We start from the raw sequence: 202,727 nt of genomic DNA on the forward strand, positions 1-202,727 counted from the left end.
AGAAGAGGTGGGGGGGAGAGGAGGAAGGGGGAGAGGGGAGAGAGGAGGTTGGGGGGGGGGGAGAGAGGAGGTAGGGAGAGAGGGAGGGGGGAGAAGAGGAGGAAGGGGGAGAGGGGAGAGAGGAGGTTTGGGGGGGGAGAGAGGAGGTAGGGGAGAGAGAGAGGGGGAGCGGGGGAGAGAGGGGGTGAGGAGGAGGTGGGGGGGAGGGGGGGAGAGAGGAGGGGGGAGAGGGGGGGGAGGGGGGAGAGAGGAGAGGGGGAGGGGGGAGAGAGGGGAGGGGGGAGAGAGAGGGGAGGGGGAGAGAGAGGGGAGGGGGAGAGAGAGGGGAGGGGGGAGAGAGGGTAGGGGGGGAGAGGAGGTGGGGGAGAGAGAGGAGGGGGGGAGAGAGGTGGGGGAGAGAGAGGAGGGGGGGAGAGAGGAGGGGGGGGAGAGAGGGGGGGAGGAGGGGGGAGAGAGGAGGGGGGGGAGGGGGGGAGAGAGAGGAGGGGGGGAGGCGGGGGTGGAGAGAGGAGTTGGGGAGAGAGGAGTTGGGGGAGAGAGAGGAGGGGGAGAGAGGAGGGGAGAGAGGAGGGGGGGGAGAGGAGGTGAGGGGGAAAGAGAGGGAGGGGGGAGAGAGAAGGGAGGTGGGGAGAGAGGGAGAGAGGAGGGGGGAGGGGAGAGGAGAGAGGAGGTGGGGGAGAGATGGAAGAAGAGGTGGGGAGGGGGGAGAAGAGGAGGTGGGGGAGGGGGGAGAAGAGGAGGTGGGGGGGAGAGAGGAGGTGGGGGAGAGAGAGGAGGTGGGGGAGAGAGGGGAGGCGGGGGAGAGGAGGTGGGGGGGAGAGAGGAGGTGGGGGGGAGAGAGGAGGTGGGGGGGAGAGAGGAGGTGGGGGGGAGAGAGGAGGTGGGGAGAGAGAGGGGGGAGAGAGGAGGGGGGAGAGAGGAGGGGGGGAGGGAGGGGGGGGGAGAGAGGAGGGGGTGGGGAGGGGAGGGGGGGAGAGAGGAGGGGGTGGGGAGGGGAGGGGAGGGGGGGAGAGAGGAGGGGGGGAGAGAGGAGGGGGTGAGGGGGGGAGAGGAGGTGGGGGAGAGAGTGGAGGTGGGTGAGAGAGAGGAGGGGGGGAGAGGAGGTGGGGGAGAGAGAGGGGAGGGTGAGAGAGGAGTGGGGGGAGAGAAGATGGGGGAGAGAGAGGGGAGGGGGGGAGAGAGGAGGGGGAGGGGGGGAGAGAGGAGGGGGAGGGGGGGAGAGAGGAGGGGGGGAGGGGGAGAGAGGAGGGGGGGAGTGGGAGAGGAGGTGGAGGAGGTGGGGGAAGAGGAGGTGGGGGAGGAGGAGGTGGGGGGGTGGGGGAGGAGGAGGGGGAGAGGAGGTGGGGGAGAGAGAGGGGAGGGTGAGAGAGGAGTGGGGGGAGAGGAGATGGGGGAGAGAGGAGGGGGAGGGGGGGGAGAGAGGAGGGGGAGGGGGGGAGAGAGGAGGGGGAGGGGGGGAGAGAGGAGGGGGAGGGGGGGAGAGAGGAGGGGGAGGGGGGGAGAGAGGAGGGGGGGAGAGAGGAGGGGGGGAGAGAGGAGGGGGGGGAGGGGGAGAGAGGAGGGGGGGAGTGGAGAGGAGGGGGGAGAGGAGGTGGAGGAGAGGGGGGAAGAGGAGGTGGGGGAGGGGGAGGAGGAGGGGGAGAAGAGGAGGTGGGAGAAGAGGAGGAGGGAGGAGGAGAGAGGAGGGGGGGAGGAGGGGAGAAGAGGAGGTGGGGGAGAGGAGGGAGGAGAGGAGGGGGGAGGAGGGAAGAAGAGGAGGTGGGGAGGGGGGAGAGGAGGTGGGGGTGGGGGGAGAAGAGGAGGTGGGGGTGGGGGGAGAAGAGGAGGTGGGGGTGGGGGGAGAAGAGGAGGTGGGAGAAGAGGAGGTGGGGAGGGGGGAGAAGAGGATGTGGGAGAAGAGGATGTGGGAGAAGAGGAGGTGGGGGAGAGGAGGGAGGAGAGGAGGGGAGAAGGGGAGGGGGGAGAAGAGGAGGTGGGGGAGAGGAGGGAGGAGGGGGGGGAGAAGAGGAGGTGGGGGAGTGGGGAGGAGGAGGTGGGGGAGAGGAGGGGGGGGAGGAGGGGGGAAGGGGGGGATGAGAGGAGGGGGGGAGGAGGAGGTGGGGGGGAGGAGAGGAGGGGGGGAGGCGGAGGGGAGGGGGTGAGGGGGGGGAGGAGGAGGCAGGGGGGAGGGGGAGGTGGGGGGGGAAGGGGAGGTGGGGGGGGAAGAGGAAGTGAGGGGGGGGAATAGGAGGTGGGGAGGAGGGAGGAAGGGAGGGAGGAGGAGGGGGAGAGAGGGGAGGGGGAGGGAGGATGGAGGAGGGGGGAGTGGAGAGAGGAGAGGAGAGGGGATTGGGAGGGGAGGGATGGGGGAGGAGGAGGGGAGGTGGGGGAGGGGAGGAGGGTGGACGGGGGACGAGGAGGAGGGGGGAGGGAGCGGGAGGATGGGGTGGAAGGGGGGCGGAGGGGGGAGCGGATGAAGGGGGAGGGGAGGTGGGGGTAGGAGAAGAGGAGCAGGGGGAGGAGGAGAGGGGAGAGGAGGAGAGATGGGAGGAGGAGGGGAGGAGAGGGAGGGGGAGGAGGAGGAGGGGAGGAGGGACAGGGGGGAGAGGAGAGGGGGAGGAGGAGGGAGAGGGGGTGGAGGACGGGGAGGGGATGTGAAGGGTGGAGGAGAGGGGAGGAGAAGGGGAGGAGAAGGGTGGAGGAGAGAGGGAGGTGAGGGGGGAGTGGACAGGGAGGAGGAGGAGGGGAGGAGTGGGGGGGGAAGGAGTAGAGGAAGGGGGAGGAGGAGAGGCGGGGAGAGGAGGGAGGAGGAGGAGGAGGAGGAGGGGGGTAGAGGCAGGAGGAGGGGGAGGGAGGAGGGGAGGGGTGGGGGGAGAGGAGGAGGGGGGGCAAGAGAGGGATGGTGGGGAGCGGAGAGGGGGGGTGGGGGGAGGAGGGGGGGAGGAGGATGGGGCGAGGGGGAGGAGGAGAAGGGGAGGAGAGGAGAGGGGGGGGAGTTGGAGGAGGGAGGGGGAGGAGGTGGAGGAGAGGGGGAGGAGTGAGAAGAGAGGAGGGGGGAAGGGGAAGGTGGGGAGGAGGGGGAGGAGGTGGGGGGAGGAAGAGGGGGGGAAAGGGGGGAGGAGGGGTGGGGGGGGAGGAGGAGGGGAGAGGAAGGAGGAGGGTGAGGAGGAGGAGTGCGGGAGCAGGTGTGGGAGGAAGGGAGGAGGAGGAAGGAGGGAGGGAGCGGGAGGAAGGGGAGGGGGAGGAGGGAGAGGAGAGGGGAAGATGTGGAGGAGGTGGGGGAGGAGAGGAGGTGGGGGAGGAGAGGAGGGGGCAAGGAGAGGGGGGGAGGAGGGGGAACAAAGAACAAAGAAAATTACAGCACAGGAACAGGCCCTTCGGCCCTCCAAGCTTGCGCCGATCCAGATCCTCTATCTAAACATGTCGCCTATTTTCTAAGGGTCTGTATCTCTTTGCTTCCTGCCCATTCATGTATCTGTCTAGATACATCTTAAAAGACTCCATCGTGCCCGCGTCTACCGCCTCCGCTGGCAACGCGTTCCAGGCACCCACACCCTCTGCGTAAAGAACTTTCCACGCATATCCCCCCCTAAACTTTTCCCCTCTCACTTTGAACTCGTGACACCACCCTAGTATTTGAATCCCCCACTCTGGGAAAAAGCTTCTTGCTATCCACCCTGTCTATACCTCTCATGATTTTGTACACCTCAATCAGGTCCCCCCCTCAACCCTCCGTCTTTCTAATGAAAATAATCCTAATCTACTCAACTTCTCTTCATAGCTAGCGCCCTCCATACCAGGCAACATCCTGGTGAACCTCCTCTGCACCCTCTCCAAAGCATCCACATCCTTTTGGTAATGTGGCGACCAGAACTGCACGCAGTATTCCAAATGTGGCTGAACCAAAAGTCCTATACAACTGTAACATGACCTGCCAACTCTTGTACTCAATACCCCGTCCGATGAAGGAAAGCATGCCGTATGCCTTCTTGACCACTCTATTGACCTGCGTTGCCACCTTCAGGGAACAATGGACCTGAACACCCAAATCTCTCTGTACATCAATTTTCCCCAGGACTTTTCCATTTACTGTACACTCTTGAATGGCTCTTCCAAAATGCATCACCTCGCATTTGCCTGATTGAACTCCATCTGCCATTTCTCTGCCCAACTCTCTAATCTATCTATATTCTGCTGTATTCTCTGACAGTCCCCTTCACTATTTGCTACTCCACCAATCTTAGTGTCGTCTGCAAACTTGCTAATCAGACCACCTATACTTTCCTCCAAATCATTTATGTATATCACAAACAACAGTGGTCCCAGCACGGATCCCTGTGGAACACCACTGGTCACACGTCTCCATTTTTGAGAAACTCCCTTCCACTGCTACTCTCTGTCTCCTGTTGCCCAGCCAGTTCTTTATCCATCTAGCTAGTACACCCTGGACCCCATGCGACTTCACTTTCTCCATCAGCCTACCATGGGAACCTTATCAAACGCCTTACTGAAGTCCATGTATATGACATCTACAGCCCTTCCCTCATCAATCAACTTTTTCACTTCCTCAAAGAATTCTATTAAGTTGGTAAGACATGACCTTCCCTGCACAAAACCATGTTGCCTATCACTGATGAGCCCATTTTCTTCAAATGGGAATAGATCCTATCCCTCAGTATCTTCTCCAGCAGCTTCCCTACCACTGATATCAGGCTCACCGGTCTATAATTACCTGGATTTTCCCTGCTACCCTTCTTAAACAAGGGGACAACATTAGCAATTCTCCAGTCCTCCGGGACCCTCACCGTGTTTAAGGATGCTGCAAAGATATCTGTTAAGGCCCCAACTATTTCCTCTCTCGCTTCCCACAGTAATCTGGGATAGATCCCATCCGGACCTGGGGACTTATCCACCTTAATGCCTTTTAGAATACCCAACACTTCCTCCCTCCTTATGCCGACTTGACCTAGAGTAATCAAACATCTGTCCCTAACCTCAACATCCGTCATGTCCCTCTCCTCGGTGAATACCGATGCAAAGTACTCGTTTAGAATCTCACCCATTTCTCTGACTCCACGCATAACTTTCCTCCTTTGTCCTTTAGTGGGCCAATCCTTTCTCTAGTTACCCTCTTGCTCCTTATATATGAATAAAAGGCTTTGGGATTTTCCTTAACCCTGTTTGCTAAAGATATTTCATGACCCCTTTTAGCCCTCTTAATTCCTCGTTTCAGATTGCGCCTACAATCCCGATATTCTTTCAAAGCTTCGTCTTTCTTCAACCTCCTAGATCTTAGCTAGTCTCACAATTTCACCTGTCATCCACGGTTCCATAATCTTGCCATTTCTATCCCTCATTTTCACAGGAACATGTCTCTCCTGCACGCTAATCAACCTCTCTTTAAAAGCCTCTCACATATCAAATGTGGATTTACCTTCAAACAGCTGCTCCCAATCTACATTCCCCAGCTCCTGCCGAATTTTGGTATAGTTGGCCTTCCCCCAATTTCGCACTCTTCCTTTAGGACCACTCTCGTCTTTGTCCATGAGTATTCTAAAACTTACGGAATTGTGATCACTATTCCCAAAGTAGTCCCCTACTGAAACTTCAACCACCTGGCCCGGCTCATTCCCCAACACCAGGTCCAGTATGGCCCCCTTCCCGAGTTGGACTATTTACATACTGCTCTAGAAAACCCTCCTGGATGCTCCTTACAAATTCTGCTCCATCTGGACCTCTAACACAAAGTGAATCCCAGTCAATGTTGGGAAAATTAAAATCTCCTATCACCACCACCCTGTTGCTCCTACATCTTTCCATAATCTGTTTACATATTTGTACCTCTATCTCACGCTCGCTGTTAGGAGGCCTGTAGTACAGCCCCAACATTGTTACCGCACCCTTCCTATTTCTGAGTTCTGCCCATATTGCCTCACTGCTCGAGTCCTCCATAGTGCCCTCCTTCAGCACAGCTGTGATATCCTCTTTGACCAGTAATGCAACTCCTCCACCCCTTTTACCTCCCTCTCTATCCCGCCGGAAGCATCGATATCCTGGGATATTTAGTTGCCAATCATGCCCTTCCCTCAACCAAGTCTCAGTAATAGCAATAACATCATACTCCCAGGTACTAATCCAGGCCCTAAGTTCATCTGCCTTACCTACTACACTTCTTGCATTAGAACAAATGCACCTCAGACCACCAGTCCCTTTGCATTCATCATCTGCTCCCTGTCTACTCTTTTCCTTAGTCACACTGACTTCATTATCTAGTTCCTTACAGGCTTTAGTTACTACCTCCTTACTGGCCACTGACCTGCTCATTTGGTTCCCACCCCCCTGCCACATTAGTTTAAACCCTCCCCAACTACGTTAGCAAAAGCACCCCCAAGGACATTGGTTCCAGTCCGGCCCAGGTGTAGACCGTCCAATTTGTAATAGTCCCACCTCCCCCAGAACCGGTCCCAATGTCCCAAAAATCTGAACCCCTCCTTCCTGCACCATCTCTCAAGCCACGCATTCATCCTGACTATTCTTTCATTTCTACTCTGACTATCACGTGGCACTGGTAGCAATCCTGAGATTACTACCTCTGAGGTCCTACTTTTTAACGGCTCCTAACTCCCTAAATTCTGCTTGGAGGACCTCATCCCGTTTTTTACCTATATCATTGGTGCCTATGTGCACAACGACAACTGGCTGTTCACCCTCCCCCTTCAGAATGTTCTGCAGCTGATCTGAGACATCCCTGACCCGTGCACCTGGGAGGCAACATACCATTCGGGAGTCTCGTTTTTGACCACAGAACCGCCTATCTACTCACCTTACAATCGAATCGCCTATGACTATAGCCCTTCCACTCTTTTTCCCGCCCTTCCGAACAGCAGAGCCAGCCACGGTGCCATGAACCTGGCTACTGCTGCCTTCCCCTGGTGAGCCATCTCCCTCAACAGTATCCAAAACGGAATACCTGTTTTGGAGGGAGATGACCGCAGGGGACACCTGCACTGCCTTCCTGCTCTTTCTCTGCCTTTTGGTCACCCATTCCCTTTCTCCCTCGGCAATCCTAATCTGCGGTGTGACCAATTCGCTAAACGTGCTATCCATGACCTCCTCAGCATCGCGGATGCTCCAAAGTGAGTCCATCCGCAGCTCCAGAGCCGTCATGTGGTCTAACAAGAGCTGCAGCTGGACACACTTCCAGCACGTGAAGGAGTCAGGGACATCAGCCGTGTCCCTGAGCTCCCACATTGAGCAAGAGGAGCATAACACGGGTCTGAGATCTCCTGCCATTTTCAATCTTAAGCTTAACTTAGTCTGAAACTTAGAAAAAATGAAAAAGGAACAAAAAGTTTTTACCAATCACACGAAAAAAAAAGAAATAGAAAAAGCCTTACCTTATCTACACACCACCGAGTCCTTTTTTTTTTGGTTAGAGGAGGAGGGCGGGTGGGAGACACTACAGGTGTAGTGTCTCGGGTTCAGCCGCTGCCCAAATATATAGGACTTACTTACCCAGCTGCCACCTCGCTCTCCCTGTCGCCGCTGCAAAAAGCAGCGGGAAGTGGGGGGGAGGGGACGGGAGGGGGTAGGAAGGGGGAGGGGAGGGGGTAGGAAGGGAGGATGGAGGAATGGGGGGAGGGGATGAAGGAGGGAGAGGGGGGGAAGGAGGGAGGGAGGGCATGGGATGGGGGAGGAGGGAGGGGGAGGGGCAGGCGGGGGATGGAGGAGGGGGGAGGAGGAGGGGAAGGGGGGGAGGAGGAGGAAGGGGGAGAGGAGGAAAGGAGGGAGGAGGAGGGTGAGAGGGGGAGGAGGAGGGGTAAGGTGGTGGAGGGGGAACGAGAAGGGGAGGGAGCAGGATGGGGGAGGTGGTGGAGGGGGTGGATGGGGAGGGGGGAGGGGGAGGATGGGGGGGTGGAGGAGGGGATGTGGAGGGAGGGGAGGATGGGGGGTAGAGGAGGGGGAGGATGGGGGGTGGAGGCGGGGGAGGATGGTGGGGAGAGGTGTGGGGAGGGGAGGAGAAGGTGGGAGGGGGAGGGAGGGGGGAGGAAGGGAGGGGAGGGGGAGACGGGGGGCGGAAGGGAGGGGAGGGGAGGGAGGAGGAGGAGGGAGAGGGGAGGATGGGGGGGTGGAGGAGGGGGGGTGGGGGAGAGGACGGGAGAGGGAGGAGGAGGGGTGAAGGAGGAGGGGGGAGGAGGAGGTGTCGGAGGAATGGAGGGGGGGAGGAGCAGGAGGAGGGAGGGAGGGAGCGGGAAAAAGGGGAGGGGGAGGAGGATGGGGGGTGGAGGAGGGGAGGAAGGAGGAGGTGGAGGGGTGGCGGAGGAGGGAGGGGAGGGGAGAGAGGGAGGGGAGGGAGGGAGAGGGGGGAGGGGAAGGGAGGGCGGGGGAGGAACGGGATGAGGGTGAGGGGAAGGGGGAGGGGGGGTGGAAGGGGAGAGGGGAGGGGAGGGGGGAAGGGGAGAGGGTGGGGGAGTAAGGGGGGAGGGGGGAGACAAGAGGGGGGAGTAAGGGGGAGGGGAGGGGGCAGGAAGTGGGGGTGGGGAGGAAGGGGGGAGGTGTGGGGAGGGGGCAGGGGTTAGGAAGAGGGGAGGGTAGGGGGGAGTAAGGGGGGAAGGGAGGGGGGAGGAGGAGTGGGGGAGGGGGGATTACCCAGACTCACTTTCTATAGGACAAACACTCCCTTTGTTAACTCTTTTCCTTTTTAAATATCCATAGAAACTCTATCTGTCTTTATATTTCTCACCAGCTTTCTCTCGTACTCTAATTTTCCCTTCCTTATCGATCTTTTAGTCATTCTTTGCTGCTTTTTATATTCTGTCCAATCTTCTGACCTGCCTCCATCTTTGCACATTTACATGGTTTTTCTTTAAGTTTGATACTATCTTTGACTTTTTTAGTTAACCACGGCTGGTGGGTCCTCCCCTCGGAATTTTTCCTTCTCGTTGGAATATATCTGTTCTGTGTATTCTGAAATATCCCATTAAATGTCTGTCACTGCATCTGTATTGACCTATCCCTTAACCTACTTTGTCAGTTCACATTTGCTAGCTCTGCTTTCACGCCCTTATAATTGCCCTTATTTAAGTTTAAAATACTAGTCTTAGCTACAGCTAGTCAATCCCCCTCAGCATACTGTCCCCTACTACCACTACTTTCCTTTTTGCTTCCCCTACTTGAATGGCTTCCTGTACCATTTGCTATTTTCCAATCTGTTGGGATCCTTCCAGAATCTAAGGAACTTTGGAAGATTATGACCAATACCTCTACTATCTCTGCAACCACTTCTTTGAAGACCCTAGGATGCAGGCCATATCTGGTCCTGGGGACTTGTCAGCCTTTCGGTGTAGAAGGTTTTCCAGCATCTTTTCCTGGTGATGGTGATTGTTTTAAGTTCCTCCCTCCCTTTCACCTGTTGATTTTCAAGTATCTTTCAAAAGTTTTCTAAGTCTTCTTCAGTGAAGACAGGCATAAAATACCTGTTCAATGCTTCTGACACTTCCTTGTTTTCCATTGTTAGTTCCCCAGACTCACTCTCTAGAGGACCGACACTAGCTTTACTCTTTTTGTACTTAAATACTTGTAGAAACTCGTGCTATCTGTTTTTATATTTCTAGCTAGCTTTCTCTCATACTCTAATTTCTCCATTATTTTTATCGTCATTCTTAGCTGGTACTTAAAATCTGCCCTACCTTCTGACCTACTACTAATCTTTACAGATTTGTAGTGTTTCTTTCAATTGATACTATCCTTAACTTCCTTATTTAGCCAAAGATGATGCATCCTTTTCAGAGTCTCTCTTTCTCACTGGGATAAATTATTGCTCAGTTATTAAATAGCTCCTGAAAAGTCTACCACCGCAGCTCTACTGTCCTACCTTTTAACCTAGTTTCCCAGTTCACTTTAGCTATATCTGCCTTCATACCCTTATGATTACCTTTATTTAGGTTTTAAACACTAGTCTTAGATCCACACTGCTCCCCTTCAAACTGAATGTCAAATTCTATCATGCTATGATCGCTGTCGTCTCGAGGCTGCTTTACCATGATGTTATTGATTAATTCTGTCTCACTGCATATTACCAAGCCTGCTCCCTGGTTGGCTCTAGAATGCACTGCTCTAAGAAATCATCCCAAATACAATATGAACTCATTTTCCAGGCTACCTTTGCCAATCTGGGTCACTCAATCTACATGTAGATTAAAGTCATCCATGCTTATTGTGGTACATTTCTTACATGCCCCCTTTATTTCTTCTTGTACACTCTGTATACCAATATCAATGTGAAGTAGTGGATGTTTTTGCTTTGTTTAAAAAAGTTTTATACCTTGACCGTTAAATATTTGTTAGTTTTCCTGTTTCAATATATAATCTATTAGTTTGCAATTATTAGCTTCTTGAAATAATGTAATCATTTTAATTAAAATAAGATAACTGGTCCTGTGATTTCCCCCCATCCCACACCATTTTAGTGAGAAGTCCTTGAAGGTGATAATACTTAAGTTGGTTTGGGGATATAGATTTTGAAAGATGTCAAGGATGTCACGGAGAGGCTGCAGGACATTTTTCTGAGGGAGGGTGAACCGCCAGAGGTCGTAGTCCACATTGATACCAATGACATAAGGTAAGAAGGGGGATGAGGTCCTGAAAGCAGATTTTAGGGAGTTAGGAAGGAGTTTAAAAATTAGGACCTCAAAAGCAGTAATCTCAGGATTACGCCCAGTCCCACGTGCAAGAGAGCATAGGAATAGGAGAATTGAGCTATTGAACAGGTGGCTGGAGAACTGGTGTAGGATGGAGGGCATCAGAATTCTGAGACATTGGGACCGGTTCTGGGGCAGGTGGGACCTGTATAAGATGGATGGGTTGCCTCTTACCAGGACTGGGACGAATATCCTCACAGGGAGATTTGCTAGTGCTGTTGGGGAGGATTTAAACTAAATTGTGAGGGGGATGGGAACCTGAGAGAGAGCTCAGATTGGAGGAAGCAAAACCAGGAACTTGTCTGAGGTATGGGAACCAGGAGCAAGCATTAGAGAGCGATACCAAGGTGCACAGAATACTGGGGGAGATAGATAGCACGAGAGTTGGGAATAATATGTTATTAGGTGGGGTCAAAGTAAGGGAGAAAATAATAAAGTCTGAACCAGGGTTAATGTGCATGTTTGTGAATGCATGGAGTGTGGTTAATAAGACTAGTGAGGTACAGGCGCAGATTGCCACGTGGAAATATGATGTTGCGGCTATAACAGAGACCTGGCTCAAAGAAGGGCAGGACTGGGTGTTAAATATTCCTGGATACAAGGTGTTCAAGAAAGATAGGAAAGGGAAAAAGGGGAGAGGGGTGGCAGTATTAAAGAGAGCATTGCAGTGCTGGAAAAAAAGGATGTCCCAGAGGAGTCAAGGACAGAATCCATTTAGCTAGAACTAAGGAACAAAAAGGGTGCAGTTACATTGCTTGGTGTTGTTGATAGGCCACCAGTTAGTGAGAAGGATGTGGAGGAACAAATTTACAAGGAAATTAGAGAGGTGCAAAAATTATAGGGTAGTTTATAATGGACTTTCCATACTTTGGTCTTCGCTCTTAGACGGGCAAGGTTGAACAATCTGCCACCTGATCTTGTGTGGAGGAAAATTCCCTCTTCTGAAGACTTGAATGCATGTGAGAGCAGCAGGGAGAAGAAGATCCCAAACAGTGTGGGTGCGAGAACACAGCCCTGTTTCACGGCACTCAGGATAGGAAAGGGGTCTGATGAGGCGCCGCTATGCTGAATTGTGCCTTTCATATTGTCATGGAATGAGGTGATGATACTTAGTAGCTTTGGTGGACATCCGAACTCACACTGAAGAGTGTCTGCAGAGTCTCATCGACAGGTTTGCAGCTGCCTGCAACGAATTTGGCCTAACCATCAGCCTCAAGAAAACGAACATCATGGGACAGGACATCAGAAATGCTCCATCCATCAATATCGGCGACCACGCTCTGGAAGTGGTTCAAGAGTTCACCTACCTAGGCTCAACTATCACCAGTAACCTGTCTCTTGATGCTGAAATCAACAAGCGCATGGGAAAGGCTTCCACTGCTATGTCCAGACTGGCCAAGAGAGTGTGGGAAAATGGCTCACTGACACGGAACACAAAAGTCCGATTGTATCAAGTCTGTGTCCTCAGTACCTTGCTCTACGGCAGCGAGGCCTGGACAACGTATGTCAGCCAAGAGCAACGTCTCAATTCATTCCATCTTCGCTGCCTCCGGAGAAGCCTCGGCATCAGGTGGCAGGACCATATCTCCAACACAGAAGTCCTCAAGGCAGCCAACATCCCCAGCTTATACACCCTACTCAGCCAGCGGCGCTTGAGATGGCTTGGCCATGTGAGCCGCATGGAAGATGGCAGGATCCCCGAGGACACATTGTACAGTGAGCTCGCCACTGGTATCAGACCCACCGGCCGTCCATGTCTCCGCTTTAAAGACATCTGCAAATGCGACATGAAGTCCTGTGACATTGATCACAAGTTGTGGGAGTCAGTTGCCAGCGATCGCCAGAGCTCGTGGGCAGCCATAAAGGCGGGGCTGATGTGTGGCGAGTCGAAGGACTTAGCAGTTGGCAGGAAAAAAGACAGATGTGCAAGGGAGAGCCAACTGCGTATCAGTAGGACAGCATTTAAGGGATAGTGATCATTGTATCATAAGGATTAGGCTGACTTTAGAAAAGGACAAAGAGCAATCCATGGTAAGAATAATTAACTGGGGGAAGGCCAACTTCAATGGGCTAAGAATGGAGCTGGGGCGAATAAATTGGAGTCAAAAGCTGGCAGGAAAACTGGTAGATAAACAATGGGCTACTTTCAAAGAAGAGATAGTTCGGGCGCAGTTGTGGTATGTTCTCTCAAAGGGGAAAAGTGGGGCAAACAAATCCAGAGAACCCTGGATGACAAAAGAGGTAGAGATTAAGATAAAGAAAAAGTGTGCTTATCACAGATGCCAGGTAGAAAATACTATTGAGAACCAGGCTGAATACAGAAGGTCCAGAGGGGAAGTGAAAAAGCAAAGAAAGAGAGCATGAGAAGAGACTGGCACCTAGCATTAAAGGAAATCCCAATGTTTTCTATAGGCATATAAATAGTAAAAGGCTGGTAAAAGGAGTGGGACCGATTAGGGACCAGAAAGGGGTTTTACATATGGAGGCAGAGGGCATAGCTGAGGTATTAAATGAATACTTTTTACCTGTCTTTACCAAGGAAGATGATGCAACCCAGGCAATGTTGAAAGAGGAGGTAAGTCAGACATTAGAGGGGTTTAAAATTGATAAAGAGGATTAGATAGGCTGTCTGTACTTAAAGTGGATAATGCACCAGGGCCAGATGGGATGCATCTAAGGATACTGAGGGAAGTGAGGATGGAAATCACAGAGTCACTGGCCATAATTTTTCAGTCTTCCCTAGACTCGGGGGTGATGCCAGAGGACCGGAGAATTGCAAACGTTACACCCTTGTTCAAAAAAGAGTGTTAAGATAAGCCCAGCAACTACAGGCCAGTCAGTTTAACTTCGGTGGTGGGAAAACTTCCAGAAAAAATAATTCAGGACAAAATCAATAGTCACATGGACAAATGCAAGTTAATTAAGGAAGGCCAGCATGGATTTCTTAAGAAAAAAAATCATGTTTAACTAACTTGCTGGAGTTTTTTGAGGAGGTAACAGAGAGGGTTGATGAGGGCAATGTTGTTGATGTGGTGTACATGGACTTTCAAAAGGCATTTCATACAGTGCCACACAACAGACTTGAGAGCAAACTTGTAGCTCATGGAATAAAAGGGACAGTAGCAACATGGATATGAAATTGGCTGAGTGACAGGAAACAAAGAGTAGTGGTTAATGGATGTTTTTCAGGCTGGAGGAAGGTTTCTAGTGGAGTTCCCCAGGGATCAGTGTTGGGACCCTTGCTTTCCTGATATATATTAATGACCTATACTTCGGTGTACAGGGCACAATTTTAATGTTTGCAGATGATACAAAACTTGGAAGCAGAGAAATGTGAAGTGATTCATTTTGGTAGGAAGAACATGGAGAAACAATATAGAATAAAGTGTACAATTCTAAAGGGGTTGCAGAAGCAGAGGCAGTTGGGTGTATATGTGCATAAGTCATTGAAGGTGACAGGACAGGTTGAGAAAGCAGTTAATAAAGCATACAGTATCCTGGGATTTATTAATAGGGGCATAGAGTACAAGAGCAAGGAAGTTATTTTGAACTTGTTCAAGACATTAGTTCGGCCTCAGCTGGAGTATTGTGCCCTGTTCTGGGCGCCGCACTTCAGGAAAGACGTGAGGGCACTGGAGTAGAGAAAAGATTCACGAGAATGGTGCCAGTGATTAGGAATTTCAGGTATGAAGATAGATTGGAGAAGTTAGGACTGTTTTCCTTGGAGAGGAGAAGGCCGAGAGGTAAATCATGAGGGGTCTGGATAGAGTAGATGGAGAGAAACTGTTCCCACTCGTGAAAGGATCAAGAACGAGAGGGCACAGATTTAAAGTATTTGGTAAGAGAAGCAAAAGTGACACGAGGAAAAACTTTTTCATGCAGCGAATGGTCTGGAATGCACTGCCTGAGAATGTTGTAGAGGCAGGTTCAATTGAAGTATTCATAAGGGAATTAGAGAGTTCGATGAAAAGGAAGAATGTGCTGGGTTATGGGGAGAAGGCAGGGGAATGGAACGGAGGGAGTTGCTCTTTCAGAGAGCCGAATGGCCTCCTTCTGCGCTGTAACAATTCTGAGATTCTGTCATTCAGCAAAGAGGGTAAAAAAAAAAATTATACATTTCCACATAAGCAATTCAACTTGTATTACAACAGTCTACTACTCTTAATCCAACGTCACAATTAAAATCTAATCATTCAAATTTTTGGTGCTGAATTCCTAATCTCCATTATTTATGTTGCTTCATTCAAATGACTGGATAATTCAAAAACTGTTTCTGCAAAAAATGATTGATTTAGCACTAGACTGCATATACATATATATTTAGTAAGGATTTAATAAGTATTTATTTATTTTATATCAATTAACTAATTAGTGATAGAAATGTCAGTTGGAGGGGTGAAGTGCTTCACCTGTGAGATGTGGGAAGTCCGTGACGCTTCCAGCATTCCGGGCGACTACATCTGCAGGAAGTGTACCCAGTTGCAGCTCCTCACAGACCGCATGGATCGGCACTTAGGAGCATGCAGGTGGCGGAAAGCGTCATAGACAGGAGTTTTAGAGAAGTGGTTACACCCAAGGTGCAGGCAGATAGATGGGTGACCGCTAGAAGGGGCAGGCAGTCAGTGCAGGAATCCCCTGTGGCTATCCCCCTCTCTAACAAGTGTACCGTTTTGGATACTGTTGGGGCGGATGGCCTATCAGGGGAAAACAGCAGCAGCCAGAGCAGTGGCACCACGGTTGGCACCGTTGTTCAGCAGGGAGGGACAAAGCGCCGAAGAGCAATAGTTATAGGGGACTCTATAGTCAGGGGCACAGATAGGCGCTTCTGTGGACGTGAAAGAGACTCCAGGATGGTATGTTGCCTCCCTGGTGCCAGGGTCAAGGATGTCTCTGAACGGACAGAGGTCATTCTGAAGGGGGAGGGTGAACAGCCAGAGGTTGTGGTACACATCGGTACCAACGACATAGGCAGGAAGAGTGACGAGGTCCTGCAGGGGGAGTTTAAGGAGTTAGGTAGTAAGTTAAAAAAACAGGACCTCTAGGGTTGTAATCTCGGGATTACTCCCTGTGCCACGTGCCAGTGAGGCTAGAAATAGGAAGATAGTGCATCTAAACACGTGGCTGAGCAGCTGGTGTAGAAGGGAGGGTTTCAGATATCTGGACCATTGGGCTCTCTTCAGGGACAGATGGGACCTGTACAAGAAGGACAGGTTGCTAAACTGGAAGGGCACTGATATCCTGGCTGCAAGGTTTGCTAGCGTCACTCAGGAGGGTTTAAACTAGTGTGGCAGGGGGGTGGGAACCAGAGCAGTAGGACAGCTAGTGAAGTAAATGAGGAGGGCATAGTAAATAAGGCCAGTAGGACTAAGAGGAAGAGCAGGCAGGGAGATGTTGCTGAGCACAGCGGGACTGGTGGTCTGAAGTGCATTTGTTTCAATGCAAGAAGTATAACAGGTAAGGCAGATGAACTTAAGAGCTTGGATTAGTACTTGGAAATATGATGTTGTTGCTATTACAGAGACTTGGTTGAGGGAAGGGCAGGATTGGCAGCTAAATGTTCCAGGCTTTAGAAGCTTCAGGCGGGATAGTGGTGGATGTAAAAGGGGTGGGGGAGTTGCATTACTGGTTAAGGAGAATATCACAGCTGTACTGCGGGAGGACACCTCAGAGGGGTCATTCAGCGAGGCAATATGGATGAGCTCAGGAATAGGAAGGGTGCAGTCACTATGTTGGGGGTTTACTACAGGCCTCCCAACAGCCAGCGGGCGGTAGAGGAGCAGATACGTAGACAGATTTTGGAAAGATGTAAAGGTAACAGGGTTGTAGTGGTGGGTGATTTTAACTTCCCCAATATTGACTGGGACTCACTTAGTGCTAGGGGCTTGGATGGGGCAGAATTTGTGAGGAGCATCCAGGAGGGCTTCTTGAAACAATATGTAGATAGTCCAACGAGGGATGGGGCCGTACTGGACCTGGTATTGGGGAATGAGCTTGGCCAGGTGGTCGAAGTTTCAGTCGGGGAGCATTTCGGGAACAGTGACCATAATTCCATAAGCTTTAAGGTACTTGTGGATAAGGATAAGAGTAGTCCTCGGGTGAAGGTGCTAAATTGGGGGAAGGCTAATTATAACAATATTAGGCAGGCACTGAAGAATTTAGATTGGGGGCAGCTGGTTGAGGGTAAGTCAACATCTGACATGTGGGAGTCTTTCTAACGTCAGCTGATCAGAATCCAGGACCAGCATGTTCCTGTGAGGAAGAAAGACAAGTTTGGCAAGCTTCGGGAAGCTTGGATAACAAGGGATATTGTGAGCCTAGTCAAAAAGAAAAAGGAAGCATTTGTAAGGGATGGAAGGCTAGGACCAGATGAAGCACTTGAGGAATATAAATACAGTAGGAAGGAACTTAAGCAAGGAGTTAGGAGGGCTAAAAGGGGTCATGCAAAGTCATTGGCAAACAGGATTAAGGAAAATCCCAAGGCTTTTTATACATATCTAAAGAGCAAGAGGGTAACCAGGGAAAGGGTTGGCCCACTCAAGGACAGAGATGGGAATCTATGCGTGGAGCCAGAGGAAATGGGCGAGATGCTAAATGAGTACTTTGCATCAGTATTCACCAAGGAGACGGACTTGGTGGATGATGAGCCTAGGGAAGGGAGTGCGGATAGTCTCAGTCATCTCATTATCGAAAAGGAGGAGGTGTTGGGTGTCTTGCAAAGCATTAAGGTAGATAAGTCCCCAGGGCCTGATGGGATCTACCCTAGAATACTGAGGGAGGCAAGGGAAGAAATTGCTGGGGCCTTGACAGAAACCTTTGCTTCCTCATTGGCTACAGGTGAGGTCCCAGAGGACTGGAGAATAGCCAATGTTGTTCCTTTGTTTAAGAAGGGTGGCAAGGATAATCCAGGAAATTATAGGCCGGTGAGCCTTACGTCAGTGGTAGGGAAACTATTAGAGAGTTACACAGAGAGTAGTAGGGGCGTGGAACGCCCTGCCTGCAACAGTAGTAGACTCGCCAACTTTAAGGGCATTTAAGTGGTCATTGGATAGACATATGGATGAAAATGGAATAGTGTAGGTCAGATGGTTTCACAGGTCGGCGCAACATCGAGGGCTGAAGGGCCTGTACTGCGCTGTAATGTTCTATGTTCACATTTGTCTGCATTAAATTCCATTTGCCACTCCCTTGCCCACTTTCCCAGTTGATCTATATCCTGTTGTAACCTGAGACAACCTTCTTCACTGTCCACTATACCACCAATTTTGGTGTCATCTGCAAACTTACTAATCATGCCTCTTGCATTCATATCCAAGTCATTAATATATATGACAAACAACAGAGGGCCCAGCACCGATCCCTGCAGCACACCACTGGTCACCAGCCTCCAATCTGAAAAACAACCCTCCACTATCACCCTCTGCCTCCTATCACCAAGCCAATTTTGTATCCAGAATATCAGCTGGCTAAATTCCATTTCCCTTCCTTACACTTGAAGTATCAAAACAGTCAAATTGTAAATGGCCCAAATGATGTCATTAGAAAACACCTTTTGTGGATTTTATATGTGCCATAATTACATTGCCAGAACATGTGAGAATTACAATTCAGTGTTACAAGTACAGAAAGTTTACGAACAGTCATAGCACTGGCTCACGCCAGGTGCTTTCATATCTACTACAGTAAATTCATTAACATTCACGTGTTGGAATGACAATTTAGTTTAACAAATACAGAAAATTTAACAGCGATTAAATTTGGATCAGGTCAATTTCTTTATTAAAAGTTGACTGATACTCAGTAGCCTATGAATTTTATCTGTATATGATAATAGATACATGCGCCCTCTGGGTGTTCCAATACTCCAAGTTTAATTTTCACATCAACCACAATGTACATTTGCATCTGAAATTAAATAAGTTACTTCCAATGTTACACTAAATATTTATAGAAAAGCTAATATTTTTGCTAATATTGCATTTTTACCAAAAAAACAGAAGCTTAAAGTAATACAAGGTCAAACTAAATGTTTCTTCTGAATGGACAGTGCTTTCTCTCAACTCATTTTGATTTTTCACCAACTGACTGCATTTTTCAAAATTATACGTACCAAAGCCAATTTAACATACAATTGCTGATATAATTTAACATTACCTGCAGCTATAAATTAATAGCACACACAGAGTAAAGGACCATTCTTTATAGGCAACAAACTGTAGAAAACATACAGCTTCAGCTGCTGTAGATGTACCTGTTATGAGAATCACTGGTTTATTGTATTGCACTGAAAACCCATGTTGGATTTGAATTTTGAACCCAGACATCAAATACGTTCAACATTAATCACTAATTTTGATCTGCTCTAATTATTAAAACAATTTGCTTTTGCTTTGTGTTCAACACTTCCTGCAATTAATTCAGGTCACCTAGAACTTTGGCTGGTACAAGTAAACTTGTCCACTAAGGCACCCAGAGGCAAGCTGACAATGAGTGGGTGAAAACTTGGTTGTAAGCACAACATCACTGTGTGAGTAAATAGTTCTGATTTCCTGCAGTGCAGTGGCTTCTCTGGGTAAGCAATCACACAGTTCATTGCACTGGTTGTCAAAACCCAACAAGCGGACTCCATAGCCAAAAGGAGAGCAAATCAGTCGCCCATCCGGACTGAAGCAAAGTTCTTTAATGTAACCACGACCCACATTAGCTTCTTCAATGTAGTGCGTGAGGGAAAGAGAGCAGCGAGGAGAGGATGCCCGAACTGGAGGCCCATCTTGGAATTCGTAGATGCAAGTCCACTAGTGAAAACAAAAACATAATAGAGATTACTGACCTGCTTCACGGCCTTACAACCTCCTTAGGAGAAAAAACAAACAACTGTAGGGTCGTTTATAAAGTATTTGTCCAATAGTAAACTACTAAATGATACCTGTTATTTGACTAATTTTCAATTAATAGTTACACACTTTTAAAGCAGCAGACATTAGCAAAGCTGAAGAACATTTTTCCATACATTTACACATTTTGCAATCCATGGGAATAAGGAAAATTCATTGAGAAACTCAAATAGGATGTCGGAGATTTGACAAAATATATGTACTTTCATAGATAGCATAAATAACCTAACAAGTGAATAACATTACCACAAAGAAATCTGTCACTCAGCAGGAAACCAAAAGTTCTTTCATGCATTCATGGTCTTTTCTTCTAACGTGGTATATTAGGATATTGAAGCAAAGATGATTGTCCCAGTGCTGGTTCACCAAGTCATTATATTAGGCCATCTGCTGTCCCAACTTTTTTTTAATGAAGTTACCATTTTTTAGTTCCAAATATGTCAAAATTTTACACAAAGAACAGATACAGTTTAGTTTACTAATGCAGTTTTTAAAAGCAATTACTTTTTATAATTTGAATAGTCCTTTCCCAGTTTCTAAAATATATAAAACTGATAGGAGCGCCAGCAGTGATCTGAAGACCATGGCTCAGATTTGCTTCAATATTCCTCCCAGACTGAATCAATGCTTAGACTCAACACGTACAGATAACCAAAGCATCACCTATCCACCTGAACCAACACCCACATATGTGCAGGATAAGAGCTTTTAATCTACTTGCATGGAAAGATGCAAGTTTTATGGAAGTTTTCAACGTCTACTCTCATATTTCATCCACTATAACACTGTAGTCAGTCACTTCACTCAGTTTTTTAAAAATTAATAGTCGCTTCATTCTGGACATAACCTATTGTTATAACCAGGAGAGAAAGACGTCTAGGGGCCTTTTACTGTCTTCACCTGGTCTTATTGTAACAGGGTTTAATTTTTTTTTTTTTTAAACACACTGTTTTGAGCTTCCCCTTGGTGAATCCTTGTTCACTGCTTTCCAATTACAAGGCAAAGAAATGAGCACAACCAGGTTTTCTCAAATTTAAAGAAAAGTGAAATTTATTAAACCTTAAACTTAAGTTCTAATACGGATACACACCACAGCCTATGCTAGCATGCATACGCGATACGCACATGCAAATGGAGACAGAAAAGAGAAGCAAAAATAAAAAGGTTTGAGGCAATCTCTGAAGAGGGGTTTTTACTGTGCTTCGAGCTTGCTGCAGTCCTTGATTGTAGGTAGTCTTGCTTCTCGTTGGGGCCCAGTATTCTTCTTAAACCTTGTTCACTGTAGGAGACTTTTCTCTCTTGGGGTTCACGCGTCTTCAATGGGTCTTCTGTTCCGCAAGAAAGAGATGGGAGCAGACAGGAGAGAGACCAGGAAAAACCAGCTTTCTGAGTTTTTTCTCCAGCAAGTCCAAATTCAAAAAACTCCAACAGTCAGTCATGTAACTAAATTGGTTTGACCACTTTGTTTGTGTATTGGGGAAGCAAGGACTGGGTCCCTTGTTCCAACATTGTCTGCTAGCATGCAAATGTCTTTACAGTCAGGGGCTTGGCAAGTCCTTGTGATAGGCCCTCTTTTCTTTCCAGCCACACTTTTAAGTCTTAATGTTCATGTGGTGAAATAATGTGTGCCTCAGTCTTGGCAGTTGGAGGCCTGCATTACACCTCCACACCCAGGGGAATGAAATGCAATTTGAAAACAAAACGGCACATTTCATTACAAGGTTTGAGAGAAATATAAGATACAGAAAAAAAACCATGCATTTCTCTCATTCATTCATCAATCTTAGAGCTTATTAAAATGGTCTTTTCTGGGTGCCAGTGCTGCTTTAATTTGCCCTTTTTTTCCAGGAGAGTTAGTAGTGGTGGGTCTATCCTGAACTCCGAGTCATGCAAAGAGATGGGTGGTTCCCTTTTCCTCTGACTGTAGGGGAGGATTCTTCGTTAATCTCCCCTTTGTTCTCTGGGACATTCCTAACTGCAGGTATTTGTGCAGATTCGACTGCATGCTCCTGTGGCACTTCGACTAGGTGAGGCATCACCCTCACTGTTTCTCTGCCCCGTAGAGGTCTCTATTTGTCTCTGCAGATTCCTGTAAATGCTGTTAGCAACTCTGGTGGGGTGCTTCTAGAGTCTGCATTTACATAGGAGAATGTGGGGTCCAGCTTTTCACAATTTTCGGGGTTGGCTTACCAGACAGTAGGGATTTTCATCCTGTATTGCTCCCGGACTTCCTTTAACCTGCCCTCTTGGTCACTTCTTCCCCTTCCCTTTCTAAACTTTTGCCAGCCATGTGCCTGCCTGTCCCCTTTTATTCTCAGCAGGGGTCCCTTACAGTTCAGCAGCCCTCAGCTGGAGGGTGTTCCCAACACCGGTACAGGACTTAGGGGTGCAGGTTTCACTGTAGGTTGGGGTTTCCCTTCAACCTGGCACATGTGACACATCCTGCAGTACTCCACCACATCTTTGTGGAGTTTTGGCCAGTCAAACTACTGTCTTATACAGGCTTTGGTCTTTCGTATCCCAGCATGTACAGCCACTGTAGTCTCGTGGGCCCTTCTTAATATTTCTCCCGGTACCTCTGTGGCACCACTAACTGGTGAACTACTGTCCACTCCTTGCTCTCAGGTCTGTGAGGAGAACTCCATTTCCTCATCAGTACCTCATTTTTTAAATAGTAGAAGTCAGGGACTCCCTCTGCTTCACTTTCAGATTGGGCAGCCTGTGCTAACCCTTGCAACACCAGGTCAGCTCGCTGAGCCTCAGCTAGGGAAAATCCATTTAATTCATTCCCTGGGTCTCCTAACTTTCCAAAGAAAGTCTTGAACAGGCAGACGTCATGGTCATCTGTCTGCAGTGTCAATGCAATCTCCTCTGGGGGAGCTGGTTTGATCATGGCCTGACCCACAACACGTTCAGGGACACTACAGGGGGACCATCTCCTGCACTACCTCTTAAGACTGAACTCACCATTTGATGATGAAAAGATGCGGATGGTCATTAAAGACCCACAGTTAGTATCACTGTGTTCACTGCAACACTCTGGTTATTTAAAATATGTACTAAGTGGAGACAAACTTTACGCAAAAGGAAGAGAAATTCTGTAGCCAATACAACCTAGTTTGTTCTTTTGCATCTCCTGTGGTTAGTACAACACAGAAAAGGCAACGGCAATGTACTTTTGGTCTGTCCTCTATCTGTATTTATTTTATTCATATTTAGATCTCACATGTACATTTTGGACGTCTTCCTATTTTTGAGATAATTTTATTCTCCTAAGCTAGAACCAGTGCTAGGGCCTACCTTTAAAGGTCTCAAACGTTTCCTCTCTGTATCTCCTTATAATAGTAAATGAAGTGGACACTTGATAAATGTTACAAAATGCACACTCCCAGCATGGAGCCTTCCTCACTGGCAGCATATCAGAAATTTGCACACGTAGGAAGGTGTGGTTTAGATTAGTGGAAATCTTTTCGTGAATGGCCCTGACAGCTCAAACTTCTCAGTGGTTTCAGAGATGGCCCCTGGGTGCCTCCATATCACAGCTTAAACTGTCTCTCAGATTTCCCTCATAGAATCATAGAAAGGTTAAGGCACAGAAAGAGGCCACTTGGCCCATCATGTCTGTGCTGGCCGAAAAACGATCCACCTATTCCAATCCCACTTTACAGCATTTGGTCCGTAGCCCTGCAGATTACGGCACTTGAAGTGCACATCCAGACTCCTTTTGAATGAGTTGAGGGTTTCTGCCTCAACTACCTTTTCAGGCAGAGAGTTGCAGACCTCCACCATCCTCTGGGTGAAAATGTTTTTCCTCATCTCCCCTCTAATTTTTTTACCAATCATTTTAAATCTATACCCCCTAGTCACTGACCTCTCTGCTAAGGCGAATAGGCCCTTCACCTCCACTCTATCAAGGCTCCTCAAAATTTTGTACATTTCACTCAGATCTCCCCTCAGCCTTCTCTGTTCCAAGGAGAACAACCCCAGCCTATCCAATCTTTCCTCATAGCTGCATTTTGAGTGTCCTGGCAACATCCTCGTAAATCTCCTCTGTACCCTCTCAAAGCCTGGCTACCCGAACCCAACCAAACCCGACTACATGAGTCGGGTTGGGTCTGTATTCTGTGTCCAGCATTCGGGCTTGTGTCGGGTCGGGCTGGACTGTACAGTTTTGTTTTGTATTGTTTTAGTTTTAATCTACATTTAATCTAATATGTTTGTTATTTTCGGGTCAGGTCGGGCATTTAAAAAAAATTAAAGGACTCAGGCATGGATCGGGTTCAGTTTGGCTGTTGTCGGGTTGGGCCCGGGTAGGGTTTTAATTTTATACTTGAGCCAGGCTTTACCCTCTCTAGTGCAATTACATCCTTTCTGTAATGAGGTGACCAGAACTGCACACAATACTCAAGTTATGGCCTAACCAATGTGTTATACAGTTCCAACATAACCTCCCTACACTTATATTCTATACCTCAGCTAATAAAGGAAAGGATTCCATATGCCTTCTTCACCACATTATTGACCTGTCCTGCTACCTTCAAGGATCTATGGATATTTACTTCCAGGTCTCTCACATCCTCTACACATCTCTGTATTTTCCCATTAATCGTGTATTCCTTTGCCTTGTTTGACCTCCCCAAATGCATCAACTCACACTTCTCCAAGTTGAATTCCATTTACTACTTTTCTGCCCATCTGACCAGATGATCAATATCTTCCTGCAGCCTACAGTTATCCTCCTCGTTATCTACCACACGGCCAATCTTTGTGTCGTCTGCAGACTTCTTGATCACGCCCCCTCCATTTATGTCCAAATTGTTAATATATACCACAAAAGGCAGAGGATCCAGTACTGAGCCCTGTGGAACGCCAATGGAAACAGCCCTCCAGTCACAAAAACACCATGAACAATTACCCTTTGTTTCCTGCCACTGAATCCAATTTTTATCCACCTTGCTGCATTTCCCTGGATCCCAGGGGATTTTTTTTTTATAAACCAGTCTGCCATGTGGGCCCTTGTCAAAAGCCTTGCTAAAATCCATGTAGACAACATCAACTGCACTACCCTCATCTATCTTGTTCCTCAAAAAATTCGATCAAGTTGGTCAAACAAGAGCACTGCAGCCTCACAGCTCCAGCGACCCGGGTTCAATTCTGTGTACTGCCTGTGTGGAGTTTGCAAGTTCTCCCTGTGTCTGCGTGGGTTTCCTCCGGGTGCTCCGGTTTCCTCCCACAGCCAAAAGACTTGCAGGTTGATAGATAAATTGGCCATTATAAAATTGCCCCTCTTATAGGTAAGTGGTAGGGGAATATAGGGACAGGTGAGGATGTGGTAGGAATATGGGATTAGTGTAGGATTAGTATAAATGGGTGGTTAATGGTCGGCACAGACTCGGTGGGCCGAAGGGCCTGTTTCAGTGCTGCATCTCTAAATAAAAAAAAATAAAAAAAGATCTTCCCTTAACAAATCTATGCTGATGATCCTTGATTAACCTGTGCCTTTCTAAGTGACAGTTTATCCTGTCTCTCAGGATAGATTCCAATAACTTGCCCACTACTGAGGTTAGACTGACCGGCTTGTAATTATTCAGTCTATCCCTCGCTCCCTTTTTAAATAGAAGTATAATGTTAGCAGTTCTCCATGCCATTCTATTCAGCAAATAGAAAGTCTCTGAATTATCTGCTGTTGCATGCTCCAAATTCCTTCAGAATCACAGAATAATACAGTGCAAAAGAGGCCCTTCAGCCATCGAGTCTGCACCGATGCATTAAAGACACCTGACCTGTCTACCTAATCCCATTTGCCAGTACTTGGCCCATAGCCTTGAATGTTATGACGTGCCAAGTGCTCATCCAGGTACTTTTTAAAGCATGTGAGGCAACCCGCCTCTACCACCCTCCCAGATAGGGCATTCCAGGCCGTCACCACCCTCTGGGTAAAAAAGTTCTTCCTCAAATCCCCCTTAAACCTCCTGCCCCTCACCTTAAATTTGTGTCCCCTCATAACTGACCCTTCAACTAAGGGGAACAGCTGCTCCCTATCCACCCTGTCCATGCCCCTCATCATCTTGTACACCTCGATCAGGTCACCCCTCAGTCTTCTCTGCTCCAGCGAATACAACCCAAGCGTATCCAACCTCTCTTCATAGCTTAAATGTTCCATCCCAGGTAACATCCTGGTGAATCGACTCTGCACCCCCTCCAATGCAATCAGATCCTTCCTATATTGTGGCGACCAGAACTGCACACAGTACTCCAGTCCAGCTGTGGCCTTACTAAAGTTCTAAACAACTCCAACATGACCTCCCTGCTTTTGTAATCTATGCCTCGATTGATAAAGGCAAGTGTCCCATTTGCCTTTTTCACGACCCTATTAATCTGCCCTTCTGCCTTCAGAGATCTATGGACAAACACGCCAAGGTCCCTTTGTTCCTCGGAACTTCCCAGTGTCAGGCCATTCATTGAATACTTTCGTGTCACATTACTTCTTCCGAAATGTATCACTTCACACTTTTCAGGGTTAAATTCCATCTGCCACCTTTCTGCCCATTTGACCATCCCGTCTATATCTTCCTGTAACCCAAGACAATCAACCTCACTGTTAACCACTCGGCCAATCTTTGTGTCATCTGCGAACTTACTGATCCTACCCCCCCCACATAGTCATCAATGTCGTTTATATAAATGACAAACGATAGGGGACCCAGCACAGATCCCTGTGGTACGCCACTGGACACTGGCTTCCAGTCACTAAAACAGCCGTCTGTCATCACTCTCTGTCTCCTACAGCTAAGCCAATTTTGAATCCACCTTATCAAGTTACCCTGTATCCCATGTGCATTTGCTTTCTTGATAAGTCTCCCATGTGGGACCTTGTCAAAGGCTTTGCTGAAATCCATGTAAACTACATCAACTGCACTACCTTCATCTACACACCTGGTCACATGCTCAAAAAATTCAATCAAATTTGTTAGGCATGACCTCCCTCTGACAAAGCCATGCTGACTAATCCTAATCAAATTTTGCCTCTCCAAGTGGAGATAGATTCTCTCCTTCAGAATTTTCTCCAATAGTTTCCCTACCACTGACGTGAGACTCACTGGTCTCTAGTTCCCTGGCTTATCTCTACAACCTTTCTTAAATAGTGGGACCACATTAGCTGTTCTCCAGTCCTCTGGCACCTCCCCCGAGGCCAGAGAGGAATTAAAAATTAGGGTCAGAGCTCCTGCAATCTCCTCCCTCTCCTCCCACAGCATCTTGGGACACAAATCGTCTGGACCTGGAGATTTGTCCACTTTTAAGCCTGCCAAAACTTCCAATACCTTGTCACTGCCTATGACAATTTGCTCAAGAACCTCACAGTCTCTCTCCGAGTTCCATATCTACATCCTCATTCTCTTGGGTGAAGACAGATGTGAAGTATTCATTCAACACCCTACCAATGTCCTTTGGCTCCACCCACAGATTTCCCCCTTGGTCCCTAATGGGTCCTACTCTTTCCCTGGTTATCCTCTTCCCATTGATATACTTATAGAATATCTTGGGATTTTCCCTACTTTTACCAGCCAGAGCTTTCTCATATCCCCTCTTCGCTCTCCTGATTGCTTTCTTAAACTTCATCCTACACTTTCTGTACTCCACTAATGCTTCCGTTGATTTGGTCTCCTTGTATTTGCTAAAAGCCTCTCTTTTCCTTCTCATCGTACCCTGAATGTTTCTGGTCATCCATGGTTCTCTGGGTTTGTTGGTCCTACCTGTTACCCTGGAGAGAACATGTTGGGCCTGTACCGTCCCCATTTCCTTTTTGAATGCCCCCCACTGCTCTTCTGTAGATTTCCCGACAAGTAACTCTTTCCAGTCTACCTTGGCCAGACCCTGCCTTATTTTACTAAAATTCGTTCTCCCCAATCCAAAACCTTTTTTTAGCAACTTGTCTATTTCTTTCTCCATAACAAGCTTAAATTGTACCATGTTGTGGTCGCTATCACCAAAATGCTCCCCCACCAACACATCAACCACCTGTTCGGCTTCATTCCCCAGAATTAGGTCCAGCACTGCACCCTCCCTTGTTGGATCCTCTACATATTGAGTTAAAAAGTTCTCCTGTATACATTTTAAAAAACTCCACCTAAGCCTTTAACACGATGACTATCCCAATTAATGTTGGGAAAGTTGAAATCACCTAATATAATTACCCTATTAGTATTTTTACACACCTCTGCGAATTGCGCACATATTTGCTCCTCAATTTCCCACTGACTATCTGGGGATCTATAATAAACACCTAGCAATGTGGCTGTCTCTTTTTTTACTCCTAAGCTCGACCCACAAAGCTTCACAAAGATATCATCTATCCTTACCGCAGTGACTGACTCCTTGCCTTCGTATTTGGTCAGGATACATTCTGGCAGAATATTCTGACACCCACTGTGGGTGATCATCTCCAGTGAAAGGCTCTTTTATGAATCCTTCCCACTTCACAGCATAATGGCTTCAAACCACAAGGCACCTCACCAATGTCCTGGTGATGCAACAACTCTGCAGCCTAGACTAAACAAGATTATACTACTTATTTATTACAGTGTCCAAGGCTGCAGCCATTTTATTTTTTAAATAATTAAGAGAACTGTTCCTCAATTTTCAGTTGCAATTTTTTCCACCGCAATGCTTAACCTAGCCAGGAATGTGGCCACAGATGGGAAGTGAAATTTATGTACAACCATGTTTAGACCACATGAGTTGTGTGTGTAGTTCTGGTCCTCATACTATAAAAAGGATATTGAAGCACTCAAGAATGTGCAGGAAATATGTTACCATGATTGAGAGAATATAACTATTTTGAAAAATTAAGTAGGCTGGGGCTCTTTTCTCTGGAAAGGTGTCACAGGAGACCTGACAGTGGTTAAAATTATGAAGGAGTTAGAGAAGGTGGATGTGGAGAAACTGTTTCTACTTAGAGGGGGGTTCAGAACGAGGCTTAGATATAGGATAGCCACTAACAGAACATTATGTTCCCTTTAATTAGGAGATTATTGAAAATAAAATGAAGCTCCAGTAAATTTCTGAACTTAAAAATTGGAAGGTTGTCCCTTAAGAATGAAGCTATTTAAGGTCCTTCAATTTATTTAAGCCGATCTCTCTCTGCCATCATACATTATCTCAATGTTCAACTAAGTATAAAAATAGGCAAGTCATGCTGCAGCTGTACAGAACTTTAGTTAGGCCACACTTAGAATATTGCGTGAAATTCTGGTCGCCACACTAGCAGAAGGAGGTGGAGGCTTTGGAGAGGGTGCAGAAGAGGTTTACCAGGATGTTGCCTGGTCTGGAGGGCATTAGCTATGAGGAGAGGTTGGATAAACTCGGATTGTTTTCACTGGAACGACGGAGGTGGAGGGGTGACATGATAGAGGTTTACAAAGTTATGAGTGACATGGACAGAGTGGATAGTCAGAAGCTTTTTCCCAGGGTGGAAGAGTCAGTTACTAGGGGACATAGGTTTAAGGTGAGAGGGGCAAAGTTTAGAGGGGATGTGCGAGGCAAGTTCTTTACACAGAGGGTGGTGAGTGCCTGGAACTTGCTGCCGGGGGAGGTGGTGGAAGCAGGTACCATAGAGACGTTTAAGAGGCATCTTGACAAATACATGAATAGGATGGGAATAAAGGGATACGGACCCCGGAAGTGCAGAAGGTTTTAGTTTGGGCAGGCATCAAGTTCGGCGCAGGCTTGGAGGGCCGAATGGCCTGTTCCTGTGCTGTACTGTTCTTTGTTCTAATCAAACCAATTCTTAGAGTCATAGTTATACAGTATAGAAACAGGCCCTTCGACCCATCAATTCTGTGCCAGCCATCAAGCACCGAACTATTCCAATACCATTTTCCAGCACTTAGCCCGTAGTCTTGTATGCTATGGCATTTCAAGTGCTCATCTAAATACTTCTTAAATGTTGTGCGGGTTCCTGCCTCTACCACCTCTTCAGGCAGTGTGTTCCAGATTCCAACCACTCTCTGGGTGAAAAAATGTTTCCTCAAATCCCCTCTAAACCTGCTGCCCCTTACCATAAATCTATGCCCCCTGTTTATTGACCCCTCCATTAAGGGAAAAAGTTTCTTCCTATCTAACCTATCTATGCCCCTCATAATTTTGTATACCTCAATCATATCTCCCCTCAGCCTTCTCTGCTCTAAGGAAAACAACCCCAGCCTTTTTGGTCTCTCTTCATAGCTGAAATGCTCCAGCCCAGGCAACATCCTGGTGAATCTCCTCTGCACCCTCTCTAGTGCAATCACATCATCCTTATAGTGTGGTGTCCAGAACTGTACACAGAACACCAGCTGCAGCCTAACTAGCATTTTTTTTTTATATACAAGCTCCGCCATAACCTCGCTGCTCTTATATTCTATGCCTCGGCTAATAAAGGCAAATATCCTATATGCTTTCCTAACCACCTTACCTACCTGTGCTGCTGCCTTCAGTGATCTATGGACAAGTACACCAAGGTCCCTCTGATCCTCTGTTATACCGAGGGTCCTACCATCCATTGTTTATTCCCTTGCCTTGTTAGTCCTCCCAAAATGCATCACCTCACACTTCTCAGGATTAAATTCCATTTGCCACAGCTCCGCCCATCTTACCAGCCCGTCTATATCGTCCTGTAATCTAAGGCTTTCCCCCTCACTATTTACAACACCACCAATTTTCGTGTCATCTGTGAACTTACGGATCATACTGCCTATATTCACGTCTAAATCATTAATGTACACTACAAACAGCAAGGGCCCCAGCACCAATCCCTGCGGTACACCACTGGTCACAGGATTCCACTCGCAAAAACCACCCTGGACCATTACCCTCTGCCTCCTGCCACGAAGCCAATTTTGGATCCACTTTGCCAAATTGCCCTGGATCCCATGGGCTCTTACCTTCTTAACCAATCTCCCATGCGGGACCTTATCAAAAGCCTTACTGAAGTCCATATAGATCACATCAACTGCTTTACCCTCATCTAAACACTTCGTCACCGCCTCAAAAAATTCAATCAAGTTAGTCAGACACTATCTCCTCCTGACAAAGCCATGCTGACTATCCCTGATTAATCCCTGCCTCTCCAAGTGGAGATTAATCCTGTCCCTCAGAATGTTTTCCAATATTTTCCCTACCACTGATATTAGACTCACCGGCCTGTCATTAGCTGGTTTATCACTCCTACCCTTCTTAAATAATGGTACCACATTTGCTGTCCTCCAATCCTCTGGTACCTCTCCTGTGGCCAGAGTGGATTTGAATTTGTGTCAGAGGCCCTACAATCTCCTCCCTTGCCTCACATAGCAGCCTGGGATATATCTTATCTGGGCCTGGGGATTTATCCACTTTTAAGCCCGCTAAAACAGCTAATACTTCCTCACTTTCAATGCTAATATGTTCAAGTATATCACAATCCCCCTCCCTGATCTCTACACCTACATCGTCCTTCTCCATAGTGAACACAGATGAAAAGTAATTTGAAACCTCACTTATGTCCTCTGGCTCCGCACAGATTGCCACTTTGGTCCCTAATGGGCCCTACTCTTTCCCTGGTTATCCTCTTGCCCTTAATATACTTATAAAACACCTTCGGATTTTCCTTTATCTTGCCCGCCAGTGTTTTTTCATAGCCCCTCTTCGCTCTCCTAATTACTTTAAGTACCCCCCTACACTTTCTATACTCCTCCAGTGCCTCCAGTTTTCAGCACTCTCAGCTGCCATAAGCCTCCTTTTTTTTTTAAACTGATCCAATCCTCTATATCCCTTGACATCCAGGGTTCCCTGGAATTGTTGATCCGAACCTTCACCTTAAATGGGTACATGTTGGCTCTGAACTCTCACTATTTTCTCTTTGAATGACTCCCATGGATCTGATGTCGACTTTCCTACTTCCATAATAATATAAAAGCAAAATACTGCAGATGCTGGAAATCTGAAATAAAAACAAGAAATGCTGGAATCACTCAGCAGGTCTGGCAGCATCTGTGGAAAGAGAAGCAGAGTTAACGTTTCGGGTCAGTGACCCTTCATCGGAACTCCAGCTACTTCCAGTCTACTTTGGCCAGATCCTATTTTATCATCTTAAAATTCATGAATAGGATGGGAATAGAGGGATACGGTCCCCGGAAGTGCAGAAGGTTTTAGTTTAGGCAGGCATCAAGATCAGCGCAGGCTTGGAGGGCCGAATGGCCTGTTCCTGTGCTGTACTGTTCTTTGTTCTTTATTTTTGGTCCATCTTTGTCCTTTTCCATAACTACCTTAAGACTCAGAGTTATGGTCACTATCCCCGAAATGTTCCCCTACTGACACTTGTCCGGCTTCTTTCCCGAGGATTAGTTCCAGTACTGCCCCTTCTCTTTTGGACTATCCACGTCCTGGCTCAAAAAGCTCTCCCGTATGCATTTTAAGAATTCCGCCCCCTTTAAGCCTTTTGCACTATGACTATCCCAGTTGATATTGGGGAACTTGAAATCCCCTATTATTTTTACACGTCTGAGATTTGCCTACATATCTGCTCCTCTATCTCTTCCTGACTGTTTGGCGGCCTGTAGTACACTCCCAGCCAAGTGATTGCCCCCTTTTTGTTTTTAAGTTCTACCCATATGGCCTCATTTGAGGAACCTTCCAAGTTATCATCCCTCCTTACTGCAGTAATTGACTCCTTGATCAACAGTGCAATGCCACCGCCTCTTTCACCCCCCTCCCCTGTCTTGCCTGAAGATTCTATACCCTGGAATATTGAGCTGCCAGTCCTGCCCCTCCCTCAACCATGTCTCTGTGATAACAATAATATCATAATGCCATGTGCTAATCAATGCCCTCAATTCATCTGCCTTACTAGTAAGACTCCTTGCATTAAAATAGATGCAATCCAGCATTACATTTTTCACTTGCGCCTTAACAGGTCTATACTTTCTCTGCCTTCCAGACTGACTCATTTTCTCTTCTATATTTGACTGTGCATTACCCCCTACTGTAACTCCACTCTGTATCCCATTCCCCTGCCAAATTAGTTTAAACCCCCACCAACAGCACTAGCAAACCTCCCAGCAAGGATGTTGGTCCCGTTCCGGTTCAGGTGCAACCCATCCAACTTGTACAGGTCCCACCTTTGCCAGAAACAGACCCAATGATCCAGGAAACTAAAACCTTCCCTCCTGCAACACCTCAGCTATGCATTCATCTGCTCTATCTTCCTATTCCTATACTCACTAGCAGATGGCACTGGGAGTAATCCAGAGATTACAACCTTTGAGGTCCTGCTTTTTAATCTGCTGCCTAGCTCCCCAAATTCTTGTTGCAGGACCTCATCCTTCTTTCTACCTATGTCATTGGTACCAATGTGTACCACGACCTCTGACTGTTCATCCTGTCCCTTCAGAATGTCCTGCAGCCGCTCCATGACACGAGCACCAGGTAGGCAACATACCATCCTGCAGTCTCGTTTGCGGCCACAGAAACCCCTGTCTGTTTCCCTTACGATTGAATCCCGTCAGTATGGCTCTCCCACTCTTTTTCACCCATCTCCTGAGGAAGAGCCATACGTGGTGCCACGAACTTGGCTGTTGCTGCTTTCCCCTGGGAGGCCATTCCCCCCCTGCACCACCCCCCCCCCCCAAACAGTATCAAAGTGATATATCTGTTTGAGAGAGGCATGGCCACAGGGGACTGCTGCACTACCTACATGTGCCTACTACTCCTCCTGGTGGTCACCCATCCCTTTTCTGCCTGTGCAGCCCTTACCTGCAGTGTGACCACCTCGCTAAACATGCAATCCATGACGTCCTCAGCATCGCGGATGCTCCACAGTGAATCCACCAGCAGCTCCAGCTGTGCAATGCGGTCAGCTAGTAGCTGCAGCTGGACACACTTCCTACACACATGGTCGCCAGGGACACTGGAAGTGTCCCTGATTTCCCACATAGTGCAGGAGCAGCATGCCACGGAGCTGAGCTCTTCTGCCACGACTTCGCCTTAGATAAAGCTCCTTAGTTATTCCCTTTAATTTAGAGTACTAATTACGATCTGTTGTTCACGGCATTTCTCCTGTAGCTGGCGAAGGGAGAACAGCAGGTCAATGGTGGATCTCTCTGCTCGAAAGCCACACTGTGCCTCAGGGTAGACACGCTCAGCCAACTCCTGTTTAAAAAGGCCTTGAGTGAAGACTTTCCCCACTATGCTGAGCAGGGAGATTCCACAGTAGTTGTTGCAGTCACCACGATCACCCTTGTTCTTATAGAGGATGATGATATTGGCATCGCGCATGTCCTGTGGTACTGCTCCCTCATCCCAGCACAGGCAAAGCAGTTCATGTAGTGCTGAGAGTATAGTAGGCTTGGCAATCTTGATTATTTCAGGGGTAATGCCATCCTTTCCAGGGGCTTTTCCACTGGCTAGAGAATCAATGGCATCACTGAGTTCCGATTTTGTTGGTTCGTCCAGCTCATCCATGACTGGCAGAGACTGGGCTGCATAGAGGGCAGTCTCAGTGACATTTTCCCTGGAGTACAGTTCTAGGTCGTGCTCCACCCAGCGGTCCATTTGTTTGTGTTGGTCAGTGATCGTGTCCCCTGATTTAGACTCGAGGGGGGCGATCTTCCTGATAGTGAGATCAATGAAAGCAATGTAGAAGACCAACCAAGGCCTTTGACCTCGTCAGCAGACATGGTCTCTTCAGACTACTAGCAAAGATCAGATCTCCACCAAAGCTAAGTATCATCACCACATTCCATGACAATATGAAAGGCACAATTCAGCATAGCCATGCCTCATCAGACCCCTTTCCTATCCTGAGTGGCGTGAAACAGGGCTGTGTTCTCGCACCTAAACTGTTTGGGATCTTCTTCTCCCTGCTGCTCTCACATGCGTTCAAGTCTTCAGAAGAAGGAATTTTCCTCCACACAAGATCAGATGGCAGGCTGTTCAACCTTGCCTGTCTAAAAGCAAAGACCACAGTACGGAGGGGGGGGGGGGGGGGGGGTGGGGGGGAGGAGGAGGAATTACGATATGGACCTTATTCTACTCCAAACACTACCTACTACAATCTAAAATCCCTACCTTTACCTTTTACTTCAGCTATTGAAAGTAGTAAAAAAAAGGGTAGAAATACTCACTTATTCCTACTTACCAATCAACTGCCTCCCCTTGCAACGCGTCACTTTCTGAACTGTGACGTCAGTCCTGAAACTTGCTGTCCCTATGAGAGTCTGTGAGAGTATGCCTCTTAAGCTGCTGGAACTCCCGCTCGCCGGTGCCTGTCTCCTCGCAGGTCCACTCGGTTTATACCAAATCACATTCTCAGAGATTGTAGGTCTTTTGCAATTCAACGAGCATGGCAATGAGTTCACCATCACCACTCGTTATTGGGTAAATAAACAATTCAGGAGGAATTTCTTCACACTGACAGGCGACAATATGGAACTTGGTGCCACATGGACTGTTTGAAGCTCATAATCCTATTAAATATTAGCCATGGCTTAGTGATAATACTCTTACCTATGAGCTAGAAGGCTGTGGGATCAAGTCCCACTCCAGACACTGAAGTACAAAATCTCAGCCAGCACTTCAACAACAATGTTAAACCATTCAGGTAGATGTAAAACAGTCTCATGCCACTATTTTCAAGAGCAGCAGGGGAGTTCTCCCCAGTGACTGGGCCAGTATTTATCCCTTAACCAATATCACTAAAACAAATTATTTGGTTATCACATTGCTATTCATGGGACCTTACAGTGCAAAATAAAATGAAAAAAATCACTGCCACACTTCTTCCATTACTGCACTTCAAAACTACTGCACTGGCTGTAAAACACTTTGGAATGTCCTGAGATTGTGAAAGGTGCTACAAGAATACAAGTCTTACTTTACCTTCATAGCATTGACACATTTAAGAGGAGCTTCGATGCATAGATGTGGAAGATCAAGTCCTCCTTATTAACACCTGGGGGCTTGTGCCAAAGTTGGGAGAGCTGTCCCACAGACTAGTCAAGCAACAGTCTGACTATCATACTCACAGACTCATACCTTACAGACAATGTCCCAGACACTGCCATCACCATCCCACCAGCAGGACAGACCCAGCAGAGGTGGCGGCACAGTGGTATACAGTCAGGAGGGAGTTACCCTGGGAGTTCTCAACATCGACTCCGGACACCATGAAGTCTCATGGCATCAGGTCAAACATAGGCAAGGAAACTTCCTGCTGATTACCATCTACCGCCCACCCCCCTCAGCTGATGAATCCGTACTCCTCCATCTTGAATACCATTTGGAGGAAGCACTGAGGGTGGCAAAGGTGCAGAATGTACTCTGGGTGGGGACTTCAACATCCATCGTCAAGAGTGGCTTGGTAGCACAATTACGAAAGGACATAGCTGCCAGACTGGGTGTGCGGCAGTTGGTGAGGGAACCAACAAGAGGGAAAAACATACTTGACCGTGTCCTCATCAGTCTGCCTGTTGCAGATGCATCTGTCCGTGATTGATTCTTGATTGAAGTATATAAAGATCCTCAAAAGTCTTGACAAGGTGGATGTGGAAAGGATGTTTCCTCTTTGGGGGAGTTCAAAACTAGGGGGCACTTGTTTTAAAATTAGGTGTTGCCCTTGTAGGACAGAGATGAGGAAAGGAACACACTGCCTCAGAACAAAGAAGAAAATTACAGCATAGGAACAGGCCCTTCGGCCCTCCAAGCCTGCGCCGATCCAAATCCTCTATCTAAACACGTCTCCTATTTTCTAAGGGTCTGTATCTCTTTGCTTCCTGCCCATTCATGTATCTGTCTAGATACATCTTAAAAGATGCTATCGTGCCCGCGTCTACCACCTCCGCTGGCAACGCGTTCCAGGCACCCACCACCCTCTGCGTAAAGAACTTTCCACGCATATCCCCCCTAAACTTTTCCCCTTTCACTTTGAACTCATGACCCCTAGAAGGGGGTGGAGGCGGGGTCATTGAATATTTTTAAGGCGGAGGTTGATAGATTCTTGTTGGGCAAGGGAATCAAAGGTTATTGGAGGTAGATGGGAGTGTGCATGATCTTATTGAATGGCGGAGTAGGCTCGAGGAGCCAAATGGCCTACTTCTGCTCCTAATTTGTATGTTTGTACTGGTAGGAGTGATCACCGCACAGTCCTTGTGGAGACAAAGTGCTGACTTCACATTGAGGCTACCCTCGATCCTGTTGTGTGGCACTACCACCGTGCTAAACGAGATAGATTTCAAACAGATCAAGCAACGCAAAACCGGGCATCCATGAGGCGCTGTGGGCCATCAGCAGCAGAATTGTGCTCAACCACAATCTGTAACCTCTTGGCCCAGCATATCCCCCACTCTACCTTTCCCATCAAGCCGGGATTCAACCCTGGTTCAAAGAAGAGTGCAGGAGGGCATGCCAGGAGCAGCACCAGGCATGTCTCAAAATGAGGTGTCAAGCTGGTGAAGCTACAACCCAGGACTACTTGCGTACCAAACAGCATAAGCAGCATGCGATAGAGCTAAGCGATCCAACACCCAATGGATCAGATCTAAGCTCTGCAGTCCTGCCATATCCCGTCGTGAATGGTGGTGGACACTTAAACAACCAACTGGAGGAGGTGGCTCCACTAATATCCCCATACTCAATGATGGGGGAGCCCAGCATATCAGTGCAAAAAATGAAGATGAAGCATTTGCAATAATCTTCAGCCAGAAGAGCTGAGTGGATGATCCATCTCGGCCTCTTTCTGAAGTCCCCAGCATCACAGCTGCCAGTCTTCAGCCACTTAGATTCACTCCACGTGATATCAAGAAACGACTGAAGACACTGGATCCTGCAAAGGCTAAGGGCCCTGACAACATTCAAGCAATAGTACTGAAGACCTGTGCTCCAGAACTTGCCATACCCCAAGCCAAGCAGTTCCAGTACAGCTACAACACTGGCAACTACCCAACAGTGTGGAAAATTTCCCAGATATGTCCTGTACACAAAAAGCAGGACAAATCCAACCCAATCAATTCTCACCCCATCAGTCAAGTGATGGAAGACGTCGTCAACAGTGCTATCAAGCAGGACTTGCTTAGCAATAACCTGCTCACTGATGCGCAGTTGATTTCTGCTAGGCCACTCAGCTCCTGACCTCATTACAGCCTTGGTTCAAACATGGACAAAAGAGCTGAACTCCAGAGGTGAGGGGAGAATGACTGCCCTTGACATCAAGGCAGCATTTGACTGAATATGGCATCAAGGAACCCTAGAAAAACTGGAGTTAATGGGAATCAAGGGGAAAACTCTCTGCTGGTTGGAGTCATACCTAGCACAAAGGAAGATGGCTGTGGCTGCTGGAGGTCAACCATCTCAGCTCCAGGACATCACTGCAGGAGTTCCTCAGGATAGTGTCCGAGGTCCAACCATCTTCAGCTGCTTCATCAATAACCTTCCTTCAATCATAAGGTCAGAAGTGGGGATAGTCGTTGATGACTGCACAACGTTCCGCATCATTCGCAATTCCTCAAATACTGAAGTAGTCGTGTAGAAATGCAGCAAGACCTGGACAATATCCAGGCTTGGGCTGATAAGTGGCAAGTAACATTCGCGCCACACAAGTGCCGAGCAATGAATATCTTCAACAAGAGAGAATCTAACCATCTCCCCTTTGACATTCAATGGCATTACCATCACTGAATCCCCCACTATCAACATCCTGCGGATTACCATCGACCAAAAAATGAACTGGAGTAGCCATATAAACACCGTGGCTACAAGAGCAGGTCAGGGACTAGGGATCCTGTGGCAAGTAACTCACCTCCTGACTCCCCAAAGCCTGTCCACCATTGACAAGGCACAAGTCAGGAGTGTGACGGAATACTCTCCACTTGCCTGGATGCAGCCGGGTGCAGCTCCAAATAAAGGCCTGTTTGGGTCTGGAAAAAAAACCCCGATCCGAACCCGACACGGCCCAAGTCCTTCCATTTTTTCCCCGTGCCCGACCACCGGAATGTTCACTTTCTTCAGTTGACAGCATTCGTTTTACATCCATAGTGCACTCACTGTTCTTACCACTTTTGGATGGATGGAATGGAAGGAAGCTGAAGCAAGAGCGTGATTACGTCATTGAGATGCTCACTGCGCAGACTCAGTCTGTGGAGTCCGGATGCACGTTTCCCTCCTTGACGTCCCGGACTCCCAGCTCAGGCAGGCTTTTCAAATTTTGATGCTTACTTACTCAACTTCCCTTTTCCTCCCAGCAGAGCAAAAGATAGTAGTGTGTGTGTCCGATCCGGACCCGGCCTGACCTGAGCCGAGCCCCAAAGCCAGCCCCGGAAAAGCAACCCGACCCGAACCTGACACGTCGTCGGGTCCCATCAGGTTCCGGTCAGGTAGCAGGCCTTTAGCTCCAACAACACTCAAGAAGCTCAACACCATCCAGGACAAAGCAGCCCGTTTGACTGGCACCCCATCCACCACTTTCATCATTCACTCCCTCTACCATTGACGCACAGTGGCAGCAATGTGTACCATCTACAAGATGCACTGCAGCAACACACCAAGGCTCCTTAAACAGCACCTTCCAAACCCACGACCTCTACTACCTAGAAGGACAAGGGCAGCAGATGCATGGGAACACCACCACCTGCAAGTTCCCTTCTAAGCCACACACCATCCTGACTTGGAACTATATCGCTGTTCCTTCACTGTCGCTGGGTCAAAATCCTGGAACTCCCTTCCTAACAGCACTGTGGGTGTACCTACCCCACATGGACTGCAGCGGTTTAAGGCGGCGGCTCACCACCACCTTCTCAAGGGCAATTAGGGATGGGCAACAAATGCTGTCCTACCCAGCAACGCCCACATCCCATGAACGAATAAAAAAGAAAGATGGAAATAGAGGGATATTGGGGCAGGGTTGGAACAAGTAATTAGAGTGGGAGGAGGCTCGTGTAGATTATAAAGGCCAGTATAATCAAGTTGGGCTGAATGATAAGTGTCTCTGCTGTAGATTCGATGCAAACTTTGATCACTACATGTAGAGGGATAAGACCACCTCTATTCAAGAAAGAAGGGAGACAGAAAGCAGGAAACCAAAGGCCAGTTAGCCTAACATGTCATTGGGAAATGCTAGAATCCATTATTAGAGTGGTTGTAGCAGGGTATTTAGAAAATCATAATACCATCAGGTAGAGTCAACATGGTTTTCTGAAAGGGAAATTGTATTTGACAACTTTATTAGAGTTCCTTGAGGATGTAACATACAGGGTGGATAAAGGGAAAGCAGTTGATGTGGTGTATTTAAATTTCCAAAAATGTTTTTGATAAAGGTGCTACATAAAAAGGTACAAGAAGATAAAAGCTCATTGTGTTGGGGTAATATATTAGCATGGATAGAGGAATTGGATAACTAACAGGAAACAGAATCGGGATAAAGGTTGGCAAACTCTAACTAGTGGAGTGCCACAGGGGTCAGTGCTGGGGCTTCAAATAATTACGATCTATATTACTGACTTGGATGAAGGGACTGAGTGTATTGTAGCCAAATTTGCTGATGATACAAAGATAGGCAAGAATGCAAGTTGTGGGGAAAAGCAATTTGTGAGAAGGACACAAAGTGTCTGCAACGAGATAAGATCGGTTAAGTGAGTGATCAAAAATTTGGCAGATGGGAAAATGTGAGGTTGTCCACTTTGGTAGAAAGAATACAAGAGCTGATTATTTAAATGCAGAGACACTGTAAAATGCTGCAGTACAGAGGGACCTGGGTGTCCTTGTACATGAATCACAAAAATGTTAGCATGTAGGTAGAGCAAGTAATTAGGAAGGCAAATGGAATGTCGGCCTTTATTGCAAAGGGGACTAAGTATAAAAAGTAGGGAAGTGTTGCTACAACTGTTCAGGGCATTGGCGAGACCGCACCTAGAGTACTGTGCACAGTACTGGTCTCCTTAGTCACGGGGGGGATATACTTGCATTGGAAGCAGTTCATAGAAGGTTCACTAGGCTGATTCCTGGCATGAGGGATTTGTCTTGCAAGGAAAGGTTGAGCAGGTTGGGCCTATATTTCGAAGAATGAGAGGTGATCTTATTGAAACATAAAGATTCTGAGGGGGCTTGACAGGGTAGGAACATAGGAAACAGGAGCAGGAGTAGACCCTTCAAGCCTGCTCTGCCATTCAACTAGATCATGGTTGATCTTCCACCTCAACATAAATTTTCCCACACTATCCCCATATCCCTTGATACCATTAATATCTAGAAATCTATCGATCTCTGTCTTGAACATACTCAATGAATGAGCCCCCACAGCCCTCTGGGGTAGAGAATTCCACAAATTCACCACCCTGAGTGAATAAATTCCTCCTCATCTCAGTCTGAAATAGTCTTAGAATAAGTGGTAGGCCATGTCCCCTGGTTCTAGATCCCTCAGCCAGAAGGAACATCCTTCCTGCATCAAAATATTAAAAGCAAATTATTGCAGATGATGGACATGCTTCCTGCATCAACCTTGTTGATCCCTGTAAGAATTTTGTATCCTTCAATGAGATCATCTCTGATTCTTCAAAACTCTCGAGAATACAGGCCCAGTCTCCACAATCTCTCCTCATTGGACAATCCCACCATCCAAGGGATCAGTCTGATGAATCTCCCTCTATGGCAAGTATATGGTTCCTTAGCTAAGGAGACCAAAACTGTATACAATACTCCAGGTGCAGTCTCACCAAGGCTCTATACTGCTTTACTCAAATCCTCTTGCAACAAAGGTCAACATACCATATGCCTTCCTAAACGCTTGCTGCATCTGCATGTGATCTTTGTGACTTATGAACGAGTACACCGAGGTTCCTTTGGACATCAACACTTCCCAATCTTTCATTATTCAAGAAATACTCTGCATTTCTGTTTTTCCTGTCAAATAACTTGACATTATATTCCATCTGCAATGTTCTTGCCCACTCACTTAGCCTGTCTAAATCCCCCTGCAACCTCTTTGCATCCTCCTCACAACTCACGTTCCCACCTAGCTTTGTGTCATCAGTAAAATTAGCATTACATTTGGTCCCCGCGTCCAAATCATTTATACAGATTGTGAAGAGCTGGGGCCCCAAGATCCTTGTGGGACCCCACTAGTCACAGCCTGTCAACCTCAGAATGACCCATTTATTCCTACTCTTTGTTTTCTGTCCTGTGCTAGTGAGTATAGGAATAGGAGGATAGAGCAGATGAATGCATGGCTGAGGAGATGGTGCAGGAGGGAGGGCTTTAGTTTCCTGGATCACTGGGTCGGTTTTTGGGTGGGACCTGGACAAGTTGGAAGGGTTGCACCTGAACCGGAACGGGACCAACATCCTTGCTGGGAGGTTTAAACTAATTTGGCAGAGGAATGGGATACAGAGTGGAGTTACAGTAGGGGGTGATGCACAATCAAACATAGAAGAGAAACTGAGTCAGTCTGGAAGGCAGAGCAAATATAGACCTGTTATGGCACAAGTGAAAAATGCAATGCTGGATTGCATCTATTTAATGTAAGGAGTCATACTAATAAGGCAGATGAATTGAGGGCATTGATTAGCACATGGCATTATGATATTATTGCTATCACAGAGATATGGTTGAGGGAGGGGCAGGACTGGCAGCTCAATATTCCAGGGTACAGAATCTTCAGGGGAGGGGGTGAAAGAGGAGGTGGCATTGCACTGTTGATCAAGGAGTCAATTACTGCAGTAAGGAGGGATGATATCTTAGAAGGTTCCTCAAATGAGGCCATATGGGTAGAACTTAAAAACAAAAAGGGGGCAATCACTTGGCTGGGAGTGCACTACAGGCCGCCAAACGGTCAGGGAGAGACAGAGGAGCAGATATGTAGGCAAATCTCAGAGACGTGTAAAAATAATAGGGTATTAATAGTAGGGGATTTCAACTTCCCCAATATCAACTGGGATAATCTTAGTGCAAAAGGCTTAAAGGGGGCGGAATTCTTAAAATGCATACAGGAGAGCTTGGAGCCAGGACGTAGATAGTCCTACAAGAGAAGGGGCAGTACTGGACCTAATCCTAGGGAAAGAAGCCGGACAAGTGGTAGAAGTGTCAGTGGGGTAACATTTCGGGAATAGTGACCATAACTCTAAGATTTAAGGTAGTTATGGAAAAAGACAAAGATGGACTGAAAATAAAGGTACTGAATTGGGGGAAGGCTGATTTTATGATAAAACAGGATCTGGCCACAGGAGAGATACCAGAGGTTTGGAGGACAGCAAATGTGGTACCATTATTTAAGAAAGGTAGCAGGGATAAACCAGCTAATTACAGGCCGGTGAGTCTAACATCAGTGGTAGGGAAAATATTGGAACAGGATTAATCTCCACTTGGAGAGGCAGGGATTAATCTGGGATAGTCAGCATGGCTTTGTCAGGGGGAGATCGTGTCTGACTAACTTGATTGAATTTTTTGAGGCGGTGACGAAATGTGTAGATGAGGGTAAAGCAGCTGATGTAGTCTACATAGACTTCAGTAAGGCTTTTGATAAGGTCCTGCATGGGAGATTGGTTAAGAAAGTAAGAGCCCATGGGATCCAGGGCAATTTGGCAAATTGGATCCAGGAGGCAGAGGGTAATGGTCCAGGGTTGTTTTTGTGAGTGGAAGCCTGTGACCAGTGGTGCACCACAGGGATCAGTGTTGGGACCTTTGCTGTTTGTAGTGTACATTAATGATTTAGACGTGAATATAGATGGTATGATCAGTAAGTTTGCAGATGACACGTAAATTGGTGGTGTCGTAAATAGTGAGGAGGGAATTAGAACATTACAGCGCAGTACAGGCCCTTCGGCCCTCGATGTTGCGCCGACCTGTGAAACCATCTGACCTACACTATTCCATTTTCATCCATGTGTCTATCCAATGTCCACTTAAATGCCCTTAAAGTTGGCGAATCTACTACTGCTGCAGGCAGGGCATTCCACACCCTTACTACTCTCTGAGTAAAGAAACTACCTCTCACATCTGTCCTATATCTATCACCCCTCAACTTGAAGCTATGTCCCCTCGTGTTTGCCATCACCATCCGAGGAAAAAGACGCTCACTATCCACCCTATCTAACCCTCTGATTATCTTATATGTCTCTATTAAGTCACCTCTCCTCCTCCTTCTCTCCAACGAAAACAACCTCAAGTCCCTCAGCCTTTCCTCGTAAGACCTTCCCTCCATACCAGGCAACATCCTAGTAAATCTCCTCTGCACCCTTTCCATAGCTTCCACATCCTTTCTATAATGCGGTGACCAGAACTGCACGCAATACTCCAGGTGCGGTCTCACCAGAGTTTTGTACAGCTGCAGCATGACCTCGTGGCTCCGAAACTCGACCCCCCTACTAATAAAAGCTAACACACCATATGCCTTAACAGCCCTATTAACCTGGTTAGCAACCTTCAGGGATTTATGCACCTGGACACCAAGATCTCTCTGTTCATCTACACTACCAAGAATCTTCCCATTAGCCCAGTACTCTGCATTCCTGTTACTCCTTCCAAAGTGAATCACCTCACACTTTTCCGCATTAAACTCCATTTGCCATCTCTCAGCCCAGCTCTGCAGCCTATCTATGTCTCTCTGTACCCTACAACATCCTTCGGCACTATCCACAACTCCACCGACCTTAGTGTCATCTGCAAATTTACTAACCCACCCTTCTACACCCTCTTCCAAGTCATTTATAAAAATGACAAACAGCAGTGGCCCCAAAACAGATCCTTGCGGTACACCACTAGTAACTAAACTCCAGGATGAACATTTGCCATCAACCACCACCCTCTGTCTTCTTTCAGCTAGACAATTTCTGATCCAAAGCTCTAAATCACCTTCAACCCCATACTTCCGTATTTTCTGCAATAGCCTACCGTGGGGAACCTTATCAAACGCCTTACTGAAATCCATATACACCACATCCACTGCTTTACCCTCATCCACCTGTTTGGTCACCTTCTCGAAAAACTCAATAAGGTTTGTGAGGCACGACCTACCCGTCACAAAACCGTGCTGACTATCTCTAATGTACTTATTCTTTTCAAGATGATTATAAATCCTGTCTCTTATAACCTTTTCCAACATTTTACCCACAACCGAAGTAAGGCTCACAGGTCTATAATTACCAGGGCTGTCTCTACTCCCCTTCTTGAACAAGGGGACAACATTTGCAATCCTCCAGTCTTCCGGCACTATTCCTGTCGACAATGACGACATAAAGATCAAGGACAAAGGCTCTGCAATCTCCTCCCTGGCTTCCCAGAGAATCCTAGGATAAATCCCATCTGGCCCAGGGGACTTATCTATTTTCACACTTTCCAAAATTGCTAACACCTCCTCCTTGTGAACCTCAATCCCATCTAGCCTAGTAGCCTGAATCTCAGTATTCTCAACAACATTTTCTTTCTCTACTGTAAATACTGACGCAAAATATTCATTTAACACTTCCCCTATCTCCTCTGATTCCACACACAACTTCCCACTACTATCCTTGATTGGCCCTAATCTAACTCTAAGGAAAGCCTTAATTTACAGGACGATATAGACGGGCTGTGCCAAATGGAATTTAATCCTGAAAAGTGAGGTGATGCATTTTGGGAGGACTAAGAAGGCAAGGGAATATGCAATGGGTGGTAGGACCCGAGGAAGTACAATGAATATACAATGGATGTTAGGACCTTAGGAAGTACAGAGGGACCTTGGTGTACTTGTCCATAGATCACTGAAGGCAGCAGCACAGGTAGATAAGGTGGTTAGGAAAACATGTGGGATACTTGCCTTTATTAGCCGAGGCATAGAATATAAGAGCAGGGAGGTTATGATAGAGCTGTATGAAACGCTAGTTAGGCCACAGCTGGAGTACTGTGTACAGTTCTGGGCACCACACTATTGGAAGGATGTGATTGTGCCTATAGAAGCTTTTACAGTCTGTTTTTATGTTTCTCGCTAGTTTACATTCATATTTTATTTTTATCAATTTCTTGGTCCTCCTTTGCTGAATTCCAAAATGCTCCCAATCCTCAGGCTTACTACTTTTTTGACAACTTTGTAAGCCTCTTCCTTTGGTCTAATACAATCTTTAACTTAGAGTCAGAGTCAGAGAGAGATACAGCACCAAAACAGGTCCTTCAGCCCACCACGTCCATGCCGACCATCAACCACCCATTTATATAATCAGAGGGTTAGATAGGGTGGATAGTGAGAGTCTTTTTCCTCGGATGGTGATGGCAAACACGAGGGGACATCGCTTTAAGTTGAGGGGTGATAGATATAGGACAGATGTTAGAGGTAGTTTCTTTACTCAGAGAGTAGTAGGGGCGTGGAACGCCCTGCCTGCAACAGTAGTAGACTCGTCAACTTTAAGGGCATTTAAGTGGTCATTGGATAGACATATGGATGAAAATGGAATAGTGTAGGTCAGATGGTTTCACAGGTCGGCGCAACATCGAGGGCCGAAGGGCCTGTACTGCGCTGTAATGTTCTAATTCTATACTAATCCTATACATTAATCCCATTTTTCCCTCACTTCCCCACCTTCGCTCAATTCTCCTACCACCTACCTACACTAGGGACAATTTTTTTTTTTATTACCTATCAACCCGCAAGTCTTTGGCATTTGGGAGGAAACCGGAGCACCCGGAGGAAACCCAGGCGCTCACAGGGAGAACTTGCAAACTCCACACTTCACTTGTCTACAGAAAAAAAAAACCCTGTGCAAATTCAGTGCTCCTGAAATCAAAGACCCTTAGTGCCGGATAACTGCATATCTTAGATTTCACACATTTTAAATATCAGATACAGTCGAATGGATGTAAAACTCCCTCGACACGGTCCCCGTAACTTGTCTCTCTCACCCCCCAACACCACTAACATACATGAGGGTAGTTAGAATTTCAAACTGGAACTTCTTGTTAGCTTAGGTTGGATCACCTTTCCTGTTGGGTTTTTGTGCCTCGAAGGAATGTACGTTTGTTGTAAACCATGTATTAATTCTTTAATTATTGGTCTACCGTCATAGCTTTTAGTTTATTTCTGAATCTACCACAGCCAACTTGCCCCTCATACTTTTGTAGTTTCCGTTGTTTAGATTTGAGACCCTAGTTTTGGATTGAACTACATCACTTTCAAACTCAAGGTAAAATTCTATCATTATTGTCTCTCGTCCCTCGAGGCTCCTTTACAATGCGATTAATTAGCCCTTTTCTCATTGCACAATACCAGATCTAAAATAGCCCGTTCTCTAGTTGGTTCCTCAACATACTGTTCTAGAAAAGCATCTCATATACATTCCAGGAATTCATCCTCCACAGCATTAGTGCTCATTAGGTTTAGTCTATATGTAGATTGAAGTTGCTCATAATTACTGTATTACCCTTGTTACATGCACCTTTAATGTCCTGATTTACAGCATGTCTACATTACCGCTACTCTTGGGTGACCTATAAACAACTCCTACTTTGCTGTCTCTTGCTGTTTCTTAGCTCTACCCAAGCTGATTCAACATCTTGATCCTTCAATCCAAGATCCTTTCTCACTAATGTATTAATCTCATCCTTGACGGACAGCGTTATCTCGTCTCCTTTTGCTTTTTGCCTATCCTTCCTAATGTCAAATACTCTTGAACATTCAGTTCCCAGCCTTGGTCACCCTGCAGCCACGTCTCTGTAATGGCAATTAGATCACTTCTATTTGTGCTGTCAGTTCATCTACCTTGTTGCAAATGCGGCGTGCATTCAGAGTGCCTTTAATTCGGTCTTACCATTTTCACAACCTCCAGCCTTATCTTGTGCACTCTTAGGTTTGTACGTTGTCCCTTCCTGCCACACTCGATTATAAATTCTCTTATTGCTATCTTGCTCTCTTACCTTCTCCTTTCTCTTTAAATTATCACACATTCCCTCACTTAATCCCTTGCCCTCAGTATTTAGTTTAAAGCCCTCTCTACCTCCCTAGTTATACGACTCGCCAGAACACTGGTCCCATCACGGTTCAGGTGAAGACCATCCCAACAGTAAAGCTCCCACTTTCCCCAATACTGGTGCCAGTGCCCCATGAATTGAAAACCATTTCTCCCACACCAATCTTTCAGCCACACATTTAACTCTAATATTATTTACCCTACTCCAGTTTGCTCGTGGTTCAGTTAATAATCCAGAGATTATGACCTTTGAGGTTCTGCTTTTTAATTTAGCCCCTAGCTGCTCATACTCCCTATGCAGGTAGATGCCGAGAGGATGCCTGATGAGGGGAACCAATCTAGTACTAGGGGGCACTGTTTAAAAATAGGGGGTCACCCATTTAGGGCAGAGATGAGGAGAAATTTCTTCTTCAGAGGGTCATTAATCTTTGGAATTCACTTCCCCAGGGAGCAGTGGAGGCTGGGTCATTGAATATATTTAAGGTTGAATTAGACAGATTTCTGATTGACAAGGGAGTCAAGGATTATTCGGTGGGGGGGGGTGGGGGGGGGAGCAGCAGGAAAAGGGAGTTACGGCCAAAATCAGAGCATCCATGATCTTACTGAATGGCAGAGCAGCCTTGAGGGGCTGAATGGCCTACTGTTCCCTAGGGAGCAGTGGAGGTTGGGTCATTGAATATATTCAAGCCTGAATTAGACAAACTTTTGATCAACAAGGGAGTCAAGGATTATGGGGGTGCTGGAGCCAAGATGAAGGACGTCCAACAACCATCTTCCTTTGTGCTAGGTATGACTCCAACCAGCGGAGAGTTTTTCCCCCGATTCCCATTGACTCCAGCATTGTTAGGGCTCCTTGATGCCATGCTCGGTCAAATGCTGTCTTGATGTCACTCTCACCTCACCGGAGTTCAGCTCTTTTGTCCATGTTTGAACCAGAGGTCAGGAGCTGACTGGCCCAGGCAGAACCCAAACTGAGCGTCACTGAGCAGGTTATTGCGAAGCAAGTGCTGCTTGATAGCACTGTTGACGACACCTTCCATCACTTTACTGATGATTGAATGTAGACTCATGGAGCAGTAAGTGGCCGGGTTGGACTTGTCCTCCTTTGTGTGTACAGGACATACCTGGGCAATTTTTCACATTGCCGGATATATGCCATTGTTGTAGCTGTACTGGGGGAACAGCTTGGCCAGGGGCACGACAAGTTCTGGAGCACAAGTCTTCAGTATTATTGCCTGAATGTTGTCAGGGCCCATAGCCTTTGCAGTATCCAGTGCCTTCAGTCCTTTTTTGATATCACGCGAAGTGAATCGAATTGGCTGAAGACTGGCATCTGTGATGTTGGGGACTTCAGGAGGAGGCCGAAATGGATCATCCACTCAGCACTTCTGGCTGAAGATTGTTGCAAATGCTTCAGCCTTATCTTTTGCACTGATGTGCTGGGCTCCCCCATCATTGAAGATGGACATATTGTGGAGCCACCTCCTCCAGTTAGTTGTTTAATTGTCCAACATTCATGACTGGATGTGGCAGGATTGCAGAGCTTAGATCTGATCCATTGGATGTTGGATCGCTTAGCTCTATCGTATGCTGCTTACGCTGTTTGGACTGCAAGTTGTCATTTTGAGGTATGCCTGGTGCTGCTTCTGGCATGCCCTTCTGCACTCTTCATTGAATCGGGTTGGTTCCCCGACTTGATGGTAATGGTAGAGTGGGGGATATGCTGAGCCATGAGGTTACAAATTATGATTGAGTACAATTCTGCTGATGGTCCACAGCGCCTCATGGATGCCTAGTTTTGCATTGCTAGATCTGTTCGAAATCTATCCCATTTAGCACGGTGTTAGTGCCTGCCACACAACACGACGGAGGGTATCCTCAATGTGAAGACAGGACTTTGTCTCCACAAGGAGCGGCGGTCACTCCTACCAATAATGTCATGGTTAGATGCATCTGCAGCATCCAGATTGGTGAGGATGAGGTCAAGTATATTTTTCCCTCACCACCTGCAGCAGACCCACTCTAGCAGCTATGTCCTTTAGGACTCAGCCTGCTCAGTCAGCAGTGGTGCTACTGAGCCACTCTTGGTGACGGACATTGAAGTCTCCCACCCAGAGTACATTCTGCACTCTCAGTGCTTCCTCCAAGCCGCTGTTCAACATGGAGGAGTACGGATTCATCAGATGAGGGGCGGCAGTAGGTGGTAATCAGCAGGAGGCTTCCTCGCCCATGTTTGACCTGATGCCATGAGGCTTTATGGGGTCTGGAGTCGATGTTGAGGACTCCAAGGGCAACTCAATCCCGACTGTATACCACTCTGCTGCCACCTCTGCTGGGTAAGAGCTGTCCATGGGACAGGACATACACGGGGTTGGTGATTGCAACGTCTGGGACATTGTCTGTAAGGTATGATTCAGTGAATATGACTATATCAGGCTGTTGCTTGACTAGTCTGTGAGACAGCTCTCCCAACTTTGGCACAAGCCCCCAGATGTTAGCAAGGAGGATTTTGCAGGGTCAACAGGGTTAGACTTTCAGAAGGCTTTCAATAAAGTCTCACATAAGAGATTAGTGTACAAAATTAAAGCACACGGGATTGGGGGTAAGGTACTCACATGGATAGAGAACTGGTTGGCAGACAGGAAATAAAGAATAGGGATAAACAGGTCTTTTTCTGAGTGGCAGACAGTGACTAGTGAAGTACCACAGGGATCAGTGCTAGGACCCCAGTCAGTGCTAGGACCCCAGCTATTCACAATATATATTAATGATATAGATGAAGGAATTAAATGTAATATATCCAAGTTTGCAGATATCACAAAGCTGGGTGGGAGTGTGAGCTGTGAGGAGAATGCAGAGAAGCTCCAGTGTGATTTGGACCGGTTGAGTGAGTGGGCAAATACATGGCAGATGCAGTATCATGTGGATAAATGAGAGATTATCCACTTTGGTGGCAAAAACAGAAAGGCAGATTATCATCTTAACAGCGATAGATTGGGAAAGTGGGAGGTGCAGCGAGACCTGGGTGTCCTTGTGCACCAGTCGCTGAAAGTAAGCATGCAGGTGCAGCAGGCAGTTAAGGCGGCAAATGGTATGTTGGCCTTCATAGCGAGAGGATTCGAGTACAGGAGCAGGGATGTCATGCTGCAATTATACAAGGCCTTGGTGAGACCACATCTGGAGTATTGTGTGCAGTTTTGGTCTCCTTATCTGAGGAAGGATGTTCTTCCTATGGAGGGAGTGCAGCGAAGGTTCACCAGACTGATTCCTGGGATGGCAGGAGTGACGTATGAAGAGAGATTGGGTCGATTAGGCTTGTATTCACTAGAGTTTAGAAGAATGAGAGGGGATCTCATAGAAACCTACAAAATTCTAACAGGACTGGACAGACTAGATGCAGGAAGGATGTTCCCGATGGCGGGGGAGTCCAGGACCAGGGGTCATTCTAAGGATAAGGGGTAAGCCATTTAGGACTGAGATCAGGAGGGATTTCTTCACCCAGAGTGTGGTGAACCTGTGGAATTCTCTACAACAGAAAGCAGTTGAGGCCAAATCATTAAATATATTGAAGAAAGAGTTAGATATAGTTCTTAGGGCTAAAGGAATCAAGGGATACAGAGAGAATGCAGGAACAGGGTACTGAGTTTGGATGATCAGCCATGATCGTGTTGAATGGCGGTGCAGGCTCGAAGGAACGAATGGCCTACTCCTGCTCCTATTTTCTATGTTTCTATGACAGGGCTGGGTTTGCCGTTGTCATTTCTGGTGCCTATGTCGATGCCGCATGGTCTGTCCGGTTTCATTCTTTATTGACTTCATAGCGGTTAGATACAACTGAGTGGCTTGCTAGGCCATTTCAGAGGGCATTTTAAGAGTCAACCACATTGATGTGGGTCTGGAGTCACATGAAGGTAAGGACAGCAAATTTCCTTCCCTAAAGGACATTAGTGAACCAGATGGGTTTTTACAACAATTGACAATGGCTTTATGGAACATCATGGGTAGAAATAAGAAATAGCAAGGGAAAGACAACCCTGGTGAGAGTAATCTATAGATCCCCAACAGTAGTTCCGCAGTGGGGCATAGTATAAACCAGGAAAGGAAATACTGGGGGCTTGCAAGAAAGGTATGGCAATAATCATGGGTGATAATAAATGCATACAGACTGGATTAATCAAATTGGCAAAGGTAGCCTCGAGGGAGAGTAATGTATTAGAGATTGTTTTTTGGAGCAATAGGTTGTGGAACCAACCGGGGAGCAGGCTATTCTAGATTTGGTATTGTGTAATGAGGTGGGATTAATTAATGATCCCATAGTTAAGGATCCTCTAGGGAAGAGTGATCATAGCATGCTAGAATTTCAAATTCAGTTTGAGGGCGAGAAACTGGAGTCCCACACTAGCGTTCTGGAGTTAAACAAAGGTAATTACATAGGCATGAGGACAGATTTGGCCCTAGTGGACTGGGCAGGAAGACTAAAAGGTAGAACAGTTGATGAGCAGTGGCAGATGTTTAAAGGATATCTTCAATTCCTCCCAACTAAAATATATTCCAGAGAGGAAGAAAGATTCTAAGAGGGGGGAAAACATCCATGTTAAGGATAACAAAGACAAAAACTAAGGCATACCATATTGCAAAGGCCAGTGGCAGGCTGGAAGATTGGAAAACTTTTAAAGATTAGCAAAGGGTTACTAAAAAGTAATAAAAAAAGAGCAAAGGTAAATTCTGAAAAAACTAGCGCAAAATATAAACATGGATAGAAAAAGCTTCTATAAGTATATAAAAAAGGGAAGAGAGTAGCTAAAGTGAATGTTGGTCCCTTGGAGGATGAGACTGGGGAGTTAATAGAGGGGAATGCAGAAATGGCAGAGACATTAAATCAGTATTTTTCCTCAGTTTTCACAGTGGAGGACACTAGTACCATCCCAATAGTAACAGGTAATGCAGAGGTTATAGAAAGAGAGTAACTTAGAAAAATCATCACTAGGGAAAAAAGTACTAAGCAAACTATTGGGATTGAAGGCAGACAAGTCCCCAGGATCTGATGGCCTACATCCAAGGGTCTTAAAGGAAGTAGCAGCGGAAATAGTGGATCCATTGGTTATAATATTCCAAAATTCCCTGGATGTGGGAAAGGTTCCAGTGGATTGGAAAAAAGCTAATATAATGCCCTTATTCAAAGAGAGGGAAGCCAAAAATAGGAAACTATAGACCAGTTAGTTTAGCATCTGTCATTGAGAAATTGTTAGAATCCATTATTAAGGAAGTAATAACAGGACATTTAGAAAGTCAAAACGCAATCCATCAGAGTCAGCAAGGTTTTATGAAGGACAAATCATGTTTGACTAATTTGCTACAGTCCTTCGAAGCTGTGACAAGCAAAGTGGATAACGGGGTTCCTGTAGATGTAGTATATCTGTACTTTCAGAAGGCATTTGATAAGGTGCTGCACAAAAGGTTAATACACAAGGTAAGATCACATGGGGTTAGGGATAATTTATTAGCTTGGATAGAGGATTGGCTAACCAACAGAAAACAGAGAGTCGGGATCAATGGGTCTTTTTCTGGTTGGCAAGATGTAACTAGTGGGGTGCCACAGGGTGCAGTCCTTGGGCCCCAACTATTTACAATCTATATTAATGACTTGGATGCAGGGATAGAAGACACTACAGCCAAATTTGCAGATGACACTAAAATAGGTGGGTTAGTAAGTTGCAATAAAGCAATAAGAAATTTACAAATGGATATGGATAGGTTAGAGGAAAGGGCCAAAATTTGGCAGATGGAGTTTAATGTGGACAAGTGTGAGGTTATCCATTTTGGTCGGAAGAACAGAAAGGCAAATTATCTAAATGGAGAAAAACTTCAGAATGCTTCGGTGCAGGGGGATCTGGCTGTCCTCATGCATGAATCGCAGAAAGCTAGTATGCAGGTAATAAGGAAGGCAAATGGAATTTTGGCATTTATTGCTAAAGGAATAGAATATAAAAGTAGGGAAGTGTTGCTGCAACTGTATAAGGCATTATTGAGACAGCACCTGGAGTAATGCATACAGTTTTGGTCCCCTTGAGGGGGGATGTAGTTGCATTGGAGGCAGTTCAGAGGAGGTTCACAGGATTGATTCCAGGGATGAGGGGTTTGTCTTATGAAGAGGGATTGAGCAGTTTAGGTCTTTACTCTCTAGAGTTTAGAAGAATGAGAGGAGATCTAATTGAGGTATACAAGATGATTAAGGGGATTGACAAAAGTAGACGTAGAGATGATGTTTCCTCTTGTGGAGCAATCTAGAACGAGAGGTCATAGTTTTAGGATAAGGGGTAGCAGATTTAAAACAGAGATGAGGAGAAATTACTTCTCTCAAAGGGTTGTGAGTCTGTGGAATTCACTTCCCCAGAGTGTGGTGGATGCTGCGACATTTGAGTAAATTTGAGGAGACAGATAGATTTTTAATTACTAATGGGTTGAAGGGTTATGGAGAACGGGCAGGAAAGTGGAGTGGAGGCCGAGATGAGATCAGCCACGATCATATTGAATGACGGGGCAGGCTCGAGGGGCCGAATTGCCTACTCCTGCTTCTAGTTCTTATGTTCAATGTTCTTACATTAGACTAGCTTTTAATTCCAGAATTATTAATTGAATTCAAATTCCACCTTCTGCCTTGGTGCGATTTGACCCCATGTCCCCAGAGCAATACCCTGGGTCTCTGGGTTACTAGTCCAGTGGCAATACCACTACACCACCGCCTCCAGGTAATGACCTGGAACTTGCTGCCTCAGGGTGGTGGAGTGGAGACAATAAGTGATTTCAAAAGGAAATTTGATTGGCACTTGAGGGGAATAAATTTGCAGGGCTACAAGTATAGAGTGAGGGAATGGGACCAACTGGATTGCTCTAGAGAGAGCCAGCATGAACCCGATGGACTAAATAGCCTCCATCTATGCCATAATACTATGACCTGACTTCCTGGTGAGTCTGCTCCTTTGGCTGGCAAATGTTGCTTTAGACAGATCCAGCAAATATAAAGTCATCTGAAGCAATCTCTCAACCTGTTTGACCACGATCAGAGCAGCCGAATATGAGCACGTGGTGTCCACCAGTTCAATTGAAACGTTTTGTGGCTCGTGGGTACTATGAGATAGTTACTGCATAATAGACTTTACCTGGCAGTTAGATGTGTAACTGGGGAATATAGTTTCAGTCCAGATAGGCCTCCCTAAAGGGGTATACTCGAAAAATGTTCAGTGGCATCTAATGTAAGATGGTGTCACCTCCACTAGCCCCTCTAAAATACAGCTTATGGAGTATTAGGAACTAACCATAATCTCAACAGCTGATTTCTTGTTATTGAAATTAAACATCTTCCACTTAGAAGTGGCACTAGTTGGTACCAGATGCAATACTGATCAAGAAAGGAAGTAGCCAGTCGACATCAATTCATCTCAGCTCAAATGCTGAAGCTTCTGCCTGTGAGAAAGTGGCCATTTCTCCATTGCTATTTGTGGGATCCCATTATATGTTTAATGCCAGATGTGTTGAGCCTACATAAGAGCAAATGTGATGTGCTTTGAAATGTTTGAGATAATAAAGTGCTGTATCTTTATGTTAGAAACAGTCACAAAAATGCCGCTACTTTTGCACTACTTGATCCTGTGGCAAAAGTGAAAGAGGAAGGTAGTACTGCAAAACTAGGCCTACTGAAACAAAGTCTCCTACTATCAGAACACTTTCGCTGAGGGAATTCACTAATACTATCTAATGTGAGGTTTGAGGGGCTGTATGGCTAGCTCCTGTTCCTATTTCTTAGGTTATGTTTTTTAATGTTTGGCAACAGGTAGATCTGAAAGTGCCTCATGAAGAGAAGCATGCTGGATGCTGCTTAGATGGCAAATGTTAATCTTGCCTGATTCTTGGGCAGTTCTTGCCATCTAGGGATAGCAAGAAGGCAGAAGAGCACCTACTCTGAACTGCTAATACCTGCTCATCACTTGAAATGTTTACATGTCTATGGTTACACAAAATTAAAATAAATGGCTACAAGTCAGTTTCTTGGGTCTTTGCTATGAAGCTTGTAGGGAGGATAGAATCTCATTCTTCAGAGATTATTCTTGCAGGAGATACAGGATAAGAAGCTCGATTGTGGTGCATCATGGAGTTCCACTGTCAAACTTTTCAAGTTTTACACTAGATATGCTCTCAGTCCAGCATCACTACAAACAGACCTTGGACCTACAATCCAGAATACACCTTTTACTGCATCATATCGAGTTAAATGATAGCAGAACCCAGAGATCACATCAGAAAACCTTTGTTTATCGGTTACTGAAATATCACATTTGCTGCAACAAAATGTGCCGATACCAAACTTGGAGAAGTGGCAAACAGTGGAGATGATACAAACCGCCTTCAACAGGACATAGATAGGCTAGCAGAATGGGAAGACAAGTGGCAGATGAAATTGAATACAGACAAGTGTGGGGTGATGCATTTTGACAGAAGGGATAGGGTGAGGCAATATATACCTAATGGCGCAGTTCTAAAGAGTGTGCAAGAACAAAGGGACCTGGGAGTGCATGTGTATCAATTTCTGAAGGTGGCTGGACCAAGAGAGTGGTTAGTAAAGCATATGGGATCTTGGGATCATAAATAGAGGCATTGTGTACAAAAGCAGGGAAGTTATGCTGAACATTTATAAAGCTCTGATTAGGCCACAACTGGAGTATTGCGTCCAGTTCTGATCACCATACTTTAGGAAGGCCGTGAAGGTTCTCGAGAGGGTGCAGAGGAGATTTACCAGAATGGTTCCAGGGTTGGGGGTTTTAGTTACAAGGTTAGGTTGTAAAAGCTGGGATTGTTCTCCCTGGAGCTAAGGAGATTAAGGGGAGATTTGACAGAGGTGTACAAGATTATGACAGCCTTAGATAAGTTAGACAAGGAAAAACTGTTCCCATTAACTAATGCTACAAGGTCTAGGGGACACATATTTAGGTTTTGGGCAAGAAATGCAGGAGGAATGTGATGTTTTACGCAGCGAGTGGTAATGACCTGGAACTCGCTGCCCACGAGGGTGGTGGAACTGGAGACAATCAATAATTTCAAAAGGAAATTGGGTGGGCTCTCAAAGGAAATAAACATGCAGGGCTACAGCGATTGAGCAGGGGAGTGGGACTAACTGGATTGCTCAGCAGAGAGCCGGCAGGGACTCGATGGGCCAAATGGCCTCCTCCTATGCCATATAGGACTCTATGCCTTGTCCTCTCTTTCTGAAAGGCAGACTGAAAAGCACTTAATTAGGTTGAGACACAACTTTAAGCCAACAGACAGGTTTATTTCATGTAACATAAACCAAATGAACAGAATAGTTTTCAAAGTGGGAACAAATAATTTCCTATGCTCCTCAGATTGTGAAAAATAACAAAGACAGAACTTTGCTGACTCCCTAGGCTCACTTACAAGCTTTGCTCCCTAATGTTAGCTGGTCCTTGCTTTCTACTATAATAAAAACAAGAAATGCTGGAAATACTCAGCAGGTCTGGCAGCATCTGTGGAGAGAAGCAGAGTTAACGTTTCAGGAAAGTGACCCTTCTTCAGAACAGACAAATATTAGGAATGTAAAAGATTTAAGCAAGTAAAGCAGGGGGTGGGCCGAGATAACAAAAGAGATGTTGATAGGACAAAGTGACAGAAAATAACTGACCAGAAGCTCATGGAGCAAAAACAAACGGTATGTTAATGGCGTGCTGAAAGACAAAGCTTTCTACTACTGGCTATTCGGGCAATCATGCCTACTCTGTCGCAGAGAGATTTCTCGGACAGTGAAGCTCAGCCTCTTATGAGCTGCCAATCATAAGGGTTCCAGGTTGAGCCTAGAACAGAGGGCAACTAACCTATCACCCATTGTTTAAATTAACCCAAAATGGTTATCAAGCAATAATGAAATGGAAATAATCATAGAATCATAGACTAGTGCAGCACAGATGGAGGCCATTCAGCCCATCAAGTATGCACTGGCTCTTTCAAAGAGTAATCCAGTTAGTCCCATTTCCCTGCTCAATGAACCTTTTACTAAAGGATCCCTCAGTGGGTGCTTCCATAAGAAACTTAGATTGGCATCCTCCCCATCCTGGATTCCATTCAGGAGGCATGTTGTGATTTTTTTTTTTTTTAAATCTCCACCTCCTTTTCTGACTTCTTTCTGGGGTTACAACTGCACTAGCAGTGATTAGTCTACAGTTCTATGCCTAATTGGTGATTATTCATATGTGCCTTGGCAGTGAGTAGTGGCCCCCTATTCAACTTTGGAAGACACCAGAGCCAAGTTCAATCTCTCTTCATCGGTTGCCCACATATAACTAAAGATGGCAAACAGAAGCAGTGCTGCTGGAAAATTTCTCCTCCCAGAAAGGCACAGGTAAATTGCAGCACATCCACTGAACCATGTAGTTCCACAAAGACTGGAGGTCAAAACTTTACCTTCCTGGCCTATTATGGCTGAGCAACAGACTGGATAAACATGCTGAGCCATCAGGAGTCAAACTGAGAATCTGTGTCCTGGTTGGATATACAAAAGCACTCAACCAGTACCCAAATTATCATGCACTTCACACGGAAACAAAACCTCTTACAATTTACGTCTCATATAAGCCACTCACCTCTTGGTCATCAGTGTTGCTTGTGCACCTAATTAATGTAGCCCAGCCTTTGGGATGAAGTTGTAATGATGTAATACAATTCCCTCGATCTCTTTCTGCAGGAATCTCTGGTGTTAAAACTTCAAGACTATTTCTTGGAAATCCAGCTGCAATACACAAGTATTAATCATTTTTGAAGCTCTGAGATGCAGTGCCCATCACACAAGAGCTTCAGAAATTCTGTAAATTTCTATTGTGAATTATAAAGTAGATTTAGATACATTTACAGAATCAGGGAATTAGATTGCATTCAATAAATAAACAAACATTCAATGAGCTGAAATTTTGAAATATAATCTGATTTTTCAATGTAACCCCTAGCGCTCACTTTAAAAAAACTTTTAGAACTGATTTTCCATTCATCTGGAAACCTGTAAAATATATATCACTTCATTACATGCAAGTATTCAAAATCTGCATCAAAAAGGATACATACGTGTATTATTGAAAAGCATTTGTAATTCACGCAATTTTAGGTTTAATTCAAAAAAAAAAATCGCAAAAGACTAAAGTGAATTAAGTACAATGCAACAATACACTTTAGCTCCTCTATGCTGCTTTATATGCACACTCTCGGTTTTGAAAAGCAACATGGAATGATACAGCACATTAAGACAGATGGGGTTTTAAGGCAGAAATTCAGGGAGCTAGGGTGGAAGCTTAGAGCGAGAACAGAGTTGTTATCTCTGGGTTGTTGCCCGTGCCACGTGCTAGCGAAGCGAGGAATAGGGAGAGAGAGGAGTTGAACACGTGGCTGCAGGGATGGTGTAGGAGGGAGGGTTTTGGTTTCCTGGATAATTGGGGCTCTTTCTGGGGTAGGTGGGACCTCTACAAACAGGATGGTCTTCACCTGAACCAGAGGGGTACCAATATCCTGGGGGGGGGGGGGGGGAGATTTGCGAGTGCTCTTCGGGGGGGTTTAAACTAATTCAGCAGGGGGATGGGAACCTAAATTGTAGTTCCAGTGTGCAGGATGTTGAGAGTAGTGAGGGCAGAGATAAGGTTATAAGGACACAAGAGGGCACTGGCAAGCAAGAGCTTGGTTTAAAATGTGTCTACTTCAACGCCAGGAGCATCCGGAATAAGGTGGGTGAGCTTGCAGCATGGGTTGGTACCTGGGATCTCGATGTTGTGGCCATTTCAGAGACATGGGTAGAGCAGGGACAGGAATGGATGTTGCGGGTTCCGGGATTTAGATGTTTCACTAAGAACGGAGAAGAGGGTAAAAGAGGGGGGGGTGTGGCATCGTTAATCAAGGAGAGTATTACAGCGGCAGAAAGGACGTTTGAGGACTCGTCTACAGAGGTAGTCTGGGCCGAGGTTAGAAACAGGAGAGGAGAGGTCACCCTGTTGGGAGTTTTCTATAGACCTCCAAATAGTTCCAGAGATGTAGAGGAAAGGATAGCAAAGATGATTCTTGACAGGAGCGAGAGTAACAGGGTAGTGGTTATGGGGGACTTTAACTTTCCAAATATTGACTGGAAATACTATAGTTCGAGTACTTTAGATGGGTCTGTTTTTGTCCAGTGTGTGCAGGAGGGTTTTCTGACACAGTATGTAGACAGGCCAACCAGGGGCGATGCCACATTGGATTTGGTACTGGGTAATGAACCCGGCCAGGTGTTAGATTTAGAAGTTGGCGAGCACTTTGGTGATAGTGATCACAATTCGGTTAAGTTTACCTTAGCGATGGGCAGGGACAGGTATATACCGCAGGGCAAGAATTATAGCTGGGGGAAAGGAAATTATGATGCGATTAGGCAAGATTTAGGATGCGTAGGATGGGGATGGAAACTGCAGGGGATGGGCACAATCGAAATGTGGAGCTTATTCAAGGAGCAGCTACTGCGTGTCCTTGATAAGTATGTACCTGTCAGGCAGGGAGGAAGTTGTCGAGCGAGGGAGCCGTGGTTTACTAAAGAAGTTGAAGAGCTTGTCAAGAGGAAGAAGAAGGCTTATGTTAGGATGAGACATGAAGGCTCAGTTAGGGCGCTTGAGAGTTACAAGCTAGCCAGGAAGGATCTAAAGGGAGAGATAAGAAGAGCAAGGAGAGGACACGAGAAGTCATTGGCGGATAGGATCAAAGAAAACCCTATAGGTATATCAGGAATAAAAGAATGACTAGAGATAGGTTAGGGCCAATCAAGGATAGTAGTGGGAAGTTGTGTGTGCAATCGGAGGAGATAGTGGAAGTGTTAAATGAATATTTTTCGTCAGTATTTACAGTGGAGAAAGAAAATGTTGTCGAGGAGAATACTGAGATACAGACTACTAGGCTGGATGGGATTGAGGTTCACAAGGAGGAGGTGTTAGCAATTTTGGAAAGTGTGAAAATAGATAAGTCCCCTGGGCCAGATGGGATTTATCCTAGGATTCTCTGGGAAGCCAGGGAGGAGATTGCAGAGCCTTTGTCCTTGATTTTTATGTCGTCATTGTCGACAGGAATAGTGCCGGAAGACTGGAGGATAGCAAATGTTGTCCCCTTGTTCAAGAAGGGGAGTAGAGACAGCCCTGGTAATTATAGACCTGTGAGCCTTACTTCGGTTGTGGGTAAAATGTTGGAAAAGGTTATAAGAGATAGGATTTATAATCATCTTGAAAAGAATGTTCATTAGCGATAGTCAGCACGGTTTTGTGAAGGGAAGGTCGTGCCTCACAAACCTTATTGAGTTTTTTGACAAGGTGACCAAACAGGTGGATGAGGGTAAAGCCGTGGATGGGTCTATATGGATTTCAGTAAGGCGTTTGATAAAGTTCCCCACGGTAGGCTATTGCAGAAAATACAGAAGTATGGGATTGAAGGTGAATTAGTGCTTTGGATCAGAAATTGTCTAGCTGAAAGAAGACAGAGGGTGGTGGTTGATGGTAAATGTTCATCCTGGAGTATAGTTTCTAGTGGTGTACCGCAAGGATCTGTTTTGCGGCCACTGCTGTTTGTCATTTTTATAAATGACCTGGATGAGGGTGTAGAAGGGTGGGTTAGTAAATTTGCGGATGACACCAAGGTCGGTGGAGTTGTGGATAGTGCCGAAGGATGTTGTAGGTTACAGAGGGACATAGATAGGCTGCAGAGCTGGGCTGAGAGATGGCAAATGGAGTTTAATGCGGAAAAGTGTGAGGTGATTCACTTCGGAAGGAGTAACAGGATTGCAGAATACTGGGCTAATGGGAAGATTCTTGGTAGTGTAGATGAGCAGAGAGATCTTGGTGTCCAGGTACATAAATCCCTGAAAGTTGCCACCCAGGTTAATAGAGCTGTTAAGAAGGCATATGGTGTGTTAGCTTTTATTAGTAGGGGGATCGAGTTTAGGAGCCACGAGGTCATGCTGCAGCTGTACAGAACTCTGGTGCAGCCGCACCTGGAGTATTGCGTGCAGTTCTGGTCACCGCATTATAGGAAGGATGTGGAAGCTTTGGAAAAGGTGCAGAGGAGATTTACTAGGATGTTGCCTGGTATGGAGGGAAGGTCTTACGAGGAAAGGCTGAGGGACTTGAGGTTGTTTTCGTTAGAGAGAAGGAGGAGAAGAGGTGACTTAATAGAGACATAAGATAATCAGAGGGCTGGACAGGGTGGATAGTGAGAGCCTTTTTCCTCGGATGGTGATGGCAAACACGAGGGGACATAGCTTTAAGTTGAGGGGTGATAGATATAGGACAGATGTCAGAGGTAGTTTCTTTATACAGAGAGTAGTAGGGGCGTGGAACGCCCTGCCTGCAACAGTAGTAGACTCGCCAACTTTAAGGGCATTTAAGTGGTCATTGGATAGACATATGGATGAAAATGGAATAGTGTAGGTCAGATGGTTTCACAGGTCGGCGCAACATCGAGGGTTGAAGGGCCTGTACTGCGCTGTAATGTTCTCTGTTCTATAAGCTCATCATGCCTGCTCTTAAAAGAGCTATTCAACTAGTCGCACTCCCCTGCCCCTTCAAGTATTGATCCAATTCCCTTTTGAAATTTATGACTGAACCTGCTACCACCACTCTTTCTAACAGTCCAGTCCAGATCACAATAACTTACTGCATAAAAAAAGTATTTCCTCTTCGCCCTTTTGGGTCTTTTGCAAATTACCTTACATCTGTGTTCCACTAAACATCCCACAATTTGGTTCACTCCATGTAACATTCCAAACGGTTCACCTCTAGCCCCTCAATTAGTTTTTATAAATGTGTCAATATTTTATATACAAACGATGGATAACAAATCATATTTTTAAAAATATAAACCACTGATGGAAATTCCTTATAAATGCTGCAGTCCCAAAGCAGCTTTCTTGTAATACAAGGTAACAAGTGTAATTTGAAAATAGTGACAAATAACTGCTACATTTTTTTCAATTCTACCTTCAATTTTCTTCTTTCTCCCTGCTGCCAATTCCTGCTCAGGTACAAATCTGCAGGTGCCTGCCACCCTAGGGCTATCTCAATGAACCAGTCATTTGAGCACAGAAAGTCTAGGCAGACTGTTTGATCAGGAAATCTGATCTTCATCTATTGCCTATATACATATACCTTCGAGTAGGACTTGCTGGATAGCACTACGAGATAGGAATAGGAAGGACCCGTTTCCCCTAGCGGAGAGGTCAATTACCAGGGGGCACAGATTTAAGGTGATTGGTAGAAGGACTGGAGGGAACAGGAGGAAAACCTTTTTCACCCAGAGGGTGCAGGTGTTTGGAATTGACTGCCGGGATCGGTGGACGAGGCAGAAACCCTAAACTCATGTAAAAGGAACTTGCAAGGCCTTGGACCAGGTGCTGGAAGGTGGGATTAGATTGGGCATCTAGTTTTTCAGCAGGTGCAGCCACGATGAGCTGAATGGCCTCTTTCTGTGCCGTAACTTTTCTACAGTTCTAACACTGTCCAATTACCTCTCCCATCTACCCACTTATGCCATCCTGCCCAACTGCAGAAGCCAATTGTTCAGCCCTTACCACTACACTGTTAGAGTCACTCACCTTTCGAGACTCAATGGCTCAGTTCCACAACAGTCCATTTTTGATAAGCATCATAATCAGTAAATAGAAAACCGTGCAAAGACATTATATTTTAATCAAAACTTTCATAATCAATTCATATCATTCTACTATTGAGGCATCACATCACTTTACATATATGCAAACCCTTTCTTAAATGCTATTTTGCAAAAACTACGCCTTGCTTGTTCAAAAAACCTCCAAGCCTGCTTGTGAAGACGAGGATGCTTTGTTGGAGACTGTTTATTACTTGCCACAGAGCTTACTTCTCCACTCCTAACACCCAGCCAGTGCTGGCTGGCTCTTTATACATACACATCTGAGTACAATTAACTAATCAACACCCAACACCTGTTCATCCTATTACCTTCAGCTACTAGGTATTTAACCTCCATTAACAGAACTTACTAGATACCAACAGATTCCCCTCTTTAATTTAAATACTTTTTTTTTTATTCATTCATGGGATGTGGGTGTCACTGGCCAGACCAGCATTTATTGCCCATCCCTAATTGCCCTTGAGAAGGTGGTGGTAAGCTGCTTTCTTGAACCGCTGCAGTCCATTTGGGGTAGGTACACCCACAGTGCTGTTAGGAAGGGAGTTCCAGGATTTTGATCCAGTGACAGTGAAGAAACGGCGATATAGTTCCAAGTCAAGTGTGTGACTTGGTGGGGAACTTGCAGGTGTTCCCATGTATTTGCTGCCCTTGTCCTTCTAGTTGGTAGAGGTCGCGGGTTTGGAAGGTGCTGTCTAAGGAGCCTTGGTGCATTGCTGCAGTGCATCTTGTAGATGGTACACACTGCTGCCACTGTGCATCCGTGGTGGAGGGAGTGACTGTTTGTAGATGGGGTGCCAATCAAGCGGGCTGCTTTGTTCTGGATAGTGTTGAGCTTCTTGAGTGTTGTTGAAACTGCACCCATCCAGGCAAGTGGAGAGTATTCCATCACACTCTTTACTTGTGCCTTGGAGATGGTAGACAGGCTTTGGGGAGTCAGGAGGTAAGTTACTTGCCGCAGGATTCCTAGCCTCTGACCTGTTGTTGTAGCCACGGTATTTATATGGCTACTCCAGTTCAGTTTCTGGTCAATGGTAGCCCCTAGGATGTTGGTAGTGGGGGATTCAGCGATGGTAATCTTGGCTCTTTGTAGTATATATAAATGATTTGGAGGAAAATGTAGCTGTTCTGATTAGTAAGTTTGCGGACGACACAAAGGTTGCTGGAGTTGCGGATAGTGATGAGGATTGTCAGAGGATACAGCAGGATATAGATTGGTTGGAGACTTGGGCGGAGAAATGGTAGATGGAGTTTAATCTGGACAAATGGGAAGATGACCTCCCAGGGGAAAGCAGCAACAGCCAAGTTCGGCCAAGCAGGGGAGGAAAAGGGTTGGAAGAGCTATAGTGATAGGGGATTCTATCGTAAGGGGTGCAGATAGGCGTTTCTGCGGCCACAAACGAGACTCCAGGATGGTATGTTGTCTCCCTGGTGCTAGGGTCAAGGATGTCTCGGAGCGGCTGCAGGACATTCTGAAAGGGGAGGGTGAGCAGCCAGAGGTTGTGGTCCATATTGGTACTAACGACATAGGCAGGAAGAGACATAAGGTCCTGCAAAGTGAATATAGGGAGTTAGGCAGAAGGTTAAAAAGCAGGACCTCTAGGGTTGTAATCTCAGGATTACTCCCTGTGCCACGTGCCAGTGAGGGTAGGAATAGCAGGATTAGGCAAATGAATGCGTGGCTGAAGAGTTGGTGTAGGCAGGAGGGCTTCAGCTACTTGGATCATTGGGATCTCTTCTGGTGCAGAGGTGACCTGTACAGGAAGGACAGGTTGCATCTAAACTGGAGGGGGACCAATATCCTTGCGGGGAGGTTTGCGAGTATTACTCTGGAGGGTTTAAACTAGTCTTGCAGGGGGTGGGACCCAAAGTAGTAGTCTCTCAGATGAGATAGTTGAGGCAAATGTAGAGGTTAAAGCAAGTCCGGTTGGCAGGCCGTGCAGGGGCAGGACAGGGAGCGTGGAAGGTCTGGTAGGTTAAACTGAATTTACTTTAATGCAAGAAGCCTCACAGGTAAGGCAGATGAAATCAGAGCATGGATTGGTACATGGGATTGTGATATTATAGCTATTACAGAAACGTGGTTGAGGGATGGGGAGGACTGGCAGCTCAATGTTCCGGGGTACCGATGCTTCTGGCGTGACAGAGCTGGAGGTAACAGAGGAGGGGGAGTTGCACTATTGATGAGGGAGGACATCACGGCAGTACTTAGAGAGGATATCCCGGGGGGAATGTCCAGCGAGGCCATATGGGTAGAACTTAGAAATAAGAAAGGGGTGATCACTTTGATGGGATTATACGATAGGCCCCCCAATAATCAGAGGGAATTGGAGGAGCATATATGTAGGGCAATCACAGATAGGTGTAGGAATTATAGGGTTGTAATAGGAGGTGATTTTAACTTCCCTAATATTGACTGGGACTGCCTTAGTGCTAAGGGATCAGATGGGGAAGAATTTATTAAGTGTGTCCAGGATAGTTTTCTGAAGCAGTATGTGGATGGCCCTACTAGAGAAGGGGCAACACTCGACCTCCTCTTAGGAAATGAGGATGGGCAGATAGTTGATGTGTCAGTGAGGGAGCACTTTGGGACCAGTGACCATAACTCTATTAGCTTCAAGATAGTTATGGAAAAGGATAGGACTGGTCCTCAGGTTGAAGTCCTCAATTGGGGGAAGGCTAATTTCGATGGCATCAGACAGGAACTCTCAAAAGTTGAATGGGAGAGGCTGTTTACAGGTAAAGGGACGTCTGGCAAGTGGGAGGCTTTTAAAAGTGAGATAGGAAGAGTTCAGGGCCGGCATGTTCCTGTTAGATGGAAGGGCAAGGCTGGCAAGTTTAGGGAACCTTGGTTGACGAGGGACGTTGAGGGTCTGGTCAGGATAAAGAAGGAGGCATATGTCAGGTATAGGCAGCTGGGATCGAGCGAGTCCCTCGAGGAGTATAGGGGCTGTAGAACTACACTTAAGAAGGAAATTAGGAGGGCTAAAAGGGGCCATGAGATTTCCCTGGCAGATAAGATAAAGGGGAATCCTAAATGATTCTATCAGTATATTAAGAATAAAAGGGCAGCTAAGGAGAGAGTAGGTCCCCTTAAGGATCATTGTGGCAATCTATGTGTGGAGCCACGGGAAATGGGCGAGGTCTTAAATGAATATTTCTTGTCCATATTTACCGTGGAGAAGGTCATGGAAGCTAGTGAGTTCAAGGGAGGGAACACCGATATCCTGGAGCATATTAACATTACAAAGGAGGTGGTGTTGGAGGTATTGAAGCACATTAAGGTGGATAAATCCCCAGGGCCTGACCAGGTGTATCCTAGGATGCGATGGGAAGCAAGGGAGGAGATTGCTGGGGCCTTGGCAGAGATTTTTGTATCATCGTTAGCCACGGGTGAGGTACCGGAAGACTGGAGGATAGCTATAATGTTGTGCCTTTATTTAAGAAGGGCAGCAGGGATAAGCCAGGGAACTACAGGCCGGTGGGCCTTACATCAGTGGTGGGAAAGTTATTGGAAGGGATTTTGAGAGATAGGATTTACATGCATCTGGAAAGGCAAGGTCTGATTAGGGATAGTCAGCATGGCTTTGTGCGTGGGAAATCTCAGGGAAAGAATAATGCCCATTAGGGAGCAAAGTGGCAATGTGTGTGTGGAGCCGGAGGACATAGGTGAGGTCTTAAATGATTACATTGCATCTGTGTTCACTATGGAGAAGGACGATGTCGGTGTAATGATCAGGGAGGGGGATTGTGATATACTTGAACAAATTGAAAGGGAAGAAGTATTAGCTATTTTAGCGGGGCTTAAAAGTGGATAAATCCCTAGGCCCAGATGAGATGCATCCCAAGCTATTATGTTAAGGGAGGAGATAGCAGGGGCTCTGACACAAATTTTCAAATCCTCTCTGGCCACAGGAGAGGTACCAGAGGACTGGAGGTCAGCAAATGTGGCACCATTATTCAAGAAGGGTAGTAGAGATAAACCAGGTGACTACAGACCAGTGAGTCTAACATCAGTGGTCGGGAAACTATTGGAAAGAATTCTGAGGGACAGGATTAATGTCCACTTGGAGAGGCAGGGACTAATCAGGGATCGTCAGCATGGCTTGGTCATGGGGAGATCGTGTCTAACAAACGTGATTGAGTTTTTCGAGGAGGTGACAGGATGTGTAGATGAGAGTAAAGCAATTGATGCAGTCTACATGGAATTCAGTAAGGCTTTTCATAAGGTCCCACATGGGAGATTGGTTAAGAAGGTAAGAGCCCATGGGATCCAGGGCAATTTGGCAAATTGGATCCAAAATGGGCTTATTGGCAGGAGGCAAAAGGTGATGTCCGAGGTTGGTTTTTGCGAGTGGAAGTCTGTGACCAGTGGTGTAACACAGGGATCGGTGCTGGGACCCTTGCTGTTAGTAGTGTGCATCAATGATTTAGACGTGAATATAGGAGTCATGATCAGTAATTTCGCAAATGACATGAAAATTAGTGATGTCGTATATCTTTTTTTCTTCTTCTTTGGCCTCCTTGTCGCGAGAGACATTGGGTAAGCGCCTGGAGGTGGTCAGTGGTTGGTGAAGCAGCGCCTGGAGTGGCAATAAAGGCCAATTCCAGAGTGACAGACTCTTCCACAGGTGCTGCAGATAAAATTGGTTGTCAGGGCTGTCACACAGTTGGCTCTCCCCTTGCGCTTCTGTCTTTCTTCTGCCAACTCCTAAGTCTCTTCGACTCGCCACACTTTAGCCCCGCCTTTATGGCTGCCCGCCAGCTCTGGCAATCACTGGCAACTGACTCCCACGACTTGTGATCAATGTCACAAGACTTCATGTCGCGTTTGCAGACGTCTTTAAAGCGGAGACATGGACGGCCGGTGGGTCTGATACCTGTGGTGAGCTTGCTGCACAATGTGTCCTTGGGGATCCTGCCATCTTCCACGCGGCCAAGCCATCTCAAGCACCGCTGGCTCAGTAGGGTGTATATGCTGGGTATGTTGGCCGCCTCGAGGACTTCTGCGTTGGAGAAACGGTCCTACCACCTGATGCCAAGGATTCTCCGGAGGCAGCGAAGATGGAATGAATTGAGACGTCGCTCTTGGTGAGGCCTCGCTGCCGTAGAGCAAGGTACTGAGGACACAGGCTTGATACAATCGGACTTTTGTGTTCCGTGTCAGTGAGCCATTTACCCACACTCTTGGCCAGTTTGGACATAGCAGCTGACGCCTTTCCCATGCGCTTGTTGATTTCTGCATCAGGAGACAGGTTACTGGTGATAGTTGAGCCTAAGTAGGTGAACTGTTGAACCACTTCCAGAGCTTGGTCGCCGATATTGATGGATGGAGCATTTCTGACATCCTGTCCCATGATGTTCATTTTCTTGAGGCTGATGGTTAGGCCAAATTCGTTGCAGGCAGCCGCAGTCCTGTCGAAGAGTCTCTGCAGACTCTTCTGTGTGGGATCTTAATGCAGCATCGTTAGCAAAGAGCAGTTCCCTGATGAGGACCTTCCGTACTTTGGTCTTCACTCTTAGACAGGCAAGGTTGAACAACCTGCCATCTGATCTGTGTGGAGGAAAATTCCTTCTTCTGAAGACTTGAATGCATGTGAGAGCAGCAGGGAGAAGATGATCCCAAACAGTGTAGGTGCGAGAACACAGCCCTGTTTCACGCCACTCAGGATAGGAAAGGGGTCTGATGAGGCGCCATTATGCTGAATTGTGCCTTTCATATTGTCATGGAATGAGGTGATGATACTTAGTAGCTTTGGTGGACATCCGATCTTTGCGAGTAGTCTGAAGAAACCACGTCTGCTGACTAGGTCAAAGGCTTTGGTGAGATCTATGAAAGCAATGTAGAGGGGCATCTGTTATTCGCGGCATTTCTCCTGTTGCTGGCGAAGGGAGAGCAGCATGTCAATGGTGGATCTCTCTGCTCGAAAGCCACACTGTGCCTCAGGGTTGACACGCTCAGCCAACTTCTGGAGCCTGTTTAAAACGACTCGAGCGAAGACTTTCCCCACTATGCTGAGCAGGGAGATTCCACGGTAGTTTTTGCAGTCACCGCGGTCACCTTTGTTTTTATAGAGGGTGATGATATTGGCATCGCGCATGTCCTGTGGTACTGCTCCCTCATCCCAGCACAGGCAAAGCAGTTCATGGAATGCTGAGAGTATAGTAGGCTTGGCAATCTTGATTATTTCAAGGGTAATGCCATCCTTCCCAGGGGCTTTTCCACTAGCTAGAGAGTCAATGGCATCACTGAGTTCCGATTTTTTTGGCTGTTCTTCCAGCTCATTCATGACTGGCAGAGACTGGGCTGCATTGAGGGCGGTCTCAGTGACAACATTTTCCCTGGAGTACAGTTCGAGATGGTGCTCCACCCAGCAGTCCATCTGCCTGCGTTGGTCAGTGATCGTGTCCCCTGATTTAGACTTGGGGCGGTGGGGGCGGGGGTGGGGCGATCTTCCTGATGGTTCCCAAAAGCTCTCTAAATGCCATCATACGTTCCTCTGATGTTTCCGGTGTCGGAGGCCAGCTGAATATGACTGCATAGGTGTTGCCAGTAGTTATTTGCGCAGCGTCTGGCTGTTCTTTGTGCAGCGCCTCTAGCTGTTTTAAGTGCTACGGATGTTAACTCGCTGGGGGCTTTCTTGTAGTTCAACAATACAATGCACTTAGCGGCTATGACAGGTTTCAGCTCTTCAAAGTGAGATTGAACAAACAAAGAGAACAAAGATAATTACAGCACAGGAACAGGCCCTTCGGCCCTCCAAGCCTGCGCCGATCCAGATCCTCTCTCTAAACATGTCGCCTATTTTCTAAGGTTCTGTATCTCTTTTCTTCCTGCCCATTCATGTATCTGTCTAGATGCATCTTAAAAGACTCCATCGTGCCCGCATCTACCACCTCCGCTGGCAATGCGTTCCAGGTGCCCACCACCCTCTGCGTAAAGAACTTTCCACGCATATCCCCCCTAAACTTTTCCCCTTTCACTTTGAACTCGTGTCCTCTAGTAATTGAAACCCCCACTCTGGGAAAAAGCCTCTTGCTATCCACCCTGTCTATACCTCTCATGATTTTGTACACCTCAATCAGGTCCCCCCTCAACCTCCGTCTTTCTAATGAAAATAATCCTAATCTGCTCAACCTCTCTTCATAGCTAGCGCCCTCCATACCAGGCAACATCCTGGTGAACCTCCTCTGCACCCTCTCCAAAGCATCCACATCCTTTTGGTAATGTGGCGACCAGAACTGTACGCAGTATTCCAAATGTGGCCGAACCAAAGTCCTATACAACTGTAACATGACCTGCCAACTCTTGTACTCAATGCCCCGTCCGATGAAGGAAAGCATGCCGTATGCCTTCTTGACCACTCTATTTACCTGCGTTGCCACCTTCAGGGAACAATGGACCTGAACACCCAAATCTCTCTGGACATCAATTTTCCCCAGGACTTTTCCATTTACTGTATAGTTCACTCTTGAATTGGATCTTCCAAAATGCATCACCTCGCATTTGCCCTGATTGAACTCCATCTGCCATTTCTCTGCCCAACTCTCCAATCTATCTATATTCTGCTGTATTCTCTGACAGTCCCCTTCACTATCTGCTACTCCACCAATCTTAGTGTCGTCTGCAAACTTGCTAATCAGTCCACCTATACCTCCAAATCATTAATGTATATCACAAACAACAGTGGTCCCAGCACGGATCCCTGTGGAACACCACTGGTCACACGTCTCCATTTTGAAACCAGTCTGCATTCTGCTTCTCACGTTTGCCACAGGTGGTCATTTCTGAGTCATAGATGGCGTCTCTGATGTGGGCCCACTTGGTCTCTGCATCCCCTGTAGGAGTGTTTTGAAGGGCTTTTTCAAGTGAATTTAGAAACTTATTGACTTATTGGCCGAGGTTAGAAACAGGAGAGGAGAGGTCACCCTGTTGGGAGTCTTCCATAGACCTCCGAATAGTTCCAGAGATGTACAGGAAAGGATAGCGAAGATGATTCTTGACAGGAGCGAGAGTAACAGGGAAGTTGTTATGGGGGACTTTAACTTTCCAAATATTGACTGGAAATACTATAGTTCGAGTACTTTAGATGGGTCAGTTTTTGTCCAGTGTGTGCAGGAGGGTTTTCTGACACAGTATGTAGACAGGCCAACCAGGGGCGATGCCACATTGGATTTGGTACTGGGTAATGAACCCGGCCAGGTGTTAGATTTAGATGTAGGCGAGCACTTTGGTGATAGTGATCACAATTCGGTTAGGTTTACCTTAGCGATGGGCAGGGACAGGTATATACCGCAGGGCAAGAATTATAGCTGGGGGAAAGGAAATTATGATGCGATTAGGCAAGATTTAGGATGCGTAGGATGGGGAAGGAAACTGCAGGGGATGGGCACAATCGAAATGTGGAGCTTATTCAAGGAGCAGCTACTGCATGTCCTTGATAAGTATGTACCTGTCAGGCAGGGAGGAAGTTGTCGAGCGAGGGAGCCGTGGTTTACTAAAGAAGTTGAAGCGCTTGTCAAGAGGAAGAAGGCGGCTTATGTTAGGATGAGACGTGAAGGCTCAGTTAGGGCACTTGAGAGTTACAAGCTAGCCAGGTAGGATCTAAAGGGAGAGCAAGGAGCGGACACGAGAAGTCATTGGCGGATAGGATCAAAGAAAACCCTAAGGCTTTCTATAGGTATATCAGGAATAAAAGAATGACTAGAGTTAGATTAGGGCCAATCAAGGATAGTAGTGGGAAGTTGTGTGTGGAATCAGAGGGGATAGGGGAAGCGTTAAATGAATATTTTTCGTCAGTATTTACAGTAGAGAAAGAAAATGTTGTCGAGGAGAATACTGAGATTCAGACCACTAGGCTAGATGGGATTGAGGTTCACAAGGAGGAGGTGTTAGCAATTTTGGAAAGTGTGAAAATAGATAAGTCCCCTGGGCCAGATGGGATTTATCCTAGGATTCTCTGGGAAGCTAGGGAGGAGATTGCAGAGCCTTTGTCCTTGATTTTTATGTCGTCATTGTCGACAGGAATAGTGCCGGAAGACTGGAGGATAGCAAATGTCGTCCCCTTGTTCAAGAAGGGGAGTAGAGACAGCCCTGGTAATTATAGACCTGTGAGCCTTACTTCGGTTGTGGGTAAAATGTTGGAAAAGGTTATAAGAGATAGGATTTATAATCATCTTGAAAAGAATAAGTTCATTAGCGATAGTCAGCACGGTTTTGTGAAGGGTAGGTCGTGCCTCACAAATCTTATTGAGTTTTTCGAGAAGGTGACCAAACAGGTGGATGAGGGTAAAGCAGTGGATGTGGTGTATATGGATTTCAGTAAGGCGTTTGATAAGGGTCCCCACGGTAGGCTATTGCAGAAAATACGGAAGTATGGGGTTGAAGGTGATTTAGAGCTTTGGATCAGAAATTGGCTAGCTGAAAGAAGACAGAGGGTGGTGATTGATGGCAAATGTTCATCCTGGAGTTTAGTTACTAGTGGTGTACCGCAAGGATCTGTTTTGGGGCCACTGCTGTTTGTCATTTTTATAAATGACCTGGAAGAGGGTGTAGAAGGGTGGGTTAGTAAATTTGCGGATGACACGAAGGTCGGTGGAGTTGTGGATAGTGCCGAAGGATGTTGTAGGTTACAGAGGGACATAGATAGGCTGCAGAGCTGGGCTGAGAGATGGCAAATGGAGTTTAATGCGGAAAAGTGTGAGGTGATTCACTTTGGAAGGAGTAACAGGAATGCAGAGTACTGGGCTAATGGGACGATTCTTGGTAGTGTAGATGAACAGAGAGATCTTGGTGTCCAGGTACATAAATCCCTGAAAGTTGCTACCCAGGTTAATAGGGCTGTTAAGAAGGCATATGGTGTGTTAGCTTTTATTAGTAGGGGGATCGATTTTCGGAGCCATGAGGTCATGCTGCAGCTGTACAAAACTCTGATGAGGCCGCACCTGGAGTATTGCGTGCAGTTCTGGTCACCGCATTATAGGAAGGATGTGGAAGCTTTGGAAAGGGTGCAGAGAAGATTTACTAGGATGTTGCCTGGTATGGAGGGAAGGTCTTACGAGGAAAGGCTGAGGGACTTGAAGTTGTTTTCGTTGGAGAGAAGGAGGAGGAGAGGTGACTTAATAGAGACATATAAGATAATCAGAGGGTTGGATAGGGTGGATAGTGAGAGTCTTTTTCCTCGGATGGTGATGGCAAACACGAGGGGACAAAGCTTTAAGTTGAGGGGTGATAGATATAGGACAGATGTCAGAGGTAGTTTCTTTAATCAGAGAGTAGTAGGGGCGTGGAACGCCCTGCCTGCAACAGTAGTAGACTCGCCAACTTTAAGGGCATTTAAGTGGTCATTGGATAGACATATGGATGAAAATGGAATAGTGTAGGTCAGATGATTTCACAGGTCGGGGCAACATCGAGGGCCAGAGGGCCTGTACTGCGCTGTAATGTTCTAATTCTAATTCTTATGTAACAGCTGTGGATAAGAAATTCTGTTCGTGTTGATACGTGGGCGGCCCTTCTGCTTGGAGTGATGCAGCTTCTTTGGTTTGAGTCTAACCTTGCTGCACACCACGGAGTGGTCAGTGTCGCAGTCCGCACTGTGGAAGCTGCATGTGATTTGAATTCTGTTTAAAGAGGCTCGCCTTGTGACGATGAGGTCTAGCTGGTGCCAACGACGTGATCTTGGGTGCCTCCAAAAAACCTGGTGACAGGGTTTAGTATGAGTTGGTGATGCAGAGGTTGTGATAGGTACACAACTCCAGCAGTCTCTGTCCATTCTCATTCATCCTTCCAATGTCATAGCGCCCAAGGCAGGAGGGCCATGAGTCATGGCCGGCCCCAACCCTGATGTTCAAGTCCCCCAGCAGGAACAAATGTTCGGTATTGGGAATGCTACTAATGATATTATGGAGTTCCTCGTAGAACTGGTCTTTAACTTGAAGTGGGGAGCAGAATGTTGGAGCATAGATGCTGAGTAGGTGTACTGGACCAGAGGCAGTGAATAGTCGGATGGACAGTATGCGTTCCGAGCCATTTGAAAGTGGCTCTATCATGCTGAACAAAGAGTTTCTGATGGCGAAGCCCACTCCATGCTGTCTTGGTTCTTCAGGATCCCTACCCTGCCAGAAGGTGTAGTCTTGCTCTCTTAGAGATCCACGCGCAGGGAGACATGTCCCCTGAAGTGCTGCAATGTCCACATTGAGTCTACTGAGCTTGTTGTTAATGATGGCGATCTTCTGAGAATCGTTGATTTGTGTAAGGTCTTGCGACAGGCCAGGACACATAGTTCTGACATTCCAGCTTGCAAAACGAAGGGCTGGTACCTTCTTTCCTTTTTTAGTCGTGCTGTTTGGTGCGGTGTTACAGTCCACTTGTCGGGCAATGACCCTGAGCCCCAAGCACCCATTGAAGCAGGTGGACTCTGGCAGGACAGAATCTTACTGACCGGGGGCTGCCCGGTTTGAGGCGGGCGGTAGCTGTCCAGTGAGATGTGATGGCCTTTCCCACCCACAAAGGCAACCCGTGGTGCCCAATCTTTATGCCAATTGAGCTGGACATAAACCGTAACTGCTGCCTTCCATGTTGTTTTGGTCGCTGTAAGGTGACTATGGAGTGACCTCTCGATGGTACTTGCCTGGGCGGATGTATGGAGATTGTGAGTTGCCCAAGCGTCAAAACCCCCCTCTCGGCCTTCCTGGTGGGTCCAAAGGAGTGCAGAGCACGATGTCTGGCACCAGTACGGCTGCAAGAACTGCCGGAAACATGCCAAGGCGGTTTCGTAAATAGTGAGGAGGAAAGCCTTAGAGTACACAGATGATATGGATGGGCTCGTAAGATGGGCAGAGCAGTGGCAAATGGAATTTAATCCTGAGAAGTGTCAAGTGATGCAGTTTGGGAGGACTAACAAGGCAAGGGAATATGCAATGGATGGTAGGACCCTAGGAAGTACAGAGGGACCTTGGTGTACTTGTTCAGAGATCACTGAAGGCAGCAGCAAAGGGAGATAAGGTGGTTCGGAAGGCATATGGGATACTTGCCTTTATTAGCCGAGGGATAGAATATAAGAGCAGGGAGGTTATGATGGAGCTGTATAAAATGCTGGTTAGGCCACAGCTGGAGTACTGTGTATAGTTCTGGGCACCACACTATAGGAAGGATGTAATTGTACTGGAGAGGGTGCAGAGGAGATTCACCAGGATGTTGCCTGGGCTGGAGCCAGCTATGAAGAGAGACTGGATAGGCTAAGGTTGTTTTCCTTAGAGCGGAGAAGGCTGAGGGGGAGCCTGATCGAGGTATACAAAATTATTAGGGGCATTGATAGGATAGACAGGAATAAACTTTTTCCCTTAGCAAAGGGGTCAATAACCAGGTGCCATAGATTTTAGGTAAGGGGCAGGAGGTTTAGAAGGGGTTTGAGGAAAAGAAAATTCACCCAGAGGGTGGTTGGAATCTGGAACACACGACCTGAAGGGGTGGTAGAGGCAGGAACCATCACAACATTTTCGTATTTAGATGTGCACTTGAAACGCCATAGCATACAAGGCTACAGGCCAAGTGCTGGAAACTGGGATTAGAATAGATATGTGCTTGATGGCCGGCACAGACACAATGGGCCGATGGGTCTGTTTCTGTGCTGTAAAACTCTATGACTCTGACAGGCTCAATTTACTCAGCCTCAGAACTCAGGAACCAATTTAGTGAACCTTCGTTGCACTGCCTCCAATGCAAGTATATCCTTTCTTAAAATTGGAGACCAAAACTGCATACAGTGCTCCAGATGTGGTCTCACCAAAAGCCTGTATAATTGCAGCAAGACTTCTTTATTCCTGTACTCCAATCCCCTTCATAATTGCTTGCTGTACCTGCATAACTTCTGCGTTCCTTGTACAAGCACACCCATGTCTCTCTGAACATCAACACTTACAAGTCACACACCTTTTAAAAAATATTCTGCTTTTCTATTCTTAGAACCAAAGTGAAAGACTTCACATTTCCCTAACGTTATACTCGATCTGCCATCTTACTGCCCACTCAATTAACCTGTTGTCATGAGCGCTTCCATTTTTTTTAAACAAGGATCACTGAGATCTGGACTGTAAACAAGTTACTGGAAGGCACGTGTCTTCAAATAATTATCCAGCAAGAGTTGTTTTTGAGTTGGGGAAGAGGTTTGCAGAAAAGTGACAGGTCAAGATTTATAGGGGTCAGGAGGCTTGACTCCTGACATTGTTTATGGTTTCGCTTCAGACAGACAGTTGGATATGGACAATGGTTTGAAAAAACAGTTGGAGAAAACTTGACAAGAGAGCAACACCCAGCTCAGTCTGTTCCAGTTCTGTGGAAAAGCCTACCAGTTTTCCATCTCCAGAAGCTGAGAAGCAAGTGTAAGAAACCTCTGTTGCTGCATTTTTTCCTGGAAAGCCTGCCCAAACTGATCTTCAATATCGCCGGTCAAGAACGTATATGTACTTGGGACGCCAAACTAAGAAGGACATCTGACATCTTTTCACATCTCTTTTTTCTTCAAGAATTAGCAAGTATTTTGGTCAACGTATTATTTTGTTTTTTTTGTACCAGAGCTCTAAAAAGGAAATTCCTTTACTTTTCGGTTAACTTTTCGGTATGTATATGTGTGAGGGGCTCAGGTAAAAAGGGAACTTATGTATTTTGATCTGTGTTTATGCTTTGCTTCATTACTGGTTAAGACCTGGTTTATAATAAACTGATAATTTTGTTGCTTATTAAAGAAGCCTAGTAGGTGTATTTTATTCTGGGTATATATAAAAATAGAGTCTATGATTGACCATATCAGTAAGTGGGAAAAATTTAAATATATGTTGTGACCTGTGGAGAAGTGGAACTAGAATAAACAGTGTACTTGTCCCCGCCTTCGTCATAACATATAACTGGAGCCTCTTGGGATAACCCAATGCCGAAGACGTGCAATTGTAAGTGGGGTAATAATGATTGAAAAGAGGAAAAGAAAAAAAAAACATATTTCTTGGACAGTAGATTAATGTTTACTCGACCAGAATGTCTTTATCAGTTGCTGCAACTTTTCTGGGGATGGAAGATGTATCCTCAAGTGATTTGAGAAACTTAACCAAGGCTAGACTAAAGGATTTGGCAGACCTGTTGGTGTTAGAGTTAAAACCAGGAACCAAGAAAGTAGATGGAATTGAAGTAATAGTACACCATTGGAAATTGGAAGGAGGCAACAAACCAGAGGATAGTGCTGTTGAACCGGCTAAACTTCAGCTACAGATGAGCTTGAGCTTGAACAGGAGAAAGAACTGCAAAAAAACTTGAGCTTGAACAGGAAAGAGAACTGGCAATGAAGAAACTTGAACTTGAAATAGAGGAAAGGGCAAAAGGAAGGGAATTTGAATTTAAAAAGCTAAACTAAGACAAAAGGGTGGTCTTGACTTCAAGGAAAGTTCTAGTGAGGAAAGATCTGATTCTAGCCCAGGACCCAGCGGAGAGCTGTTTAAATTTGTACAAGCCCTCCCTAAGTTTGAGGAAAGGGACGTAGAGGCATGTTTCATTTCTTTTGAAAAGATAGCCAAACAGATGAAGTGGCCAGAAGAAAGTTGGACACATTTTATGCAAAGCAGGTTGATGGGCAAAGCTCATGAAGTTTATGCCATGCTTTCTGAGGAGGCTTCTGCAGATTATGAGATGGAAAAAAGGCTATTCTCGCTGCGTCTGAGTTAGTCCCTGAAGCATACAGGCAGAAATGTCAAAACATCCGGAGTTTGTCTGGACAGAAAAATAGAATTTGAGAGGATAAAGCAAATTAATTTTGATCGTTGGATACAGGCACTAAAGGTAGAGAGCACGTATGAGAACCTTAGGGAATTATTTCTCAAAGAAAGAACAAAGAAAATTACAGCACAGGAACAAGCCCTTCGGCCCTCCTAGCCTACGCCGATCCAAATCCTCTATCTAAACCTGTCGCCTACTTTCTAAGGGTCTGTATCTCTTTACTTCCTGCCCATTCATGTATCTGTCTAGATACATCTTAAAAGACGCTATCGTGCCCGCGTCTACCACCTCCGCTGGCAATGCGTTCCAGGCACCCACCACCCTCTGCGTAAAGAACTTTCCACGCATATCCCCCCTAAACTTTTCCCCTTTCACTTTGAACTCGTGTCCCCTTGTAATTGAATCCCCCACTCTGGGAAAAAGCTTCTTGCTATCCACCCTGTCTATACCTCTCATGATTTAGTACACCTCAATCAGGTCCCCCCTCAACCTCCGTCTTTCTAATGAAAATAATCCTAATCTACTCAACCTCTCTTCATAGCGAGCGCCCTCCATACCAGGCAACATCCTGGTGAACCTCCTCTGCACCCTCTCCAAAGCATCCACATCCTTTTGGTAATGTGGCGACCAGAACTGCACGCAGTATTCCAAATGTGGCCGAACCAAAGTCTGTACAGCTGTAACATGACCTGCCAACTCTTGTACTCAATACCCCGTCCAATGAAGGAAAGCATGCCGTATGCCTTCTTGACCACTCTATTGACCAGCGTTGCCACCTTCAGGGAACAATGGAACTGAACACCCAAATCTCTCTGGACATCAATTTTCCCCAACACTTTTCCATTTACTGTATACTTCACTCTTGAATTGGATCTTCCAAAATGCATCACCTCGCATTTGCTCTGATTGAACTCCATCTGCCATTTCTCTGCCCAACTCTCCAGTCTATCTATATTCTGCTGTATTTTCTGACAGTCCCCTTCACTATCTGCTACTCCACCAATCTTAGTGTCGTCTGCAAACTTGCCGATCAGACCACCTATACTTTCCTCCAAATCATTTATGTATATCACAAACAGTGGTCCCAGCATGGATCCCTGTGGAACACCACTGGTCACACGTCTCCATTTTGAGAAACTCCCTTCCACTGCTACTCTCTGTCTCCTGTTGCCCAGCCAATTCGTTATCCATCTAGCTAGTACACCTTGGACCCCATGCGCCTTCACTTTCTCCATCAGCCTACCATGAGGAACCTTATCAAACGGCTTACTGAAGTCCATGTATACGACATCTACAGCCCTTCCCTCATCAATCAACTTTGTCACTTCCTCAAAGAATTCTATTAAGTTGGTAAGACATGACCTTCCCTGCACAAAACCATGTTGCATATCACTGATGAGCCCATTTTCTTCCAAATGGGAATAGATCCTATCCCTCAGTATCTTCTCCAGCAGCTTCCCTACCACTGACGTCAGGCTCACCGGTCTATAATTACCTGGATTATCCCTGCTACCCTTCTTAAACAAGGGGACAACATTAGCAATTCTCCAGTCCTCCGGGACCTCACCCGTGTTTAAGGATGTTGCAAAGATATCTGTTAAGGCCCCAACTATTTCCCCTCTCGCTTCCCACAGTAATCTGGGATAGATCCCATCCGGACCTGGGGACTTGTCCACCTTAATGCCTTTTAGAATACCCAACACTTCCTCCCTCCTTATGCCGACTTGACCTAGAGTAATCAAACATCTGTTCCTAACCTCAACATCCGTCATGTCCCTCTCATCGGTGAATACCGATGCAAAGTACTCGTTTAGAATCTCACCCATTTTCTCTGACTCCACGCATAACTTTCCTCCTTTGTCTTTGAGTGGGCCAATCCTTTCTCTAGTTACCCTCTTGCTCCTTATATATGAATAAAAGGCTTTGGGATTTTCCTTAACCCTGTTTGCTAAAGATATTTCATGACCCCTTTTAGCCCTCTTAATTCCTCGTTTCAGATTGCGCCTACAATCCCGATATTCTTTCAAAGCTTCGTCTTTCTTCAGCCTCCTAGACCTTATGTATGCTTCCTTTTTCCTCTTAGCTAGTCTCACAATTTCACCTGTCATCCATGGTTCCCTAATCTTGCCATTTCTACCCCTCATTTTCACAGGAACATGTCTCTCCTGCACGCTAATCAACCTCTCTTTAAAAGCCTCCCACATATCAAATGTGGATTTATCTTCAAACAGCTGCTCCCAATGTACATTCCCCAGCTCCTGCCGAATTTTGGTATAGTTGGCCTTCCCCCAATTTAGCACTCTTCCTTTAGGAACACTCTCGTCTTTGTCCATGAGTATTCTAAAACTTACGGAATTGTGATCACTATTCCCAAAGTAGTTCCCTACTGAAATGTCAACCACCTGGCCCGGCTCATTCCCCAACACCAGGTCCAGTATGGCCCCTTCCCGAGTTGGACTATTTACATATTGCTCTAGAAAACCCTCCTGGATGCTCCTTACAAATTCTGCTCCATCTGGACCTCTTAACACTAAATGAACCCCAGTCAATGTTAGGAAAATTAAAATCTATCACCCCCACCCTGTTGCTCCTACATCTTTCCATAATCTGTTTACATATTTGTACCTCTATCTCACGCTCGCTGTTGGGAGGCCTGTAGTACAGCCCCAACATTGTTACCGCACCCTTCCTATTTCTGAGTTCTGCCCATATTGCCTCACAGCTCAAGTCCTCCATAGTGCCTTCCTTCAGCACAGCTGTGATATCCTCTTTGACCAGTAATGCAACTCCTCCACCCCTTTTACCTCCCTCTCTATCCTGCCTGAAGCATCGGTATCCTGGGATATTTAGTTGCCAATCATGCCTTTCCCTTAACCAAGTCTCCGTAATTGCAATATCATACTCCCAGGTACTAATCCAAGCCCTAAGTTCATCTGCCTTACCTACTACACTTCTTGCATTAAAACAAATACACCTCAGACCACCAGTCCCTTTGCTTTCATCATCTGCTCCCTGCCTACTCTTTCCCTTAGTCACGCTGACTTCATTATCTAGTTCCTTACAGGCTTTAAGTTACTACCTCCTTACTCTCCACTGACCTAATTTGGTTCCCATCCCCCTGCCACATTAGTTTAAACCCTCCCCAACAGCGTAAGCAAAAGCACCCCCAAGGACATTAGTTCCAGTCCGGCCCAGGTGTAGACCGTCCAATTTGTAATAGTCCCACCTCCCCCAGAACCGGTCCCAATGTCCCAAAAATCTGAACTCCTCCCTCCTGCACCATCTCTCAAGCCACGCATTCATCCTGACTATTCTTTCATTTCTACTCTGACTATCACGTGGCACTGGTAGCAATCCTGAGATTACTACCTCTGAGGTCCTACTTTTTAACTTGGCTCCTAACTCCCTAAATTCTGCTTGTAGGACCTCATCCCGTTTTTTACCTATATCATTGGTGCCTCTGTGCACGACAACTGGCTGTTCACCCTCCCCCTTCAGAATTTTCTGCAGCCGATCTGAGACATCCCTGACCCGTGCACCTGGGAGGCAACATACCATTCGGGAGTCTCGTTTTCAACCACAGAACCGCCTATCTACTCCCCTTACAATCGAATCCCCTATGACTATAGCATTTCCACTCTTTTTCCCGCCCTTCTGAACAGCAGAGCCAGCCACGGTGCCATGAACCTGGCTACTGCTGCCTTCCCCTGGTGAGCCATCTCCCTCAACAGTATCCAAAACGGTATACCTGTTGTGGAGGGAGATGACCGCAGGGGACACCTGCGCTGCCTTCCTGCTCTTTCTCTGCCTTTTGGTCACCCATTCCCTTTCTCCCTCAGCAATCCTAATCTGTGGTGTGACCAATTCGCTAAACGTGCTATCCACTACCTCCTCAGCATCGCGGATGCTCCAAAGTGAGTCCATCCGCAGCTCCAGAGCCGTCATGCGGTCTAACAAGAGCTGCAGCTGGACACATTTCCTGCACGTGAAGGAGTCAGGGACATCAGCCATTCACCTGTAAGAATTTGAAAGTTCACTCACTCCGTTCACAAGAACCCTGTGGAGAACCAGAAGGTTTCAACAGGCAGACAGACAGCGGAAATTGCCGATGATTATGAGCTTGTTTATAAGCCCAAACCCTTTGTCCATCACCCCCACAAACCTGAGAAGGATAGAGGTGGGAGGGTGAAAGGAAGGCAAGTAGCCAGGGACAAGACGCGACAGCTGGGAACACCCTGGGATCTCCTCCTCAGGCCAGAAAGGAAGACGCTGAGGATGGGAGTGAGGTCCGCAAACCTAAGTGCTATCATCGTCACAAGGTGGGACACCTTCATGCAGAATGCTGTAAGTTGTGGGGTAAACCCAATAATAGGGCAGTAATAGTAGGGGATTTTAATTGCTTCAATATTAACTGAGATAGTTTTCGTGTGAAAGGAATTGAGGGAGCAGAATTCTTGAGGTGCATTCAGGAGAACATTTTTGTCCAGTATGTAGCAAGTCCAACAAGAGAGGGCGCAGTTTTAGACTTAGTTTTAGGAAATGAAGATGGAAGGAGCAGCAGTGGGAGAGCATTTTGGTGGTAGTGATCATAATTCAATCAGCTTTAACAATTATGGAAAAGGACAGAGATAGAATAGGAATTAGAGTTCTCAATTGGGGCAAGGCCAATTTTACTAAACTGAGGAGTGACGTAGCAAGAGTGGACTGGAAACAGCTACTTGAAGGTAAATCAGTGTCAGAACAGTGGGAAGCATTCAAAGGGGGGATTCAAGGGGTTCAGGGTAAACATGTACCCACAAAGAAAAAGGGTGAGGCAGCCAAATCTAGAGCCCCATGGATGTCAAGGAGCCTACAGGGCAAGATAAAGCAGAAAAGGAAAGCTGATGTCCGACACAGAGAGCTCAATACCACAGAAAGCCAAGAGCAGTATAGAAAGTGGAGGGGTGAAATCAAAAAGGAAATTAGGAAAGCAAAGAAAGGGCATGAAAGAATATTGTCAAGCAAAATCAAGGCAAACCAAAGATCTTTTAACAATACATGAAGACTAAGAGGATAACTAAGGAGAGAGTAGGGCCCATAAAAGACCAAAAAGGTAACCTATGTGTACTCCCTCCACCACCGATGCACAGCGGCAGCAGCGTGTACCATCTACAAGATGCACTGCAGCAATACACCAAGGCTCCTCAGACAGCACCTTCCAAACCCGCAACCCCTACCAACTAGAAGGCCAAGGGCAGCAAATGCATGGGAACACCATCGCCTGCAAGTTCCCCTCCAAGTCACACACCATCCTGACTTGGAACTATATCACCATTCCTTCACTGTCGCTGGGTCAAAATCCTGGAACTCCCCTCCTAACAGCACTGTGGGTGTACCTACCCCACATGGACTGCAGCGGTTCAAGAAGGCAGTTCACCACCAGCTTTTCAAGGGCAATTAGGGATGGGCAACAAATGCTGGCCTGGTCAGCGACACCCACATCCCATGAATGAAAAAAAAGTACCTGTTTAAAAAGGGAGCAAAGGATAGACTGAATAATTAAAGGCCAGTCAGTCTAACCTCAGTAGTGGGCAAATTATTGGAATCTGAGAGACAGGATAAACTGTCGCTTAGAAAGGCAAAGGTTAATCAAGGATAGTCAGCATGGATTTGTTGAAGATCTTGTTCGACTAACTTGATCGAATTTTTTGTAGTAACAAGGAAGATAGATGAGGGTAGTACAGTTGATGTGGTCTACATGGATTTTAGCAAAGCTTTTGACAAGGTCCCACATGGCAGACTGGTTAAAAAAAAAAACCCCATGGGATCCAGGGAAATGCAGCAAGGTGGATACAAAATTGGCTCAGTGGCAGGAAACAGGTTGTTTTAGCGACTGGAGGGCGGTTTACAGTTACGTTCTGCAGGGCTCAGTACTGGATCATCTGCTTTTTGTGGTGTATATTAACGATTGGGACATAAATATAGGGGGCATGATCAAGAAATTTGCAGACAAAACAAAGATTAGCCATGTGGAAGAGAGCAAGGAGGATAGCTGTAAGCTGCAGGAAGATATTGATGGTCTGGTCAGATGGGCAGAAAAGTGGAAAATGGAATTCAACTTGGTGACGTGTGAGGTGATGCAGTTGGTGGGGGGGGGGGGTCAAACAAGGCAAAGGAATACACGATTAATGGGGAAATACTGAGAGGTATAAAGGACGTGTGGTACCTTGGAGTGAATGTCCACAGATCCCTGAAGGTAGGATAGGTCGATAAAGGTGGTTAAGAGGCATATGGAATCCTTTCCTTTATTAGCCAAGGTATAGCATATAAGAGCAGGGAAGTTATCCTGGAATTGTATAATTCATTGGTTAGGCCACAAGTTGTGTACTGTGTGCAGTTCTGGTCACATCACAGAAAGGATGTAATTGCACTAGAGAGGGTACAGAGGCGATTTACAAGGATGTTGCCAGGACTGGAAAATGCAGCAATGAGGAAAGATTGGATAGGCTGGGGTTGTTCTGCTTGGAACAAAGACTGTGGGGAGATCTGATTGAAATGTACAAAATTTTGAGTGGCCTGGATAGAGTACAGGTGAAGGGTCCATTCACCTTTGCAGAGAGGTCAGTGACTAGAGGGTACAGATTTAAAGTGATTGGTAGATAAATTAGAGGGGAGATGAGGAAAAACATTTTCACCCAGAGGGTGGTGATGGTCTGGAACTCACTGCCTGAAAGGGAAGTTGAGGCAGAGGCCCTCAACTCATTCAAAAGGAGTCTGGATATGCACCTCTAGTGCCGTAAGCTGCAGAGCTATGGACCAAATGCTGGAAGGTGGAATCATTTTTCGGCGGCACAGACACGATGGGCCAAGTGGCCTCTTTCTGTGACTTAACCTTTCTATGATTCTATGACTTATTGGGGTTGTTACAACCAGGTGAGAAAGGCATCTAGGGGTCTTTTACTGTCTTCACCTGGTCTTATTGTAACAGAGTTTAATTTTAAACACACTGTTTTGAGCTCCCCCTTTGGTGAATCCTTGTTCACCACTTTCCAATTATAAGGCAAAGAAATGAGCATAAACAGGCTTTCTTAGGTTTAAAGAAAAGCGAAGTTTATTAAACCTTAAACTTAAACTCTAATACAGTTAACGCCTATGGATATATGCCACACCCACGCTAGCATGAACACCCGATACACACATACAAATAGGGGCAGAAAATAAAAAAATAAGTAGAGAGGTTTGAGGCAGTCTCTAAAGGGGGTTTCTTGTTACTGTTTGTGTTTCCAGCTCGCTGTAGAGTCCTTGATTGTAGCCAGCTCTTATTTTCATTGGGGCCCAGTATTCTTCTTAAACCTTGTTCACTGTAGGAGGCTTTTCTCTCCTGGTGTTCATATGTCTTCAATGGTTTCCAAAGCTAGTGAGAGCGAGATGAGAGCAGACAGGAGAGGTCTTTTTTAGTCTTGTTGGAAGTTCAACTTCAAAAAAACACTAAGTCGGTTAGTCACGTGACCCAAACCGGTCCGACCATGTCTGTTTGTGTATTCAGTCATCTCTGCAGTTAACCTGGAATGCCAGCCTTTCCACCTTCAATGCCTGGTAATTAAAAGTTCATTGTGGATTAAACTGAAACAGGAAACAGCCCCTCTGTCTTTTGAAGTACTGTCTGTTGATATGCTAATGTCTCTCTCCAGCCAAAGTCTCCAATTGTTTTATTAAAGAAATTTCTTTCTTCACCAACAACAGTCCAAAATCAATGTTCATGTGGCAAAATTAATTTTCCTCATTCTAGGCAGATGGGGGTGCTTGACTGATAGGGTACACAAAGCCAATGCAGAGAAAGGGACCCTGACCAGGCTGCAGCTCTGACTGCAGCTGTAAGGCTAAATACAAAAACCACTGAATACAGGGGTTATGAATAAGATACCTGAGAGTTATAGGGAATTCTTTCCCAAAGGAAAACTAACTTCTTATCCCTCAAGGGAGGCAGGTAAACCTCTGGTCTACTTTGGGATACAGGAGCCACCCAAACTCTTTTGCTAGAGAAAGGCATAATATTTCCACCAGACAGCACACTGAATGCCAAAGTTTTAGTGAATGGTATGGGTGGGGAGTACATACCCGTATCTTTGTATCGGGTGCACCTAGAGTGTCTGGAATGGTAACTGTCGGAGTTGTCCATAGTTTGCCAGTAGATGGAGTTGACCTACTCCTGGGGAATGATTTGGTTGGAGCGAAGGTAGTAGCTTCTTCAGTAGTCATGGAAAAACCAAGTGAAGTTAAAGAGACAGTTGCAGGAAAAGGTTACAGGATTTTTTTCCTTCATATGTAGTAACCGGAGCAATGACTAAACAAGTTCCATTAGCGGAGGTAAAATTGGCACCACAGACAGATAACCGAATATCTGAAACTTTCTTTGGAGATTTGGATATTCTGAAGGAATTGTTTAATAAGTCACTCTGATCTAGGCTCAACACGCCAATCCAGAGTTAAATAAAGTGGAACAATTAGCTAAGGCAAAAGGAGTTCCAGAAGACTACTATATTAAAAATGGTATTCTGATGAGTAAGTGGAGACCTCCTCAATGATGTGCGGACAAAGAACAGACAGTAGTCCACCAGATAGTGGGACCACCAAAGCATTGCCGGGAATTATTAAGGATCAAAGAACAATACAGCACAGGAACAGGCCATTCGGCCCTCCAAGCCTGGGCCGATCTTGATGCCTGCCTAAACTAACACCTTCTGCACTTCCGGGGCCCATATCCCTCTATTCCCTTCCTATTCATGTATTTGATCGTGCATGAAATTCCTATAGCAGGACTTGTGGGAATCCAAAGACCAAATCACATATAAAAGTCGACATTTTTACTGGCCAAGACTTTCTAAGGACGTGGTGTAGTTTTGTAAAACGTGCAACACGTGCCAGATTGTGAGAAAAACACAACCTTTTATTAAAAATTCATTCAAGGGATGTGGGCATCGCTGGCGAGGTCAGCATTTATTGCCCATCCCTAATTGAGAAGGTGGCAGTGAGCTGCCTTCTTGAACCGCTGCAGTCCATGTGGGGTAGATATACCAGCAGTGCTATTCGGAAGGGAGTTCCAGGATTTTGACCCAACGATAGTGAAGGAACGGCGATATAGTTCTAAGTCAGGATGGTGTGTGGTTTGGAGGGGAACTTGCAGGTGGTAGTGTTCCCACACATCTGCTGTTCTTGTGCTTCGAGGGGGTAGAGGTTGCGGGTTTGGAAGGTGCTGTCTATGGAGCCTTAGTGCGTTGCTGCAGTGCATCTTGTAGATGGTACACACTGCTGCCACTGTGTGTCAGTGGTGGAGGGAGTGAACGATTGTGGAAGGGGTGCCAATCAAGCAGGTTGCTTTGTTCTGGATGGTGTCGAGCTTCTTGAGTGTTGCTGGAGCTGCACCCATCCAGGCAAGTGAAAAGTATTCCATCACACTCCTGACTCATGCCTTGTCGATGGTGGACAGGCTTTGGGGAGTCAGGAGGTGAGTTACTCGCCGCAGCATCCCTAGCCTCTGACCTGCTCTGGTAGCCATGGTATTTATATAGCTACTCCAGTTCAGTTTCTGATCAATGGTAACCCCCAGGATGTTGACAGTGGGGAATTCAGCAATCGTAATGCCATTGAATGTCAAAGGGAGATGGTTAGATTCGCTCTTGTTGGAGATGGTCATTGCCTGGCACTTGTGTGGCGTGAATGTTACTTGCCATTTATCAGCCCAAGCCTGGGTATTGTCCAGGTCTTGCTGCGTTTCTACAAAGACTGCTTCAGTAACTGATGAGTCATGAATGGTGCTGAACATTGCACAATCAGCGAACATCCCCACTTCTGACCTTATGAATGAAGGAAAGTCACTGACGAAGCAGCTGAAGATAGTTGGGCCAAGGACATGATTCTGAGGAACTCCAGCAGTGATGTCCTGGAGCTGAGATGATTGACCTCCAGCAACCACAACCATCTTCCTTTGCAATAGATATGACTCCAACCAGCAGAGACTTTTCTGATTCCCACTGACTCCAGTTTTGCTAGGACTCCTTGATCCCAAACTCTGTCAAATGCTGCCTTGATGTCAAGGGCAGTCACTCTCACCTCACCTCAAGTTGAGCTCTTTTGTCCATGTGTGAACCAAGGCTGCAATGAGGTCAGGAGCTGAGTGGCCCTGGCGGAACCCAAACTGAGCAGATTATTACTAAGCAAGTGCTGCTTGATAGCACGGTTGACAACACCTTCCAACACTTTACTGATGATTGAGCGTAGATTGATGGGGTGGTAATTTGCTGGGTTGGATTTGTCCTGCCTTTTGTGTACAGCAAATACCTGGTCAATTTTCCACATTGCCAAGTAGATGCCAGTGTTGTAGCTGTACTGGAACAGCTTGGCTCGGGGTGCGGCAAGTTCTGGAGCACAGGTCTTCAGTACTATTGTCAGAATGTTGTCAGGGCCCATAGCCGTTGCAATATTCAGTGCCTTCAGTCGTTTCTTGATATCATGTGGAGTGAATTGAATTGGCTGAAGACTGGCATCTGTGATGCTGGGGACCTCAGGATGAGGCCGAGATGGATCATCCACTCGGCACTTCTGGCTGAAGATTGTCGCAAATGCTTCAGCCGTATCTTTTGCAGTGATATGCTCTGCTCCCCCATCATTGAGGATGGGGATATTTGTGGAGCCACTTCCTCCAGTTAGTTGTTCAAGTGTCCACCACCATTCACGACTGGATGCGGCAGGACTGCAGAGCTTAGATCTGATCCGTTGAGTGTGGGACTGCTTAGCTCTGACTTTTGCATGCTGCTTACAATGTATTTGCACGCAAGTAGTCCCGGGTTGTCGCTTCACCAGGCTGACACTTCATTTTGAGGTATGTCCAGAGCTGCTCCTGGCATGCCCTCCTGCACTCTTCATCGAACATGAGTTAGTCCCCCGGCTTGATGGTAATGGTAGTGTGGGGGATATCGAACCATAGAAAAATTATGGCACAGAAGGAGGCCAGCCAAAAAAACTAGCAGCCCAATCTAATCCCACTTTCCAGCACCTGGTCCATAGCCTTGCCGGTTAAAGCACTTCAGGTGCATGTCCAAGTACCTTTTAAAAGAATTGAGGGTTTCTGCCTCCACCACCATTCCTGGCAGTGAATTCCAGACACCCACCAGCCACATGTCCCCTCTAATCCTTCTACCAATCAGCTTAAGAGCTCAGGGTATTGGGGGTAATGTGTTGGCATGGATTGGGGATTTCCTAACACACAGAAGACAGACAGTTGGGATCTTTGGGTCTTTTTCAGGTTGGAAAGCCATAACTAGTGGGGTGCCACAAGGATCAGTCCTAGGGCCTCAACTATTTACTATCTATATTAGTGACTTGGAGGAAGGGACAGAGTGTAATGTATCCAAATTTGCTGACAATACAAAAATAGGTGGGAAGGCATGTTGTGATGAGGACACAAAGAATCTGCAAAGGGATATAGATAGGTTGAGTGAGCAAAAACTTGGCAGATGGAGTTCAATGTGGGAAAAAAAAAGGCAGATTTAGATGGCGAAAGACTACAAAATACTGCAGTACAAGGGATCTGGGTGTTCTTGTACATGAAATACAAAAAGTTAGCATACAGGTGCAGCAAGTAATTAGGAAGGCAAATGGAATTTTGGCCTTTATTGCTAGGGGGTTAGAGTTTAAAAATAGGGAAGTCTTGTTACAACTGTACAGGGTGTTGGTGAGGCCACACCTGGAGTACTGCATACAGATTTTGTCCCCGTATTTAAGGAAGGATGTGCTAGCATTGGAGGCAGTTCAGAAAAGGCTCACTGGGCTGATTCCTGGGATGAAGAGGCTGTCTTATCAAGAACGGCTAAACAGCTTAGGCCTTTATTCATTGGAGTTTAGAAGTATGAGCGATGATCTTATAGAAACATATAAGATTCAAAGGGGGCTTGACAGGGTAGATGTTGAGAATATGTTTCCACTGGTGGGGGAATCTCAAACTAGGGGACATAGTTACAGAATAAGGGGGTCACACATTTAAAACTGAAATGCGAAGGAATTTCTTCTAAGGGTGGGGAATCTCTGCAATTCTCTACCTCAGACTTGTGGAGGCTAGATCACTAAATATACTTAAGGAGGTAGATAGATGTTTGAAATCTCGGGGAATCAAGGGTTATGCGGAGCAGGCCCGAAGGAGGAGTTGAGGCCTGGGACAGATCAGCCATGATCTTATTGAATGGCGGGGCAGGCTTGAGAGGCTGAATGGCCTACTCCTATTTCTTATATTCTTAAATCTGCGCCGGGCCATGAGGTTACACATCGTGGTTGAATACAACTTTGCTGCTGCTGATGGACCACAGCACGTCATGGATGTCCAGTTTTGCATCGCTAGATCTGTTCGAAATTGTTTCCACAAGGACTGCAACCTGCCATAAAATCAGCACCTCGAATTCCCATACCAGTTTTTGGGAAGCATTTAGTAGGGTGTTGGTAGATTGTGTAGGACATTTACCGAAATTTACTGTTAGAGGATACAGCAGGATATAGATCGGTTGGAGACTTGGGCGGAGAAATGGCAGATGGAGTTTAATCCGGACAAATGTGAGGTAATGCATTTTGGAAGGTCTAATGCAGGTAGGAAGTATACAGTAAATGGCAGAACCCTTAGGAGTATTGACAGGCAGAGAGATCTGGGCGTACAGGTCCACAGGTCACTGAAAGTGGCAATGCAGGTGGATAAGGTAGTCAAGAAGGCAATCGGCATGCTCGCCTTCATCGGTCGGGGCATAGAGTATAAAAATTGGCAAGTCATGCTGCAGTTGTACAGAACTTTAGTTAGGCCACACTTAGAATAATGCGTGCAATTCTGGTCGCACACTACCAGAAGGACGTGGAGGCTTTGGAGAGGGTACAGAAGAGGTTTATCAGGATGTTGCCTGGTCTGGAGGGCATTAGCTATGAGGCGAGGTTGGATAAACTCGGATTGTTTTCACTGGAACGACGGAGGTGGAGGGGCGACATGATAGAGGTTTACAAAGTTATGAGCGGCATGGACAAAGTGGATAGTCAGAAGCTTTTTCCCAGGGTGGAAGAGTCAGTTACTAGGGGACATAGGTTTAAGGTGAGAGGGGCAAAGTTTAGAGGGGATGTGTGAGGCAAGTTCTTTACAGAGGGTGGTGAGTGCCTGGAACTTGCTGCCGGGGGAGGTGGTGGAAGCAGGTACGATAGCGACGTTTAAGAGGCATCTTGACAAATACATGAATAGGATGGGAATAGAGGGATACGGACCCCAGAAGTGCAGAAGGTTTTAGTTTAGGCAGGCATCAAGATCGGCGCAGGCTTGGAGGGCCAAATGGCCTGTTCCTGTGCATCTAATATTTCTAGGGCCACTTCCTTAAGTACTCTGGGATGTAGATTATCAGGCCCTGGGGATTTATCGGCCTTCAATCCCATCAATTTCCCTAACACCATTTCCCTACCAATACTGATTTCATACAGTTCCTCCTTCTCACTAGACTCTATGTTCCCCAACATTTCTGGGAGGTAATTTGTGTCCTCCTTTGTGAAGACAGAACCAAAGTATATATTTAATTGGTCTGCCATTTCTTTGTTCCCCATTATAAATTCCCCCATTTCTGACTGTAAGGGACCCACATTTGCCTTCACTAATCTTTTTCTCTTCACAAGTCTATAGAAGCTTTTACAGTCAATTTTTATGTTCCCTGCAAGCTTACTCTCATACTCGCTTTTCCCCTTCTTAATCAATCCCTTTGTCCTCTTTTGCTGAATTCTAAACTGCTCCCAATCCTCAGGTTTGCTGCTTGTTCTGGCCATTTTATATTTCTCCTCCTTCGATCTAATACTATCCTTAATTTCTTTTGTAAGCCATGGTTGAGCCACCCTTCCCGTTTTATTTTTGCGCTAGACAGGAATGAACAATTGTTGTAATTCATCCATGCGCTCTTTAAATGCTAGCCATTGCCTATCCACGGTCAACCCTTTCAGTAACGTTCCCCAATCTATCATAGCCAACTTGCGCCTCATGCCTTCATAGTTTCCTTTATTTATATTCAGGACCCTAGTCTCAGAATCAACACTCTCACTCTCCATCTTAATGAAGAATTCTATCATGTTATGGTTGCTCTTCACCAAGAGACCTTACACAAGATTGTTAACTAATCCTTTCTCATTACTCAATACCCAGTCTAGGATGCCCTGTTCTCTAGCTGGTTCCTCAACGTATTGGTCCAAAAAACCATCACGTACAGACTCCAGGAATTCCTCCTCTGCAGTATTATTGCTAATTTGGTTTGCCCAATCATTATATCGATTAAAATCACCCATAATTACAGTTGCACCCTTACTGCAATGCATCTCTAATTTACTGTTTAATGGCATCCTTGACATCACCACTGCTGTTTGGGGGTCTATATACAATCCCCACCAATGTTTTTTGCCCCTTGGTGTTTCTTAGCTCCACCCATCCAGATTCCACATCAGGATTCTCTGAGCCAATATCCTTCCTTACTATTGTATTGATTTCCTCTTTTACTAACAACGCTACTCCACCTCCTTTCCCTTTCTGCCTGTCCTTCCTAAATATTGAATACCTTTGGATGTTCAGTTCCCATCCTTGGTCACCCTGCAGCCATGTCTCCGTAATCACAACTATATCTATTTACGCGGCTAATTCGCCTACCTTATTGTGAATACTCCACACATTGAGAAACAATGCCTTTAGACTTGTCTTTTTAACATTCTTAATCATCTTACTCCCTTAGCCTTGGTCTCTCCCGAGGAGAGACCAAGTGGGCCCACATCAGAGACGCCATCTATGAGTCAGCTTTGACCACCTACGGCAAAAGTGCGAAGAGAAATGCAGACTGGTTTCAATCTCATAATGAAGAGCTGGAACCTGTCATAGCTGCTAAGCGCATTGCACTGTTGAACTACAAGAAAGCCCCCAGCGATTTAACATCCGCAGCACTTAAAGCAGCCAGAAGCACTGCACAAAGAACAGCCAGGCGCTGCGCAAACGACTACTGGCAACACCTATGCAGTCATATTCAGCTGGCCTCAGACACCGGAAACATCAGAGGAATGTATGATGGCATGAAGAGAGCTCTTGGGCCAACCATCAAGATGATCACCCCCCTCAAATCTAAATCAGGGGACATAATCACTGACCAACACAAACAAATGGACCGCTGGGTTGAGCACTACCTAGAACTGTACTCCAGGGAGAATGTGGTCACTGAGACTGCCCTCAATGCAGCCCAGCCTCTACCAGTCATGGTTGAGCTGGACATACAGCCAACCAAATCGGAACTCAGTGATGCTATTGATTCTCTAGCCAGCGGAAAAGCCCCCGGGAAGGACAGCATTACCCCTGAAATAATCAAGAGTGCCAAGCCTGCTATACTCTCAGCACTACATGAACTGCTATGCCTGTACTGGGACGAGGGAGCAGTACCCCAGGACATGCGCGATGCCAATATCATCACCCTCTATAAAAACAAAGGTGACTGCAACAACTACCGTGGAATCTCCCTGCTCAGCATAGTGGGGAAAGTCTTTGCTCGAGTCGCTCTGAACAGGCTCCAGAAGCTGGCCGAGGGCGTCTACCCTGAGGCACAGTGTGGCTTTCGTGCAGAGAGATCGACCGTTGACATGCTGTTCTCCCTTCATCAGATACAGGAGAAATGCCGTGAACAACAGATGACCCTCTACATTGCTTTCATTAATCTCAACAAAGCCTTTGACCTAGTCAGCAGACGTGGTCTCTTCAGACTACTAGAAAAGATTGGATGCCCACCAAAGCTACTAAGTATCATCACCTCATTCCATGACAATATGAAAGGCACAATTCAACATGGTGGCTCCTCATCAGAGCCCTTTCCTATCCTGAGTGGCGTGAAACAGGGGTGTTCTCGCACCCACACTTTTTGGGATTTTCTTCTCCCTGCTGCTTTCACATGCGTTCAAGTCCTCTGAAGAAGGAATTTTCCTCCACACAAGATCAGGCGGCAGGTTGTTCAACCTTGCCCGTCTAAGAGTGAAGTCCGAAGTACGGAAAGTCCTCATCAGGGAACTCCTCTTTGCTGATGATGCTGCTTTAACATCTCACACTGAAGAGTGCCTGCAGAGTCTCATCGACAGGTTTGCGGCTGCCTGCAATGAATTTGGCCTAACCATCAGCCTCAAGAAAACGAACATCATGGGGCAGGACGTCAGAAATGCTCCATCCATCAATATTGGTGACCACGCTATGAAAGTGGTTCAACAGTTCACCTACCTAGGCTCAACTATCACCAGTAACCTGTCTCTCGATGCAGAAATCAACAAGCGCAGGGGAAGGCTTCCACTGCTATGTCCAGACTGGCCAAGAGAGTGTGGGAAAATGGCGCACTGACACGGAACACAAAAGTCCAAGTGTATCAGGCCTGTGTCCTCAGTACCTTGCTCGATGGCAGCGAGGCCTGGACAACGTATGTCAGCCAAGAGCGACGTCTCAATTCATTCCATCTTCGCTGCCTCCGGAGAATACTTGGCATCAGGTGGCAGGACCGTATCTCCAACACAGAAGTCCTCGAGGCGGCCAACATCCCCAGCTTATACACACTACTGAGTCAGCGGCGCTTGAGATGGCTTGGCCATGTGAGCCGCATGGAAGATGGCAGGATCCCCAAAGATACAGTGTACAGCGAGCTCGCCACTGCTATCAGACCCACCGGCCGTCCATGTCTCCGCTTTAAAGACGTCTGCAAACGCGACATGAAATCCTGTGACATTGATCACAAGTCGTGGGAGTCAGTTGCCAGCATTCGCCAGAGCTGGCGGGCAGCCATAAAGACGGGGCTAAAATGTGGCAAGTCTAAGAGACTTAGTAGTTGGCAGGAAAAAAGACAGAGGCGCAAAGGGAGAGCCAACTGTGCAACAGCCCCGACAAACAAATTTCTCTGCAGCACCTGTGGAAGAGCCTGTCACTCTAGAATTGGCCTTTATAGCCACTCCAGGCGCTGCTTCACAAACCACTGACCACCTCCAGGCGCGTATCCATTGTCTCTCGAGATAAGGAGGCCAAAGAAGAGTCATCTTAGCATTATTTCGCACTATGGCCCTCTTTGTTTCTTGCCCTTGATTTCTATGCCTTCCACTTTTGCCTTTTTCTTTCCTGTCTTTCGTTTCTATTCTTGTTTCCTCCTCCTCCTCAGTCTCCCTGCTCAAGTTCCCATCCCCCTACCATTCTAGTTTAAATCCTCCCAACAGCACTAGCAAATGCCCCTGCGAGGACATCGTTTCAGGTCCTGCTTGGGTGCAACCCGTCCCACTTGTACAGGTCCCACCTTCCCTACAACCGGTCCCAATGTCCCAGGAATCTAAAACCCTCCCTCCTGCACCATTTCTCCAGCCACGCATTCATCTGGTCTATTTTCCTGTTGCGATACTCACTAACACGTGGCACAGAAGTAATCCTGTGATTACTACCTTTGAGGTCCTGCTTTTTAATTTAGCTCCTGACTCCTTAAATTTATCTTTCAGAACCTCATCCCTTTTTCTACCTATGTCGTTGGTACCGACATGCACCACGACCACTGGCTGTTCATCCTCCCCCTTCAGAATGTCCTGCAGCCGCTCAGAGACATCCTTGCCCCTCGCACCAGGGAGGCAACATATCATCCTGGAGTGTTGTTTGCGACCACAGAAACTCCTTCCTATTCCCCCTACAATTGAATCGCCTATCACTATGGCTCTTCCAGTCTTTCGCCCCCCCATGCTTTGCAACAGAGCCATCCTTAGTGCCACAAACTTGGCTGTTGCTGCTTTCCCCTGGGAGGTCATCCCTCCCAACAGTATCCAAAGCGGTATATCTGTTTGAGGGGGGATTGCCACGGGGGATTCCTGCACTACCTGCCTGCACCGACTACTCTGCCTGGTGGTCACCCATCCTTTTTCTGCCTGTGCAGCCATTACCTGCCGTGCGACCACCTCGCTAAACGTACTAGCCACGACATCCTCAGCATTGCGAATGCTCCACAGTGAATCACAGAGATTGGACACTCTGCTTTCATTTTTAGATGCAGAACGAGAAGACCTAACAAGGCTACTCACAGCATTAAAGAGTCTGTAGGGATAAGCCAGGAAGTACAAACTTCGCCACACATAATGTGGATGTAGAGGAATCCTCTCCTATAAAACAGCATCCTTACTGCTCAAGTCCAGAGAAACAGGCCCAGGTAAAAGCAGAAGGCGCAGTGGTTAGCACCGCAGCCTCACAGCCCCAGCGACCCGGGTTCAATTCTGGGTACTGCCTGTGTGGAGTTTGCAAGTTCACCCTGTGTCTGCGTGGGTTTCCTCCGGGTGCTCCGGTTTCCTCCCACAGCCAAAAGACTTGCAGGTTGATAGGTAAATTGGCCATTATAAATTGCCCCTAGTATAGGTAGGTGGTAGGGGAATATAGGGACAGGTGAGGATGTGGTAGGAATATGGAATTAGTGTAGGATTAGTATAAATGGGTGGTTAATGGTCGGCACAGACTCGGTGGGCCGAAGGGCCTGTTTCAGTGCTGTATCTCTAAATGTTGGAAAACCATCTAATTGAACCCAGTCAAAGTAGCTGGACTTCCCCAGTGGCATTAGTGCTTAAACCTGCCTGTTCAACTGGACTCTGTACATACTACAGAAAAGTTAATGCATTAACAAAGGCAGACTCCTACCTAATTCCTCGCTTGGAAGACTGTATGACAGTGGGCAGTGCCACACTTCTTACCAAAATAGATTTGTTAAAGGGATATTAGCAAGTTCCTTTCACACCCCAAACTGAAGAAATATCAGCCTTTGTCACACCAGACAGTCTTTTCCACTGTTGAGTGATGCCATTTGGGCAAAAAGTGGCCTTTGCAACCTTTGAAAGAGTAATGAATCAAGTGATAGCCAGTGTTCCTAACTGTGTAGTCCACCTTGATGTGCTGGTATACAGTGACACTTGGAAGGATCAGTTGAAACAACTAAAAGCTCTGTTTAGAAAACTACAATTGGCTGATTTAGTACTAAATCTTGCCAAAAGTGAATTTGCAAAAGCAAGAGTGACCTACCTCGGCATATAGTAGGGCAAGGACAAGTGTTGCAAGAACAGCCAAAGTTCAGGCATTGGTGGAGTTACCTACCCCTAAGACTAAGTGAGAAATCATGAGATTTTTGGGAATGTGTAGTTTTTACCACAAGTTTGTACCAAATTTTAGTACTACAGCTACTCCACTGACAGATTTACTACAGAAAAGGAAAACCAAAGTAGTGTAGTCAAGGGAGCGTCATACATCTTTTGAGAGGCTGAAAGCCATTTTGATTAATGAACAGTGTTGGCAAACCAAAATTTCACTAAGCCCTTCAAGGTAGCAATTGATGTTAGTGACCTGGGGTCGGTGCAGTCCTGTTACAAGACCATGAGTCAGGTATAGAAAGGCCAGTGGAATACTTTTCCAAAAAGCTAAATCGACACCAAAAAAGATACTCAACAGTGGTGAAAGAAACCCTAGGTTTATTATTGGCTGTTAAGCATTTTGAAGTCAATGTCTGCCATGACTACCGAGGGACACTGGTATATACTGATCATAACCCCCTACTGTTTGTGGAAAAATTTGAAAACCAGAATGCCAAACTATTCCGATGGAGTTTATTATTGCAACCTTATCACTTAAAGGTTATCTCCATTGCAGGCAAAAAATGTAATGCTTTATCCAGAATCTAACTTTTGAGTTATCCGAGTGCAAAGATGGTACAAAGTAGAACTGTATTAACTACAGGTAAAGAGTGTATGAGTGTGAACATGTGTTTTGAAATTGTCTTTTTTTCACATTTTGTAATGAAACACATTTAAAAATGGTGTTTCATTCCTCCAAAGGTGGAGGCGTTATGAGCGCTTCCACTTTTTTGTTAAATTTTGAAGATTTGTGGTTTAAAACTGAAAAGGGGTCCATGAATTTTTTTTTTTTTTAAACAGCTGTCACTGAGAGGTCTGGACTGTAAACAGTTACTGGTAGGCACCTGTCTTCAAATAATTACCCAGAACGGGTTATTTTTCACTTGGGGAAGATGTTTGCAGAGAAGTAACAGGTCAAGATTTATAGCGGTCAGGAAGCTTGACTCCTGACATTGTTTATGGTTTCGCTTTGGACAGTGAGTCGGGATATGGACAATGGTTTCAAAAGACATGGGAGAATATTTGCCAAGAGAGCAACACCCAGCTCAGTCTGTTCCATCTCGAGAAGCTGAGAAGCAAGTGTAAGAAACAATCTGAAACCTCTGGCTGCTGCGTCTTTTTTCCTGGAGAGCCTGCCCAAACTTATCTTCAACGTTGCCCGACAAGAACTGTTCTAAGAAGATCCCAGTGACGGCTGTCTATACGTATTTGGGACGCCAAACCAAAAAAGATTTCTGACATCTTTTCTTATCTTCTCTTTTTTCTTCAAGTATTAGCAAGTATTCTGGCCAACATATTCTTTTCTGGGTTTTTTTTTAATACTAGAACTCTAAAGAGTAAATCTCTATTTTTCGATTAACCGTTGTATGATGTGTGTGTGTGTGTGAGGGACTAAGGTAAAAATGGAACTTTTATATTTCAATCTGTGTGTTTGAGGGGCTAAGGTAAAAAGGGAATGTTTACACTTCAATCTGTGTGTTTATGCTTTGCTTTATTACTGGCTAAGACTTGGTTTATAATAAACTGATAACTTTGCTGTTTATTAAAGAAACCTGGTTGGTGTGTTTTATTCTGGGATAAAAATAGAGTCGATGATTAACCGTATTGCTGTGGGAAAAAATTTAAATACATGTTGTGACCTGTGGAGAAGTGGAACTATAATAACAGTGCACTCCTCCTGCCTCGGTCGTAACACTATCGATACTATCTATATCTCTGCAGCTTCTCTGTGACTTCCCCACAGCATACCTTTCCACTTACCTTTGTATCATCAGCAAACCTAGATACTTCACTATCTGTCAGTTTATCTGAGTCATTAACAGATTGTAAATAGCTGAGGCCCTAGCACTGATCCTTGCGGCATTCCACTACTTACTGCTTGCCAACTTGAAAATGCCCCATTTATGCCCACTGTTTGCTTCCTGTCCGTTAACCAATCCTCTATCCATGCTAATAAATTACCCCTAACTCCATGAGCCCTTGTCTTGCCTACTAACCTTTTGCATGGCATCTGATCAAATGCCTTTTGGAATAAGTTGAGTAAAACAAAGCCAAATCATATTAATCCGTACATCTTTTAATCTAGGTATTTTTGCTGAAAACAGAGACATTCCGTCAAAGTTTTTCGTGTTGTACTCATCAGGACAATTCGCATGCGTTTTCCGCTGTTCGCAATGGGCAAGGTACAGACCGTACCCAACCAGCCCATGCTTGCAAAACTCAAAACGGTGTCCAACATTAGATGTGATTCCGCGTTTGGACAATATTTGCTAAATAATCCTCAGTGTGCTAAGAATTATGCTGACAACCGATTTAATATTGTCAGTCGGGCTTGCAGTGTGGCACATTTGCACATACTGGAAGCTACATGTATTAACACACAGGGCCCTATTCTTTGCATTCAGAAAGAACATGTACACACATTGTGCCTTTTTCAGCTAAACAAAATAAGTGACAGCCATTCGCTGGTTCATTCTTCAGGGCAATGCCTTGACCAGAGTCAAGCTGCCTGGTTTAAATTTCAAACGAAGCTTGGCAGTTAACTGTCAGCCACCATAAACTGGTGCATTCTCCATGGCAACGCCTCTACCAGAGTCCACTTGCGAACCAATCAGCACTCTCTTTTCATAAAGTATAAATTTTTTGCGTCCCTTACATTGGTATTCTTGCGATTTGTCCTGATGTGTGCAAGACGAAAGGTTTCGACAAAATGTCTGTTTTCAGCAATACTCAAGTGATGTAATATCAAACGACTATAGGTATTTTTGTAAAACTTGAATAAAAATCTAAGATGTGAACAAAAAACTGAGTGAAGCATAATTTAAAGGAAAAAACAATATCAGTATTAATGAAATAGGTTTAAAAAAAGAGAAACTGAACAAACTGAAAATATCAGTACATGTAAATCCATCCTCACATGATAGATTCCTACCTCAAATAGATTAGACAGTGAAGATACCAATTGAGGACACCAAGCATTTCCTCCTCCGCAATTGCAGAGATATACTAAGTTCATACTCGTTTAATTTGTAGCACTTGACTTGAGCAGCATTGCCATCCCGAGATTCAGGTCACCAGCTTCAACTCTCAGCCAAGAAATAGTACATGACGAGAGACCCAAAGGTAGGAAATCTTCAAAAATAGACCTTTTAAATGGAAATTAGAAACATAGGACTAAAAGTAGGCCATTTAGCCCCTCAAGTCTGTTCTACCATTCAGAGATCATGGCTGATTTGCAACCTAATTCCATATACCCACCTTTGCCCCATACCCCTTAATACTTTTGTTTAACAAAAAACTATCAATCTCAGAGTTAACAACTGATCTGGCATCAACTGCCATTTGTGGGAGAGTTCCAAACTGCTACCACCCTTTGTGTGTACGAGTGTTTCCTAATTCCACTCCCGAAAGGTACGGCTCTATTTTTTTAAGACAATTCCCCCTAGTCCTAGAATTACCAGACCACAGAAATAGTTTCTATCTACTCTATCAGTTCCTCTTAATAACTTGAAAACTTCAATCAAATCACCTTTTAAACTTCTAAATTCCAGGAAATACAACCTTGTTTATGTAATCACTTCTTGTAATTTAACCTTTGGAGTCTAGGTATCATTCTGGTAAATCTACACTGCATTCCCTCCAATGTTAATATACCCAAGGTATGGTCTCAGAACTGCTCACAGTACTCCAGTATTAACCAGGACTTTGTATCGCTGTAGCATAACTTCTACCCCCTTGTATTCTAGTCCTCTAGATACAAAAGCCAGCATTCCATTAGCCTTTTTGATTATTTTTCCTGTAGCTATTCATGACATTTTAATGATCTATGTTCATGGACTCCCAATGTTTCTAACTTTGCCACCATTTAAAATGTACCCTGCTCTATCCTTTTTAGGTCCAAAGTGGATAACCTCACATTTTTTACACTGAAATCTATTTGCCACTTTTGCCACTTCACTTAGTCTATCAATATCTCTTTGTAATTTTATGCTTCCATCTATACTGCTTACAATGTCGCTATCTTTGTGTCAAAGGCGAACTTCGATAATATGGCTTTCTATCCCATCATCTAATTTGTTAATACATCAAATAGTTGAGGCCCCAACACAGATCCTTACAAGACATCACTAGCCCCATCCTGCCAATTAGTGCCTGCCCATTATCCATACTCTGTGTTGATTTTGATATCTCTTGCAAGTTTCATTTCATACTCTCTTTTTGTTGCTCTAACTACCTGTTTTACGCCCCCTTGCTGTTATTTGTATAGCTCCCACTCACTAGTACCAGTGCTAGTTTTTGCATTTTTCTAATTTTTTTTATTGTTTGATGTGGTCTCTTACCTCTTGAATTAAACAAATTAAAATCAATTTTATTTGTTAACATGCAAATGAAATTAACAAAATATTTATTTTTTGAGGGCTTACAATAGAAAACTATTACTATACACTATTTTAATTTATGGCCATTACCGTCTCTCTCGGTCCGTGCACAAGACTGCGATGGGTTTTTCTCAGAATTCTGGCTTGTACCTATCTGATGATTTTGTGATCGTACACCAGGCAAGCTGCAAGATGTGGTTAAATCTAGAGAAATAAAAGCAATACAGGTAATATTTCAAAGGTTAATGGTTCAAAAGCTACCAGCAAGTTTATAAAATAAATAGAGACAGCTTCTTACTCTATCTCCAGAAAGATAATCTATTTGAGCACAAAATTTATTTTAAGATACACGTTCCAAAATAAACGTGAAGCAAATTTACACTGCATCTGCACAAACAGGTTTGGGCTGCGGAAAAACCATGGCTGCTCCCCCACTCAGGCATCTGGTAAAATAGCAGTGGTGCCCCAATGACATCACTGGTGCATGATCTGCATATTTAAAGAAGAACCCTGCTGACTTCGAGTGGGTGTCCTGGCTGCCTGCAAATTCAAATTGCAGTTTTCCAGATCATTGCAGAAACAGAGTGGGTAAGTCCTGTCTTTAATTTAATTGCCCCTCCATCCATCTCATTTTCTGCCAGGTCGATGTACTTAAAATCGATCCAGAAGAGTCTACTCCAGAAATACAGCAGAAAGCTCAAATATTCTTGCACCAAACCATACCTAAAATATACCTCCTATTGACCAATCTTCCCACTGAATTGTAAATCAAACATTAAACAAGCCTGCAGCTCTACACATTGATGATCTAATTACTATCACTCCCCATCAAAACTGATCTGTGATGAGCACTCTTTTCATAATGTCATGCAACATATTCATCATGCTGCATTCATTTGACGTAGAAATTTTTTTTGCAATTGTGCTTTTTTGGATGGTTTTGGAGAATTGGGTTTGACAGCATTTTCAGAAGACTAACTTTTCTTTTATACTCTAAATCCTGTATCCTTCATGCTAATTAAATGGTATGGTCTCAAAACTTTGAACTAACTATAGGGACTCAGCAGGGCACAGCAAGTGTTCTGCTTGTACTTGTCCCAGTTGCTAATAGTACTGCCCATAGCATGGTATGTCTTTCTCACATGTGATTATTTGTATACAGGATTATAGCGTGGTGTCTGGATTATAAAATCAGCTGTACCAAAAAGGAAACTCTAGGGCCTCTGTCTCCTCTAGAAAACTGGGACTTTTTGCATTTAAAAGGATGGATAATGGTATACATTAACAGTGAGTATTTGGATGGGCATGTCTTGTGTAACTTTTGGGTACTTTATAAAATCAACTATTACAATAATGCTAACAGAGAATCTAACCAAAACCAATATGCTCCCTCTAATATTTTGTACAAAGATAGGAATTTAAGAATGAACATGTTCACTTGGTTGTTATATTTACTACAAGGTTATGTCTCTCAAACCAGCTACATTAACAATGCAAGTGTCAGCTTACGCTGCATTGCTGCTTGAGTAACCCACTTTGTCAAAATGGAATGCAAGTTAGGCTTTAACGTAATCAGCTCCCTAATCAACGAGAAGGATAGCTTTGCCCAATTACCTTCAGTTCTAGTCTAAGACTTGCAGGGGAAAAGCAGGAATGCTGCCTCCCAATCACTAGTCATTAAAGTATTATTGTGGGTGAGAGAATTTTTGCCAAGCATGGCTCACTGCTACTAGCAGAGGAGGAAGAGAAACAAAACAGCTTATTAATACTGTTCATATTGTTGCCGCCACTGGTCTCGCCGTATGGTATAACAAGGAGCAGATGAAGAAGTTCTTCCACAGCACATTACTCAAAACAAAAAATTCAGTAACGTTCATACGGAGTGATTATTTTAACAAAACATTTACGAACATACGAATTAGGAGAAGTAGGCCATTTGGCCCCTTGAGCCTGCACTGCCATTCAATATCATGGCTGATCTGTTTGTGTCTCCAATTCCACACTCCCATCTACCCCCGAAAACCTTCGATTCCCTTGCCTAACAAGAATCTATTAACCTCCGCTTTAAAAATATTCAATGACCCCGCCTACACCACCTTCAGAGACAGAGTTCAAAAGTCGCACAAGCCTCAGAGAAAAAATTACTCCGCATCTCTGTGCTTAAAGGGCGACCCCGAACTTTAAAACAGTGCCCCCTAGTTCTTGGCTCACCCACAAGAGGAAACATCCTTTCCACATCTCCCTTGTCAAGACCGTTCAGGAACTTATATACTTCAATCAAGTCTCCCCTCACTCTTCTAAACTCCAGTGAAAACAAGCCTAGTCTGTCCAACCTTTCCTTATAAGGCAACCAACTCATTCCAGGAATCAATCCAGGTATCAATCTAGTAAACCTCCTCTAAACTGCCTCCAACGCATTTACATCCTTCCCTAACTAAGGAGACCAAAACTGCACAGTATTTGAGATGTGGTCTCACCAATGCCCTGTATAACTGAAGCATAACATCCTTACTTTTATTTTCAATTCCTCTCGTAATAAAAGATAGCATTTCATTAGCCTTCTTTATGACTTGCTATACCTGTATACTAACTTTTTGTGACTCATGCACAAGAACAACTAGATCCCTCTACACCTCGGAATTCTGCAGTCGTTCACCGTTTAAGTAATACTCTGCTTTTTTATTCTTCCAGCCAAAGTGAACAACTTCACATTTTCCCACATTATACTCCATCTGCCAGACTTTTGCCCACTCACTCAACCTACCTATCTCGGTCTGCAACCTCATGTCCTCTTCACAACATACTTTCCTACCTATATTTGTGTCATCTGCAAATTTAGCTACCATGCCATCACTCCCCTCATCTAAGTCATTGATATAAAGTGCAAAAAGTTGTGGCCCCCGCACAGACCCCTGCGGGATTCCACTCTTCACATCCTGCCAATCAGAAAAGGATCCATTTATGCATACTCAGTATTCTGCCAGTCAGCCAATCTTCTATCCATGCTAACATAATACCCCCTACACCATGAGCTCCTACTCTGCACAATCAACTTTTATGTGACACCTTGTCAAATGCCTTCTAGAAATCCAAATACAGTATGTCAACAGGCTCCCCTTTATCCAGAGCATGTTACTCCTTCAAAGAACTCCAATAAATTGGTTAAACATGATTTCCCTTTCACAAAACCATGCTGTCCTGATTACCTTGAGTTTTTCTAAATGCCCAGCTATAGCCTCCTTAATGATCGATTCTAACACCTTCCCCACAACAGACGTCAAGCTAACTGGCCTATAGTTACCCGTTTTCTGCCTCCCCCCCACTTCTTGAATAGAGAGGTTATATCTGCTACTTTCCAGTCTGATCGAATCTTTCCAGAATCTAGTGAATTTTGAAAGATTAACACCATCGCATCTACTACCTCGTTAGCCACCTCTTTTAAGACCCGAGGATGAAGCCCATCAAGATCCAGGGACTTGTCAGCCCACAGCCCCATCAGTTTGCTCAGTACAGCTTCCCTGTGACTATGAATTTACAATGTTCCTCTTTTCCTCCCACCTCCTGATTTACAGCTATTAGTGGAATGTTTTTTGTATCTTCTACAGTGAAGACAGAAGTAAAATATTTGCTCATTTCATCCGCCATTTCCTTATTATCTGCTATTAACTCCCCATTCCCACTCTCTACAGGACTAACACTCACTTTTACTTACTCTTCCTTTTTAAATACCTGTATAAACTCTTGCTATCTGTTTTTACATTTCTAGCAAGCTTCCTCTCAAACTTTAATTTCTTGCTCCTGATTAACCATTTAGTCATTCTCTGCTGTTCTTCATATTCTGACCAATTATCTGACCTGCCACTCGTCTTTGCGCAATTATATGCCTTTTCCTTTGATGCTTCCCTCAACTTCTTTAGTTAACCACGAATGGTGGGTCCTCCCCGTAGAATGCTTCTTTGTAGTAGGAATATACTTATTTTCTGAAACATCCCCTTAAATGTCTGCCACTGCTTCTCTATTGATCTATCTCCTAGCCTAGTAACGCAGTTCGCTTCAGCTAGCTCAGCTTTCATGCCCACATAATGCCCTTATTCAAGTTTAAGATACTAGTCTCAGACTCACTATTCTCTCTTTAATACTGGATGTAAAATTCAATCATTGTGGTCGCTGCTACCTAGATGTGCCTTTACTCTGAGGTCATTAACTACTCCTGTCACATTACACAATACCAAGTCTAATACAAGTTGCTCTCTGGTTGGTTCCACAACGTGCTGCTCTAAGAAACTATCTCAAAAGCATTCTATGAACTCATTATCCAGGCTACTGTTGCCAATCTGATTTTTCCAGTTTATATGTAAATTAAAATCACCCATGATTTATCGTCCCGTTATCACAAACACCCAGTATTTCTTCTTGTCTACTTCGTCCTACATTGTGATTGATGTTCGGGGGCCTGTAGACCATTCCCACTAGTGACTTCTTTCCCCCACTATTCCTCATCTCCACCCAAACCAATTCTACATCCTGATCTCCTGAACCAAGGTCATCTCTAACTATTGCACCAATGCCATCCTTGATGAACAGTTCTACCCCTCCACCTTTACTTAGCTTCCTATTTTTCTTGAATGTCATATACCCCTCGATATTCAGGACCCAATCCTTGTCATCCTGCAGCCACGTCTCCGTAACGGCTATAAAATCATATTCAGTTACTTCAGTGTGCCGCTATCAGTTTGTCTACTTTGTTATGAATGCTAAGTGCATTCAGATACAAAGCCTTTAGTTTTGTCTTTTTGTTATCTTTGTAACATCTAGTCTTCATTGTTGGTGCGATCTTGGGTTTTTTCTCTGTCCCTTCCTGCCATTCTCTGACCTTCATTTCCCATATTACTATTCTGCTCTCCTACCTTGACTCTACCCCTTGATTGCTACATCTAACCAAGCTTGATCCCTCTCCCCCCGCTTGTTTAGTTTAAAGCCCTTTCTATTTCCCTAGGTATACTATTTGCTAGAACACTAGTTCCAGCGCGGTTCAGATGTAGACCGTCCCAACGGTACAGCCCCCACTTTCCCCAGTGCAGGTGCCAGTACCCCAAGAACCAAAACCCACTTCTCCCACACCAGTTAAAACCAATTTTACAAATTAATAGAACTAGATTCGAAAAACAAACTTGATCTTTAGGGCAGTAACTTTTGGAAGAAGCAAGCCATAATGATCACTGAACTAACCTGTATTTGAAGCAGAACGTTTGCCTCTCAAACTGCGGTAATTGGAAACTTCCAGTGATTGGGTTAAATCAAGGTCATGAAGAATTAGAAGATAACCAGATGATGTTGATATCAGCATCTTTGAACAGTCTGGTGTTAAACGCATTCGCATTAGGTAACGGGTGTGGAAGAATTTCTTGTGTGGACAACCATCTTCTGTGTATCTGTGTCAAAAGACAAAATGAAAGTTAGAATTACTATAATCATATATGCATTACTAGTGAATACTTATAACATACTATCCAAAAAAATCACTCCCAAAGGATAGAACTTATGGGTGTCCTAAACAGCAATACCATGTAAGCTGATGCTCCCAATTTCTATACAGTAAGACCACTGGGATCAGCTGGAGGTGAAGTATAGTTGTAGCAAAGCTGCAGTTGATATTGCCATTTTGCCAAGTTTAAATGTGCAATATCGAAAGTAACTTCGAATCAGTACTTCGGCTGTTTGTTCCACTTCTGATGTAACCATGACCGACCTGTTTAAACACGTTCTGTATAGTGAATGACTGCATGCTGCATGTAACATCAAGTGATACAATAACCTAATGCTACACGGAGCACAAAGCGAACAAAAGTTTTTCAATATATGGAACTTGTCGGTTCCACTCCCATTGCAGTCAAATGAAAACTGCATTTTGAGTGCAACAAGTATTCTCTGCAATTATCAAAGTCAGACTGTAGTGATTTGAAAGCTAAGCTCTGGAGGAAAAATCCGGACAATAAGGTGCACTTGAAAAGTTCTGTCTATTATGGCTGGTGGAACATCCATATTAAATCAAAGCTTTTGTACTAATTTAATAGGCAATTGTTTCAGTTTCTAATTTTGTGCAGCATATTCTCCTTTATAACATTATTGTAAATAAAATCAACTGCACTTGATTTCCCAGCAGACTGCTATGGTTTTAATCACAGCAATAATATTTTTAAAAATATCAGACCTTGTGAAACTGCATCCCTGCTCATCTCTCTCTATCTCAAAGTTCTCTTGCATGCTGTTGTTAAAAGTTAAGCCTCATAGGATACAGATTATTCACAAAAGAAGCCAGAATGGCTGGGAGTGGTAACCAGTGATGTTCCACCACACCTTGGTAATAATTTAAAACTCACTGATGATATAAAGCGATATAGGTACATAACATCTGTTACAGAGATTAATGATATTCAGAGTGTATAGACTAATTAAGGAGATGGTTTCAAAAATGACAAATGGATTCAACATTGATAAATGTAACTTAATGCATTAGGACCAAGAAACGTTAAACATATATACATGAAGGGTTCCATTTTGTAGCGGGTTAGCGGATTGTGGACTGAGCCTCTAACGTAATCCCATGGAGATACAGAGTCAGGCATCTCCCTACAGTGAGGACACCACTAAAACTTCAGGCAAGGTTTGGCTCACCCAAACTGGCAACACCAAAGATGGCACATGGTACCCATCAGTCAAGGCAGGCATCAATTTATTTAGTAGCTGCCACATTTAAGTATTCAAGAGTCATACAGAGCAACAAAGTGTCTTTAACGTAGTAAAACGTCCCAATAATGGGGTGAAAAATGAAAACAATTGGGAACGATTAATGACACAGGAAATCATTCAAAGTGACCAAGCTATTTTCAGGCCATCAGGGAACTAAGTTTTGAAGAAAGGATCAGCAAATTGAACTTAATTTCATGAGGAAAAGGAGACGTGATACAGATATTTAGAAAAACAAACAGTAGTGCCAAGCTAGTTAACACCAATGAACACTATGCTGAAGGATTGATGGTTACAGGAGACATTAATAAATTAGTGATCATAACACGTTAGAATTTGGCATTCAATTTGAGGGTGGGAAATGAGAGTCTATAACTAGCGTTTTAACACAAGAACACAAGAAATAGGGGCAGAAACAGACCATATGGCCCATCGAGCCTGCTCCGCCATTCAACACAATCGTGGTTGATCTGATGTTTAAAATCCACTTTGCAGCCCACTCCCCATCTCCCTTGATTCCCTGCGAGGCCAAAAAATCTATCCCAGCCTTAAATGTATTCAATGATGGAGCATCCACAACCCTCTGGGGTAGAGAATTCCAATGATTCACAACCCTTTGAGTGCAGTAATTTCTCCTCCTTTCAGTGGTGGGAAAACTTCTAGAAAAAATAATTCAGGGCAAATGCAAGTTAATTAAGGAAAGCCAGCATGGATTTCTTATGGGAAAATCATGTTTAACTAACTTGCTGGAGTTTTTTGAAGAGGTAACAGAGGGGGTTGATGAGGGCAATGCTGTTGATGTGGTGTACATGGACTTTCAAAAGGCATTTGATACAGTGCCACACAACAGACGTGTGAGCAAACTTGTAGCTCATGGAATAAAATGGACAGTAGCAACACGGATATGAAATTGGCTGAGTGACAGGAAACAAAGAGTAGTGGTTCATGGATGTTTTTTGGGCCGGAGGAAGGTTTGTAGTGGAGTTCCCCAGGGACCAGTGTTGGGACCCTTGCTTTTCCTGATCTATATTAATGACCTAGACCTTGGGTGTACAGGGCACAATTTCAAAGTTTGCAAATGATACAAAACTTGGAAGCATTGTGAACTGTGAGGAGGATAGTGTAGAACTTTAGAAGGACATAGACAAGTTGGTGGAATGGGCAGACAGGTGGCAGATGAAGTTCAATGCAGAGAAATGTGAAGTGATTCATTTTGTTAGGAAGAACATGGAGAGACAATATAGAATAAAGGGCACAATTCTAAAGGGGACGCAGGAGCAGAGGGACCTAGGTGCATATGTGCATAAATCATTGAAGGTGGCAGGACAGATTGAGAGCGCGGTTATTAAAGCATAGTGTCCTGGGCTTTATTAATAGGGGCATAAAGTACAAGAGCAAGGAATTTATGTTGAACTTGTATAAGACACTAGTTCAACCTCAGCTGGAATATTGCGTCCAGTTCTGGGTGCCACACTTTCGGAAAGATGTGAGGGCATTGGAGAGAGTACAGAAAAGATTCACGAGAATGGTTCCAGGGATGAGGAACTTCAGCTATGAAAATAGATTGGAGAAGTTTGGACTGTTTTCCTTGGAGAAGAGAAGGCTGAGAGGTGATTTGATAGAGGTATTCAAAATCATGAGGGGTCTGGACAGAGTAGATGGAGAGAAATTGTTCCCACTCGGGAAAGGATCGAGAACGAAAGGGCACAGATTTAAAGTATTTGGTAAGAGAAGCAAAAGTGTCATGAGAAAAAACTTGTTCACACAGCGAGTCGTTAAGGTGTGGAATGCACTGCCTGAGAACGTGGTGGAGGCAGGTTCAATTGAAGCATACAAAAGCGAATTAGACAGTTATACGAAAAGGAAGAATGCGCAGGGTCATGGGGAGAGTGGAACTGAGGGAATTGCTCTTTCGGAGAGCAGGTGCGGACACGATGGGCCGAATGGCCTCCTTCTGCACTGTAATGATTCTGTGACCATTCCTGAATCTAAGGAATTCTGGAAAATCATAGCCAGTGCATCCAATATCTCTGCAGCTATCTCTTTTAGAACCCTAGTATGTAGGCCATCTGGTCCTGGGGACTTGTCAGATTTTAGTCCCTCAAGTTTCTGTAATACTTTTTCTCGGCTGATATCAATATCCTTAATTTCCTCACTCTTTTTAGCCCCTAGGTTACGGTCTATTTCTGGTATGGAACTTGTGTCCTCAACTGTAAGACAGACACAAAATGTTTGTTCAGTGCCTCTGCCATTTCTTTATTCCCCATGATGATTTCTCCTGTCTCTGCCTCTAAGGGACAAGTGTCTACTTTAGCAACTCTCTTCCTTTTCAGGTTCTTCTCAAAGCTCTTAAAATCTGTTTTTATATTGCTGGCTAGTTTACTCTCATATTCTATTTTTTTCCCCTTATCAATTTTTTGGTGGCCCTTTGCTGGCTCCTAAAACACTCCCAACGCTCAGACTAGATTACAATGTTGCAAAAAATAGTAGCCTCTTCTTTTAGTCTAATACTCTCCTTAACTTCCTGAGTGAGCCACAGATGGGTCTTTCTTGACAAGTTTTGTTTTTGAACAGAATGCACCTTTGTTGAACCCTTTGAATGATTTAAATGTTTCCCACTGTTCATTTACCACCATACCTTGAGGTCTATTTACCCAATGGCTGCGTTTGCTGACAACGCAACCACTAGGTTGCGCAGTATTTGCATATGCACAAATGCAGGCTCTTCAACTGGAACGTCAGTGTCTGCGACGTTCAGGCAGCTACCAGGATTATAGATGGCGCTGCTCAATTTATCACAGGAAATGCTCATGGCTAGATCGTTCTAGCAAACTAACCTCACATTAAGTTGGATGGAAGCCCAGTAATATGCCAAGTAGTCATAGGATACTAAATGTAATCCACAGATCCATTTAACATTCCAGTAATCCTATTAAATACAAAAGGAATTTTATGATTGAATTTCCATTTGAAGATAGTGAATTGGCACCCCAATTGATGGAAAAGAAAATCAGGCAGAGTATAAAAGGTGCTGCCAATTCGTTATTGTGATTTGTTTATATGACTGACCAGGACTGATTTCACCTGAACGCAGCTACTAGCTCCCGCCCCACTGGTCGACTCCCCCCTCGGCAACTCGCTTTCTCCCCCTCCTCCCTACCAGCTTCCCCCTCTCAGCTGCTCGCTCCAGACCTCGCTGCTCCTTCACACTTCCCTGGCCGATCGTTCCCTGCTCGCGCCACCCCGCACTCCGGCCGTTGACTCCCTGCGCACACCACTCCACCCGCTAGCTCTAGGCCGCGCCACTTTCCTCCTCTCGGCCACTCACTCCCACATTTGATCAGTCACCATGCACCACCCAACGAAGCAAGGTGGGCCGCAAGGGGCAACATTCCTTACTAAACCTGCTTCATTACACAATACGAGATCCAAGATAGCTTTATCCCTAGTTGGGTCTGCAACGTATTGCTCCAAGAAACTGTGCCAATTTGATTGTCCCAGTCTCTATGCAGATTAAAGTCCCCCACAATTAACATATTACCATTTTTACACTCTCCAATAATTTCCTGTTTAATGTTCTGTCCAATAATATAACTACTGTTAGGGGACCTGTAAACTATTCCCAGTGTTTTCTGACTCCTGCTATTCCTAATTTCCACCCAAACTGATTCTACTTCATAGCTTCTGAGGCCAGATCCCTTCTTATTAAGGTCCTTACATCATCCTTTATTATCAGGGCGACCCCTCCTCCTTTGCCATTCTGTCTGTCTCTCTGAAATATTGTGTACCCTGGAACTTTCATTTCCCAACCTTGATCTCCTTGTAACCATGGTTTGGTAATGGTAATTAGATCGAGATCATTTACCTCTATTTGTGCCACTATTTCATTTATCTTATTACAGATGAATCGTGCATTCAGATAAAGCAACTTTAATTTCTTTTTTTTTTAACCTCTATTCCCTGCAATGACCATATTTGCCAATGTACAATCTTCGTTAAACTCGGTCCCTTCCTGTCCCATTCTGTTGGGAGTTACCCACATCACTATCCTGCGCCGATGCCCTGACTTCTCTCTTTGAAAATGTAAATAAAATGCGATTATAAGGGCATGAAAGCAGAGCTGGCTAAAGTGAACTGGGAAAGTAGGCTAAAGGGTAGAACAGTAGCGATGCAGTGGCAGACATTTAAGGAGATACTTCATAACACTCAGCAAAGATACAATTCAGTGAGGAAGAAAGAATGTACCATCTGTGACTAACTAAGGAAGTTCTTTTCTTATTTGTTTCATGGGATGTGGGTGTCGCTGGCCAGGCCAGAATTAATTGCCCATCCCTAATTGCCCATGAGAAGGTGGTGGTGAGCCACCTTCTTGAACCGCTGCAGTCCATGTGGGGTAGGTACACCCACAGTGGCTTTAGGAAGGGAGTTCCAGGATTTTGACCCAGCGACAGCGAAGCAACGGCAATATAGTTCCATGTCAGGATGGTGTGTGGCTTGGAGGTGGTGTCGTCCCACGCATCTGCTGCCCTTGTCCTTCTGGTTGGTAGAGGTCGTGGGTTTGGAAGATGCTGCCCGAGTAGCATTGCTGCAGTGCATTTTGCAAATGGTACACACTGCTGCCACTGTGTGTCGGTGGTGGAGGGAGTGAATGTTTGTGGATGGGGTGCCAATCAAGCAGACTGGATGGTGTCGAGCTTCTTGAGTGTTGCTGGAGCTGCACCCATCCAGGCAAGTGGAGAGTATTCCATCACACTCCTGACTTGTAGATGGTGGACAGGCTTTGGGTTGTCAGGAGGTGAGTTACCCGCCACAGGATCCCTAGCCTCTGACCTGCTCTTGTATCCACGGTATTTATATGGCTGCTCCAGTTCAGTTTCTGGTCAATGGTAACCCCCAGGATGTTAACAGTGTATAATTCAGAGATTGTAATGCCATTGAATGTCATGGGGAGAAGGTTAGATTCTCTCTTGTTGGAGATGGCCATTGACTGGCACTTGTGTAGTGCAAATGTTACTTGCCACTTATCAGCCCAGGCCTGGATATTGTCCAGTTCTTTCTGCATTTCTACACGGACTGCTTCAGTATCTGAGTCACGAATGGTGCTGAACATTGTGCAATCATCAGCAAACATCCCCAATTCTGACCTTATGATTGAAGGAAGGTCATTGATGAAGCAGCTGAAGATGGCTGGGCCTAGGACACTACCCTGAGAAACTCCTGCAGTGATGTCCTGGCGCTGAGATGATTGACCTCCAACAACCACAATCATCCTCCTTTGCACTAGGTACGATTCCAACCAGTGGAGAGTTTTCCCTGATTCCCACTGACACCAGTTTTGCTAGGGATCTTTGATGCCATACTCGGTCAAATGCTACCTTGATGTCAAGGGCAGTGACTCTCACGTTACGAGTTAAGCTCTTTTGTCCATGTTTGAACCAAGGCTGTAATGAGGTCAGGACCAGAGTGGTCCTGGTGGAACCCAAACTGAGCGTCACTGAGCAGGTTATTGCTAAGAAAGTGCGGCTTGATAGCAGTGTCAGTGACACCTTAGAGTCAGAGTTATACAGCACAGAAACAGGCCCATCATGTCTGCACCGGCCATCAAGCCTATCCATTCTAATCCCATTTTCCAACACATGGCCAATAGCCTTGTATGCTATGGTGTTTCAAGTGCTCATCTAAATACTTCTTAAATGTTGTGAGGGATGCTGCCTCTACCATCTCTTCAGGCAGTGCATTCCAGATTCCAACCACCCTGAGTGAAAAAATTTTTCCTCAAATCCCCTCAACCTCCTACCCCTTAACTGAAATCTATGCCCCCGGTTATTGACACCTCCACTAAGGGAAAAAGTTTCTTCCTATTATACCTATCAATGCCCCTCATAATTTTGTATACCTCAATCATGTCCCCCTTCAGCCTTCTCTGCTCTCAGGAAAACAACCCTAACCTTTTCAGTCTCTCTTCATAGCTGAAATGCTCCAGCCCAGGCAACATCCAGGTGAATCTCCTCTGCACCCTCTCCAGTGCAATCACATTCTTCTTATTGTGTGGTGCCCAGAACTGTACACAGTACTCCAGCAGTGGCCTAACTAGCGTTTTATACAGCTCCATCATAACCTCCCTGCTCTTATATTCTATGTCTCGGCTAATAAAGGCAAGTATCCCATATGCCTTCCTAACCACCTTATCTACCTGTGCTACTGCCTTCAGTGATCTATGGACAAGTACACCAAAGTCCCTCTGACCCTCTGTACTTCCTAGGGTCCTACCATCCATTGTATATTCCCTTGCCTTGTTAGTCCTCCCAAAATGCATCACCTCACACTTCTCAGGATTAAATTCCATTTGCCACAGCTCCGCCCATCTTACCAGCCCATCTATATCGTCCTGTAATCTAAGGCTTTCCTCCTCACTATTTACGACACCACCAATTTCGTGTCATCTGCGAACTTAATGATCATACCTCCTATATTCACGTCTAAATCATTAATGTACACTACAAACAGCAAGAGTTCCAGCACCAATCCCTGTGGTACACCACTGGTCACAGGCTTCCACTCACAAAAACAACCCTCGACCATCACCCTCTGTCTCCTGCCACTAAGCCAATTTTGGATCCAATTTGCCAAATTGCCCTGGATCCCATGGGCTCTTACCTTCTTAACCAATCTCCCATGCGGGACCTTATCAAAAGCCTTACTGAAGTCTATGTAGACTATATCAACCGCTTTACCCTCATCTACGCATCCTGTCACTGCCTCAAAAAATTCAATCAAGTTTGTTAGACACGATCTCCCCCTGACAAAGCCCTGCTGACTATCCCTGATTAATCCCTGCCTCTCCAAGTGGAGATTAATCCTGTCACTCAGAATTTTTTCCAATATTTTCCCTAACACTGATGTTAGACTCACCGGCCTGTAATTAGCTGGTTTATCCCTGCTACCCTTCTTAAACAATGGCACCACATTCACTGTCCTCCAGTCCTCTGGTACCTCTCCTGTGGCCAGAGAGGATTTGAAAATTTGTGTCAGAGCCCCTGCTATCCCCTCCCTTGCCTCACACAACAACCTGGGATACATCTCATCTGGGCCTAGAGATTTATCCATTTTTAAGCCCGCTGAAACAGCTAATACTTCCTCACTTTCAATGCCAATATGTTCAAGTATATCACAATCCCCCTCCCTGATCTATACACCTACATCGTCCTCCCCCATAGTGAACACAGATGCAAAGTAATCATTTAAAACCTCACCTATGTCTTCCGACTCCACACACAGATTGCCACTTTGGTCCCTAATGGGCCCCACTCTTTCCCTGGTTATCCTCTTGCCCTTAATATACCTATAAAATGCCTCAGGATTTTCCTTCATCTTGACTGCCAGTGTTCTTTCATGTCCCCTCTTCACTCTCCTTATTACTTTTTGTTTTCAGTACCCCACGACACTTTCTATACTCCTCTAGTGCCTCCGCTATTTTCAGCACTCTGAATCTGCCATAAGCCTCCTTGTTTTTCCTGATCCAATCCTCTATATCCCTTGACATCCAGGGTTCCCTTTGGTTGTAAAAGCAGAAAGGCAGATTATCTGAATGGTGATAGATTGGGAAAGGGGGTGGTGCAACGAGACCTGGGTGTCCTTGTACACCAGTCGCTGAAAGCAAGCATTCAGGTGCAGCAAGCAATTAGGAAGGCAAATGGTATGTTGGCCTTCATTGCAAGAGGATTTGAGTATAGGAGCAAGGATGTCTCACTGCAGTTATACAGGGCCTTGGTGAGACAACATCTGGAGTACTGTGTGCAGTTTTGGTCTCCTTATCTGAGGAAGGATGTTCTTGCCATGGAGGGAGTGCAAAGACGATTTACTAGGCGGATTCCTGGGATGGCAGGATTGACGTATAAGGAGAGATTGGGTCGACCAGGCCTATATTCACGAGAGTTTAGAAGAATGAGAGGGGATCTCACAGAAACCTATAAAATTCTAACAGGACTAGACAGGCTAGCCGCAGGGAGGATGTTCCTGATGGCTGGGAGTCCAGAACTAGGGGTCACAGTCTCAGGATACGGGGTATGCCATTTAGAACTGAGATGAGGAGAAATTTCTTCTCTCAGAGCGTGGTGAACCTGTGGAATTCTCTACCGCAGAAGGCAGTGGAGGCCAAGTCATTAAATATATTCAAGAAGGAGATAGATATATTTCTTATTGCCAAAGGGATCATGGGATGTGGGGAGAAAGCAGGAACAAGGTACTGAATTAGACGATCAGCCATGATCTTTTTTGAATGGCGAAACAGTGCCGAATGGCCTACTCCTCCTATTTTCTATGTTTCCAAGGGGAATGGAATATAAAAGTAGGGAAGTTTTGTTACAGTTGTACAGGGCATTGGTGAGACCACATCTGGACTGATTCCTGGGATGAAGTACATCTCTTATAAGCCAAGGGCCTGTATCCATTGGAGTTTAGATGAATGAGAGGTGATCTTATTGATACATATAAAATACTGAGGGGATTTGACAGGGTGGATGCTGAAAGGATGTTTCCCCTTATGGGAGAAAAGAAACTTTGGGGACAGAATTTAAAAATAAGGGATCTCCTATTTAAAGTGGAGATGAGGAGAAATTTTTTCTTTCGGAGGGTTGTTGGTCTGTCGAATTCAGTTCCCCAAAGAGCAGTAGATGCAGGGTCATTGAATATATTCAAGGCGGAGTTCGATAGATTCTTGATTGACAAGGCAGTCGAAAGGGATGGGGATAGACAGGAAAGTGGAGTTGAAGCCACAATCAAATCAGCCATGGTCTTATCAAATGGCAGAGAAGGTTCGAGGGGTCAAATGGCCTACACCTGCTCCTAATTCGTGTATACTTATGTTCATAGAATTCCAGCTTCTGCAGTTTTTTTACTTTTACATTAATATGTTTCATTCAAACTAAGAGTACAGTAGCACAGTGGCTATGATACTGGATTAGTAATCCAGAGGACTAACGATCTAGAGACATGAGTTCAAATCCCACCATGGCAGCTGGGGAATTTAAATTTAGTTAATTAAATAAATCTGGAATTAAAAGTTCGTATCAGTAATGGGGACCATGTAACTACCAGGTTGTCCTTCAGGGAAGGAAGTTTGCTGTTCTTACCTAGTCTGGCCTTAGTGAGACTCCGGACTCTCAGCAACATGGCTGACTCTTACCTGCCCTCTGAAATGGCCGAGCAAGCCACTCTGTTGTATTTAAGGGGCGGCTCAGGGGAAATTAGGATGAGCAATAAATGCTAGCCTTAAAAGGTGTTGCCCACATCCCATGAATGATTATTTAAAAACAATTCACACGGGGTTAGAAAGCAAGTGTAGATAAACTTTGTGGCGAGTCCTTGGTTGAAGTAGTCACTTTATGGCTGTGGAAAAAATAAGCTCGCTGGACTGAATGGCCTCTTATTGTTCCAAGATTCCACAAGGTATTGTCTCTTTGCAGAATATAACTGGCAAGTTAACCAAAGCAAAAAGTAACCAATTTAAAAGTAGAACGCAACTTCAACACTTCACCAATCAGAAGAAATAGATACAACTTTCACTGTGGACTTAAACTTTTTCTACATTCCACAAGTATATTTACTGTAATGTTGTTTATAGTGAGTCCTCTCACTTACTGATTTGTTCACTCTCATTGTCACCCTGAACTATCCATCCTGCTTCCCTACCTCTCTCTTTCTCTCCTCAGTTGGTTGAAAACACATCTACACACCCAATAATGCGAAAAACAAAATGATGGCAGTGCTGGATGGCGTGTGACATTAGTGACTAGAGGTCTGAAACTACTGCTGGACATAAAGGGTGACAAACAATTTTGCCATTAAAAATGTTGACATAAGAAGTGAGACTCAAAAATCATGACAGAAAGTATTACTCATGCAGAAAGGAGGTGCTAATTTAAATTTTAAAACCTTGGCTATTATTCTTTCTGGGGGGGGAAAAAAAAAAATCAGTTTTTGAAGTATACACCCATTGTCAATTTTTGTCTAAAAGGTTAAAGCTTAATGCCTAAAAATGTTGATGCCTGTCAAAGGCATATAAAATATTGCTTACTTTTAAATTAAAGTAACACAATCTTGTATTGCAATAGTCTTTCCAGATCTGTAAATTCTTATGTAACACAAATGCATTTTAGTTTTATCACTCAGCAAACATCAAAGGCTTGTTGAAAAACATGCAAAACACCAACCTATTTGTGTCCCATGTGATTACATTCCCATCAAATCCTGAAGTTACTAGCAGTCTTGTATTGGTATCATATTCAATATTCTTTACCCAACTAGTGTGGCCATGCAAGGTGCAGACCTTTGAGTTGAGGTTACGTAAATCCCACAGTGCTACTGTAGTATCATCAGAGCAGGTTGCAAAGAGCCTGTTATCAAGAAACCTAAAAAAAAAACATAGCATATGCTGATATTTTGAGTATTGAAACAATAAAACTTCTCAGCTTAAGAAGTGAAGCAATATCTGAAGCAGCTCCAGTAAAAGATCTATATTCAAAACTCATTCTAAATTATTGCACTTCACATTGTGAAATTCCCATCCATACACTCTTTTATGAGGTCGCATTTTCTAACACAAGCTTTAGGACAATGATACACAGATTGAAGCTTAGAAAAAAAAATGAATATATGAACACCTTCATGCGGAGAGTGGTAAATGTGATTAGCTACTCAGTGAAGCTACAAATGTGAAAGATTTTAAAATTTCTGGGCAGTATGGATATATGTTTTGGCAGAGAAATTTATTGAAAGCTACGAGAGACAAAATAAAGTAGGATATCGAAGACCTTTGGGACTGGTCCAATGGATGGAAATGGCCTTTTCTATCTCAAGTCCCATGGACATTGGTACATACTGGCGGAGGGAAGATGGGAGTTAGATGTCTAGTGCTTTATTGTGGATAGCCATGGTCTTCTGGAGCTTGCTTGCCTTAGGGAGCTAGGGAGGAGCTTCCCAGAACTTTTCTTGACATTAGGTACAATTTCTGCTTCCCTCACTTTCCAGGAATCAGCATTACTGATGACTGGGAGAATTGTGCAGAAAGTTGCACTGCATACGGATAATGAGAGCAATGATGGGTCAGATGGTCTTTTCTTCCCCTTTTTTTCTATTCATATCTTTCCATCTATCATTGCTGCTTCAAATGAATTCTGTAATTATCAAGTCATTTTATTTCATTTTTGATGAGACATTGGTGATTTAATCAGACAGATACTTGCTGCAGTAATCCAACACAGTTTTCAGAAGACACATCTCCTCCATCTTCAGCACCATGCATTGGTACCACTGAACTAACAGGGCCACTTAAATACACTCTCGCCTCAGAGTCAGAAGGTTGTGGGTTCAACCACTCCAGGACTTGAGCACAAAAATCAAGGCTGACACTAGTGCTGCACCATCAGAAATGCTGTCTTTCAGATGAGATGCTAAATTGAGGTGCCACCTGCCCTCTCAGGTGGATGTAAAAGATACCATTGCACTATTAGAAAGAGGAGCAGGGGAGTTCTCACCTGTATCCTGGCCGATATTTATCCCTCAATCAACATCACAAAAACAAGTTATCTGGTCATTATTACATTGCTGTTTGTGGGAGTTTGGTTGCTGCATTTCCTACCAAAGTGACTTAACTTGAAAAAAAGTACTTCATTGGCTGTAAAGTGGCTTGGGGCATCCTGAGGTCACGAAAGGTGCAATATAAATGCAAGTCTTTCTTTGATTAAATACCATCAGTAACTAACTTCTTACAGTTAGTTAACATTCTAGGGTGTTATTTAATACAATTTTTCAAATTTAGGAAGGATTTTGATGGGTGAATAAGGAAAGACTTTCACCCGGTTGAGGAATCAGTGATGAGGGTCATCAATTTAAAATGCTCATTAAATGTGATGAGAAAGGTTAGCAGTAAGTTAGTTACGCAGAGGATTGTTGGAGCATGGAATGCTTAACTATTTGGAGTAGTTGAGGCAGAGAATACTGCATCTTTGAAGGGAAAAGTAGATAAATATTTGAAGCAGAGGAAGATACAGGTTGATGTCATTGCGGTTCAAGTCCATTCTGGACCTTGTGCTCAGCCAAATCTGATTTAATTCTTTCACCTCAATGTACATTACCCTTATGTTCCAATAGCTGATCTCATATTTAAACTTCCTTTGAAGCAACGAGTGGCACAGATGTAAATGACATTTTCTGAAAGCAAGGTGCAGCAAGCAATTATAAAGGCAAATGGTACATTGGCCTTCATCACAAGGGGTTTTGAGTACAGGAATAAAGTCTTGCTGCAATTGTACAGATCCTTGGTGAGAGTGCACATGAACATTGTGTACAGTTTGGTCATCTCATCTAAGGACAGATATAATTGCCATAGAGGGAGTGCAACGGAGGTTCACCAGACTAATCCCTGGGATGGCGGGTTTGTCTTATGAGGAGAGATTGAAGAAACTGGGCCTGCATTCTCTTAAGAATTTCAAAGAATGAGAAGTGATCTCATTGAAACTTACAAAATTCTTACATGGCACAACAGGGTGGACATAGATAGGATGTTTCCCCTGGATGGTGGGTCTAGAACCAGGGCACATAGCCTCAGAATCAGGGGTCGGCCATTTATGACTGAGTTGAGGAGGAATTTCTTCAGAGGGTGGTGAATAATTCTCAACCCCAGAGGGCTGTGGAAGCTCAATCATTGAGCATGTTCCAAACAGAAAATCGATAGATATCTAGATACTAATGACATCAAGAGATATGGGGATAATGCAAGAAAGTGGCGCTTTTTGTAAGTTTTTGTCATTGCCATTTCCCTATTCTCCATTATTAATTCTCCTGTCTTCACTTGTCATTGACCCACATTTGTCCTTGTCCTTGCTAATCTTTTCCTTTTCACATACCTGAAGAAGCTTTTAGAGTCTGCCTTTATGTTTCTCACTAGCTTGCATTCATATTCTCTTTTCCCTTTCTTCATCAATCCTCTGGCTTACCACTTTTTCAGCAACCTTATAAGCTACTTCCTTTGATCTTCTTTCCTTTGGAATGCACTGCCTGATAGGTGATGGGAACAGATTCAGTGGTAGCTTTCAAAAGGGAATTGGATAAATACATGAAGGAGAAAAAAATTGCAGGGGTATGGGGAAGAGAGGGACTAACTGGATTGCTCTTCAAAAGTACCCGTGCAGACTCAATTGGACAACTGGCCTCCTTCTGTACTGTATTATTCTATGATCTAATGCAATCTTTAGCTTCTTTTGTTAGCCATGGTTGATTCATCTTTCCTGTTGGGTTTTTGTCTTAGAAAATGCATATTTGTTGCAGACCTTGTAATACTTCTTTAAATACTAGCCATTGCCTGTCTACTGTCAAATCTTTGAGTGTATTTTCCCAATCCACCATAGCCAACTTGCCCCTCCTACCTTCATAGTTTCCTTTGATTTAAGACCCTAGTTTCAGAATGAACCATATCACTTTCAAACCTGATATAAAATTCAATATTATGTTCACTATTTCCCAAAGGCTCCTTTACAGCAAGGTTATTAATTAGCCCTTCCTCATTACATAATATTAAACCTAAAATAGCACAATCCCTCACTGGTTCTTCAACATACTGCTCCAGAAACCCATCTTTCACACTCCAGGAATTTATCCTCCACAGCATTAATGCTGAGTAGGTTTACCAAGTCTATATGTAAATTGAAATCACCCATTATTACCATTAGCCATGTTACATGCACCTCTAATTTCCTGATTTATACCTTGTCCAATATTACCACTATTGTTTGGTGGCCTATAAACAATTCCCACCAATGTTTGCTCCCCCTTGCTGTTTCTTAGCTCCACCAAAATTGATTCTACATCTTGATCCTTTGATCTGAGATCCTCTCTCACGAATGTACTGATCTCGTCCCTGATTAAGAAAGCTACGCCACCTCTTTTCCTTTTTGCCTATCCTTCCTAAATGACTAATATCTTTAAATATTCAGTTCCCAGTCTTGGTCATTCTGTAACCATGTCTCTGTAATGGCAATTAAATCATACGCAATTACCTCTATTTGTGCTTTCAAATCATCTACCTTGCATGTATTCAGATAGAATGCCCTAAACTTTGGCTTAACATTTTTCCACATTCTTATCCTATTTGTTGCTTGCCTTTGCTTGTTCAGTCTTCCAACTTCATTTCCTACTTTTCTACTTCCGGTTACCAATTTTGCTTCCCTTCCTGCAACACTCAGATTATCAATTTCCTTGCTAACTTGCTCTCTTTCCTTCTCCTCTCTCTCTAAATTATCACATCTTCCCTCACCCCCCCACTATTTAGTTTAAAGCCCTCTCTACCATCCTGGTTATACAACTCGCCAGAACTCTGGTCCGAGCATGGCTCAGGTGAAGACTGTCCCAACGGTACAGCTCCCACTTTCCCCAGTATTGGTGCCAGTGCCCCTTGAATCGAAACCCATTTCTCCCACACCAAACTGAGCCACACATTTAACACTCCAATCTTAATTCCAATTTGCTCGTGGCTCAAGTAAAAATCCAGAGATTATTACCTTTGAGATTCTGCTTTTTAATTTAGCCCCTAGCTGTTCATACTCTCTATGCAGAACCTCTTTCCTAGTCCTATCTATGTCATTGGTACCCATGTGGACTACAACAACTGGATCCTCCACCTCCCGCTGCAGGTTCCTCTCGAGCCCTAAGTAGATGTCCCAAACCCTGGCACTGGGCAAGCAACACTCTGGACTCTTGCGCTTGGCTCCACAGAACCCCTGATTATACTGCCCCCTACCACTACATTCCTATGAACCACCCCCTACTTGAGTGGCTTCCTGTACCGCAGTGCCATGGTCAGTTTGCTTATCCATCCTGCAGCCCTCGCTCTCATTATACAAGCTGAAAGAATCTCAAACTTGTTGGACAACTGCAAAGGCTGAGGCTCCTCCACTTCTGCCTCCTTGATCCCCTTACCTGCCTTACTTGCAGGCACATCTTCCTTCCCTGATAAAATCAGAAGACCCTATCCGTTGGGGTGCATCTGCCTTCTGGAACAAAGTGTCCAGTTAACTGTAGTAAAAGTAAAACAGGAAAGGTAGCCAAACCATGGCTTACAAGGGAAATTAGAGACAGCATTAGATCAAAGGAAGAGGCATATAAATTTGCCAGGAAAAACAACAGACCCGAGGATTGGGAGCAGCTTAGGAGGACCAAAGACTTGATTAAGAAGGAGAAAATAGAGTACGAGAGTAAGCTTGCAGGCAACATAAAAACTGACTGTAAAAGTTTCTATAGGTATGTGAAGAGAAAAAGATTGGTGAAGACAAATGTAGGCCCTTTCCAGTCGGAAACAGGGGAATTTATTACGGGGAACAAAGAAATGGCTGACCAACTAAATGCATACTTTGGTTCTGTCTTCACAAAGGAGGACACAAATATCATACCAGAAATGTTGGGGAACACAGGGTTTAGTGAGAGACAGGAACTGAAAGAAATCAGTATTAGTAGAAAAATGGTGTTGGGGAAAATAATGGGATTGAAAGCCGATAAATCCCCAGGGCCTGATGGTTTGCATCTCAAAATACTTAAGCAAGTCACCCTAGAAATAGTGGCTGCATTGGTGGTCATCTTCCAAGATTCTATAGACTCTGGAACAGTTCCTACAGGTTGGAGGGTAGCTAATGTAACCCCACTATTTAAAAAGGGAGGTAGAGAAAAAGCAGGGAATTATAGATCAGTCAGCCTGACATCGGTAGTGGGGAAAATTCTAGAGTCCATTATAAAAGGTTTTATAGCAGAGCACTTGGAGAACAGTGGTAGAATAGAGCAGAGTCAGCATGGATTTACGAAAGGGAAATCATGCTTGACAAATCTACTAGAATTCTTCGAGGATAAAACTAGCAGAGTTGATGAGGGGGAGCCAGTGGATGTGGTTTATTTAGACTTTCAGAAGGCTTTCGACACACTCCCACACAAGAGATTAGCGTGTAAAATTAAAGCGCATGGGATTGGAGGTAGTGTATTGCAATGGATAGAAAATTGGTTGGCAGACAGGAGACAAAGGGTAGGGATAAATGGGTCTTGTTCCAAATGGCAGGCAGTGACTAGTGGGGTACCGCAGGGATGGGGGCTAGGACCCCAGCTATTCACAGCATATATTAATGATTTAGATGCGGGAACTAAATGTAATATTACCAAATTTGCAGATAACACAAAACTGGGTGAGAGGTTGAGTTGTGAGGAGGATGCAGAGAGGCTTCATGGTGATTTGGACAAGTTGAGTGAGTGGGCTAATGCATGGCCGATGCAGTATAATGTGGATAAATGTGAGGTTATCCACTTTGGTAGCAAAAACAGGAAGGCAGATTATCTGAACGGCTATAAACTGAGAGAGTGGAATATGCAGCGAGACCTGGGTGTTCTTGTACACCAATCGCTGAAAGTAAGCATGCAGGTGCAACAGATGATAAAAAAGGCAAATGGTATGTTGGCCTTCATAGCAAGGGGATTCGAGTGCAGGAGCAGGGATGTCTTGCTGCAATTATACAGGGCCTTGGTGAGGCCACACCTGGAATATTGTGTGCAGTTTTGATCATCTTATCTGAGGAAGGATGTTCTTGCTACAGAGGGAGTGCAGCAAAGGTTTACCAGACTGATTCCTGGGATGGTGGGACTGACATATGAGGAGAGAATGAGTCGGTTAGGATTATATTCACTGGAGTTCAGAAGAGTGAGGGGGGGATCTCATAGAAACCTGTAAAATTCTAACAGGACTTGACAGGGCAGATGCAAGAAGGATGTTCCCGATGGTGGGGGATTCCAGAACCAGGGGTCATAGTCTAAGGATACAGAGTAAACCTTTCAGGACTGAGGTGAGGAGAAATTTCTTCACCCAGAGTGGTGAGCCTGTGGAATTCGCTACCACAGAAAGCAGTTGAGGCCAAAACATTGCATGGTTTCAAGGAGTTATATATTGCTCTTGGGTCTAAAGGGATCAAAGGGTATGGGGCGATAGCGGGAACAGGTTACTGAGTTGGATGATCAGCCATGATGATAATGAAAGGCGGAGCAGGCTCAAAGGGCCGAATGGCCTACTCCTGCTCCTATTTTCTATGTTTCTATGAAGGGCAACATACCATTCACCTTCCTAACTGCCTGCTGCATCTGAATGCTTGCTTTCAGCGACTCATGTACAAGGACACCCAGGTCTCGTTGCACCGCCCCCTTTTCCAATCTATCACCATTCAGATAATAATCTGCCTTTCTGTTTTTACAACCGAAGTGGATAATCTCACATTTATCCACATTATACTGCATCGGCCATGCATTTGCCCACTCACCAACTTGTCCAAATCACATTGGAGCCTCTTTGTATCCTCCTCACAGCTCACATTCCCCCCCAGCTTTGTGTCGTCTGCAAACTTGGAAATGTTGCACTTTGTTCCCTCACCCAAGTCATTAATATCTATTGTGAATAGCTGGGGCCCCAAGCACTGATCCCTGCAGTACCCCACTTGTCACTGCCTGCCACCCGGAAAAAGACTATTCAATCCAAACCAGTATATCATCCCCCAATCCCATGTGCTTTAATTTTGCACACTAACCTCTTATGTGGGATCTTATCAAAAGCTTGCTGAAAATCCAAATACACCACATCCACTGGTTCTCCCTTATCTATTCTACTAGTTACAACCTCAAAAAACTCCAATAGATTTGTTAAACATGATTTCCATTTCGTAAACCCATGCTGACTTTGCCCAATCCCGTTTATGCTTTCCAGGTGTTCTGCTATCACATCCTTTCTAATAGACTCTAGCATTTTCCCCACTACTGATGTAAGGCTAACTGGTCTGACTATCCTTGATTAACCTGTGCCTTTCTAACTGACAATTTATCCTGTCTCTCAGAATAGATTCCAATAATTTGCCCATTACTGAGGTTAGACTGACTGGCCTGTAATTATTCGGTCTATCCCTCGCTCCCTTTTTAAACAGACGTACAACGTGAGCAGTTCTCCAATCCTCCGGCACCACACCTGTATCCAGTGAGCCTGGAAAATGATTGTCATACCTTCTGCTATTGCCTCTCTTGCTTCTTTTAACAGCCTAGGGTACAGTTCATCTGGCCCTGGTAAATAAAATACAATAGAGACAACAGGGCAGGTGATCTGTTGCAGCTGTGGCACATGGGAGCTGGTGGACACCAGTGTGATCCATAACAACCACATCTGCCGTAAGAGTCTGCAGCTCAAGGAACTTCGGCTCAGAGTTGGAGTCTGAGATTCAGACACTATGATGAATCAGGGAGGAAGTTACCTGGACACTGTTCCAGGAGGCAGTCACACCCCTTAGGTTAAGTACTTCTGATTTCGTCCATGGTCAAGGACAGGAGAGTGTGACTACTAGTGAGGCAGGTATGGGGATCCAGAAAGTAGCACTGAAGGAGCCTCAGCCCTTGCACTTGTCCAACAGATACTAAGTTCTTGCAGATGTGAGAATGAGAGCAGGGACTGCAGACAGGATAAGCAAACTGACCAAAGCACCAGGGGGCCATTCAAGTTAGGGAAATGTAGTAGTAGGGGATGGGGACGGGGGGTGGGGGGGGGGAGAGAGAGAGGGTTCGGGTGAGGGGACATTTATAAAGTCAAAGAGAAAGGATAAGGCAATAGTGCAGGGTAGTGATATGGGCAATGATAACCGGAGAGTGACAGGAAGGGACAGAGCATGCAAACATAACTGCACCTGCAAATAGGGGTAGAGAAGGGAAAAATGGTCAAAAGCCAGAATTAAAGGTGTTTATCTGAATGCACACAGCATTCATAAGATAAGTGAATTGATGATACAAACAGAAATAAATGAGTATAACATGATAACCATTACAGGTTGCAAGGTGACTAAGGCTGGGAACCGATATCCAAAGGAATGACATTTTGAAAGGATAGGAAGAAAGGAAAAGTAGGTGGGGTAAACTTGTAAGAAATATAAAAACAGACTGTAAGAGCTTCTACAAGTATATAAAGAGTAGCTAAAGTAATCATTGGGTTCTTAGAGGATGAGATTCTGGAATTAATAATGGGAACCAAGGAAATGGAAGAGACTTTAAACAAACATTTTGTATCTGTCTTCACGATGGAAGACACAAAATGCATCCCAAGAACAGTAGAAAATCAAGGGACAAAAGGGAGGGAGGAACTTATCACTAACCACTATCACCAGAGAAAAATTACTAGGAAAACTAATGGAACTAAGGGCTGACAAGGCCCCCAGACCCGAAGGCCTGCATCCTAGGGTCTTAAAAGAAGCGTCTGCAGAAATAATGGATGCATTGTTTGTAATCTTCCAAAATTCTCCAGATTCTGGAAAGGTCTCAGCAGATTGGAAAACCGCAAATGTAAAGCCCCTATTCAAGAAAGGAGGGAGACAGAAAGCAGGAATCTGTAGGCCAGTTAGCCTAACCTCTGTTATTGGGAAAATGCTGAATCCATGATTAAGGAATTAGCAGCAGGATATTTAGAAAATCATAATACAATCAAGCAGAATCGCAGAATCAACATGGTTTTATGTAAGGGAAATAGTGTTTGGCAAATGTATTGGAGCTCTTTGAGAATGTAACAAGCAGGGTGGAAAAAGGGGAACCAGTCGAGGTTGTGTATTTGGATTTTCAAAAAGCATTCAATAAAGTGCCACGTAAAAGGTTACTGCACAAGACAAGAGCTCAGTGGTGTGGGTAATGTATTAGCATGGATAGAGGATTGACAAACTAACAGGAAACAAAGAGTCAGGATAAATGCGGCATTTTCAGATTGGCAAACTGGTGGAGTACTACAGGGATCAGTAGCCAAATTTGTTGACAATATAAAGATAGGCAAGAAAGCAAGTTGCAAGGAGGACACAGAGTCTGAAAAGGGACATGGTTAAATGAAGAAAGTGGGCAAAAATTTGTCAGATTGAGTTTAGCGTGGGAAAATGGTTGGAAGAATAGAAAAACAGATTATTTAAATGGAGAGAGATTGCAGAACTCTGGTACAGAGGGATCTGGTGTCCTGGCACATAGAGTCGTATAGTTATACAGCACAGAAACAGAGCCTTCGTGTCTGTGCCAGCCATCAAGCATCGAACTATTCTAATCCCATTTTCCAGCGCTTGGCCCGTAGCCTTGTATGCTATGGCGTTTCAAGTGCTCATCTAAACATTTCATAAATGTTGTGAGGGTTCCTGCCTCAACCACCTCTTCAGGCAATGCATTCCAGATTCCAACCACCTTCTAGGTGAGAACATTTTTCCTCAAATCCCCTCTAAACCTCCTGCACCTTACCTTAAATCTATGCCCGCTGGTTATTGACACCTCTGCTAAGGGAAAAAGTTTCTTCCTATCTAACCTATCAGTGCCCCTCATAATTTGTATACCTCAATCATATCTCCCCTCAGCCTTCTCTGCTCTAAGGAAAACAACCCCAGCCTTTTTAAACTCTCTTCATAGCTGAAATGCTCCAGTCCAGGCAACATCCTGGTGAATCTCCTCTGCACCCTCTCCAGTGCAATCACATCCTTCCTATAGTGTGATGCCCAGAATTGTACATAGTACTCCAGCTGTGGCCCAACTAGTGTTTTATACAGCTCCATCATAACCTCCCTGCTCTTATATTCAATGCCTCGGCTAATAAAGGCAAGTATCCCATATGCCTTCCTAACGACCTTATCTACCTGTGCTGCTGCCTTCAGTGATCTATGGACAAGTATACCAAGTTCCCTCTGACCCTCTGTACTTTCTAGGGTCCTACCATCCACTGCATGTTCCCTTGCCTTGTTAGTCCTCCCAAAATGCATCACCTCACACTTCTCAGGATTAAATTCCATTTGCCACAGCTCCGCCCATCTTACCAGCCCATCTATAACGTCCTGTAATCTAAGGCTTTCGTCCTCACTGTTTGCGACACCACCAATTTTCGTGTCATCTGAGAACTTAGTGATCATACCTCCTACATTCACGTCTAAATCATTAATGTACACTACAAACAGCAAGGGTCCCAGCACCCATCCCTGCGTACACCACTGGTCACAGGCTTCCACTCACAAAAACAACCCTCGACCATCACCCTCTGTCTCCTGCCACTAAGCCAATTTTGGATCCAATTTGCCAAATTACCCTGGATCCCATGGGCTCTTACCTTCTTAATCAATCTCCCATGCGGGACCTTATCAAAAGCCTTACTGAAGTCCATATAGACTACATCAACTGTTTTACCCTCATCTACACATTTCGTCACCGCCTCAAAAAATTCAATCAAGTTAGTTAGACACTATCTCCCCCTGACAATGCCATGCTGACTATCCCAGATTAATCCCTGCCTCTCCAAGTGGAGATTAATCTTATCCCTCAGATTCTTTTCCAATATTTTCCCTACCACTGATATTAGACTCACCGGCCTGTAATTAGCTGGTTTATCCCTGCTACCCTTCTTAAATAATGGCACCACATTCGCTGTCCTCCAATCCTCTGACTCACAAAAAGTTAGTATGCATGCACAGCAAGTGACTAGGAAAGTAAATGGAATGTTATTGTTTATTGCAAGGGGAATGGAATATAAAAGTAGGGAAGTTTTGCTTCAGTTGCACAGGGCCTTGGTAAGACCACATCTGGATTGATTCCTGGGATGAAGGGGTTATCTTATGAGGAAAGGTTGGACAGGTTGGGCCTGTATCCATTGCAGTTTAGAAGGAGAGGTGATCTTATTGAAGCATAAAAGCTTCTGAGGGGGCTTGACAGGGTAGAGGCTGAGAGGATGTTTCCCCTCGTGGGGGAATCTAGAACTAGGGGCACAGTTTCAGAATAAGGGGTTTCCCATTTAAGACAGTAACGAGAAGGAATTTCTTCTCTCAGAGGGCTGTTAATCTTTGGAATTCTCTTCCCAAGAGAATAGTGAAGACTGGATCATTGAATATATTCAAGGCTGAGTTGGACAGATTTTTGAGCGACAAGGGTTACAGGGGACAATAGGAAAGTACAGTTGAGGCCACGATCAGATCAGCCATGATCGTACTGAATGGTTGAGCAGGCTCAGGGGCCAAATAGCCTATTCTTGCTCCTATTTATATGCTCAGAACCTACCACAAAAAGGCAACACCTTCAAGAGAGACTGGGAAGGGAGAACAGAAAAACAAAACGACCATCACTTTGTGTGAATGAAGCCAGTATCTACAATAATGCAACATGCATCAGTGGTGCAATATTATAATCTGGTTCAGCAGCAAATTAAATGTCTCTTGTTCCAAGGCTCAGAACAATCCAAAGCCCTGAAAGAAAGTTGACTAGATGGGGATGGCCAAACTCAATCCTCCACATCAGTGGTTGTGATGAATATGGCTGAAGTAAACCTTCCACATCACAGTTGGTAGCACAAAAGCCAGACTGCGCTACGTCAGAATGGAATACCAGTGCCAAAGTTTTACATGGCATTTCTGCTGCTTGAGGAACTCTTTCCCCAAATACTATTATTGCCTGGAATATCATTTGTATGTAATTTAAAGGCAAAACTCACCATCTATTTACTCAATAGTGGTTGAAGAATTTTTGGCAGTCCCATTAGCACAAATCACTAATGCATCATATTCTTCTTTCTATTTGCAGTTGCCTTCAATTTCCCCACATAAGTTATAAAACTTAACAGAAAAAGGAAAGGGCGGCACAGTGACTCAGTGGTTAGCACCGCAGCCTCTCAGCTCCAGCGAACCGGGTTCAGTTCTGGGTACTGCCTGTGCGGGATTTGCAAGTTCTCCCTGTGACCGCGTGGGTTTCCGCTGGGTGCTCCGGTTTCCTCCCACAGCCAAAGACTTGCAGGTAAATTGGCCATTGTAAATTGTCCCTCGTGTAGGTAGGTGGTAGGAGAACGGCGGGCATGTAGTAGGGAATATGGGATTAATGTAGGATTAGTATAAATGGGTGGTTGTTGGTCGGCACAGATTCGGTGGACCGAAGGGCCTGTTTCAGTGCTGTATCTCTAAATAAAAATAAAACAAAATATCTAGTAATACTGCAGTATTGGTTAAAAACTCTTGTTAATTATTTAAAATTCTCGTCCATTTTTCTTTCTACAACCCCAATCTGTGTGGATCTGTGCAACACTATTATTCTGCATCATTGTTTGACAATCCAAATCTGGCCGTTACTCTCTGGGTGTTGGCAAAACATACTTCAGTGAACTAGCACCTAAAAATGTATGATTGTTGTGTGGCCAATGACTAGAGGGGGATTCTGGACAAGACCCTAAATTCACCTAAATCTAAGGTAACCAGCATAGGTACAGATCCAGCTGGCCTGAACAAAATCTGCAAATGCATTTAGTGTAGCAATGTGCTATGCCACAGAAGATCATGGCATGGGCTCTCAACTGCTGCACTGCAAATGGCAAACTCCTGATCTTGGCTGTGCCATCAAGGAGAGAAGCTGTGAGGAGGCTTTCCCAAAGGGAATGCAATAATAAAAAAAACTATAATCAATCTCATGCACCTTCCAGCAGCCACTTACAGAGAAACATCAGCAGAGGCCTAGGAGCAGGTCACCTGCATGCCCTCCCAAACGGTGAATGGTGCATGACATGGGGGAACCTAAAGAGGGGGAAGAAGAAAAATATATTAAAAACAGAGTTCCCCCAGGCATTATTTCTGCTTATAGTTAACCAAGGTTTACACAGCAGAACTCAAAAAGGATCATTGTATCCCATGGGAATCTCCTATCTGACCTGATGATTAAGACATTTTCACCAGAATGTGCCTTGGGGACATTGATATTTCTAATATATTGAACCTTCTTTAGAATCTCTTCATAAATCTATGCAATATGAGGCTGTGAAGTTGCAGGCATTAAAGGGATCAACCACAATAGTGACACCAAAATTCTGTAATGTTAACAAATTTTAAATTCAGGTCTTGGAGCAGCACAAATATGATGGGCACCAATGAAAAAAAGGTGAAACAATGGGACAGTATAGACATAGGAAAGGTAAAGTCACGTGATCAAACACAAAGGAAAAAGCAGGCCAAAACCTCCCTGCTGGATACAAAGGCTCTAGTTTAATAACCCGATTACCTGTAATATGCAAAGAATGAATGAAAAATACCTTTAGCTGAATGTGGAGTGTGCATGTTTCCTTTACAATTGCAATATCGCATCCAGTCCTCTGGAGGGCAAGTTATGAATAAATAGTTGGGGGTAAAGCACTGCGCAATGCATTTTGTCCTAACCTACTCAATGACAAGCTTTTCATTCCAACAATATAATTAATTGGAATGGACCATATAAATTCTTTGCTGAATTGCATAAATAATATAAGCGGCTAGGAGCATTAAAAGATGCAACACATTCAAGCAGTTAATTCATCGACTGTTTCCAGTAGACCCTAATATTAGTGATAAATCTAGTCAAATGCTGAGTAATTCTGTTTCTGTAATATTAACTCTATACAACAAAACACAAACAGGTAAATGAAACAATTTAAATACTATCCTCTCTTCTATTTTTATTATTTTACTTTATTTTACACCCAGGGTTTAAATACTTTGTTTTCTGTTTTTTATTTCCCATGATGCCTTTTGGAAATGGAATCCATTTCAAGAAATTGTTTCCTGATTTGTTAGTTTTTAGCCAAGGACTGTTTTTTCTTCAGCCTATTGAGGCCTTGAACTCAAAAAAACTTGATCGCAGCATCATACTGTCTTTGACACAATGTACTAAGCTAATTTTAATACTGTATATAGAGAAAGAAATGTATTTATCAAAAACCTTAGCAAGTCTCAAAATGTCTTAAAGTACTTCACACACAATGGACTACTTTGAAGTACATTGGTTGATTACATGGGCAAAAAAGTGCTCAACGCAATCAAACAGAGTCAACGTAGTTTTGTGAAAGGGAAATCAGGTTTGACAAATTTGCTAGAGTTCTTTGAGGATATAACAAGCAGAGTTGATAAAGGGAACCAGTAGATATAGTGTATTTGGATTCGATAAGGTGCCACATAAAAGATTATTGTACAAGATAGAAGCTCACAGTTTTGGGGGTAATATATTAGCATGCATTGAAGATTGGTTAACACGCAGAAGACAGAGAGTCGGGATTAATGGGTCCTTTTCAGGTGGCAAAGACGTAACTAGTGGAGTGCCACAACAATCAGTTCTAGGGCCTCAGTTATTTACTATCTATATTAATGACTTGGAGGAGGGGGCAGAGTGTAATATATCCAAGTTTGCTGACGATACAAAAATAGGTGGTAGGGCATGTTGTGATGAGGACATAAGGAATCTGAAAGGGGATATAGATAAGTTGAGCGAGTGGGCAAAAACTTGGCAGATGGAGTTTAATGTAGGAAAGTGTGAGGTCATACACTTTGGAAGGAAGAATCAAAAGGCAGACTATTATTTAAATGGAGAGACACTCCAAAAAAGTGCAGCAGAGGGATCTGCGTGTTCTTGTGCATGAAACACAAAAAGTTAGCAAGCAGGTGCAGCAAGTAATTAAGAAGGCAAATGGAAGTTTGACCTTTATTGCGAAGGGGTTGGAGTTTAAAAATAGGGAATTCTTGTTACAACTGTACACGGTGTTGGTGAGGCCACACCTGGAGTACTGTGTACAGTTTTGGTCCCTGTATTTAAGAAAGGATATACTGGCATTGGAGGCAGTTCAAAAGAGATTCACTAGGTTGATTCCTGGAATGAAGGGGTTGACTTATCAAGAACAGCTAAACAGGTTAGGCCTTTATTCATTAGGGTTTAGAAGAATGAGGGGCGATCTTATTGAAACGTACAAGATTCTGAGGGGGCTTGACAGGGTAGATGTTGAGAAGATGCTTCCACTAGTGGGGGATTCTCAAACTAGGAGACATCTTTTTTTTTTTCTTTTTGGGCCTCCTTATCTCGAGAGACAATGGATACGCGCCTGGAGGTGGTCAGTGGTTTGTGAAGCAGCGCCTGGAGTGGCTATAAAGGCCAATTCTGGAGTGACAGGCTCTTCCACAGGTGCTGCAGAGAAATTTGTTTGTTGGGGCTGTTGCACAGTTGGCTCTCCCCTTGCGCCTCTGTCTTTTTTCCTGCCAACTACTAAGTCTCTTCGACTCGCCACAATTTAGCCCTGTCTTTATGGCTGCCCGCCAGCTCTGGCGAATGCTGGCAACTGACTCCCACGACTTGTGATCAATGTCACACGATTTCATGTCGCGTTTGCAGACGTCTTTATAACGGAGACATGGACGGCCGGTGGGTCTGATACCAGTGGCGAGCTCGCTGTACAATGTGTCTTTGGGGATCCTGCCATCTTCCATGCGGCTCACATGGCCAAGCCATCTCAAGCGCCGCTGACTCAGTAGTGTGTATAAGCTGGGGATGTTGGCCGCTTCAAGGACTTCTGTGTTGGAGATATAGTCCTGCCACCTGATGCCAAGTATTCTCCGAAGGCAGCGAAGATGGAATGAATTGAGACGTCGCTCTTGGCTGGCATACGTTGTCCAGGCCTCGCTGCCGTAGAGCAAGGTACTGAGGACACAGGCCTGATACACTCGGACTTTTGTGTTCCGTGTCAGTGCGCCATTTTCCCACACTCTCTTGGCCAGTCTGAACATAGCAGTGGAAGCCTTACCCATGCGCTTGTTGATTTCTGCATCTAGAGACAGGTTACTGGTGATAGTTGAGCCTAGGTAGGTGAACTCTTGAACCACTTCCAGAGCGTGGTCGCCAATATTGATGGATGGAGCATTTCTGACATCCTGCCCCATGATGTTCGTTTTCTTGAGGCTGATGGTTAGGCCAAATTCATTGCAGGCAGACGCAAACCTGTCGATGAGACTCTGCAGGCATTCTTCAGTTAGGGTTAGGTTAGAATAGTTAAAGAATAACGGTACATTCATTTAAAACTGAGATGTGAAGGAATTTCAGAGGGCAGTGAATGTCTGGAATTCTCTACCCCAGAGAGTTTTGGAAGCTAGATCACTGAAAGTATGTGATGAGGAAGTAGACAGATTTTTGAAATATCGGGGAGTTGAGGGCTATGAGGAGCTGGCATGAAAGAGTTGAGGTCTGGGGCAGATCAGCAATGATCTTATTGAATGGCGGGGCAGACTTGAGGAGGCCGAATGGCCTACTCCTGCTCCAATTTCTTATGTTCTTATGACTCTACACAAAGTTGATAGTAAGAAACAAACAGAAAATGCTGGAAGCACTCAGCGCGTCAATCTGCATCTGTGGAGAAAAACAACAAGTTTATATTTCAGGTGGAACCCTTTCTCAAAAATGATTTTTTTTTTAAAAACTGTTTTGAGAAAGGGTCTACACCCAAAACATTACTTTTTCAATTTTCACCACAGATGTTGACAGGGCTGCTGAGTGTTTCCAGCATTTGTTTACTTCCGATGTCAGGTAACTGCAGTATTTGCCCTTTACTAGGGTAATAGTCAGGTAACAGGGAATGAAGATTTTAATGAAAATTGCATGATTTTATTGCATAAAAATAGAAAAAAAAAAGCTTAAATATATCTCCATTGTATCCCTTAATGTCCTTGCTACTCTGCAACTTCCTCCAGTCTGACAACCCTGTGCGAACTCAACACACCTCTAATTCTGCCCCCTTGTGCAACACTATTTCCTTTGCTCCACTACTGGTGGCTGTGACTTCAGCTGCCTAGGCCCCAAGCCTTCGAATTCCTTCCCTAAACCTCTCCACTTTTCGACCTCCGGCTCCTCAAAACCTATCTCTTTGACCGAGCTTTTGGTCATCTGCCCTAATATTTATGGGTTGGTGTCAAATTTTGTTTGATAATGATCCTGTGAAACACTTTGGGACATTTTACTGCATTAAAGGTGCTATATTAATGAAAGTAGTTGTTGTATCTGCTTGAGGACTTCATAGGAAAAGGAGACTTCAGTCTTGCATGGTTGAATGTGACCGCTGTTGACATTTATTAAAGCTATGTATAATTATATCAATGATCTTTGAAAATTTTGTGCAACTATTTCAATAGAACAATTTACAATATATATCTAGCATAGCCTCTAAATTTCTGAAATATAATTATTCTCTGGGATGATTAAGCTTAAAAACAATTGCCAATTAGCAATCTAAGCCCAGATATCAACAGGAAATAGAATGACCCAAAAACAAACAAGATACAGATACAGCAAATTCATAATATCCATCATTACTATGTTGCTGTGTAACTGACCTGATGTTATTGACACAATCTTCATGAGCTTCAGACAGAGTTTTGATGTGTTTTGAAGATACTGGGTCAAACAAGAGAACTTCAGTCTGCTCACAGGCCACTGTCAACACAGATCTACACAGGGAATAAAACAAAACTTTGTTTATTCAGATGTCAGCTGGTATTTGACTGTAGTATGTGTCATCTTCAAGTTTACTTCAAAATTAAGTACAAAACAGTTTACATACCAATATTTTCACTACCAGTAAAAGGTATAACAGAATTTGTAAACTATACATATATACGCTATGTTTTCATATTACCCTTGTGTCAAATTTGTATTTGCAGAAATAAAAAAACTTGAACGATTCTTTGCTGCTGTCCATCTGCCCTATTCAGTGGTTTTAGAACAGTATAAAAATTGCAGCTTATTGTATGGTAGTGTTCAGAATCACCTATTCCTCCCTCCTGAATGGTTGGCATATTTAAAATTCTACATAATTAAAAGCCGTCTGTTTGTATGATTAGAGTGTCCCTACAGTGTTTCCGATTAGTTCACGCTAAAACAACTTCTTCTTAGGCAGTTCCTCGGGAACGAGGATGACTTTCTTCCACTCCAAGGCTGTGGGTCCTTAGGCAACTGAATAGTCCTATCCTGATACTCCAGGTCCCGAAGTTCATTTTGAGGGGGTGGAAGATGCCTGTGCGTGGGTTCTTTTAAGGTGTGCCATTGCACACCGACTATCATACGGTCTGAGCGAAGCAAGGTCTTTGTCCAATGGCAGGGATGACTGAAATGATTGGAGACCAGGCTCCACTACATGGACGGTGACTAATACATATACATGGCCAGCAGGCGAGTCCAGATGCAGGCCATGTGGATCTGCGTGAGGGTGTTCTTGAAGGGGTAGCTGAAAGCTACCGGCTCCTGTGACAAGTGCTCCCCAGAACACTCATGGTGCTGGAAGGATTAGGCTGAAACAGAAAAACCAGTATAACCAGTGGCCAGTCACAGGCTCAGCAGGAGGTTGAAGTCTCTCACGCTAAATCCATGGTATTGGTGCTCCCATGTGCTGACAATCAATTCCAGAAAAAATACACATGGTAGGTATCTTACTCTCTATTCACATCTCTGATTATGCTTCAATTCACCCAACTTATGCATCCAGTCCTGACTTCAAATACATTTCACTCTTTCTAAGTTCATCCATTAATTTGGCCCCTATCCACCAAAATAATCCTCGGTAACCCACTCAAAATACAATAGCAGGGCGGCGCAGTGGTTAGCACCGCAGCCTCACAGCTCCAGCGACCCGGGTTCAATTCTGGGTACTGCCTGTGTGGAGTTTGCAAGTTCTCCCTGTGTCTGCGTGGGTTTCCTCCGGTTGCTCCGGTTTCCTCCCACATGCCAAAGACTTGCAGATTGATAGGTAAATTGGCCATTAGCAATTGCCCCTAGTATAGGTAGGTGGTAGGAAAATATAGGGACAGGTGGGGATGTGGTAGGAATATGGAATTAGTGTAGGATTAGTATAAATGGGTGGTTGATGGTCGGCACAGACTTGGTGGGCCGAAGGGCCTGTTTCAGTGCTGTATCTCTAAAACTAAAACTGAGCAGCAGCTGAGCTATGGCCTTGATAATTACTACAACTTGTATTTGCGTAGCCTCTTTAAAACAATAAAATGTCCCAAGGCGCTTCACAGGACCATTATTAAATAAAATATGACAACAAGCTACGCAAGGAGATATTAGGTCAGATGACCAAAAGCAAAGAAGTTGGTTTGAAGAAGTGTCTTAAAGAAGGAAAGCGAGGTAGAGAGGCAGAGAGGTGTAGGGAGGGTTTATTTTATTCTTTCATGGAATGTGGGTGTCGCTGACAAGGCTAGCATTTGTTACCCACCCTTAATTGCCCTTGACAACTGAGTGGCCTGTGAGGCTACTTCAGAGGGCAGTTAAGCATCAACTATACTGCTGTGAGTCTGGAGTCACATGTAGGCAAGACCAGGTAAGGATGGCAGATTTCCTTCCCTAAAGGACGTTAGTGAACCAGATGGGTTTTCTACACCAATCGATGATAGTTTCATGGCACAATTCCAGATTTTTATTAATTAATTGAATTTAAATTCCAACAGCTGTCATGGTGGGATTTGAACCCATGCCCCCAGCCTAGGCCTCTGGATTACTAGTTCAGTAACATTACCACTATGCCACCGTCACTCCATTCCAGAGCTTTGGGCTCAGGCAGCTGAAAGCACAGCCACCAACGGTAGAGCGAGTGAAATCAGGATGCTCAAGAGGCCAGAATTAGATGTGTACAGGTATCTCGGAAGGTTGTGGGGCTGGAGGAGATTATACAGATAGGGAGGGGCGAGACCATGGAGGGATTTGAAAACAAGAATGAGAATTTTAAAATCATGCCATTGCTTAATGAGGAGCCAATGTAAGTAAGCAAGCACTGGAGTGATAACTCGTGCCAAGTTCCATTCAGCTAAGGCATGGGCAGCAGAGTTTTGGATGGCTTCAAGTTAGAGGGAAGAATGTGGAAGACAGCCAAGAGTGCACTGGAGTAGTCTAGAGGTAACAAAGGCATGAATGAGGGTTTCAGCAGCAGATGAATTGAGACGGGGCAAAGACAGGCGATGTTACAGAGGAGGAATTAGGCAGTCTTAGCGATGGCAGGAATATGTGGTCGGAAGCTCATCTCCAGGTCAAATGTGACACCAAGATTGCGAACAGACTGGTTTAGCCTCAGATTGTTTCCAGGGATAGTGTTGGTAGCTAGGGAACTGAGTTTGGAGAAGGGACAGAAAACAATGGCTCCAGCCTTCCCAATATTTAATTAGAGGAAATTTCTTCTCATGCACTACTGAATCTTGGATAAGCAGTATGATTATCTAGTAACAGAGGAGTCGACAGAGGTCACACAGTCATTTACAGCACAGAGGTGGCCATTCAGCCCATCGAGTCCATACCAGCTGTCCACGGAGCTCTGCTGTCAGTCCCACTCCCTGGCTCGAGGCCCGTAGCCCTGCATGTCAATTCCTCTCAGGTGGCCATCGAACTTCCTCTTGAAGTCATTGATTTTTTTTTTTATTCATTCATGGGATGTGGGCGTCGCTGGCCAGGCCAGTATTTATTGCCCATCCCCAATTGCCCTTGAAAAGATTGTCTCCGCTTCCACCACCCTTGTGGCAATGAGTTCCAGGTCATTACCTTTCACTGCATAAAAAAGTTCCTCCTTATATTCCTCCTGCATCTCTTGCCCAATACCTTCAGTTTCACCTATTCCTTGTACCACTTGTTAATAGGAACAGCTTTGTCTTGTCTAACTTATCTAAGCCTGTCATAATCTTGTGCACTTCTACTAAATCTCCCCTCAATCTCCTTTGTTCAAAGCAGAACAAACCCAGCTTTTCCAACCTAACATTGTAAATAAAATCCTCCATCCCTGGAACCATTCTGGTAAATCTCCTCTGCACCCTCTCAAGGACCCTCACATCCTTTCTGAAGTGTGGTGACCAGAACTGGACACACTACTCTTGTTGGGGCCTAAACAGAGCTTTATAAAGGTTCAGTATAACTTCCCTGCTTTTGTACTCAACGCCTCTATTTAATGAATTCCAAGATCCCATATGCTTTACTAATCACTCTTCCAGTATGTCCTGCCACATTCAAAGATCGATACACATGCACCCCCAGGTCGCTCTGTCCCTGCACACTCTTTAGAACTGTGCCATTAAGTATACATTGCCTCTCGCTATTCCTCTGCCAAAATGCATCACCTCACACTTCTCAGTATTAAATTTCATCTGCCTCTTGTCCACCACTTCGCTAGCCTATCTATGTCCTGTTGCAGGCAGTTCATACCATCCTCACTGTTAGCTGCACCTCCAAATTTGGTGTTGTTGGAAAATTTTGAGATTCTATTCAGTATTTCAAGACCCAAGTCATGTATATGGAGCCAAAAAAGCAGTGGTCCCAGCATTGACCCTTGGGGAACGCCACTGTCTACCATCCTCCAGTCTGAAAAGCAACCATTTACTACTGCTGTCTGTCCTTAACCAATATTTTATCCAATTGGACACTGACCCTCCTTTTCCAAAAGTTTCAATTTTCTTAACCAGCCTAACCCTAACTCTTCTCTGTTACTTCATCAAAAAATTCAATTAGATTTGTCAAGCATGATCTGCCTTTTACAAATCCGTGCTGGCTCTCCTAAATTAACTCGAGCCCTTAAGTGTCTGTTGATATTGTTCCTGATTATAGTTTCTAAAACCTTACCCACCACTGATGTTAAACTAACTGGCCTGTAGTTGCTAGGAATTTCCTTACACACTTTCTTGAACAAGGGTGTCACCTTTCCCAATCTCCAATCCTCTGGCATATCCTCCATATCAGGGAAGATTGGAAAGTTATGTCAAGCCCTTCCACTATCGCCATCCCCACTTCCTTCAGCAACCTGAGATGTAAGACATCTGGACCAGGTGACTTATCTACCCCAAGCATGGTCAACCTTTTTAGTACCTCCCCCGTCTCAATTTTTATCCTATCCATTGCCTCTACTCTCTCCACTTTGACTGATATTTTGCCAGCCTCCATTTCTTGAGTCAACATTGATACAAAGTACTCATTAAGTATATTAGCCTTGCCCTGCACCTCTAAACATATATTAGCCCTCTACCATCCTCAACACGGTGGGGGGGGGGGGGGGGGGGGGGGGGGGGAGACACTGTCAACGGGGGTGGGGTGGGGAAGACGTTGTCAATGGGGGGGGGGGGGGGAATAAGGTGTCAGATGGAGACCAAGTTGGACCTGCGAGGAGACAGGCACTGGCGAGCGGGAGTTCCAGCAGCTTAAAAAAGCTTACTCTCACACTCTCCGGGACAGCGAAAGAGTTCCACGACTGATGTCACAGTTCAGAAAGTGACGCGTTGTAAGGGGAGGCAGCTGATTGGTAAGTAGGAACAGGTGGATATTTCTACCCTTTTTTACTACTTTCAATAGCTGAAGTAAAAGTAAAGGTAGGGATTTTAGATTACAGTAGATAATGTTTGAAGTGGAATCAGATCCCTGTAGTAATTAGTACTCTAAATTAAAGGGAGTAACTAAGGAGCTTAATCTAAGGCTAAGTCATGGCAGGAGAGCTCAGCCCCGTGGTATGCTCCTCCTGCGCTATGTGGGAAATCAGGGACTCTTCCAGTGTCCCTAGCGACCATGTGTGCAGGAAGTGTGTCCAGCTGCAGCTACTAGCTGACCGCATTGCACAGCTGGAGCTGCGGGTGGATTCACTGTGGAGCATCCACGATGCTGAGGACGTCGTGGATAGCATGTTTAGCAAGGTGGTCACACTGCAGGTAATGGCTGCACAAGCAGAAAAGGGATGGGTGACCACCAGGAGGAGTAGTAGGCGCAGGCAGGTAGTGCAGGGGTCCCCTGTGGCCATCCCCCTCTCAAACAGATATATCACTTTCAATACAGTTGGGGGGTGGGGGGGGGAAAAAAAGAGATAGCCTCCCAGGGGAAAGCAGCAACAGCCAAGTTCGTGGCACCACAGATGGCTCTGCTGCACAGGAGGGCATGAAAAAGAGTGGGAGAGCCATACTGATAGGAGATTCAATTGTAAGGGGAACAGACAGGCGGTTCTGTGGCCGCAAATGAGACTCCAGGATAGTATGGTGCCTCCCTGGTGCTAGGGTCAAGGATGTTTTGGAGCAGCTGCAGGACATTCTGAAGGGGGAGGGTGAACAGCCAGTGGTCGTGGTACATGTCAATACCAACAATATAGGTAGAAAAAGGGATGAGGCCCTACAACAAGAATTTAGGCAGCTATGTAGCAGATTTAAAAGCAGGACCTCAAAGGTTGTAAACTCTGGATTACTCCCGGTGCCACGTGCTAGTGAGTATAGGAATAGGAGGATAGAGCAGATGAATGCGTGGTTGAGGTGGTGATGCAGGAGGGAGGGCTTTAGTTTCCTGGATCACTGGGGTATGTTTCTGGCAAAGGTGGGACCTGTACAAGTTGGACGGGTTGCACTTGAACTGGAACGGGACCAACATCCTTGCTGGGAGGTTTGCTAGTGCTGTTGGGGGTGGGGGGGGGGGGGGGGGGGGGGGCGGGTAGTTTAAACTAATTTGGCAGGGGGATGGAAAACAGAGTGGAGGTACATTAGGGGGTGATGCACAATCAAACATAGAAGAGAAACTGAGTCAGTCTGGAAGGCACAGCAAATATAGACCTGTTAAGGCACAAGGGAAAAATGCAAGGCTCGATTGCATCTATTTTAATGCAAGGAGTCTTATTAGTAAGGCAGATGAATTGAGGGCATTGATTAGCACATGGGATTCTGGTATTATTGCTATAACAGAGACATGTTTGAGGGAGAGGCAGGACTGGCAGCTCCAGTATTCCAGGGTATAGAATCTTCAGGTGTGACAGTGAGGGGGGTAAAAGAGGAGGTGGCATTGCACTGTTGATCAAGGAGTCAATTACTCCAGTAAGGGAGGGATGATATCTTATAAGGTTTTTCAAATGAGGCCCTATGGGTAGAACTTAAAAACAAAAAGGGGGCAATCACTTGGCTGGGAGTGTACTACAGACCTCTAAACAGTCAGGGAAGAGATAGAGCAGATATGTAGGCAAAACTCAGACGTATAAAAATAATAGGATAATAATAGTAGGGATTTCAACATATCTAATATCAACTGGGATAGTCTTAGTGTAAAAGGCTTAAAGGGGCCGGAATTCTTAAAAATGCATACAGGAGAGCTTTTGAGCCAGTAGGTAGAAAGACCTACTAGAGAAGGGGCAGTACTGAACCTAATCCAAGGGAATGAAGCCGGACAAGTGGTAGAAGCGTCAGTGGGGGAACATTTCGGAGACAGTGACGCAGTGGTCAGCACCGCAGCCTCACAGCTCCAGAGACCCGGGTTCGATTCTGGGTACTGCCTGTGTGGAGTTTGCAAGTTCTCCTTGTGACCGCGTGGGTTTTCGCCGGGTGCTCCGGTTTCCTCCCACCGCCAAAGACTTGCAGGTGATAGGTAAATTGGCTGTTATAAATTGCCCCTAGTGTAGGTAGGTGGTAGAGAATATGGGATTACTGTAGGGTTAGTATAAATGGGTGGTTGTTGGTCGGCACAGACTTGGTGGGCCGAAGGGCCTGTTTCAGTGCTGTATCTCTAAATGAATAACTCTGAGAGACTTAAGGTAGTTATGGAAAAGGACAAAGATGGACCAGAAACAAAGGTACTGAATTGGGGGAAGGCTGATTTCAGTATGATAAAACAGGATCTGGCCAGAGTGGACTCGGAGCAGCTACTTGTAGGAAAGTCTACATCAGACCAGTGGGAGTCATTCAAAGAGCGAATGGTGAGAGTTCAGAGCCAACATGTTCCCGTAAAGGTGAAGGGTAGGACCAACAAGTCCAGGGAACCCTGGATGTCAAGGGATCTCGAGGATTGGATAAGGAAAAAAGGAGGCTTTTGGCAGATTCAGAGTGCGGGAAAACAACGGAGACACTAGAGGAGTATAGAAAGTGTAGCGGGGGTACTTAAAAAGTAATTAGAAGAGCGAAGAAGAAAATCGCTGGCAGGCAAGATAAAGGGATCAGTGCTGGATCCCTTGCTGTTTGCAGTGTACATTAATGATTTAGACGTGAATACAGGAAGGTATGATAAGCAAGTTCGCAGATGACAAAAATTGGTGGTGTCATAAATAGTGAGGAGGAAAGCCTTAGATTACAGGATGATATAGATGGGCTGGTAAGAAGGGAGGAGCTGTGGCAAATGGAATTTAATCTTGAGAAGTGTAAGGTGATGCATTTTGGGAGGACTAACAAGGCAAGGGAAAACACAATGGATGGTAGGACCCGAGGAAGTACAGGTCAAAGGGATCTTGATGTACTTGTCCATAGATCATTGAAGGCAGCAGCACAGGTAGATAAGGTCGTTAGGAAGGCATATGGGATACGCCTTTATTAGCCAAGGCACAGAATATAAGAGCAGGGAGATTATCTTTTTTTTCCAAACTGTATAAAACAATGAGGGGGGGGGGGGGGGGGGAAGATGGTGTCAACGGAGGGGGGGGGGAGGGAGAAGATGGTGTCAACGGAGGGGGGGGGGGGGAGGGGAGAAGATGGTGTCAACGGAGGGGGGGGGGGGGAGGGGAGAAGATGGTGTCAACGGAGGGGGGGGGGAGGGGAGAAGATGGTGTCAACGGAGGGGGGGGGGAGGGAGAAGATGGTGTCAACGGAGGGGGGGGGAGGGGAGAAGATGGTGTCAACGGAGGGGGGGGGGGAGGGGAGAAGATGGTGTCAACGGAGGGGGGGGGGGAGGGGAGAAGATGGTGTCAACGGAAGGGGGGGGGGGAGGGGAGAAGATGGTGTCAACGGAGGGGGGGGGAGGGGAGAAGATGGTGTCAACGGAGGGGGGGGGGGGAGAAGATGGTGTCAACGGAGGGGGGGGGGAGAGTTGGTGTCAACGGAGGGGGGGGGTGAGAGATGGTGTCAACGGTGGGGGGGGGGGGGGAGAAGATGGTGTCAACGGAGGGGGGGGGGTGGAGAAGTGATGGTGTCAACGGAGGGGGGGGGGGGAGAAGATGGTGTCAACGGAGGGGGGGGGAGAAGAGGTGTCAACGGAGGGGGGGGGGTGAAGATGGTGTCAACGGAGGGGGGGGGGAGAAGTTGGTGTCAACGGAGGGGGGGGGGGAGAAGATGGTGTCAACGGTAGGGGGGGGGGGAGAAGATGGTGTCAACGGAGGGGGGGGGGGGAGAAGATGGTGTCATACGGAGGGGGGGGGGGGGAGAAGATGGTGTCAACGGAGGGGGGGGGGAGTAGATGGTGTCAATGGAGGGGGGGTGGTGGTTCATGGAGGGGGGGGGAAGATGGTGTCATGGTGGGGGGGGGGTGAGATGGGGATGGGGGGGGGGTGGTGGTGAATGGGGGGGGGGGGGGAGTTGGTGTCAATGGGGGGGGGGGTGAAGATGGTGTCAATGGAGGGGGGGGGTGAGATGGTGTCAATGGAGGGGGGGGGTGAGAGGGTGTCAATGGAGGGGGGGGGTGAGATGGTGTCAATGGAGGGGGGGGTGAAGATGGGGTAATGGAGGGGGGGGTTGAGATGGTGTCGATTGGTGGGGGGGGGTGAAGTTGGTGTGATGGTGGGGGGGTGAAGATGGGTGAATGGGAGGGGGGGGGTGAAGTGGTGTCAATGGAGGGGGGGGTGAAGATGGTGTCATTGGTGGGGGGGTGAAGATGGTGTCAATGAGGGGGGGGGTGAAGTGGTGTCAATGGAGGGGGGGGTGAGATTGTGTCAATGGGAGGGGGGGGGTGAAGGATGGGTTGGTCAATGGAGGGGGTGGTGAAGTGGTGTCAATGGAGGGGGGGGGGTGAAGATGGTGTCAATGGAGGGGGGGGTGAAGATTGGTGGGGGGGGGGTGGGGGTCAATGGAGGGGGGGGGTGAAGATGGTGTCAATGGAGGGGGGGGGTGAAGTTGGTGTCAATGGAGGGGGGTGTGAAGATGGTGTCAATGGAGTGGGGGGGGTGAAGATGGTGTCAATGGAGGGGGGGGGTTGAAGATGGTGTCATTGGAGGAGGGGGGTGAAGATGGTGTCTATGGAGGGGGTTGGGGGGGGTGAAGATTGGTGTCATTGGAGGGGGGGGGTGAAGATGGTGAGTCCAATGGGAGTGATGGGGTTGAAGATGGTGTCAATAGATGGGGGGGGGTTGGAAGATTGGTGGAGGGGGGGGTGAAGATGGTGTCAATGGAGGGGGGGGGTGAAGATGGTGTCAATGGAGGGGGGGGTGAAGATGGTGTCAATGGAGGGGGGGGTGAAGATGGTGTCAATGGAGGGGGGGTGAAGATGGTGTCAATGGAGGGGAGGGTGAAGATGGTGTCAATGGAGGGGGGGGTGAAGATGGTGTCAATGGAGGGAGGGGGGGGGGGAAGATGGTGTCAATGGAGGGGGGGGGGGGGGGTCCCGTAAGCGATCCTTACCCGTCGGGCGAATACTCCAGGTTGAAGGCGGCACCGTGTGTCTGGGTGCTTAGCATCACAGAATCGGCGGGGTTCATGGAGCCGTACAGACTGGTCATAATGCTGTAGGTTTCCCGGCCGGGGTCCACCAGCGGTCCGAGGCTGCGGCCCAACGAGCGGCCACGGACCCAGGAGAAGACGCCGTTTTTGCGGCGGAGGCGGGTCAGAATCAGAGGCCGTTCCCGGGGTAGCGCCGACTTCCCGCTCATCGCGGCTCTGGCTGCGCGCGCACTCAAACCGTCACAACCGCCGCGTCTCCGGTCCCTCCTCAATCCCTTCCGGCCGCGCTCTCTCCCTGCATAAACATTCCGCTTCCGGTCAGGTGTGAAGGAAACAGAAGTGTCTCCAGGTTTCCTGCGCTCTGCAGTAATTAAAGATAAATTTAGTGGAAACTGCGGTCTGGTACAAAAATCAAGGCAACTTCAATTTTTTTCTGAATTTTCTTGGCATGCTTTCAATTATTTGGCATTAAAATATTGGTGACAGGAAGGAGATCATGTGATGAAACACATGAACATTTGAAATAGGAGCAGAAGTAGACCATTTGGCCCATCGAGCCTGCTCTGTCATTCAATAGGATCATGGCTGATCTTGGGCTTCAATTCCACTTTCTTGCCCACTCCCCATATCCATTCCCTGTGAGAGCAAAAATCTATCTATCCCAGCCTTAAATATATTCAATGAAGGAGCATCCACAACCCTCTGGGGTAGAGAATTCCAAAGATTCACAACCCTTTAAGTGAAGTAATTTCGCCTCATCTCAGTCTTGAATGATTGACCCCTTATCCTGAGACTGTGTCCCCATGTTCATCCCAGAGAATATAGGCCAAATTTACTCAGCCTCCCATATGCATAGGATATATGGCCATTCAGCCCAACCAGTCCTTGCCGGTGTTTATGCTTCACTCAAGCCTCCTCCTATTTTTCCTCATCTAATTTTATCATCGTGATCCTTTATTCCCTTGTACCTCATATGCTTGTCTAACTTCCCCTATATTATTTGCTTCAACCACTCCCTGTGTAGAGAGAGTTCCACATTCTGACCACTTTTGGGTAAAGAAGTTACTCCTGAATTCCCGATTGAGTTTCTTGGTGTCTATCTTATATTAATGGCCTCTAGTTATGCTCTTCCCCACAAGTGGAAACATTCTGTATCCACTCTATCAAAACCTTTCATAATTTTAAAGACTTCTATTAGGTCTCAGTCTTTTTTCAGGAGAAAGAGATGCAGTTTGTTCATCCTTTCCTGACATGTATACCCATGCATTTCGTGTATCATCCTTGTAAACCTTTTCTGCACCCTCTCCACTGCCCCTTTTGTTACGACCAGGTGAGGAAGGGGTCCAGGGCTCCCTTCTCGGCCTTTTCTTGGTTTGACCATAACAGGGTTTAACTTTTAAAACAATGTTTTAGATTCCCCTCAGTGAGTCCTTGCTCACTGCTCTGTAATTGTAAATAAATCAACCAGACAGGTTTTCTCAGTTTTAAACAAAAAAGGTACAAGTTTATTAACGTTAAAACTCTAACTCAGTTAAAACTACTAAAAATATGTGATGCAACAATGCTAGCATACACGATAACACACACACAGATAACTGGGAGCGGCGACTGGCGGACCTTAGAGGAAGCTGATCCGGAGTGGGGGCAGGCTATAAATAAAGAGTGGGGCTTGAGGCCCTTACCTGGGAAGAAGCTGATCCAGAACTACTCCCTGTGCCTCTCGGCGCGCACTGCAACTTGAAAGAGGGAAAAAAAGACTTACAGTTGTGAGAATAAGAAATACTGAAATGTTGTTTCTACAGCTTGTGGAAAGTTACCAAGAAGTCATTTGTGCACAACATAATGAAATCACTGAAAAAGAGAACTGATAAGGGTATGTCAGTGGAGACCTTAAGACAGTACATCACTGAAAAAGAGAACTGATAAGGGTATGTCAGTGGAGACCTTAAGACAGTACATCACTGAAAAAGAGAATTGATAAGGGTATGTAAGTACAGACCTTGGGACAGTACATCACTTAAAAATTGTGCTTAGGCAGATAACAGAGAAACAGCAAGAGTTAGAACAAAGGATGTAGTGAATAAGAAACTGCCCCACTAAGATAAAGGCTGACAGCTGCAAGTTAAAACACATAATGGAGAGCCAAATAAGGTAAAACAAAAACAAGAGTTAGGGGCTAGAAAGTTAGAGTAGGGGGAGAAGTAAACAGAGGAGGAGACTGTAGCAACCATAGGATAGGTTAGTGTCATAATACGTTATAACCAATAATGTAAAATAAAGGCGTGGACAAATGGATTTGTATTGTATAAACATGAACTGAATATGTTGATCGGTGTGCCTGCTTGTAGGACACCCGATCTTGCAAGAACGTTAAATAAACTTACTTCTTCAGAGTTTGACTTGGTGTAAATTATTATCAAGTGGGCTACGTTTCTCACACAGTGACATCACGGGAAATCTGCAAGGTGATGGTTGGGTAAGTAACAGCTGTTAGTCAATTTAAATAGCTTTAAAAAAAGACCTCAAGTGATAAAGTGAGTACTACTAGAGTGTTTTTTTTTAATTAGTGTAATTTAGATTGTAGTGGGTAGTGTTTGGAGTAGAACAAGGCCCCTACTGTAATTAGTATTATTTTTATAGGGAGTAACTAAGTAATCTAAAGATAAGTCATGGCAGGAGAGCTCGCACCCGTGATATGCTCCTCCTGCGCTATGTGGGAAATCAGGGACGCCTCCAATGTCCCTGACAACCATGTGTGCAGGAAGTGTATCCAGCTGCAGCTACTAGCTACCCGCATTACGGAGCTGGAGCTGCTGGTGGATTCACTGTGGAGCATCCGCGATGCTGAGGACGTCATGGATTGCACGTTTAGTGAGGTGGTCACACCGCAGGTAATGGCAGCACAGGCAGAAAAGGGATGGGTGACCACCAGGCGGAGTAGCAGCTGCAGGCAGGTAGTGCAGCAGTTCCCTGTGGCCATCCCCCTCTCAAACAGATATACCGCTTTGGATACTGTTGAGGGGGATGGCCTCCCAGGGGAAAGCAGCAACAGCCAAGTTCATGGCACCACCCTGCTGCACAGCAGGGAAGGAAAAGGAGTGAAAGAGCTATAGTGATAGAGGATTCTATCGTAAGGGGTACCGATAGGCGTTTCTGTGACCGCAAATGAGACTCCAGGATGGTATGTTGCGTCCCTGATGCTCGGGTCAAGGATGTCTCGGAGCGAATGCAGGACATTCTGAAGGGGGAGGGTGAACAGTCAGAGGTCGTGGTACACATTGGTACCAACGACATAGGTAAAAAGAGGGATGAGGTCCTGCAACAAGAATTTAGGCAGCTAGGTAGCAGATTAAAAAGCAGGACGTCAAAGGTTGTAAACTCTGGATCACTCCCGGTGCCACGTGCTAGTGAGTATAGGAATAGGAGGATAGAGCAGATGAATGCGTGGCTGAAGAGATGTTGCAGTAGGGAGGGCTTTAGTTTCCTGGATCACTGGGTCTGTTTCTGGCAAAGGTGGGACCTGTACAAGTTGGACGGGTTGCACCTGAACCGGAGCGGGACCAACATCCTTGCTGGGAGGTTTGCTAGTGCTGTTGGGGGGGGTTAAACTAATTTGGCAGGGGGATGGGATACAGTGTGGAGGTACAGTAGGGGGTGATGCTCAGTCAAATATAGAAGAGAAACTGAGTCAGTCTGGAAGGCAGAGCAAATATAGACCTGTTAAGGCACAAGGAAAAATGCAATGCTGGATTGCATCTGTTTTAATGCAAGGAGTCTTACTAGTAAGACAGATGAATTGAGGGTGTTGATTAGCACATGGGATTATGATATTGTTGCTATCACAGAAACATGGTTGAAGGAAGGGCAGGACTGGCAGCTCAATATTCCAGGGTATAGAATCTTCAGGCATGACAGGGGAGGGGATAAAAGAGGAGGTGGCATTGCTCTGTTGATCAAGGAGTCAATTACTCCAGTAAGGAGGGATGATATCTTAGAAGGTTCCTCAAATGAGGCCATATGGGTAGAACTTAAAAACAAAAAGGGGGCAATCACTTGGCTGGGAGTGTACTACAGTCCTCCAAATAGTCAGGGAGTGATAGAGCAGCAGATTTGTCGTCAAATCTCAGAGACGTGTAAAAATAATAGGGTAATAATAGTAGGGGATTTCAACTTCCCCAGTATCAACTGGGCTAGTCTTAGTGTAAAAGGCTTAAAGGGGGCAGAATTCTTAAAATGCATACAGGAGAGCCTTTTGAGCCAGTACGTAGAAAGTCCTAGAAGAGAAGGGGCAGTACTGGACCTAATCCGAGGGAATGAAGCCGGACAAGTGGTAGAAGTGTCAGTGGGGGAGCATTTCGGGGACAGTGACCATAACGCTGTAAGATTTAGGTAGTTATGGAAAAAGACAAAGATGGACCAGAAATAAAGGTACTGAATTGAGGGAAGGCCAATTTCAATATGATAAAACAGGATCTGGCCAGAGTGTACTGGGAGCAGCTACTTGTAGGAAAGTCTACATCAGACCAGTGGGAGTCATTCAAAGAGGAAATAGTGAGGGTTCAGAGCCAACATGTACCCGTTAAGGTGAAGGGTAGGACCAACAAGTCCATGGAACCCTGGATGTCAAGGGATATAGAGGATTGGATCAGGAAAAAAAAGGTGGCTTATGGCAGATTCAGAGTGCTGAAAACAGCAGAGGCCCTAGAGGAGTACAGAATGTGTAGGGGTGTACTTAAAAAGTAATTAGGAGAGCGAAGAGGGGACATGAAAGAACACTGGCGGGCAAGGTAAAGGAAAATTTTAAGGCGTTTTATGTATATTAAGGGCAAGAGGATAACCAGGGAAACAGTGGGGCCCATTCGGGACCAAAGTGGCAATGTGTGTGTGGAGCCGGAGGACACGGGTGAGGTTTTAAATGATTACTTTTCATCTGTGTTCACTATGGAGAAGGGCGATGTAGGTGTAGAGATCAGGGAGGGGGATTTTGATATACTTGGACATATTAGTATTGAAAGGGAGGAAGTATTAGCTGTTTTAGTGGGCTTAAAAGTAGATAAATCCCCAGGCCCAGATGAGATGTATCCCAGGCTGTTATGTGAGGCAGGGGAGGAGATTGCAGGGGCTCTGACACAAATTTTCAAATCCTCTGTGGCCACAGGAGAGGTACCAGAGGATTGGAAGACAGCGAATGTGGTGCCATTGTTTAAGAAGGGTAGCAGGGATAAACCAGCTAATTACAGGCTGGTGAGTCTAACATCAGTGGTTGGGAAAATATTGGAAAAAATTCTGAGGGACAGGATTAATCTCCACTTGGAGAGGCAGGGATTAATCAGAGATAGTCAGCATGGCATTGTCAGGGGGAGATCGTGTCTAACTAACTTGATTGAATTTTTCGAGGTGGTGACGAAATGTGTAGATGAGGGTAAAGCAGTTGATGTAGTCCACATGTACTTCAGTAATGCTTTTGATAAGGTCCCACATGGGAGATTGGTCAAGAAGGTAAGAGCCCATGGGATCCAGGACAATTTGGCAAATTGGATCTAAAATTGGCTCAGTGGCAGGAGGCAGAGGGTGATGGTCAAGGGTTGTTTTTGCGAGTGGAAGCCTGTGACCAGTGGTGTACCGCAGGGATTGGTGCTGGGTCCCTTGCTGTTTGTAGTGTACATTAATAATTTAGACGTGAATATAGGAGGTATGATCAGTAAGTTCGCAGATGACACAAAAATTGGTGGTGTCGTAAATAGTGATGAGGAAAGCTTTAGATTACAGGACGATATAGATGGGCTGGTAAGATGGGCAGAGCAGTGGCAAATGAAATTTAATCCTGAGAAGTGTGAGGTGATGCATTTTGGGAGGACTAACAAGGCAAGGGAATAAACAATGGATGGTAGGACCCCAGGAAGTACAGAAGGTCAGAGGGATCTTGGGATACTTGTCCAGAGATCACTGAAGGCAGCAGCACAGGTAGATAAGGTGGTTAGGAAGGCATATGGGATACTTGCCTTTATTAGCTGAGGCATAGAATAAAGAGCAGGGAGATTATGATGCAGCTGTATAAAACGCTTGTTTGGCCACAGTTGGAGTACTGTGTACAGTTCTGGTCACCACACTATAGGAAGGATGTGATTGCACTGGAGAGGGTGCAGAGGAGATTCACCAGGATGTTGCCTGGGCTGGAGCATTTCAGCTATGAAGAGAGACTGAAAAGGCTAGGGTTGTTTTCCTTAGAGCAGAGAAGGCTGAGGGGGGACATGATTGAGGTATACAAAGTTATGAGGGGCATTGATAGGTTAGATAGGAAGAAACTTTTTCCCTTAGAGGTGGGGTCAATAACCAGGGGGCATAAATTTAAGTTAAGAGGCAGGAGGTTTAGAGGGGATTTGAGTAAAAATGTTTTCACCCAGAGACTGGCTGGAATCTGGAGTGCACTGCCTGAAGAGGTGGAAGAGGCAGGAACCCTCACAACACTTAAGAAGTATTTAGATGAGCACTTGAAACTCCGTAGCATACAAGGCTACGGTGCCAAGTGCTGGAAAATGGGATTATAATAGTTATGTGCTTGATGGCCAGCACGATGGGCCGAAGGGTCTGTTTCTGTGCTGCATAACTCTATGACTCTATACAGTGGATGATAAAGAATTAAAGGGGGGAAAGGTTTGAGGTAATGGATGGAATTCAGTTACTGGTTTTGGGTTGGATGTAAAGTCTTTGATTAAAGTTAAGTCTTGCAGTTCTCGTTGGGGCCCAGTGCACACTCTCAAACTTGTTTTGCTGGTCTTCTGTCTTGAGGCTTTAGTTACTTCTCTGGATCCCTGGAACTTTGTGTGAGAGGGAGACAAAGAGAGCAAGTCCTTCCTCCTTGGTTCTCAACTTGCTGTCTACCTTTTCTGTGTCAGGCACAATTCAAAAAACCCCAGCTTACCAGCAGCTCGGTCTTGTGACCATCTCTTTGTTTGAAACAGACTCACCTGCGAGGTTTGTTGATTCTTCCAAGCTTACCAGACACACTCAGTGGTTGGGCGGGGTGGGGGGGTGTTGCGGGGTGCAGTGGAATGTTCGCTCTTACACATTCAATGACTCTCAATGTCTCTTGTTCATCACTATTTACAAAACCCATCTGGCTAATTGAATCCGGGAGTACTTCCATTGTCTCTCTGGGCAACTGTCTCTCGGAATGCAAATGTGCAGCCATGTTTTCAGCCACTCAGTCCTGTGGTCTTTTGAACAAGTTATTTCAATATCCAGTAAAAGTTCAAATAATGTTCCATATGACGAAATTAATAGATCTCTCCCCACCCCATAAAAGGCAAGATGGCTCCTGGGCTGCAGGCTCCCGAGGAAGCTCCCTTGCTGTTCAATTCTATCCATGGCCATCTGCTCCCATTCTTAGTGTTTTCTCCCCCAATCTACCCTCTTAAACTGTTTAAACTCCCCTGGCTCTTTAATCAGTTCATTTTAGCCCGAACTACAAGCTAACACTGCCCTCCCCCAGCCATACCTGCTCTTTGTGTTTTCTCAATGAAATTGAACCCTCCTCCTCGAACCAAAAAAAAGGATTCTGGTGTGTTGATAAGGTAAGCTTTTTATTTAAAATGTTCTGTCCGTCGGATTGCTAAGCTAACAAGTTTTGACTTTTTTTGGGGGGGTTTTCAGTCGATTTGTTGGGAATTTAGAATAGTGGGAATGGAGGTTAAGGCAGTTGAATGTTCCTCCTGCAGAATGTGGGAGGTAAGGGTTGCCAACAGTGTCCCTGCTGACTGCATCTGCGGGAAGTGCACCCAACTCCAGCTCCTCGAGAACCGCGTTAGGGAACTGGAGCTGGAGCTGGATGAACTTCGGATCATTCGGCAGGCGGAGGGGGTTATTGAGAGGAGTTATGGGGAGGTAGTCACACCTCAGGTAAAAGAAGTAGGTAGATGGGTTACCGTCAGGGGAAGGAGAGGGAACCAGCAGGCAGTGCAGGGATCCCCTGTGGCCGTTTCCCTCAACAACAGGTATACCGTTTTGGATACTGTTGCGGGGGACGACTTACCAGGGGTAAGCAATGGGGTACAGGTCTCTGGCACAGAGTCTGTCCCTGTTGCTCAGAAGAGAAGGGGTAAGAGGAGCAGAGCATTAGTCATTGGGGACTCCATAGTTAGGGGAACAGATAGGCGGTTCTGTGGGAACGAGAGAGACTCACGGTTGGTGTGTTGCCTCCCAGGTGCCAGGGTTCGTGATGTCTCGGATCGTGTTTTTGGGATCCTTAAGGGGGAGGGGGAGCAGCCCCAAGTCGTGGTCCACATAGGCACCAACGACATAGGTAGGAAGAGAGATGGGGATTTAAGGCAGAAATTCAGGGAGCTGGGGTGGAAGCTTCGAGCGAGAACAAACAGAGTTGTTATCTCTGGGTTGTTGCCTGTGCCACGTGCCAGCGAAGTGAGGAATAGGGAGAGAGAGGAGTTGAACACGTGGCTGCAAGGATGGTGTAGGAGGGAGGATTTTGGTTTCCTGGATAATTGGGCCTGTTTCTGGGGTAGGTGGGACCTCTACAAACAGGATGGTCTTCACCTGAACCAGAGGGGTACCAATATCCTGGGGGGGAGATTTGCGAGTGCTCTTCGGGGGGGTTTAAACTAATTCAGCAGGGGAGTGGGAACCTAAATTGTAGTTCCAGTGTACAGGATGTTGAGAGTAGTGAGGTCAGGGATAAGGTTACAAGGACGCAAGAGGGCACTGGCAAGCAAGAACTTGGTTTAAAGTGTGTCTACTTCAATGCCAGGAGCATCCGGAATAAGGTGGGTGAGCTTGCAGCATGGGTTGGTACCTGGGATCTCTATGTTGTGGCCATTTCGGAGACATGGGTGGAGCAGGGGCAGGAATGGATGTTGCAGGTTCCGGGATTTAGATGTTTCAGTAAGAACAGAGAAGATGGTAAAAGAGGGGGGGGTGTGGCATTGTTAATCAAGGAGAGTATTACAGTGGCAGAAAGGACATTTGAGGACTCGTCTACTGAGGTAGTCTGGGCCGAGGTTAGAAACAGGAGAGGAGAGGTCACCCTGTTGGGAGTTTTCTATAGACCTCCGAATAGTTCCAGAGATGTAGAGGAAAGGATAGCGAAGATGATTCTTGACAGGAGCGAGAGTAACAGGGTAGTGGTTATGGGGGACTTTAACTTTCCAAATATTGACTGGAAATACTATAGTTCGAGTACTTTAGATGGGTCAGTTTTTGTCCAGTGTGTGCAGGAGGGTTTTCTGACACAGTATGTAGACAGGCCAACCAGGGGCGATGCCACATTGGATTTGGTACTGGGTAATGAACCCGGCCAGGTGTTAGATTTAGATGTCGGTGAGCACTTTGGTGATAGTGATCACAATTCGGTTAGGTTTACCTTAGCGATGGGCAGGGACAGGTATATACCGCAGAGCAAGAATTACAGCTGGGGGAAAGGAAATTATGATGCTATTAGGCAAGATTTAGGATGCGTAGGATAGGGAAGGAAACTGCAGGGGATGGGCACAATCGAAATGTGGAGCTTATTCAAGGAGCAGCTACTGCGTGTCCTTGATAAGTATGTACCTGTCAGGCAGGGAGGAAGTTGTCGAGCGAGGGAGGCGTGGTTTACTAAAGAAGTTGAAGCGCTTGTCAAGAGGAAGAAGAAGGCTTATGTTAGGATGAGACGTGAAGGCTCAGTTAGGGCGCTTGAGATTACAAGCTAGCCAGGAAGGATCTGAAGGGAGAGCTAAGAAGAGCAAGGAGAGGACACGAGAAGTCATTGGCGGATCGGATCAGGGAAAACCCTAAGGCTTTCTATAGGTATATCAGGAATAAAAGAATGACTAGAGTTAGATTAGGGCCAATCAAGGATAGTAGTGGGAAGTTGTGTGTGGAATCAGAGGAGATAGGGGAAGCGTTAAATGAATATTTTTCGTCAGTATTTACAGTGGAGAAAGAAAATGTTGTCGAGGAGAATACTGAGATACAGACGACTAGGCTAGATGGGATTGAGGTTCACAAGGAGGAGGTGTTAGCAATTTTGGAAAGTGTGAAAATAGATAAGTCCCCTGGGCCAGATGGGATTTATCCTAGGATTCTCTGGGAAGCCAGGGAGGAGATTGCAGAGCCTTTGTCCTTGATCTTTATGTCGTCATTGTCGACAGGAATAGTGCCGGAAGACTGGAGGATAGCAAATGTTGTCCCCTTGTTCAAGAAGGGGAGTAGAGACAGCCCTGGTAATTATAGACCTGTGAGCCTTACTTCGGTTGTGGGTAAAATGTTGGAAAAGGTTATAAGAGATAGGATTTATAATCATCTTGAAAAGAATAAGTTCATTAGCGATAGTCAGCACGGTTTTGTGAAGGGTAGGTCATGCCTCACAAACCTTATTGAGTTTTTCGAGAAGGTGACCAAACAGGTGGATGAGAGTAAAGCAGTGGATGTGGTGTATATGGATTTCAGTAAGGCGTTTGATAAGAGCAAAATACTGCGGATGCTGGAAATCTGAAAGAAAAACAAGAAATGCTGGATTCACTCAGCAGGTCTGGCAGCATCTGTGGAAAGAGAAGCAGAGTTAACGTTTCGGGTCAGAACCCTTCTTCCGAAGAAGGGTCACTGACCCGAAACGTTAACTCTGCTTCTCTTTCCACAGATGCTGCCAGACCTGCTGAGTGAATCCAGCATTTCTTGTTTTTGTTTGAGGCGTTTGATAAGGTTCCCCACGGTAGGCTATTGCAGAAAATACGGAAGTATGGGTTTGAAGGTGATTTAGAGCTTTGGATCAGAAATTGGCTAGCTGAAAGAAGACAGAGGGTGGTGGTTGATGGCAAATGTTCATCCTGGAGTTTAGTTACTAGCGGTGTACCGCAAGGATCTGTTTTGGGACCACTGCTGTTTGTCATTTTTATAAATGACCTGGATGAGGGTGTAGAAGGGTGGGTTAGTAAATTTGCGGACGACACGAAGGTCGGTGGAGTTGTGGATAGTGCCGAAGGATGTTGTAGGTTACAGAGGGACATAGATAGGCTGCAGAGCTGGGCTGAGAGATGGCAAATGGAGTTTAATGTGGAAAAGTGTGAGGTGATTCACTTTGGAAGGAGTAACAGGAATGCAGAGTACTGGGCTAATGGGAAGATTCTTGGTAGTGTAGATGAACAGAGAGATCTTGGTGTCCAGGTACATAAATCCCTGAAGGTTGCTACCCAGGTTAATAGGGCTGTTAAGAAGGCATATGGTGTGTTAGCTTTTATTAGTAGGGGGATCGAGTTTCGGAGCCACGAGGTCCTGCTGCAGCTGTACAAAACTCTGGTGAGACCGCACCTGGAGTATTGCGTGCAGTTCTGGTCACCGCATTATTGGAAGGATGTGGAAGCTTTGGAAAGGGTGCAGAGGAGATTTACTAGGATGTTGCCTGGTATGGAGGGAAGGTCTTACGAGGAAAGGCTGAGGGACTTGAGGTTGTTTTTGTTGGAGAGAAGGAGGAGGAGAGGTGACTTAATAGAGACATACAAGATAATCAGAGGGTTAGATAGGGTGGATAGTGAGAGTCTTTTTCCTCAGATGGTGATGGCAAACACGAGGGGACATAGCTTTAAGTTGAGGGGTGATAGATATCGGACTGATGTTAGAGGTAGTTTCTTTACTCAGAGAGTAGTAGGGGCGTGGAATGCCCTGCCTGCAGCAGTAGTAGACTCGCCAACTTTAAGGACATTTCAGTGCTCATTGGATAGACATATGGATGAAAATGGAATAGTGTAGGTCAGATGGTTTCACAGGTCGGCGCAACATTGAGGGCCGAAGGGCCTGTACTGCGCTGTAATGTTCTAAAAAAAAACGTAACCCGGACGAAACTGCAAAGTACAGCTGGTGATACTTTGATCTCCGATCCTGCTGTCTTCGCCGTCCAGAGTGTCCGCGGCCACGGCGTGCAGTAAGTCCATTGTACAGAAGAAGGAGCAGCGGGTCCCTCGGGAAATAAGTCTATCACAGAGGGGAAGCCTTGCGAAAAGGTGCCCCAAACACGAAAAAAGCCACGAACGGCTCCTCGGCCGCAACTTCAAAGCGCCCGCGGGAGATGGCTCGGAGAGCTTCTGCAGCGCACTGTCGGCAATGCTGGTACTGGCGCCCGAGGATGTCACTTACCTCCCGAAGGACGCAGATGAGCTTTCCAGGCGTCGATGGTGGGAACTGAGGAAATGGCTTATTACCTGCACCCCCTTTCCCCTCCACTTCCCCTTCCCCCCATCCATCCCCCCTTCCCAGCTCCACTCTCTCAGCTCACCACCCCCACCGCACCCACTTCCCCCCTCACATTCCCTTCCCAGCCCCCCCCTCGCACCATCTTCCCCTTGCACCCCCTTCCCCTGCACCCCCGCCTACCCCCTTACAGCCCCCTTCCCAGCTCCCCCTCGCATCCCCTTCCCTCCACCCCTCCCCCTCACACCCCCTCCCTCCACCCCTCCCCCTCACACCCCCTCCTCCCACTGGCTTCATCCTACACCTGTGTCGGGGCCCCAACAACCCCACTGCCTTGTGGGCGTCTCGGGAGAGACCAAGGCTAAGGGAGTAAACCCTAACAGAAAATCCGGAGCGGAGCCCCGTTGGTGGTCATGTGTCACCTTTGGCATGTTTCCGGCAGTTCCTGCAGCCATACTGGTGCCAAACGTCGTGCTCTGCACTCCTTTCAACCCCACCAGAAAGGACAAGAGGGGGTTTTGACGATTGGGCAACTCTCAACCTCCATACATTTGCCCAGGCATGCGCCATGGAGAGGTCACTCCATAGTTGCCTCACAGCGACTGAAACAACATGGAAGGCAGCAGTTACGGGTTATAAGTCCAGATAAATTGGCGAAGGGAATGGGCACCACGGGTTGCCTTTGTCGGTGGGAGAGGTCATCGCACCTCACTGGACAGCTACCGCCCGCCTCAAACCGGGCAGCCCCCGGTCAATAAGGTTCTGTCCCACCACAGTCCACCTGCTTCAATGGGTGCTTGGGGCTCAGGGTCATTGCCCGACAAGTGGACTGTAACACAGCACCAAACAGCACGACTAAAAAAGAAAAGAAGGTACCAGCCCTTTGTTTTGCAAGCTGGAACGTCAGAACTATGTGTCCTGGCCTGTCGGAAGACCTTACACAAATCAACGATTCTCGGAAGATCGCCATCATTAACAACGAGCTCAGTAGACTCAATGTAGACATTGCAGCACTTCAGGAAACACGCCTCCCCGCGAGTGGATCTCTAGCAGAGCAGGACTACACCTTCTTCTGGCAGGGCAGGATCCTGAAGAACCAAGACAGCATAGAGTGGGCTTCATCATCAGAAACTCCTTGCTCAGCATGATAGAGCCTCCCTCAAATGGCTCGGAATGCATACTGTCCATCCGACTGCTCACCACCTCTGGTCCAGTACACCTACTCAGCATCTATGCTCCAACACTGCTCCCCACTTCAAGTTAAAGACCAGTTCTACGAGGAACTCCATAATATCATTAGTAGCATCCCCAACACCGAACACCTGTTCCAGCTGGGGGACTTTAATGCCAGGGGTGGGGCCGACCATGACTCATGGCCCTCCTGCCTTGGGCGCTATGGCGTTGGAAGGATGAATGAGAATGGGCAGAGACTGCTTGAGTTGTGTACCTATCATAACTTCTGCATCACCAACTCGTTCTTTCACACGAAACCCTGTTACCAGGTTTCATGGAGGCACCCAAGATCGCGTTGTTGGCACCAGCAGGACCTCATCGTCACAAGGCGAGCCTCCTTAAACAGTGTTCAAAACACACGCAGCTTCCACAGTGCGGACTGCGACACCGACCACTCCCTGGTGTGCAGCAAGGTTAGACTCAGACCAAAGAAGTTGCATCATTCCAAGCAGAAGGGCCACCCGCGCATCAACACGAGCAGAATTTCTCATCCACAGCTGTTACAAAAATTTCTAAATTCACTTGTAACAGCCCTTCAAAACACTCCCACAGGGGATGCTGAGACCAAGTGGGCCCACATCAGAGACTCCATCTATGAGTCAGCTTTGACCACCTACGGCAAATGTGCGAAGAGGAATGCAGACTGGTTTCAATCTCATACTGAGGAGCTGGAACCTGTCATAGCCGCTAAGCGCACTGCACTGTTGAACTACAAGAAAGCCCCCAGCGAGTTAACATCCATAGCACTTAAAGCAGCCAGAAGCACTGCACAAAGAACAGCCAGGCGCTGCGCAAATGACACCTATGCAGTCATATTCAGCTGGCCTCAGACACCGGAAACATCAGAGGAATGTATGATGGCATGAAGAGAGCTCTTGGGCCAACCATCAAGATGATCACCCCCCTCAAATCTAAATCAGGGGACATAATCACTGACCAACACAAGCAAATGGACCACTGGGTGGAGCACTACCCAGAACTGTACTCCAGGGAGAATGCGGTCACTGAGACTGCCCTCAATGCAGCCCAGCCTCTACCAGTCATGGATGAGCTGGACGTACAGCCAACAAAATCGGAACTCAGTGATGCTATTGATTCTCTAGCCAGTGGAAAAGCCCCTGGGAAGGACAGCATTACCCCTGAAATAATCAAGAGTGCCAAGCCTGCTATACTCTCAGCACTACATGAACTGCTTTGCCTGTGCTGGGACGAGGGAGCAGTACCTCAGGACATGCGCGATGCCAATATCATCACCCTCTATAAAAACAAAGGTGACCGCGGTGACTGCAACAACTACCGTGGAATCTCCCTGCTCAGCATAGTGGGGAAAGTCTTTGCTCGAGTCGCTTTAAACAGGCTCCAGAAGCTGGCCAAGCGCGTCTACCCTGAGGCACAGTGTGGCTTTCGTGCAGAGAGATCGACCAGCGACATGCTGTTCTCCCTTCATCAGATACAGGAGAAATGCCGCGAACAACAGATGCCCCTCTACATTGCTTTCATTAATCTCACCAAAGCCTTTGACCTCGTCAGCAGACGTGGTCTCCAGACTACTAGAAAAGATTGGATGTCCACCAAAGCTACTAAGTATCATCACCTCATTCCATGACAATATGAAAGGCACAATTCAACATGGCGGCACCTCATCAGAGCCCTTTCCTATCCTGAGTGGTGTGAAACAGGGCTGTGTTCTCGCACCCACACTTTTTGGGATTTTCTTCTCCCTGCTCTCTCACATGCGTTCAAGTCTTCAGAAGAAGGAATTTTCCTCCACACAAGATCAGGGGGCAGGTTGTTCAACCTTGCCCGTCTAAGAGCAAAGTCCAAAGTACGGAAAGTCCTCATCAGGGAACTCCTCTTTGCTGACGATGCTGCTTTAACATCTCACACTGAAGAGTGTCTGCAGAGTCTCATCGACAGGTTTGCGGCTGCCTGCAATGAATTTGACCTAACCATCAGCCTCATGAAAACGAACATCATGGGACATGACGTCAGAAATGCTCCATCCATCAATATTGGTGACCACGCTCTGGAAGTGGTTCAACAGTTCACCTACCTAGGCTCAACTATCACCAGTAACCTGTCTCTCGATGCAGAAATCAACAAGCGCATGGGAACGGCTTCCACTGCTATGTCCAGACTGGCCAAGAGAGTGTGGGAAAATGGCGCACTGACACGGAACACAAAGGTCCGATAGTATCAAGCCTGTGTCCTCAGTACCTTGCTCTACGGCAGCGAGGCCTGGACAACATATGTCAGCCAAGAGCGACGTCTCAATTCATTCCATCTTCGCTGCCTCCGGATAATCCTTGGCATCAGGTGGCAGGACCGTATCTCCAACACAGAAGTCCTCGAGGCGGCCAACATCCCCAGCTTATACACACTACTGAGTCAGCGGCGCTTGAGATGGCTTGGCCATGTGAGCCACATGGAAGATAGCAGGATCCCCAAAGACACATTGTACAGCGAGCACGCCACTGGTATCAGACCCACTGGCCGTCCATGTCTCCACTTTAAAGACGTCTGCAAACACGACATGAAGTCCTGTGACATTGATCACAAGTCGTGGGAGTCAGTTGCCAGCATTCGCCAGAGCTGGCGGGCAGCCATAAAGACGGGGCTAAAGTGTGGCGAGTCAAAGAGACTTAGTAGTTGGCAGGAAAAAAGACAGAGGCGCAAGACAGAGGCTGTGTAACAGCCCCGACAAACAAATTTTTCTGCAGCACCTGTGGAAGAGCCTGTCACTCTAGAATTGGCCTTTATAACCACTCCAGGCGCTGCTTCACAAACCACTGACCACCTCCAGGCGCTTATCCATTGTCTCTCGAGATAAGGAGGCCAAAGAAGAAGATGACGAAATTAATATGTTTCCATTTGGAAGGTGTGGGTTCCGTCACACCTCCACATCCGGCTGAATGAAATGCGACATTAGGGAGAGCATTTCATTATAAAATAGAAAGAAAAAGTGCAGGAAAACACACATGCATTCCTCTCATTCATTCTCATTCATTCAGAAATCTTGAAAATTGTTACAGTCTGTCTTTCCTTTGTAGCAGTGCTGCTTTACACTGCCCCTTTTCTTGAGGTGGGTCTGAGATCGTTATGTGTTGCCGAAGGGGTTTAAAGTTTCTTCACTATCAGACTACAATATGTTGGGAATGGACATCCCAATTAACATGTGATTTTTGGGGAGGTTTGCAGTTTGCACATTTCCATGACTGTTTAGGGTGCCTTTGTTCCTGTTGAGGTCTGCAGGGGGGAGGGTTAGATTTAATTAGGAGAAATGCTGGAATCACTCAGCAGGACTGGCAGCATCTGTGGAAAGAGAAGCAGAGTTAACGTTTCGGGTCAGTGACTCTTCTTCGGAACTGACAAATATTAGAAAAGTCACAGGTTATAAGCAAGTGAGGTGGGGGTGGGGCAAGAGATAACAAAGAAGCTGACCGGGATCACGATTACACAGGCAGGGAGCAGTGAGAAGCAGACCGGGATCCCTATTACACAGGCAGGGACAGCAGTGAAAAGCTGACCGGGATCACTATTACACAGGCAGGGAGCAGTGAGAAGCTGACCGGGATCACTATTACACAGGCAGGGAGCAGTGAGTAGCTGACCGGGATCACTATTACAGAGGCTGGGAGCAGTGAGAAGCTGACCGGGATCACTATTACACAGGCTGGGAGCAGTGAGAAGCTGACCGGGATCACTATTACACAGGCAGGGAGCAGTGAGAAGCTAACCGGGATCACTATTATACAGGTCAGGAGCAGTGAGAAGCTGACCGGGATCACTATTACACAGGCTGGGAGCAGTGAGAAGCTGACCGGGATCACTATTACACAGGCTGGGAGCAGTGAGAAGCTGACCGGGATCACTATTACACAGGCAGGGAGCAGTGAGAAGCTGACCGGGATCACTATTACACAGGCTGGGAGCAGTGAGAAGCTGACCGGGATCACTATTACACAGGCAGGGAGCAGTGAGAAGCTGACCGGGATCACCATTACACAGGCAGGGAGCAGTGAGTAGCTGACCGGGATCACTATTACACAGGCTGGGAGCAGTGAGAAGCTGACCGGGATCACTATTATACAGGCAGGGAGAGCAGTGAGAAGCTGACCGGGATCACTATTACACATGCTGGGAGCAGTGAGAAGCTGACCGGGATCACTATTATACAGGCAGGGAGCAGTGAGAAGCTGACCGGGATCACTATTATACAGGCAGGGAGAGCAGTGAGAAGCTGACCGGGATCACTATTACACATGCTGGGAGCAGTGAGAAGCTGACCGGGATCACTATTATACAGGCAGGGAGCAGTGAGAAGCTGACCGGGATCACTATTACAGAGGCTGGGAGCAGTGAGAAGCTGACCGGGATCACTATTACACAGGCTGGGAGCAGTGAGAAGCTGACCGTGATCACTATTTTACAGGTCAGGAGCAGTGAGAAGCTGACCGGGATCACTATACAGGTCGGGACTAGTGAGAAGCTGACCGGGATCACTATTATACAGGTCAGCAGCAGTGAGTAGCTGACCGGGATCACTATTACACAGGTCGGGAGAGCAGTGAGAAGTGACCGGGATCACTGTTACACAGGCTGGGAGCAGTGAGTAGCTGACCGGGATCACTATTATACATATCGGGAGCAGTGAGAAGCTGACCGGGATCACTATTATACAGGCAGGGAGCAGTGAGAAGCTGACCGGGATCACTAATACACAGGCTGGGAGCAGTGAGAAGCTGACCAGGATCACTATTATACAGGTTGGGAGAGCAGTGAGAAGCTGACCGGGATCACTATTACACAGGCAAGGAGAGCAGTGAGAAGCTGACCGGGATCACTATTATACAGGCAAGGAGAGCAGTGAGAAGCAGACCGGGATCACTATTATACAGGCAGGGAGAGCAGTGAGAAGCTGACCGGGATCACTATTATACAGGCTGGGAGCAGTGAGATGCTGACCGGGATCACTATTATACAGGCAGGGAGCAGTGAGAAGCTGACTGGGATCACTATTACACGGGCTGGGAGCATTGAGAAGCTGACCGGGATCACTATTGCACAGGCAGGGAGCAGTGAGAAGCTGACCGGGATCACTATTATACAGGCAAGGAGAGCAGTGAGAAGCAGACCGGGATCACTATTACACAGGCAGGGAGCAGTGAGAAGCTGACTGGGATCACTATTACACAGGCTGGGAGCAGTGAGAAGCTGACCGGGATCACTATTACACAGGCAGGGTGCAGTGAGAAGCTGACCGGGATCACTATTACACAGGCTGGGAGCAGTGAGAAGCTGACCGGGATCACTATTATACAGGCAAGGAGAGCAGTGAGAAGCAGACCGGGATCACTATTACACAGGCAGGGAGCAGTGAGAAGCTGACTGGGATCACTATTGTACAGGTCGGGAGCAGTGAGAAGCCGACCGGGATCACTATTATACAGGCAGGGAGAGCAGTGAGAAGCTGACCGGGATCACTATTACACAGGTCGGGAGAGCAGTGAGAAGCTGACCGGGATCACTATTACACAGGCAAGGAGAGCAGTGAGAAGCTGACCGGGATCACTATTATACAGGCAAGGAGAGCAGTGAGAAGCAGACCGGGATCACGATTATACAGGCAGGGAGCAATGAGAAGCTGACCGGGATCAGTATTACACAGGCTGGGAGCAGTGAGAAGCTGACCGGGATCACTATTACACAGGCAGGGAGCAGTGAGAAGCTGACCGGGATCACTATTATACAGGCAAGGAGAGCAGTGAGAAGCAGACCGGGATCACTATTATACAGGCAGGGAGAGCAGTGAGAAGCTGACCGGGATCACTATTATACAGGTCAGGAGCAGTGAGATGCTGACCGGGATCACTATTATACAGGCAGGGAGCAGTGAGAAGCTGACCGGGATCACTATTACACAGGCTGGGAGCAGTGAGAAGCTGACCGGGATCACTATTACACAGGTCGGGAGAGCAGTGAGAAGCTGACCGGGATCACTATTATACAGGCAGGGAGAGCAGTGAGAAGCTGACCGGGATCACTATTATACAGGCTGGGAGCAGTGAGATGCTGACCGGGATCACTATTATACAGGCAGGGAGCATTGAGAAGCTGACCGGGATCACTATTGCACAGGCAGGGAGCAGTGAGAAGCTGACCGGGATCACTATTATACAGGCAGGGAGAGCAGTGAGAAGCTGACCGGGATCACTATTACACAGGCAGGGAGAGCAGTGAGAAGCTGACCGGGATCACTATTACACAGGCAGGGAGAGCAGAGAAGCTGACCGGGATCACTATTACAGAGGCTGGGAGCAGTGAGAAGCTGACCGGGATCACTATTATACAGGTCGGGACCAGTGAGAAGCTGACCGGGATCACTATTATACAGGTCGGGAGCAGTGAGAAGCTGACCGGGATATCTATTATACAGGTCAGGAGCACTGAGAAGCTGACCGGGATCACTATTACACAGGCTGGGAGCAGTGAGAAGCTGACCGGGATCACTATTATACAGGTCGGGAGCAGTGAGAAGCTGACCGGGATCACTATTATACAGGTCGGGAGCAGTGAGAAGCTGACCGGGATCACTATTACAGAGGCTGGGAGCAGTGAGAAGCTGACCGGGATCACTATTACACAGGCTGGGAGCAGTGAGAAGCTGACCGGGATCACTATTATACAGGTCGGGAGCAGTGAGAAGCTGACCGGGATCACTATTACAGAGGCTGGGAGCAGTGAGAAGCTGACCGGGATCACTATTACACAGGCTGGGAGCAGTGAGAAGCTGACCGGGATCACTATTATACAGGTCGGGAGCAGTGAGAAGCTGACCGGGATCACTATTATACAGGCTGGGAGCAGTGAGTAGCTGACCGGGATCACTATTATCCAGGTCGGGAGCAGCTGATTGGTGAGTAGCTGGTGATTCATTTTCTTTAAATAGGAAGTTTAATTGTCGAATAACTTGAGGCATGGCAGGACAGCCCAGAGTGCACATCCTGTTCCATTTGGGGACTCGAGGACACTTCTCGTGTCCTGGACAACCGCATGTGCAAGAAGTGTCATCAGCTGCAGCAGCTCAAGCTCCGGTGTTTCAAAGCTTGAGCAGCAACAGGCGACACTGTGGTGTCGTGAGGTTGAGCGTTTCGTGGATAGCATGTTTATAGATGTGTTCACCCTGCAGTTTAAGGGTGTGCAGGCAGAGAGGGAATGAGTGACCATCAGGCAGTCAAGAAGGACCAGGCAGCTAGTGCAGGAGTCCCTGAGTGCATCTCACTCACCAACCAGTATTCCAGCCTCAATACTGGTGAAAGTGATGATTCATGTGGGGAGTGCAGTCAGAGTCTAGAGTACGGCACCATGGCTAGCTCAGCTGTACGGGGGCAGAAGGATGATTGGAAAAGCAATAGTGATAGGGATTCTATAGTTCGGAGAACAGACAGGTGATTCTGCGACCACAGATGTGAATCCAGGATGGTATGTTTCCTCCCTGGTGCCAGAGGCAAGGATGTCACGGAGCAGTTGCTGAGCACTCTTAAGGGGGATGGGGAGCAACCAGCAGTTGTGGCCCATATCGCTACCAACAACGTAGGTAGAAAGAGGGATGAGATCCTGCAGGGAGAGTTTAGGGAGCTAGGAAAGAAATTAGCAAGCAGAACCTCAAATATAGTAATCTCTGCCAAATCTGATTTTTCCAGTTTATATGTAGATTAAAATCACCCATGATTATTGCCGTCCTGTTATCACAAGCACCCAGTATTTCTTCTTGTATACTTCGTCCTACATTGTGATTGCTGTTCGGGGGCCTGTAGACCATTCCCACTACTGATTTCTTTCCCCCACTATTCCTTATCTCCACCCAAACCAATTCTAAATCCTGATCTCCTGAACCAAGGTCATGTCTAACAGTGGCGCAGTGGTTAGCCCCGCAGCCTCACAGCTCCAGCGACCCGGGTTCAATTCTGGGTACTGCCTGTGCGGAGTTTGCAAGTTCTCCCTGTGACCACGTGGGTTTTCACCGGGTGCTCCGGTTTCCTCCCACAGCCAAAGACTTGCAGGTTGATAGGTAAATTGGCCATTATAAATTGCCCCTAGTATAGGTAGGTGGTAGGGGATGGGGTAGGAATATGGGATTAATGTAGGATTAGTATAAATGGGTGGTTGATGGTCGGCACAGACTCGGTGGGCTGAAGAGCCTGTTTCATTGCTGTATCTCTAAATAAATAAATATTGCACCAATGCCATCCTTGATTAACAGTGCTATCTCTCCCAATATCACATGCAAGTGAATATAGCAATAGGAGGATAGAGCAGATAAATGCGTGCCTGGAGAGATGGAGCAGGAGGAAGGGCTTTAGATTCCTGGGACAGGCTCTGGAGGAGATGGGACCTGTACAAAAAGACAAACCTAAAGGCTCTGTATCTGAATGCACGTAGCATTCATAACAATGTAGACGAACTGATAGCGCACATTGAAGTAAATGTATATGATCTTATAGCCGTTACGGAGACGTGGCTGCAGAACGACAAGGATTGGGTCCTGAATATTGAGGGGTATATGACATTCAAGAAGAACAGGAAGCTAGGTAAAGGTGGAGGGGTAGCACTGTTAATCAAGGATGGCACTGGTGCAATAGTTAGAGATGACCTTGGTTCAGGAGATCAGGATGTAGAATTGGTTTGGGTGGAGATGAGGAGTAGTGGGGGAAAGAAGTCACTGGCAGGGGTGGTCTACAGGCCCCCGAACAGCAATCACAATGCCGGACGAAGTATACAAGAAGAAATACTGGGTGCTTGTGATAACGGGACGGTAATAATCATGGGTGATTTTAATCTACATATAAACTGGAAAAATCAGATTTGGCAACAGTAGCCTGGATGATGAGTCCATAGAATGCTTTCAAAATAGTTTCTTAGAGCAGCACGTTGTGGAACCAACCAGAGAGCAGGTTTTATTAGACTTGGTATTGTGTAATGTAACAGGATTAATTCATGACTTCAGAGTAAAGGCACCACTAGGTAGCAGCGACCACAATATGATTGAATTTTACATCCAATTTGAGAGAAGAGTGGGTCTAAGACTAGTATTTTAAACTTGAATAAGGGCAACTATGTGGGCATGAAAGCTGAGCTCGCTGAAGTGAACTGGGTTACTCGACTAGGAGATAGATCAATAGAGAAGCTGTGGCAGGCATTTAAGGGAATATTTCAGAATACTCAGAATAAGTATATTCCAACTACAAAGAAAAATTCTAAGGGGAGGACCCACCATCCGTGGTTAACTAAAGAAGTTAAGGAAAGCGTCAAACTTAAGCAAAAGGCATATAATTGTGAAAATATGAGTGGCAGGTCAGATGATTGGTCAGAATATAAAGAATGGCAGAGAATGACTAAAAGTTTAATAAATAAAGAAAATTAGAGTATGAGGTAGCTAGCTAGAAATGTAAAAACAGATAGCAAGAGTTTCTACAGATAATTAAAAAGGAAAAGAGTAAGTAAAGTGAGTGTTGGTCCTCTAGAGAGTGAGAATGGGGAGCTAATAGTAGATAATAAGGAAATGGCAAATGAAATGCTTCCCTCTTCACTATAGAGGATGCAAAAAACATTCCAGTAATAGCTGTAAATCAGGAGATGGAAGGAAGAGAGGAACTTGGTGAAATTACAATAACCAGGGAAGCTGTACTGAGCAAACTGATGGAGCTGCGGGCTGACATGTCCCCGGGTCCAGATGGACTTTATCCTACGGTCTTAAAAGAGGTGGCAAATGAGGTAGTAGATGTGTTGGTGTTAATTTTTCAAAATTTGCTAGATTCTGGAAAGATTCGATCAGACTGTAAAGTAGCAAATATAACCCCTCTATTCAAGAAGTGGGTGGGGGGGGGAGGCAGAAAACAGGTAACTAGAGGCCAGTTAGCTTGATGTCTTTCGTGGGGAAGGTGTTAGAATCAATCAATAAGGAGGTTATAGCTGGTCACATAGAAAAACTCAAGGTAATCAGGAATGGTCAGCATGGTTTTGTGAAAGGGAGATCATGTTTAACCAATTTGTTGGAGTCCTTTGAAGGAGTGACATGTGCTGTGGATAAAGGGGAGCCCGTTGACATACTATACAGAAGGCATTTGACAAGGTGCCACATAAAAGGTTATTGCGCAAAGCAGGAGCTCATGGTATAGGGGGTAACATATTAGCATGGATAGAAGATTGGCTGATTGGCAGAAAACAGAGTATGCATAAGTGGGTCTTTTTCTGGTTGGCAGGATGTGACAAGTGGAGTCCCGCAGGGGTCTGGGCTGGGCCTCAACATTTTACAATTTATATCAATGATTTAGATGAGGGGAACGATGGCATGGTAGCTAAATTTGCAGATGACACAAAAATAGGTCGGAAAGTATGTTGTGAAGAGGACATAAGGAGGTTGTAGACTGATATAGATAGGTTGAGTGAGTGGGCATAAATCTGGCAGATGGAGTATAATGTGGAAAATGTGAAGTTGTTCACTTTGGCAGGAAGAATAAAAAAGCAGAGTATTACTAAAACAGGGAACGACTGCAGAATTCCGAGTTGCAGAGGGATCTAGGTGTTCCAGTGCAGGAGTCACAAAAAGTTAGTATGCAGGTACAGCAAGTCATAAAGAAGGCTAATGAAATGCTATCCTTTATTACAAGAGAAATTGAAAATAAAAGTAAGGATATTATGCTTCAGTTATACAGGGCATTGGTGAGACCACATCTCAAATACTGTGTGCAGTTTTGGTCTCCTTATTTAAGGAAGGATGTAAATTCGTTGGGAGGCGGTTCAGAGGAGGTTTACTAGATTGATACCTGGAATGAGCGGGTTATCTTATGAGGAAAGCTTGGACAGACTGGGCTTATTTTCACTGGAGCTTAGAAGAGTGAAGGAAGATTGAAGTTTATAAGATCCTGAACGATCTTGACAAGGTGGATGTGGAAAGGATGTTTCCTCTTGTGGGTGAGTCCAGAACTAGGGGGCACTGTTTGAAAATTAGGGGTCGCCCTTTTAGGACCGAGATGAGGAGACATTTTTTCTCTCAGAGGGTTGTGCAACTTTGGAATTCTGCCTCAGAAGGTGGTGGAGGCGGGGTCATTGAATATTTTTAAGACGGAGATAGATAGATTCTTGTTAGGCAAGGAAATCAAGGGTTATTGGGGATAGATGGGAGTGTGGAATTCGAGACACAAACAAATCAGCCAAGATATTGAATGGCGGAGCAGGCTTGAGGGGCTGAATGGCCTACTTCTGCTCCTAATTTATATGTTCATCTGGACTGCAGCAGTTCAATAAGGAGGCTCACCGCCACCTTCTCATGTGCAATTAGGGATTGTCAATTAATGCTGTTCTAGCCAGTGATGTACTGTACGAACTGCTTTGCCTGTGCTGGGATGTGGGAGCAGTACCACAGTACATGCGCGATGCCAATATCATCACCCTCTCTAAGAACAAGGGTGACCGTGGTGACGGCAACAACTACCATGGAATCTCCCTGCTCAGCATAGTGGGGAAAGTCTTCGCTCAAGTCGCTTTATACAGGCTCCAGAAGCTGGCTGACCGTGTCTACCCTGAGGCACAGTGTGGCCTTCGAGCAGAGAGATCCACCATTGACATGCTGTTCTCCCTTCAACAGCTACAGGAGAAATGCCGTGAACAACAGATGACCCTCTACGTTGCTTTCAAAGGCTCACCAAAGCCTTTGACCTTGTCAGCAGACGTGGTCTCTTCAGACTACTAGAAAAGATCGGATGTCCACCAAAGCTACTAAGTATCATCACCTCATTCCATGACAATATGAAAGGCACAATTCAACATAGCGGCGCCTCATCAGACCCCTTTCCTATCCTGAGTGGCATGAAACAGGGCTGTGTTCTCGCACCTACACTGTTTGGGATTTTCTTCTCCCTGCTGCTCTCACATGCGTTCAAGTCTTCAGAAGAAGGAATTTTCCTCCACACAAGATCAGGTGGCAGGTTGTTCAACCTTGCCCGTCTAAGAGCGAAGACCAAAGTACGGAAAGTCCTCATCAGGGAACTCCTCTTTGCTGACGATGCTGCATTAACATCTCACACTGAAGAGTGTCTGCAGAGACTCATTGACAGGTTTGCGGTTGCCTGCACCAAATTTGGCCTAACCATCAGCATCAAGAAACCGAACATCATGGGACAGGACGTCACAAATGCCCCATCCATAAATATCGGCGACCACACTCTGGAAGTGGTTCAAGAGTTCACCTACCTAGGCTCAACTATCACCAGTAACCTGTCTCTCGATGCAGAAATCAACAAGCGCATGGGAAAGGCTTCCACTGCTATGTCCAGACTGGCCAAGAGAGTGTGGGAAAATGGCGCACTGACACGGAACACAAAGGTCCGATAGTATCAAGCCTGTGTCCTCAGTACCTTGCTCTACGGCAGCGAGGCCTGGACAACATATGTCAGCCAAGAGCGACGTCTCAATTCATTCCATCTTCACTGCCTCTGGATAATCCTTGGCATCAAGTGGCAGGACCGTATCTCCAACACAGAAGTTCTCGAGGCGGCCAACATCCCCAGTTTATACACACTACTGAGTCAGCGGCGCCTGAGATGGCTTGGCCATGTGAGCCGCATGGAAGGCGGCAGGATCCCCAAAGACACATTGTACAGCGAGCTTGTCACTGGTATCAGACCCACCGGCCGTCCTTGTCTCCGCTTTAAAGACGTCTGCAAACGTGACATGAAGTCCTTTGACATTGATCACAAGTCGTGGGAGTCAGTTGCCAGTGATCGCCAGAACTGGCGGGCAACCATAAAGGCGGGGCTAAAGCATGGCGAGTCGAAGAGACTTAGCAGTTGGCAGGAAAAAAGTCAGAAGCACAAGGGGAGAGCCAACTGCGTAACAGCCCTGTCAACCAATTTTATCTGCAGCACCTCTGGAAGAGTCTGCCACTCTAGAATTGGCCTTTATAGCCACTCCAGGCGCTGCTTCACAAACCACTGACCACCTCCAGGCGCTTACCCATTGTCTCTCGAGACGAGGAGGCCAAACAAGAAGAAGAAGCCAGTGATGCCCACATCCAATGAACGAATAAAAAAAGTTAACCTAACATCTGTCATAGAGAAAATGCTAAAATCCATTAATAAGGAAGTAAGAGCAGGACATTTAGAAAATCTAATACTATCAGCACAGCCAACATGCTTTTGTGAAAAGGAAATCATGTTTGAATAACTTATGGAGTTCTTCGAGGAAGTAACAAGCAACGTGGATAAAGGGGAACCTGTAGATGTGGTGTCCTTAGATTTTCAAAAGGCATTCGATAAGATGCCACATCAAAGGTTACTACACAAGATAAGAGCTCATGGTGTAGAGGGTAACATATTAACTTTGGTTAGAGGATTGGTTAGCTAACAGGAAGCAGAGAGTAGGGATAAATGGGCAATTTTCAGGTTGGCAAGCTATTACCAGTGGAATGCCGGGTCTCAGTGCTGGGGCCTCAACTATTTACAATCAATATCAATGACTTGGATTAAGGGACCGAATGTATGGGAGTTAAATTTGCTGATGACACAAAGATAGGAAGGAAAGTAAGCTGTCGAGAGGACATAAAGTGTCTACAAAGGGATGTAGATAAGTTAAGCGAGTGGGCAAAAATTTGGCAGATGGAGTACAATGTGGGAAAATGTGAACTTGTCCACTTTGGCACAAAGAATAAAAAAGCAGTATATTATTTGAATGGAGAGACTGCAGAACTCTATGGTATAGAGGGATCTGTGTGTCCTGATACATGAATTACAAAAAGTTAGTATGCAGGTATAGCAAGTGATTAGGGAAGTAAATGGAATGTTGGCATTTATTGCAAGAGGAATAGAGTATAAAAGTAGACAGCTGTACAGGGCTTTAGTTAGACTGCATCTGGAGTACTGCGTACATTTTTGGTCTCTTTACTTAAGAAAAGATATAATTGCATTCGGAGCAGTTCGGAGAAGGTTCACGTGACTGATTTCTGGGATGAAGAGGTTGTCTTATGAGAAAGGGGTGAGCAGGTTGGGCCTATACTCATTGGAGTTTAGAAGAATGAGAGGTGATCTTAGTGAAACACATAAGATCCTGAGGGGACTTGATGGGATGGATGCTGAGAGGATGTTTCCCTTGTGGGGGGCGTCTAGAACAAGGGGACAGAGTTTAAAAATTAGGAGTCTCCCATTTAAAACTAATGAGAATTTTTTTCTGTCAAAAGGTTGTTAGTCTGTGGAATTCTCTTCCCTAGTGAGCAGTGGAGGCTGGGTCATTGAATATATTCAAGGCTGAGTTAGACAGATTTTTGATCAACAAGGGAGTCAAGGGTTATGGGTGACAGACGGGAAAGTGGAGTGGAGGCCACAATCAGTTCAGCCATGATTTTATCGAATTGGGGAGCAGGCTCAAGGAGCCAAATGACCTACTCCTGCTCCAATTCTTGCCTTGCGTTCTTGTACGTCGTTGTTTGCCAATACTGTTGCCCATTTTATTTTCCCAACTTCATTCTCAGCCCCTCAAAATCATATTTTCTCCAAACTATTAATCTGGTTTTTGTCATACTTCTCTATTATCATCTTAAAGCGTATATTGTGGTCACTATGAAGCTCAATCATCTATGAAGCAGCAGAAGCATAATTTGGTAAAGGCGGAACGCACAACAAGGGCTGGTTTGAGACCTATTCAGCTGAGATGAGATCTGTCATTGATGCAAAAAACAAAGCTACATGATGCACAACATAAACCCAACAGCTAAGACACTGCATGACCTGAAAGTAGCCAAGACAGCCGTGCAAAGGAGAGGGAGTTACTGTGCAAGCAAACACTGGATCAGCTTATGTCAAGAAATCCAAACTGCATGAGACAATGGAAATCTACGAGCTATGTATGAAGGGATAAAGAGAGCGTTTAGCCCTGCCATCACCAAAGTTGTTCCCCTGAAGCCAGCAGATGGTGAAGTACTCACCGACAGAAGTAAACAGATGTCCCGCTGGGCTGAACACTACTGTGAGCTGTACTTGTGAGTCAGACATCTCCCAGTCTGCACTCAACTCTCTTCCGCAACTTCCTGTCATGGATGAGTTAGATGAAGAACCCTCATCACTGGAGCTTGAGAAGGCCATAGACCGCCTAGCAAACAGAAGGGCACCTGACAAGGATGGAATCCCAGCCGTACTGCTCAAGTAAGTCCCATCTATTGCCACACCTTTGTGATCTTCTCCTTCTTTGCTGGAAAGTAAGCTCTGTTACACAGGAGATGTGTGATGCCAAAATCATCACACTGCACAAAAACAAAGGCAACAGAAGAAACTGCAACAACTACAGGGGCACCTGGCTCCTTAGAGTCACAAGGAAGGCCTTTGCTAGAGTCTTACTTAAAAGATTACATTTACTTGCAGATCAAGAACCCAGAAGGACAGTGCGGTTTCCGTGCCAGCAGATCTAGTGTGGATATGATCTTCTGCATACGCCAGCTACAAGAGAAGTGTAGGGAACAGAGTATACCCCTTTACCTTACTTTCATAGATCTCACTAAGGCATTCGACACCATCAGCAGAGCAGGGCTGTACAAGATTTTGGGAAAAATTGGCTGTCCACCAAAACTTCAGTCTCATCCGCTCCTTCCATGACAACATGCACTGCACTGTACAGTTTCATGGCTCCACTTCTGACATGTTCAGAGTGAAGAATGGAGTGAAACAGGGTTGTGTCCCAGCCCTCACTCTGCTTGGCATCTTCATCTCCATGCTCCTGACCTTCACCTTCCCTGCAGATATGGAAGGAGTCTACTTGCACACTAGCTCAGATGGCAAGCTCTACAATCAATCAAGGCTGAAAGCGAAGACAAAAATGAATCACATCCTGATCAGAGAACTCCTCTACACTGATGATGCTGCCCTAGTCGCTCACACAGAAACTCAGCTACAAAGATTCGTGGACTGTCTCTCCCATGCCTGTCATTTGTCCTTGGCTATAAGCATCAAGAAAACTATAGTCATGGGACAAGGTGTTGCATTGCCGCCCCGATCCCACTAAATAACACCCCACTGGAAGTGGTTAGCAAATTCTGTTACCTTAGGTCCACGGTGATAGACAACCTGTCCCTTGATGTAGAGCTTGATACACACATAGGGAAAGCAGCTACCACCTTTGCCCGACTTGCAAAACACACATGGGTAACACCAAGCTGACCCTTAGGCCCAAGCTGATGGTTTATAAGGCCTGTGTTCTCAGCACCTTACTGTATGGCTGTGAAACATGGGTGACTTACAGCTACCAGGAAAAGAAGCTCAGTAATTTCCATCTTTTCTGTCTGCGGCACACTCTGGGTATATCCTGGCGGAACAAAATCACAAATCTGGCAGTTCTCTCAGAGGCAGAGCTCCCAAGTGTATTGGCACTAATCAAACAGAGGTGACTTCGGTGGATCGCATACATCCGCAGGATGGAAGACGGTGGTGTACCCAAGCAACTTCTGTATGGTGAGGTAGCCGGGCCCAGACAATCAGTGGGGTGCCAAAAGCTCCGCTTAGAGGATGCTTGCAAGCATGACATGAAGACCCTAAATGTTGATTACCACACCTGGGAGTCACTAGTTGGCGAAAGAGGGAAATAGCGACACATCCTGTGGACTGGTGTGCATTACCACAATGACCATTTGCTACAGCAGCTTGGCAACAGGCACCAACGTCAAAAACAACTCACAGCGTCACTTGGCAGCTTCATGTGCAGCACTTGTGGCAGAACCTGCCTCTCAAGGATTTTCCTTCACAGCCATCAGCAAAGGTGCACCAAGAGAAGACACCCCACCGAAATGGATTGTTTACTGTGTGTCCATCATCTTTTGTAGATGGAAGGATGCAAACCCAACCCATTGCCTAGATGTTTCCCTACCTTTACTTTTCTTATCTGCTCTGGTTTATTCCCCATTACTAGATCCAATAGCAAATCTTCCCTTGTTCAGCTTTTTACATGTTGTATGTGGTGAAGCACCATTGATTGTAAGCAGATTCTACTGCCAGCTGTGGCTCAGTGGGTAGCATTCTCACCTGAGTCAGGAGATCATGGGTTTGAGTTCCATTCCAGAGACTTGAGCACAAAATCCAGGCCAACACTCCAGTGCAGTACTGAGGGAATGCGGCACTGTCAGAGATGCAAACTTTTGGATGAGTCATTAAACCGAGGCCCTATCTGCCCTCTGGTGGATGTAAAAGATCCCACGGCACTATTTCACAAAAGAGCAGGGGAGTTCTCACCAATGTCCTGGACAATATTTATCACTCAATCAACATCACTAAAACAGATTATCTGATCATTATCACATTGCTGTTTGTGGGAGCTTGCTGTGTGTAAATTGGCTGCCATGTTTCCTACATTACAACAGTGAGGACACTGTGAAAGTAATTCGTTGGCTATGAAGCTGAGCACAGAGTCCAACAGAACACCAAGTTTACACACTATTAAATTTCACCGAAGCTAAACCAGGGAGGAGAGAGAGATGGATTCTGGGCCAAGCGTGCAGCATGTCTGGCAGACACCAAACAGGATAGCTTCACTCTCGATGTTCAGCTGGAAAATATTTTCATCCACAATTATATAGAAATTTGGTCCGATAGCACAGTTGCAGGAGAACCGGAGAGATTGGAGTGTTGTCGATGTACATATGGAAGCTATTCTATGTCCAAGGATGATGTCACCTGTAGATGAGGAATAAGAGGGCGGGGGGCTCAAGGCTGGAACATCAGAACATCCAAGGTGACTGGTCGAAACCATTGCAGCTGTGATAGCTGTGTTGGGACAGGTGGAAGTGAAAATCATGGGAGTACAGTATCCTGAACACAATCATAAAGTGACTGTTGACTAGCTTAATAATGATTTTCTTCTAAAGTTGAATGCTCGCCAATACAAGGATCACCTCAATCAGGCATTGAAAAAGCACTGGAGACAAAAAGACAGGGTATAAATAGTTCCAAAAACAGCAGGAAAGGTGATGGAAAAAACAATGAAAACAGGGTGGTGGCAGCTAAAGTGTGAAGAAGCTTGTTACGACTGACCGCTCCATTCAAAACCCCCAATCAAAATATACGATTCTGATTGTGGTGGGAGAAACGCACTGTTAATTCAATCCCGTTCCTCCACAGATCGCCTAACATATCATTTTAAACTTTCCAAATTAAAGAAAGACTCAGCCAAATTGTACCATCTATTAACCCCCAAATGAGGCTTACCAAATTAGGTGTCTTTAAATCAACAAATTAACTGTTTAATTAGAAAAACTAAATTCTTAAACACTACTAAGACATAAACAACATTTAAAACAGAAAAAATTAAGGTCCTTGCAAATTTACAGTCCAGCGTTGCTTAAAGTCCTCACAGTTGTCTGATGGGGAGAAGAGGTTCTTCAACTGTAGAACAGTCCGTAGTCTAATTCCAGCAGTAAGTGATGCTTTCCTTCTCCAGTGGTGAATTTCAACAATTAATGACTTGCAAACACTTTTTAAATGAATCAAATAGGCTTTAGAATTTTTGAGGGATAAAAGATTGTCACAGTTTAACTTCCCTTCCTTCAGTTTAAACTATCAGAGATCTCTTTTTTGGCTTGGCGTTTTTAGAATTTTGAGAGATAATAAATAAACAGACAAAATTCTCTTCCTTCTGTTGAAATGGTCTGAGAGCTCTTCTTTCAAGTGCTAACACACAGCTGTCTATCTGTGCCCTCTGTTAGAACAGTCTGTTTGCACTATAAGCCAGTTCAAAATTAAATTGTAACAAATGTATCTCTCGATGCTCAGTCCAAGTGGCTGTATCCAAGGCAACGAGAATGCACCTTCTCTGTAACTCCTGAGGCTTGCTTGTTCTTAATGCAATACTGATCCTTTTCTGTCTTAAAGACACACCACATATTTCCCGGGGGAAAAACTACAGGATCATAACACCTCCACCTTGGTGGAATGAAACACCATTCCTGGAATGTGTTTCATCACAATGGGTAAAAAAATACAAATTGAAAAAATGCTAACTTTTTTTCTGCATTTACAGGCATACACTTTTCTAAAAATGTTAAGACTACAGCAACAAGTTCCACCAGAACATTTCAGCTTTAAATTTTCAAAAAGGTTGTTCCAATTAACCCATTTCAAATTTATAAGCATAGTCTTCCAATTGTTTTGTGTTTTCCTTCCAAGTGTCCCCATTGTCCATCACCTCAGCCAGGCAAACTGCACATTTAGGACCACTGACCACTACTGGGTTTACTATTCTCTGAGAAGTTTCTCGAATACTCCTTAACATATGTGGCATCACTTGACGTTGGAAAACCCTGTTCGGTGTAACAGAAGCTGATTTTGTCTTACCCTGGGGTGTCAAAAGAATTTGACATGTTCCCTCCAACACATTTGTCTCTTTAAGACACATTGTGGTGCCCACTCTATCCATACAGTCTTTTAATTAAGAATTCGGGTCAGAGTCTGCCTTCTTTACCACAGTGACTTTTCTAGAGTCTATGCAAGTTTGAGCCGACCCACCAGGTTTAGACATCAAGACCATTTGCAAATTCCAGCTGTCCTGACTAGGTTCAACTAAGCTGGCCTTCAGCATACATTGTACCTCTACTTCCACTTGGGCCTGTCTGTTTGGACCTAAGCAACAAGGATGTTGTTTTAAAGGAATGGTTCCCCCTATATGCACATCATGTGTTGCTAAGGTTGTACATCCTGGCTTATCCCTACAAACTTTTTGAAACATTGAGAAAAACCTGGTTAGGACTTCATGCTGTTTTGCCTCTAAGTGTAAAAGCCTACTGTTTAATTTTCCTAGCCATTCTGTGTTCATTAATTGGATAGTTGGAGGTTCAATCTGAGAATTTCCTAGGCCTACTTCCACCTCAACCTCTCAACAGTCCCAATTACCTGACATAACTGTACTGGCTTATCCTCCTTCCTGCAGTAATTTTGTTTGAGCATATTAATGTGGCACAACTGGTTCTTCCAGCAATCAGGGGTGTCAATCAAGTAATCTACCTTACCCACTCTTTTGATCACTCTATATTTATTTAATTTATTTATTTAGAGATACAGCACTGAAACAGGCCCTTCGGCCCACCGAGTCTGTGCCGACCAACAACCACCCATTTATACTAACCCTACAGTAATCCCATATTCCCTACCTATACTAGGGGCAATTTACCTATCACCTGCAAGTCTTTTGGATGTGGGAGGAAACCGGAGCACCCGGCGAAAACCCACACAGACACAGGGAGAGCTTGCAAATTCCGCACAGGCAGTACCCAGAATCGAACCTGGGTCCCTGGAGCTGTGAGGCTGCAGTGCTAACCACTGCGCCACTGTGCCGCCCATATGGGCCACTGAACTGTGCTTACAATAGTTCTCCCTGTGACAGTAACACCACTAATACTTCATCCCCTGGTTTTATGGTAGGTTGTGGTTTTCCCACCATTTGATAGGTGTGGCACACCCTACAAAATTGTCTCACGTCCTTTGTAAGATCTGGCCAGTAATAATGTTTGCTTGTGTGATTTGGTCTTTCTAATTTCCCTGTTGCGCAAAAGGAATGCCGTGTGCTAACCTTAATAATTCTGATTGATATTTAGGTGGTACCACTATCTGTTCAACAACTGTCCAGTCTTCGTTGGCAGGTCTATGAGACAGTCTCCATTTCCTCCTCAAAACCCCGTTTGCCATATAATAGCCTTCCGAAACTCCTTTCACCTCAGCTTCTGACAGCCGTCTGCGCTATTCGGTATATCTCTGGATCAGCTTGCTGTGCCGCAATGCTAGATGATCTGTTAAACAACTCATTTGGATTATCTAAATCCCCAAATAAGGTTTCAGATGCCTGGCTATCTTATTGTGGTGCCCCTTTTACCTCCGACAATGGATCCTGTTTAGCTATTGCTCGGGTAACTACACACAAGAAATATTCCCGGAACTTGTTCCTGTAATTGCTCTGTTTCCTTAATTTCACTTGGTTCCTCTGTAACTATAGGAGAAACTGATGTTTTTGATTCAGCCAAATCATTTCCTAGGAGTGATCAATTTCCTTCACTGGTAAATTGTGGACAACACTTACAGTTACTATCCCAGATATTAAGTCATTCTCTAAGCATATTTTATGCAAAGATACGAGTATACACACCCCACCAATTCCATTAACTAAAATTTTAGTGTTCAAGGCGCTCTCTGGTGGAAACTTCATATCTTTCCCCAAGAGTGTTTGGGTTGCTCCTGTGTCCCTGAGTATAATAGGTTTTCCTGCATCACTTACAGGATAAGGAGTTACTCTCCCCTTTGACAAATATTCACTATAACTCTCAGGTATTTTATTCTTAACCTCGACACTCCTTTTAGTTTTAGTATCTGGTTTCACATTCACAGCTGTTATTAAAGCTATAGCCTGGTCTGCTATTCTCTCAGTCAGAGTCTTTTTCTCTGCACTAACTTTGCGTACCCCAACAAGTCCTATGGGTTTACCTCACAATTTCCAGCATTGTGAATGAAGATGACTTGTTTTGTTGCAATGATAACACTTTGGCTTGCGAACCTCACTTCTACCCTCAGCACCTTCCTTTCTGGCCTGAGGAGGTGATCCTGGGGCATTCTCAGCTGTTCCTTCTTGTCCCCGGCTACTTGCCTTCCTTTCACTCTCCCACTTTCTCTCCTTCTCAGGTTTATGGGGGTGACGGACAAAATAGGTTGGCTTATTCACAAGCTCAAAATCATCAGCAATCTCTGCTGCTTGCCTAGCTTTCAAAACTTTCAGGTTATCTACATGAGTTCTCATCACTGAAGGAATGGAGTTTTTAAACTCTTCTAAGAGAACCAATTCTCGAAGGTTCTCATATGTAGCTTCTATCTTTAATGCCAGTATCCAACGGTCAAATGTAATTTGCTTCACCCTCTCAAATTCTAAATATGTCTACCCAGCCAATCTCAGCAAGTTCCTAAACTTCTGACGGTAAGCTTCAGGGGCTAACTCATACGCAGTGAGAATAGTCTTTTTTGCCATCTCATAATCTGCAGAAGCCTCTTCAGAAAGCATGGCATAAACTTCATGAGCTCTGCCTACCAGCCTGCCCTGCATGAGCAATGTCCAGCTTTCTTTCGGCCATTTCATCTGTCTGGCTATTTTTTCAAAAGATATGAAACATGCCTCTACGTCCTTTTCCTCAAACTTAGGAAGAGCCTGTATAAATTTAAACAGGACTCGCTGGGTCCTGATCTAAATTCAGATTCATCCTGACCCTTTTGTTTTAGTTCCATCTCTTCTGGCCGAAATTCCCTCTCTTTCTCCCTGTCTTCAAATTTAAGTTTTCTTAATTCTTTTTCTGCCTCAAGTTTTTTCATTTCTAACTGAATCGTAGCCAATTCCACTGCATCACTCTCGGACCTACTACCTTCATGTCTCTCGTATTGCCCTTCATCTGTATCATCATCTTCTACTAATTCCAGATGATCGGCTAGCAAGCCAATTATCTGCTTTTTTGGCACCTGATTTCAATTCCAACCCCAATTTCTCTGCCAATTCTTTTTATTTATTCTTAGTTAAAGTAATCAAGTCACTCAGGGAAACATTCTGCTTTCCCAAAAACTTTGCTACAACCACTAATGCCATAACAATGGTATAGACTGTACCTTATTACACAAGAGACCTGGTTCTTGTAATTTATTTGTAATTGATGTTAGATTTAGATCCCAACAATCGAGTTTCCAATGGATATGATCCCAGACTCGAAAGTAATTAATATGATGTGAAACACAGGACCCCAATTTAAATATGTGATCCCAGAGATGAGTAATTAATGTAATTCCAAATGCAAACCCTCGAAATTAGTCTGATTCTGATCCCAGACGCGAGCCACCGAATTAAATATGATTCAAATCCCCGATGAGCCCCCAATTCAATCCTGTCCCTCCACAGATCGCCTAACATATAATTTTAAACTTTCCAAATTAAAGAAAGACCCAGCCAAATTGTATCATCTATTAACCCCCGAATGAGACTAACTAAACCAGGTGTCTTTAAGTCAACAAATTAAATGTTTAATGAGAAAAACTAAATTCTTAAACACTACTAAGACATAAACAACGTTTAAAATAGGAAAAATTAAAGTCCTTGCAAATTTACAGTCCAACGTTGCTTGAAGTCCTCACAGCCGTCCGATGGGGGAAAAAAAACAGTAGAACAGTCCATAGTCTAATTCCAACATTAAGTGATGCTTTCTTTCTCCAGCAGTGAATTTCAACAATTAATGACTTGCAAACACTTTTTAAATGAATCAAAGAACAAAGAACAGTACAGCACAGGAACCGGCCATTCGGCCCTGCAAGCCTGCGCCGATCTTGATGCCTGCCGAAACTAAACCTTCTGCACTTCCGGGGACCGTATCCCTCTATTCCCATCCTATTCATGGACTTTTCAAGATGCCTCTTAAACGTCGCTATCATACCTGCTTCCACCACCTCCCCCGGTAGCAAGTTCACACTCACCACCCTCTGTGTAAAGAACTTGCCTCGCACTTCCCCTCTAAACTTTGCCCCTCTCACCTTAAACCTATTTCCCCTAGTAACTGACTCTTCCGCCCTGGGAAAAAGCTTCTGACTATCCACTCTGTCCATGCCGCTCATAACTTTGTAAACCTCTATCATGTCGCCCCTCCACCTCCGTCGTTCCAGTGAAAACAATCCGAGTTTATCCAACCTCTCCTCATAGCTAATGCCCTCCAGACCAGGCAACATCCTGGTAAACCTCTTCTGTACCCTTTCCAAAGCCTCCACGTCCTTCTGGTAGTGTGGCGACCAGAATTGCATGCAATATTCTAAGTGTGGCCTAACTAAAGTTCTGTACAGCTGCAGCATGACTTGCCAATTTTTATACTCTATGCCCCGACCGATGAAGGCAAGAATGCCGAATGCCTTCTTGACTAGATTATCCACCTGCGTTGCCACTTTGTGACCTGTGGACCTGTACGCCCAGATCTCTCTGCCCGTCAATACTCCTAAGGGTTCTGCCATTTACTGTATACTTCCCACCTGCATTAGACCTTCCAAAATGCATTACCTCACATTTGTCCGGATTAAACTCCATCTGCCATTTCTCCGCCCTAGTCTCCAACCGATCTATATCCTGCTGTATCCTCTGACAATCCTCAACACTAAACGCAACTCCGCCAAACTTTGTGTCGTCCGCAAACTTACTAATCAGACCAGTTACATTTTCCTCCAAATCATTTATATATACTACAAACAGCAAAGGTCCCAGCACTGATCCCTGTGGAACACCACTAGTCACATCCCTCCATTCAGAAAAGCACCCTTCCACTGCTACCCTCTGTCTTCTATGACCGAGCCAGTTCTGTATCCATCTTGCCAGCTCACCTCTGATCCCGTGTGACTTCACCTTTTGTACCAGTCTGCCATGAGGGACCTTGTCAAAGGCTTTACTGAAGTCCAAATAGATAACATCCACTGCCCTTCCTTCATCAATCATCTTCGTCACTTCCTCAAAAAACTCAATCAAATTAGTGAGACACGACCTCCCCTTCACAAAACCATGCTGCCTCTCGCTAATAAGTTTTTGTTTGTTTCCAAATGGGAGTAAATACTGTCCCGAAGAATCCTCTCCAATAATTTCCCTACCACTGACGTAAGGCTCACCGGCCTATTTTTTCCTGGATTATCCTTGCTACCCTTCTTAAACAAAGGAACAACATTGGTTATTCTCCAGTCCTCTGAGACCTCACCTGTAGCCAATGAGGATGCAAAGATTTCTGTCAAGGCCCCAGCAATTTCTTCCCTTGCCTCCCTCAGTATTCTGGGGTAGATCCCATCTGGCCCTGGGGACTTATCTACCTTAATGCTTTGCAAGACACCCAACACCTCCTCCTTTTCGATAATGAGATGACTGAGACTATCTACACTCTCTTCCCTAGGCTCATCACCCACCAAGTCCTTCTCTTTGGTGAATACTGATGCAAAGTACTCATTTAGTACCTCACCCATTTCCTTTGGCTCCACGCATAGATTCCCTTCTCTGTCCTTGAGTGGGCCAACCCTTTCCCGAGTTACCCTCTTGCTCTTTATATACGTATAAAAAGCCTTGGGATTTTCCTTAATCCTGTTTGCCAATGACTTTTCATGACCCCTTTTAGCCCTCCTGACTCCTTGCTTAAGTTCCTTCCTACTGTCTTTATATTCCTCAAGGGATTCGTCTGTTCCTAGCCTTCCAGCCCTTACGAATGCTTCCTTTTTCTTTTTTGACTAGGCTCACAATATCCCACGTTATCCAAGGTTCCCAAAACTTGCCAAACTTATCCTTCTTCCTCACAGGAACATGCTGGTCCTGGATTCTAATCAACTGACATTTGAAAGATTCCCACATGTCAGATGTTGATTTACCCCCAAACTGCCGCCCCCAATCTAAATTCTTCAGTTCCTGCCTAATATTGTTATAATTAGCCTTCCCCCAATTTAGCACCTTCACCCGAGGACTACTCTTACCCTTATCCACAAGTACCTTAAAACTTATGGAATTATGGTCACTGTTCCCGAAATGCTCCCCGACTGAAACTTCGACCACCTGGCCGGGCTCATTCCCCAATACCAGGTCCAGTACGGCCCCTTCCCTAGTTGGACTATCTACATATTGTTTCAAGAAGCCCTCCTGGATGCTCCTTACAAATTCTGCCCCATCCAAGCCCTTGGCACTAAGTGAGTCCCAGTCAATATAGGGGATGTTAAAATCACCCACCACTACAACCCTGTTACCTTTACATCTTTCCAAAATCTGTCTACATATCTGCTCCTCTACCTCCCGCTGGCTGTTGGGAGGCCTGTGGAAAACCCCCAACATCATGACTGCACCCTTCCTATTCCTGAGCTCCAGCCATATTGCCTCACTGCGTGACCCCTCCGAGGTGTCCTCCTGCAGTACAGCTGTGATATTCTCCTTAACAAGTAATGCAACTCCCCCACTCCTTTTACATCCCCCTCTATCCCGCCTGAAGCTTCTAAATCCTGGAACATTTAGCTGCCAATCTTGTCCTTCCCTCAACCAAGTCTCTGTAATAGCCACAACATCATAGTTCCAAGTACTGATCCAAGCTCTAAGTTCATCTGCCTTACCTGTTATACTTCTCGCATTGAAACAAATGCACTTCAGACCACCAGTCCCGCTGTGCTCCGCAACATCTCCCTGCCTGCTCTTCCTTTTAGTCTTACTGGCCTTATTTACTAGTTCCCCCTCATTTATTTCACTTGCTGTCCTACTGCTCTGGTTCCCACCCCCCTGCCACACTAGGTTAAACCCTCCCGAGTGACGCTAGCAAACCTCGCAGCCAGGATATTTGTGCCCCTCCAGTTTAGATGCAACCTGTCTTTCTTGTACAGGTCCCATCTGTCCCTGAAGTGATCCCAATGGTCCAGATATCTGAAACCCTCCCATCTACATCAGCTGTTCAGCCACGTGTTTAGCTGCACTATCTTCCTATTTCTAGCCTCACTGGCATGTGGCACAGGGAGTAATCCTGAGATTACAACCCTAGAGGTCCTGTCTTTTAACTTTCTACCTAACTCCCTAAACTCCTCCTGCAGGACCTCGTCACTCTTCCTGCCTATGTCATTGGTCCCAATGTGGCTTTAGAATTTTTGAGGGATAGAATCAATTTGGCTTTAGAATTTTTGAGGGATAAAAGATAGTCACAGTCGAACTTCCCTTCCTTCAGTTTAAATTATCAGAGATCTCTGTTTTGGCTTGACTTTTTTTAGAATTTTGAGAGATAATAAATAAACAGACTAAATTCTCTTCCTGCAGTTGAAATGGTCCGAGAGCTCTTCTTTCAGGTGCTAACATGCAGCTGTCTGTCTGTGTCCTCTGTTAGAACAGTCTGTTTGCACTATAAGCCAGTTCAAAATTAAATTGTTACAAATTTATCTCTCAATGCTCAGTCCAAGTGGTTGTATCCAAGGCGACAAGAATGCACCTTCTAGGTAACTCGAGGCCTTGTTGTTCTTAGAGCAGTACTGATCACCACACCACATATTTCCCAGAAACAAACTACAGGATCATAACAAGCTAAAGTCAATAACTCAGGTGAGAAGTCTGTAATGTGCCCAAGAGAAGTAGATAAACTGTTGCTGAAGTCTGCATTTTGCTTGTTTGGAACAATATAGGAGACCAAAAACACACAGGTAAGAGTAGGAATGAAAAAACAACCTGAAGTGGTAAGCCAAAGGGGCATGAACTTTGGCACAAAAGAAATGTTTGGCAGTTGCAGTTACCATCAGCCGGAGCAGTGGGAAATAAGTAGCCAGGATTCCTGCTCCTGATTACCACTACTGCTACAAATGTGCATGTTGATATTGAGAGCATTTAGTAAAACTGGACCTCAGCAAAAATGAGTGGCTTGTTAGTGGGGGAAAGAGGGAAGGAAATTTTCTGATGAGTTAACTTTGAAGGAAATTGGAATTGAGTTTGAACCCGAGCTACAAGAATAGGGAGCAATGTTGTTACACTGCCAAGGGAATGAACAGTGTCAGAATACCAATTACTCCAGGGTAGAACCAATAATGAAAACCTTCATCAAATCTGGTTTTTATTTTCAGTAGAATCATAACTATTACTAATCACGAACAGGAAAAATGAAATTGCAAGGAAAATCCTACTTCATACTACTTCCTCCAAAGATTCTACAACCACATGCTATTTAAGTTTTCCACTGGCAAAGTACTTTTGTTCATTACAAAGACTAAACAGTCGTAGTTACTTCGCAAAAACTGAAAAATATTCCTATTAACAATTCTCTCCCTGCAGAGTTCTACCCATATTTTAGAGATACTGTGCTTAATATTTTACATGCTTTAAAAACAGCAACATAAAAACATTAGAAGTTAGCACTATAAGGACTGGAAAGGCCTCAAAGACTTGTTCAGTTATCAATTCCTCCTGTAATCAAACCTCAGAAGTTCAAATACCTCCAGCGCCAGTTATTTATTAAAATAGTTAATGATACAGGATGGTTCCCCAAGCAATGTACAAGCCATCATAAACAACAGCCCAATGATGGATAAATTCTTATTATAGACAGAACTGAAGAGACAAGGATCTGTAGTTTCTATGTAAAGTGCAGGTAAGACGGACATTTAGCTAATCAAACTGCCCCTCCTCCTGGATCATATCCCACTGATAAAACTACCTGAAGAAACGTTCTGCATAAGTACTCCCTAGTTGTCAATCAGGACTTCACTCACTCTCCAATCATGGGCTGATGATTTCCATAAATAACCTCCTTTAACATTTTGTGCTGGCAAGACAAAAACAGGCAATGTCTATTTCCACAATACAAGTACAGCAGAAATACAAGGAGTTGCAGGAAGAGGCTATTGGGTATGTACTTTTTAAACTCTCACTTCATCCAGTGATGCACCCTTCCTTTGCTTCCAACTCTGACCTTCTATGCATCATCAGCTCCTTTCACCCCACCATCGCCAGCAGAGCTTGCGGCGGCTTTAACCTACTCTAAGATCAAACTAACTACCTACCCTTCATTCTACTATCATCCATGTACCTATCCAAGAGTCGCTTAAATGCCCCTAATGTATCTGCTTCTACTACCACCGCTGGCAGTGCATTCCACGCACCCACCACTCTCTGTGTAAAGAACCTACCTCTGACATCTCCCCGAAACCTTCCTCCAATCACCTTAAAATTATGCCCCCTGGTGATAGCCCTTTCCACCCTGGGAAAAAGTCTCTGACTATCCACTCTATCTATGCCTCTCATCATCTTGTACACCTCTATCAAGTCACCTCTCATCCTTCTTCGCTCCAATGAGAAAAGCCCTAGCTCCCTCAATCTTTTTTCGTAGGACATGCCCTCCAGTCCAGGCAGCATCCTGGTAAATCTCCTCTGCACCCTCTCTAAAGCTTCCACATCCTTCCTATAATGAGGCGACCAGAACTGAACACAATATTCCAAGTGTGGTCGAACTAGGGCCTTGTAGAGCTGCAGCATAACCTCGCGGCTCTTAAACTCAATCCCCCTGTTAATGAAAGCCAACACCCCATACGCCTTCTTAACAACCCTATCAATTTGGGTGGCAACTTTGAGGGATCTATGGACGTGGACCCCAAGATCCCTCTGTTCCTCCACACTGCCAAGAATCCTGTCTTTAAGCCTGTATTCTGCATTCAAATTCGACCTTCCAAAATGAATCACTTCACACTTTTCCAGGTTGAACTCCATCTGCCACTACTCAGCCCAGCTCTGCATCCTGTCAATGTCCCGTTGCAACCTACAACAGCCTTCCACACTATCCACAACTCCAGCAACCTTCGTGTCATCGGCAAACTTGCTAACCCAGCCTTCCACTTCCTCATCCAAGTCATTTATAAAAATCACAAAGAGCAGAGGTCCCAGAACAGATCCTTGTGGAACACCACTGGTCACCGAGCTCCATGCTGAATACTTTCCATCTACTACCACCCTCTGACTTCTATGGGCCAGCCAATTTTGTATCCAGACAGCCAACTTTCCCTGAATCCCATGCCTCCTTACTTTCTGAATGAGCCTACCATGGAGAACCTTATCAAACGCCTTGCTAAAATCCATATACACCACATCCACTGCTCTTCCTTCATCAATGTGTTTTGTCACATCCTCAAAGAATTCAATAAGGCTTGTGAGGCATGACCTGCCCCTCACAAAGCCATGCTGACTGTCTCTAATCAAACCATGCTTTTCCAAATAATCATAAATCCTGTCTCTCAGAATCCTCTCCAATAATTTGCCCACTACCGACGTAAGACTGACTGGTCTATAATTCCCAGGATTATCCCTATTCCCTTTCTTGAACAAGGGAACAACATTTGGCACTCTCCAATCATCCGGTACTACTCCAGTGGACAGTGAAGACGCAAAGATCATCGCCAAAGGCACAGCAATCTCTTCCCTCGCTTCCCGTTATGTCCTTGGGTATATCCCGTCTGGCCCCGGGGACTTATCTGTCCTCATAGCATTCAAAATTACCAGTACATCATCCCTCTTAACCTCAACCTGTTCAAGCATATCAGCCTGTTCCACGCTGTCCTCACAAACGACCAGGTCCCTCTCACTAGTGAATACTGAAGCAAAATATTCATTTAGGACCTCCCCTACCTCCTCCGACTCCAGGCACAAGTTCCCTCCACTATCCCTGATCGGCCCTACCCTCACTCTGGCCATCCTCTTGTCCCTCACATAAGTGTAGAACGCCTTGGGATTTTCCTTAATTCTACCCGCCAAGACTTCTTCATGTCCCCTTCTAGCTTTCCTAAGTCCATTCTTCAGTTCCTTCCTGGCTACCTTGTAACCCTCTAGAGCCCCGTCTGATCCTTGCTTCCTCAACCTTAAGTAAGCTTCCTTCTTCCTCTTGACTAGCTGTTCCACATCTCGTCATCCAAGGTTCCTTCACCCTACCATCTCTTCCTCATCGGGACAAACCTATCCAGCAGTCGCAGCAAGTGCTCCCTAAACAACCTCCACATTTCTGTCGTGCATTTCCCTGAGAACATCTGTTCCCAATTTATGCTCCCCAGTTCCTGCCTAATAGGGAATTATTAGGCAATTATTGTAATTCCCCCTCCCCCAATTAAATATTTTCCCATCCAGTCTGCTTCTGTCCCTCTCCATGACTATAGTAAAGGTCAGGGAGTTGTGATCACTATCACCGAAATGCTCTCCCACCGAGAGATCTGCCACCTGGCCTGGTCCAACATAGTCTCCTCTCTAGTCGGCCTATCTACATATTGAGTCAGGAAACCTTCCTGGACACACCTGACAAAAACTGCTCCATCCAAACTATTTGCACGAAGGAGGTTCCAATCAATATTAGGGAAGTTGAAGTCACCCATGACAACAACCCTGTTACTTCTGCACGTTTCCAAAATCTGCCTCCCAATCTGTTCCTCCATGTCTCTGTCATCCTGCCTTTCAGCTTCCAACCTAACTCCCTATATTCGCTTTTCAGGTCCTCATCCCTTTTCCTAGCTATGTCATTGGTACCGATATGTACCACGACCTCTGGCTGCTCCCCCTCCCCCTTAAGAATCCTGTGGACTCGATCCGAGACATCCCTGACCCTGGCACCCGGGAGGCAACATACCATCCGGGAGTCTCGTTCGTGACCACAGAATCTCCTGTCTGTTCCTCTAACCATTGAATCTCCTATCACTATCGCTCTCCTATTCTCCCCCCTTCCCTTCTGAGCCACTGAGTCAGGCTCAGTGCCAGAGACCTGGCCACTGTGGCTTTCCTCTGGTAGGTCCCCCCCCCAACCGTATCCAAAACGGTATACGTATTATTGAGGGGAACGGCCAGAGGGGATCCCTGCACTGTGCGCCGATTCCCTTTCCCTCCCCTGACGGTCACCCAGCTACCTTTATCCTATAACTTAGGTGTCACTACTTCCCCATAACTGCTCGCTATCACCCCCTCAGCATCCTGAATGATCCGAAGTTCATCCAGCTCCAGTTCCCTAACGCAGTCTGCGAGGAGCTGGAGTTGGGTGCACTTCTCACAGGTGAAGTCAGCAGGGACACCAGTGGTGACCCTTACCTCCCACATCCTGCAAGAGGAGCATGCAACTGCCCTAGCTTCCATCCCCTCTGCTCTAAATTGACAACAGAGATTAAAAAAAAGGAAAACCTTACCTTACCAAACCCTCCACACAAGAGGCCTTTTTTTTTGGTTAGAGGAGGAGGATGGGTGGGAGACACTACACGTGTAGTGTTTTGGGTTTAGCAACTGCCCGAATATATAGGTTTACTTACCCAGCAGTCCCCTTATCCGCCGAAACAAAAGGGAAGTTATTTTAAACTGAAACTCACCTTCCCAGCTGACACTTCGTTCGCACTATCGCTGCTTCAGAAATCTTGGCACAAACGGCAGAGGCAGAGCAGGATTCACCCTCAGTGGAGGATGGGCAGAGGGAAGAAAACCAAGGTCTAGGTAGGTAACTTGGGAACGGGTGCCGGTAACGGGGAACTGGATCATGCATTCATCTACTATGGACCACTGAGGACTGTGTGGATAGCACGGAATACCCTGGTTTTGCTTTTGTGGAGTTTGAGGAGCCTTGAGATGCTGAAGCTGATCAGGGTTTGGATGGCAAGGTAATTTGCGGCTCACATGTTGGAGTAGAACTATCAACAGGAATGTCACGGCACTCACTCTTTGATATGGAGACATGGTTACAGGGTGACCAGGACTGGAAACTGAATATTCAGGGATATCTGTCATTTAGGAAGGATAGGCAGAAGGGAAAAGGAGGTGGGTATCGCTGTTAATAAGGGACAAGATCAGTCCAATAGTGAGAGAGGATCTTGGATCGAAGGAGCAAGATGTAGAACTAGTTTGGGTGGAGCTAAGAAACAAGGGGCAACAAACATTGGTGGGAGTTGTTTATAGGCCACCAACTGTAGTGGTAGTGTTGGGCATGGTATGAATCAGGAAAGTAGAGCTGTGTGTAGCATCGGCAAAACAGTAATAATAAATGACTTCAATTTACATATAGATTGGGTAAACCTAATTAACAGTAATGCTGTGGAGGATAAATTCCTGGAGTGTGTATGAGATGAGTTTCTGGAGCAGTATTTTGAAGAACCAACTGGGGATCGGGCTATTTTAGATTGAGTATTATGTAATGAAAAAGGGTTAATTAATAACTTTGCTGCAAAGGAGCCATTAGGAAATAGTGACCACAATATGATAGAATTTTACATTAAGTTTGAAAGAGATATAGTTAATTCTGAAATTAGGGTCTTAAATCAAAGGAAACTATGAAGGTATGAGGGGAAAGTTGGCAATGGCTAATATTTAAGGAAGTATTACAGTTTACAACAAATATACATTCCTCTAAGACACAAATCCCAACAGGAAAGATGAATCAACCGTGGCTAACAAAAGTTAAAAGATTGCATTAAGTCAAAGGAAGTGGCTTATAAGGTTGCCAGAAAAAGTGGTAAGCCTAAAGATTGGGATCAATTTTGAATCCAACAAAGGAGGACCAAGAAACTGAAAGAAAAAAAAAAACAGATGATGAATGCAAGCTAGCTGGAAACATAAAGGCAGACTGTAAAAGCTTATTTAGGTATGTGAAAAGGACAAGATTAGCAAGGATGAATGCAGGCGGAGACAGGAGTTTGTGCTGGAGAATGAGGAAATGATGGAGAGTAAACAATTGCTTTGTGTGTCTTCACAGAGGAAGACACAGAAGGGAGGGAGATAAAAAGCAGGAAACTGCAGGCCAGTTAGCTTAACATCTGTCTTAGGGAAAATGTTAGAAGCTATTATTAAAGAAAGTAAAGCAGGGCATTTAGAAAACATTCAAGGTAATCAGGCAGAGTCAACATGGTTTTGTGAAAGGGAAATCATGTTTAACCAATTTATTGGAGTTCTTTGAGGGAGTTACATATGTTGTGCATAAAGCAGAACCGGTGGATGTATTGTACTTAGATTTCCAGAAGGCATTTGATAAGGTGCCACATCAAAGGTTATTGCAGTAAATAAAAACTCATGGTGCAGGGGGTAACATATTGGCATGGATAGAAGATTGGCTAGCTAACAGGAAACAGAGAGTAGGCATAAACGGGTCATTTTCTGGTTGGCAAGATGTCACGAGTGGTGTGCCACAGAGATCTGTGCTGGGGCCTCAACTTTTTACAATTTATATAAATGACTTAGATGAAGGGACCAAAGGTACGGTTGCTAAATTTGCTGATGACACAAAGATAGGTAGGAAAGGAACTTGTGAAGAGGACACAAGGAGGCTCCAAAGTGATAGAGATAGGTTAAGTGAGTGGGCAAAGACCTGGCAAATGGAGTGTAATGTGGGAAAGTGGGAAATTGTCCACTTTAGCAAGAAGAATAAAAAAACATTATCTAAATGATGAGAGATTGCAGAGCTTGGAGATGCAGAGGGATCTGGGTGTCCTAGTGCATGAATTGCAAAAGGTTAGTATGCAGGTACAGCATGTAATTGGGAAAGCTAATAGAATGTTATTGTTTAACATGAGGGGAATTGAATACAAAAGTAGGGAGGTTATGCTTTAGCTACACAGGGCATTGGTGAGACCACATCTAGAGTACTGTGTACAGTACTGTTCTTCATTTAAGGAAGGATGTAAATGTGCTGGAGGCAGTACAGAGAAAGTTGACTAGACTAATACCTGGAATGGGTGGGCTGTCTTACGAGGAAAGACTGGACAGGTTAGGCTTATATCTGCTGGAATTTAGAAGAGTAAGAGGCAACTTGATTGAAATATACAAGATCCTGAAGGGTCTTGACAAGGTGGATGTGGAAAGGATGCTTTCTCCTTGTGGGAGAATCTAGAACTAGGGGTCACTGTTTAAAAATAAGGGGTGGCCCATTTAAGACAGAGATGAGGAGAAAATTTTTCTCAGAGGGTCATTAGTCTTTGGAATTCTCTTCCTCAAAAGGCAGTAGAAGCAGAGTCTTTGAATATTTTTAAGGCAGAGGTCGATAGATTCTTGATAAGCAAGGGGGTGAAGGTTATCGGGGGTAGATGGAAATGTGGAGTAATCAGTTCAGCTATGAACTTATTGAATGGCAGAGCATGCTTGAAGGGCCGAGTGGCCTACTCCTAATTTATTTGTTCGTAAAAACTCCCAGAAATACTCGGGAATGAAGAGACTTGTAAAAATGAGGAACTTAAAGTAATTAGTATCAATAAAGAGGTAGTACTTGAAAAATTAATTGGATTTAAAGTTGATAAATCCCCTGGACCAGATGAGCTACATCCCAGAGTATTGAAGGAGGTAGCTCTGGAGATGGTGGATACATTGGTAGTTATCTTACAAAATTCTACATTTTGGAAGGGTTCCTGCAGACTGGAAAGTAGTAAATGTAACCCCACTATTTAAGAAGGGAGCAAGAGAGAAAACAGAGAATTACAGACCTGTTACTTTAATGTTAGTAGTAGGGAAAATGTTAGAATTTATTATAAAGGATGAGATAACTGAACACTTGGAAAATAATATGATTGGGCAGAGTCAACATGGATTGACAAACCTGTTGGAGTTTTTTTTGAAGATGTTACATGTAGTATAGATAAAGGAGAACCAGTGGATGTTGTGTATTTGGATTTTCAGAAGGCTTTTGCTAAGGTCACACACAGGTTAGGAAACAAAATTAGAGCGCATGGGATTGAGGGTAATATACTGCTATGGATTGAGAATTGATTAACAGACAGAAAGCAGAGAGTAGGAATAAATGGGTCTCAGGATGGCAGGCTGTTACCAGTGGGGTACCGCAAGGATCAGTGTTTGGGCCACAACTGTTCACAATCTACATCAATGATTTGGATATGGGGACTAAACGTAGTATTTCCAAATTTGCTGATGACACAAAACTAGGTGGGAATGTAAGATGTGAGGAGGATGCAAGGAGGCTTCAAGGGGGTTTTGGACAGGCTAAGTGAATGGGAAAGAACATTTCAGATGGAATATAACGTGAATAAATGTGAAGTGATCGACCTTGGTCAGAAAAACAGAAAGGCAGAGTATTTCTTAAATGGTGAGAGTTTCGGAAGTGTTGGTGTCCAAAGGGACCTGGATGTCCTTGTTCATGAGTCACTAAAAGCGAGCATGCAGGTGCAGCAAGTAATTAGGAAGGCAAATGGCCTTCATAGCAAGGGGATTTGAGTACAGGAGTAAAGATGTCTCACTGCAACTGTATAAAGCCTTGGTGAGACTGCACCTGGAGTATTGTGTATAATTTTGGCCTCCTTATTGAAGGAAGGATATACTTGCCATGGAGGGAGTTCAACAGCAGTTCATCAGACATCCCTGGGATGACAGGATTGTCTTATGAGGAGAGATTGCAGAAACTGGGCCTATATTACCTAGAGTTTTGAAGAATGAGAAGTGATCTCATTGAAACTTACAAAATTCTTACACAGTGAGACAGGGTAGATGTGGATAGGCGGTTTCCTCCGGCTGGTGAATCCAGAACCAGGAGGCACAGTCTCAGAATGAGGGGCAGGCCATTTAAGACTGCGATGAGGAGGAATTTCTTGACTCAGAGTGGAGAATCTGTGGAATTCTCTACCCCAGAGAGCTGTGGAAGTTCTATCATTGAGCATGTGCAAGACAGAAATTGATAGATTTCTGGATACTAATGACATCAAGGGATATGGGGACAGTGGGGAAAAATGGCAGAGAAGATGATCAGCCATGATCTGTTTGAATTGCAGAGCAGGCTTGACGGGCTGAATGGCCTACTCCTGCTCTTATGATCTGGAATTGAAAGTGAGTCTCAGTAATGCCGTGAAACTCATTGATTGTCACAAAAAAACCATCTGGTGCACTAGAACATAGAACATTACAGCGCAGTACAGGCCCTTCAGCCCTCGATGTTGCGCCGACCTGTGAAACCATCTGACCTACACTATTCCATTTTCATCCATATGTCTATCCAATGACCACTTAAATGCCCTTAAAGTTGGCGAGTCTACTACTGTTGCAGGCAGGGCGTTCCACGCCCCAACTACTCTCTGTATAAAGAAACTACCTCTGACATCTGTCCTATATCTATCACCCCCCAACTTAAAGCTATGTCCCCTCGTGTTTGCCATCACCATCCGAGGAAAAAGGCTCTCACTATCCACCCTGTCCAACCCTCTGATTATCTCATATGTCTCTATTAAGTCACCTCTCCTCCTCCTTCTCTCTAACGAAAACAACCTCAAGTCCCTCAGCCTTTCCTCGTAAGACCTTCCCTCCATACCAGGCAACATCCTAGTAAATCTCCTCTGCACCCTTTCCATAGCTTCCACATCCTTCCTATAATGCGGTGACCAGAACTGCACGCAATACTCCAGGTGCGGCTGCACCAGAGTTCTGTACAGCTGCAGCATGACCTCGTGGCTCCTAAACTCGATCCCCCTACTAATAAAAGCTAACACACCATATGCCTTCTTAACAGCTCTATTAACCTGGGTGGCAACTTTCAGGGATTTATGTACCTGGACACCAAGATCTCTCTGTTCATCTACACTACCAAGAATCTTCCCATTAGCCCAGTATTCTGCAATCCTGTTACTCCTTCCGAAGTGAATCACCTCACACTTTTCCGCATTAAACTCCATTTGCCATCTCTCAGCCCAGCTCTGCAGCCTATCTATGTCCCTCTGTACCCTACAACATCCTTCGGCACTATCCACAACTCCACCGACCTTCGTGTCATCCGCAAATTTACTAACCCACCCTTCTACACCCTCTTTCAGGTCATTTATAAAAATGACAAACAGCAGTGGCCCCAAAACAGATCCTTGCGGTACACCACTAGAAACTATACTCCAGGATGAACATTTACCATCAACCACCACCCTCTGTCTTCTTTCAGCTAGCCAATTTCTGATCCAAAGCACTAATTCACCTTCAATCCCATACTTCTGTATTTTCTGCAATAGCCTACCGTGGGGAACTTTATCAAACGCCTTACTGAAATCCATATAGACCACATCCACGGCTTTACCCTCATCCACCTGTTTGGTCACCTTGTCAAAAAACTCAATAAGGTTTGTGAGGCACGACCTACCCTTCACAAAACCGTGCTGACTATCTCTAATGAACTTATTCTTTTCAAGATGATTATAAATCCTATCTCTTATAACCTTTTCCAACATTTTACCCACAACCGAAGTAAGGCTCACAGGTCTATAATTACCAGGGCTGTCTCTACTCCCCTTCTTGAACAAGGGGACAACATTTGCTATCCTCCAGTCTTCCGGCACTATTCCTGTCGACAATGACGACATAAAGATCAAGGACAAAGGCTCTGCAATCTCCTCCCTGGCTTCCCAGAGAATCCTAGGATAAATCCCATCTGGCCCAGGGGACTTATCTATTTTCACACTTTCCAAAATTGCTAACACCTCCTCCTTGTGAACCTCAATCCCATCTAGCCTAGTCGTCTGTATCTCAGTATTCTCCTCGACAACATTTTCTTTCTCCACTGCAAATACTGACGAAAAATATTCATTTAACACTTCCCCCATCTCCTCCGATTCCACACACAACTTCCCACTACTATCCTTGATTGGCCCTAACCTATCTCTAGTCATTCTTTTATTCCTGATATACCTATAGAAAGCCTGAGGGTTTTCTTGGATCCTATCCGCCAATGACTTCTCGTGTCCTCTCCTTTCTCTTCTTATCTCTCCCTTTAGATCCTTCCTGGCTAGCTTGTAATCTCAAGCGCCCTAACTGAGCCTTCACGTCTCATCCTAACATAAGCCTTCTTCTTCCTCTTGACAAGCTCTTCAACTTCTTTAGTAAACCACGGCTCCCTCGCTCGACAACTTCCTCCCTGCCTGACAGGTACATACTTATCAAGGACACGCAGTAGCTGCTCCTTGAATAAGCTCCACATTTCGATTGTGCCCATCCCCTGCAGTTTCCTTCCCCATCCTAAATCTTGCCTAATTGCTTCATAATTTCCTTTCCCCCAGCTATAATTCTTGCCCTGCTGTATATGCCTGTCCCTGCCCATCGCTAAGGTAAACCTAACCGAATTGTGATCACTATCACCAAAGTGCTCACCAACTTCTAAATCTAACACCTGGCCGGGTTCATTACCCAGTACCAAATCCAATGCGGCATCGCCCCTGGTTGGCCTGTCTACATACTGTGTCAGAAAACCCTCCTGCACACACTGGACAAAAACAGACCCATCTAAAGTACTCGAACTATAGTATTTCCAGTCAATATTTGGAAAGTTAAAGTCCCCCATAACCACTACCCTGTTACTCTCGCTCCTGTCAAGAATCATCTTTGCTATCCTTTCCTCTACATCTCTGGAACTATTTGGAGGTCTATAGAAAACTCCCAACAGGGTGACCTCTCCTCTCCTGTTTCTAACCTCGGCCCAGACTACCTCTGTAGACGAGTCCTCAAACGTCCTTTCTGCCGCTGTAATACTCTCCTTGATTAACAATGCCACACCCCCCCCCCCCCCCCCCTCTTTTACCATCTTCTCTGTTCTTAGTGAAACATCTAAATCCCGGAACCCGCAACATCCATTCCTGTCCCTGCTCTACCCATGTCTCTGAAATGGCCACAACATAGAGATCCCAGGTACCAACACATGCTGCAAGCTCACCCACCTTATTCCGGATGCTCCTGGCGTTGAAGTAGACACATTTTAAACCAAGCTCTTGCTTGCCGGTGCCCTCTTGTGTCCTTATAACCTTATCCCTGACCTCACTACTCTCAACATCCTGCACACTGGAACTACAATTTAGGTTCCCATCCCCCTGCTGAATTAGTTTAAACCCCCCCAAAGAGCACTAGCAAATCTCCCTCCCAGGATATTGGTACCCCTCTGGTTCAGGTGAAGACCATCCTGTTTGTAGAGGTCCCACCTACCCCAGAAAGAGCCCCAATTATCCAGGAAACCAAAACCCTCCCTCCTACACCATCCCTGCAGCCACGTGTTCAACTCCTCTCTCTCCCTATTCCTCACTTCGCTAGCACATGGGACGGGCAACAACCTAGAGATAACAACTCTGTTTGTTCTCGCTCTAAGCTTCCACCCTAGCTCCCTGAATTTCTGCCTTAAATCCCCATCTGTCTTCCTACCTATGTCGTTGGTGCCTATGTGTACCACAACTTGGGGCTGCTCCCCCTCCCCCTTGAGGATCCCAAAAACACAATCCGAGACATCACGTACCCTGGCACCTGGGAGGCAACACACCAACCGTGAGTCTCTCTCGTTCCCACAAAACCTCCTAAATGTTCCCCTAACTATGGAGTCCCCAATGACTAATGCTCTGCTCCTCTTACCCCTTCCCTTCTGAGCAACAGGGACAGACTCTGCGCCAGAGACCTGTATCCCATTGCCTACCCCTGGTAAGTCGTCTCCCCCAACAGTATCCAAAACGGTATACCTGTTGTTGAGGGAAACGGCCACAGGGGATCCCTGCACTGCCTGCTGGTTCCCTCTCCTTCCCCTGACGGTAACCCATCTACCTTCTTCTTTTACCTGAGGTGTGACTGCCTCCCGATAACTCCTCTCAATAATCCCCTCCGCCTCCCGAATGATCCGAAGTTCCTCCAGCTCCAGTTCCCTAACGCGGTCCTCGAGGAGCAGAGGAGTGGAGCTAATTGGATAGCTCTTTCAAAGTGCTCTGAAAAGACAAGTTACCTGGGATGGACTCTACAAGGCATGAGATTTTAAAACCCAAGTTCTCTGTCTAGCATGCATGAGTCTTCAGTCCATCTTTCTAGTAGAATCACGTGATAATTAAAATATGGAAACAGGCCCTTTGGCCCAATAAGTCCCCATCAGTGTTCACCCTCCACGTGAGCAAATAGTCCCAATCACATTTACCTACCTAGTTCCCATATCCATTCATCCCTTTTGCCGTCATCCATCTATCCAATCCAATCTTGAATGCTGATACAGTTTCTACCAAAATCACTAATTCTGGATGCAAGTTCCACAGCCTCACAACTCAGTCAGGAAAGAAGTTTCTTCTACTCTAAAGTGTCATACATTTAATCGTTCTGAACCCTTCAATGATTGGAAACAGCCTACTTCTAGCGAGCTTGATTTATCCTTTCATAATTTAAAACACTACCATATTGCTTCTTAATCTGCATTGTGCCTACAAAAAACTTATTTTTCAATTCAATCTTCACATGCATCCCAGTAGCCAGGTGGTACAGAGTGAGGCTTCTGTTACATATTTAAAGTTGATAAAGTCACCAGGACCAGATGAAATGCATCCGAGGATACGGAGAGAAGTAAGGGTGGAAAATGCAGATGCACTAACCATAATCTTCCAATCCTCCTTCGATATAAGGGTGCCAGAGGACTGGGAAATTGCAAACATTACACCCTTGTACAAAAAAGGGTGCAGAGCCAGCATGGACTCAATAGGCCGAACGGCCTCCATCTGTGCCGTAAATGACTGAGAGCCAAACAACTACAGGCCAGTCAGTTTCACCTTGGTGGTGTGAAAGCTTTTAGAAATGATAATCCAGAACAAATAACAAGTCATCTGGACAAAGGTGGATTAAAGAAAGTCAGCACAGATTTGTTAATAGTCTTTAACTAACTTGATTTGAGTTTTTTGATGAGGGTTGATGAATGCAATGCTGTTGATGGGGTGTACATGAACTTCCAAAAGGCATTTGATATAGTGCCACATAACAGGCTTGTGAGCAAAGTTAGAGCCCATGGAATAAAAGGGACAGTAGCAGCATGAATACGAAATTGGCGGAGAGACAGGAAAGAGTAGTGGTGAGCGTTATTCTGTGGACTGGAGGAAAGTTTTTCGTGGCGAGAAGAGAAAGTGCCGGAAATACTCAGCAGATCTGGCAACATCTGTGTAGAGAGAAACAGGGTTAACATTTCAAGTCTGTGACCCTTCATCAGAACTGGCAAAAGTTAGAAATTTAACAGTCTTTGAGCAAGAAAAGGGCAGGGGGGGGCGCGAGGGAGGGAAGAAGAACAAGGAAGGAAGGACTGTGATAGGACAGGGTGGGGGGGGGAAGAGATTACATGACAGATGTCATGGATCAGAAGGCAAATGGAGTACTAAATAGTTGCAGCGAAAGACAAAGCACTAGTCAAGAGTAAGCGCTAATGGCAGAATAATGAACAGCTCTGTACGAAAACAAAAACATGAAAAATAAGTTTAAGACTAGCACATGGTTAAAAATTTAAAGAAAATATAGATAAAAAATAAAAACAAAATAATGGCACTCATGGTCTGAAATTAATGAGCTCAATATGGAATCCAGAAGGCTGTAGAATGCCTAATCGGACGATGAGCTTGAGGAACATAACCTCATCAAGAGTATTTTGCTCTTATTTAAGTATATAGTGGTGTTCCCCTTGGATCGATATTAGGGCCACTGCTTTTCTTGATTTGTATCAATGACCTAGACTTGGGTGTACAGGGCACAATTTCAATTTCAATGACACAAATCTTGGAAGTATTGTGAACTGTGAGGAGGATAGTGCAGAGCTTGAAGACATAGGCTGGTGGAATGGGCAGACAAGTGGCAGATGAAATGCAGAAAAGTGTGAAGTGATTCATTTTGGTAGTAAGAACATGCAGAAGCAATATAACAAAGGGTAAAATTTTAAAGGGCATGCAGGAGCAGAGGCACCTGGGGGTAATGTGCGCATATCACTGAAGGTGGCAAGATTGGTTGAGAAAGTTTTTAATAAAGCAGTAGGGGTCCTGGGCTTTATAAATCGCGGCAAAGAGTACAAAGTTATGACAAACTTTATATAACACTGGCCTGGTGTCAATTGGAGTATTGTATCCAATTCTGGACTCCAAACTTTTGGAAGGATGTGAAAGCATTAGAGGGGCTGCAGAAAATGGTTGCAGGGATGAGGAACCTCAGTTACATGGATAGATTGAAGAAGCTGGGGCTGTTCTCTTTGGAGAAGAGAAAATTAAGAGTAGATTTGATCGAGGTGTTCAAAATCATGAGGGGTCCAGATAGAGTAGATAGGGAGAAACCGTTCCCGGTGGCGGAAAGGTCGAGAACCAGAGAACACCGATTTGAGGTAATTAGTAAAAGAAGCAAGGTGACATGAGGAAAATCATTTTTACACAGCGAGTAGTTAGGATCTGGAATGCACTGCCTGAGTGTGGTAGAGGCAGATTCAATCAAGGCTTTCAAAAGAGAATTGGATATTTATCTGAGGAGAAAGAATTTGCAGGGCCACAGGGAAGAGAGACAAGAGAGTCGGCACAGACATGATAGGTCAAATGGCCT

At 45.5% G+C, this 202,727-nt stretch overlaps 1 protein-coding gene across 1 annotated transcript; it reads right to left on the reverse strand.

Moving 5' to 3' along the window:
* Positions 1 to 18,204: 18,204 nt before the first annotated feature.
* Positions 18,205 to 146,764, reverse strand: wdr32 (WD repeat domain 32). The gene is made up of 7 exons (XM_068047430.1): positions 146,457 to 146,764; positions 136,488 to 136,601; positions 118,497 to 118,694; positions 106,768 to 106,970; positions 101,629 to 101,742; positions 58,149 to 58,294; positions 18,205 to 19,471 (listed from the first exon to the last, which is right to left on the reverse strand). Exons 1-7 carry the CDS (start codon positions 146,702 to 146,704, stop codon positions 19,103 to 19,105), a joined length of 1,392 nt encoding a protein of 463 aa, XP_067903531.1. The 5' UTR covers positions 146,705 to 146,764; the 3' UTR covers positions 18,205 to 19,102.
* Between the last annotated feature and the right edge of the window lie 55,963 nt (positions 146,765 to 202,727).

This window comes from Heterodontus francisci, chromosome 1 (genome assembly GCF_036365525.1).
Source record: "Heterodontus francisci isolate sHetFra1 chromosome 1, sHetFra1.hap1, whole genome shotgun sequence".
Taxonomy (NCBI): Eukaryota; Metazoa; Chordata; class Chondrichthyes; order Heterodontiformes; family Heterodontidae; genus Heterodontus; species Heterodontus francisci.

Bases quoted from the DNA above. Each gene is read 5' to 3' on its own strand.
- wdr32 (XM_068047430.1), bottom strand. From the start codon at position 146,704: ATGAGCGGGAAGTCGGCGCTACCCCGGGAACGGCCTCTGATTCTGACC. The intron at 136,602-146,456 runs GTAAGGATCGCT...TTCCCTGTGTAG, and splicing joins CTGGAGTATTCGCCCGACGG to ATCTGTGTTGACAGTGGCCT. The intron at 19,472-58,148 runs GTGAGTGGCTTA...TGTTTTCACTAG, and splicing joins GCAACACTGATGACCAAGAG to TGGACTTGCATCTACGAATT.